This window comes from Rattus norvegicus, chromosome 15, assembly GCF_021556685.1.
Source record: "Rattus norvegicus strain SHRSP/BbbUtx chromosome 15, alternate assembly SHRSP_T2T, whole genome shotgun sequence".
Taxonomy (NCBI): domain Eukaryota; kingdom Metazoa; phylum Chordata; class Mammalia; order Rodentia; family Muridae; genus Rattus; species Rattus norvegicus.
The window spans coordinates 82,942,915-83,231,272 of NC_141548.1; the positions used below are offsets into that span (position 1 = coordinate 82,942,915).

The 288,358-nt window shown below is 39.5% G+C and overlaps 2 long non-coding RNA genes and 2 pseudogenes across 3 annotated transcripts; 1 reads left to right on the plus strand and 3 right to left on the minus strand.

The window, feature by feature from the left end:
* Positions 1 to 16,859: 16,859 nt before the first annotated feature.
* Positions 16,860 to 20,285, minus strand: Rpl10a-ps3 (ribosomal protein L10A, pseudogene 3; annotated as a pseudogene).
* Positions 20,286 to 29,485: 9,200 nt separating this feature from the next.
* Positions 29,486 to 188,033, minus strand: Gapdhl3 (glyceraldehyde-3-phosphate dehydrogenase like 3). The gene is made up of 5 exons (XR_015638432.1): positions 187,941 to 188,033; positions 179,853 to 179,977; positions 128,684 to 128,833; positions 120,612 to 120,798; positions 29,486 to 29,634 (listed from the first exon to the last, which is right to left on the minus strand). It is a non-coding gene; the product is annotated as a glyceraldehyde-3-phosphate dehydrogenase like 3 (long non-coding RNA).
* A 26,209-nt stretch (positions 188,034 to 214,242) lies between these two features.
* Positions 214,243 to 224,689, plus strand: LOC108352955 (uncharacterized). Of its 2 annotated transcripts, none has more exons than XR_015639145.1 (3): positions 214,243 to 214,419; positions 214,851 to 216,123; positions 224,519 to 224,689. It is a non-coding gene; the product is annotated as an uncharacterized LOC108352955 (long non-coding RNA). The 2 variants fall into 2 exon arrangements; XR_015639144.1 differs by having other exon boundaries at positions 224,555 to 224,689.
* A 44,922-nt stretch (positions 224,690 to 269,611) lies between these two features.
* On the minus strand, positions 269,612 to 269,708 carry LOC120097317 (U6 spliceosomal RNA; annotated as a pseudogene).
* Positions 269,709 to 288,358: the final 18,650 nt, after the last annotated feature.

Consider the following 288,358-nt stretch of genomic DNA (forward strand, 5'->3'; position numbering starts at 1 on the left):
ATGAGGAGCTGAGAAGAAGGTATATCCTTTTGCTTTAGGATAGAATGTTCTATAAATATCCGTTAAGTCCATTTGGCTCATGACTTCTCTAAGTCTGTCTACGTCTCTGTTTAATTTCTGTTTCCATGATCTGTCCATTGATGAGAGTGGGGTGTTGAATTCTCCTACTATTATTGTGTGAGGTGCAAAGTGTGTTTTGAGCTTTAGTAAGGTTTCTTTTACGTATGTAGGTGCCCTTGTATTTTAGGCATAGATATTTAGGATTGAGAGTTCATCTTGGTGGATTTTTCCTTTGATGAATATGAAATGTCCTTCCTTATCTTTTTTGATGACTTTTAGTTGAAAATTGATTTTATTTGATACTAGAATGGCTACTCCAGCTTGCTTCTTCTGACCATTTGCTTGGAAAGTTGTTTTCCAGCCTTTCACTCTGAGGTAGTGTCTGTCTTTGTCTCTGAGGTGTGTTTCCTGTAGGCAGCAGAATGCAGGGTCCTCGTTGCGTATCTAGTTTGTTAATCTATGTCTATTTATTGGGGAGTTGAGGCCATTGATGTTGAGAGATATTAAGGAATAGTGATTATTGCTTCCTGTTATATTCATATTTGGATGTGAGGTTATGTTTGTGTGCTTTTCTTCTCTTTGTTTTGTTGCCAAGACGATTAGTTTCTTGCTTCTTCTAGGGTATACCTTGCCTCCTTATGTTGGGCTGTACCATTTATTATCCTTTGTAGTGCTGGATTTGTAGAAAGATATTGTGTAAATTTGGTTTTGTCATGGAATATCTTGGTTTCTCCATCTATGTTAATTGAGAGTTTTGCAGGATACAGTAACCTGGGATGGCATTTGTGTTCTCTTAGGGTCTGTATGACATCAGTCCAGGATCTTCTGGCCTTCATAGTTTCTGGTGAGAAGTCTGCTGTGATTCTGATAGGTCTGCCTTTATATGTTACTTGACCTTTTTCCCTTACTGCTTTCAATATTCTTTCTTTATTTTGTGCGTTTGGTGTTTTGACAATTATGTGACGGGAGGTGTTTCTTTTCTGGTCCAATCTATTTGGAGTTCTGTAGGCTTCTTGTATGTCTATGGGTATCTCTTTTTTTAGGTTAGGGAAGTTTTCTTCTATGATTTTGTTGAAGATATTTACTGGTCCTTTGAGCTGGGAGTCTTCACTCTCTTCTATACCTATTATCCTTAGGTTTGATCTTCTCATTGAGTCCTGGATTTCCTGTATGTTTTGGACCAGTAGCTTTTTCTGCTTTATATTATCTTTGACAGTTGAGTCAATGATTTCTATGGAATCTTCTGCTCCTGAGATTCTCTCTTCCATCTCTTGTATTCTGTTGGTGAAGCTTGTATCTACAGCTCCTTGTCTCTTCTTTTGGTTTTCTATATGCAGGGTTGTTTCCATGTGTTCTTTCTTGATTGCTTCTATTTCCATTTTTAATTCTTTCAACTGTTTGATTGTGTTTTCCTGGAATTCTTTCAGGGATTTTTGTGACTCCTCTCTATGGGCTTCTACTTGTTTATTTATGATTTCCTGGCATTCTTTCAGGGATTTTTGGGATTCCTCTCTGTAGGCTTCTACTTGTTCTCTAAGGGAATTCTTCACGTCTTTCTTGTAGTCCTCTAGCATCATGATCAAATATGATTTTGAAACTAGATCTTGCTTTTCTGGTGTGTTTGGATATTCCATGTTTGTTTTGATGGGAGAATTGGGCTCCAATGGTGCCATGTAGTCTTGGTTTCTGTTGCTTGAGTTCCTGTGCTTGCCTCTCGCCATCAGATTATCTCTAGTGTTACTTTGTTCTGCTATTTCTGACAGTGGCTAGACTGTCGTATAAGCCTGTGTGTCAGGAGTGGTGTAGACCTGTTTTCCTGTTTTCTTTCAGCCTGTTATGGGGACAGAGTGTTCTGCTTTCGGGCGTGTAGTTTTTCCTCTCTACAGGTCTTCAGCTGTTCCTGTGGGCCTGTGTCTTGAGTTCACCAGGCAGGTCACTTGCAGCAGAAAAGTTGGTCTTACCTGTGGTCCCAAGGCTCAAGTTTGCTCGCGGGGTGCTGCCCACGAGCTCTCTGAGGCGGCAGCAACCAGGAAGGTCTGCACTGCCGTTTCCGGGAGCCTCTGTGCACCAGGGTTCCAGATGGCGTTTGGTATTTTCCTCTGGAATCAGTAATGTGTGCAGAGTGCAGTCTCTTCTGGTTTCCCAGGCTTGTCTGCCTCTCTGAAGGTTTAGCTTTCCCTCCCATGGGATTTGGGTGCAGAGAACTGTTTATCTGGTCTGTTCCTTCAGGTTCCCGCGGTGTCTCAGGCGCAGGGATCCTGCCGCTCCTGGGCCCTCCCCCACGGGAGCCCAGAGGCCTTATACAGTTTCCTCTTGGGCCAGGGATGTGGGCAGGGGTGGGCAGTGTTGGTGGTCTCTTCTGCTCTGCAGCCTCAGGAGTGCCCACCTGACCAGGCGGTGAGGTCTCTCTCCCTTGGGGTCTGGGAGCAGAGAGCTGCTGCGGGCCGGGATCCGCGGGTGTGCGACTTCCTATTTATGTCCTTCTTAAAGCTCTTTATTATCATCATGAGATGTGATTTTTAATCCAAATCTTTCTTTTCCTGTGTGTTTGAATATTCAGTATTTGCTTTGGTGGGACAGCTGCATTCTGTTGATGCCAAGTAGTCTTGATTTCTGCTGCTTCGGTTCCTGCACTTGCCTCTTATTATCTGTTGAGAGCTGTTCTTGTCTCTGGTGTTAGCTGGTCTTGCTGTCTCTGACAGTGGTTTGATCCTCCTGTAAGCCTGTGTGTCAGCACTGCTGTAGACCAGTTTTCTCTCAGTGATCTGGGTACAGAGAGCCATGTGACTGGGTCAGCTCCAGGAACAGGCAGGAAGGTTCCTGTCGCAGACTGCTCCTGGGATTGTGTGTCCTGAGGGCTCCAGGCTGGTTGCTTGGAATAGAAGAATTGGTGTTACCTCTGCTCTCAGTTGTGTCAGTGCTCCTGGCAACTGGCTTTCAGCTCTGCGTGCAGGCGGAGAACATAAGGATCCTCTCCCTGATTGCTTGTATGTTCCTGTGTCCAGAGGGCTCTAGGCATGTTCATAGAAATGTGAGCTGAAGTAGTGGTCTACCCTGAACTCTCAGAATTATCCACACTTCTAAGAGTCCAGCTCCCTCACACAAGGGATTTGCATAGACAGAGATGTGGGACTGGATAGCTCCAGGCTCAGGCAGAACCTGGAAGTGTTCTGTCCCAGACTGCTCCTGGGTTTGTGTGTCCTGAGTGCTCCAGGCTGGTCCCTCAGAGCAGAAGTGTTGGTCATACCTCTTCTCTCAGGTGTGTCAGAACTCCTGGAGACTGGTTTTCATCTTGGGGTGCAGGCAGAGACTGTCCCTGACTGCTCCTAGGTTTCTATGTTCATAGGGCTCTAGGCAGGTCCCTCTTGAGCCAGGAATCTGAGTAGAAGTAGTGGTTTCCCCCGAGCTCTCAGGATTGTCTGCACTTCTGAGTGTCAAGTTCTCTCCCCCATGGGATTTGAGTACAGAGAGGTGTGGGACTGGGTCAGCTCCAGGTGCATACAGAAACTGGGAGGCACAAAGCAGTCTTTTAACATGGCCTCACTTTCACCAGCTGCTGGAAAGATTTTTCATAACTCATATATTTTATTTCACAACATTTTGAGTATTTTAACATATACCTTACACATAATGATCATTACAAGTCCTTGAAATCAAGCAGTTTCCCATTTAAAATTTCTAAATATCTAAGTATTAAATAGTTACTATTAGAATATTTTTGCCAGCTTTGTAAGTTATACTAATATAGCAAAGTATCATTTTTCATACATATAGTAATTTGCATTAATATACACAATTTCTCTACATATGTAGATTTTGTTTATGCACCATAATCTTTTTCCATTTCCTTTCCTCATTGATTTTTAACTTTTGAGATGAACCTTACTCTAAATGGGTCTAGTTTCTACTCTCCAAAGAACTAGAGTAGGTGTTTTTATCTCCTTGGCTTTGATCATCTCCTTTTCTGAAGCAATCTATGTCTGTGTCTATTTTTTTCTAAACACCATTCATCTTCCTAGGACCACATGGACATAGTACCATACATTGAGTTACCATTGGTAAGAAGAAGACGCTGAAACATGGTAGCAATCTCACTTTGTAAAGTATAGAAGATAAAGGAGGTATTGACCAGGCAGGCGAGCAGTGATGCCCTAAGGCTCATTGTCTGAAGAGCATGTCAAAATTTAGTATGTTGTAATTAAGGTGCAGAAACTCTACCCACACAGTAGGTGATTTCCATCTTTGAGGTCTAATGGGATTACATCCTATTGGGGAAATAGAGCAAGACCTTGCCTAAAACATGGAAATAGAGATATAACTCATTCCTGTGACAAATTGCTTGCTAATACTTAGTTGTGTTTCAGATCATAGTTAGTAGAAAATGTTAAGGATAGCATTTTGGGTCTATAAAGGGATTGAAATGTAAGTTGTAAAGCCAAGAGACAAATGATTGAGGAAATCGACATGCAAATCCAGCTCAGACAGCAAGGACAATAGTAAATACTAGAATTGAAGGATCAAACTAACCACTATCTAATTTGCAATCTCTTAAACACTTATGTAGTCATAGTTGTGTATGTTTTAAGTTATTCGAGGCAAAATAAATATTACATTGTTCTTTAGAGTGAGGAAGAAGGATAATTTCCAAAACTTGAACACTATTACCTGATATTATCCAACAAAAGAAATTGAAGGAACATTTATAGTTCTATCTTACAAAGCCTCAGATCGCATGGACCATGACATTGTAAAGGACCAAGGAAACTACATTTTCCTGTGTCTGCTCTTTTGAGCATCATTTTTGGTGCGGAGGAATTGTCACCGAGATGCTTTCTTGGATTATGTGCCAGCGTGACATTCGTGTGAGTTATAGGCATAGATTGACAACATGAATAAATGCAGCTTTAAAAGAATGGAGGTCATCAGGCATATAGTAGAAATGAAATAAGAGTTAATCCATTAGTTAGCTGGTTTTGATATTCAGCTGCTGCTGTATTTCATCCCTGAATTAATCTAGTTCTCAGTTTGACCAGTAGCCACTTACATTGAAGAAGTAAGTAGGGCATGAGGTCCTCTGTGGTGAGGGAACTGTAGGAAGAAGAACAAGACGAATAATTAGTCCAGAGCATCATTACATCATTATTCCTTTCTCTTTTCTCTTTCCAACCCTTCCCAGGTATCCCCTTTTCATCTTTCTATTCAAGGCATCCTTTTGGTTCATTGTTGTTACACACACATACACACACATATATACATAAACACATATACATAAATATACATAATGTATACATATATACATGTATTTGCTAAATAGATAAATACAACCTGATTCATGCATGTACTCTAATATGTTTAGTATCATTTATTATGATTCTCATTTTCCTGTGAACTAACATTGCATGGGCCTCAGCTTTATGGAATTAAGAGAATGGAGGATTTAGTGGGAAATGACATTAACTGGTCCCCATTTGGGGAAAGACATGTAACATCTGATGTGAGTCTTAGACTCAGCCAGTCTAGACTAGGAGCCTGATTGAGATAAATAAAGATAAAATAAAATGTTAATTGTCAGTCTCTGTAGGGTGGGACATGGAAAGTAGGTAAGGAAGAAACTCACCCAATATAGCAGGATCCTTAGTTGCACATTATAACTCAAGAAAAAAGAAAACACACATTGAGTAGTTATTTTGGTCCTATTCACTCCTTTAAGCTATGCAGATTTGATTTTAAAGAATGCTAAGTTGATTGATTGAGTGCATATTTTTAGAACATACTTCTCTCCAATGCTACTTCACTGCTTTGACACCAGATTTGAGGTGGAGAAAGCAGATGCCCGACAGAATTGAAAACTGAATCCTAGCATATTTCTTATGCTCTATGCTGACACTCCTTTTTTTAGAATATATATCTAGGTTCCTTCTGTTTTCAGAGGCGCCGGGGGCCAACAGGATCTCAGGTCACCTTGATCTTGCTCATTTCCACCCTCTTCATAAAATGCTTCCTTCCTGCTTTAACCACAGCTTCCAAATAGGCTAGCCACCTTCCCATTAAGGCCTTTGTTATTTCCCTTGGTCATAAGACATGTCCTCCAAAGTACTTCCCACTGTTTGAATTTTACTTCAAGATAGTACTGAAAGGGGCTTCCAACCCCATAAGAACAACAATACCAATCAACCAGAGCTCCCAGGGACCAAACCACCATCCAAAAAGTAGACATGGATAGACCCATGACTCCAGTTGCATACATAGCAGAGGATGGCCTTGTTGGGCACCAATGGGAGGAGAAGCCCTTGGTCTTGCCAAGGCTGTACCCCCCAATGTAGGGGAATGTCAGGGTGGGGAGGGAGGAAGGGGTGGGTGGTTGGGGAGAGAGAACACCCTCATAGAAGAAGGAGGAGGAGAGATGAGATAAGGGGTTTATGAATGGGAAACTGGGAAAAAGGATAACATTTGAAATGTAAATAAAAAATATCCAATAAAAAAAGACCTCACAGTAAGGTACTCTGTAAGCTATAATTGGGCCCAACACAGAGACAGTCCCTCAGCTTTGGGGATTCAACAATGACCAGAAGTTTTGGTGGAGTCTTATACCCGTGGATTGATAAGGCCCAAGGGTAGCTGGTCCGGGATGTGGTTGGTGCCATTGTTACTGGTTATTCAGTCAAGTGCAGAATATGAGGGTTAGAAGGGAGGAACATATAACCTTAAACACACACACACACACACACACACACACACACACACACACACACACACAGAAAGAGAGAAAGAGAGAGAGAGAGAGAGAGAGAGAGAGAGAGAGAGAGAGAGAGAGAGAGAGAGAGTTGGGTGCCGATGTATTATTCCAATGTATCCTATCAACCAGGAAACATGAATTAGGATTAATAAAACAAATCATAGCAATTTAAACAAGACTATGAATCTGTGGAAGTGGGGAGGTGACCAAATGAGCTGGTAGGTCATTTTAGTGTATAGACTTCCTGTGTTCCTTGATCATGCTAGGCTAGCAAGACCAACAAGCTTCCAAAACTAAATGTAAAGATTGTCAAAAGGAACGGTGGTGCCCCATACCTTCTAATTGAGCACCAGAAAGGAAGACACAGGCAAATCTCTGTCAGAGCTTGGTTCCAGGCCGGACAGAGTTACACAGTGAGACCCTATCTCAAAACAAACAAGCATCAAACACCACAAAGCTTGTACTAAGTAGGCCTGGTGACCCATGCCTGTAATCCTAGGGATCAAGGATCAGGCAGGAATATCACAAGTTCAAAAAAAAAGTTCTCTGAGGGTAGGAACTCTGCTGTTATGGTCACTTGCATTTTCTCAGCATTTACAATTGTGCCTGCGACAGAAAAGGTATTCCACAAATTCTGACTGAATATTTGCATTGTTACCAAGGCCTAGGATGCATCTGTCTAGCAAGACTTACCAAGGACAAACCCAACTCCCTACTGTTTGGTGTTTTTTAGTATCTACCAAGTCTGAGTCTGTTTTGAAGGGCTCCCAACACACTCTGGAGCAACTGAGAACAGTGGAGACAGAAGAAACAAAGGGAAAATGGCACGGTGCATAATTTTTATGTTACCCAATCAACTTTATTCCTGACATCGCTAGATCATAAACCCATTAAAATTACTTCATCCCACCCCATAATAGAAACTAGCTCAAAGATGACCAATGACATTTATCAACCAATGGCTGATTTTTTCTACTGGAATGCCACAGCACATAGTTGAAAGAATTTTTAAAATAAAATGTCTATAATGACTTCTGTACAATATAATTTAAGTTCTTATTAATTACAAAAGGAAGTAGTATGCCATTTCTGAAATTTAAAATAATCTTAGCATTATTCTGAAACATGAACCCCCATGATTTTCATTCAGATAATTGGAATGACCTAGCATAGGTCTATGAAGATGAAAAGAGTTAACATGTGCCATGCCCTTAAAACTACTGAGGTAGGGAAGAGTTCTGAGCAGCCATTGCTGTCAACAGTACCAGAACTACTGACTTTTATTCTCTCTCATTATTATTATTATCATTATTATTATTATTAAATTAAAAATTATTCTTCTCTGATACATTACAGCCCAACCACAGTTTGCTCCTCCTCTCCTCTCTTCTTCATATTTACTCCCTTTCCATTTCCCTTCAGAGAAAAGATCAGGCCCTCCCAAGGATACCTAAGACTAGGTACAAACCCTCATATATAGGCTGGGTGAAGCAACCCAGTTGGAGGAAAGGGTTCCAAGAGCAGGCAAAAGAGCCAGAGATACCCTACTCCCACTGTAGGAGTCCCACAGGAAGGCTAAGTAAGTTACACAATCACAGCATGTATGCAGAGGACCTAGTCCCAATCCTCACAGGCTCTGTGAGCCCCTATGAGCCCTGATTAGTTGAGTCTGGGGGCCATATTCTCCTTGTGCTCTTGACCCTTCTGTCTCCTACAATCCTGCCTCTCTGTTGTTTTCTCATAATTGTTCTCCTTTTTCTCACTCTTTTTCTCCATTGTCTTCTCAAATAAAAAACAATGTTCAAGCAGCATGATCCCTATTACATATTTCTATGTACAAGGAGGAAACATGATATAAATCTGTCAGATAAATGAATAAATTATTCCATTGAAATACATTTTTTGTTTTCAGATCATGAACCAAACTTTTTCATCTTTTGAAAAGTTGCCGGTTGGTATTCTAATTGGCATAGAGGGAAAAGAGGGGTAAAGCAGCTTTGGTTAAGGAGTGGGAGCCTTGGGTGATGTCAGTGCTGGGCCTCAGTCCTGCTTACTTGTATAGAGTGGCTTTTTAATTTTCAGTTCTCAGCTTGACCCTTTATAAAATGGTTTACCTAAGGGACTGAGAAAGAATCACTCCAAACCAATAGCACCTACTTTATACTTTGTATGGCCAACCAGACCTGGACAGTTAGAGTAAATTGTTACTTCTCACAGTGCTGTGACAAATGCCCACTGGAAAAAAATTAATGGAAGAGGCACTTATTCTTGCTTATAGTTTGAGAAGATCATTCAAGGAAAGTGTGGGAGGTACTATGTCAAGAGAGAATAGACAGCTAGCTGGTCAGAGTAAGTCCATAGTCAGGAAACAGAAAGAAATGAATGTGGGAGCTCATTTTTCTCTTCCTCTTCCTTTCCTTTTCCTGTCCCCCTCTGTCTCTCTCTTTCTTTTTCGTCCAGAACCCCAGCATATGGAAAGGTGCTGCCTATAATTATGATGGGGGTCTTCTCTCTTCAATTAACTTAATCTAGAAATTTCCTCATAAATATGCTCCAATCTTTCTAGATCTTGTTACTTTGACAACTGATAAACCATCACTGTAGCTATGATTATCATTCAAGAATCCATAGTTGTGTCTTGTAGGGGGTGTAAAGATTTAACGAATGTAACATGCAATAGATATTCTTTTCTGATGTTGTTCCTGGATTCAAGATCATCGACAATAAAGCAGGGTAAGCTATTTAGCATTTCTCCTTCATTTATCTCGACCACCATGATTTAACTTAAGTTTCCCGAAAGCCTATCTTGCATTATTTTGAAGAATTTGACTGGTTTGACTTGTGACCCACAAAGTAGATTAGGCATTAGTGAGAGACTGTCCTTGTCATATTAAGTCCCAGCTGTGCCAGCGACTCTTCTTTACTTTGGCCATCCTTGTACTGTACAAGCATGACTGAATAGCAGGCTGCAGATCCTAGAGTCGGGTCTCAGTCTCCTCATCCCCATTAGCAGTGGATCTCCATCACAGAGAGGTCTGTAGGCCATCGCTGGAGCAATTTCCTTCTGCATAAAATGAATGCAATGATCTGAGTGCTCTGGAAGGCCCGTTGTGAGATGAAAATGGGGTAATGTATGTGTAAGTGATTTGTAAGCTGTCAAACGCTGTACAATTATGAGCTGATACATGAGTCATAAATCAACAATGATTTATTGATTAAAGCTGCAGTGAGCGACTAATTCCATCACTACCTGAGGCATTTAGCAAGTTATCTTTGGGTAGTATTTTCATAAATGACACTGCCTGACTCAGACTACCTTTTCGGATAATTATTTTAGGAAAATGATCTCTAAGATCCCCTGAATCTATCAATCTCAAGTCTAACATTTAGACTTTTTTTGTTTTATTTATGATCTTTGGGGTTTCTGCTCATGTCAGAGTAGCTTTAAGGACAAATAGACCATTTATAGTTTAGTTCTATACCTTAGTTGAGAGTTCTGCGAGAGTACTCATTTCTCAGGTCAGGGAAAAATGGTGAAAAAACTCTATTTTGATTCTTAATGAGAACTTTTAGAAGTCAATGTCAATGAAGTGATCTGTGGCAACTACCACAGTCACAGTGACTTCAGAGATAATAGACTGTCCCAAAGTCCACCTCCACAGTGACGTACTTCCTCCAACAAACCACACCTACTCCAGCCAGGCCACACCTATGATCAAATACATGTGTCATCACAGGTGAAGAGCTCAGGTGGCAGAGGACTCAGCTGGAATGGAATGATTTTGTTATCCACAGATTTTAAAACTACCCTGTAGGAAAAAAAAATACCAGACTCTGGTACAACAAGACAGGAACTATGGCAATTCTTTGTTGGTAAGAATGAAGTAACTGATTATAACATTTTAGGGCTGATTTCTCCTCTTTTATTTGTTTCCTTCCCCCTTCCACCCCGTTTTATTTCTCCTGCTCCCTTCCCTCTTTTCTCTTTCAGGCCGGTTGTCTTGAATCTCATTCTTCTATAACCTTCTAAGTGCTGGGACAACACCTCTGAACCACCAAAGCCTTCTTTGATACACATGTATTCCTATGTCCACTGCCTTACCTTATTTATGAAGTTCCCTCTCACTCCTTTTACTTAGGAGTTAGAATATACTAACATACATACTTGCTCAATATTAAATGGGATTTCTTTTTATACTAAGGCCATAGAATTTTATTCAGCTATAGATGTTTTAAAAATTTACTTTACATCAAATCTCATCTTAGCCTTTCTCGTCTCCTCCCAGTCCTTCCTTTCATTTCCACTTCTGTCATCCTCCTGCCTCCCCTTTATCATAAAAGGGGGGCCTCCCATGGATATAAACTTGCTTTGGCATATCAAGTTGCTTTAAGACTAGGTACAGCTTTACCTATTATTGTTGGACAAGACAGCCCTGAAACAGGAAAGAAATCCAAAAGCAGACAACAGAATCAGATCCAGTCACTCTTGCTGCTGTTACAAGGGCCCCACATGAAGACCAAGGTGCACAACTGTTACATATGTGCTGAGGGCTCAGGTCCCTCCCATGCAAGCCCTCTGTTTGGCAGTTTAGCCTCTCTGAGTCCCTATAGGCCCAGGTTACTTAATTCTGTATGTTTTCTTGTGATGTCCTTGACCCCTCTGGCTCCTTCAATCCTCCTCACCCCCACCCCCACTCTTCTACATGATTCTTCAAGCTCTGCTTAATGTTTGGCTATGGGTCTCCGCGTCTGTTTCCATCAGGAAAGTGTAAAGCCTCTCAGAGGACATTTGTGCTACGAGGCTGTCTGCAAGTATAACATTATCATTAATAAGGTCAGGGAGGGGCTGTCTCTCATGGTGTGGATCTTAAGCTGGGCCTGTTATCGGTTAGGCATTCCTTAAAATTCTGATGTATCTTTATCCTTGTACAGCTTATAAGCAAGGACAAGTAAATTGCGGGTCTAAGGTTTTGTGGCTGGGTTGGTGTTCCAGTCCCCCCATTAGAAGTCTTGTTGCAGGAGATGTCTATTTTAGATTCCATATTCTCCATTGCTAGCAGTCTTAGCTAGGGTCACCCTCATAGATTCCTGGGGGGGTTCCGTTGCTCTAGGTTTCTAGGTTTCCAGAGATATCTTTTCCCCATTCTAATTCTCTATCCCCATACTCTCCCCCTCCTACATTCCTCAACCTGATCCCTTCTGCTTCCCTCTTTAGCCTGTCCTCTTTCCAGGTTACTTCCTTCGTGTGCCCCAGTGTCCATTCTATTTCCCCTTCACATTGAGATTCAAGCAACCCCCATTGGATCCTCATTTTACTTACCTTCTTCGGATCTATGGATTGTAGCATGGTTATCCTGTCCCTTATGGCTATTATGCACTAAAAAAAAGGTACACACCATGTTTGTCTTTCTGGTCTGGCTTTCTTTACTCGGGATGATATTTTCTAGGCCCATCCATTTGCATGCAAATTTCATGGTGTCGTTTTTTTTAAGCCCTGAGAAGTAGTCCATTGTGTAAATGTACCACATTTTACTTATCCATTCTTTAGTTGAGGGCCATCTAAGATTCTTGTTCCTGGCTGTATGAACATTGTTGAACAAGAGTCTTTGTGGTACAGTGGAGCATCTTTTGGGTATATGCCCAGGACTGGTATAGCTGGGTCTTGAGGTAGAATTATTCCCAATTTTCTGAGAAACTACCAAATTGATTTCTAATGTGGTTATACAAGTTTGCAGTTCTGCCAGCAATGGAGGAGTGGCCCACTTACTCTTCATTCTTGCCAACATGTGATGTTGCTTGAGTTTTAATCTTTGTCATTCTGATAGTGTAAGAAACAATCTCAGAGTCTTTTTGATTTGCATTTTCCTGATGATTAAGGAAGTTGAACATCTGTTAAGTGATTCTCAGCCATTCAAGATTCCTATGTTGAGAATCCTCTGTGTAGATTTGTACCCTTTTTTCAAATTGGGTTATTTTATTTCTTGATATCTAAATTCTTGAGTTCTTTATATATATTTTTATATTAGTCCTCAGTTATATATAGATTTGGAGAAAATCTTTTTGCATTCTGTTGGCTGTTGTTTTGTTCTTTTGATGGTATCTTTCACTTTACAGAAGCTTTCATGTACATGAGGCCCCAAATTATTAATTTTTGATCTTAGTGCCTGAGATTTTGCATTCTTCTACATTCAGGCATCCAGTTAGATAGATGTTTCCATCTTCTGATATCTTCTTCATTTTTATTCTCTAGAGACTTGAAGTTCTTGTCATAAAGGTCTTTTTCTTACTTGATTAGAGTTACATGAAGATATTTTATAATATTTGTGGCTACTGTTATTCTACTATACTATACTACTACTCTTATTTCTTTCTCAGCCCATTTATCATTTATATAGGAGGGCTACTAATTTTTTCCAGTTAATTTTATACACAGTCACTTTGCAGAAGGTGTTTATCAGCTGTGGGAGTTCTCTGGAAGAGGTTTGGGGTCACTAATGTATACTATCATCTCATCTTCAAATAGCAATACTTTGACTTCTTCTTTTCCAATTTGTACCCTCTTGATCTCCTTTCATTGTCTTATTGCTCCAATTAAAATCTGAAGCACTGTGTTGAATAGATATGGAGAGAATGAACAGCCTTGTTTTGCCCCTGATTTTAACCGACTTGCTTTAAATATCTCTCCATTTAATTTGATGTTGGCTATTGGCTTCCTCAGTATTGCTTTTATTATGTTTAGATATGTGTCTTATATCCCTGATCTCCCTAAGACTTTTCCCATGAAGGCATGATAGATTTTGTCAAATGTATTTTCAGCATCTAATGAGATGATCATGTGTTTGTTTTCTCACAGGTTGTTTATGTGGTAGATTACATTGATGGATTTTCATATGCTGAATCTGTATCTCTGGATGGAGTCTACTTGATCATGGTGGATGATGTTTTTGATGTTCTCCTGGATTTAGCTTGCAAGCATTTTGTTGAGTATTTTCGCATCAATATTCATAAGGGAGATTGGTCTGAAATTCTCTTTCTTGGTTGAGTTTTTCATGGTCTACATATCAGTGTAGCTCATAAAATGAATTTGGGTGTTCCTTCTGTTTCTATTTTGTGGAATAGTATGAGAAGTAGTACTATTAGCTCTTCTTTGAAAGTCTGGTAGAATTCTGCACTAAAACCATCTGGCCCTGGGATGTTTTTCAGTTGGGAAATTTTTAATGAAAGTTTCTATTTCCTTAGGGATTATAGCCCTATTTAAACTGTTTTCTTGATCTTGGTTTAACTTTGGTAAATGGTATATATCAAGAAAATTCTTTATTTCATTTAGATTTTCCAACTTTGTAGAATGCAGGCTTTTGAAGTGAGACCTAATGATTCTTTGGATTTCTAGGTATCTGTTATGTCACCTTTTCATTTCTGATTTTTAAAATTTGGATATTCTCTCTCTACCTTTGACTTAGTTTGATTAAGTGTTTGTCTATCTTGTTGATTTTCTCAAAGAGCCACTCTTGGTTTCTTTGATTCTTTGCATTGTTCTCCTCTAATCTAATTTTTTGATTTCAGCCCTGAATTTGGTAATTTCCTGCCAACTACTTTTATTGGATGTGTTTGCTTCTCTTTGCTCTAGAGCTTTCAGGTGTGCTGTTAAGTGGCTAGTATAACATCTCACTAATTTCTTTATGAACCCATTAAGTGCTATGAATTTTTCCTCTTGGTACTGCTTTCATTGTGAACCATAAATTTGGGTATGTTGTGTATTCATTTTTATTGAGTTTGAGGAGGTCTTTAATTTCTCCCTTATTTCTTTCTTGACCCAGTGGTCATTGAATATGGAGTTGTTCAGTTTCCAAAGGCTTGTAGGCTTTCTGTTGTTTCTATTGTTGAAGTTAAGCTTTCACTCATGGTGGTCTAATAAGATATAGGGGGTTATTTCAATTGTTTTGTATCTTGAGACTTGCTTTCCAAGTACATGGCCATTTTTGCAGGTTGCATGAGATACTGAGAAGAATGTATATTCTTTTGTTTTGGGTGAAATGTTCTGTAGATATCTGTTAGGTTCATTTGATTCATAGGATTTGTTAGTTTCATTATTTCTTTGTTAATTTCAGTATGAATGACCTGTTCATTGTTGAGAGGGGGATGCTGAAGTCTCCCACAATTAATAAGTGTATAGGATTTGAAGTGTGATTTAAACTTTTGTAGTATTTCATTTATGAATGTAGGTGCCCTTGCATTTAGGGCATATATTTTCAGAATTTAGATGCCATTTTGGTGGATCTTTCCTTTGATGAAAAGATCCCATCCCTTTATTACTCTTAGGTAATGTTTATCTTTGTTGTTGAGATGTATTTCTTGTATGCAGCAGAGTGATGGATCCTGTTTTCAGATCTATTCTATTTACCTGCGACTTTTTTATTGGGGGTATTCAGCCCATTGATGTTGAGAGACATTAATGACAAATGATTGGCAATTCCTGTTACTTTGATGTTGTTGTTGATAGTAGTAGTAGTCTGTGCGCGCGCGCGCGCGCGCGTGTGTGTGTGTGTGTGTGAGTGTGTGTGGCCTTCCCTTCTTTTAGTTTGCTGGTGTGAAATTATTTATTTCCTATGTCTTCTTGGGTGTAGTTAAATTCTTTTAGTTAGAGTTTTCCCTCTACTATCTTCTGTAGAACTGGATCTATGAGTAGATATTGTTTAAATTTGGTTTTGTTATGAAATATCTTGGTTTCTCCCTCTATGGTGATTGAAAGTTTTACATGGTATAGTAGTCTGGGATGGCATATGTTGTGTCTCTTAGAGACTGCAAGACATCTGCTTAGCCCCTTCGGCTTTTAGAGTCACTGCTGAGAAGATTGGTATAATTCTCACAGGTCTCCCTTTATATGTTTCTTGACCTTTTCCCCTTGGAACTTTTAATATTCTTTCTTTGTTCTATACATTTAGAGTTTTGATTATTATGTGGCTGGAGGATTTTCATCTCTGGTCCAATATGTTTAGTGTTCTCCATGCTTCTTGTACATCTAAAGGCATCTTTTTCTTTAGGTTATGGAAATTTTCTACTATGATTTTGTTGAGAATATTTTCTTTAAGCTGGGAATCGTGTCCTTCTTCTATTCTATTCTTAGGTTTGGTGTTTTCATAGTGTCCCAGATTTCCTGTGTTCTATGTCAGTAATTTTTTAGATTTGGTATTTTCTTTGACCTATGTATTGGTTTTTTTCAATTGTACCTTTTATGCCTGAGATTTTTCTCTTCATCTCTTTTATTTTGTGGTGATGTTGTGTCTGTAGTTCTTCTCTTACCTAGGATTTTTATCTCCAGGACTTTCTCAGATTGTGTTTCCTTTATTGTTTCTATTTTCATTTTCAGGTCTTGAACAGTTTTATTCATTTCCTTTACTTGTTTGATTGTATTTTCCTGAATTTCTTTAAGGGATTTATTCAACTCCTCTTTGAAGGCCTCTATCATCTTTATAAGATTGAATTTAAGGTCATTTTCTTTTGCTTCACCTGTGTTAGGATATTCAGGACTGGCTGAAGTAGGATAGCTTGGCTCTGGTGGTTCCAAATTGCCCTGACTGGTGTTGATTTCGTTTTTAACACCAGCTTTAGGCTTGGATTTTGGTTTCGGAATTTGTATTTCTTGTATGGGTGTTTGGGGATAATTTTTCCCCCTTGATTTCTGTTTCCTCTCTATCTACTGGCCTGAGTAGCCTAGGGTTCTGGTGACTAGCTAGTCTTCTGGTCCAGGAAGATGTCTCCTCTGGAGTCTTTGTGGCCTACAAAGTCTCTATGGATTTGGGTGCTAACCTTCCCTCTGGGGTCTCTAGTACCAGTGTGGCCTGGGGACTTGTTGCCAGTGGGTCTCCAAAAAAGCAGTTCTTATGGACTGTGATATAGAGCATATGACATGTGTTTTATGGCTGTTGGTTGTGCTTTCAGGTGAGTTGGTCAGCAGGGGCTTATGGGAAGTGGCTTGCTTACCTGGTGTCCTTAGTGCCAGACAGGCCTCTGGGAAAGCAGCCTGAGTTGTGGGGTTTATTATACAGTGGTTTATTGGAGCATCCTAAAACAGATGCTGGGACTTGCCCATGGTGCTCTTGATGTACAAAGCCTGGAAATTTTGTCAGTTTTCCTTGAGCAAGGACACCAAGAAATTGACAGCCAGGTAGATGCTGTAGACCAGAGCATCATCAGTCATATTCATGTGGCTGACAGAAACTGAACCTTCTTCTTCTAGAACTTTACTGTAGATCTCATCTCATCAATTGTGGCTACCATGTTTTCATTGTATGTCAGCAGGGGGGGGAACTTGTCAGCCTTGTTTAGGCCTAGGCCAAGGATAAGTGGGATTTGCTTGATGAAAGACTTAGAGGCCAAAAAGGCATCATATTTCTTGGCCAGCTTTTTGACCATCTGTTGTTCTTATTAACCTTCTTAAGCACCTCGAAGTTTATGTGAAGGATCCTATGACCTTGGCTTCAGCACAATGCTTCTGGTTCCCCAGAATGGACACCCAGAACTTGGAGCGAGAGGTGGACTTAAGCCTGACAGTGCCCGAGAATTGTGTGTCCTTCTGAGGGTCATAGCTCTTCAGGCTGATCTGCAACTCCACCGTTTCCGGAAACTTGCAGCACTTGTGCTGGTTCCTGTGCAGGACTTCCTGCACTACCTCGGAGAGTGTATCCTTTGAGGCTTTGCTACTCACAGCTGTTCCTACCACAGAAACAGAAAAAGCTAAATCAGATTTCATGAGGGAAGGGGACAAAGTGGAGGGGGATGTGAGGGGGGCAGGGAAGAGCACCCTTTCAGAGGCAAAGAAGAGGGGAGGAGGTAGGGGTGAAGAACTCTGGAAGAGGGGAACAAGAAGGGGCAACATTTGGAATGTAAAGAAATAAAGTGATTTAATATTAAGAAAAAATCATTTCAGTGCAACGAATCATATCCTGGAGGACAATATTATGTTCCATAAAAGTACAACTGCTTTCATTTATAAATATAAGGGTGAGGTAATTAAGTGAAATGTTTTCAATGAACAACTTCAGGATTATGCAAAATATAGAATTACAAAATGAACTTCAATGTAACTATTACCGAAGTTCCAAAATTAGCAGGGATTTCCATTCAGATAGTCTCTGACCTTCCCTTCCTATACCATAGTACAGTTAAAATTTTAATAGTACACAGAGAAGAAAGAGGCATGCTGAGTTCCTGATAAAATCAAGCTTATCAGAAACCTGGCACACTCATCAGTGGAAGCCCTACAGAAAAGGAAAGCATACTTAGATGAAATTGATGGCTTGAAACAAACGGATTATCAAGTAAGGAAGGTTAGTATAGCCACTGATGTTATCCTTCAAAAGAAAAGGGGAAAGAAAAGCTTACCTTAATAAGAATAACTAAACCAGTAAGACTAGCATTGCAGAATATACTAAAGGACTACTACACACAAAAAAGGATAAAGATATAAATTATCAGGAGATATTAGGAAATAATGAATCTTGCTACTAGGAAAGCTAAACAAATGAGAATTGGGAAAGAATCAATATTAACTAAAATATATTTGTATTAATTATTTGACCATTTTATAAATGGATATAATGATTGAATTTACAGCTCTTCTTCCCATAACTTTTCCCAGATCTATCACTCACTCACATTCTTTCCCAACTTCATGACCCTTTTCTGTGTCTATAACCCAATGAATCCAATTTGTGTGGCCCACATGTGCATGGAGCATGACCGCGTGCCTCTGATGCAACAAAGGGGGAAATTAGCAAGTGTCTTCCATTAATAAGCCTAGTCACAAAATAACCTTGCATTTTCCAATAAAAATGTGAATTGGCATTTAGCCAATAAAATAAAAAAATGGAGGCCAACTCTTTGCTGTTTGCAAGAAGTCTATAATGCTTGGAGAGGGGAGTGGGAACAAAAAGGGTAATGGGGAAGTAAATATGCTCAAACTGCCTTATGCATGTGTCTCTATTTATCCTCTAATCACTAGGAATATCTCCTTTCATTTTAAAATTACTACTTGCCTTTAGCTTTTCTTTTCAATGTGTTCTTCAGCAAATTTCAGATACTTTGCTTTAAAAAATGCCATATACTTAAAGCTCCATATACTTATAGGCAGAAGGTCCTTATTTCCTTGATATAGTGAAAAGCATTTGCTTGTATGTGTGCTATAATTTGTTCAACCACTCTTCTTCCTGGATGTCTGCATTGTCTCCATTTTTTGCCACTATGTATGATGTCACAAGGAATAACCGCATACATTTGTCACTGTATTTTTTTGCTAGTATATTTTTCTCCTCCTTTGTAAAGTAAGAAAAATAAACAGCATCTCTTGATTTGTTTGGAGCAGAGATGTATGTGATAAGGTATCTGATATGTTTGGTGTTAGTCTGGCACTTATTCATCTTGGCTGCAAGTAACTAATAATGCCAACAGGAGACAATTTATTACACTGTACTATGAAAAGGCCATGGAGTGGTGTGTGTGTGTGTGTGTGTGTGTGTGTGTGTGTGTGTGTGTGTGTGTGTCTGTGCACACGCACGCACATGCATAAGTGTGCTCATGTGTGCTGAATACAATAATTGAGGGTGAAATAGGTTAGGCAAAGTGATATTTTACCTAAGGCTACTCAGAGTCCAAAAGAAGTTTTAGTTAAAGGGAGCTTTTATGAAGATCAGATTATGAAAAGGAAGAATGATTTTCAGTGCAATGAGTAGAGCTTGGAGCAGAGAGGACATAGCCATGATGGTGACCTGATTCGGGAGGTATAAACAAGTGTTGGGTCCTGAAAGGATTGTTCTGTTATTCCAATGCTCAGTTTGGGGGAGTTGGTAAAGGATTTATGGCAAGGAGAAACATGAACATGATTTTAAAAAGAATAAACCACTTTTGCTATGGTTTTCTCTGGCGTGAAGGAAATTCAGGCAGGAAATATGAGAAACCAACTATGACTCTGACCAAGCATTGTAAACACTTGGCGGTTACATGCTATGCCGCCATCTTTATTTTATCAAGGAGGAAATAAGATTTAAAACGTCACTTACATTGCCCAAACCATAAGTCAATGAAAGGAAGAGCCACTATATTAACCCAGTTAAAAGTCTACTCCTTTGACAGTTTTACAGTTTCTCAGATTCAAATTAAATATCCAGGTGGTGGGAGGGGCGGCTTGAGGATGTCACCGCACATGAATAACTTGACATGGCATTGGTGCAATTTGGGGTATATTACTCTCAAATGAGCCACAGGTACATAGATGAAACAGTAAAGACTGGAAGTCCATGCCCACCTTTCGCTGCCATCCTCTCCTGAAGCAGGGCATGAGACTTATTGCGTAGTATCCTCCAAATACCTGAAAAACTCAGGGACATAAAGAACACAGAGATGCTGAAGAGAACCTTACCAAGTATGTCTCTTCAGGTCCCCGCAGTTTAGTTACTGTTAGGCCATCATACTCTATGGTAGGCTTCTTCTTCATCAGACCTACCACAAGAAACTTGGTTGCTTTCCTCTCTCTTTAGGACCTTGTATTTGCAAAGGCACTAGTGTCACATAAAAATGTACACACAGTAAGTTTGCCTCTTGCTAATCTGTCTTTTGATCTAGGGCTCTTCCCCTACACCCACTGGCTCAGTTATATGCTAGAGGCACCAGAACTTTCTGGTAGCTTTTAAAATAAGATTTTCAAAGATTAAAGCACTTAAAGAAGGGAAGTCATAGTTTCCAGAGGGAAATGATGTAGACTTTAATTTGACATATTTTCCCCGTACATTTATTAATGACTTCCTGTTTTGTTTTGGTTGCGTGACAAGATAAAAGTGGTTTGGTGTGTCTACATTCTGCTCATAATCTAATAGAGAGGACAGGAAATAGCATCAGAGTTGACAAAAGCTGGTGGTAACCCACCACTGCTAGAGAAAGCCTTGAGAGGCAGCTGAGAGTTGTAGAAAAGTCTATCTGCCCACCATCCATCATCCATCTAGCCAGCTAGCCTGTTTGTTCCATTTGTTTATTCTATGATAAAAGTCAGATTTCAATCAAATTTGTGGTATTCTTTAAAAAAATAAGACAAATATCTTTTTATTGGTTCTTTGTGAATTTCCCATCGTGCATCCCAATCCCATTCACCTCTCCCTTCTCTTTTACTTATCCTCCACCCTTGCACCCTCTCACAACAGAGAAAAAAATCTAGTTGTGGAAGCTGTAGTGTGTCACGGCATTTCCCACAGTACACCCGTTTGTCCACTCTTTCTTGCTTGTAAATCTTCATTGTTCTGGTACCAGGCCTCTGGCTTTTGCTACACTATCAATACTGAATCCGCACTTGGATATCCTGTTGTTACCTTCTGTCATGTAAATCCAGCATGATCTATAAGATCTGTCAGAACTATCCTTTCATACACTCCAGCAGTTCATATGTGGGGAAGATGTTGGGTGTTCTAATTCAAAGCCCTGGGTCTGGGTTTGAGAGGTCCTTGAGCTGGTCAGCCTACTTGCTCTCCCAATCTCATATGCTTGGGGTCAGCTTGCCAGAACTGAAACCCTCACCATGACAACATGGCCAGTTTTACCCTGTTGCCTAGGCAAGGTGAATGGCCTACTCTCTTTAAGTGTTGCAGGTTGTGAGGGACATGACCAGTTCTCCTGCCTGCCATAGGTGGCTAGAAATGAGGCAGAGGAAGAGGGCATCTACCTCTCATCTGAGCCACCACCCAGCAGACAATAGGCAGGGCCGGATCTTCTTATCTCACACCCTGGGTCTTGTTAACCTACAACCCTCACATTCAAGGCCAGCTCTACGAAGCTGTCTAGACACGGTGCAGGGCCAGCTCTCCAGCTCTCATGACCCCAGAGCCAGCTCTCCCATGGTGCACAGGTGAGGGGTGGGGCCAGTTTTTCACAGCTTGCAGACATCAGCACGACCCCAGGTGGCAGTCCAGATCAGGGAAGTCTTCCTGGCCTTTGAAAGAAACAGATCTCTGCTGCTTCAGGGCCATGGACCCAAACATGGCCCCTGATGGCAGCAAAGGTTAAGACCCCATTAAGGTCACAAGTGGCATCACCAGTTACTCACTACCTTCAAGTCTCTAGTTCTGCCTCTCTCCATTGTGCCCACATCCTTCTGTTTCGCTTCCCTTCCATTTCTCCACCACTTACTTGCCTTTCTTAGTGGTACTGGGGGGTCTCTGGGAATCTGGGGTCATTTCAGAAGTGGTCTGAAGAGTTCATTCATGCATTGTGGAGCCAATGAGGGCCATCTCAGGCACGCTCTGCTCCCAAGACTTACATGGCACCAGACTGGTGGTCATCTTAGTCTAGCTCCCTGTCCAGGCCCCATGGAGCTCAGGATCACTTCTCACCTGCCCCGCCCACCAGTGGCCCTTGCAAAAGTTGTCTGTGCTAAGCTTTCCTTCTCCCAGGGACCTGCGGTCCACAGTGGGGTTCTTCTAATCTCTGGCTTGCCCCTGTCCTGAAAGCCTGTCTGGCTTGCCTGGCACCAGACTGGTAGTAGTCTCAGAAAAACTCCCCTTCCTGGGCTTGCTGGTGCTAGACTGGTAGGCTTCTCAGGCCCGCTTTTTTCAGGGAATTTTAAGCTGCCGGTCATTCAGATGTTCATAGGTGAGGCTATTGAAGGTAGACCTAGCGTCTCTCCAGAGGTGACAGAGCAGCCATACCTGCAAGCCTCTCTGAGTAGGATGTCCATGTTTTAAATAATTACTTTAAGACCCCTTAAACATTTCTGTTGGAACATTCAAGCTCAATCAAATAATCAGTATGCCCAGTTTGGTTGAATTTGTATATTAAGTCACACATTTTAAATTTGTTTACTATCCCAATAAAATGGCACTTGATGGATTCTGACACTTGTCTGCAAAATGAAAGCTTAAACCTGTCAGGATTTGCAGGTGCTCCCTGAGGTAGTGTGGCTACTGTTCTGATGTGCAGGTGCTCCCTGAGGTAATGGGGCTACTGGCTTCTGTTTCCTGAAAGGACAAAACTGAGCCTCTGGCCAGAGAACAAATCTGTCTGCCTTCCCCTTCTGCCCTGCCAAGACCTGGCTGTTCTCAAGTTGTGCCATAGATCACTTAATTTTGTATTTAAATTGAAGGACTAAATTATCTGTAAAGTCTCCTCAGTTCCTTACATTATTTGGATATAATATCATTTTTCTGAAGGCCTTGTTAGGGGAGAAGACAGTGGGAGCATCTTCATTGAACCTCTATAGAAAACTTTAGTGAATTAAAAAAACAAAAGTAATGCTCTAATTTTATTTTATTTTATTTTTTATTAACTTGAGTATTTCTTATTTACATTTCGAGTGTTATTCTCTTTCCCCCTAATCCCTACCCCTCCCCCTCCCCTTCTTTACGGGTGTTCCCCTCCCCATCCTCCCCCCATTGCCGCCCTCCCCCCAACAATCTAGTTCACTGGGGGTTCAGTCTTAGCAGGACCCAGGGCTTCCCCTTCCACTGGTGCTCTTACTAGGATATTCATTGCTTCCTATGAGGTCAGAGTCCAGGGTCAGTACATGTATAGTCTTTAGGTAGTGGCTTAGTCCCTGGAAGCTCTGGTTGCTTGGCACTGTTGTTCATAAGGGGTCTCTAGCCCCTACGAGCTCTTCCAGTTCTTTCTCTGATTCCTTCAATGGGGTCCCATTCTCAGTTCAGTGGTTTGCTACTGGCATTCGCCTCTGTATTTGCTGTATTCTGGCTGTGTCTCTCAGGAGAGAACTACATCCGGTTCCTGTCAGCCTGCCCTTCTTTGCTTTATCCATCTTGTCTAATTGGATGGCTGTATATGTATGGGCCACATGTGGGGCAGGCTCTGAATGGGTGTTCCTTCTGTGTCTGTTTTAATCTTTTCCCCTCTATTCCCTGCCAAGGGTATTCTTGTTCCCCTTTTAAAGAAGGAGTGAAGCATTCACATTTTGATCATCCGTCTTGAGTTTCATTTGTTCTAGGCATCTAGGGTAATTCAAGCATTTGGGCTAATAGCCACTTGTCAATGAGTGCATACCATGTGTGCTTTTCTGTGATTGGGTTACCTCACTCAGGATGATATTTTCCAGTTCCAACCATTTGCCTACGAATTTCATAAAGTCATTGTTTTTGATAGCTGAGTAATATTCCATTGTGTAGATGTACCACATTTTCTGTATCCATTCCTCTGTTGAAGGGCATCTGGGTTCTTTCCAGCTTCTGGCTATTATAAATAAGGCTGCTATGAACATAGTGGAGCACGTGTCTTTTTTATATGTTGGGGCATCATTTGGGTATATGCCCAAGAGAGGTATAGCTGGATCCTCAGGCAGTTCAATGTCCAATTTTCTGAGGAACCTCCAGACTGATTTCCAGAATGGTTGTACCAGTCTGCAATCCCACCGACAAAGGAGGAATGTTCCTCTTTCTCCACATCCTCACCAGCATTTGCTGTCACCTGAGTTTTTGATCTTAGCCATTCTCACTGGTGTGAGGTGAAATCTCAGGGTTGTTTTGATTTGCATTTCCCTTATGACTAAAGATGTTGAACATTTCTTTAGGAGTTTCTCAGCTATTTGGCATTCCTCAGCTGTGAATTCTTTGTTTAGCTCTGAACCCCATTTTTTAATAGGGTTATTTGTCTCCCTGCAGTCTAACTTCTTGAGTTCTTTGTATATTTTGGATATAAGGCCTCTATCTGTTGTACGATTGGTAAAGATATTTTCCCAATCTGTTGGTTGCCGTTTTGTCCTAACCACAGTGTCCTTTGCCTTACAGAAGCTTTGCAGTTTTATGAGATCCCATTTGTCGATTCTTGATCTTAGAGCATAAGCCATTGGTGTTTTGTTCAGGAAATTTTTTCCAGTGCTCATGTGTTCCAGATGCTTCCCTAGATTTTCTTCTATTAGTTTGAGTGTATCTGGTTTGATGTGGAGGTCCTTGATCCACTTGGACCTAAGCTTTGTACAGGGTGATGACCATGGATCGATCTGCATTCTTCTACATGTTAACTTCCAGTTGAACCAGCACCATTTGCTGAAAATGCTATCTTTTTTCCATTGGATGGTTTTGGCTCCTTTGTCAAAAATCAAGTGACCATAGGTGTGTGGGTTCATTTCTGGGTCTTCAATTCTGTTCCACTGGTCTATCTGTCTGTCTCTGTACCAATACCATGCAGTTTTTATCACTATTGCTCTGTAATACTGCTTGAGTTCAGGGATAGTGATTCCCCCTGAAGTTTTTTTATTGTAGAGGATAGTTTTAGCTATCCTGGGTTTTGTGTAATTCCAGATGAATTTGTAAATTGTTCTGTCTAACTCTTTGAAGAATTGGATTGGTATTTTGATGGGGATTGCATTGAATCTGTAGATCGCTTTTGGTAAAATGGCCATTTTTACTATATTAATCCTGCCAATCCATGAGCATGGGAGATCTTTCCATATTCTGAGGTCTTCTTCAATTTCTTTCTTCAGAGTCTTGAAGTTCTTATTTTACATATCTTTTACTTGCTTGGTTAAAGTCACACCGAGGTACTTTATATTATTTGGGTCTACTATGAAGGGTGTCGTTTGCCTAATTTCTTTCTCGGCTTGTTTCTCTTTTGTGTAGAGGAAGGCTACTGATTTATTTGAGTTAATTTTATACCCAGCCACTTTGCTGAAGTTGTTTATCAGCTTTAGTATTTCTCTGGTGGAACTTTTGGGATCACTTAAATATACTATCATATCATCTGCAAATAGTGATATTTTGACTTCTTCTTTTCCAATCTGTAGGCCCTTGATCTCCTTTTGTTGTCTGATTGGTCTGGCTAGAACTTCAAGAACTATATTGAATAAGTAGTGGAGAGATTGGGCAGCCTTGTCTAGTCCCTGATTTTAGTGGGATTGCTTCAAGTTTCTCTCCATTTAGTTTAATGTTAGCAACTGGTTTGCTGTATATGGCTTTTACTATGTTTAGGTATGTCCCTTGAATTCCTATTCTTTTCAGGACTTTTATCATGAGGGGGTGTTGAATTTTGTCAAATGCTTTCTCAGCATCTAATGAAATGATCATGTGGTTTTGTTCTTTCAGTTTGTTTATATAATGGATCACGTTGATGGTTTTCCATATATTAAACCATCCCTGCATGCCTGGGATGAAGCCTACTTGATCATGGTGGATGATTGTTTTGGTGTGCTCTTGGATTCGGTTTGCCAGAATTTTATTGAGTATTTTTGCGTCGATATTCATAAGGGAAATTGATCTGAAGTTCTCTTTCTTTGTTGTGTCTTTGTGTGGTTTAGGTATAAGAGTAATTGTGGCTTCATAGAAGAAATTCGGTAGTGCTCCATCTGTTTCAATTTTGTGGAATAGTTTGGATAATATTGGTATGAGGTCTTCTATGAAGGTCTGATAGAATTCTGCACTAAACCCGTCTGAACCTGGGCTCTTTTTGGTTGGGAGACCTTTAATGACTGCTTCTATTTCCTTAGGAGTTATGGGGTTGTTTAACTGGTTTATCTGTTCCTGATTTAACTTCGGTACCTGGTATCTGTCTAGGAAATTGTCCAATTCCTGCAGATTTTCAAGTTTTGTTGAATGTAGGCTTTTATAGTAAGATCTGATGATTTTTTGAATTTCCTCTGAATCTGTAGTTATGTCTCCCTTTTCATTTCTGATTTTGTTAATTTGGAAACACTCTCTGTGTCCTCTCATTAGTCTGGCTAAGGGTTTATCTATCTTGTTGATTTTCTCAAAGAACCAACTTTTTGTTCTATTGATTCTTTTTATGGTCCTTTTTTGTTTTTACTTGGTTGATTTCACCTCTGAGTTTGATTATGTCCTGCCTTCTACTCCTCCTGGGTGTATTTGCTTCTTTTTGTTCTAGAGCTTTTAGGTGTGCTGTCAAGCTGCTGACATATGCTCTTTCCTGTTTCTTTCTGCAGGCACTCAGTGCTATGAGTTTTCCTCTTAGCACAGCTTTCATTGTGTCCCATAAGTTTGGGTATGTTGTACCTTCATTTTCATTAAATTCTAAAAAGTCTTTAATTTCTTTCTTTATTTCTTCCTTGACCAGGTTATCATTGAGTAGAGCATTGTTCAATTTCCACGTATATGTGGGCATTCTTCCCTTATTGTTATTGAAGACCAGTTTTAGGCTGTGGTGGTCTGATAGCACGCACGGGATTATTTCTATCTTTCTGTACCTGTTGAGGCCCGTTTTTTGACCAATTATATGGTAAATTTTGGAGAAAGTACCATGAGGAGCTGAGAAGAAGGTATATCCTTTTGCGTTAGGATAGAATGTTCCATAAATATCTGTTAAGACCATTTGGCTCATGACTTCTCTTAGTCTGTCTACGTCTCTGTTTAATTTCTGTTTCCATGATCTGACCATTGATGAGAGTGGGGTGTTGAAATCTCCTACTATTATTGTGTAAGGTGCAATGTGTGTTTTGAGCCTTAATAAGGTTTCTTTTATGTATGTAGGTGCCCTTGTATTTGAGGCATAGATATTTAGGATTGAGAGTCCATCTTGGTGGATTTTTCCTTTGATGAATATGAAGTGTCCCTCCTTATCTTTTTTGATGACTTTTAGTTGAAAATTGATTTTATTTGATATTAGAATGGCTACTCCAGCTTGCTTCTTCCGACCATTTGCTTGGAAAGTTGTTTTCTAGCATTTCACTTGAGGTAGTGTCTGTCTTTGTCTCTGAGGTGTGTTTCCTGTAGGCAGCAGAATGCAGGGTCCTCATTGCGTGTCCAGTTTGTTAATCTATGTCTTTTTATTGGGGAGTTGAGGCCATTTATGTTGAGAGATATTAAGGAATAGTGATTATTGCTTCCTGTTATATTCATATTTGGATATGAGGTTATGTTTGTGTGCTTTTCTTCTCTTTGTTTTGTTGCCAAGACGATTAGTTTCTTGCTTCTTCTAGGGTATAGCTTGCCTCCTTATGTTGGGCTTTACCATTTATTATCCTTTGTAGTGCTGGATTTGTAGAAAGATATTGTGTAAATTTGGTTTTTTCATGGAATATCTTGGTTTCTCCATCTATGTTAATTGAGAGTTTTGCAGGATAAAGTAACCTGGGCTGGCATTTGTGTTCTCTTAGCGTCTGTGTGACATCTGTCCAGGATCTTCTGGCCTTCATAGTTTCTGGCGAAAAGTCTGGTGTGATTCTGATAGGTCTGCCTTTATATGTTACTTGACCTTTTTCCCTTACTGCTTTTAATATCATTTCTTTATTTTGTGCGTTTGGTGTTTTGACTATTATGTGATGGGAGGAGTTTCTTTTCTGGTCCAATCTATTTGGAGTTCTGTAGGCTTCTTGTATGCTTATGGGTATCTCTTTCTTTAGGTTAGGGAAGTTTTCTTCTATGATTTTGTTGAAGATATTTACTGGTCCTTTGAGCTGGGAGTCTTCACTCTCTTCTATACCTATTATCCTTAGGTTTGATCTTCTCATTGAGTCCTGGATTTCCTGTATGTTTTGGACCAGTAGCTTTTTCCGCTTTACATTATCTTTGACAGTTGAGTTGATGATTTCTATGGAATCTTCTGCTCCTGAGATTCTCCCTTCCATCTCTTGTATTCTGTTGGTGAAGCTCGTATCTACAGCTCCTTGTCTCTTCTTTTGGTTTTCTATATCCAGGGTTATTTCCATGTGTTCTTTCTTGATTGCTTCTATTTCCATTTTTAATTCCTTCAACTGTTTGATTGTGTTTTCCTGGAATTCTTTCAGGGATTTTTGTGACTCCTCTCTATGGGCTTCTACTTGTTTATTTATGTGTTCCTGGAATTCTTTTAGGGATTTTTGGGATTCCTCTCTGTAGGCTTCTACTTGTTCTCTAAGGGAGTTCTTCACATCTTTCTTGAAGTCTTCCACCATCATGATCAAATATGATTTTGAAACTAGATCTTGCTTTTCTGGTGTGTTTGGACATTCCGTGTTTGCTTTGGTGAGAGAATTTGGCTCCGAGGATGCCATGTAATCTTGGTTTCTGTTGCTTGGGTTCCTGTGCTTGCCTCTCGCCATCAGATTATCTCTAGTGTTACTTTGTTCTGCTATTTCTGACAGTGGTTAGACTGTTCTACAAGCCTGTGTTTCAGGAGTGCTGTAGACCTGTTTTCCTGTTTTTTTTCAGCCAGTTATGGGGACAGAGTGTTCTGCTTTTGGGCGTGTAGTTTTTCCTATCTACAGGCCTTCAGCTGTTCCTGTGGGCCTGTGTCTTGAGTTCACCAGGCAGGTTACTTGCAGCAGAAAAGTTGTTCTTACCTGTGGTCCTGAGGCTCAAATTTGCTCGTGGGGTGTTGCTTATGAGCTCTCCGCGGTGGCCGCAACCAGGAAGATCTACGCTGCCCTTTCTGGGAGCTTCCGTGCACCAGGGTTCCAGATGGCATTTGGTGTTTTCCTCTGGTGTCAGAGATGTGTGCAGAGTGCAGTCTCTTCTGGTTTCCCAGGCGTGTCTGCCTCTCTGAAGGTTTAGCTCTCCCTCCCACAGAATTTGCGTTCAGAGAACTGTTTATCTGGTTGGTCCCTTCAGGTTCCGGAGGCGTCTCAGACGCAGTGGACCTGCTGCTCTTGGGCCCTCCTCTACCGGAACCAATGCTCTAATTTTAAAAGCCAGGTCATAGTGTCCTGATGCTAAATTTGGCTGAGGGCAGCCAATTTTTAAAAAGGGGAGAAAGACAATGGAGGATAAAGAGAAGGCAGGGGAAAGGGATGGTGATTATTTATTCCACAGTGAGAATAGTCAGGAACTTTAAGAACATCCCTCCAAAGACTTGACCTGTGGCATTTGAATCTTGAAGGCTGTGGACTGCTGTTGAATTCTGTCAGAGGCTGTAGGTAGTGCTGTTTCCATCTAATGGGAGAAAGAACAAGGTTGCTCTAGAATAACTTGTGTTACAACCCCTTTGGGGGTCGAATGACCCTTCCACAGGGGCCACCCAAGACCACTGGAGGACACAGATATTTGTATTACAATTCATAACAGTAATCAAATTGCAATTATGAAGTAGCAACAAAAATAATTTTATGGTTAGGGGTCATCACAACACAAGGTCTTTATTAAAGAGATGCAGCATTAGTAAGGTTGAGAACTACTGTTCTAGAAGAAACATCAGCCAAAGTCTTGATAAGGAAGGGTGTACTTTTATGTAGCCAGTGGCTATCGGAGAACCAAATAACCCTATTAAAAAATGGGATACAGAGCTCAACAAAGAATTCTCAACTGAGGAATACCCAATGGCTGACAAGTACCTAAAGTCATCAGGGAAATGCAAATCAAAACAACCCTGAGGTTCCACCTCACACCTGTGAGAATGGCTAAGATCAAAAATTCACTTGACAGCAGGTCCTGGCAAGGATCTGGAGAAAGAGGAACACTCCTTCATTGTTGGTGGGATTGCAAGCTGGTAAAACCACTGTGCAAATCAGTCTGGTGGTTCCTCAGAAAATTGGACATAGTACTACCTGAGGACCTAGCTCTTCCACTCCTGAGCATATACCCAAAAGATATTCCAAGATATAACAAGGACACATGTTCTACTATGTTCATAGCAGCCTTGTTTATAATAGTCAGAAGCGGGAAAGAATCCAGATGTCCTTCAACAGAGGAGTGAATACAGAAAATCTAGTGCATTTACACAATGGAGTACTACTCAGCTGTTAAAAAAATGATTTCATGAAATTCTTAGGCAAATGGATAGAACTTGAAAATATCATCCTGAGTAAGGTAACCCAGTCACAAAAGAACACAAATGGTATGCATTCACTGCTAAGTGCATATTAGCCCAAAAGTTTGGAATATCCAAGATACAATTCACAGACCATATGAAGCTCAAGAAGAAAGAAGGCCAAAAGTGTGGATGCTTCAGTCCTTCTTAGAAAGGGGAACAAAATACTCACAGGAGGTAGAGGGAGGAAGGCACATGGGAGGAAGAAAGGAAGGGGAGGAGGGAAAGTGGGGCAGGATCAGGTATGGGAGGAGACCAGGATGATATACAAAGAGTCAGGAATTTGAACAGAGGTATGTACCAATGGGGGGGGGGGCTAAGGGTAGCCAAGAGTAAGTTCAAGATGCCAGGAAAGCAAAAGACTCCCAGGACCCAACATGGATGAGATTAACTGAAATGCCCAAAGTGGAGAGAGGACCTGTAGAGACCATATCCAGAGATTAGGCAAGGCCCCTGTTTGGGGGATAGGCCTAACCACTCATCTCCAAATTTTAACAGGAGGGTTCCTGTCTAAAGGAAATACAGGGACAAAGTGTGGAACAGAGACTAAAGGAAAGACCATTCAGAGACTGCCCCACCTGGGGATCCATCCCATATACAAACACCAGTCCTAGACACTATTGCTGATTCCAAGAAGTGTTTGCTGAAAGGTGCCTGTTATAGCTGTCTCCTGAGAGGCTCTGCCAGAGACTGACAAACACAAAGTCGGAGGCTCACAGCCGATCAATGAACTGAGCATGGGGACCCCAACTGAGAAGTTAAAGAAAGGATTAAAGGAGCTGAAGAGGGTTTGCAACCCCAGGGGGAAGAACAACATCAGTTAACTAAAACTATCAACGCTCCCAGAGACTAAACCACCAACCAAGGAGTACACATGGAGAGACCCTTGGTTCCATCTGCATATGTAGCAGAGGATGGCATTGTCTGGCATCAGTAGGAGGAGAAGTCCTTGGTCCTGTGAAGGTTGGATTTCCCCAGTGTAGGGAATTATAGGGTGGTGAGTTGGGAGTGGTTGGGTGGGAGGGAGAGCATTGTCATAGAAACAGGGGGAGGAGGGATGGGAGAAGGAAGGTTCAGAGGGGAAGCAGGAAAAGGGATAGCATTTGAAATGTAAATACATAAAATATCCAATTACAAAAAAAAATAAAGAAAGAAAAATAAATAAAGCTCCAGCACAATTTCTGGAAAAATAGAGCCAGCAAAAGTGTGTGGAAGCTGAACTGTTGGCTGCCCACAGCTGAGATCAGGGAGCCCATGGTCAGCACAAGTGACAGGTAAGTCTTGGAGAGCTGCAGGCAGAAGTCTGCATTTCTGTCCTCTTAAAAGTGGCTCCCACAAGCCACCCAATGACATAGAGAAAATTGTATCAAACCCTTCTGTCTAAGAGAAAGGAGTGATGCCTCGTGACTCCTTCTGAGCCCAGAGAATATGATCTTCCCCAACAGGGAGTCTTGCCTGCCTGTTCCAATAAAGACTAATGATGGTGAGGTAGTTGGAGTTTCCAGGGAAAGTAATAGTACTTTATTCATATATGAATATATATTCATATTAGTAGTAACGATCGTCTAGTACACTTTTTATGTCAGAAACAACCTGAGTTTCAGAATGCTTTAACTTGATGGCTAACAAAAATTAAACTTGTTTCACTGGTTTGGCTATTATCAGATCTAATGTGAAACTTCTTTAATGACAGAAGGGGATGGGAAAAGCTGTCAGATGTGCACATGTGGTTTAATGTGAGAAGAAGACTCACAAATCCACAGGGAAGGCTTAGAAGGATTTTCTTAGAAGGTTAAACCCCACAAATCTTGGCCGTTTAAATATGATTATTTCATACCAATCACAGGCACAGATTTATTATCCTTTAGCAGAAAACATAATAAAATATAGCGATACATGAAAATGGGGATGTAATGTGGGACACACAAACCACCTCACAACTAAACTAAATATCGCAAAGACACTGACCGCATCGTCTCCATTTATCCCTTTACTGCAATCACGAGTCTCTTCATTCATGTATAGACTTTCCAGCACTTGTGATGCTTTTAATTTAGTTTGGGTGTATGACATGAAGTTTGTAGTAGGGCTGCATAGAGAAAAATGTGTCTGTGAGCCAGAAGCCTCACAGCTATCTCCCTTGCTATTATGCTTCCTGCCACACTGACCCAACAGGAAGTAGAGAAATTTCCAGCTAAAGTGCATTTCTCATATTGGGACAGCATTTGGGGCTATATGTTCAGAAACATGCTGTCTTTTGTGGGGGTAGATATTTATATTGTGACAGATAAAAATGAGAATAATATAATATTAAATAAAAATAAAAATTCTAATTAATTTTCAGTAGGACATACCGTTGTTTATATGACTCTGTTCTCATATGTGTTGAAGTTGTTACACCAACCACTCAACTCCTCAAAACACATAAAGTAAGGATATTCAACAACTGAATGTTCACCACAATCCTTAAATCCCTCTGGTTTGTTTAGATTTCTGTATACTCATCTTTTCTTTCTTCATCATTTTCATCCAAAGAAATGGATATTTATCCTTATAATCCAGATCATGCCTTCTCCCTGGCCTTAGGTTCCTTCCCATGACTTTGGTAAGAAGGATTTACTTTCTTTTCTACCCGCCTGTTGTTCTCTCTTATGACTTCTACTCAGCCTGGCAAAAATAAAGACCACACCTCCTTCATGCTTTCATTTTAGAACAAAAGGACACCTTGGCTTTTGCGTTCCTAGGCTGTTACTGGTCATATGGGTTAGCAATTATTTCCTAGGGGTCAAATTCAGTGGATGATTTTTAGTTCTTATGCTCATGACGACAGGGGCTCCATTAACAATCTGGGCTTCAAATTTCATGCTTTTAAGAGAATAATTTATTCATTTATTTCTGACTTCGTGGTCTCATGTGCCTATCTTAGCTGACGGTCTCATTTCTTCCCATGGTGACTTCAGGCCTCTGGCTCTTTCTTTATTGATTCTCTATCCTCAGTTGAGGCTATGGAATCAACAGCTTCTACACAAGGAAAAAATGTGTTGGAGTTATACTATCCCCTGTCAGTGTAGACACTGAAAGTCTACTAACAAAATCAAGCCACCAACATGCACACATAGGAAACACAGTTCGGGTTGAACCATTGCCTCAGATGAGGCATTTTACTTTCTCACATTCCAATATTAAGTGACATTTAGCTCCTCTATTAACTACTGAATAACACTTCAGATAATGAAATGTGGTTGACAATCTCTCTTTTCCCTCATTAAAAAAAATTCAACCTCTAGAAATCAGAGACCATGGCTGAGATGACCTCCCAGCTCAGCATCATGTGGCCCAGGTGGGAAGAGCAAGCCCAAGATGAGGCCAGCCCAGTGCCATGAAGGTCTGAACCAGCAGACCATGGCTAAGACAACCCCAACTCAGTGCCAGATGGCAGAGATGGGGCATGGCACTTCTGAGATGACCCAGACACTCACCGGCACTGGTGCTACTCAGATGAGCAAAGAAATGGTGAAGAGATTGGAGAGAAAAAGGATGGGTGCACAGTGAAAAGAGGCAGAACTGGAGGGCAGTGAGGAACAACTTGACATCAGCAATCAGTGATGCCACCTATGGCCATAATGATATCATGGTCTGTGCTGCCAAGAGGAGCCACATCTGGTTATGTGGACCTGCAATGGTGGGGTTCTAGTACAGCTAATGGCCAGCTAGAAGTCCCTGGGCATCTTGGGGGAACTAGCTCCAAGTCATGAAAACTGGAGAACTGGCCCAGCCCCTTGTCGGTGGGAGTGCTCTGCAGAGAAGACTGCACCTTTTCCAGGAAGAACAGTAGACTTGGCCCTGATTGTGAGGATTTGGGGTGAGCAGGACCCAAGTGCAAGTGTGGGAGAGTTGACCCTGCCCCTCACAGGCTGCAGCACTAGAGAGAGTGGATCCTGAACCTTGCTTGGGCAGCATAATGAAACTGCCCTTGGTGGCAGGGATGCAGATGGACCAGACCCAAGGACTTGAGTGTTGGAGAGCCAAGCCCACCACTTTCATGCTGTGCAGTGTCACAGGCAAAGGAGAGATTACCTTATCTTGACATTTGCCACCTATTACAGGAGGGAGAGCTGTTCTTGAGATCTTGATAATGTGAGAGATAGCCTTGCTTCTCTCTTACTTGTTGCAGCACTTGGGAGAATGGGCCCTGCAGTTCTCTTGGGCAGCATAATAGAGCTGCCATGCCTGGCATGGGCATGGGTGAACACAAGAGTAGGAAATCTGGCTCTACCTCTTCTAAGCTGCAGCACTGAGTGAGTTAGCCAGGTTAGTGCCGGAGAGCTTGCCCTGGTAGTGTGCATGTGGCAGAGCTGGTAGGATGGCCAGGTCAGCTAGCACCTAAGCTCAGATGCAGGGCTTTGAATTGACTCAGCCCAACATCTGCCCCATTTATGAGTGACTGGAGTACATGAGGGGGCTGATTACATAGATCCAAAGCTGTAGGATCTCAGTGACTCAGGGTAACAACAGGACATCTGAGATGAGTCCCAGGGAGAATACAGTGTTTACAGTATAGCAAAAGCCAGAGGCCTCAAAACAGATTAATGACTCATTGCAATGAACATTCGCAAGTAAAGAAGTGTGGACAAAAGGGTATACTGTGGGACACACGGTGATTCACTACAGGTTCCACAGTGAGATCTTTTCCTTCTTCTTTTTCTGTTGTGGCAAGAGGATGCAAGGGCAGAGGATGGATACAAAGTGACAGGAAGATGAGTGTGATTGCAGTGCATGATGTGAAATTCACAAAGAATCAATGAAAAGTTAAAAGAATCAGCCTCTGAATAGTCATTTGGAAGATACTTCACAAATTTGATATGTCATCAATTTTCAATAATTTTCTTACTTTATGCAAATAACTGGTTATCTATAACATTCTGTTTTTATAACTCAAAAGAAGATACTTACTCATGATGGCTCATTGTAGATGAAAAGCAGGCTATATTGAGAGATACCAAGATAGTTCGTGTTCTTGTTTCCTCTCCGGTGCTTTGATAAAACACCAACAGAAGCAACTTGGGGAAGAAAGAGCTTAGTGGGCTTACACTCCAGTTCACAATCCATCTATGAGCTAAGTTGGGTGGGAATACAGAGGAAGAAACCTGGAGTCAGGAACCATGAGGAATGCTCCTTGATGGCTCTCTTTCTGACTTGCTCACTAGTTCATGCTAGCACTACCTGCATAAGAAATGGGAACATCCACATCGGATTGTGCTCTCCTACATCAATTAACAAATGGGACGATTCTTCACAGACATGCCCACAGATTAACATGGTACAGATAGGTAGTCAACCAAGAGTGTTTTCATATGATTTCTAGTTTAAGTTAAGTCAACAGTTAATGCTAATATGGGCAGTTGGCAAAGCAATCTCTCTCTCTCTCTCTCTCTCTCTCTCTCTCTCTCTCTGTGTGTGTGTGTGTATGCTTCTGAAGGATATTTATATAAAGTCAGAGGACTGAATGAGGAAGATATGTTCTTATCCATTGTGACTGGGAATCATCCAGTTGTAGAAGATCCTGGGAGACGAGCAGGGGAGAGGAAAGGTGCATGTTTATTTTCTCTCTCTCTCTCTCTCTCTCTCTCTCTCTCTCTCTCTCTCTCTCTCTCTCTCTCTCTCTCTCCTGCTGTCCTAGAATTATGGACATTAGAACTCTAGAATCTCTGCATGCTGGATATTGGGACTCTGGGAATCCAGTAAATATCTCCTAGAGATTTCATGGTTTGATCTTTGAACATAATTATGCCTGGATTTGAAGCTTTTTTTTGACTGAGTCACAATATTGACTTCAATGTTTTTTCAGTATAGAGAACCTGTTATAAGACTTCTAGGCCTCTGCAATCATGTGTTTATCCCTTGATAATTTTATTTTAATATTATCTGTATTTTTACAGAGTAATATGCTTCATAATGTCATATGAAGCATATGTGCCCAATGACACAGTTCCAGGATTTCCCACCATTCATAGTACAAAACTATATGTCCTATTGGTTCTGTCTCTCCAGATAGTTCATAGTATATATGTGTGATATAGCTTAAAGTACTTTAAAATAAAATAAATTGCCTAGAGTTTTAAAAATGAAAGATTACCTAAATGAGAAATTAACATATTAGTGAACATAATTATAAATTAGCTAATATGGTTACATAAGCTGAAGACTTCCATCATTACGAATCATAATGCTCGAGACTTGAGTTGATCTTAAATGCATGAAAAACAGAGAAGAACTATGGACAGCAAGCTAGAGACCCCACATTCTTCATTGCCAGTGTTTGCTCCAGTCGGTCTTTCCACAGATTGATGAAACCCTCTCATGCGGGGAAAGACAATCTGTTTAATTCCTTTTACCAATTCAAATGCTAGCTGTATGTAGAAACATCCTCACAGATGCATCCAGAATGTTTGACTAGATAGCTGAGCACTCTTCAGCCTAGTAATGTTGACATGAAACTAGCCATCATATTAATAATAGACCAGGAACATTTATTATATGATAAAATGCTTTCTTGCTTGCATATCCTCAAATCTTATTGACATACAACTAATCACTTAAATTACTCCTCAACAAGAAATTAAGTCTATTTTCTAATGTAAAAAATATTGTAGTGAACATCTGCATAAAAATAGTGGCTTCATGTCATAAATATGTGTGGGAACATGTCTACATATGCAGATGCAGTGGTGCATAATCTTTTGCTCATCTTTGCTTCCTTGCACGTCCTCCCTTTCCATGTCTAACGTGATGTAGTCTAATGTACCCTTCACGCCAACCCATTCCACCAGAATAGAAAGCAGATCAAGCTGGACAGTAAGAGGAATTTGTCTCAGAGCACAGGGTTGATTGAGAGATGGTCCTGGGCACCATGAACAGTGACTTGGAGGGTGCCCAAGACTTTGTTGCTGGACCTGTCCAGGGAGTCAGATGTTTAATGTTGGGATTGCTGAACTGTGGGGATGTGGCATAGCTTGTAGCCACATCTAAGCCTTCTGGATAGAATATTTCCACAGAATGAGGTCAGGATAGGAAGGAAGGAAGGTCACAAGATGCAAATAAAGATAGTTGTCCCAAAACTTTATTGATTCCTTAAGCAATATTGTTCATTGTAAAATTAACCCTTAAATTCTCACTCATGCTGATAGTTCTACTTACGATCTATAAGTTACACCAAGTCAGAGTATTTCTTTATAGACTATAAGAAATTAAATAACTGGCTAAATAATATCATCATGTCCATTTTGAAAATTATATTCATTCATATACTTTACAGCAAATAACTGGAAATGATCAAACTAAACTAAAATATAAATAATAATACTAATAAATATCATTTAAATAACATTTAACTGAACACCACTCGATGCCAGGCACTAAGGCTAAATATATATTTGCCAGAGTTAATCATACATATATTTATTTTCCATCCCTACATACATTGTTTATCTAGGAGTGTTGACACAGGTATTATAAAAATAGGTATAATCTTATATGTACATAATAAATCATGGACAAGGGTTTGTGTAACTTCTTATTGTAACTTCTTGTGCTGTACTTAGTTGATATCCCTGGCATTCTGAAGAGAAATGGAGGAGGAGTGGATCTGAAGGAGAAAGAAGGTAGGAGGTACTGGGAGAACTGAAGGAATGGGAAACTATAGTTGGGAGGAAATGTATGAGAGAATAAATTAAAAAGAAAATCACAGACTGCATATTATTTTACACGTCTTTTCTTTTAAGCTTTTAAGATCAAAATAATTTGTTTGCTTTTTACCCACTAAAGAAAATGAACAACATAAAACGAAGCAAACACGATGTCTTAGTAAAATGATCATTATTTGTCTTCATTTGTAAATATCCTAATATTTCAGACACAGTATATATCATCCACATGAGAGCCATGTGATGATGCTGCGTGCTCTTCCGACTCGGAGACGGTGGTGTTACAGGGCCGTTTTCTATGGAGTGGCGTATTTGGTCACTCCAACCCATGCAACAGATTTGTTTCTTCTGTAAGATGGGGGACATGTGCAGATATTTTGAACCCCAATCGACACCATTATTTGTGAATTTAGACTCACAGAGCCTTCTTATCGTCAGCACTTGGCTCCCAGGGGCATGGGTGAGGCCATCCAAAAAAAAAAAAATCTGTGTACCATGCCGGGAAATGAGGCCATTATGTTCCCCCACATCCCATTGGCAGGAACTCAGTGGCCTGGCCACATCTAAAAACAATGGTGACTTGTAGCCCATACAAATTGTAGACCAGTGAACATTCAAGAGGAATGGGAAAATGATACAGCAGCAGGCAGCCAGTTATATTCTATAGCTAAAAGCTAAAACACATAAACTACTGCCTACATAATTATAGAAACATGTGAGAATATTGACCTAGAAATAAAATGATAGACTGTTAGTGTGCAGTCTTCTCTTGAACATAATATTCTGGTACTTTTAAATTCGTCTTAAAGAGAATCAAATATGTCCAAAAAAACGTGTTATTACTTAGAAATTTAAAGTTATTGCTAAAATTTTTCATCACATTATTTTCTTAGGGCCCTTGTCCTAACCTCACTTCATTTTGACAGTCTTCGACGACGACGACGATGACGAAAATGAATATAAGAAAACAGGATTTAGAGGTTAAGAAGACCTGACTCACAGTACCAATCTTCATTTATGTGTATCAAATATGGAAAAATTATCAAAACTTATCAAACCTCAGTTTACTGTCCTGTAAAAGGGAGCCAGATGCCTATCTCTCCGGCTTGTCCATGAGAAGTAATTAAGTTAAATGTAGAACACGCTGATGCGAGCAGTACAGGGTCTGCTATACGTAGTAACCATCATTCCTTTCTTACACAGTGCTTGCCTTCTCTGGGACGAACTTCAATCATTGCTACTGCAGGCAAATAACCTCCCAGTGTAATGAATAAAACATGCCAGCTAGAAATAAATCACATAATCAGAGCACGCATACATTGTGGTTACTAAAGTGTTTGTAAAAGTCATTATTCTTCAAATGCGATTAACAAATAATTTGATGAAATAAATGACATCACACAATAAGTTCATTGTTTGAGAGGTTTCCGAGATTTAGTGTGAGTTTCGGAATGGGAACTCCAATTCTCACTGCCAACTGGATTTAGTTTTTCATAGGAAAAATGAGGAAGTATTTTCATATATTGCTATACCTTAAAAGAGGTTTGAGAGTGAAGAATGATGTAGAAGTAGGTGGACACTTGTTTAAGTCTGCTCATTTGGGTGAACATGTATGTGTATGTTCATTTATGTGCATGTCCATAATTGGTTTTATATTTTTGTGTATAATTATATGTATATTTCTATGTCTATTTGTATACACATCCATGTGAGTATGTATGTGGACATAGTGCATACATGTGAACAAGTGTTTGATCTTGTTTGTACATGAATGTGACTCCATGCATATGTTGATATTTGCACTAGTCCATTCACGTGTGTGTGTGTTGGTGTTAATATATGTGTTGTTTTCATTTGGTGTGTGTATGTGTGCTGCATATATCACTGCTTGTGAGTTATAGAGGTATTAACACTTTTTTTTAAAAGAAATAACATCTTGCTATGTAGCCTGGACTGTCCTCGCCATGCCTTGGAATCCTTAATACTGAGGTAGTTTTTCACTACCATGCATGTCCTTGAAGCTATTTTAATGACATCTTCCAAGTATCTGAAAGCCAGGAAAGTTAAGACAAACAGGCTGCCACACAGGTCAGTTTTCCCTCACAAAGGTGAAGAAAATTACTGTTTGCTAGAACCTTGAATAAGATCAACTGCAGGTATACCCGAGTAATTTTCAAAGTATAGGGACCACTGAATGCTGATTTTAAATTTCCATGTTACCATATTGAGGCGTATCCATGTTGAGAATTTAAGGTGATATCAAATGAACAGTATTATTCCAGGTTTTGGTTTTATTCACAATGCCAGGATAGAATCTTCTTTGAGATAAGAAAACACAGTCCATCTCTTAAAAGATTCGTGTCTCCTTGATGTTGAGCTAAGACAGTGTCACTGCAGATACATCCTGATGATCCATGATATTTGGTGTAGATTTTCATGTGAACTTCTTGCGTAACAATAACTCCATATTTATGCATCTCACTCATTCAGATTCAAAATCCAAACTCCTTATCCTTATGAATGAATCTAGACCAGGATATTAAGAGTGAAGACTAGGAAGGCAATTTTCATTTACTTAATTTTATTTTTTCACTTAGTCACTTTTCATCCTACTCACTGCACCTCCCTGTCACCCCTTAGAAAGGTGATTTTTGGTGGTAAACATATCTTACTGGAGACATTAAGATCAACTTACAGTTTTAAAAAAAATTACAAACATAAATGAATGGCAGTTTTGGTTTGCATAAGAACTATTATTTTAAGTGCATGCAGATTTTTCTTCTTGGTGGCTGTGTGCTTTATATAGCATGGGGTGTACCAAAGAAAACTTGTGTTCCTTTGTAACAAGGGAAAATGTTGAACTAGTTTGATCAGTCTAGTGGCTGTATATTCATAAGTTTAGAAAAAGTAGCAGAAGAAGGAATTGCGGTCTGGTGTCATATGTACAGGGACATGGCTCCTATTTTTAGTGCCCTTTAAGTTAAAAGTGATATTTAAATAAATTATAGGAAAATTGTGAAAGACTTGCCAAGGGTTCATGGCCAAAATTCATTTTCTTGATCAAACAGTTGCTGCGTAAGGATCTAAGGATTTAAATAAGGCATTTTCTAAAGAGGAGCAGTTCTTGTGGCTAGACAAAAATGTTTGCACTCCTTCCTTGAGGTCATTGGAAGTTCTCATGAAGACAAATGATTTGGCAGAAGGAGAAGTCCACAGAAACGTTGACTTTACCAATTTCACACTTTCCTTTCTTTGCACCTAATGTAGGTCTATTTTTCACAAAATGTTTTGTGTGCACAAAACATTTATAGAGGGCACAGAAAAATACTACTTTTGCTTCACGATTAAGTTGTTTCGATGCAGCTAAACAAAGTGTCATGTGTGACTTAATCCATTCTATGACTCTGACTTTTCTAAAATAAAATTGGAATTGATTCAAAAAGAAAGGGCTAGAGGAATTCATGCCAATGTTTTGAAATGAAAGAGGAAAATGTTTTTATTTTATTTTATTTTGACAAGGGAGATGAAATCTTCATTATAAGAAGAACATTGAACGATGAGAGCTTTTATGGGCCGATGAATCTGATGTAGACAAAATAGAATAGCTGATAAAATTTTGTATTTCAGTATAAGACTGACATGTAGGTACACACGACAGCTGCTATAGTAGATTCCTTATTTTTCCCAAAGCTGTTAAATTTAAAATACCATTTTTAAACAGTAAATGATTCTTGAATTGTGTCCAATTTTAGTCTCGAATTTTCCTGTGCTTTCCTTTTGCCATGGTAGGACCTAGGCATCCTGAGTCAGGTGGTTGGTAGGGTTGTGGATCTGGATATCTGTCCTATCTTTGTTGAGTGGGTGTTTGAGTTGCTGTTACCCAACTTTTAATCTGGGCCACATCTTCTGCTGGGAGCCTATATCAAGGGCAGGGAAGAAGGAGGAAGCCTTTCCCTCTTGGTCTATTCATTCTCATTCTCCATGGCAATACCATCCTCCACTGGCCTTAGAGTATACTTCTTCAGGATTCTGACATACTGAAGACCAATGGAGGTACCTAGCTTTATGGACCAAACAACTGCTGGATTTGTGAACTTTCCACTGGTAGGCAACCATTTTTGGACCAGTTCAACTTCAGTGTGTAAACTCTTCTAATAATTCCCCTTTCTGTCTATATGTAGATTCATTCAATAAGTTCTTCCCCCTTAAAGAATCTTGACTAATACGATGTGTTACTGGATTTCTAAAGTTAGAGTTAGGGTAGAACTCAGTTACAGCTAGGCCTAGCTTCTGAGCAGAGAAGCCAACCTTCCCTAGAGTGAAGCATAGTCATACTGAAGATTTCCCAACGTCTGTGGAAAGTTCACAAGCATCCATGGATGAGGTGGTGATTGTTATGTAGGTCATGTGCATGGGAGTCCATATGGTCCTCACATGCTGAGGGTGGAGTCTTGGCTAGGATGTGATTGAGATTTTCCTAAGTAGGAGGCTTTCTAAGTCTGATAACTGCAGCCGTACATGTTTTAAATGTATCCTTAGCTCTACTCCTTAGAGCTATATCCACTTTGTAACTATCGAAGCATCAGTCATAATCCAACATGAGATTTACAAAATTAAATCTCTACAAACATACTGTTGTGATTGATATGATGATCTGTGTTCAGTTAACTAAATGAAATGTGTTCTAAATTTTTCTCTGTGAAACAAGTTGGGTTTTGGAGAAAAATAGAATGTGAATTTTTGGTTAACATCAGGAGCTGGCAAGCACTAAGTCTTGCCCACCACCTGTTCTTATAAGGAAAAATTTGTTGGAAGATGACCATACTCATTTCTTTATGGTTATTTGCATGTTATATTAGTCTGGCTATGATAGAGATTCTTCTGTAAATGTTCTACTTAACTCTTTTTTTTCTGTGTGTAAGTATACTTTTATTAATATGACTAGTTCATCTTAAGAATGCCTAAAACTCACTTCATATTCTCTACTTAACTCTTTAAACTACAGACTGTTACACCTATTTGAATTAGTTCAGTTGCAAATGATGGAATATTACTGTAATGTATTGCTGGATAGTAAAATACTCTAAAACTTAGTGGCTTAAAAATAATCCTCAAGCTTTCCAAGATACTGCACAGTCTACGAGAAATTTTAAAGCACAATTCTTTTCAAAGACAATATTGTCATTCTAACCAAGTCAACAGTAGCTTTCCTCATTCTGTGTGTGTGTGTGTGTGTGTGTGTGTGTGTATGTGTGTGTGTGTGTGTGTGTGTGTGTGTGTGTGTGCTCGCGCGCTCGCACAAGCACTGATCACGGTTGAGCTGACTCATTTGACAGAATCTTTTGGTTTGCCAAAGTAGACTGTAGGTTGGATTTTTTTGTTAACTGGTGGTTTCTTGACATGCTATAATTTCTATTGTGTTTGAGAGACACTAAAGGCTTTTTATCAAGTCTTGAGTTGATTCAAAGACAAGACTTTTCCTGATGTTTCTCTTGAACCAAAATTTTCTAATTCTCTCTCCTCCTAGGCCTTTTGGCTCTTGTTTTCTGAGATAAATCACTTTCTTTTTTTCCTAAAGCAAAATGAAAGGGGCAATTATACCCTTGGTGATTCTTAATGTTCCCAATTAACAAAGTCACTTTCTAGAGTCTGAGCTGAAAATGGAGTTTTGAATGAACCTTCGATAAATGGAATTTGTTAAGTCAACTTAAGCCTTTTCTTCCTTCAAGAAAAGCCAGCTACTTGAATACTGAGCTGTGTCACCCAGAACTGGTGCCCTAATTTAGTGTAGAGTAAAAATAATATTCTTTGTGTAGCAGCCCTTCTTTGAATTAAATCAAAGGAACTGAACTAAATCAAAACAAACTAAAATCAATGCTGAGTGTCTTTGTATCAGCTATCTACTTAAAATCTATTTACCTACTTATCCACTGTCTGTCTGTCTGTCTATCTACCTACCTATCTATGCATACATCCATTTATCTATTTCAATCACTAAATTAGAAGAAAACAAATGTAAATAATGATACGTATTTTGAAATCATTGTTCATTGTTATTGTTTGTATTGTTATTATTTCCTATGACTACACTTTGAATCCATAGACAACAGGTTCCTTCAGTTCTGTCCCTCCTGGTTTTCAGAGCTGAATGGCGGTTTGAGTGAATCCAGGGACTTTTCTCACTGGCTTCCTTTTTCTTTTTCATGTTCTTTCCTGAATTGGAGGGCACTCTCCTGAAGATGTAATATGCTTTGTTTAATAGCTCTTTTAACAAGAACCCAGTCCTTTAGCATCTCTCTTTACAGATATGCCAACAACACACTGGGTACAGTGTAGACCTGGTTTTACCATGGTTTCACTGCAGGCCATCACCTCTGCCCCTTTTCCTTAATAGTTTGGTCCTCTTAAGCTCTATCTGCACACATAAAGAAACAGAAGAAAAAAAATAAACTTTATGTTTTATCAAGATCAGAGGAGGCATAACAAGCATGTCTCTTTCTCTTGTCATTTTGTCATGTTCCTGGAGAATGCTGTCACTCACCTAAAGAATTAAAGAGTTGTCAATCAGGAAGCTAATGGTTCTTTCATATATGGCCCTTTAAATATTAAATTAGCGTTTTTTGTTAATTTGTACAAATCTGTTTGCCAGTATTAATAAGTAAAATAATTAGAAGTAACAGCATAAAAAGTATTGTGCTAGCCTAGTAGAAAGATTAAATCTGGATGTATGAATTGTTGAAAGTCTAGCCACTTATTAATGAATTTATTAATGATTTTGATAATAATTAAATGTGGCTTTGAGACATTTAAGCACTAGCACTAAGATATTTAAACCTCAATTCATCTAACATCTATTTGTCTATCTCTCCATCCATCTATATCTATGTATCTCAATCACAGGATCAGAAGACAACAAAAATGATATCCATCAATCCAAATCATATTAAAAAAGGAACAGTAAGAAAATATTCATTAGATCCTTTAAAAAAAAAGACTCTGAAGTATGTTTAAAATCCAATTGTATATCACTTTGCAAGATACCTAGCTAAAATCAACCAATGCAGAATGTGTGTGTGTGTGTGTGTGTGTGTGTGTGTGTGTGTGTGTGCAAATGGAAGAAGTAAGTGTGGCACTTCTGTTTCCAGTAGCAAAGATTCACGGAGACAATCCGTAGATAAATGTAGATAGCACCTGATATTATTAAGTGGAAATCCCCTATGATTCCAGTGGTCATTTTGTGAAAAAGTATAACATTTTAATTTATAACAAATAAGGAAAGCAGTAAAAGGGGAATGAAGAACAATGAAATTGTGGAGGAAATTAAGGACGGCGCTCATTTATTCAGAAATACACTCATCTCTACTGTTTGCTTAGACACATTTGATGGAAGATGTGAGCAGGCCCAGTCCGACCCAGATTCGAGTCCACTGTGCTCTGGGAAGCCCCATGATCAACAGCTATTACAGTGATGCTAACATCCTAATTTCCTTCAAAATCCAGTTCTGCCCTAGGAGCTTCTAAAGACAATGCTCTCAGACCCACAGCCTTGCACATTCTAGGCAAGGACTCTCTGCATCCATCTGCATCCAATAAGCTTAGTTCTCAACTGTTTCAAAAGAAAGTTTGTCTTTAAGATCCTCAGAAATACTTTAAAATAATCACCAAGCTGTTTATATTTTCATCTAGAATTCACTATCTGTTTCACCCGCTATTTTTATCAACCTTATATTTCCAGTGCTCAAAGTTGGCTTATTGATCATTACCTGTTATGTTACTTTAGAAGTCCATTAAGTATTAATAAAATGCATATTTCCTTTATCATAGTCTAAATATATAATATTACTTCCTTATATCATTTCTACCTCATAAGAGTACATTTTCCTGTTTTATTTCTTTTCTGTGGTACTTTTGTTATTCATCTTTTGAGAGTTTAATGTTTATGCAATGTATTCTAATCATACCTAACCCACTCCCTCTCCAACTCATTACCCTCTCTCCTCACTACCCCCCTCTCCCAATTCCATGTCTTTTCATAACTCATTAAGTCCAATTTGTGCTTTCTATATGTACACTTAATGAGCATAGGAAATCTACCCAGGCTACTTCTCTGAAGAAACTGGCTCTCTGTATGCCAGCATCTTTCATTTTAGTTACTGTTCTGTCGCAATGAAAAGACACGTGTTGTTGTAAAAATATAAAAATAAAAAATGTATGGTTGTCTTTTACCTCACTAGGTCTGCACCGCGGTATCCCAAGATATCTGCTAGATATCTTGGCGGAAACACATCCCAGCCGCACACTTTCCTACACTCAAACCCTCACATAAAAGAACACACAACACAATAATCTTAGATGCAACTGATAAGATATAATTATCCACTTAAACATACAAAGCCCGGTACCATCCATCCCTTAGGAACATTGAGAACAACCTGCAAATACACAGAGCAGAATCTTAACATCGCCTGCCATGGCTTCTCACCCTCTCCTCCGTCCTGTCTCCTCCTCTCTCCCCGAGTCTCCTCCTCTTCCTTCAAACTTCTCTCCCGCCCATCCTTCCTTCTCCTCCAATGACAGGCCTCCTTCTATCCTGTACCTGCCTCACCTGTGACATCATCCTACAACCATGGCCACGGAAACTAATAGGAGAGAGCATTTTATGTGGGATTTACTTATAGTTTCAGAGAGATGATCCAAGGACAGCATGACAGGGGGCATGGCAGCAGGCAAGGATGACACTGGAGCGGTAGCTTAGAGTTTACATCTGATCCAAAAACACGGGCATGAGGAGAGACTGGGAGTGACAACCACCTTTAACAAGGCCTCCTAATCCTTCCCACATTAGTCTACCTCTAAGAACTAAATGTTGCTGTGGGGGCTACGCTTACACAACTACCATAGCCTTCAAGTGCTTCATGTATCTCCTCAGCTGAGGATCAAGTCTCATAACCCCCATTCTGATGCATGTGGAATTTTGCTTGGCTTGCTCTTTTGAGAGTCCCGTTCAGGCAACCATTGACATTGTGGCTGCATAAGTATGACAGTCCTTCATACCCAGAAGACATTGCTTCACTGGAGCTCTGTCCAAACTCTGGTACCATATACAGAGAAAGTTTGATACAAATGTTCCATTCATTTTATTATTATATATGCTGTAATCTCACTCCAGTTCGCTCCTTTTTAAAATTATCTCTTAACTTTTATTGCAAAATAATTTTATACATGTAAAATATTGTTAAAAAGTATGACTTTATGGACGTCATTTTTATCTTTTCAGTCTCTCCTTCTTAAATTTAAGGATAACTATCAAAACAATGAAATTAATGTAGTGTTTTATTATTAACAGAATTTTATTAATTTTCCACACATTTGTCTCATTTCAAACTCTACCCTGGTTTTCCACACGCATCTCATTACTACCCTCTAATCATTGCTAATCTATTTTAAATATGATGATTTTTACAAATACTGGTCAGTTATGCTAGAGTGAGCATCTCGCTTTTGGTTTGACTGATGTTTTCCCAGGAGTGCAACGTGTAGCCCATCCTCATTGAGCACGAATGACATCAGTATGTTGTACTACTGCAAGACCTATCAAAGGTGATCATTTCACTAAAATGTCATCTGCTAGGTTTTTCCTCCAAGATGGCTACCACGCTCATTCTCACGGGGTTAACTTTAAAAAAAAAATCTATAATTTAACAGTGAAAAACTTGGATTTTATTATCATAGTGTATTTGTCTGTCCAACTAATAGGCATATTTCTTGTTAAACACAGACTTACTAAAGAGGATGCATTGTCACCACTTTATGCTTTTTAAAATTTATTTTTACTCGTGAGGATATGCATATGCCTGCTCGTCTGTAATCGTATCATATGCATGGAAGCAACCCATGCAGCAACCCAGAAGACTGTTTTGGGTCCCCCAGAACTGGAGCTTAGATAGTTGCGAGCCACTGGACGAGGGTGCTGTGAACTACACCTGGGTCCTCTGGAAGAGCAGCCAGTGCTCTTAATCACGGAGCCGTCTCTCCAGCACCATGTGTTTAATTTTATAATTTATGGACTAAATGCTGCTTTTTATGGCTATTTAGGTGTGCTCTTTCTTCATTAGTCATTCCAGTGTTATCTGTTATCCATACAAGGCAATTGTTACTGTTCTGTACTCTACTTTGGGTCTTCATGGCATCCAATAGTACAGTTTTGATGATTTTCAATTTTCAATTGTTTTAACTCTTATGTGATTTTTACTCTATTGTTACATTAGATTTTATTTTGCTTCAAATAATCAAAACTGTATGTGAAGATATGAGTTAGTTAAGAAACTTTTTCTGTGTCTCACAGAAAAACTGAGGTTTTCTATGACTTAATATATGTTTTTAATTTTTTTGGTTATTTTGTTTATTTACATTTTAAATGTTATCTACCTTTGCAGGTTCCTCTCCAAGAACTGCCCATCCACCCCACCTCCTCCCTCCCTCCACCCGGAGGCTTCCCCACCCACAAGCCCACTCCTGCCTCACCACCCTTGCATTCCCCTATCCTGGGGCATCGAGCCTCCACAGAATCCAGGATCTCCCCCTTTCTTTAATGCCAGACAATGTCATCCTCTACTACATATGCAGTTGGAGCCATGGGTCTCTCCATGTGTATCCTTTGGTTGGTGGTTTAGTTCCTGGGAGCTCTGGGGGGGGGGTCTGGTTGGTTGATATTGTTGTTCTTTCTATGGGGTTGAAAACCCCTTCAACTCCTTCAGTCCTTTCTCTAACTCCTTCATAGAGGTCCCCATGCTCAGTCCAATGGTTGGCTGCAAGCATCTGCATCTATATCCATCCACATAGCTCTGGCAGAGCCTCTCAGGAGACGTCCATATCAGACTCCTGGCAGCAAGTTTTATTTTTATTTTTATTTTTTTTTTTTGGTTCTTTTTTTCGGAGCTGGGGACCGAACCCAGGGGCAGCAAGTTTTATTTTTCTCACAATTGTTTTCTGAGTAAGGAGAACCAAAAGCTCGATTAGAAGATAAACCTTGGAAATTTCCAGACACTGGCCCCAGACCCATTCATTACCACTTGAGAAACAGTAAAACTCTTGCCTGGAGGCAAATGCTTGCCCCAGGATAGGGGAATGCTAGAGGATCTTCTAGCTGGAGTTCATCTATATTATACATTACTTTTTATGTTTTAAATTTGAATACACGGTAACATGCTTCCTTATAGTATGCCCACACATTGTTTTTGTCTTGTTGATACCCTACACCCCTCCCTGTTCCATCTCCCTGCCCTGATTCCCTGTTTGTAGCCCAGCATTTCCCTTCCACTTTCCCATCACCAGTGGTCTATGCCCCTCCTCCCCCTCTTTAAGACCTTTTCACTTCTCCTAAGCCTTTTTATAGTTGCATGACCTCTACCTACACCCCTTCCCTGATAAATATGCATGCATATACGTTATGTTCCTCATCTGAGAGGCCACACGAGGCACTTGTCCTTCTGAGTCTCTGTTACTTTACTTATTAATATTTTTTCCAACTGCATCTATCTGCAAATTTCAGAATTTCCTTACAGCTGATTAGAACTCAGTTGTGTATCTGCGCTACATTTTTATTATCCACCCATCTGTTGATGGACATCTAGACTGATTGCTTTTCCCTGCTTTGTGGAGTAGAGAACCAATAAACGTAGATCTCAAATGTCTCTGTGCTAGGCAACAGAGCTTTTCAGACAGATTTGTTTCTGAATAACATTTTAAAAATTATTTATTTCTTTGTTGTAGGAGTCACTTCTTTCCTTCCATGATGTCAAAGCTGGGAATCAAATTCACCTCATTAGCCTTGAAAGCAATGCCTTTACCCACTGGACCATCTATTTCACCAGTCCCTAAGTAACCTGTTTTTCAAAACATTACCTAAACTAGAAGGGGAAGGATGATGTCATAAATATTATCTTGAGACTAAAACTGGATAAAAAATCTGAACAGGAATGAAAGGAAAAAAAATACAGAGCAAATACTCCGATGAATATAAAAGCATAACATCTCAACAAAATATTCACAGACCAAGTTTAAGGACACATGAAGCAGATCGAACCTTGTGACTGAATAGGTGCTATCCTTGGCTTACATGGCTGGTTCGTGACACCCCCTTCCTCATCTTCACCAGCACTTTTCTCTTTTGATTTATTGTTCCCTATTTACCTGTGATCGACCTAGAACCTCTTTAGTTACTGTTTTTAATCATTTTGTATTCATTTTGCATAATTGATATTGCTTATAGTTCTTTATTTTAATATTATTTTTTTCTTTATTAACTTGAGTATTTCTTATTTACAATATTTTAATATTATTTGAACATGACAGCACTCATAACATAATTTAGCCATTACAACGCTCACTCATCTAATGTCTACATTTTAGCATTAACTGTAGGATTGATTGTGCAAATGTTTCTCTAGTGATCATCGACGTTCCTCACTGTCTCTGTCCTTCCTATAGGTAGTGACTAGTTTGTGTATTTTTCTCTGTGTGGCTGACTTTAGTATTGACAATATTTTCAAAGCTTCTATATTTGGGGACAGAGATGGGTACTTTATTCCTGTCATAGGTTGGTAATACTTTTATATTGATATACCCCAGTTTATTTACCTATTTTTCGCTTTATGGATAGTTTGGATGTTTATCTTTGGGTCCGTCTCCTCAAAATAATGATGCTATTCACATCTGTAGTCAGGGTTCATGTGAAGACAAGTACATATGGAATTTGTGTACATGATTAGGTGTGGACTTGATTATCCTTTTGAGGAATTAACAGGCTTTTTTTTCTTTCAAAGTAACTGTCTCCCTTTTACACTCTTTTTAGCATTGTGGGAGGATTCCAGGGTCTCCACATTCTTAGTACCCTGTTATTATCTGCTTTTTATGCTCTGGCCACGTCAGTATGATTCTTTTATGTACAAAGTATAGATTCCTATAAATATTCTTTTATAATTTGCTTTCTTTTCTACATTACAATATATCCTAGAAGTAGGCCCAACTGATCTGAAAAGGACCTTCATTTGTTTTATAGTGAAACAGTGCATCACTAATTAAATAGATCATCATTTGTGTGGCCAGTATCTTAGTACAGGTACTTGGTTTCTTTTCACTATCTTGCAAATAAAATCGGCAAAATAAGTAACTGTGAGCATATATGCTTTCATTGTGTTGGAATAACATCAGATTTTGTTCCACTAAGAGGGACGGCCTAGACAAAAGGTACACATATATCTGTGTTTTGTTAAATCTTGCTAATTTGCATTCCGAAAGCCACCTACCTACACACATGAGCTATGTCTACAAGTGTCTGCTTCTCACTACACAGGTAGAGTGCACTGTTGCTTCCTGACATTCACCAGTCTGATGAAAATGGCATCCTGGCGTTTTTCTGAAACTGGCTTTCCTGATTTCCGGTCCCTTTCTAATCTCCTGAGTGAAAACTTTGTTCTTTAATCTACGTTATTAAGTGTCAGGCACTTCTGTTTACTAACTAGTTCTTTCCATCCTCCTACTTTCCATCCTGTATCTTTTCTCTTACATGTTGAGGAATTTCCTCCAACACTTCTCACAATCTTGGTAACATCATGTTTTCTCAGCTTTCTAAAAGTACGTTTACTTTCCCCTAGACAGGTATTTTTGTTGGATACCGAAATCTAGCTTGCTGATTATCTTATCTGTCCATGGCTCACAAAGAAATCTCATTTGGTTCTGAACTCCCTTCACTGCCTCTGGCAAAGTGTGGAAGCTCCAGGGACATAGTCTTCTGCCCTGCCTGCTCTCCTAGAAGCTTTTAGCCAGAGTGACCAGCAAGCGTGAAGAAACGTGACGTTGGACATCCTGTCCACATGACAGGTGGGGATATAGATAGATAGATAGATAGATAGATAGATAGATAGATAGATAGATGGATAGATAGATAGATAGGATAGATAGATAGATAGATAGATAAGATAGATAGATAGATAGATAGATAGATAGATAGATAGATAGATAGATAGATAGATAGATACACGAAAATGGGGTGTGCTATAACAGCAAGTTAGAAGCAGCTACCCGGTGCTGGCAGCATTGAGAAAGGTCAGATAAATAAAGGATAAACTGTATTTTAAAGACTGAAAGGGGAAAACCATCAGAAACCACTGAAAACACTGTAGGACATCAGAAAACCTCCAAGCAGCAAACCGGACAAACCAATCCACTAGCTTCCCGGCAGGAGGAAGGAAGCTAAAGCCTACACAAGGTAAGCAATGTGGTCTGTTTAAAGAGAGACTACCAGGCAATTCTAACTTTAGGAAAGTCACACACACGCTTTAAATGGAAGGAGATTTTGTGCGAGTGAGTCCTTTGTGTCACTTCACCATGGGCAAAGCCCGTTTTGTTACAGTCTCTTCCTGACAGAGTAGTATCCAAGTTCTGGCTTGAAAGAAGGCTTCTGGCTATTTTGGGAGCCTGAAAACAAGGAATAACCACAAGCTAGAGCCCCTGAGACCCCCTGGGTGGGACAGGGCTCCATGAGGTACCTGTCAGTCACAAGAGGGTTAGACAGAAATGTGACAAAACATTCAGGAGGCAGCCGTCTCAAGTGGGGGATGACTCAATGGTGAGGGGCTCTACCCTCTTCAAAGGGATATAAAAACTGCAGTCGCAAACTAGAGGGCTGTGGGTAGCCCGACCTTTTAGAATATCTTTCTCTAGTTCAGTCCTCCAAGTGCAGGACCGAGCGCTCCAGTGGAGGGCTGGTGCAGCCTCCACCCTTTTATAGAGGAGTTAATACTGAGCAGCATTAGAAAAGACCGAGTTAGGTTGCTTAATGGCAGAACTGGGATCCTCAGCCTGCCCTGACCCTAATAAACTCAGGAAACAACTCTTCACTTAGACATCAGCCACAGCATGGTTTATAAACGGGAGTCTCTGGATGAAGTGGGAGTACTTCCTGTCTCGGAAGCTGCCTCCACAGGTGGTTTTCTGTCAGACAGTTTCCTCAATGCCCCTCCTACCCCGCACCCACGATTTCTCTTTCTCAGCACTTTATTATTTTTCCACACTGTTTATCTGTAAAAGGAAGATTACATTTTTTTATCTGTTTTTATTATGTTCATTAAATTTGCTTGTGCATTTTAATCTTTAGAAATCGCTTGTTTTCTTAACCTATCCTATGATGCTTCTATCTTCTGCTTTTTTTAATTGCATTTTTTATTTACATTGCAAATGTTATCCCATTTCCTGGTTTTCCCTCCAGAAACCCACTATCCCAACCCCCCTGGTTCTATGAGGATGCGCCCTCACCCACTTACCCAATCACTCCCATCTCCCCTCCCTGACATTCCCCTACACTGGGGCATTGAGCCTTTACAGAACCAAGGGCTTCTCTTCCCACTGATGCCCGACCTGACCATCTTCTGCTACATATGTGTCTAGAGCCATGGACCACTCCAACTGTTCTCTTGGGATGTTCTCCTAGGATCTCTGGGGGTTTCTGGTTGTTGATATTGTTGTTCTTTTTATGGGGTTACAAACCCCTTCAGCTACTTCAGTCCTTACCTTAACTCCTCCATTGGGGACCCTGTTCTTAGTCCAATGGTTAGCTGTAAGCATTCACCTCTGTATTTGAAAGGTTCTGACAGAGCCTTTCAGCAGACAGCTATATCAGGCTCCTGTCAGCATGCACTTCTTGGCATCACAATATTGTCTGTGTTTGGTGGCTATCTATGGCATGCATCCCCATGTCAGGAGGTATCTAGATGGCCTTTGAGTCTCTGCTCCATAGTTTGTCTCTATATTTCCTCCGGTGAGTACTTTTGTTCCCCCTTCTAAGAAGGTCTGCAGCATCCAAATTTTGGTCATCCTTCTTCTAGAGCTTCATGTGGTTTGTGAATTGTATCTTGGGTATTCGGAGCTTCTGGGCTAATATCTGCCTGTCAGTGAGTACATACAAGGTGTGTTCTTTTGTGATTGGGTTACCTCACTCAGGATGATATTTTCTAGTTCATTCCGTTTGCCTATGAATTGCATGAATCCATTATTTTTGATAGCTGAGTAATATTCCATTGTGTAGATGTACTATATTTTCTGTATCCATTCCTCTGTTGAAGGGCATCTGGGCATCTTTCCAGCTTCTGGCTATTATAAATAAGGCTGCTAGGAACATACTGGAGCATGTGTCTTTGTGGTATGTTGGAACATCTTTTGGGTATATGCCCAGGAGTAGTATAGCTGGGTCCTCAGGTAGTACTATGTCCAATTTTCTGAGGAATTGCCAGACTGATTTCCAGAGTGGCCGTACCAACTTGCAATCACAGAAACAATGGAGTAGTGGTCCTCTTTCTCTTCATCCTTGCCAGCATTTGGTGTCACTTTGAGCTTTTGATCTTAGCCATTCTGACTGGTGTGAGGTGGAATCTCAGAGTTTTTTGGATTTGCATTTCCCTGATGACTAAGGATGTTGAACATTTCTTTAGCTGCATCTCAGTCATTCGATATTCCTCAGATGAGATTTCTCTGTTTAGCTCTGTAGCCCATTTTTAAAAAAGGGTTATTTGATTCTCTGGAGTCTAACTTCTTGAGTTCTTTGTATGTATTGGATATTAGCCCTCTATCTGATGTAGGATTGGTAAATATCTTTTCCCAACCTTGTTGGTTGCCATTTTGTTCTATTGATAGTGTCCTTTGCCTTACAGAAGCTTTGCAATTTTATGAAGTCCCATTTGTTGATTCTTGATCTTAGAGCATAAGCCACTGATGTTCTGTTCAGGAAATTTTCCCCTGTGCCCATGTGCTCGAGGTGCTTCCCCACTTACTCTTCAATTAGTTTCACTATGTCTGGTTTTATGTGGAGATCCTTGATCCACTTGGACTTGATCTTTGTATAAGGTAATAAAAATGGATTGATTTTCATTCTTCTACATGCTGACCTCCAGTTGAACCATCACCATTTGCTGAAAAGGCTGCCATTTTTCACTGTATGGTTTTAGCTCCTTTGTAAAAGATCAAGTGACCCAGGTATGTAGGTTAATTTCTGGGTCTTTAATTCTGTTCCTCTGATCTATCTGCCTGTCTCTGTACCAATACCACTATTTATCACTATTGCTCTGTAATATACCTTGAGATTAGGGATAGTGATTTCCCAAGATGTTCTTTTATTGTTGAGATAGTTTTGGCTATCCTGGGTTTTTTGTTATTCCAAATGAATCTGCACATTGATCTTTCTCACTCTGTGAAGAATTGACGTGGGATTTTGATGGGAATTGCCTTGAATCTGTAGATTTCTTTCAGTAAGATGGCCATTTTTACTATATTAATTCTGCCAATCCATGAGCATGGGAGATCTTTCTATCTGCTGAGAACTTCTTCAATTTTTTTCTTCAGAGACTTGAAGTTCTTGTCATACAAATCTTTCACTTGGTTGCTTAGAGTCACACCAAGATAATTTATATTATTTGTGAGTATTGTGGAGGGTGTTGTTTCCCTAATTTCTTTCTCATCCTGTTTTTCCTTTGAGTAGAGGAAGGCTACTGATTTGTTTGAGTTAATTTTATACCCAGCAACTTTGCTAAAATTGTTTGTCAGCTGTAGGAGTTCTGTGATAGAATTTTTGACTTCACTTAAGTATGTGATCATATTATCTGAGAGTAGCAATATTTTGACTTCTTTTCTAATTTGTATCCCTTTGACATATTTTTGTTGTCTAATTGCACTGGCTAGGACTCCAAGTACTATATTGAATAAGGAGGGAGAGAGAGTGGGCAACCTTTTGTAGTCCTTGATTTTAGTGGGATTGTTTCAAGTTTCTCTCCATTTAGCTTGTTGTTGGCTAGTGGTTTGTTTTATATTGCTTTTACTATGTTTAGGTATGGGCCTTGAATTCTTGATCTTTCCAAAACTATTATCATGAAGGGGTATAGAGTTTTGTCAAATGTTTTCTCAACATATAATGAGATAATCATATGTTTTTTTCCTTGAGTTTGTTTATGTAGTAGATTACTTTGATGGATTTCCATGTATTGAACCATCCCTGCATCCTTGTGATGAAGCCTACTTGATCATGATGGATGATCATTTTGATGTATTCTTGGATTTGGTTTGTAAGAATCTTATTGAGTATTTTGGCATCAATGTTCATAAGGGAGATTGGTCTGAAATTCTTTTTCTTTGTTGGGTCTTGTATGGTTTAGGTATAAGCATAATTGTGACTTCATAGAACAAATTGGGTAATGTTTCTTACGTGTCTATTTTGCAGAATAGTCTGAAGAATATTGTTATTAGGTCGTCTTTGAAGTTCTGATAGAATTCTGCACTAAATCCCTGTGGTCCTGGGCATTTTTGGTTGGGAGACTTTTAATGACTTCTTCTATTTTTTGTGGGGTGGAGATGGGACTGTTTAGATGGTTAATCTAATCCTGATTTAACTTTGTTACCTGGTATCTGCCTGGAAAATTGTTAATTTCCTTCAGATATTCCAGTTTTGTTCAGTATAGACTTTCGTAGTAGGATTGGATGACTTTTTTAATTTCCTCAGTTTCCACTGTTATATCTCCCTTTTTATTTCTGCTTTTGTTAATTTAGATACTCTCTTTGTGCCCTCTGGTTAGTCTGGCTAAGGGTTTATCTATCTTGTTGATTTTCTCAAAGAACCAGCTTTTTGTTCTGTTGATTTTTTGTATAGTCCTTTTTGTTTGTACTTGGTTGATTTCAGCTCTGAGTTTGATTATTTCCTACCTTCTACTCCTCCTGGGTGTATTTCCTTCTTTTTGTTCTAGAGCTTTTAGGTGTGTTGTCAAGCTGCTAGTGTATGCTCTATCCTGTTTCTTTTTGGAGGCACTCAGAGCTATGAGTTTTCCTCTTAGCACTGCTTTCATTGTGTCGCATAAATTTAGGTATGTTGTACCTTCATTTTCATTAAATTTTAAAAAAGTCTTTATTTTTTTTCTTTATTTCTTCATTGACCATGTTATCATTGAATAGGACGTTGTTCAACTTCCATGTGTATATGGGCTTTCTGTCATTTTTATTGTTATTAAAGACTAGCCTTAGTCAATGGTAATCGGATAGGATGCATAAGATTATTTCTATCATCTTATATTGTTTAGGCCTGTTTTGTGACTGATTATATGGTCAATTTTGGAGAAGGTAGCTGAAGTGCTGAGAAGAGGGTATATTCTTTTGTTTTAGGAAGAAATTTTCTATAAATATCTGTTAAATCCATTTGTTTCATAACTTCTATTAGTTTGTGTCTCTGTTTAGTTTCTGTTTCTATGATCTGTCCATTGACGAGAGTGGGGTGTTGAAGTTTCCTAATATTGTGTGAGGTGCAATGTGTGTTTTGAGTTTTAGTAAAGCTTCTTTTATGAATGTGGGTGTCCTTGCATTTGGAGCATAGATATTCAGAATTGAGAGTACATCTTGTTGGTTTTTCCTTAAACCTGTATGAAGTGCCCTGCCTTATCTTTTTGATAACTTTTGGTTGAAAGTGAATTTTATTTGATATTTGAATGGTTACTTCAGCTTGTTTCTTGTGATCATTTGCTTGGAAACTTTTTTCCTAGACTTTAACTCTGAGGTAGTTTCTGACTTTTTCACTGAAGTGTGTTTCCTGTATGCAGCAAAATGCTGTGTCCTCTTTAAGTATCCCGTCTCTTACTCTATGTCTTTTTATTGGGGAATTGAGTCCATTGATGTTGATAGATACTATGTACCATTGATTGTTGTGTCCTGTTATTTTTGTTGTTAGAGGTGGAATTATGTTTGCGTGGCTATCTTCTTAAGGTTAGTTGAAAGATTACTGTTTTGCTTTTTCTAGGATGTACCTCCCTTCCTTGTGTTGGAGTTTTCTATCTATTAACCTGTGAAGGGCTGGATTTGTGGAAATATAGTGTACAAATTAGATTTTGTCATGAAATATCTTGGTTTCTCTACCTATGGTAATGGAGAATTTTGCTGGATATAGTAGCCTGGGCTGGCATTTGTGTCCTCTTAGAGTCTGTATTACATCTGCCCAGGATCTTCTAGCTCTCATAATCTCTGTTGACAAGTCTGGTGTAATTCTGATATATCTGCCATAATCTGTTATGTGACTTTTTCCCTTACTGCTTTTAATATTCTTTCTTTGTTTTGTGCATTTGGTGTTTTGACTATTATGTGACAGGAGGAATTTCTTCTCTGGTACAATCATTTGGAATTCTGTAGGCTTCTTGTATGTTTATGGGCATCTCTTTCTTTAGATTAGGAGAAGTTTCTTTCTATAACTTTGTTGAAGACATTTACTGGCCCTTGAAGTTGGGAATCTTCACTCTCTTCTATACCTATTATTCTTCGGTTTGATCTTCTTATTGTGTCCTAGATTTCCTGGATATTTTGGGTTAAGATTGTTTTGCATTTTGCATTTTCTTCGATGTTTATGTCAATGGTATCTTCTGCCCCTGAGATTCTCTCTTCTATCTCTTGTATTCTGTTGGTGATGCTTGCATCTATGGCTTCTGATCCCTTCCCTAGGTTTTATATCCAGGGTTGTCTCCCTTTGTGACTTTTTAAAATTATTTCTATTTCTATTTTTAAATCTTGGATGGTTTTTTCAATTCCTTCAGCTGTTTGATTGTGTTTTTCCTGAAATTCTTTAAGGGAGTTTTGTGTTTCCTCTTTAAGGACTTCTACCTGTTTACCTTTGTTGTCCTGTATTTCTTTAAGAGAGTTATTTATGTCCTTCTTAAAGTCTTCTAACATCCTCATGAAATGTGATTTTAAATCAGCATTTTGATTTTCCAGTGTGTTGGGGTATCCAGGCCTTGCTGTGGTGGGAGAACTGGGTTCTGAAGATGCCAAGTAGCCTTGGTTTCTGTTGCTTTTGTTCTTGCACTTACCTCTTACCATCTGGTTATCTCTGGTGTTAGCTGGTTTTGCTGTTTCTGACAGTGGCTTGACCCTCCTGTAAGTTTGTGTGTCAGCACCCCTTGGAGACCCGCTCTCTTTGGTGGAATCCAGGTACAGACAGCTGTGGTCCAGGGTCAGCTTCAGGCATAGATAGAAACTGGAAGGATCCTGTCCCAGACTGCTCCTTGGCTCCTGTGTCCTGAGGGCTCCTGGCGGGTGCCTTGGAGTAGAAATGGTAGTCTCACCCAAGCTCCCAGCTTCCAGGTATGTCAGCACCCCTGGGAGATCAGTTCTCTCCCAGCGGCATGTGAGGACAGAGAGCTGTGGCACAGGGCCAGCTCAGGGCACAGACCCTGTCTTCTGCTTTTTAATAGTTTTACTTAACCTAGACTTCTCTTTTTTCTTCCCTTCCTTGTTTACATTCATATATTGTCTTTATTTTTCTCCAAGTAATATGAAACTTCATAGCTTATTCTGTATGATTTCTGTCATTTTGGTATTGATGGTAATTGGAGGTATTGGATGGTAATTGGTTGGCTTTAATCAAAGTGTATTTCTGTATCTGGTTTCAATTTGTGTTGTTGCTGTTCTAGTAGCTTATTTCCTCCTTTCTCATGAGCATTAGAGATTAAGCCCTGGATGAGGGCTCACTTAGAGTTGATTACTATGAAGGCACAAATATATCAAGCAATGTTTGGGATTTGCCAGGAGTCACTTGAAATAGCAACTAGGCATACAGACCTTTCTGGTGAGTTGGTAGAAATATTATCACACGCCTTTTCTTCTTCTGTCTTTTAATTCAAAATTTTAACATTTAGAAAGCCTGCACAGTTCAGTGACTATATTATTTTAAATAACTGATAGTTTATAATAAAATCAATATGGCATAAAAGACACTAAACACAGTACAGGATTCTGAATTTTAATACAACAGAATAAGCCATTTATTACAATTAAGATGTTAGCGTTTGTAAAGGATTCAGGGTTTAACTCAGGTTGTCAGACTTGGTGAAACATGTCTACCCTCTGAGTCATCTCACCAAGCCCATCCCCCAGTTCTATAATTTTCCTATGGTAAACATGATAAATTTAGAAACAGAAGATCTTTGATGTCCATAATACTCCTTTTCCTTATCCCTCTTCTCTTCCTTCCTTCCTTCCTTCCTTCCTTCCTTCCTTCCTTCCTTCCTTCCTTCCTTCTTTCCTTCCTTCCAACCTTCCTTCCGTCTCTTGAGATAAGATTTTGCAATGTATTTCAGGCTAGACTCAAACTCATGTGACTCTTCTTGCTTTTAGCTCTAAGTGCTAAGATCTAGGTACCTAAGATCATAGGTACCTACCAACATGCCAAGCTGTCTTTAATAATTTCTTTTCTCTTCATGTCCTGAACTACTTTTAGAATTTAAGAGAGGCTGTGTAGAGTTTTCAACCATCTGCGAATCATGCAAAGCATTGTTTTAAACCTTTTATACAATAAGAGGAAAGTAGCATTGTTTTCATGCCATTAAGAAACTGGAAACTCCGTTTTCCCATGCCAGGCTGGGGTCCAGGATGAGACCCAGGGCATCATGTAATTGTCATTGCTTCTGCCTTTCTTACCTAATTGTGTGAAAAAGGATCATAGAGCATAAGTAAAGGAGTTGTTGGCTTAGAGTCTACTACTGACTGCCAAAAAGTGGAGTGTATGTGTGTGTGTGTGTGTGTGTGTGTGTGTGCCTGTGTGTGTGTATGTGTCTGTGTGTCTATGTCTGTGTGTGTATGTCTGTGTGCATGTGTGTGTGTGTCTGTGTGTGTCTGTATGTGTGTGTGTTTGTGTGTGTGTGTGTGTGTGGGTGTGTGTGTGTGTGAAAGTACTTTTCATAAGTGAGTGTTTATGTAATTGCTTGCATCATTTAAAGTAATTTTATTCAGGCAAATTCAAAAATTCATTTTGTGTTGTTAATTTGGCTCATTATCAGATATAGTTCAAAACAAGCTAAAAGCTCAAACAGATAATACAGGTTCTGTTTAAGACATTATTTCATATGTTTTTTAATTTCAATGAAAAATTAGGAAACATTGTTTAATGGAACACTAGCATGTCTAAAAATTATAAAACAATTCCCAACAAATGACTCATAGTGGCATATTATGATGGTCTGAAATATTTCCAGATGACTCTAAAATACTGTAAGTGTATCTTTATGTGTTTTTTCTCATAAGCTAGTTAGATTATCATATTTCATATTTGATTAGCTGAGGCTGGAATTTGGCCTTTCTCAAAACATAAAGCCAAAATCATTTTAGTCTTTACACTTCAAAATTGTGTTGAGTTTTCAAATCAAAGGAATACTTAATATTGACCTGAAACATTTGCCCATTTGTTTCCATGCAGACTCTCTTAATGTCTCTCATTCTATCCCCAGATCTGTTTGACACAGGTACCAAGACAACTTTAACTTGCATGAATCATTACTTAATAAAAACATGACTGTTCAGAACTAAGAGAAGGTACATTGCATTAAAAAGTTATGCAATAGATAATTTAGCTTCAAATGTAATTAGGTCTTGTTAGTGTTCACATTTGATGGTAAGTGTAGGTTATGCCCAATTTGTTGCCATGGTTTTTCATTTCTTACACTCTAAACTACTATCTAAGTACAGAAAATTGGACTTGGGTTACATACCTAAGCCCATAAATGACAAAGGTTTAAATTAGTATTTTTTCTGTTGTCACATAGATGTTAGTTTTTACTTGATTCTATTTCATTGTTAATAAAGCATCATTGGAAATAATTTGCCGAGGAGCATGGCCTCCAGGAGCTTTCATACAGCAAGTTTGATCATCTGTGTTTACAATAAGATTTCGGTTTGAAGGACTTTAGGGATATTTATCAGTATTTATCAGAGATTCAGGTTAGGGTGACTACTATATAAATTCCTTCACAGCTTCAAAATGTATTTACATAAAAGGGAAATTTATATAGTAAGGATGAGAAGTAGTGTGCTTCAGAGCAGATAATGACCTCAACATTTATCTGATCTCTTATCAATACACCTGAAAATAGTGGAGCTGACCAATTCTGTACACCTGCACCAGATAGAAAATGCTTACCCAGTATTTTTCTTTGCCTAGTGAATGACCAAGGAGAAAGACAGTAAGAGAAAAGCTGAAAGAGAAAATTAGAAATAATATTCATCATTAAAGATTTTGGGAAAAAATCTTCTTTAAACTTAAATTCAGCTCGTGTAAGACCCAGAAGGAGTGAGTCACCTCTGACTCCATCAAGAGAGTCTTTCAACCTTATAGGAGGATAGTGCTTCATCCTCTCAGGTACGTTATACCCTGTCCGTTCTTCCATGAAAATGTCTCGTTAGTGACTTTTAGACAAATGCAATGTGGCTATGAAAAAAGACCCAGTCACTGGCTGCAAGGAACTTACAGTCATAGGAGCACAACATGTAACTAGCAATAAAAGACTGAGTTTACAGTTTAAGCCGAAGTGATCCAGTCCAGGCAGTGATGCAGGACATAGGACTTTATCTATCTATCTATCTATCTATCTATCTATCTATCTATCTATCTATCTATCTATCTATCATCTATCTATCTATCTATATTTAGAAAGGGCTGGCATTGTCTAAGCGAAGGCAGTAGAGGTCAATGTAGGCAGAGAATGATTGAGTAGAGATGTGAAAGAAAATGTTTATTGCATGAGGGGAAAATGCTCTATCAAGGGTGGGTAATGCACAGCACTTTCTCTTTCACTGACTTCTGCTTCTGAAACCGTTACCATGGTATTTCCAAGTTACTCCTCTGTTGCTGTACGCCCCTCATAGTCCTGTAGCTTACAATTCATACAAGCTTATTCCTTCCTGTCATTCATTTTCATTCCGTAACTATTTTCTTTCTGACTTCCATTCCCATCTTTTAACTTTTATTTATAACCCAATATAGGTGACTCCAGGAAGTTGAGACAACTGTTTTTATGGAAGCCTTGAGTCCTTTCTTGTTGTAAAGACAGGTTGGAACTGGCAGTGGAGGGGAGGGGTTCCTGGTGATTGCGATGGTGGACTTATCTTCTGAATGAAATTTCTCAAGTTTTAGCATATGCTCATTTCCACGAAGGGGGTATTTATTGTTAAGATTTATACTATTAATAGCATGTTGGAGGTCTTTATATTATATGAATAAAAGTCTATTTTTAAAGCTACCTAAGAACCATTAAAATGTCATGTTAATCAATAAATTTTGAGTAAATTTCACCATCAAATTGTCGCATGCTAAGTGACATTATATGCTTAGTCATGATATGGCTGTGAGTGGATCCTCAGTGTATACCTTTTCAGTATATAGGGCAAAACTAGCCTTATCTTCTTCCTTTTTTCAGGACTAAGGATAAAATCCAGGGCTTTACACATGCTAAGCTATAACTGAGTTACACACCCAGTCCCCAGATATTATCTTCATATTCTATTTAATAGTTAGGGAAGTTATGAGCCAACTGTCTTCTACTACTATGTCTCTCCTAAGCCTTAGTTACTATTCTTGCTTTTCAAAATCACTCTGTCCATCTTCCCTAGACTTTTAAGTCTAATTTTTCTAAACATTGTTTTCGTAGTCACTTTAATATTGCTGTTTTCCAACTTGAATTTCAACTTGTATATGACTATATGATTATCAGGTGTCCCAAATTAATGAGAGAGCAATTTCAAAGCCACCCAGGGAGTGGGATCTGTTCACTAATGGATGTTTGCAGACAAGGAAGACTTTTGCTGGTGTTCACAAAACCAAACAAGAATGCTTCCATATAGCATACATCTAATATATCTTTACTTCTCTCTAAGATCCCACAGATGCTCTATTTCACTTTATAATTCATAGGCCTCTCTGGAGCCTTGTTCATATGGACATATGTCATTTAGGCAGGGAGAGAGTAAGCTGAGGGATGCTCTTGTCATAGGGCTATGCATCTTCTTTACTTAGATGTGACTAATAATAAGGTAGGAACATGGTTAAAAGGATGACCAGCTTAGCTGTGAGTGAGGAATACTTTTTTTTTCTATTTTTTTTTATTAACTTGAGTATTTCTTATATACATTTCGAGTGTTATTCCCTTTCCCGGTTTCCGGGCAAACATCCCCCTCCCCTCTCCCCTTCCCTATGAGTGTTCCCCTCCCAACCCTCGCCCCATTGCCGCCCTCCCCCCAACAGTCTAGTTCACTGGGGGTTCAGTCTTAGCAGGACCCAGGGCTTACCCTTCCACTGGTGCTCTTACTAGGATATTCATTGCTATCTATGAGGTCAGAGTCCAGGGTCAGTCCATGTATAGTCTTTAGGTAGTGGCTTAGTCCCTGGAAGCTCTGATTGCTTGGCATTGTTGTACATATGGGGTCTCGAGCCCCTTCAAGCTCTTCCAGTTCTTTCTCTGATTCCTTCAACGGGGGTCCTATTCTCAGTTCAGTGGTTTGCTGCTGGCATTCGCCTCTGTATTTGCTGTATTCTGGCTGTGTCTCTCAGGAGCGATCTACATCCGGCTCCTGAGGTCTGCATTTCTTTGCTTCATCCATCTTGTCTAATTGGGTGGCTGTATATGTATGGGCCACATGTGGGGCAGGCTCTGAATGGGTGTTCCTTCAGTCTCTGTTTTAATCTTTGCCTCTCTCCTCCCTGCCAAGAATATTCTTGTTCCCCTTTTAAAGAAGGAGTGAAGCATTCACATTTTGATCATCTGTCTTGAGTTTCATTTGTTCTAGGCATCTAGGGTAATTCAAGCATTTGGGCTACTGGCCACTTATCAATGAATGCATACCATGTATGTCTCTCTGTGATTGGATTAGCTCACTCAAGATGATATTTTCCAGTTCCAACCATTTGCCTACGAATTTCATAAAGTCGTTGTTTTTGATAGCTGAGTAATATTCCATTGTGTAGATGTACCACATTTTCTGTATCCATTCCTCTGTTGAAGGGCATCTGGGTTCTTTCCAGCTTATGGCTATTATAAATAAGGCTGCTATGAACATGGTGGAGCACGTGTCTTTTTTATATGTTGGGGCATCTTTTGGGTATATGCCCAAGAGAGGTATAGCTGGATCCTCAGGCAGTTCAATGTCCAATTTTCTGAGGAACCTCCAGACTGATTTCCAGAATGGTTGTACCAGTCTGCAATCCCACCAACAATGGAGGAGTGTTCCTCTTTCTCTGCATCCTCGCCAGCATCTGCTGTCACCTGAGTTTTTGATCTTAGCCATTCTCACTGGTGTGAGGTGAAATCTCAGGGTTGTTTTGATTTGCATTTCCCTTATGACTAAAGATGTTGAACATTTCTTTAGGTGTTTCTCAGCCATTTGGCATTCCTCAGCTGTGAATTGTTTGTTTAGCTCTGAACCCCATTTTTTAATAGGGTTATTTGTCTCCCTGCGGTCTAACTTCTTGAGTTCTTTGTATATTTTGGATATAAGGCCTCTATCTGTTGTAGGATTGGTAAAGATCTTTTCCCAATCTGTTGGTTGCCGTTTTGTCCTAACCACAGTGTCCTTTGCCTTACAGAAGCTTTGCAGTTTTATGAGATCCCATTTGTCGATTCTTGATCTTAGAGCATAAGCCATTGGTGTTTTGTTCAGGAAATTTTTTCCAGTGCCCATGTGTTCCAGATGCTTCCCTAGTTTTTCTTCTATTAGTTTGAGTGTGTCTGGTTTGATGTGGAGGTCCTTGATCCACTTGGACTTAAGCTTTGTACAGGGTGATAAGCATGGATCGATCTGCATTCTTCTACATGTTGCCCTCCAGTTGAACCAGCACCATTTGCTGAAAATGCTATCTTTTTTCCATTGGATGGTTTTGGCTCCTTTGTCAAAAATCAAGTGACCATAGGTGTGTGGGTTCATTTCTGGGTCTTCAATTCTATTCCATTGGTCTATCTGTCTGTCTCTGTACCAATACCATGCAGTTTTTATCACTATTGCTCTGTAATACAGCTTGAGTTCAGGGATAGTAATTCCCCCTGAAGTCCTTTTATTCTTGAGGATAGTTTTAGCTATCCTGGGTTTTTTGTTATTCCAGATGAATTTGCAAATTGTTCTGTCTAACTCTTTGAAGAATTGGATTGGTATTTTGATGGGGATTGCATTGAATCTGTAGATCGCTTTTGGTAAAATGGCCATTTTTACTATATTAATCCTGCCAGTCCATGAGCATGGGAGATCTTTCCATCTTCTGAGGTCTTCTTCAATTTCTTTCTTCAGTGTCTTGAAGTTCTTATTGTACACATCTTTTACTTGCTTGGTTAAAGTCACACCGATGTACTTTATATTATTTGGGTCTATTATGAAGGGTGTCGTTTCCCTAATTTCTTTCTCGGCTTGTTTCTCTTTTGTGTAGAGGAAGGCTACTGATTTATTTGAGTTAATTTTATACCCAGCCACTTTGCTGAAGTTGTTTATCAGCTTTAGTAGTTCTCTGGTGGAACTTTTGGGATCACTTAATAAACTATCATATCATCTGCAAATAGTGATATTTTGACTTCTTCTTTTTCGATCTGTATCCCCTTGACCTCCATTTGTTGTCTGATTGCTCTGGCTAGAACTTCAAGAACTATATTGAATAAGTAGGGAGAGAGTGGACAGCCTTGTCTAGTCCCTGATTTTAGTGGGATTGCTTCAAGTTTCTCTCCATTTAGTTTAATGTTAGCAACTGGTTTGCTGTATATGGCTTTTATTATGTTTAGGTATGGGCCTTGAATTCCTATTCTTTCCAGGACTTTTATCATGAAGGGGTGTTGAATTTTGTCAAATGCTTTCTCAGCGTCTAATGAAATGATCATGTGGTTTTATTCTTTCAGTTTGTTTATATAATGGATCACGTTGATGGTTTTCCGTATATTAAACCATCCCTGCATGCCTGGGATGAAGCCTACTTGGTCATGGTGGATGATTGTTTTGATGTGCTCTTGGATTCCATTTGCCAGAATTTTGTTGAGTATTTTTGCGTCGATATTCATAAGGGAAATTGGTCTGAAGTTCTCTTTCTTTGTTGGGTCTTTGTGTGGTTTATGTATAAGAGTAATTGTGGCTTCGTAGAAGGTATTCGGTAGTGATCCATCTGTTTCAATTTTGTGGAATAGTTTGGATAATATTGGTATGAGGTCTTCTATGAAGGTCTGACAGAATTCTGCACTAAACCTGTCTGGACCTGGGCTCTTTTTGGTTGGGAGACCTTTAATGACTGCTTCTATTTCCTTAGGAGTTATGGAGTTGTTTAACTGGTTTATCTGTTCCTGATTTAACTTCAGTACCTGGTATCTGTCTAGGAAATTGTCCATGTCCTGTAGATTTTCAAGTTTTGTTGAATATAGGCTTTTATAGTAAGATCTGATGATTTTTTGAATTTCCTCTGAATCTGTAGTTATGTCTCCCTTTTCATTTCTGATTTTGTTAATTTGGACACACTGTGTCCTCTCGTTAGTCTGGCTAAGGGTTTATCTATCTTGTTGATTTTCTCAAAGAACCAACTTTTGGTCCTGTTGATTCTTTCTATGGTCCTTTTTGTTTCTACTTGGTTGATTTCAGCTCTGAGTTTGATTATTCCCTGCCTTCTACTCCTCCTGGGTGTATTTGCTTCTTTTTGTTCTAGAGCTTTTAGGTGTGCTGTCAAACTGCTGACATATGCTCTTTCCTGTTTCTTTCTGCAGGCACTCAACGCTATGAGTTTTCCTCTTAGCACAGCTTTCATTGTGTCCCATAAGTTTGGGTATGTTGTACCTTCATTTTCATTGAATTCTAAAAAGTTTTTAATTTCTTTCTTTATTTCTTCCTTGACCAGGTTATCATTGAGTAGAGCATTGTTCAATTTCCACGTATATGTGGGCATTCTTCCCTTATTGTTATTGAAGACCAGTTTTAGGCCGTGGTGGTCCGATAGCACGCATGGGATTATTTCTATCTTTCTGTACCTGTTGAGGCCCGTTTTTTGACCAATTATATGGTCAATTTTGGAGAAAGTACCATGAGGAGCTGAGAAGAAGGTATATCCTTTTGCTTTAGGATAGAATGTTCTATAACTATCTGTTAAGTCTATTTGCCTCATGACTTCTCTTAGTCTGTCTACGTCTCTGTTTAATTTCTGTTTCCATGATCTGTCCATTGATGAGAGTGGGTGTTGAAATCTCCTACTATTATTGTGTGAGGTGCAATGTGTGTTTTGAGCTTTAGTAAGGTTTCTTTTATGTATGTAGGTGCCCTTGTATTTGGGGCATAGATATTTAGGATTGAGAGTTCATCTTGGTGGATTTTTCCTTTGATTAATATGAAGTGTCCTTCCTTATCTTTTTTGATGAATTTTAGTTGAAAGTTGATTTTATTTGATATTAGAATGGCTACTCCAGCTTGCTTCTTCTGACCATTTGCTTGGAAAGCTGTTTTCCAGCCTTTCACTCTGAGGTAGTGTCTGTCTTTGTCTCTGAGGTGTGTTTCCTGTAGGCAGCAGATGCAGGGTCCTTGTTGCGTATCCAGTTTGTTAATCTATGTCTTTTTATTGGGGAGTTGAGGCCATTGATATTGAGAGATATTAAGGAATAGTGATTATTGCTTCCTTTTATATTCATATTTGGATGTGAGGTTATGTTTGTGTGCTTTTCTTCTCTTTGTTTTGTTGCCAAGACGATTAGTTTCTTGCTTCTTCTAGGGTATATCTTGTCTCCTTATGTTAGGCTTTACCATTTATTATCCTTTGTAGTGCTGGATTTGTAGAAAGATATTGTGTAAATTTTGTTTTGTCATGGAATATCTTGGTTTCTCCATCTATGTTAATTGAGAGTTTTGCAGGATAAAGTAACCTGGCCTGGCATTTGTGTTCTCTTAGTGTTTGTATGACATCTGTCCAGGATCTTCTGGCCTTCATAGTTTCTGGCGAAAAGTCTGGTGTGATTCTGATAGGTCTGCCTTTATATGTTACTTGATCTTTTTCCCTTACTGCTTTTAATATTCTTTTTTTATTTTGTGCGTTTGGTGTTTTGATTATTATGTGACGGGAGGTTTTTCTTGTCTGGTCCAATCTATTTGGAGTTCTGTAGGCTTCTTGTATGCCTATTGGTATCTCTTTTTTTAGGTTAGGGAAGTTTTCTCCTATGATTTTGTTGAAGATATTTACTGGTCCTTTGAGCTGGGAGTCTTCACTCTCTTCTGTACCTATTATCCTTAGGTGTGATCTTCTCATTGAGTCCTGGATTTCCTGTATGTTTTGGACCAGTAGCTTTTTCTGATTTACATTATTTTTGACAGGTGTGTCAATGATTTCTATGGAATCTTCTGCTCCTGAGATTCTCTCTTCCATCTCTTGTATTCTGTTGGTGAAGCTCGTATCTACAGCTCCTTGCCTCTTCTTTTGGTTTTCTATATCCAGGGTTGTTTCCATGTGTTCCTTCTTGATTGCTTCTATTTCCATTTTTAATTCCTTCAACTGTTTGATTGTGTTTTCCTGGAATTCTTTCAGGGATTTTTGTGATTCCTCTCTGTAGGCTTCTAATTGTTTATTAATGTTTTCCTGTGTTTCTCTAAGGGAGTTCTTCACGTCTTTCTTGAAGTCCTCCAGCATCATGATCAAATATGATTTTGAAACTAGATCTTGCTTTTCTGGTGTGTTTGGATATTCCATGTTTGTTTTGGTGGGAGAATTGGGCTCCGATGATGCCATGTAGTCTTGGTTTCTGTTGCTTGTGTTCCTGCGCTTGCCTCTCGCCATCAGATTATCTCTAGTGTTATTTTTTTCTGCTATTTCTGACAGTGGCTAGACTGTCCTATAAGCCTGTGTGTCAGGAGTACTGTAGACCTGTTTTCTTGTTTTCTTTCAGCCAGTTATGGGGACAGAGTGTTCTGCTTTTGGGCGTGTAGTTTTTCCTCTCTACAGGTCTTCAGCTGTTCCTGTGGGCCTGTGTCTTGAGTTCACCAGGCAGGTCACTTGCAGCAGAAAAGTTGGTCTTACCTGTGGTCCAGAGGCTCAAGTGTGCTCGCGGGGTGCTGCCCACGAGCTTTCTGCGGCGGCAGCAACCAGGAAGATCTGTGCAGCCCTTTAAGGGAGCTTCCGTGCACCAGGTTTCCAGATGGCGTTTGGTGTTTTCCTCTGGCGTCCGAGATGTGTGTGCAGAGTGCAGTCTCTTCTGGTTTCCCAGGCGTGTCTGCCTCTCTGAAGGTTTACCTCTCCCTCCCACGGGATTTGGGTGCAGAGAACTGTTTATCCGGTCTGTTTCCTTCAGGTTCTGGCGGTGTCTCAGGCGTAGCGGTCCTCCTGCTCCTGGGCCCTCCCCCACGGGAACCCAGAGGCCTTATACAGTTTCCTCTTGGGCCAGGGATGTGGCCAGGGGTGGGTTCTGTTGGTGGTCTCTTCCGCTCTGCAGCCTCAGGAGTGCCCACCTGACCAGGCGGTGGGGTCTCTCTCCCACGGGGTCTGGGAGCAGAGAGCTGCTGCGGGCCGGGATCCGCAGGTCCGGGACTCCAGGTCGAGGAATACTTTCATTATTTAGAAAAACACAAATCAGAACTCATCTCATCTACTTATTGAATTAAAAGATAATTACTTGTGTTTACCATGGACTATTTCATGTTTTGAAATATATCCATATATGTATACCTGTGTATATACATATACACATACATATACACATGTGTGTGGTATAGAATAAGTAGACTGAGCTAAATAATATTTGAATTACATCACGTATCTTATAAAACAAAACAAAAAACTTAGGAAAAAGAAACCCCTGGAATGTAAAGATGCATGTAGATAATACAAATACCATCCCACTCAGCTTATGAAAGGAAGGAAAAGGGTAATATTCCTAATTTTATATCATTTATAACCAGAAATTTCTCTTCCCATTTAAGAATTGACTAATATGTTGATTGTTTTAAGTGAGCTTTCAAGGTCAGCAAAAGCATAGTGAGGAGTGCAATGGAGGCATCTTCACAGGTGTGTGTCAGTACACTTGGTGTTTATCTGTCTCTCTCCCTACTGCCTCCTGTCAGTCCCTGCCCTCCTCCTCCTGGCTCACTATCTTCCACCAGGAGCTCTAGCCTCCTGCTTTCTTGTCACATGCTTTAATATTGAAAATTAGTCTGTTCACCTTCTTGTTGGAATTTGCCTTAAAAAGATAGGCTATTTCTTTGTACTTCAACTTGGTCTAGAATGTCCAATCCTCCTGCCTCATACTCTTAATTACTGGGATTATAGGTGTTTACTACCATACCTGATTTTTATAGTTTTTATTTTAGACTCCAAGGTGTACCTTAATTCAGATACTGACAGAAGTCAGATGCTATAATAGTATCATTTTCCTGTTAGCACCATCAGTACTTTCTCTCTCTCTCTCTCTCTCTCTCTCTCTCTCTCTCTCTCTCCATATATATATATATATACATATATATATATATATATATAATATTTCAAAAACAGTGTCTCATTAAGTCATCCAGGCTGTCGTAGAACTCACTCTGTAAACCAGGTTAGCATTGAACTCAGAGAGATCTGCCTGCTTCTGCCTCCTAAGTGCTGAAATTAAAGAGAAGAGCCATTTTGCATGGCTTTTCAATTTGGACTTTAAAAAGCCAGTCAATTATTCAACCTTTAAACGAAATTCTTTATTTGAAAATATCAGTAGTCATTTTGTTATAAAAAAGAAGACCTAAACATTACTATGAAGAATATAAAGACCATGGGGAAGGAAGAGCTGTCTCTAGAAATATATCTAGAAATAGAAATATCTGATATTTTCCATTTATTTTCTTTCTCTGCTTTATCAGTTTTATGGTGTTCAGATCAAGCTGTAAATATTACTTTGCTCTCCATTTTTCTCTTTACAGTAGGAAGTAATCTTTAAACGCCCTTTAGTGGGGTGAATACTTAGTATTTATGGACTAGTGAGTGTGTGGAAGAAAAACAAGAACCCAGGTCTGAATCTGTGGAATGCACACCAGGGGAAAGCCAGGGGAAGAACCCTAGGGAAGTCAGCTGCAAGAAGATTTTCTAACAGAGATGGTGGAAGAGAGGGGTTGGGTCATGAACCTCCTGGGTCACAGCCTGCTGGGAAGGAGCCAGAAAGCTGGGAAAGCAATTGAATAAAAAATAATGGAAGTAACACAGCCCAACTATTTTGTCATCAGGCTCCTGGCAATGTCATTAGCAAACGGTTTCCTGTGCAGATCAAGGAGAGGGGATGCATGAAAGGCCTGTCAGGTAATGTAAAGAACCTGTGCTCTAATTCTATGCATATGTACAAACAAAATGTACAGTGGGTTTTGTAATACAATGTTGAGCCAGAAAATAGAGAGTAGGTGAATTATGTTGGCACATGTTTATAATTTTATTTAATGTATTTGATCATGTTATGAATTTAGCTTCCTTCTCCCCAGGACAACATAACAGAGACAGGATCTTTATGAAATATATATGACTATTAAGAAGTGGGGTATTGTTAAGCAACTGACCACATTTCCCAAGTCCCCATCTAAGAGTATACCACCTCCTGATATAATAATTATTACTGTAAACTCACAAACATAGCAGTTATCGAATGTGTCTTACGGAATGAAACCTGATTCATATAATTCACAAATTCTAGTTAGACTGTGGACGATTCTTGTCAGAAAGAATGGACAGCTGTCTATACTGACTGTAGGGAAAGTCACCATTTATCCTAAATAGAAGATTCAGAAGGTGTTTTTTGGAAATTTCTGGAGTTGGCCTTTTCAACATTATTTTGAATGACAACTTAAAACAGGCTTCAAGAAATTGGTGGGAAAAAATCTTACAAAAAATAACAACAAATAAACTATTGATTGGTGTGAATCTGGCTGAAATATTTTAAAGATACTTGGGGATATTTGGAACACCATAATTTTCTCTTCTCACACGTCAGTTTATTGTGAACTTTACTTTTCTCCTAAAAAGTCTTAATGACATTTATTTTCTTGAAGTTTTGATTACATTTTATTTATTATTTACTTATTTATTTATTATATATAGTGTGTGTGCCCATATGCATGTAAGTTTCACAAGGTATACTGAAAGACCCCCGGAGCAGGGAGACCCTCACTCAAGTCTCGGGATGATGCGACCCCCCAAGAGCTCACGTGAGACCATCCTTGCTGTAATAAACATGAGGTTTATTGATAGGAACCAGTGCACTGGGGTCGAGACTCATATCCCACGCAGGGGCAGTGGAGTTCGACCCCCAGTAACTAAGACAAGGGGAATTTAAAGGAAGAAACCTCAACCCAAGCGGGTAGGGAGGGCATCATTGGAAAATGTCAAGAATACCAGTGAAAAATCACAAAGAGGAACTTCCTGCTTCTCAAGATTGTTTACTTTATGGTCCATCAGTTCCTGGGAGAAGCTTCCTGCTTCTCAAGATTATTCTCTAAGATTTTAATCTAACTTTATGGTCAGTTAGTACAGGTAGAGGACAAGGTCTGGAATTTGAGGTATTTAGGGCCTTTTTAAACTTCTGACTTCTTAGCTGCATTTTTTATTCTTACAATACATACATCTGGAGATCAGAGGACAACTTACTGGATTAAATTCTCTTCTGCCATGTTAGTCACCACAAAGACTAAAATCAAATAATCAGGTGTGGTGACAGTTCTTTTTTTCCCCCTCACACAGTTATATTATATTCTTGACAAGGGATATCACCTTTAGCTCAGGTTAGCCTTGCACATATCGGCCTCTGGGTTCCAAGTGCAGGATTTGTTGCTTCGAAATAATTGTACTAGATGTTGTCTTTCTCCATGAACTCTGACCTTCACTTCACTTTGCCAGCTTCACTATTACACAGTTTGATGATTTTCCAGTTTCTTGACTTTGTCCCAGTGTATGACGGGTATCACATCTTAATTTTCCAAGGGCTACATACATAGTTACCCAGGAGCGTTGCACTGGCTCCATGAAGGCTTTCCGTCCACATTCTTCTCACACTTGCAAAAATGATTTTGTCAAATGATTTAATCTGTAGCTAAGAATATTCTCATTTATTTTTGTTTATTTGTTTTCTTGCATTGAAGATGGAAGCAATTGTCTTACAAGAGATAGATACCCTATTATTGAGCTACATTCTCTGCTCTGAAAAAGGTTCTTATTTAAAAAAAAAAGATTGAACCTGAAAGTGTGTGTGTGTGTGTGTGTGTGTGTGTGTGTGTGTGTGTGTTTGGATTAATACAAGTGCATTTAAAACACTAGAGTCTCAAGTGGTGAGAATACAATCACAATATTTTTAATCAAACATATATAAAATTTAGCATTCATATAAAAACCCAATAGTTCATAGTGTCCAACAGTGTGAATAGATTTTAGCAATTAAGAACTACTAGCTAAAAGCCACCATTTGGTATTGAGCTTTTAGAATTATGGTTTTAGAAAAAAAAACTTAAAAATAAGATTAATATTGTAGACCTCATTTGAACCTGTGGATAAGAATAAACAGAAGTTTTACTCTTCCTTGGAGTCTCTCTATTAATTAAATAAGAATTGTTCATCTAGAGCTCCTGAAGCGAGATACCCAATTTGGGCACCTGTGGGTATGCGAAACCTACAGAGGAGAATTGAAGGTGGTGATTAACTGATATGCTGGACAGTTTTATACAAGGTAGAGTCATTTTAGAAGAGGCAACCTCAGCTGAGAAAATTTCTTCACGCGATTCTCCTATGGGCAAGCCTGTGGTATTAGTTCTTGCTTGACAATTCCTGTGGTAGGACCAAGTACACTGTATGGGGAGCTATCCTAGGGCTGGTGATCCTGGGTTCTATGAGAAAGCAGGCTGAGAAAGCCATGGAGAGCAAGCCAATAAGCAGCATCCCTCCATACTATGTGCAAACAGCTCTTGCCTCTAGGGTCATGCCCTGTTTAGTTCCTGCTCAGACTTCCTTCAATGAAGGAAGGTTACTTGAAAGTATAAGTGAAATAAACACTTTTCTTCCAGAGTTACTCTTGGTCAGGTTTAATCGCAGCAATAGAATCCCTAGTTAAAACAACTGTTAACTAAGTCTTCTGAGACATGTGTAGACATCCACTGCCAAAGAGATAATGTAAGCGATGATGGACATGAGAGCTTTATTTTGTTTAGTTTCTTCCTTATTCTATAGCTATTAGATTCCAAATAAGTGTAAAATTCAGGCTGTATAAATTTTATTTGGCTAAGCAGTGCTACAGAATTTAAACGAATAGATTGCTCTTCATTCTGTGGTATGTTTTCAAACTAATAAATATTTACTGAAGGATAGATGAACAATTTGTTATTACTGTTATGATTATGATAATAAAACAAATTAGAATGGATAGGTGTCTAGATGTCCACTGAAGTTCTGTTCATCTTCACAATGCATGTGCGGTAGCTTTGCATATTACCCTAATTTTACTTGCTAGTTTCAGTTCAATTTGTTTCAGTCAAAATATTTGTGAGAAATCCTACTTGATAAAGCTGGACCATAAGACCATATAAAAGCTTCTATAAAGCTTTTATAGAAGCCTGTTTACATCATGTATATATGATATGTAACATATATGTGTATATGTATGTGAAAATTACTTTTCATATAATTTTCATAGGAATATATTTTAACTTCTCAAAATAGATTTAAAAAATGTATAGTTGAGCACCAGTGGAAGGGGAAGCCCTGGGTCCTCCTAAGACTGAATCCCCAGTGAACTAGACTGTTGGGGGGAGGGCGGCAATGGGGGGAGGATGGGGAGGGAAACACCCATAAGGAAGGGGAGGGGGGAGGGGGATGTTTGCCCGGAAACTGGGAAAGGGAATAACACTCGAAATGTATATAAGAAATACTCAAGTTAATAAAAAATAAATAAATAAATAAAATATTGTAAAATAAAAAAAATGTATAGTTCGACACAAATTTGTAAAATCATACTTGCTGTGACCCTTATTAGCGGGATTCTAATTCAGCATTTGGGGTTAATTAAGGAGGTACTAGTGTTGCTAGAGTTGATTATTAAGGGTGATGGTTATGATTTTTGTTATAGTTTCTTTTTAATTTTGTCTTGATTTTCTCTTCAGCACTGTTGAATGCCAGTGTAGTAATATGCGAGGCAATGGTGGCGAGGCAATGTTGTCGGGTGACACATAAAGAGAATGTATAACTGAAATGTATGACCTCAACAGAGGTCAGTAGCATGGAGACGGGTTCTGGCAGAAGGCGTGTGTGGGAGTGGCGAAAAGAACTATTCAAAGTCAAGTCATAGATCCAAGCTGACGACCTGTATTCTGCTTGATACAGCTTTTCAAGTCTGCTTCTATGTTCAGCTTTCTGTCTTGAGATTTCTCCATCTATATTCTGCTTGCTTGCTATTCTAAGCGATCTATCTTTGTCTATGTCGTGTGTGTGTGTGTGTGTGTGTGTGTGTGTGTGTGTCTTTCAGTTCTCCATACAGTTCTCTCTCTTTTATCCTGGGTAGTCCAACTCCCCCAGAACACAGGTCCAGTCTTTTATTTTGTATTAATCCAGTCATATTCTCCAGGTTGCCTTCTGATTATCCTATGAATCGGCATCTTATGGCCCCACCCATTTTATTCTTCAGAGATAGCAAGTACACATTTTTTCTTAACAATGGGAAAGAATTCGGTGATCTGTTTGCCTTTATTAAGCACAGACAATAAGCTAGTTGGGTCTAATGGAAATGACCATTTTGACTATACCTGGGCCTGTACTCTCTGTATCCCAGGTTGACCTTGAACTCCGGAATCTGCCTGCCTTCGTATCTTTCTGTCAACCTGACTTATAAGTGTAGATGCTGTTGTTCCTTTAGATTTGTGTGTGTGTGTGTGTGTGTGTGTGTGTGTGTGTATGTATGTATGTATGTATGTATGTATGTATGTGTAACTTCATGTATTTAGAGTTCTTTCTCATAGCCTCAAGAGCTGTCCTGAAGGTCCCAGTGTTTACCATTTTACAGAAACATTAGCCACACTTTTGCCTCCCAGACTCATGCAGTGTCAGAATTTTACTGAGTTATTAATGCTAACAGAGAAGACATTCCTAGGAGGACTGTGAAAATATGTACATTTTTACAAAAACAAGCCTTATTCCCACAGCAAATACCAGACACTTATGGAAGCTCACACGGGGCCTCCGTACCAAAGGCAGGGACCATGTCCTTCTGTCCCCACCAGTGCCACACCCAACCTGACAGTCAGGTATTCTGAGGAAACGTAAGAAGACAGCTGGAGGTGAGATGCTCAACCATTAGGTGGAAAATCTGAGTTATAGGTGGGGAGGGAAGGGAGAGAGGAATGTCTGAGGGATTTTGTCTTTATCAAGGACCCTTGGGTTTTCTTATAGGTGTTGTGGATTTGAGGTCTTAAAGAAAATCCATGAAGGAGGAATGGATTTGCATGTATCTTATGTTCGCTAGCAGTGTTGCTGGATTTTGATTCAATGGAATGACGAATTTATACTAAAACCACATAGGAAAGGGAAATTTTAACTAAGCCAGAGGTTATAGATCTACTGAGTTTCCAAAAAACTTAAATCAGGATTAAAAGAAGATATGGAGGCAACAATTGTATTAAATGAGTTTAAAATGGATAAATTGATAGCCAGGTATTACTTCTTGAATTTTAATAAATACTGATTCCTGCCCAAAGCTTTCAGTCATGAAGCCTTAATTTCTTATAATGAATAATTGGAACATCATCAAGCAGCCTATGTAAACATAAGATTCTTCTCTGCCTTGGCAGAAAAGCAGAGGCAAGAGGATGGGCAGGCTGGGTAACACAGTGTGCTACCTACTCTAAAACTAAAACTGTTTGTCCCCAAGAAGTGCTTGGAAAACAGAATGGTCAGTTTTATGAACAGGAGAAGTTGAGAGCTCTTTCTTCTCTTTTAGCATTTAATCAGCATTTCCAGATTGTTCTTTAGTATTTTGTAGTCCCTAGATTCTTGAACCCTGCTTTGCAGCATCTAATATTGTATATGTTCTTGTATTCTTCTCTCTGAGATTTATATACAACACACACACACACACAATTCCCATACAATAAAAATACTTTTTTCCCTACGTATTGATTTTTCTCTAATCCTAGGTTTTCGTGTAACTGAGACTTTGAAAAAGTACTTGACAAGCCAAACTGGGGTTCAGTTTTCAGTAAGAGAAGCATAAGCTCTCCATTACAGATACAGAAAAGGAAAAGGAACCCATGTTAGATGACGATCGCTCAAAGCAGCAAAAGCAGTGTTTGTTACTTAAGTTGAATAACTCAATAGCCATAGACATGCATCTGTCTCCTTCCTAATAGCCCCCAGTCCACAACCATGCCTTTAACCTGCACAGCAAACTCTAATTAACCTCCACTGTGAAATTAGAGGCAGGTCTGAAACAAACCCCCTCACACTCTCATCTTTTACCTCTCTTCTGTGGCATAACTAAGGGACTCTGATTTTGTATGCCACAGGGGATAATATAATGGGAAGGGGATTTATTAGCGTGTGCCTACATATATCTTATTATCTTTTGAAAGTCTTAATGATAAGCAGCCACTTCAACTTTTATAGGTTGTAATCTGACACATGTAAATAAAATCCAGAATTCTTGAAACAAAATCATAAAAGCAGCATACTGCAATCAAAGAGCAGATGTTTGTGACATCAGGCAGAATAGAGATGGCCTCAATTTAAGCCATCTCTGAAAATGACAATAGAACACAAATTATGTGAGTATCTAAAGGAGGTAATTTAATTAGAAAGATGTTGAAAACGTGGCTTTGCAAGGAAAAATTTAAGAAAAACAAAAAGACATTTCCCTCAAAAGAAGGAATCTATTCAAGTCTGAATTACAAAATTCTCCAATATAACAAAGATGTTTGCATTGCTAGCTGTATTTGTTTTCCTATTGCCATGGCAATATACATGAACAAAAACAATTTAAGGGAGAGGGAGTTTAGGCTACATTTTTAGGATACAGTTTATTGTAGACAGAGTCGTGACTGCAGGAACATGAGGTGGTTGGTCACATTGCAATCATGGTGAAGAAGCAGTGTCAGAAGAATGCTGCTACTCAACCAATTTTCTCCCCTTTTTTGCAGTCTAGTACCCATTTTAACCTAATAACTGTAATTAACTTAATAAAAATAACTCTCTATAGATATACCCAGAGGCTAACCTAAGCTAGCTCTTTCCTTACTGGCACCACAGAGGCTCATCTAATCAAGATGACTTTTCATAGGTATATCTAGAAGCTAACTTACTCTACAAGGTGACTCTAGATTCCATCAGATTAATAATGCACTTTATCCCCCACACTAGTGTTAATAAACCTTAGCAACTAGATAGCTTCCTCTTAATCGATTGTTAAATACATTGTTGACGACTTCAACTTACCTAAAAGTTTATTTGCATTTTGGTTCTTGATTAAGTCCAATTAAAGTGACATTAATGACTAAATGTAAAACAATATTTATTTAACAAACATAATCCTTATCAGTATGTGGACAATTTCCAATTCATTTTATGTATTTTTTTTAGAATGTCTTCTCTTCTTTCTGGTGGGACTGAAGGGATATAAGTAGCCATCACTTTTCTCTTCCGTGATGATACACATGTTCCTTATGGAATAGGGCTGCAGATAAGTATCATCTAAACACCTGAGCAGAACCTGAGCTCCTCATACAAAGCAACTACTACATTGTTATTTGGTCATCTCTAGAGCATTGCAGTGATACACTACTTTAATCCATTTTTAGAGAGTCCTATCTTATTTATAAACTCAATACCTTAAAAGAATTTTAATTTAGTTTCCATTATATGACATATATGGTCTTAAGAAAGAAAGGCTCATTCTGAACTCAACAAACAGAATTTATAGGATTATAAAAGTTTAACTTAAATTCTAATCTAATGTTTATGTTTTTTAATTCATTTTATCATTTGTTTTCTATTAGCAATACCTGCACATTTTTCACAATCGTTTATCAAATAATTTCTAAGTAATAATGTGTGTGTGTTTGTCTGTGTGTGTGTGTGTGTGTGCACGTGTATGAATGTGTGTATGTACATGCAGGCATGCATGGAGTATAGAGGAACATTCTAGATCCTTTGAAGCTAGAGTAACAGACATGAATACTGGTACCACAACTTCAATCATCTGAATGAGCAACAGGGACTCTTGACTGCTACGCCATGTCTGCTGCCATGCCATGTTTATACCTAACCTAAAAATAAAATCAAAATCTTTTAAGGAAAAATAATCTGGACTAGCTATGGCACAGATTGCATGCAAAGGATTTCAGCGAAAACACTTATAACCCTATGTCAAAAGACAAATATTCTAGAAGATTTTCCGGTTTTATTCCTCTAATTTTGTCCTACTGGGTTTGAGCTTTAATGCTCAGTGAATGAAATGATTTGGCAGATAAAGCAATGCAAGTGTGTATGTCAGAATCCAGCCGTGGGCGCCCACTTTGGAATGGAACTCAGTTCTCTAAATACAGCACCAGCCTTACTCATGTGTTGAGAGTCTAGACAAAAGCAGCATCATTGTCCAATAGTTGTCAAGAAATTTTATCAAAATAACACAAAATAAGCATTATCTGTAGTTTGCATGTGAGAAAAACTCAGCGTGTAATCCTGTGAACAACAGAACAATTTTTCTATGAACCAAGAGGAATGCCAGCCATATTTTCTTTATTGGCTCATCAATACATTGACAGACTCGAGTCACAATCCTCTTTGCCTTTCTATTAATTCTGTGTTTTTCTACTTAACTTGAAATATTAATTTTGACAAGAGAAGACAGTTCTTAAATTGAAAAAATATTTTTGTCTAAATTTATCACCTTTACAGTGTATATAGAAAATTAATAAATTTATCATTTTTAAAAGGCTAATTTTATAGTTGCTTCATACTTTATATTGATTACAAGATTTAAGAATTATCTTTTGCATATAAGCATAATGATTTTTAATCATGGCTCCCGTCATGGAATTCTTGAAGAAAGGAGAAATCAAATATAACTTATTTACTTACTTAGAAAAGCACACACACACACACACACACACACACACACACACACACACACACCCCTTATATACTTTCTGGACAGCAGCTGTGATTCTCCTTGGGAAGAGTCTATGCTGAGAAACTCTAACACTACACAAGAAGGTGATAGCTTTTTATCAGAATAGTCTGTATGTCAGACACTATAATAAGCTCTTTATGTGGACTGTTGTAGCTAGTCCTTACACTAACCCTAGGACGCAGTTTTGTTGTCAGCATTTCTCAAATGAGCTGGTGAGCATCAGTAACCTGCCCACAGTTAAGCAAGTTATAAAGGAAAACCTTAGAATTTTTATTAGTCTGCTAGCAGACAGGTACTGCTGTACTTTCTTACATTTTTTATGTTTTCCACACTGTAAAGCTAATATTCGAAACTAAGCAGTGTAAATTCCTAGGAATTATCTCTCTAGGTTCATCATTTCTTCTCCTCATCCTTAGCCAGGGTGCATTGAACCTGGTCAGCTGGAAGCTGCTGTAATGTTTCATGACCTCTATACCACACAATTGCTTTTCGTACCTTCCTAAAGCTGGGTCTCCCGACATACAACTCCCATGATCCTATGTACTTTCCACTCCACAAAGTACCTTATAAACTTAACTCTATGTCTGTCACTGTGCCAACACTAAGTAAGGAAGGAGGCCACTGTTGGTCTAAATGATGTGGAATGAAGCTAATGTAATATGATCTACTGGGCTGATATCCATAGGGCCTCTCTACATGTTCAGTCTCCTAAGTAGATGAGAATCCAACATGTGTAGCATGTTGTCTTTGTGTACCTGGGTGGTTTTCATGATGCTCTTATTAACAGCACATAGCATAATAATTAAGTAAACAATATTCTCTAAGCTTTAAAAGCAAAATCATGGGAGAGATAAAAAAATGATTCCCTTGCTTACAAGATTTGATTAAATCTCAATTGTCTATTTTAAAACTCATCGATACAAAAATTGTATTAAAATAAGAGGAATACAACTGATATAATTATTAGATATTATGAAAATATTTTAGACTGGCTTATCCAAGATTAATATAAACATATAAGGCTCTATATGCCTAAATAAATAAATACAATGTGTTCAACCTATATACTACTATCTTTGTGAATATATGCACATGTATGAGAGAGAGAGAGAGAGAGAGAGAGAGAGAGAGAGAGAGAGAGAGAGAGAGAGAATAATTAGTGGGGAAAAGGCCTTACATTCAGTTGGAAGAGATCAGGAAGGTAAACAGGAAGGTTTAGAGGGAGAAAAATGGTGTAATTATAACCTCAAAAAAATCTTAAAAATTAGCATGTTGTGTTCTTGGCTTGTCATATAAAATTGGTCAAAGTACACCTTAAAATAATAAAAAATCTAATACCTGGTAATAATAAAAATACATAAGAGATTCACTAGATTGACTTTGCTTTTCGAGGTTGGGTAGTTCAATAATGGCATTCTGCACACCAAAGAGGTTGAGAATCCCATAGCTGCTTAATGCACAAAACTGGATGAGGCAATGACCTCAGCCAAGTGCTGAGGGCCAGAAAGATTCTAACAGAGCTGCTTCAGAAGATGGCATTCATGTCAATAAAGAATGATGGCGACAGTAGCGGCAACAGAATAGATGCACTTAACTGCAAGAAGTGAAGGCAGACAGGCAAAGCAACAAGTTTTTTTCTCCTACCTCTTTTGTATTTGAGGTGTAATTGAGAATCATCACCCTCTGTGGGAGAGTGAATCCTTCCCTTAGTGAACACTTCTGGCCAATGCCTTCACAGACCTTCCCAGAGGTATGTCACTTAGGATTCTAGTCAATGTCAAGTTGGCATTCATGGCTAACCAAAACTCTATCCGTCAAAGTGCCAAGGACCAGCCTCAGCTCGGAGAAGGTTCTGAGAGAAGGGTTGTTTGGAAATGGTGAAACATCAAATCATGGGCCCAAGCTGGCAGCCTAGGTTCTGCTGAGATGGCTTTCCAGACTGCTGTCTCTCTGTCTCCACCCCTACCCCTCACCCCGTGCGTGCGTGCTTGCGTGCGTGCGTGCTTGCGTGCGTGCGTGTGTTCGGTTCTGCTGTGTTCTACTTCTGTTCTAATACAGCTTTTTCTTGCTATTCTAAAATCTCTCTCTTTGTAACAGCTCTCTCTGCTAGTAAAAATTGTAAAAGCTATCTGGATATCTCCTGGGGTTTCTGACAAAATCAGAAAAGCTGTTATAGAACATTATTGGATATTCTGACCAAGTCAGAAATCCTGATAGAAAAAATTCTCAAAGAGCTGTTTTTGCTCTCCAGAGATCTCCAGGTAGCTCAGGTTTCTCTAGAGAAAAATTCTAAAGAACTGTTATTTCTATAGACCAAAAAGCCCAGTTTTTTATTTACATATCAATTTAGTCATTTGCTTCAGGTTTCTGTTTGATTATCCTATGAATCAGCACCCCAACCATTTGATTAATAGGAGACTGCAAGCACGTTTTTTTTTTCTTAAATTTGCAAAAGAATTAAAAAAAAATCTGTCTGCCTTTGTTGAGCTAGGTGGGACCTTGTCCTGAAATTACAATTTCTACTACTACTGTGTCCCAGGCTGACCTTGAACTCAGGAATCTGCCTGCCTGTGTTCCTCCATGCTTTGTATCTTTCTGATAAGCTGGCTCATAGTGTAGCTACCTCTGTTCCTTGAGTTTTGTTAAGCTCTTCATAAGTTTCATTGCATCCTTATTTGTTTTGCATAGCTGAGAAATGATATATTTTATAACTCCTGAATTTAGAGCTCTTTCCCATAGCCTTAAGGGCTGTCCTGAAGGTCCCAGTATTTACCGTTTTGCTGAGACATAGCCACACCCTGGACTTCTGGACTTGTATGTCTTTAATTATCATGGAGTCATTAACATTAACAGTGAGGACATTCCTCTGAAAGAAAGAATCCTCACTGCTAGTACTGGGTCCAGAAAATATGTATGTTTTTTATACAAACGAGCATTATGCCAACAGCAGCCATAAACACTTGTGGAAGCTCACACCAGGGCCCTGGCCCTGGGGCGGAAACCATGACACTCTATCCCCACCAAGGCCTCACCAACCTTAGCATCAAAGTAATGGTTGCTCAGCTGTAGAAAAAGAGGCAGATGGGAGATAAAGGCTGCCAGTCTTTATCCCACAATACTCCCCAAAATAACATTTGAAACTCACATACTTGTCTTCCCAAGAAACGTGTTGCTCTTGTGTGGGAATTTCAAGTTATTCTAGGTAAAACATACAGAGCTCTGGATCAACTCAGATGGGTGTTTCTCTGGGCAAGTGGATGTGTTTCATATTATGTCACCCTAATGCCATTAAACTATTGTGATATCAAATAACCTTTCTACAATCCCATGCTTATTTAGTTACCATCAAATTACAGTTTGATTTTCCACTTAGTTCTTCCCACAGGCTACCATCTGCTGCTTATGTAGATGATGAATTCCATTGGTATTTGTGCAATGATTTTTCTAGATGACTAAAGAGAGAGGCCATTGGATATTATTTGTTCTCTTCTTTCTTTCCTTCTTTTCCTATTCCTCCCTCATCTTCATACTTCTCTTTCCTTTCTACTTCTCTCCATTTTTCTCCTGCTCTTACTGTTTTAAATAAGGTTTCACTATACAACCCACTGGTTGTTTGACCTTCCTGCCTCTGCCTCAAAATCTTGGATTACAGGTATGTACCTCCCTGCCCGAATAATTTGACTTTTATTTTTCTTTTTGTTAAATAGATTTTTTATTATGTAACACAATCGTTATGTTTAAATATATTTTGAATATATTCTTCCCCTCTGCCAGTTTTACTCAGATCCTTACTTCTTCCTTAGCCGCCCAATGTTTTCTTTCTCAATAAACAAAGCAAAAACCCAATATAACAAAATACCTCAAATCGAGAAAACAAAATCAATATGACCCTCAAAAGAAAAACAAGCAAAAACCCCACCAAACTGTAACCAAACATAAGCACACCCCAAAAATCCTGTGAAGTCCATTTGTTGGTTAGCTGCTCCTAAGCATGAGATTTGCCCTGTATTGGTTGCTGTCACCAGTATCACCCTATTAAAGAAAATGGATTTTCCCTCTTCCAGTAGGTACAGATGACAGTTCTATTGTTAACCTTTACTTTAGTGGCTGGCTTTCTATTCATTTATTCATTCATTTAAAAAAATGCAACCAAATAAGCTGTAATAAGATAAAACAAAAACTATCACCCCAAAGTCAGACAATATAGACCTAAAAAATAAAATAAAATAAAATTTAAAAAAGGAAAGGAAAGAGCCCAAGAGAGGACACAAAAGGCAGAGACCCATTCTCACACACACTCAAGCACCTAATAAACCATATTATTAGTGTAGGGTTCCTGGTACTGACCCATGCAGGGCCTGGGCATTCCATATTAGTCTCTGTGAGTTCTTGAGAACTTTCTTCATCTTGATTCAGAGGGCTTTGTTTTCTTGGTGTCCTCCATCTACTCTGGCTTTTCCATTCTTTCTACCTCCTGCTCCCTGAGGCACCCTGAGCTGGAAAGGAAGGATTTGAATGAGACATCCCATTTAGGGATATGTGTTCCAAGGTCTCCCATTCTCTGTACCATGTCTACTGAGGAAAGCTCCCCACCCATCAATCTACTTTTTATTCACTTTACACCCAGATCACAGACCCCTGCTCCCAGTCTTCCCCTCATACTGCTCTGTCTCCTTTCTCCCCCTCCCCCTTCACATCTGAGAAGGGGGAAGACCCCTGGGTACCAACCCATTCTGGCACCTCAAGTCACTGCAGGTCTAGGTACATACTCTACCACTGAGGACAGTCAAGACAACCCAGTTGGGGCCACAGGATCTATACGCAGGCAAGAATCAGAATTAGCCCCGTTCCAGTTTGGGTATCCTCATGAAGACAAAGCTTCACATTTGCTACATATATTCAGGGGAGTGGGGGTGTTAGTCCTTGTTTGCTCTTTGGTTGGTGGTTCAGTTTCCGGAAACACCCAAGGTCTAAGTTATTTAACTCTGTAGGTCTTCTTGTGGAGTCCTTATTCCCTCTGCCTTCTTTAATTCGTTCCCCAACTCTTCCACAAGATTTCCCAAGCTCCGTTTAATGTTTGGCTGTGTGGTCTTTGCATCTGTCTCAGTCAGCTTTTGGATGGAGGCTCTCAGAGGACAGTTACACTAAGTAAACTCCTGACCACAAGCATAGCAAGAGAACGGTTAGTAGTGTCAGAGATTGGTTGCATTGTGGGATGCATATCAAGCTGGGCCAGTCATTGGTTGGCCATTCCCTCAGTCTGTGCTCCATCTTTGTCCCTGCACTTCTTGTAGGCCGAATAAATTTGAGTTGAAGGTTTTGTGGGTGGCTTGGAGTCCTTATTTCTCCATTGGGAGTCCTGTCTGGCTACAAAAGGTAGCAACTTCAGGCTCCATGTCCCGCACTCCTAGGAGTCTCAGCTGAAGTTGCTCTCATAGACTCCCTAGATCCTCTGCCCTCCCAGGTCTCTAGTGTGTCCTAAAGATCTCCCCTCCCACCACTGATTTCTGTTTTCTATCTGGTCTTCTCTTCCTGCTTTCCCCAGATCCCTCCCTTCCTATCTCCTCTTCCACTCAGGTCCCTGATCCATCCACATCCAATGACAGTTTTGTCATAGTATATCTTGATATGAATTTCTTTCAATAATGTGCAGAGTCTCTTCTTATAGCAAAGATACTAGAATATAGGTGTGAGGGTTCTCTAAAGGCAGCAGCTTACATGTTCAATGAGTTGTGTAAGTATTGTCTTCAGTAATGGGGCCGTGCTGTCTGTTTTTTGGAGAATAACCTATTGTTTTAGAAAGAGCCTGGGATGTTTGATGACTCCTGTGGGGCCCCTTTAGCCCATAACTCAATTAGATGTAACCAGAACCCGGTACTAAAAGCTTCATTTGGTGACAAGACATGGCCAGTTGGGTCTCTGTCTCCCTATTTGTCAATTTAATTTGAACTGCCTTCATAGATGCATGCACATATTTTAGGAGGTTTCTACTGTATTAGATTTCCACGCTACCCCTCAATTGCCTCTTAATTTTATCTGTCTCTCCTCATCTTCTCTCCCACTATCCTTCCCTTTCCATTCCCCAGATTTGACTTTTCTTAAGTGCACACTTCATTATTGGCTGATACAATTGCTCTGCTCAGCACGACAGGATTTGCACATCTTCCTGAATAGGACGGAGGGGTCATTTAATCTCCAATGAGTCAATACTTCTCTAACCACTATGAATAACATCACAATTCTAGTTGCATAGAGTTTTCTGTAAATGCTAAATTGGCAAATGGTCTGGCTCCTAAATATTCCTATCACGTGTGTGTGTGTGTGTGTGTGTGTGTGTGTGTGTGTGTGTGTGTGTGTGCGCGCGCGCGCACACACACACACTACCACATGCCTCAGTGTGATTAGAAAGAGAATCATGATGGGAAAGAGAAATATAAAGGGAGATGGGACAAAGAGAAGAAAATGAAAAGAGAAAGTATGATGGGCTTATATGAGATATAGTAGCAAAAGTGAGGCGATTGGAGGGAATGAGCAAAGAGGTCTAGCAAAAGGGAGGTGCATTATTTTGCACACTAACTTGAAAAGTGGACTGGAAAAAGAGGAGAGCACATATTTATCACACTGGCCATGACTCTGAGGTGACTTCCCTTAAAACATTTCCCAGGACAATCCCACTTTTCTCTTTATGGTACCCAGAACAACTTCACCTTTCTTAATAGATTTTTACTTTACCTGCTTTGAGAAAGGTCTGAACATCTCTGTTCCTCACTCCGTAGTTGTTCTATTTCTTTGCTTTACTATGTATCTAAATTTGCCCCTACATGACTGTCACTATTTATATGTTATTAAGATGCTCAGAAATAAAACTCAACTAAATTGACAGTAACTGGTCACGTAGCTGGTTCTCGAACAACATAATGACTGTATCTTGTTCTATTCCATTGGACTTTTGATGGAAGGATCTTAATAGGAAGAAAAAGCACTATAAATCATGTCTCTTGACTACCTTGAATGTGATGCCCTGAATGTGTTCCTCTGGTGTTTTATATTACTAGAAAGACATATTATAGCAATGTATTTGAAGTCAAGTTTTGGCATATGCCTGAAGTTTTCTCATCTTTTGAAAATGTTTCTTTGACTGCTTTTCTTTCCTCACTCACGTGTACGGTTAGATTCACTTTCTCAACACTTTTGTTCCCCCAATGTGGTCCCATTTTTTTCTCCTTCCTAGTGATCCTACACAGGAGATCATTAATTCTAGTGGAGAAATATGTATAATTGAAGATATGTCATGCCAGCAAGACAGGCGGTACCCCTTAAGATCAAGAAAGCAAAAAATGAAAAATGAACTGAAAAGCGAGGGTATTTTCAACAATGGAAAATAATTAAAACAGTGCTTAATAACACGAATTGTGAAGCACCACTTGATTCCATAATTAAGTTAACTGTTACACAATGAAGAGCATTTATTTATGTATTTTCGAAGCGATTTTTGTCCTACCACACAAAAGCTGGGTAGCTGCAACAAAGGTCATATAGTATGCAAAATATTTACTGTGTGCCCCCTTACAGATAACATTTAGTCTCCTGGAACCCACGATAAGGATGGAGAAAGGAGTTAAGAGAATTATGAAAGAGAAGTAAGAAAGGACACTGAATTTTATTGCAAGCTCCTAATGAATATTTGACAGGTTCATATGTCCAAATCTATTCCAGAGATTACATCCAATATTTGGAATAGTTTGCCAGTTTGAGCTGTAAAGTAAATGTCGAAGAAACACAATCCTATTTTAGTGTTATAATTTGCTAGACAATAATATATTCCTTTTGACACATTGCTTTTGATTGGTAATGACTCTCATGTTGAGAATGTACAGAATTGCCCATGTAGAGCATCTGTGCATGCTTGTGAAAGTCATTCTCGATTATATTAACTTAAATGGAGCTGGTTCCTTCTGCAGAGCCCAGAGATGAGGAAGTTCTGGGGGGGGAAGCCCCTTTCCTCCTTTTCCTTTCTTTCCTACTCTTTGCTGCTGGCCCATCCACCCTTTGGCTGCTGGAGCCACTGTTGCTATTGTTGCCCCACCTTTTGCTGATAACAGATCCCAGATTATTTAGCTTCCCAAATGTTCAAAAAAGACCAGTGGTTCTACCACATTTATCCAATATCTCAGCACCAGATAGGGACCATAAGATTTTTACAGACTGAGTCTCGTTAGTGTGAAGACAACTATTGGTCGACTACCCAGCAAATACTGTGATACCACACTCTAATAAACCTGTTTCAATATTTATTCTTTGTTATCAGTTTTGTTCTTCTAGAGAAACCCTTGTTATACATTGCTTATCTTTCAAATGAAACTTTCACGATTGGAAGCAGAAGGAAAGTTATCCACTCACTAACTCCAAATGTGAGGACAGAGGAGGATCAATATCCACGGACAGAAAGCTACAGATTAAATGTTTTAATTATTTCAGAACTTGAGGAATGGGCAGATTGATTTATTCAAGGGGCAAGACTAAACCAACCTAAAAACAATGAAGAAAAGCAAACCTTTCTGCAGACAAAGATAGTTAAGCAGGCAGGTTGGTAGATGGACAGCTAAGTAGGCAAGCTGTCTGATGGATTTTCACAGCTCTATTGTGTTCTTTGGAATTCTCCGTTTACTCTATTTCTTTTTTGTGCCATTTCCCCTGCTACTTCATTAACATGAGCTCATGTAGAAGATGTCACATAGAATAGAGAGGACAAAATGCCAATACCTTGATTTCCAAGTTTCTAAATAAACTTTTGAGATTTGTATCAGAGAGATTCTAGAAAACCAGAATGACCACATACACTTTCTAAAAGGCTCAGCATGAAGGCAACCAGATTTTGCTCTCACACTTATTTGGGAAATAGAATAGGAGTTTGGGCCTAGAGACCAAGTACGTCATCTAATCTGGTCTATGCTGGGTTGGGGGATACATACTGTACAGGGTATGGCTCTGTTCTAGGAACTTGTATGGAGAAAGAGTCTACTGCTGGAGTAAGGTAGACTTGAGCTCAGTTGAGTGGAGTTCTAGAATCTAGAACTAGAATGTGACTGAAAGGGTCTAGGGACTGTGTCTTGTGTTTCAGAAACTGACCTTGGAGATAGAAAGACTTGCAAAGAAGTGCTTTGTTGGTTGTAATCTCTAAGGCAACTGTAGTGGTTTCACTAGGAATAGCCCATCCCCACCCCACCTCAAATATTTGAATGTGTGTTCAGTAAGGAGTCTTACTACTTGAGAGGTTAGAAAGTGTGGCCTTGTTGGAGTAGGCATGGCCTTGTTGGAGTGGATGTTGGAGTAGGTGTGACCTTCTTGGAGGAAGTGTGTCACTGTGGGTGCTCAATCCAAGCCCAGAGTCTCTCTCTTCCTGCTGCCTGCTACCCTTGATATAGAACTCTCGACTACCTCTCCAGCTCCGTGTCTGCCTATGTGCCTCCCTTCTTCCAACCATGTTTTTAATGGACTAAACTGTTGAAGACCAATTAAGTGTTTCCTTTATAGGAATTGAAATGGTCAAGGTGTCTTTTCACAGCAATAAAACACTGACTAAGATAAACACACATCAGCAATATCATTGTGTTTCATGAAGCTCTGTAGAGTTTTAGTTGATGGCTAATTGTTTTTCATATCCCTCAAACATGGAGTGGATTTGACTGAGTCCTAGCAGGGATCATTCCTGAAAAGAAAATGGAGAAGCCAGGTCTAATAGAAGAAGACTTAATAAAGATTATATAGAATTTCTCCTTAAATACCAACAAAATGAATGTGAAATAGAACATGGCTGGATGATTTATAGTAACACTGTGCTTGAACTGATCCAAACAACTTGGATATGATTGTGGAGATTAAAAAAGGGAAGAAACCCAAATTGATAGAAAAATGCTATTTTTTTCAAGCAAAATTTACATAGGCTCTAAAATTTATGATAGGAATGAATTTACATTAACTTGAAAATGATTAACTTCTTGCCTGCAGATAAAATGGTTGTCCTGAGAGTAAAAAGCAATATTTAAAAAATGTAGCTGACATTCTGTGCTTTCAGTCTTGGTTTTCACTTATATACTATTATATATTAAAAGGATTTCTGAAAGTTTTTCTCTAAGCAGTAAGATTACAATTATTTTCCTGTTTGTATAGATTTCATTCCATAACATAAAATTTTACAATGAATAGACTGTTGTGCTTTGGGTTGTTTATGGGTAAGTGTGCATGTATTGTGCAAGACAATTTGAACTGCATTTTCTATGAACTTTGGACGGAACCCTCAGCCGTAACTCTGGGATAAAGAAGGGTGTAATTTCTTTGAGTGTTCACACAGTAGGCATCTTTTAAACTAGGCACTATGGGGCACTTGAAAGTAGACATGAAATTCGGAAACCTGTGGAGGAAAGATGGTAGGACAGAGCAGCATGTATTTGTGGCAGCTAAAACTGTAGTTCAGTCATCCCGGTCAATTATGTAGAGAGGATGTGGTTCTGCGTGGCTGACTGAATGGTCCTCATTGATAAGCTGCACCATTCCTCTTCCTGAGCATTATTGCTGCTATCCTAGAGGACATTCGGATCCACCATATAAATGAATCATCACCCTGCTTGTCCATTTAACACTGAAAACAGTAAAGAAGAGGAAATTTCATCTCAGCTTTTCTGCAGAAGATATACTTTTAATACTCTCCTTAAATAATGAGGAGAGCCTTGAAGCTGACCAAGAGTTTCTTTTTATGGTCTCACGGAGAACTGTTTTTCCAATAAGTATAAAATGCCTTTATCAATATTAATTTTCTAACATATTGATGATGATGTGGACAATTTATTATTGTAATGAATATAAATATTTTGAGGACACAGGAAGTCTTCTGACATGAATGCTGAGGGGAAAGTGCTTGCTCAGAATATTTAACAACTGATTTGGAAAGTGATTCGCTGAGCCTAAAAGTTTGCTTTTGAGAGTTGATTTACTAATACATATATTAGAATAATACATATAGAAGAACATATAAGATACACATTTTTCTAATTTATTATGAAACAAGTGTGTGTGTGTGTGTGCGTGTGTTTGTGTTGTGATGAGGGCTTAAGAATTGACAAACATATATTAGCAAGTAAGTATCTAGGAAAATATAGAGTTATATTCTTTGGATAGGAGACCCAAGAAATACATAGGGTTTTATAAATGGAAATGAAAAGAAGTTGGAATTGAGATGTTTTTTCTTTCTTCTACGCAGGTACATATTTCAGGTGTAATTATTACCCAAAGGGGCTGCATTACATGGTTGATTTAGGTTGACCAAGCAAAAAGAATTTTCTACTTCAAAGTTCAGTAGGAATAAGCAATGACAATTTATATCTTTTCTGCCAAGGAAACAAGGGGATTTGTTAAGAATATTAGATAGAATGATAGCTCAAAATCTTTCAGTATTACTAATAAAGCTGTCAGCATTGAAAACTATGACTGGAAATAAGGGAACTTATATAAATTTCATTATGAAATACACAAGACTGGAGTTGGAATTTTTTTCTACCTTGGCAAATTCATTGCTTCTATTTTCTTCTTCTTTTTTTATTTTTCACTTTTTTTATTGGATACATTTCTTTATTTACATTTCAAATGTTATTCCCTTTCCCAGTTTCCTGTCGATAAGCCCCCTATTATCACCCACTCCCCTGCTTCTATAAGGGTGTTCCCCTTCCCATCTACCCTCCCCCAACCTTCCCTTGCACTGGGGGGTGGTCAAATCTTGGCAGGATCAAGGGCTTCCCCTTCCACTAGTGTCCAACAAGGTCATCCTCTGCTACATATGCAGTTGGAGCCCTGGGTCAATCCATGTATAGTCTTTGGGTGGTCGTTTAATCCCTGGAAACTCTGGTTGGTTGTCATTGTTATTCTTTTTTTTTTTTTTTATTAACTTGAGTATTTCTTATATACATTTCAAGTGTTATTCCCTTTCCCGGTTTCCGGGCAAAATCCCCCTCCCCCCTCCCCTTCCTTATGGGTGTTCCCCTCCCAACCCTCCCCCCATTGCCGCCCTCCCCCCATAGTCTAGTTCACTGGGGGTTCAGTCTTAGCAGGACCCAGGGCTTCCCCTTCCACTGGTGCTCTTACTAGGATATTCATTGCTACCTATGGGGTCAGAGTCCAGGGTCAGTCCATATATAGTCTTTAGGTAGTGGCTTAGTCCCTGGAAGCTCTGGTTGCTTGACATTGTTGTACTTTTGGGGTCTCGAGCCCCTTCAAGCTCTTCCAGTTCTTTCTCTGATTCCTTCAACGGGGGACCTATTCTCAGCTCAGTGGTTTGCTGCTGGCATTCGCCTCTGTATTTGCTGTATTCTGGCTGTGTCTCTCAGGAGCGATCTACATCCGGCTCCTGTCGGTCTGCACTTCTTTGCTTCATCCATCTTGTCCAATTGGGTGGCTGTATATGTATGGGCCACCTGTGGGGCAGGCTCTGAATGGGTGTTCCTTCAGTCTCTGTTTTAATCTTTGCCTCTCCCTTCCCAGCCAAGGGTATTCTTTTTCCTCATTTAAAGAAGGAGTGAAGCATTCACATTTTGATCATCCGTCTTGAGTTTCGTTTGTTCTAGGCATCTAGGGTAATTCAAGCATTTGGGCTAATAGCCACTTATCAATGAGTGCATACCATGTATGTCTTTCTGTGATTGGGTTAGCTCACTCAGGATGATATTTTCCAGTTCCAACCATTTGCCTACGAATTTCATAGACTTGTTGTTTTTGATAGCTGAGTAATATTCCATTGTGTAGATGTACCACATTTTCTGTATCCATTCCTCTGTTGAAGGGCATCTCGGTTCTTTCCATTTTCTGGCTATTATAAATAAGGCTGCGATGAACATAGTGGAGCACGTGTCTCTTTTATATGTTGAGGCATCTTTTGGGTATATGCCCAAGAGAGGTATAGCTGGATCCTCAGGCAGTTCAATGTCCAATTTTCTGAGGAACCTCCAGACTGATTTCCAGAATGGTTTTACCAGTCTGCAATCCCACCAACAATGGAGGAGTGTTCCTCTTTCTCCACATCCTCGCCAGCATCTGCTGTCCCCTGAGTTTTTGATCTTAGCCATTCTCACTGGTGTGAGGTGAAATCTCAGGGTTGTTTTGATTTGCATTTCCCTTATGACTAAAGATGTTGAACATTTCTTTAGGTGTTTCTCAGCCATTCGGCATTCCTCAGCTGTGAATTCTTTGTTTAGCTCTGAACCCCATTTTTTAATAGGGTTATTTGTTTCCCTGGGGTCTAACTTCTTGAGTTCTTTGTATATTTTGGATATAAGGCCTCTATCTGTTGTAGTATTGGTAAAGATCTTTTCCCAATCTGTTGGTTGCCGTTTTGTCCTAACCACAGTGTCCTTTGCCTTACAGAAGCTTTGCAGTTTTATGAGATCCCATTTGTCGATTCTTGATCATAGAGCATAAGCCATTGGTGTTTTGTTCAGGAAATTTTTTTCCAGTGCCCATGTGTTCCAGATGCTTCCCTAGTTTTTCTTCTATTAGTTTGAGTGTGTCTGGTTTGATGTGGAGGTCCTTGATCCACTTGGACTTAAGCTTTGTACAGGGTGACAAGCATGGATCGATCTGCATTCTTCTACATGTTGCCCTCCAGTTGAACCAGCACCATTTGCTGAAAATGCTATCTTTTTTCCATTGGATGGTTTTGGCTCCTTTGTCAAAAATCAAGTGACCATAGGTGTGTGGGTTCATTTCTGGGTCTTCAATTCTATTCCATTGATCTATCTGTCTGTCTCTGTACCAATACCATGCAGTTTTTATCACTATTGCTCTGTAATACTGCTTGAGTTCAGGGATAGTGATTCCCCCTGAAGTCCTTTTATTGTTGAGGATAGCTTTAGCTATCCTGGGTTTTTTGTTATTCCAGATGAATTTGCAAATTGTTCTGTCTAACTCTTTGAAGAATTGGATTGGTATTTTGATGGGGATTGCATTGAATCTGTAGATTGCTTTTGGTAAAATGGCCATTTTTACTATATTAATCCTGCCAATCCATGAGCATGGGAGATCTTTCCATCTTCTGAGGTCTTCTTCAATTTCTTTCCTCAGTGTCTTGAAGTTCTTATTGTACAGATCTTTTACTTGCTTGGTTAAAGTCACACCGAGGTACTTTATATTATTTGGGTCTATTATGAAGGGTGTCGTTTCCCTAATTTCTTTCTCGGCTTGTTTCTCTTTTGTATAGAGGAAGGCAACTGATTTATTTGAGTTAATTTTATACCCAGCCACTTTGCTGAAGTTGTTTATCAGCTTTAGTAGTTCTCTGGTGGAACTTTTGGGATCACTTAAATATACTATCATGTCATCTGCAAATAGTGATATTTTGACTTCTTCTTTTCCGATCTGTATCCCCTTGATCTCCTTTTGTTGTCTGATTGCTCTGGCTAGAACTTCAAGAACTATATTGAATAAGTAGGGAGAGAGTGGGCAGCCTTGTCTAGTCCCTGATTTTAGTGGGATTGCTTCGAGTTTCTCTCCATTTAGTTTAATGTTAGCAACTGGTTTGCTGTATATGGCTTTTACTATGTTTAGGTATGGGCCTTGAATTCCTATTCTTTCCAGGACTTTACAAAACCACATGATCATTTCATTAGATGCTGAGAAAGCATTTGACAAAATTCAACACCCCTTCATGATAAAAGTCATTGTTATTCTTATCCCTTCAGCTCTTTCAAACCTTTCTCTAATTCCTCCAACTAGGGTCCAGTTCTCAGTTCGGTGGTTTGCTGCTAGCATTGGCCTCTGTATTTGACAAGTTCTGGCTATGTCTCTCAGGAGAGATCTATATCCGGTTCCTGTCAGCATGCACTTATTAGCTTTATCAAATTTATCTTGTTTTGGTGGCTGTATATATATGGGCTACACGTGGGGCAGGCTCTGAATGACCGTTCTTTCAGTCCCTGCTCTAAACTTTGCCTCTATATACACTCCTATGGATATTTTTGTTCCCTGTTTTAAGAAGGAGTGAAGCATCCACATTTTGGTCATCCTTCTTCTTGAGCTTCATGTGGTCTGTGGATTGCATCTTGGGTAATTGGAGCTTTTGGGCTAATATCCACCTATCAGTGAGTACATACCATGTGTGTTTTTCTGTGATTGGGTTAACTCACTCAGGATGATATTTTCTAGTTCAATCCATTTGCCTATGAATTACATGAAGTCATTGTTTTTGATAGCTGAGTAGTCTAGTTGTACCACATTTTTTTAATCCATTCCTCTGGGCATCTGGGTTCTTTCCAGCTTCTGGCTATTATAAATAAGGCTGCTATGAACATAGTGGAGCACGTGTCTTTGTTGTATGTGGGAGCATCTTTTGAGTATATGTCCAGGAGAGCTATAGCTGGGTCCTCAGGTAGTGGAATGTCCAATTTTCTGAGGATCCTCCAGACTGATTTCCAGAATGGTTGTACCAGTCTGCAATCCCACCAACAATGGAGGAGTGTTTGTCTTTCTCCACATCCTCGCCAGCATCTGCTGTCACCTGAGATTTTTATTGTAGCCATTATGACTGGTGTGAGGTAGAATCTCAGGGTTGATTTGCTTTGCATTTCCCTGTTGACTAAGGCTTTTGAACATGTCTTTAGGTGCCTCTCAGCCAGTCAATATTCCTCAGCTGAGAATTCTTTGTTTAGCTCTGTACCCCATTTTTAATAGGGTTATATGGTTCTCCAGAGTCTAACTTCTTGAGTTCTTTGTATATTTTGGATATTAGCCCTCTATCAGATGTAGGATTAGTAAAGATCTTTTCCCCATGTGTTGGATGCCATTAAAGTTCTTGTCATGCAGATCTTTCACTTGCTTGGTTAAAGTCACACCGAACTATTTTATATTATTTTGGGACAATTTGTGAAGGTTGCCATTTCCATAATTTCTTTCTCAGCTTGTTTATACTTTGAGTAGAGGAAGGCTACTGATTTGTTTGATTTAATTTCATATCCAGCCACTTTGCTGAAGTTCTTTATCAGGCTTAGTATTAGTTCTCTGGTGAAACTTTCGGTGTCACTTAAGTAAACTATCGTATCATCTGCAAATAGTGATATTTTGACTTCTTCTTTACCAATCTGTATCCCCTTGACCTCCTTTTGTTGTCTGATTGCTCTGGCTAGAACTTCAAGAACTATATTGAATAAGTAGGGAGAGAGTGGGCAGCCTTGTCTAGTCCCTGATTTTAGTGGGGTTGCTTCAAGTTTCTCTCTATTTGGTTTGATGTTAGCTACTGGTTTGCTGTATATTTCTTTTACTATGCTTAGGTATGGGCCTTGAATTCCTGATCTTTCTAGGACTTTTATGATGAAGGTGTTTTGAATTTTGTCAAATGCTTTCTCAGCATCTAATGAAATGATCATGTGGCTTTTATATTTGAGTTTTTTGATATAGTGTATTACATTGATGGATTTCCATATATTGAACCATCCCTGCATCCCTGGGATGAAGCCTACTTGATCATGATAGATGATCGCTTTGATGTGTTCTTGGATTCGGTTTGCAAGAAGTTTATTAAGTACTTTGTGTCAATATTCATAAGGGAAATTGGTTTGAAGTTCTCTTTCTTTGTTGGGTTTTGTGTGGTTTAGGTTTAAGAGTAAGTGTGGCTTCATAGAAGGAATTTGGTAGTGCTCCATCTGTTTCAATTTTGTGGAATAGTTTGAACAGTATTGGTATGAGGTCTTCTATGAAGGTCTGACAAAATTCTTTACTAAACCCATCTGGTCATGGGCTCTTTTTGGTGGGAGACTTTTAATAACTGCTTCTATTTCTTTAGGAGTTATGAGGTTTTTTTTTTAGATAGTTTATCTGTTCCTAATTTAACTTTGGTATCTGGTATTTGTCTTGAAAATTGTCCATTTCCTCCAGATTTTCCAATTTTGTTGAATATAGGCTTTTGTAGTAGGAACTAATGTTTTTTTTAATTTCCTCAGATTCTGTTGTTATGTCTCCCTTTTCACTTCTGATTTTGTTAATTTGGATATACTCTCTGGGACCTCTGGTTAGTCTGGCTAAGGGTTTATCTATCTTGTTGATTTTCTCAAAGAACCAGCTTTTGGTTCTGTTGATTTTTTTTACAGGCCTTTTTATTTCTACTTGGTTGATTTCAGCCCTGAGTTTGATTATTTCCTACCTTCTACTCCTCTTGGGTGCATTTGGTTTTTTGTTTTTTGGGTTTTTTTTTGTTTTTTGTTTTTTGTTTTTTTTTTTGTTCTAGAGTTCTTAGGTGTGCTTTCAAGCTGCTGATATATGCTCTCTCCTGTTTCTTTCTGCAGGCACTCAGAGCTATGAGTTTTCCTCTTAGCACTGCTTTCATTGTGTCCCATAAGTTTGGGTATGTTGTATCCTCATTTTCATTAAATTCTAGGAAGCCTTTAATTTCTTTCTTTATTCCTCTCATTGAATAGAGCATTGTTCAACTTCTATGTATATGTGAGCGTTCTTTCATTATTGTTGTTATTGAAGACCAGCCTTATGGTGGTCTGATAGGATACATGGGATTATTCCTATCATCCTGTATCTGTTGATGCCTGTTTTTTGACTGATTATATAGTCTATTTTGGAGAAGGTACCATGAGGTATTGAGAAGGAGGTATATCGTTTTGTTTTAGAATGGAATATTCTATAAATATCTGTTAAATCCATTTGGTTCACAACTTCTGTTAGTTTCTCTATGTCTTTGTTTAATTTCTGTTTTCATGATCTGTCCATTGATGAGAGTGAGGTTTTTCAATCTCCTACTATTTTTGTGTAAGTTGCAATGTGTGATTTAAGCTTTGGTATGGTTTTTATGAATGCAGGTGCCCTTGCATTTGGAGCGTAGATATTTAGGATTAAGAGTTCATTTTGGTGGATTTTTTCCTTTGGTGAATATGAAGGTTCCTTCCTTATCTTTTTTGACAACTTTTGGTTGAAAATCGACTGAATTTGATATTACAATGGCTATTCCAGCTTATTTCTTCAAACCATTTGCTTGGATAGTTGTTTTCTAGCCTTTTACTCTGAGGTAGTATCTGTCTTTGTCTCTGAGGTCCTTTTCACATATCCAATCTGTTAGTCTATGTTTTTTTTTATTGGGGAATTGAGTCCATTAATGTGGAGAGATATTAAGGAATAGTGATTCTCACTTCCTGATATTTTTGTTGCTAGAGTTGGACTTATGTTGGTGTGTCTCTCTTCTTTTGGTTTCATTGCGAGGAGATCACTTTCTTGCTTTTCTAGGCTGTAGTTTCCCTCCTTGTGTTGGAGTTTTCCATCCTTTTTTAGGGCTGGATTTGTAGAAAGATATTGTGTAAATTTGGTTTTATCATGGAATGTCTTGGTTTTTCAATTTATTTTAATTGAAAGTTTTGCTGGATATAGTCCCCTGTGTTGGCATATGTGGTCTCTTAGAGTCTGTATGACATATGCCCAGGAGCTTCTAGCTTCCATAGGCTCTTGTGAGAAGTCTGGTGTAATTCTTAAATGTCTGCCTTTATATGTCACTTGACCTTTTTCCCTTACTGCTTTTAATATTCTTTCTTTGTTTTGTGCATTTGGTCTTTTGACTATTATGTGACAGGAGGAATTTCTTTTCGGGTCTAATCTATTTGGAGTTCTGTAGGCTTCTTGTATGTTTATGGGCATCTCTTTGTTTAGGTTAGGGACATTTTCTTCGATAATTTTGTTGAAGATGTTTACTGACCCTTTAATTTGGGAATCTTCACTCTCTCTTCTATAGCTATTATCCTTAGGTTTGATGTTCTCATTGTGTCTCATTGTGAATTTTCTGGATGTTTTGAGTTAGGAGCTTTTTGTGTTTTACACTATCTTTGATGGTTGTGTCAATGTTTTCTATGGTATCTTCTGCCCCTGAGATTCTCTCTTCTATCTCTTGTATTCTGTTAGTGATGCTCACGTCTATGACTCCTGATCTCTTCCCTAAGTTTTCTATCTCCAGGTTTGTCTCCCTTTGTGCTTTCTTTATTGTTTGTATTTCAATTTTTAAATCCTGTATGGTTTTGTTCAATTCCTTCACCTGTTTGGTTGTGTTTTCCTGTAATTCTTTAAGGGATTTTTGTGTTTCCTCTTCAAGGGGTTATACTTATTTACTTGTGTTGTCCTATATTTCTTTAAGGGAATTATTTATATCCCTCTTAAAGTCCTCCATCATTATCATAAAATGTGATTTTAATTATAAATCTTGCTTCTCTGATGTGTTTGAATATCAGTATTTGCTTTGGTGGGAGAACTGGACTCTTTTTTTTTTTTTATTAACTTGAGTATTTCTTATATACATTTCGAGTGTTATTCCCTTTCCCGGTTTCCGGGCAAACATCCCCCTCCCCCCTCCCCTTCCTTATGGGTGTTCCCCTCCCAACCCTCCCCCCATTGCCGCCCTCCCCCCATAGACTAGTTCACTGGGGGTTCAGTCTTAGCAGGACCCAGGGCTTCCCCTTCCACTGGTGCTCTTACTAGGATATTCATTGCTACCTATGGGGTCAGAGTCCAGGGTCAGTCCATGTATAGTCTTTAGGTAGTGGCTTAGTCCCTGGAAGCTCTGGTTGCTTGGCATTGTTGTACTTTTGGGGTCTCGAGCCCCTTCAAGCTATTCCAGTTCTTTCTCTGATTCCTAAAATAGGGGAACTATTCTCAGTTCAGTGGTTTGCTGCTGGCATTCGCCTCTGTATTTGCTGTATTCTGGCTGTGTCTCTCAGGAGCGATCTACATCCGGCTCCTGTCAGTCTGCACTTCTTTGCTTCATCCATCTTGCCTAATTGGGTGGCTGTATATGTATGGGCCACATGTGGGGCAGGCTCTGAATGGGTGTTCCTTCAGTCTCTGTTTTAATCTTTGCCTCTCCCTTCCCTGCCAAGGGTATTCTTTTTCCTCATTTAAAGAAGGAGTGAAGCATTCACATTTTGATCATCCGTCTTGAGTTTCGTTTGTTCTAGGGATCTAGGGTAATTCAAGCATTTGGGCTAATAGCCACTTATCAATGAGTGCATACCATGTATGTCTTTCTGTTATTGGGTTAGCTCACTCAGGATGATATTTTCCAGTTCCAACCATTTGCCTACGAATTTCATAAACTCGTTGTTTTTGATAGCTGAGTAATATTCCATTGTGTAGATGTACCACATTTTCTGTATCCATTCCTCTGTTGAAGGGCATCTGGGTTCTTTCCATTTTCTGGCTATTATAAATAAGGCTGCGATGAACATAGTGGAGCACGTGTCTCTTTTATATGTTGAGGCATCTTTTGGGTATATGCCCAAGAGAGGTATAGCTGGATCCTCAGGCAGTTCAATGTCCAATTTTCTGAGGAACCTCCAGACTGATTTCCAGAATGGTTTTACCAGTCTGCAATCCCACCAACAATGGAGGAGTGTTCCTCTTTCTCCACATCCTCGCCAGCATCTGCTGTCACCTGAGTTTTTGATCTTAGCCATTCTCACTGGTGTGAGGTGAAATCTCAGGGTTGTTTTGATTTGCATTTCCCTTATGACTAAAGATGTTGAACATTTCTTTAGGTGTTTCTCAGCCATTCAGCATTCCTCAGCTGTGAATTCTTTGTTTAGCTCTGAACCCCATTTTTTAATAGGGTTATTTGTCTCCCTGCGGTCTAACTTCCTGAGTTCTTTGTATATTTTGGATATAAGGCCTCTATCTGTTGTAGTATTGGTAAAGATCTTTTCCCAATCTGTTGGTTGCCGTTTTGTCCTAACCACAGTGTCCTTTGCCTTACAGAAGCTTTGCAGTTTTATGAGATCCCATTTGTCGATTCTTGATCTTAGAGCATAAGCCATTGGTGTTTTGTTCAGGAAATTTTTTCCAGTGCCCATGTGTTCCAGATGTTTCCCTAGTTTTTCTTCTATTAGTTTGAGTGTGTCTGGTTTGATGTGGAGGTCCTTGATCCACTTGGACTTAAGCTTTGTACAGGGTGATAAGCATGGATCGATCTGCATTCTTCTACATGTTGCCCTCCAGTTGAACCAGCACCATTTGCTGAAAATGCTATCTTTTTTCCATTGGATGGTTTTGGCTCCTTTGTCAAAAATCAAGTGACCATAGGTGTGTGGGTTCATTTCTGGGTCTTCAATTCTATTCCATTGGTCTATCTGTCTGTCTCTGTACCAATACCATGCAGTTTTTATCACTATTGCTCTGTAATACTGCTTGAGTTCAGGGATAGTGATTCCCCCTGAAGTCCTTTTATTGTTGAGGATAGCTTTAGCTATCCTGGGTTTTTTGTTATTCCAGATGAATTTGCAAATTGTTCTGTCTAACTCTTTGAAGAATTGGATTGGTATTTTGATGGGGATTGCATTGAATCTGTAGATTGCTTTTGGTAAAATGGCCATTTTTACTATATTAATCCTGCCAATCCATGAGCATGGGAGATCTTTCCATCTTCTGAGGTCTTCTTCAATTTCTTTCCTCAGTGTCTTGAAGTTCTTATTGTACAGATCTTTCACTTGCTTGGTTAAAGTCACACCGAGGTACTTTATATTATTTGGGTCTAATTATGAAGGGTGTCGTTTCCCTAATTTCTTTCTTGGCTTGTTTCTCTTTTGTATAGAGGAAGGCAACTGATTTATTTGAGTTAATTTTATACCCAGCCACTTTGCTGAAGTTGTTTATCAGCTTTAGTAGTTCTCTGGTGGAACTTTTGGGATCACTTAAATATACTATCATGTCATCTGCAAATAGTGATATTTTGACCTCTTCTTTTCTGATCTGTATCCCTTTGATCTCCTTTTGTTGTCTGATTGGTCTGGCTAGAACTTCAAGAACTATATTGAATAAGTAGGGAGAGAGTGGGCAGCCTTGTCTAGTCCCTGATTTTAGTGGGATTGCTTCAAGTTTCTCTCCATTTAGTTTAATGTTAGCAACTGGTTTGCTGTATATGGCTTTTACTATGTTTAGGTATGGGCCTTGAATTCCTATTCTTTCCAGGACTTTTATCATGAAGGGGTGTTGAATTTTGTCAAATGCTTTCTCAGCATCTAATGAAATGATCATGTGGTTCTGTTCTTTCAGTTTGTTTATATAATGGATCACGTTGATGGTTTTCCGTATATTAAACCATCCCTGCATGCCTGGGATGAAGCCTACTTGATCATGGTGGATGATTGTTTTGATGTGCTCTTGAATTCGGTTTGCCAGAATTTTATTGAGTATTTTTGCGTCGATATTCATAAGGGAAATTGGTCTGAAGTTCTCTTTCTTTGTTGTGTCTTTGTGTGGTTTAGGTATAAGAGTAATTGTGGCTTCGTAGAAGGAATTCGGTAGGGCTCCATCTGTTTCAATTTTGTGGAATAGTTTGGATAATAATGGTATGAGGTCTTCTATGAAGGTTTGATAGAATTCTGCACTAAACCCGTCTGGACCTGGGCTCTTTTTGGTTGGGAGACCTTTAATGACTGCTTCTATTTCCTTAGGAGTTATGGGGTTGTTTAACTGGTTTATCTGTTCCTGATTTAACTTCGATACCTGGTATCTGTCTAGGAAATTGTCCGTTTCCTGAAGATTTTCAAATTTTGTTGAATATAGGTTTTTTAGTAAGATCTGATGATTTTTTGAATTTCCTCTGAATCTGTAGTTATGTCTCCCTTTTCATTTCTGATTTTGTTAATTTGGAAACACTCTCTGTGTCTTCTCCTTAGTCTGGCTAAGGGTTTATCTATCGTGTTGATTTTCTCAGAAAACCAACTTTTGGTTCTGTTGATTCTTTCTATGGTCCTTTTTGTTTCTACTTGGTTGATTTCAGCTCTGAGTTTGATTATTTCCTGCCTTCTACTCCTCCTGGGTGTATTTGCTTCTTTTTGTTCTAGAGCTTTTAGGTGTGCTGTCAAGCTGCTGACATATGCTCTTTCCTGTTTCTTTCTGCAGGCACTCAGCGCTATGAGTTTTCCTCTTAGCACAGCTTTCATTGTGTCCCATAAGTTTGAGTATGTTGTATCTTCATTTTCATTAAATTCTAAAAAGTTTTTAATTTCTTTCTTTATTTCTTCCTTGACCAGGTTATCATTGAGTAGAGCATTGTTCAATTTCCACGTATATGTGGGCATTCTTCCCTTATTGTTATTGAAGACCAGTTTTAGGCCGTGGTGGTCCGATAGCACGCATGGGATTATTTCTATCTTTCTGTACCTGTTGAGGCCCGTTTTTTGACCAATTATATGGTCAATTTTGGAGAAAGTACCATGAGGAGCTGAGAAGAAGGTATATCCTTTTGCTTTAGGATAGAATGTTCTATAAATATCCGTTAAGTCCATTTGGCTCATGACTTCTCTTAGTCTGTCGACATCACTGTTTAATTTCTGTTTCCATGATCTGTCCATTGATGAGAGTGGGGTGTTGAAATCTCCCACTATTATTGTGTGAGGTGCAATGTGTGTTTTGAGCTTTAGTAAGGTTTCTTTTACGTATGTAGGTGCCCTTGTATTTGGGGCATAGATATTTAGGATTGAGAGTTCATCGTGGTGGATTTTTCCTTTGATGAATATGAAGTGTCCTTCCTTATCTTTTTTGATGACTTTTAGTTGAAAATTGATTTTATTTGATATTAGAATGGCTACTCCAGCTTGCTTCTTCTGACCATTTGCTTGGAAAGTTGTTTTCCAGCCTTTCACTCTGAGGTACTGTCTGTCTTTGTCTCTGAGGTGTGTTTCCTGTAGGCAGCAGAATGCAGGGTCCTCGTTGCGTATCCAGTTTGTTAATCTATGTCTTTTTATTGGGGAGTTGAGGCCATTGATATTGGAGATATTAAGGAATAGTGATTATTGTTTCCCTTTATATTCATATTTGGATGTGAGGTTATGTTTGTGTGCTTTCATTCTCTTTGTTTTGTTGCCAAGACGATTAGTTTCTTGCTTCTTCTAGGGTATAGCTTGCCTCCTTATGTTGGGCTTTACCATTTATTATCCTTTGTAGTGCTGGATTTGTAGAAAGATATTGTGTAAATTTGGTTTTGTCATGGAATATCTTGGTTTCTCCATCTATGTTAATTGAGAGTTTTGCTGGATACAGTAACCTGGGCTGGCATTTGTGTTCTCTTAGGGTCTGTATGACATCAGTCCAGGATCTTCTGGCCTTCATAGTTTGTGGTGAGAAGTCTGCTGTGATTCTGATAGGTCTCCCTTTATATGTTACTTGACCTTTTTCCCTTACTGCTTTTAATATTCTTTCTTTATTTTGTGCGTTTGGTGTTTTGACAATTATGTGATGGGAGGTGTTTCTTTTCTGGTCCAATCTATTTGGAGTTCTGTAGGCTTCTTGTATGTCTATGGGTATCTCTTTTTTTAGGTTAGGGAATTTTTCTTCTATGATTTTGTTGAAGATATTTACTGGTCCTTTGAGCTGGGAGTCTTCACTCTCTTCTATACCTATTATCCTTAGGTTTGATCTTCTCATTGAGTCCTGGATTTCCTGTATGTTTTGGACCAGTAGCTTTTTCTGCTTTACATTATCTTTGACAGTTGAGTCAATGATTTCTATGGAATCTTCTGCTCCTGAGATTCTCTCTTCCATCTCTTGTATTCTGTTGGTGAAGCTTGTATCTACAGCTCTTTGTCTCTTCTTTTGGTTTTCTATATCCAGGGTTGTTTCCATGTGTTCTTTCTTGATTGCTTCTATTTCCATTTTTAATTCCTTCAACTGTTTGATTGTGTTTTCCTGGAATTCTTTCAGGGATTTTTGCGATTCCTCTCTGTAGGCTTCTACTTGTTTATTAATGTTTTCCTGTGTTTCCCTAAGTGTGTTCATGTCTTTCTTGAAGTCCTCCAGCATCATGATCAAATATGATTTTGAAACTAGATCTTGCTTTTCTGGTGTGTTTGGATATTCCATGTTTGTTTTGGTGGGAGAATTGGGCTCCGATGATGGCATGTAGTCTTGGTTTCTGTTGCTTGGGTTCCTGCGCTTGCCTCTCGCCATCAGATTATCTCTAGTGTTACTTTGTTCTGCTATTTCTGACAGTGGCTAGACTGTCCTATAAGCCTGTGTGTCAGGAGTGCTGTAGACCTGTTTTCCTCTCTTTCAGTCAGTTATGGGGACAGAGTGTTCTGCTTTCCGGCGTGTAGTTTTTCCTCTCTACAGGTCTTCAGCTGTTCCTGTGGGCCTGTGTCTTGAGTTCACCAGGCAGCTTTCTTGCAGCAGAAAATTTGGTCTTACCTGTGGTCCCGAGGCTCAAGTTAGCTCGTGGGGTGCTGCCCAGGGGCTCTCTGCAGCGGCAGCAACCAGGAAGACCTGTGCCGCCCCTTCCGGGAGCTTCAGTGCACCAGGGTTCCAGATGGTCTTTGGCTTTTTCCTCTGGCGTCCGAGATGTGTGTGCAGGGAGCAGTGTCTTCTGGTTTCCCAGGCTTGTCTGCCTCTCTGAAGGTTTATCTCTCCCTCCCACGGGATTTGGGTGCAGAGAACTGTTTATCCCGTCTGTTTCTTTCAGGTTCCGGCGGTGTCTCAGGCAGGGTTCCTGCCGCTCCTGGGCCCTCCCCCACGGGAGCCCAGAGGCCTTATACAGTTTCCTCTTGGGCCAGGAATGTGGGCAGGGGTGAGTAGAGTTGGTGGTCTCTTCCGCTCTGCAGCCTCAGGAGTGCCCACCTGACCAGGCGGTTGGGTCTCTCTCTCACCGGGTCTGGGAGCAGAGAGCTGCTGCAGGCCGGGATCCGCGGGTGTGGGACTTCCCAGAACTGGGCTCTTATGATGCCAAGTAGTCTTGGTTTCTGTTGCTTAGTTCTCTGCCCTTGCCTCTTACCATCGGGTTGTCTCTGGTGTTAGCCTGTCTGGCTGTTTCTGATGGTGGCTTTACCCTCATGTGGGCCTGTGTGTCAGCACTCCTGGAGACCTGTTTTCCTGTTTATTTCAGCTGGTTCTGGAAACAGAGTTCTCTGTTCCCTGGCCTGTACGCACTCCTAGTGACTGTCTTTCAGGTATTGGCACAGGCAGGAACCGGAAGGGTTCTGCCTCTGATTGCTCCTAGCTCCCTGTGCCCAGTTCCCTCTTGGGTTAGGAATGTTGGCAGAGAGTAGTCTCCTCTGACTTCTTAGGAGTGTCTACCCTTTTGAGGGTTTAGCTCTCTTCCCCACAGGATTTGGGTGCTGTGAGCTGTTTGACCAGTTCAATTCAGTTCTGGGCCCAGACTGGAGCCACAGGTACCTGCTGCTGACTGCTCTGATATTCCTGTATCCAGAGGCACTATGCAGTTTCCTCTTGGGCCAGGGATGTGAGCAAAGGTGGGCAGAAGTGGCAGTCTGTCCTGGGGCCTCAGGACGGTCTGCACTTCTGGGTGCTCTGCTCCCTCACCCATGGACTTTGGGAGCAGAGAGCTGTGGGATGGGATCAGTTCAGTTACGGGCACATCCAGAAACCCGAAGTGCCCTGTCCCAGAGGACTTCTGTCTTTGTGTGTCCTAAGTCCACCAGGCAGGTCACTTGGAGCAGAAAAATTGGTTTTACCTCTGCTTTCAGGTGTGTAGGCACTCCTGGTGACTGTCTTTCAGCTCTCAGTGCAGGTAGGAATCAGAAGGGTCCTGTCCCTGACTGTTCCTAGGTCCCTGCACCAGGAGGCACAGATGGTACTAGGTGATTCCCTCTTGGGTCGGGAATGTAGGCAGAGGGTGGTCTCCCCTGATTTCTGCAGGAGTGTCTGCACTTCTGAAGGTTCATCAATCTCCCCCATGGCTTCTATTGTCTTAATAAGGCTGGTTTTGTGGGACTTTTCTCTATTTCTTTATTTCCAGATAAATTTATTTATTTATTTATTTATTTATTTATTTATTTATTTATTTCCCAAATGCTGTCCCACTTGATCCTTTCCCCATGAGTTCCTTTCCTGGTACCCCATCCCCTTCACTTTTGAGAGAACACCCCTTATAGCCCCCAGTCCCACCCCGTGCATCAAACCTCACAGAGTTAAGCTCATCCTTTCCCACTGAGGCAAGACAAGGTAGCCCTATTGGAGAACAGATACCAGTCAAGTTACAGCTTTAGGGAGACCCTATGCTCTGGTTGTTGGGGGCTTATATGGAGACTGAGTTGTACATCTGCTACATATGTGGCATAGCTTTCATTCCAATGTCTGTGTGTGAGTGAAAGTGTGCATATGTGTGTGTTCTTTGGTTGGTGGTTCTTTGAGAGCACCCCTGAGTATCTTCCCTCTGCCCCACCCTGGTGCATCATTCTACAGGATTAAGTGAATCTTCTCCCACTGAGGCCAGACATGGCGGCCCCCTGATATATGTGTGCCAGGGGTTTGGGACCAGCCCCTGTATGCTCTTTGGTTGGTGATTCAGTCTCTTGGAGCTCTCAGGGGTCCAGGTTATTTGACACCGTTGATCTTCCTGTGGGGTTGCCATCTCCTTAGGGCCTTTCATCCTTCCCCTAACTCTTCCATAAGGGTCCCTGACCTCCATCCAGTCTTTGCTTGTGGTTATCTATATCTGTCTCAGTCAGCTGCTGGGAAGAGACTCTCAGAGGGCTGCTGTCTGGAAACACAACATTGCATCATTAATAGTGGGAGGGATTGGTGCCTGCCCATGGAATGGGACTCAAAATGGGCTCGTCACTGGTCAGCCAATGCTTCAGTCTCTGCTCCATCTTTGTCCCTGAGTTTCTTTCAGACAGGACCAACTTTGGGTCAAAAGTTTTGAAGGTTGGTTGGTGCCCACATCTCTCCACTGTGGTACTTGTCTGGCTACTGGAGGTTGTCTCTTCAGACTCCATATCCCCACTGTTGGGTATTTTGGCTAAAGTCATTGACTCTTGGGAGCCTCCCTCATCCTGGGTCTCTGGGACTTCCTAGAGAATTGCCCCAACCCCCAGCTCTGGCAGCTGCATTTTTCCCTTTATTCTCCTGGCCCTCTTTGCTTCTCTCCAGTCTCTTCCTATGCTTGATCCAGCCCCCCTCATTCTCCCCTCTCCCACCCATATCCCTCTCTCCTTTCCTTTGCCCCCTTGACTATTTTGTTTCCCTTTATAAATGGAATTCAAACATGATAGGAATCTTCTTTAGTAGGAGTTAAGCTTACCTGCAGGTACATGCATACAAATACCAATACAATGAGAGCTTTTTGAACAATGGTATGGTGATGCAGCATTTGGGTATGCTGCATCATACCCAAAATGCTAACTTAATCCGGCTCTACCTGGCATTTTCTTGCCTCATAACCAATTTCGCATCTTCAATGATTTAATCCTTAATCCTTCAAATAGCTCAGTTCAGGAATGGGGTACTATTACTATTTGAGAAATTGTGGGTTCAGTATTACATATGCAGCAGATGTCAAACACAGACCAGGAGGAAGAAATGAGAAAAGTGATGAACCGTTATTTAAAAGAGAGGGACAAGTGAGGAATGAATACCCAAGAGACTTCAGTGGAGAAAGTCATATTACTATGCGTGTCTTCTAGCCAAGATTATAATAGATTCTGAGAAACTGTTATCAAATGTTGCATATACTGTTTTTTTTAATGCTAGTGTCTAGAAAGTTAAAAAAAATCTAGATTTAAAGATGTGGTCTTTGTCTCGTCACTATCTATATAGAAAGATTTTTATCACTGCTTAAAAAGAAATATGAAAATCTCATCCCTAAAACCAGTTGCAATTATGTTTGAGTACTTTTATTCTTTTAATTTAAATTAATTTTTATTTTATGTGTATGTGACTTACCTGTATGTAGGTATATGCAGCATGTGTTAGCCTGGTGCTCAGGGAGGCCAGAAATGGGTGTCAAATCCCCTGGAATTGGAGGTACAGATAGTCGTGACTTCCCATACAGTACTGGGAAAAGAATTTAAACAACCCCTAACTCCGAAGCTATCTCTCCAGCCTGATGTCTGTGTATTTAAATATATCATCAAGTGACCTCCTGATCATATCAAATTATAGCTATATTACATCAGGAATTATGTTAAACACAAATATAGAAACATTATATAGAAACACTACAAATATGGAAACACGTGGAAAAGCTCTCTCTATGTTTTTGGTACTTAAACATGTGGATGATCAATTGGACAAAAGTAAATTGTCAAATTAACCTTCAATAGGCATGTGAAGCCTAGCCAGGAATTAAAGAGAGCAGGTATGATGACTTAATGGAGATGTGCTAGATTCAGGACCATTGGACAGGTGATGTCCACATTTAAAGCTAGAGGGAAGTTAGGAATTAGACTGGATGCAGAAAGGCACTCCAGAAGGAGGAGCATGTAAAGCTAGAGGTATTAATAAGCAGCACCAGCTTATCCCATCTCACAGGCTGGGCTGACATTTTGATTCATTTTCCTTGCGAAAGTATTGAAACCATTTAATTGGGCTGTTACAAGGTTAAATGGCCAGTTTTCATTAATCTAACTGCTAGTAGCTAAATGGATTGGAAAGGCATAAAAATATGCACAGATTTTAAGTCGTATGGGAATTATAAAATAGCTTAGTTGGGGAGATGGAGATGTGGACCTATTTGAGGTGTACCCATGTCCCCAGGAAGTGACTGCTTGATAGACATGTGGTTATAGAAGGATTATCCCTAAGCCAAGCAATAACTGCCCTCCAGGGTAGCTTTAACTTTCAGAGCCAATGATGCCTAACAGAAATGCCAATTTTCCTCGGGTCCATATTGGTTTCCTAGAACTGCCGTAACAAAGTCTCACAAACTAGGAGGCTTAAGGAACAGAAATGAACTGTTGAGCAGTAGTGGACAGACTAAATTAAATCCTAGCATATGGATATTAGAAGGATTGGTTTCTTCTGCAGCCAGTGAGGAAGAATATTTCTGTACTGTTCTCTAACTCTTACCTTTGGTCTACAGCCACTTTTGATATCTCATTGCTTCTGGAAGTGTCTTTTTGATGCTTTCCTTCCCCTTCCCAGGGCATTTTCTCTGGATGGCTTCACATACTTCCTTTAGTTCGTGTCCCTGTGTCCAAATATTCTTATAATAATAACAGTAGTCCAGGTGGCCTATGGGCCCAATATACTCCACTGTGATCGCATCCTAAGTAACTGAAAAGGTAACAACTCTTCTTTTGAGTAGATACTGAGTCTGAGTTTCTGTGGTTTATATCTTCAACATAGGAACTTTTAGGTTAACATGTCAACCCACTGAAGAGTCCTCCATCCTTCTTAGAATGAAAATCACTTCATCGTATATAGCAAGCTGTATAATCAAGACATTGTTGAGTTCACTCACCTATACAATCACTCTCCCTTTCAGGGACTCTGAAGACATTTCCTAATGGTGAGAAGTGGTAGCCCAGAACTCCCCATTACATCATGATGGTTGTTTCGCTTGTAATAACCTCACTGCTATTATCATGAGTTTTCTAAAAATCACAGGCTCATTTCCAAGCATGCAAGAAACAATTGTCAGCCCTCTCTTTAAATACATTCAACCAACTGCCTATTGAATGTATTTGGAAAAAAAATCAGTATCTAAAAGAAAAATTGCTGACTTTTGTCACTTTCCCTGCAAATGTATGACAGCTTATATAGTATTGAGTTTATATTAGCCAGCACAAGTAATCCAGAGATTCTTTAAGTAACCGTGAAGATATGTATAGATTCAATGCAAATGCTATACTGTTTTACACAAAGGCTATGTATGTCCATTGGTTGGGAAACTGCAAATAGAGGAACAGGCTCTGAAATCAATTTGTCAAGGATGCTAAGGGAACAACGTGTAAGTGTAGGCTATAGAAAATAAGCCATAATTCCACCACCTAAAATAACTAACATTTAAAAGGGTTTCATGTTTATTAAACTAGACATCATATGGATGGGAAGATGGCACAACCGTTGAAAGACTGCACTACTTTTCTGGCAGAGAACCCGGCTTCTGTTCCAAGCACCCGTATCAGGTGGTTCACATCCACCATCACTCTAGCTCCAGGGAATCTGACACACTCTTCTGGCCTCCTGAGGCACCTGCTCTCACACTCGCTTGCAGTGCCATCTCCATGTTGACAAAGATAAAATAAATCTTAAAAATGTTAAGCCATCTGTACAAAAAGTTTACATTTTAATTTTCCCACTGAACACTATTAATATATCTACAACATGTCTCAATACTGTTTTTGTTTCAGTGACTAAGTGTATCCTCTTACCAGATAAGTTATAATTCATCCAATCATGTTCTCTAGGTGCTACTTGGATGATTTCTATGTTCATATTAAATTAGACAATGAGGACTTTTGTGTATAAATCTCATGTGCTGTTCTAATTATTTCTGTGTAGATTCCTAGAAGTGGGGCTGCAGACCATATTTCACAAGCTATTGATATTTACTGCAAATATAAGTCCCCTAAAGGGTGATTTATGTTTTGCCCGGTGTCAAATAATACTTGTTTTGCTGATCCCTTGTCGACACAAAACAGACAGAACATAAATTCTAAATTAGGGGGCCGAATATTTCATTGCTGGTTTTGCCTTTTATTTTACTGAAGTTTTCAGGGATGTTCACTTTGTGGTTTTAGAAAGTTATACTGCATATTCTATGTTTATTTTTTAGAAAATAATGTTTTGGCCTACTTTATATTAGTTTATCAAAGCTCTTTATCACTTTGATATGACACAATTTGTCTTTTTCCCAGAATGCCATATGCCTTTCTATTTTATTTATAATTTGTTTTTAAAACACAGAAACTTAATTTTTAGGCTATTGACTGTGAGAGTCCTTTTAAAAATGATTTTTATTGTTGATTGCATGTGTTCTAATTGCTTTCTTGACCCCAAATCTGTTAAACTCATTTTTCTGTGGTTAATTTCCATTTGAAGTCACATATTTAACTTTTTAGCAATTCTAACTTTGTGTAGCAATTCTATTTATATGTCAAATAAGGAAGGAAGCACTTTTATTACTTTCATATAAAGATTTATACAAGAATTTCTAAGGTTTATTTAACATGACTCTCCCATTTGAAAGCCTCTGTTTCATTGTATACCAATTCTTTTAAAGTATTTGAAGTATTTATTAATAATATAATAATTAATTATTATTAATAATATAATAAATTAATTATTGTGTGTAAATCTATGTCTACATTTGTAACATTCATGTCAGTTCAGGGGTATATGGAGTTCAGAAAAGGACAAGGTATGCCCAGTAGCTGGAGTCGCAGGTAGTTATCAATAGCCTGATATGGGAGCTGAGAACTGAGTTTGGATCCTCTGAAAGAGCACTTCTCTGGATCACTGAGTCACCTCTTCATACATATAAACTCTTCAAGTAACAGAGTTGGGTGTGGGTTCTATACTTTCATGAAAGGACCTTCAACATCTTTTATCTTTATGATCATCAGTCTTACATTTAATGGAGCTGTTAATCCCTTTTAGTTGCTAAAGAAAAAAAAACACCTTCTTGTTCCTTGTAGGAAAGTTTATTTAAAAACCATAATTAACAATAATTCTATAGCATTGACTTCCTTTGCTTGGAGAGCTGAATGCTACCACACCTCTGGAAGACTTCTGGTCTAGAACTGCCTATTTGACCCTGGGAAGTGGCTACAAAGTTGAGCTCAGCCAGTTTGACAAAAGAGAATGGAATTGTATTTGGCTATAGAAAGCCTGCTACCAGCAGAGAAACCATTCTCACAAGGTACCAGGAGGTTAAACAGTATAGCGGAAATATGCCCCACTCTTGAAGATTCTCTGATTGGTCTAGGATCTAAATCATGTCCATAGTTGTTTTAGAATTTTAAAAACATTTGCATGGCTTGACACTGGTTAATTGAACATTGCTGACACTGGCTTTCACGATTTTCGCAATGGCAAATAATTCCAAGAATCCTTAATTAGATGGTGGTTTCTAACACAGGAAAGGAGCTGCACGCACGTGTTTCAGGAATGAATTGGTAATGTTTCATAGTTGTTTGTTTCTTTGGGGAGCATCTTTTCCAGTCTTCGGGAACTAGACAGTACTGGGTTCAATTGAACAAGAAGAGACAGGAAAGCCCAGTGATTACAAATTTTGGTAAAATTGTAATGGATTTTCGTGGAAAGGTATTTAGTGGCAAGTATTTGCTGTACAGAGATTTGATTTCAAGGGTATTACGAGTCCCAGGGCTGATAGTAAAAGTGAGATTTTGGAAGTATCTGAGGCATGTAAGTACACTTAAGGGTTTAATTAAGAAGACTTTTGGAAAAGATCTTTTATTTTCAATAGGCTCTAAGTCTGTGAGACTGGCCTCCTATTTGAAATCCTCCTGCCTCAAGTTCATGTGTGCTGCAATGTAGACCCATTTCGTAATATTCTGCTACTATTAGTGATGTTTTAAAATCAAATGTAAGGGTTGGGGATTTAGCTCAGTGGTAGAGCGCTTGCCTAGCAAGCACAAGGCCCTGAGTTTGATCCCCAGCTCCGAAAAAAAAAATCAAATGTAAATGGCTACCTGTTGCCAAGTTTGCCCTGTGAATCATCATGCCTGTGGGAAGAAACCAGCCTTAGAGGTATTATTGACAAATCTGTAGAAGATGCAAGAATTAAAATCTTAATGAATCCATTCATTGCTGTAGGGAACTAGTACATGGCAGACAGTTCATTTTCAGTCATAGATGTTATCCTGTTTTTTATTTTCATTTTTTGTATGATTGAATGTTTATCTGATATTTTATTGTTTAATTTATTATTTTACTGCCCCAATTAGGAAGTTTAGCAAAATTTCAATACCTTTGATTCTTTTGCAGACATTATTTAGTTTGTTATATTTTGGGATTATTAGATAATTTTTAAAAATTTTGTTAATTTATTTTATGTGTGTGGGTCTTTTGCTTGCATGCATGTCTGTGTACCACATGCATGCCTGGTACCCATGGAATTCAGAAGAGGGCATTGGCTCCTCTATGACTGGAATTACAGATCATTGTAAGATACCATGGGATTCTGGGAATTGAACCATTGTCCTTTGGAGGAGCAACAAGTACCCTTAACTTTGTGTAATTTTTTTAAATCATATATTGCAGTTTGGGAAATTAACCCAGTGTCTCACACATGCCAGGCAAATAGTACTCTACCACTGAGCTACCCTAACCTCTGACAGTGATTTCGTTGAGAAGGAAAGGAAGTATTAAAATGTGTTCTTGTCAGGGTTTTACGTTTTCTAGGTGTGCTCCTAGCTCTAGGTAGCATCTCTCAGGAGAAACTGCCTTCTTAATATGTCTAACCATTGTCTCAGAGAGAGGCTTCTATGGATTCTGTACTATTAATATCTGATTTTGCCCTGCCCTTACCTTCAGAAGTAGAGCATATTGGGGCATCTCTGCAGTGTCACCTTAGAGGCACCATGAACTTTGTGGGTACATTTGAAAGTCAATGATGCTTCTTTTCTGGTCAAAGGTTCTGAAGTACAGATGCTAATCCTTGCAGCATTCAGTACTATTATCTTTCTCCATAACTCTGTTCCCAATATTATATTTTATAGATTAATCACATGGTATTCTCTTTCTAACATCTTATATGGAACTTGGAACCTGGCTATTAGAACATAGGAGAGGGCCCATAGAGATGGAGAGAGACAAATAAAGTGTGATCAGTAATTTAGTGCCACTTTCTTTCCATGAGACATGCTCAAATGAGATGCCTTTCCTTGGGGTAAGGAGGAAGCTTATCCTATGAGGTAACACTTAAGACCCACTCCAAGATATTATATCTTAAAATAAGAATTCTGGTTCTGAAATAAAAATATAATATTTTCCTTGAGGAAACACACATAGAATTTTAGAATAAGGGCCAGAAATCTAAGCCCTTCTATTATATAAATATATATACACACACATACACACACAGACACACACACACACACAGACACACACAGACACACACACACACGCACATGCACGCACACACACACACACACACACACACACACACACACACACACCCCTGCAAGAAACTGGGTCACTCAAGTTAATTCTTCATGGTAGTTGAAGAGTTGGAGCCAGAGTACAAATGTCATCTCTAATAATAAAGTACATTTTTTAATTGAGACATTGTGTGCTTCCTTTGAGCGCACCCTTAAGCTTCCTTCTAAGTTGCTGACTTTGGTTATTGTGAGCAGTAGAGACTCATACTACATACTAGGAATGTGACTGAACCTCTAAAAACCCATAATTGCTTGCCAGTCTTGCTACTGTTCTAATAAATAGTTGAAATGATAGAAGTTTTGATATGCATCCTCTTTTCTAGAAAGAAAGAGCCCTTTTTTTTGTCTCAGAGTGATATAGAAATACTTTTTCTCCAAGGAATTTCATTTTGTATTTCAGACAATTTCTTTGACCGAGATAAACTTTGCTATTTCAACAAAAGGGAAATTGTGCCTGTAACAGAAACATAGCCAACTACTCAGGGACGCTAAAACCACGGATTTGTGAGCAGACCCTACACCTATCACTTTACCAAACAAGTCTAATACCTAAGTCTACTGTAAATATTTTCCTTATACCACAGAGAAGCCTACTCTCTACTTACTCACCAAGGAATGTTCTCATTGTCACAGACAGAAGCCATTACTGAAAATCACAGCCAAATCAAATGCAGGGCTGTGGAGCTCAATGGATACATCTATAGTCCCACTCCCATACCTACTGCTCAGGGATCATTGTAGAAAAGAGTCAGAAAGACAGTCTGTGCCGGAGGAAGGAAGAGTTTGCTATAAGATCGTCTTCTGGGGTTGGGGATTTAGCTCAGTGGTAGAGTGCTTGCCTAGGAAGCGCAAGGCCCTGGGTTCGGTACCCAGCTCCGAAAAAAAAAAATAAGATCGTCTTCTGGACTCGAAGGCACTACTTCTCACCAACAAGACTGTCTGGATATGAGCTGAGCAAGGACAACAGTGAGCATACTGATGGGGACAGGGCAAGTCCATGAGGCCTCAACCCTACTCTACCAACTACAGTAGCCAAGGAATGAGGAGACTGGGGAAATGGTCTTCCCCAGGGAAGAGGGCGGCAGTTGTTTGCTCAATACCAAATGGTCAATCCTGAAAACAAATACCAATAAATAACATTATACAGATAACAGAGCAGTTGTATTTAGGAATATATATATTCCTAATATCTTTATCTATCTATATCTATTTCTATATCTATATCTATCTATCTATCTATCTATCTATCTATCTATCTATCTATATATATATATATATATGAATGTATTTGAACAAAGGAAAGAAGGAATTTATGGGAGAGTTTGCTGAAAGAAAGAAAAGGGGTAGGAATGATATAATTATGTTAATTAAAAAATAGAAAACCCCCAAGTTTTAAAATTAATGACATTGCAAAAAGAGACATACAAGAGCTAAGTGAAAACTGACAGAATTTCTTTAAAGTTACAGTGAGTCAAATGTCAGTGCCTTGTTTTCATTGTAAAGAAGACAGTTGACATGTGTCCTCTAACCTAGATACCCTGACAGGTGTTCCTGACCATAACTTCTTTAATTCCTGTATCTGTATGCTTGAGAATGGGCTGAGTCTTCTACTGAATCTTTATTCTTTCTCTATCCAGTCATTGCTTCTTTCATTTGAGCAAGTATGTTTTGAGATGTGACTTTGTATACAGAATCATGTTGAAGTATGCTTGCAGTCCTAGAAATCACGAGGTAGATTTTCTGTATGTTTAAGGTCGGTCTGCTTTGTATTGGAAGTTCCTGCTTGCCAGGGTTTGGTAACAAGATCTTGTTCAGAACATTAGAAAAAAAAGAAAGAAAGAAAGATAAATTTGCTCCTATTCCATGTTATGATAATGAGTAAATTATACGTGTGTTTGTGTGTGTGTGTGTGTGTGTGTGTGTGTGTGTGTGTGTGAGAGAGAGAGAGAGAGAGAGAGAGAGAGAGAGAGAGAAGAATACATCCCTACAGTGACAGATCTGCACAGATAGAATGTTAAGAGCAAGGCAATTACTTCTCAGTAAGCTTGAAACAGTTGAATCTTTCATCAACTCTGTTAAAACTGTTGGAGAATTTGAGTAAAACCCTGAATCTAAAATCATCATCAGATCCTAACACGCCATTTCTTTAGCATGTAATAATTCTGTATATTCTTTCTAGTGTCAACAGAAAGAAAACCCATCTTCAGCACTTAGTAACACAAAAGTTTTGTCTCTCTGAACAAGATAATGGAAGATGGATTCTATTTGAAATCATTTGGAATTTCTTCTCTGACAAATTCTTCACTTTGTGAAAGTGATTTTAGGTTATTTTATTTGGGAAATAATAAAATGGAAGGGATTTAAATATCTTATATTATTATGGCTGATCTATTACTTGTACATGGCTAGAGAGAGATTGGAGCAGCATTTTGGAAGTATGAACAATATAATCAATATCTATGACTAAAAACATCAATAGAAGATAATCTCAATGGGTAGAAAGCTGGAAATGTGGAAAATATAAATGAAGCAGAGATAGACTGATCAGATTAAAAACATACAAAGTATTAGAGATCCTTAAGCAATTTTGATGGATACACAGAAAATGGCTTAATGTTGATAGAGGTTGTATATAAAATATATTTTAGCTTGGTAAGAAATAAGAAAGGATGGGACTGGAGAAAGCCTCAGTGGGTAGGATGTTTGTCAAGAAAACACAAGAACTTCAGCTCAGATTTTTAGCACCCATCGAAAAAAACCAGGCAGAGCATCACACAAAAGTCCAGGGGCAAGAGTGGCCAAAGGCATATTCTAGAAGCTTGCTAGTCATCCAGTCTAGCTTAAATGGTGAGCTCTGCGTTCAGTAACAGTTTTTGTCTCAATAAATAGGTAATGAAAATAATGAAAACATCTTATGCTGACCTCTGGCCACCAAAAGCACATATCCACAGATAAGCACACTTGCATATACACAGGTACACCTACATACTACACCCCACACATATATACCACACATGTACACATCACACACAGAGAGAAAAATAAGAAAAGGTAAATTATTAGAGATAATCTCTTTAATTTTAATAACAGGCAAAATAAATATTATTGCAAAATAGTGAGTGAAGATGAATGAATAAAAAGGAGTATCATTTTATGATCAAGACATAATCCCTTTATTATAATGTCTGAGCACAATAATGTCTGAAAGTACACAACCATAATATAGATAAATGTGAAATCCCAAAATGTAAATGAAAATAAAAATTAATAGAGATTAATTGGAACTGGGGGACAACAAAGATAGGTAGAAGATGGCTGGGCACTGTTTAGTAAAGACATGTGGGAACAGTCAGAATTGGCTGTATATTTCTACTGTGTATGATACAGAGGACTTGGTCAGCATCAGTGACAGCAGGAACTCGGAGATATGAAAGATCACTCCAGTCTCCACGGACAAACACCCCAAACACATAACATTGAAAGGATACATGAAACTGAACACTAAATTTCTTAAAATTAGTAAGACCTTGCTTACAGAGGAAATGAATGTATTAAAATACAGTGGATAATATTAATATAACTTCAATAATTTAGAATATAGATTTGAGCATGTAGTTGGCATTAAGCTAAAGAAATATAGCAGAAAGCAAGTGAGATAAAATTTACAATCAATTATCACAAACAAAATTTGAATGCCTTTTAAGAAAACCCAACTCTCACAAACTGGATTAATAATCATGTTTTGTGATATCTATGTCTCAGTGGCGTAGAGTGAGGGATGGAGGAAGGATGAGAGACAGAGACACACAGAGGGAGGAATTCTTATGTTCTTGAGTGTCTAATCACCTCCAATTTTCATCTTCCTGGGTATAATTTACATGAAGATTCATAGATGCCATTTTGTTTCCTGCAGAGGTGTAGAATCTGATCACTGTGATAGCTGTCAAAGCCTGCCACTCCAACTCTTACATATACAGAATATATAAACAGCAGTTGATAAAATATACAGGGCATATTAGTGATTGTATGTGGTCTTGTGCATGTATTACATAACATGACCTTCACTGTTACCAGTGAAGAAGGGGCTAGCTTCAGTAAAAAGAAAACATAAAGAGGAGAAGACTTAGTTCAGCACCATTTGCTGAGGAGAGGTAGGACTGGGGTTTCTACTTAGATATTTTTGATTTGGGAGAAGGGTGTCCTTGAGTTTGAAGGAAGCTTTCACCTCATGCCATGGAAACTCTAACTCTGGAGATAAGATTGCCAGATGCTCACAGTAACAAAAATCTTCAAATGAGTCAGTGGCCTCTAGATCTCTCAAATGTAAAGGATGCAATTCATGATGAGTATCAGGGAGGGGTATTTTGTTCCAGATGCTTATGAGAAAGAAAAAGGCAGAGTACCCATACAGCAGGTGCAGATCCCAAGGGATACCACTAAGATGCTAGTCTAGGTCCTTTAAGGGGACCAACAGCAGCAACTGGGATGAGGTAAGTAGGGCTTGAGATTGTCAGTTTTGATGTTGCCATGAGCTAAACTGCCCACTCAGCTTCCCTTAGTTTTATCCTGTACTCACAAAAAACTTCCAAGCAGAGGAACTGATCCAGGAGATGACGTAACAAGCAAGCAGAATTCTCTTCCAGTGTGGCTAACCTCTAGCAAGTACATTCCCTCCAAATGGTAGCTCTTGGCGTCCCTGCTCTGCTTGACCAGTTTCCTTCTCCTGTTTTCATCATCATTCTGGTTTCAGATCTTCTCAGTACCTAGAAGTGAGGAAAAATAAAAGAAGCATTGCAGGAACTTCTCAGTAAATATTTGTTCATTAGTTTTAAATCTGCAGCAATGTAGATTCTCTTAATTTTGATGATGGAAAATAACTTTATCCATGAGGTTTTTCATTTTCTAGGTTTTTCTTTTCATGTATTCTTCTCTTATACAATATATCCCAGCTGCAGGCTTTCTCCTCCCAGACCTCCCCCGCCACTTCCCCTCTCCCCATAATCTACTCTCCCCTCCATTTACTTTCATAAAGTAGCAGGCCTCCCAATGATGTCAATCGAACCCAACATACCAAGACACAATAAGACTAGGCCCAAACCTTCATAGCAAGGTTTGACAAGGAAAGCCACTAGGAGGCAAAGGGTCCCAAGAACAGGAAGAAATTCAGAGATACCTCCTGTTAGAAGTCCAACAAGAACACCAAGCTAAACAACAACAGCATATATGTGCAGACCCGTGCAGGCTCCATCATTTTTACTTGAGTCTCTGTAAGATCCCATGAGCCTTGCTTAGTTCATTCTGCAGGCAGTTTTCTCCTGGTGTCCTCCGTCCCTCTGGTTCATAATCCTTCCTCCTTCTCTTCTGCAGAGCTCCCAACCTCCCTCTAATGTTAAGCTCTGAGTCTCTGTATTTGCTCCCATCAGCTGAGAGGAAGCCTGCTGGCGGTTGCGCTGGGCATAGACCAGGATAGCAGAGGAGAGCAGAGTATCACTGGGAATCATTTCATTACCTTTTTGTCAGTTGTTTTTGGTTCTAGCCTAGGGCTCTGAGTCATGCAGCTTCTGGATCCTGGTCATCCAGGTGATGTTGAGCATGGGTTCCTTTTCTAGGTTTCAGCCTTAAGTTACACCAGATAGAACTTTACCTTGATCTCACTGGGTGCAGTTATCTTGCAGATGTGAGATAACGGAAGAGCAGAAGAAAGAAAGACCCTGGCTCTATTACCTGGTGTCTAACACAGTCACTTGCCTTTCACTGACTCAGAATGATTGCCCTCCTAGAACAGATTTTTCCCAAGTTGTCTTTGACAAATTTCCTAAGTGGATTAGAAAATTTACACTTTTAGAAAAGGTAAGAAATGCCCCAACAGATAGAAAACCCTGTCCTGTCTTCAAGATACACTGAGGCAATGGTGTCTCAGAGCCCTTATTTTAATGTGCACTCTCTAAAGCTCATGATAAGAGGCTCTCAGCCTCTCTGCTCCTTATGCACAATAGCTTAGAGGGCAGGGAAACATCACTTCCTGTTCATTAAAAATCATATTTGTTTATGCTTAATTTATGTGTACATGTTTATATGTACATGGGCTATGTTTATCACATCTCTACAGGTACCCATGGAACTGGAGGTAAGAGCAGTTGGGATTTGTCCTATGTGGTCACTAAAGACTAAACCGAGATCTTCTTGAGCCAGCATTAAGTACTCCGAAGCAGGGAGCTGCCTCAGCAAACCTGCCTCTCTCTTCTTTCTCTCTGACTTCAAAAGATAGAAAGATAGCTACATTGGACAAGGCTATTTTCACAAACGTTTTATATCCATGCTCTAAGGGGGATGAGAGAACATATGCATGCACAACCATGTTTAAAAACATTTGGGACCTCCAGCAACTATAAAGTTTCATCTACCTTAAAGAAAGGTTCTGTTCCCAGAATCATTTGTCAACGAACAGTGAAAACTTATCAGTTAGACTTCAAAGCAACATGTTTCCAGTTCTGAATTTTATTCACTAAACCTCAGTTCTCTGTGAGCTAACACAGATGGCATTTTTCTAAGAGACCTGGTTACACTATCAGGGTAGCTCGTCACTCCATAAAGAGTTCCTAGTGGATTGTGTGAATTCTGGGAGACTGGAAGAGGCTCCAAGTAGAGAGCAGAGCTCTACAATATTCTTGATATAGGTCAAAATGGGTCATAAGAAGGCAAGAGTTTGCCAGTGGACAAAATGGTTTAGCTGCCTCATATCCAGTCTTTCTGCCTTGAGAAACCAACACTCTAGGATACTAGTCTCAAAATATCATTTTCACATTGCACCTCAAGGTTAGATTCTGGAAAAAAAGTAGAGAGAAGCCAACAAGAGGGCTGGTGATGCAGTTATAACATGCTTTCACAGCTACTAGGGGAGCCTAGTAGCTTCAATGCCTAACAGCGCATTAAACTGGGAGTGCCAGCATTACAAAGGTGGATGCAGAAAATCAGAACCTTGTGGACATCATTAGCTACAAAATGAGTTTGAGGCCAACATAAAACCGCGTATACAAACAAGAAAATAAAATAAGCAAACCAAATAGTAGAACAAGGAACATCCGATTAGAACATTCATCCATGCTTATTAAATTATAAATGTATAGAATACAGATCCCTTCCTGTGTGTCTCTCCCTGTCTGTGTGTCTCTGTTATCTTGTTCTCTCACTCACTTTATCTTATCTGTCTCTCTCTGTCTCTCTGTCTCTCTCTCTCTTTGTGCGGGTGCGTGTATGTGCAGGTGTATACTTATGCATGCATGTGTGAGCAGGAACTATAGTCTGCCACCAATTCATGTTACATTTAAAAATCACAAAGCCTCTGGGTAACGACAGAAAGTAGATTTCATAACAGAAGTATAGGCCAGCACAGCAAACTTCGGTTCAGTTTTCAGAGACCCAATTTCAGCAGGAGGACATAGGGCCAATGACACATGTCACCTGTATACAGAATAAGTGTCTTACAAAACAAAAACCCTGGACTAAACAAACCTGAATTTTACAAATGGGCTAGTTTACAGGGAATCTGTACTGTGACCTCATGGGGAAGTGCTTTCTTGATTCAACTGGACAGTTAGCTGATCTGTGACCCTAAAAGGAGTCATTGGCCCTGTTCCCTGTGGCTGTTTTATAACATCAACATTGTTTATACATGCATATTCATAAATATATACAAATGTATAATCTATATAGAAAACTATATGTGCATATTTAACTTCTTCAGAAATATTATTCCCTAAGCTTAGTTGTGTGTGTATTATGATTTTTTATGCCTTAATTCTCTGGGGATATGGTATTCTACTATAAAGATGACTAATTTAGACAATTAACAAAATTTCTATTGTTAAACATGGAAGATATGTTTAAAAGCTAGTATTATCAGAAAACTTAAATAAAAGAATTTATGCCTACAGTTTTGCATGTAAACATAATATTTTGCTGAAGAAAATTCAAAAATTGCTATTTATAGGCAAATGTTAGTGGTTATTTTTGAAACTTTTGATAAATCTTGATGAACTGTTTGAAGAAAGATTGTTTCAGTTTATACTCTCATTAAGAACAACTGTAAGAGGGGCTGGGGATTTAGCTCAGTGGTAGAGCGCTTACCTAGGAAGCGCAAGGCCCTGGGTTCGGTCCCCAGCTCCGGAAAAAAAAAAAAAGAACAACTGTAAGATACATCCAATATTAATACATTAAAATGCCGTTTGTGATTATGGTCACGGAGTAAGTGGAGGGGACCCATAAAGAAACACAAATATCTATTTCCTTTCTTTACCAAGTGTTGTAACATGATTCCTTTGAAGAATAGGCTGATAATTTTCATGTATCTCTACATCGTATTTAATATAAGTGATGATCCAGAGTATATCAACCTCCATTTAAATAGAATAATCAGCATTTTACATGATGTGTGTTCTGCATTGAGAAAGCATGGAGTGAGAAAATGCCTTTGGACACTGCTCCAATTCTCCTGGACTTAGCACTTAAGACCTCTCAAGTGCAAAGCCAGATCCCATGCACAAGAAAACCAAAATAAAGTTCTTGCTTTCTAGGACTCTACAGTATAGTTATTATAGTTCATAAAATAGTCCCTGAGGTAAGGAGATGTCTCTATGGGCAAAGTATCCGATATACAAGCAGGAGCTGAGCACCTACTTGTATTTGGACCTCTAGCTCCCACACAAACCTGGAGGAGATGGTACCCCCTTTATGCTCAGCGCTGAAACAGCTATATCCCAGTTAAATGACAAACCCTGTCTCAAAGGCAAGGTGAGCAAGGACGGAGGAAGACAAGTGACAGTGACCTCTGGCCTTTACATGTGAGCTCATAATGTAACCTTCCAACAGTAGACATTCAAGTGTACTGTTCTGTACCATGATCTGAAAAAATACATGTTTATTTGTGCATGAATGAACACACACACACACACACACACACACACACACACACCCATACACAGGGAAAGAGGAAGAGAGAGAGACAGAGAGAGAACAATATCTCATTTACATCTTTGTTTATATAAAATTTTATCATTTAGTTCACTTATTTACATATTCATCAGCTTATTCAACTATTTATAAATATTTTTCCACTTTCATTTCTTCATTGAACTTTTCTTTCTTTTCCATCCCCCTACCCCTCAAATCCTAATTTGACTTTAATTGGGATTTTTCAGGGGGTTAAACACTTAATAGTTTTTTCCAGTCTTTCATCTTTAGAACCAGTAGAGAGCTAACCACAGGAGTCCGGCAAATGTCTACCAAATTTACTACATTATTACTTAAGTCTCTGAGATATAGTCACGCTTTCCCGCAGAATTAAGATTTCTTAGTCATAGTCTGAGTTAGAAAACATGAACTTTCTCAACAGACTTCTGCTCTTGAAAATTGAGTCTTTAAAGAATGAGGATCAAGCTGATGTCCAGACAGGCTTTGGCATTCATTAATACAGAGAAATAGATAGGAGGGGGTAGGGGAGATATTGAGTAATAGATCGTATGTTACAGTTACATGGGAGAAAGAGGTTTGGGTGTGGTCTCGCACGTTGGGGTGACTGTGCATCACATGCTGCATCTGTTTATAAACTAGGGGGACTTTGTTTTTCCCCAAAAAGAAAAGGCAAACATTTGATACCACTTATCGTGCTTTAAATATTATGCAATGTATACATGCACAGCAGCAGCACATGATACTCATGAATATGTACAATTTTATACATCAGGTTATAATTAATTTCATTTACATGAAGAAATAAGGACGTATGAGGAAGATGCTTGGGTGGTCCCCAGTGGAAATAATCCTGCAGTGCATAACTCAACAGATCCCTTCACGTTAGAGGACTGTGTGAGAGAGGGTTACAAACATTACCAGGTAGATGCTAATTTTCATGACTCTCAAAACCATATTCATTAAAGCAACAGCCAAGGGAATATTAATTTCCATTTAAAGAATATCGTCAGCATTTGATATTAGCAAAAGTTTTGTTCTTTTTACTCCTCAGTGCTCCAGTTTTAGTTTTAATTAAAAGTGGGTTTTTTTAAAATACATATTCTTAATTTACTTGGAAAATATTTACATCTAAATGGCAAAAAATAAAAAATGGTGTTTATGCCCTTGTCTGGATTTGCAGAGAGAAAGAAATGAACAAGGAACTTCTATTGGTCTTATTTCAGAATACAATGCTTTTAGATTAATAGAGTTGAGTGTTGGCCCGAGAAATGATAGAGGGTGAGTGTCAAGGGATAAATACTAGTATGGATTCTCTGCTGTTTTTACCTTGAAGGTAGAAGCTACAAATGGGGAGTAAACACGCGGGCAGCATCTAAGATTACAGCTTTGAAGAATTCAGAGCAGAGTGGAGAAATTGGCTAAACCACCCTATAATTTTTTTTTAATGATTTTGCACGGCACGGGGTGGGGGTGAAGAAAGGCATTTTCTTGAAAGTTCTTTGTTCCAAAGGGAGGAAGGAGGCAGGCGGAAGAGATGCCTATTGTGTATGGTTGTTATTTTGTAGAGCTCACACACACTTGCACACACATACATGTGTGGGTGTGGTGTGGCCAAGGAAAGAAAAGAGAAAAGATCATCTTGGGATTAAACTATAAAACAGACAATGGATTAGAGGAGAAAATGACTGGCAATCAAACCCCTGAGTGAATCCACGGTGCCTTTAATTCTCCTCTAATCAAAGAGCAGCACATGGTGGTGAGCGATGGCCAGAGCCCTGGAGATTATGCAGAGGGTGACTTCATTCAGAGAAATCTTGGCATGCTTCCTAACCTCTTAGCCTCAGGGAGAATTTCTTAAATTTTATTTGTGTTCTTTACCTGAGAGAATTGATGTCTTCAAGAGAGCACAAGACAGAGGCTAAACAGACATGCAATAAAATTATCCTGGTTGGATGGGTCAGGAGCTGCCTGATATCTCAGGCAACGCCTACATCAATCACAGGGCAGTGGGGGCTGCACTGTCAAGGAGACCTGAAGGTGGCAGGGCCTGCAGTGGTGGGTCTTAAATAAAGGTGCAGAAGGCAGAGCCTTCAAAATTCGATCTCCAGCTGTGAATAATGACCTCTGCTCATCATTTTGTAGATTTTGAAATTTTAACAAAAACTTTTTTTAAAAAAAGTAAATAGCAAGTAATAATAATAATAATAATAATAATAATACGACTAATGAAGATACAGTGTCATTTCCCCATGAAGACGGAGCTACCTTTTGCTTGAACTGATGCTCTTCTTATATTTAAGGAGTTTTAAATCGAAAATAAGTAGAGAGATACAGGAGAGTACTGAAGAAATGGAGCACTACCCAGAGACCAGTCAGCAAGTGTATTTTTCTGTCTTTTTGAAAGGGCACATTCAGTGAAAGCCACAAGGCTGCGCTTTTAGATAAATGGATAAGAAAATATCAAATTTTGCGTTACCATTTTCATTATTGCTCATTAGAGAGACCCAAGTTTATAAAATGTATTCTAGCCATTTTTAAGGAAACCAGGGCATCTTGTGGCCATCAGAATTTATAGAGCCCTGCCCAATAGCTTCAACTGGATTAGATTTTTCGCTCTGCAAACAGTCTTATCTCTTAAGAGCTAGGACCAGAAATTAAATTATAAATTGATATTATCAATAGTAGAAATGTTATCTTGAGCCCTGGAGGCCAGAGGCTGATTGAATCTCATTCATCACAGATGGCTTTGTGGGTGATGGCTGTGTTTGGGTGTGAGGCTGTGTTTAAGTGTTGAAACTAGTAGACTGCTTAGCTGAGCTGGTTAGCACACAGGGCTGATGGGCACTGCAGCACAATCTCCTGAGTTCTGTAGTCCAGTCTGCCCTTCTTTGTTTAACAACAGCCATTCAGAGCCTATGTGGATGTGTCATATCCCACCAATGATCCCAGTAAGAGAGACAATTGTAGGTGTGGAAAAATTAATTTTTATGCATCTATAATGACACAAACTTTAATAAAATGGAATGACGACCCTTGCAGTATGGATGTGAGTTTCTTTTGAGAGTTTGCAGAGAAATTGCTACGCTCCCTCTCTCCTTTGCAGGAATTTCTGTGCTTTGTCCATTTTGACCTGTAAATGCTGACACTCATGAACTCAGCCTAGGTTGTGTATTAAACACCAGCCATATACTGGAAATTCATCTCTGTTAACAAGAAGACCACAATGAAATCTGAATGACAAGTGAATGACAATTCTGATGCTCTTCTTAGATTTAGGAGGGGGCTTTAAATATAAACCATGGAGAATGATGCAGGAACAGAGGGCTATCCAGAGACAAGTCAGCAAAATAGGATGATGCCAAAGAAATTATGAAGAAATGGAAAGGCACAAGTGAGAATTGCGTGGTGCTGCAGAGTTGAGACAATTATGGTACAAAGGGCCAGAGCACAGGAAGCAGTAGTTGAGAGGAGGCAGTTAAGCAAAGTAAGCAGTGCAGGAAGGAAGAAGAATGACGGCAAGATCTCCACAGCGAGGCTGTAATCCAAATGCCAATTCTTTTTCCGCTATGACTATTCTTGCTACTATGGAAATATAAATATATGAAAATTACTCTTCTTTCTTGGAAGGCTAGATACACAGACACTTCTAATTTCTCTTACTTATTTCTATGTACTTACTATAAACCTCTGTCACTGGCGGTGGCCTTGTGCAATAATGTCCAAACGTTTTCTTTAATGAAGATATTTTATTGCCTTGGAAACTTGTTGTTAAATCTGAGATTCTCATCTTCTTTCGCAGCTGTGACTAGCCTCTGTATTCGTTGGGCACTGAGAAACAATAAACAGATGAGAGTCCTAAATAGAGTCAACTCATGATTGTAAGTAATTATATTTAAGTCTCTTCCTCTATCTCTCTCCATATATGAGTATATGCCCACACACACATTGATAGATGGATGAATACATAAATATGGTAGAGTAGTATAGTAGTAGGCTTTCATTGTATATAGAATCAGTATAATTTATTTTATTAAGAAGTCATTTATCCTAGCTTTAAAATAGCTTGTGGCCAACAATATTGTGATGACTGCTTTGAAAGTGTTATTTAGGGAAAATTAAAAAGAAACATAAGAATATTAAAGTTTTGCACAGACAACTTATGAATGGAAGGCTTGGTACATTCCCATTGTTACCACATGATTTTTTTTTATCCCTCTACATTCATCAGTGGAAAGTCATTGGAATCAATCCATGGTCATAAAGTTTATCAAAAATTTTTCCTACTGTATTATTAGAAAGCTAAATCTCATTTCTGTATAGCACATATTCATTAGGTATAATGCAACTCAATTAACATAAGCATGGCTTCAAATGTAGAAAACTGTTTTGCATATCATTTGCTTATATAGCTTGATTGTGTATGTGTAGGCTGATGAATATTTGGCACTAATTATGCAAAAGGAATGGGACATATTACAGAAAAATGTGGTAAAAAGCCATTATTCTTCATAATCATGAGTTGAAAAGAAGATAAGAGATAACTTTAAATTTTTTTTAAAGAAACTAAGTGAGTTTCTTTTTAGAGAATGAATAAAAGTTATTACTAGGATGGTGTGAATATGAAAATATTTTTTGCTAAATTTGTGTTTCAATTAAAAATACAAGGAATACATTTCTTAGAATAAGCTGTGGGTACAGCTTTGCAGTGTCAAAATGACCAGTTAAAATGAGAAATGCTGTTGGCAGTACCAATTTGGTTAGTCACAGTGGAGAGCAAAGAGATAGACATAGTGACCGTGTCAGTTTGCAGTGGGAAATGACCAAGGAGTTAGAGAGGTAGCAACAACAAAAGCCTGAGAAGAAAGCTCACCACCATATAGGAACACTGAAGCTACGAAAAGAGAGAGCAAGTCAACACCTATCCATATATATGCACTTCAAATCCGTGCACTGCCTCTATTGTGGAAAACTGTACTAGCCATAGTAGATAGAAAGTCTGAGTAAGGCTTACAGTGACAGATGACAGGAGATAGAAAGTATGAAAATGAAGTGGCGTAGCATGAGACCTGTCCTCATGTTAATCTTTCTCTACTTAGCTCGAGGAGAGGAAAGTGATCACAAAAACTATAGTGCAACAGAAATTTTTTTTTTGGTGGGGGGAGAGGCAATACACCTGTTTTCTCACCCCAGCTAGGGAGCACAGGATAGATCAGAGTGTAGACATCACCTAAATCCAACTGAACCCCTCAGTTTTATTGGAATTACTTACAGGACTGTGAGTGAGGGGTGACTTAGAGGAGCAGAAATGACTCCAATACAGTTTATCACTGAAGCCCAACCCATCATGGGTGACAGCTCAAAAAGGTGCAAACCTAGAGCACACTGCCCTGCCTTCAGTCAGTTCAACAGATTGGAGAGCCTCCTTTCTAGGTGGCTCAGTTTGTCTCTACTTATTCAAGACAGCTCAGACGGTCTCTGCTTCTTCTAGGCAGCTGGTCTGATTTTAAGAGTCTTCTTTGAGCTTCCAGGGATTAAGCCACTACCCAAAGACTATAAGTGGACTGACCCTGGACTCCAACTGCATACGTAAGCAATGAATAGCCTAGTAAGAGCACCAATGGAAGGGGAAGCCCTTGGTCCTGCCAAGACTGAACCCCCAGTGAACACCCATAGAGAAGGGGAAGGGGAGGGATTAGGGGGATGTTGGTCAGGGAAACCTGGAAGGGGAATAACAATCGAAATGTAAATAAGAAATACTCAAGTTAATAAAGATTTAAAAAAAAAGAGTCTTCTTTGAAGCTTGGCTCTTTGGGAGGGAGGGGCTTAGTGAATCTGATCAGGTTCGGAAACTTCCTGAAGCTATTTTGAGTAGTTTAGTTTCTGTTTTAAGGATCTTCTCTGCAGTATGAAATGCTTCAATGAGGGGAAGGTAAACAACAGAAACAATAAAACATTAACAGAAAATGTTGCTAGACTGACAGACACCCTTCCTTCCTTCCTTCCTTCCTTCCTTCCTTCCTTCCTTCCTTCCTTTCATCTGTTTGTTCTTTCATTCTTCCCTCCCTGTCATTGTTTCTTACCATGCTTTCTCTGTAGTTGGAACATACAAAAATGCCCTTTGTTTTGAACTAATTTAGAAATGTAAAAGCATTTAAAGTCCGTATACTGCTCATGATTGGTCCCTCTGATACATTTGTTCCCTATTATGTTTTTCAAGGTTCTGGGTCTCACAAACAAACAAAACCGTCACATTTGCAGAATCTATCTATATGTATTTCATAAAGAGAGCTGTTTGTTACCTAGTTAGTTTAGGAATCTGAATAGACTGAATTTTTTTCTCCTTGTCAAGAAGATTAAGATGGTTTATACTGGACCCTTCCCAATGATTTTTACTGAAATGTGAATGGGTTTTGTTCATTTAATTTTCTTGTGAATGGATTATGTGCATGCAGAGGTGTTGTTGTTAAAATATAATAATAAAAAGTATTGGTGTCTTTTACCTGCTAAGTCTACACCTTGGTGCCCCAAGATATCTGCTAGGTATCTTGGCGGAAACACATCCCAGCCGCACACTTTCCTACACTCAAACCCTCACATAAAAGAACACACAACACAATAATCTTAGATCCAATTGGTAAGATATAATTGCCCACTTAAACATACAATGCCCGGTACTATCCATCCCTTGAGAACATTAATAACAACCTGTAAATACACAGAGCAGAATCTTAACATCACCTGCCATCTTGTCCTGCCACGGCTTCTCAGCCCCTCTCCCCCGCCCTGTCTCTTCCTCTCTCCCCTAGTCTCCTCCTCTTCCTTCAAACTTCTCTCCCGCCCATCCTTCCTTCTCCTCTAATGACAGGCCTCCTTCTATCCTGTACTTGCCTCACCTGTGACATCATCCTACACAGAGGTATACACATATTTCCATGTTTACTTTCTGAGGTCACTTCTCCCATTGAATCTGAACTTTGACATCTCTGGCTTGTCTAGATAGGTAGCTTGTTCCAGGAGAAGCCTGTCTCTATCAGTTGAGTACTCTGATTACAAGTAGAACACCGTGTCTAACTAAATTTTATGTGAGTTCTAGGGATCCACGCTCTGGTTCTCAATCAGTAAAGCAAGCATTTTATCCACTGAGGTATCGCCCCAGCTTGAGAGTCTTATTACTAGTGTTGTTTACTTTAATTATCTGGCTATGGTAGCAACTGCTCTGGTTCTCAATTGTAAAGTTCTAATTTTCTCCAAGTAATTAGTGAGACCTGTGGGAAAATACTGCATAGCTCTATGAATTAGCCCATTCATCATCACACTTCTGCCATCTAACTTGAGCATCCAAAGATGATTTTTTTCCAGAAATAATGATTGTAAACTCTAGTGTTTAATGATAGAGCTTTTTTAAAAAAAATATTTTTCTCTATTCTATTTTATGACTTGGCATTCTAATGTAAGGAAGAGATATCTGTTATCTGCTATTCCTTCATTCTCAGGGATTTTCTTTTATACCCAATTCCCACTCGCCCACCTATATTTATTTTCCTGTCACCTTTTTGTTCACTGAAGTTCCCATGGTTAGTGATGATCATGAGTTTATTGGTCTTTCAGGTGAGAGTAGGGCTTTATTTCTCTGCTTAATTTAGAGAAAATAAGAATTATATGTTCTTCATAACTTCTTTTGCCTTGGTTTGTGTCCTCTATGATTGACTTGTCCCAATGCTGTAGACATATGTTATTTAAATTGATAGTCCATTAATACCTTTAATTTACTCTCCTGGCCCTGGTTTTCAGGGATGCATTTGGACTGTCATTGTCCTTGCATTATCCTGAAGCTAACACAACTTCTGACTTTTAGGACAGGAACTCTATATAAGTCAAGGTCAAAGGAGTATTGCTCTATATTGAGCATTGTGTCTGCCAATTTCAGTACTTTTCTCTTTCAGTAATGGTTTCCCTTGTAATGAGATCTCTTTACATTGTGAGGACTTAGTGAAGTTAACTTTTCTTCCCCAGACATGATTGGGCATCATCATTCAACCAAGCCTGTCTACTCTCCTTCTTTGGACTCTGAACCATGACAGGATGAGACAAAGAAAGAGAAACAAAGTAGAACCAATCACTGATTTGTGGCAATGGGACATTTGTGGTTTTCTTCATTTTCTGTTATATTTACAGCCCAGTTCATTAATATCCCTTTAATTCATGTGAATACATATAGTTTATATAGTTTAGCCAGAGTCATTTTCACAGTTTGCAGAAAGAAAGCCCAATTCACAAATATACTTCAATACGGAAAGTCTGGGAAATATTGTTTCTTTCTTTTAAAGACTTCAGTAGAGAAACACCAAATCTTTTGTTGATAAGAATTGAATCATAAGAGGTAGATGATAATGTGTCCTAACAGGTGTTAGTGGGCTTTTAGGGACAAGAACACTTCAGACATTAAATATGACATATTTCATAATTATGTAGTGAAGGTCAACAGACCTTCCATCCAAAGAACTATATCTTTCTCTCTGGCCTGAATTTGCACCTAGATTTGTTTTCTGGTCTCATTACTCAGTTCCCATGTCTCTTCGTGTGCCTTATCAAATTGGCTGAACTCTCTCATCTTTAGAAGCTGGATAAAAACCTGCTTCAGCTGTTGGTCTCTGTCCAGCTGGCAAATCCATACTGTGTCTGAGGCTCTCCTATTGCTTCAGTTGTGCCCTAGCTTCTCTACTGGGAGTGAAACAGAATGTTCAAGTTGCCAGGTTCACATATTCTCACATTATTAGAGTTGGAAGAAAAGGGAAAAAAATGATGAGGAGGAACATGGTGATGGTGGTGGTGGTGGTAGTGATGATGATGAGGATGGGGATGATGATGAGTATGAGGAGGGGAAGGAAGAGGAGGAGGAGTATATTTTTTTTGAGACAGGTCTTGGTATGAAGCCCCAGCCAGTTGGTACTATTATAGCTCTGACTGGTCACAGATTCAAAGTAATTCTTCTGTCTCAGGTTCCTGAGTTCTGGGATTAAAGCAATCAGGATAATATTGAAAATGCTGTAGAGAATGCAGAAAGCTGTGATCACATGCTTTATTCTCCTATAAAGGCTTCTTGAGGCTGCAAAAGCTCTCACATTATTCTGTGGTGTTGGGGCTAGAATTTACTTGCCTCTTTCACAAGTTTACAGGACTCTGTAAATATTCAGCCTTCCCTTATCTGAATTTTTAATTTCTACTATTATAGTCACCATGGTTACTTATGATCCAATAATATGAAGTGGAAAATTCCAGAAACAAATGGTCAGTTTCAAATTGTATGCTTTTCTGTTCTTTCTTGCCACCCACATTGTAGGATTTGAGGATTGAGCTCCAGTCATCAGGTAGCAAGCATAATTATCCAACTGATCCATTTTGCTAGCCCCTTGGGCTATTAGGAATAGCACAATCAACTCTTTTACTATCCCAGCACTTCTCCCCAGACATAAATATCATATGTTTGCATAATGCATAGATGCTGTATTTGCTATCTGATGGATAGTCCCTGAGCTGCCATCTGAGATCCACCATTCTGATTGGACTTGCGGTCTGGTCACCCTTATTTCACTTACTAATGGCTTCAAAGTCTGTATAGTGATGCTGGCAGTTCAGACATGTCAAAGCTAAGTTGTGCCATGCTCCCTCAAAGTGAAAAGATGAAAGATGCCACCTTAGCAAGGAAAGAAAAACAGTCACTTGTGGAAGTTGATAAGCTCTATGAAGATCGTTTCAGTACAATTTGGAAGAAAAAAAGATACTCAATCTTTTATCATGCTTCAAAGAAAAGAAGTTAATAAGGTGCAATGTATTGTAAAGTCTTGATAAAGATGAAAAATGCCATGAAATTATAGGATTTGGTGTTACCCAGGGTTCCAAGCAGTCACTGGAGCCTGGGATGTATCTATCCTGGAAGAGTGGACCGCTGGTCTTCATGGTGCACAAGGAGAAGTACTACCCTATGATAATGATGGCAAGTCAAAATTTTAATATTTAAAGCATTTATGAGATTAAAGAGTAAAAGACAAATTTCGCAAAGGCTTTAATTCTAAGGCAGTATTTGAATCATTGTAGTTTTTATCAACTGGAGTTCTACAAGCAATGAGATAAAAGTGAATGAGATAATTTCATAAATTAATATTGAAAGAAAGAGCTGTACTCTCACCAGTTTCCAGCTGTGTTTCAAAGGCCAATGAAACAAACCATGCCAGCATGGGGTCATGGCAGAGAAATGATGATTTTAGTATTTATGCATTAGATATCATACTGTTTTATTCTGGAGACCTCTGTGAGTTAGCAAAGTATTCTATTTTGTCTAGCTCCTCTATTAAGGAGAATATATTCGCTCCCTCTAAGAAGACTGTCTTAGGGTTTTACTGCTGTGAATAGACACAATGACCAATACAACTCTTATAAAGGACAACATTTAATTCAGGCTGGCTTACAGGTTTAGAGATTCAGTCCATTATTATCTAGGTGGGAACATGGCAGCATCCATGATGTGGGAAGAGCTGAGAATTCTGTATCTAGTTCCAAAGGCAAACAGAAGACTAACTTCTAGGAAGAGGCTCTTAAAGCCCACACCCACATTGACACACTTCTTCCAGCAAGACCATACCTCCTAATAGTGATATCCTCTGGGACAAGAATATTTAAATCACCACAAATACCATTTGTATCTGGCCTCCCAATCATTCCTGGAGCAGATATGGTCGATACTACTTAGAAACTGGGCAAATGATGATGAGTATATATTGCTCTATGAGTATATTAATTGTCACTTTGCTCTCTTTGGGAGCCAGCATTATAGGTTTCCCCTTCTTCCTGGGATTTCCCATAGGGTCCTTCCACATTTAGAGAACTATATATTTCAGATCACTCAGGTGAGAGTGGTGCTTTATTTCTCTGCTTAATTTAGAGAAAATAAGCCCATGATTTTAATAATAGACTTTAGTATAACTAAAATTAATTGAACAACATGGCAATGAGCAAATGAGTTAAATCCTAGCAGATGGCCCCTCCGTAGTTAGTATATTGAATCACTTGGTGTTTAGATATTCTCTTGGGCTTCCTTTCAGATTCTTCATACATATGTTCTGTTATCCCTCACAACTTGGGGGCAATGCAGGTACTGTTGTTTGGATATAAGAATCAGTAATCACAAAATAACTTGGAATAGTGTGGAAAGTCTCTCTGAAAATCTACTTTATGAAAACCATAAGAAAGCTGTAATAGTGGTCAAAATCGACTTTTTCAGAGCTCTAGACATTAGGCAAAAGCCAAGAATGTAAGAAACCCATTCAAGAAAAACACCATCTGCCAGTAAGTCTAGTGAGTGTTTGGGTATCTTAATTCACCTCCCTCTCAGTGCCCTCTCTCTAGGTCTGTGGGAATCTGGAAAACTCACAGTGGTTTTCCACTGTGCAAAGCTGCAGATTAGAAAGCTCTGGCAATGTTGTTTGGGTTTGGAGCTCTTCCCGGGCTGCACTTCCACATAGTCTTTATTTGACTCAAGTCCAAATTCACTTAGTGTTGAACAGCTTTGTCTCAAACACAATTGCTGAAAGCAATCAATGGTCACTGTTTTTCGTTCTAGATACCTGTGACCAATACAATATTGGGAGCGAGCAAAGGGTAGATTAAAAAAAAGAAACTTAGAAAACTGAAAGATGAGTGCAAGATGTCCATAGGAGACTTAAATGCTCTGGTTTCCTGAGAAACCAGAAAGCCAGTCACACACCAAATTTGAGAGTAAGTATCTTTCACCTTTGGCTAACCTTGAGATTCTCAGCGGGAGCAGGAATGAAGGTTACAGTGGTATTGGGAGCTATCCAAGCTTTAACTGTGTGCCCCAAGGCTCACACAGAGACCACCCAACAAAGCTGAAGAAACTAAATAAAGGCATTTAAAAAAATCTGTCCAAATTATTAGCTAACAACTGAGATGATGAGTCTTCAGTGGCCAAATATGAATAGACATTTTATAGATTTAGTTGAGCAAGTCACTAAACAAAATACAATAGCAATAATAATAGCAATAAATAAGGAATACCAAACCATAAAGAGAAAAGAACTGACTTTGAGATTTGTCACATTTAAATGATTAAAGTCTTTATTTTTCAATAGAAAATCATGAGACATGTAAAAAACAAACAGGGGTGGGGGATATGGCCCAGAAAGTAGTTAATATGTACAGTGTTAGAGATGCTTGGTGTGCAAAGCAAATATTTTATACGGGCTACTATAATTGTATTCAAAGAAAATGACATCTAAAGAATTAGAGAAAATGACAATAATGATCTATTAAATAAAAGATAACAATAAAGGATATGGACTGAAAATAAAATCTCATAGGCTTTTTTTTTTGAGTGGAAATGTATTGAATTTTCTTTTTTCTTTCTTTCTATTTTTTAGTACATGCCAACTGGTAGCAGAGATGAACAGGTGGGCACAGTGTATTGTTAAGGCATCGTAACTACTCTCTGAGATATTGCGGCAGCGCATACCTGCACATATGTGTGTATTCTAAGGGAGCCTCGAATGATGAGCACAAAGACTGAGATCTGATGCCAGGGTGAAGTCTATGACTTACAATGAAGGTACAACATTAACACTAAATGCACACAATGAGCAGATTGTATGTGGGACAGAGAATGGGAGCTAATGGTAAATGCTGAGACTTTCTACTCAAATTTTCTGTAAATGTAAACCATGTCTATTAAAAAGTACTAGGCAGAAGAATCAACACCTAAGGACTCGACAAAAACTACCAGAGCAAAATACATATAACAAGAGTCCCAGAGATGGAAAGCGAAGAACAGAAGGGAAAAAACTTAAGCAATGGGGCAGTGAGTGGATTGTGACCTGGAGGGAACAAAGTAACTGACCAGAAGACGTTTGACTTGTAGCTCTATTCTCACTCTTTGTCTGTCTTCTCTTTTGCTCATTCTTTCCACAGGATAACCTCTTTCCACAGGATTTACAGAGCTGGTAAATTTGAGCAGATTCATCTGAAGTTTAGATGAATTTAGAGATTAACATTTCTAGCTATGCTACGAGGGCTTCCGTTTCTGCATGTTCTGTAAGTAACTTGCATATGAGTCTGTTTTTGGTGTTCCCATATAATTTTGTGATGTTTCATTGAAGTGATTTCTTTAGTATTTTATCATACTGGACTTTGAACTCCGTGAAAGTATTCATGGTTATATTCCTGCGAGTACATGTTGAACAATTGTCCATAAAATGGCACTAAAATCTTAGAAATGTGGTTTTCCCTTAATAATCCCATTTTATTCTCATCCATATTGTCACTGCATAAGAGATGGGAGGATGACTCAGTGGAAAAGTGCTTGCTCTGAAAGCATGGAGTCATGGATGCGAGTCCTCAGCACTCAATAAGAAGCTGACCGTGACAGCTTATTTCTGTGATCCCAGCACCATGAGGCCTATGACACAAATGGTCCCTGACTGCGCACCCGACAGCCAGACTGGTTCAAACCATGAGCCTCCAGTTTGATGAGAGACCCAGAGCAACAGAAGAGCCTGGATATCCTGTTCTGTTTCCCACATGCATAAGTATAAATGTATATACTTGCACACTCAGATGCATGCAGCAAAAACATACACAACACACACACACACACACACACACACACACACACACACACACACACACACACACACCACTTAAAACATTTACCAGTGCTAACAGCTTCCTGCAATCCCTAATGAGGTATCCCTGGTTGAGAAGAGTCTGTGTCCTTTTCATTTCCTCTAGAGAATATGTAGTAGACCTTCCATTAAATGGATGCACATTAGTGACCCTTGGATAACAGGAAGTGGTTGCACAGTCTTAATTATTACGGTTACATTTGCATGATTTACTTTCACGGGGCTCCTGTGCCTAAGAGGGCAGATTCATGGTACATCGATCATTCTTCCGTGAACACGTTCTTGGAGAGCACATTTTTAAACTTGTTTGTTCATTTATTTTCTGTACCAGTATAACAATGAGCAGAGCGACCTAATCATGCCTCAGTTTCCCCATGTGTAGAAGGGAAATAGAACTCACAGGATTTCTGGGGAGAGGGCTTCACTCATTGAATACCTTGATGTGTTTGGCACACAGTGGGTCTTTGGATCTTTAGCAGTTGTACTGTAAGTAAATCAACAGTTAAAGGGCCATATCCATGTAGTGCTCTGAATAAGTACTGAGTCTGGAACTTTCTGTGGATACATGTTAAATAGCCCGGAGAGTGGCATCTCCCACACTGAGACAGTAGTGCTCTCCATGCTTTATCTGTTAGATCCTCCCAGCGACCCAGCAACTCGTAGGAATGAGGCCAGACAGGAATTATTTATTACTGTACTCATTTTGTAGATGTAGAAACCGACCTAGGTTAACTGACCCCATAGCTCTTCGGGAACTAAGTAATTGGTTTATTTGAACTACAGCCTAAAGAAAAATGAGAGTTGATAAAATCACCTGCCCTGTGTTTATTTGGCGAAACTTCTTAGGCTGACTTTGGAAAGCTTCTTGAGTTTGCTGTGTCTGCTTCTAGTCATTAATAGTCCCCTGGACATAATCTTTTTTTCCTTCCCTGTCCAATTAAATAAATTCATATAAATAATAAAACTCACCCCCTCCAGTTCCCAGCTTCAGAAATCACTGGCTCACAGCTATCTCACTCGCTCATGATAACCTTTCAGTGTGCCATTTCATGTCTCTGTGCTGCCTGAGTTTCCTTGTCTGGGATACAAGTGTAGCAGTAATGCTGATTTCTATTTGGGTACCTGAATATTAACAGAGTTAATACAAGGCACGTAGAAGAGTACTTGACATAAAGTGAACAATTGTGAACTTGAGGCCAGTGCCTCAGGGCCTCATGGTTCCCATCTAGACCACCTTTCTACCTGGTCTCCTTTTGGACTGCTCTCTCTATGTCAGCGCACGTTACACACTGCCTACAGCTTCAGGCAAAGAGCAGAGAGAAAGTGAGAGGAGCAGTGGGGCTGACCTCCAACTGGGAGGTGGGCAACTCACCATCGAATGATCTGAATTTAAAACACAGTGTTCTTCCTTTATCTTTTCCATTCACACTTTTAATGGGTTGTATAAGGATATTTTTATTGTACTTCTTGTGTTTTCCAATAAAATTATATATGAGTATATGTGTGCAAAGTCAAAACTATTCCAAGCTCAAGTTGAATTTATCCTTAGGGGTAAAAAGTTCTGAGCACTGAAAACTCCCAGCTATGAGGACGACAGCATAGCTCTGACTTCACGAGGCTAAGAGGTGAAGACCAAAGGGAAACAGACGCACCCAGTCACCATCTTGCCCCGCTTTGCCTCACGAAAGTGAGCTCACTCACACTGTGCGCCACACTCCACTTGAGGTCTCTTACAGAATTCTTAGACTTTCAACTGGCAACTGGTGAAAACTGACACAGTAGTGTTTCATTTTTTTTTCTTCAAGATAAATGCTTCTCTGCGTAGGAACATACTATGCCGACTAATCAGTTAACTTTTTTTTTTCTATTTTGAAGGAATTGTTGACAAGAAATAAAATTTTCTGAGTCACCACAAAGTTATTCTTGTTGTATTCCAGAAAATACTCTCACACATGTGAACGCTGTTATCTAGAGAGAATTCTCGGAACTGGTTCGGCTAGCACCAAGAATGACTTCTGCCATCTGCGCATCTCTTAAGACACTGTCCTGAATTTTTATTAAACTAGTAAACTTAGTTATGATCCTTCTACCACAGGCATAATAAATAGCATAACAGGTTACACAGAAAGTTCTCTCTGTTGGCAGGATTTATCCCACCTGCTCTAGGTAAGGGACATGCCCAGCGACAGGAACACTGAAAACACTGAATAAAACATGTTTATAGGTATGATAAAAGATCAAGAGCTTATGGTTATATCTCTTAATCTACAATACAAAAAGCCGAAATTGCCAGCTTTATTAGCTTCACCACTGGAGCCCTGAACTTTCCTTCAGCTCCTTTGGATATGGGACAACTAATTGAAGTTATTCTCCATTCTAATTCTGAAGTGACAATATGACTCTAAACAGAAAATTATATACATATATATATACATATATATACATATATATACATATATATATGTGTATATATATATATATATATATATATATATATATATAAAACTTTGTTTATTCATTAGAAAAACAAAAACCCAAACTGGACAGGTCTTATATACAAAACAAGATATTTTTTGTTTTCACGGGTTAAAAGCACTCTAAAAATTTATGGTGGGGATGTTGTGAATAATGGTGGGATCTGGGTTTTTACCAGCAGAATATTAAAGTTGCCAAGGTAACAGGAGTTTAATAACAGCAGGAATTTAGTAGTCATGTGAAACTTAATAACGACGGCAAGTTTGGGGAGAACTATATCATTAGAAAATTTTTACTTGTGCAAATAGCTTTGTGACATTGCACAAGCCAGAATGTCTGCAGTGCAGCAGGCCTAAGAGTCCCGTGACGACCCATCTCTGTGAGTTACACGTCAGCATTTTACTGCTGTCCCAGTTGTTCTGACATGTAGTATACATAGACACAAGACACGGATGAAGGATTTTATCTGTATGTACGATTTATAGAGGGAACAGCACAAGATCATAAAGTTTGTAGCATGCTGCACACATATGTCTTTGAGTAGAGGAGTGTGGTGTGTGTGTGTGTGTGTGTGTGTGTGTGTGTGTGTGTGCTGGAGTTTGTATGTAGGTACACATATGTGAGTATGCCATGTGGGAGGCCCAAGGGCATCTTTAGTATCGTTCCTCATGAAGCATTTCTTGTCTTTAGTTTTTCCTCCTTCTTTCTTTAGAAGCTAAGCGCTCTTTCCCATTTCTGTTCTGATTCACCATTGCTCAGGAGTCTTACCAACTTCTTAAATTCTCTTGACAACAGTTGGACAACCTGAGTCATTGTTGCTTCAAGTTTTCTCTGAGACAAGTCTCTGTGCACAGAGATATGTCCCACTAGTCAGTCAACTAACATTTTTTTGAAGGAATGTTAAGAGAAGATTTTTGAGTCATTACAAAATGTCTTACGTTTTATTCTAAAAACCATTCCTACACACTTCTGAATTACCAAGTATCCAAAGTTGACCAGAAAATGAGTCCTAAGAAACTGCTTGCCTTGTCCGCACAGTGCTAGGGTTATAAAGATGTGCCTCCATAGTAGGCTTTTTCCCCCATCACAGGGAGATTCGGTTGGGTCCCCATGCTTGCAAGATAAGCTCTTTAGCAACTGAGCCATATCCTCAGCTCTTCAGTAGAGAGTTTCACAGTAAGAGTTAGATAAGAGAACATGATGTTGCTTTGCCCTTTAGTGAAACACCTACCTTTAGACAGAGATAGTGTTGTCTCATCACAGTACTGCTCAGAGATATCGACAGCTATGGAGTGTCTCACTTGAAGTTATACATTTGGGAATTTCTTTTAAATAGACCATAAATTTAGCATTTTAATAGCCACAATAGAATGCTCAGGGGATCTCCAATATGGGGATGCAGGATTGCATCATCCATAAAATGCTGGCAGGGCGGGGCTTTTGTGTCTTTCTGTCTATTGAATGTCTTTGTGCTTAGTGCTCAAGTTTGCCTCCCAGGTTCCCCGTATTTTTGCAGACATGATTCAGGTCATGAGTGTCTGCTATCTTAAGTTCTGATTCTCCATATTCATTACAAGTCTAGTCATTTTGGGGGCAGTGGTTGGTTTTGTGTCCTTCCTTCTAGAGATTTAAGAAGAGCTAGTGCATTTCCGATGTACTCATCTTTTCATTGTTTAGGATGGCGTGGTCACGTCTAAGCTTCTCTAGCTGCTGAACAGGGAGCACCTACTCAAGCTTAGAGGAAGGAGACTTAGAACTTAAATAAGAGGCATCAATGCATTGGACTAGGGAAGCAACAGAAAGGGACTATTCACTGTTAACCGAACAGTTAAAGAATCAAAAGTATCTCTCCCGAGTACATTGTAACCAGTGTGTGTCTTCCTGGATTCTGGAATCCAAAGGGACTCTCCACTTACTCAGCCTGTGGTTAGAAGCTTGACGAGATCTTGAGGAGAGTGGCAGATGGAAAGGCTTGTCTAGATGAACTGTTTTAGCCATGAGAGAAAAGTATGTTTGAAGAGGATTATTAACAAGCACTTTCTCTTTGAAAATGAACTATTCTTCTATTCACTTCAGGAAATTACAGGACACAACAGAAGAGGCAGAGAGCCTTCGTGGTTTTCCAGCTGGAATCCTAACGGGATATTTGCTACTAATTTTTCATTGTACAATTAAACTTCATTTAAAGAGCCTGTAAGCAACTACCTAGAACTACAAGAAGAATTACCTGCATTTCTTCACTGTATCCCAAGGTTACAGGAAATCTTAGGAACATTGCCAGAGGTGCAGATTCCCAACTTGGCACAGACCCAAAAACTTGGGATGTCACCTACAAGCAGCTGCTGGAGTCCCTATCCCTGCCTGCTGCTTTTCCTTATTCTCAGTCCTAGGGGTTTGCTAAACGCCACCCAGTTGAACAAAATTATCGCAGTGCTGGTTGCCAATCAAAGACAGACAGTCAGCTGATGAAACAAAGCAGAGGATGCCTTTCACCTTCCTAAAGGTGATAAATCAATAGGCTTTCCTTTGAAAGGAATAACAGGCAGTAGAGAGTATACAGCAGGTGGTAAGCGGAAACCATAAATTCTATTGCAAAGGCCTTTGTTCTTTTCTGCCTGGCTCTCTGGGTCAAGAGGGAGGGGTATCTTCGAGCCTGATCTGGATTCTACAGCCAGTCTCTCCTGGGTTCTCATTTCAGCCGAAACAGACCTACCTGTGTCCCCTGATGGTTTCTTGGCAGTCCCTTCTTCTCATCCCCACCCTCGAGTCGCTCTTAAATACAGTCTTAATTGCACTAGTGGTTCATATCCTTCAAATCCTACTTTATAACAAACACGATTTTCTTCTGGCAGTTGGGGCCTTCCCTGGGGCTGTCCAGCTGCCACTGGGGTGATTAGGGTATTTCCTGCAGCTGAAACCTCTTGTAATTAGCGAGCCCCTCAGGCAGTCTGGACTCTGAATTTAGCTGCCATCTGGTATCATCTGTAAATGACAACAGCACTGTATCGTCTCTCTGTACTGAGCTCTGCCTGAATCCTCACCATGGCTTCCAGCCACCCAGCAAGCATCTGATTGCTTATCTTCTGTCGACCTATAAGTATCAATGTATTTTGGGCTGTAGGTAACTTGATAAGCTCTGATTAGGGAATCCAACAGAGTCAACTAATGTGGACCCTTGGGGCTCTCAGAGATTCAATCACCAACCTAGGAGCTGGACTTAGACCTCCCTGCACATAGGTACCAGATGTGCAGCTTGGTGGTCATGTGGGTCCCAAACAACTGGAGCGGGAGCTAGCCCAAGAGCTGTTGCCTGTTTGTGAGATGTGTTCTAGCTGGGCTGCCTTGTCTGGCCTCAGTGAGAGAGGGCGTGCCTAGCCTCACAGAGACTTGAAGTACTAGGGTGGGGTAATACCCAAGAGATGTCACACTCTCAGAGGAGAAGAGCAGGGGAATGGGGGGAAAAGATTGTAAAATGGGGTGACTGGGAGGTGGGCAGTGAATGGGATGTAATGTGAATAAGTTAAACAAAAAGAATATCAAGGTGATTGGGATGCAGGGACATTCAGAATCATGAAGAAGATAAAGAAGAAAACTACATGTGCTGTCCTGGAACTCAATATTCATATTTCTCAAATGACTAGAGTCAGGGGTCTTACAGTAAACACAGACTTCCATGCTTAGTGCCAAACCTACTGAGCTCTCCTTTTCAGTTTCTCTTCTTCCTTTCTTTGACAGTCTGTGTACTCCAGGCTGGCACTGACCACAATGATCCTCTTTCGTCATCCTTCCAACTTACGAGATTCCAGGTGGTACTATGTCCTGCTGAACAAGGTTTCTTAAAAACATTCTGTATATCACTGTGATTCAGCCTGAATTTTACCAACTACCTGGTTCTTGTATAGCATGCTCTTGTTGTTTTGGACAGGATAATATCAAAGGCCACTACTCACTTGATACCAATAATAACCAATAGCAACCTACCCAATATCTTCAGATATTGCCACATCAGTCTGGTTGAGAACCTCCACAGTAATATCTCTCTCTCTCTCTCTCTCTCTCTCTCTCTCTCTCTCTCTCTCTCTCTCTCTCTCTCTCGGGATCTGTTGCGTTTCTCAGACTGTAATATGCATGGAAGTCGCTTGGGGATCTTGTTATAATCCTGTTCTAATTCAGGAACTCTGCATTGGATTCTAATGTGGTGCATTCTTAACAAGCTAACAGTGATGCCCACATTGCTGCTTTGCTGACTACACTTTGATTAACACAGTCCTACAGGATCCCAACAGATTTATTGACTAACTGAATAAATGAATAATTAAACACTCCAGATTCCTTTTGTGGAATGTGGAGGTCTATTTTTTAACCACTGAACTCTGCATATATAAAACTTATTACTTCTTCTTATTCCTACATTTTATTATTAAGGGAGATTAACTTCATCTTACTAAACACTATATATCTGAAACATGACAAAGACCTGTGAATATGAAGCATTCTACATTTAGCAGCATCTAAAAATTGTTTAAAATTATTTTACTATCTTTTGAGAGACAGATGATGGTACCACAATTCTATTTCTATCATAATCCTCATCGTTGTCATCATCATCATCATCGCCATTATCATCACCTTTATGACCTTTGTCATTATTTATGTATTTATGCCTGTATGTTATTTGCACCATGTACATGGGAGCTTCCATAGGTGCTAGAAGAGGTTATAGAGTCACTTGAAACTGAATTTACAGGTAGGTGAGAGTAATTCAATGTGGGTAGGAACTGAATATGGATCTCTAAAAGAGCAGCAGGCTCTTTTAACTGCCAAGCCACCTCTCCAGCCCTCTAAGCTTTGATTCATTCAGTCTTTAACTTTGTTACTTTCTTTGTGCCTTGCATTGTTATATAGCAGTTTCCTTGAGATTTAAACATTTTATCCTTCAATGTCTTTAACAGAAAGTAAACAACTCAAAATAGCTTCAGGAAGTCCCTGAAACTAAACAGATTCACTAGGTCCCTCCTTCCCAAAGAGTAAGTTGTATAAACTCCTGAGAATCACTTTCCAAAGAGAAGGAATGAAGCTGCAAAGAAGAGTATTGAAGTTGGCTGGAAGAAACAGAAGACAACTGAGCCATCTTGAATTGGTATAACTAAGTGAACTAGAAAGGACACACTCCAACATATTGGGCTGCCTATACACTGTACAGAGTGCTCTAGGTTTCCACTTTTGTGAGATGTTACCCATGCTGGGTTAGGCTTCAGTGATGCAGCTATCCTTGAGTCATTTTGCTCTTGGAAGTAACCCCTCACCTATATTTCTGTAAGTATCCCAATAAATTCATTTTTTTCACCAAGTTGGGCTTCAGTGATATCTGTATTTTGGTTTGTTGTAGTATTCCTACCTAAGGTGAGTGTTGCCTCTACCCAGGAAAAAAATCTATCATACAACAGGTATGCTGCTTAACTGCTTATGTTAAAACATATGTATTCCATTTGCAGTAAATGTAGACTTGAGCTGTATGCATTCATCATGTGTATTTTCAAACTGGTAAAATGTCATGTTCGCTGGGAGAGGCAAAATGCCTTTTGGCCAAAACTGCACATGAAAGACAGAATCCGTCAACAAGGCTAACTTGTTTTCGTTGTCAACTCAGTTACTGAGAACCCAGTTTCAAATGATCTTCCTTCACCATAGGAGAAGGATAGCCACTGCAGATGTGTAAGAGTGACTTCCTTCCAAAGGTAATGAGTACTTCAGTTCTCAATTTCCCAGTCTTCTGAGTAAAGGTCCTCAGTTTTGCAGTTAATCCATTGATGGATTGGCTGCAAGCTGAAAAGAAGTTCTAAGACCTTGAAGATTGAGAGGGTCTTCCTTAGAAGTACAAGGGCTTTTATTGCACTTTTAAACTGAAAGAGAGAGCAACACACGTGCGCGCGCACACATACACACACACACACACACACACACACACACACACACACAATCAAATAATGCTGTGTACAGAACATCACTATAGCGACAGATAATAGGGGAATTGCCATATTGGATGTGCTGCTCTGCATCAAGGTTAAGGAAAGGACAATGAGGGTAGCCCCCATTTTAAGAAAGTAAGAGTTCACTGGGATAAAATGTATTACAGTTTACCATCTTGGCACTGAATTAACTCATGTACTCAAGCTACAGATAAGTAACTGGCTAGATCTGATCACATGCTTAAAGTCTCTTATGTTAAGAAACATTTGCATTCTCTTGTTACACTGTGCCTTTGTCTGTCTGTCTGTCTGTCTGTCTGTCTTTCTATCTGTCTGTCTATCTATAAAAGATAGATAAAGAGTACACTCAAAGCCTCACATTAACCATGCAAGCTCTCTATTACTGAACTACAGGGCTAACCTGTAACTGATACCTAATCACAGAAGTGTCAATAGAATACATATTTTACACTCAGCCTATCAAGTCCTCCGTGAACGTTCTTCTATGATGTCAGCTCTTCTGCTGGCTTCATGTATGTGAGCACAGTGGCCATAAAGATGGAAAGCAAGAACTATGCAGAATTAAATTGAGGTCCTAGTTCTTTATTCAGGGAGAGCTGTCCATTTGGTAACAAGGAACACATGTTTGCTTTTAATATAAATGAGAACTAATTTTTCTTGTACATGAGCCATTTCATAATTTTGAATTTGTTTCAAGTGTTAGCATTACCCTAATTCTTGTATAAGAGATTTCTCACATGGACTTAATTGTCCTGGCAGGGAAACAATTTTTGCATCCTAGATGTTACTGCTACATGTTCTAGACCCATTTTCTTTCTTTGGTGTAGATTTGGGGTAATTTTTACCTCCCCAGCGGTCCTTGTCACTATTGTATAGTCACCAACCCACTCTCTTCATACTATCTCTCAGCACCATCCCATTTTAGAGTTCATTGGTGTTTGAATGTGTGGTGCAGCAAGAAGAAAAAGAGACACATTATCCAGCCCACTTCAGTGTTCTTGTTCTCGCTGTGGATCCTTCCTTCTTCTCCACCATGTTATTTTTACTGTGGTCCACTTTAGATTCTATTACTGTCACCCTTTTCCATCATTTTTAATCTTATTTTTGGCATATCAGAGCTTCATTCCCAGATTTTGGTTTTATAGTCTTATCTTCATGAACTCAGCTGATGTCTGGCTATAGCAAATTTCCTGAGGTCTATGCATGCCATCTTGACATATGGGTTTATGCTAAGTAGAAAGTGAGGTACACATGCAGAAAAAAAAATAAAACTCATGGAAGGAGCCCAGAATGAGGAGTGAACTGGAGGACTATTTCTCTTAATGGCAGAAGTGACTCAAGCCCAGAAAAGAAATTGTTGAAATTATGTAGAATGTAGCTGAAATGTCAGCCATGTTAAGGCAAGCTCTTTCTTCAGATGTTGCCAATGATCTCCATGAGAATTGTTTTGATAAGGGAGAAAATTAGCCTAGTGTCTTAATTACTTTCTTGTTACTATTATAAAATGCCCTATAAAGCAACTTAGGAGAAAAAGAGAAGTACTTTGGCTCAGTATTAAAGGTTAAAGGCCATTGTGGTAGGGAAGCCACAGAAGAGGAACAAGGGGTATCTGTTATTGCAGCTATACCTGGGAATCAAAGACCCATGGATATTGGTACGTAATTGACATTTTTTAACGTGGTTCAAGATTTCAGCTTAGGGAATGTTGCCACCCACAGTTAGTGGGTCTTCCCACCTTAATTAACCCAATCAAGAATCCCTTGAGGGAATGTGCATAGGCTGATTTCTCAGGAAATCTTAGATCTCCTCAATTTTAAAATTTGAGATTAACTTTCACAGTTAAAATTAAAAAATTAGGGAAAGGGCGGCGCAGAGCTCGTAGGCAGCACCCCACGAGCAAACTTGAGCCTCGGGACGACAGGTAAGACCAACTTTTCTGCTGCAAGCGACCTGCCTGGTGAACTCAGGACACACAGAGGCAGAATTCCTCTAGGACCGGGCACTTCCAGTGTTTACCGGGAGTCCCAAACCCTCGGATCCCGGCCAGCAGCAGCTCTCTTCTTCCAAACCCCGTGGGAGAGAGACCTCACAGCCTGGTCAGTGGGAGGGAGAGCTAAACCTTCAGAGAGGCAGATACGCCTGGGAAACCAGAAGAGACTACACTCTGCACACATCTCTGACACCAGAGGAAAACACCAAACGCCATCTAGAACCCTGGTGCACGGAAGCTCCCAGAAAGGGCAGCGTAGATCTTCCTGGTTGCTACCGCCAGGGAGAGCTCATAAGCAACACCCCACGAGCAAACTTGAGCCTCAGAACCACAGGTAAGACCAACTTGTCTGCTGCAAGTGACCTGCCTGGTGAACTCCAGACACAGGCCCACAGGAACAGCTGAAGACCTGTAGATAGGAAAAACTACATGCCCGAAAGCAGAACACTCTGTCCCCATAACTGGCTGAAAGAAAACAGGAAAACAGGTCTACAGCACTCCTGACACACAGGCTTATGTGACAGTCTAGCCACTGTCAGAAATAGCACAACAAAGTAACACTAGAGATAATCTGATGGAGAGAGGCAAGCTCAGGAACCCAAGCAAGAGAAACCAAGACTACGTGGCATCATCAGAGCCCAATTCTCCCAGCAAAGCAAACACGGAATATCCAAACACACCAGAAAAGCAAGATCTAGTTTCAAAATCATATTTGATCATGATGCTGGAGGACTTCAAGAAAGATGTGAAGAACTCCCTTAGAGAACAAGTAGAAGCCTACAGAGAGGAATCCCAAAAATCCCTAAAAGAATTCCAGGAAAACATAAATAAACAAGTAGAAGCCCATAGAGAGGAGTCACAAAAATCCCTGAAAGAATTCCAGGAAAACATAATCAAACAGTTGAAGGAATTAAAAATGGAAATAGAAGCAATCAAGAAAGAACACATGGAAATAACCCTGGATATAGAAAACCAAAAAAAGAGACAAGGAGCTGTAGATACGAGCTTCACCAACAGAATACAAAAGATGGAAGGGAGAATCTCAGGAGCAGAAGATTCCATAGAAATCATCGACTCAACTGTCAAAGATAATGTAAAGCGGAAAAAGCTACTGGTCCAAAACATACAGGAAATCCAGGACTCAATGAGAAGATCAAACCTAAGGATAATAGGTATAGAAGAGAGTGAAGGCTCCCAGCTCAAAGGACCAGTAAATATCTTCAACAAAATCATAGAAGAAAACTTCCCTAACCTAAAAAAAGAGATACCCATAGGCATACAAGAAGCCTACAGAACTCCAAATAGATTGGACCAGAAAAGTAACACCTCCCATCACATAATAGTCAAAACACCAAACGCACAAAATAAAGTAAGAATATTAAAAGCAGTAAGGGAAAAAGGTCAAGTAACATATAAAGGCAAACCTATCATAATCACACCAGACTTTTCGCCAGAAACTATGAAGGCCAGAAGATCCTGGACTGATGTCATACAGACTCTAAGAGAACACAAATGCCAGCCCAGGTTACTGTATCCTGCAAAACTCTCAATTAACATAGATGGAGAAACCAAGATATTCCATGACAAAACCAAATTTACACAATATCTTTCTACAAATCCAGCACTACAAAGGATAATAAATGGTAAAGCCCAACATAAGGAGGCAAGCTATACCCTAGAAGAAGAAAGAAACTAATCGTCTTGGCAACAAAACAAAGAGAAGAAAAGCACACAATCATAACCTCATATCCAAATATGAATATAACAGGAAGCAATAATCACTATTCCTTAATATCTCCCAACATCAATGACCTCAACTCCCCAATAAAAAGACATAGATTAACAAACTGGATACGGAACAAGGACCCTGCATTCTGCTGCCTACAGGAAACACACCTCAGAGACAAAGGCAGACACTACCTCAGAGTGAAAGGCTGGAAAACAACTTTCCAAGCAAATGGTCAGAAGAAGCAAGCTGGAGTAGCCATTCTAATATCAAATAAAATCAATTTTCAACTAAAATTCATCAAAAAAGATAAGGAAGGACACTTCATATTCATCAAAGGAAAAATCCACCAAGATGAACTCTCAATCCTAAATATCTATGCCCCAAATACAAGGGCACCTACATACATAAAAGAAACCTTACTAAAGCTCAAAACACACATTGCACCTCACACAATAATAGTAGGAGATTTCAACACCCCACTCTCATCAATGGACAGATCATGGAAACAGAAAATGAACAGAGATGTAGACAGACTAAGAGAAGTCATGAGCCAAATGGACTTAACAGATATTTATAGAACATTCTATCCTAAAGCAAAAGGATATACCTTCTTCTCAGCTCCTCATGGTACTTTCTCCAAAATTGACCATATAATTGGTCAAAAAACAGGCCTCAACAGGTACAGAAAGATAGAAATAATCCCATTCGTGCTATCGGACCACCATGGCCTAAAACTGGTCTTCAATAACAAAAAGGGAAGAATGCCCACATATACGTGGAAATTGAACAATGCTCTACTCAATGATAACCTGGTCAAGGAAGAAATAAAGAAAGAAATTAAAGACTTTTTAGAATTTAATGAAAATGAAGGTACAACATACCCAAACTTATGGGACACAATGAAAGCTGTGCTAAGAGGAAAACTCATAGCGCTGAGTGCCTGCAGAAAGAAACAGGAAAGAGCATATGTCAGCAGCTTGACAGCACACCTAAAAGCTCTAGAACAAAAAGAAGCAAATACACCCAGGAGGAGTAGAAGGCAGGAAATAATCAAACTCAGAGCTGAAATCAACCAAGTAGAAACAAAAAGGACCATAGAAAGAATCAACAGAACCAAAAGTTGGTTTTCTGAGAAAATCAACACGATAGATAAACCCTTAGCCAGACTAAGGAGAAGACACAGAGAGTGTTTCCAAATTAACAAAATCAGAATTGAAAAGGGAGACATAACTACAGATTCAGAGGAAATTCAAAAAATCATCAGATCTTACTATAAAAACCTATATTCAACAAAACTTGAAAATCTACAGGGAATGGACAATTTTCTAGACAGATGCCAGGTACCGAAGTTAAATCAGGAACAGATAAACCAGTTAAACAACCCCATAACTCCTAAGGAAATAGAAGCAGTAATTAAAGGTCTCCCAACCAAAAAGAGCCCAGGTCCAGACGGGTTTAATGCAGAATTCTATCAGACCTTCATAGAAGACCTCATACCAATATTATCCAAACTATTCCACAAAATTGAAACAGATGGAGCACTACCGAATTCCTTCTATGAAGCCACAATTACTCTTATACCTAAACCACACAAAGACCCAACAAAGAAAGAGAACTTCAGACCAATTTCCCTTATGAATATCAACGCAAAAATACTCAATAAAATTCTGGCAAACCGAATCCAAGAGCACACCAAAACAATCATCCACCATGACCAAGTAGGCTTCATCCCAGGCATGCAGGGATGGTTTAATATACGGAAAACCATCAACGTGATCCATTATATAAACAAACTGAAAGAACAGAACCACATGATCATTTCATTAGATGCTGAGAAAGCATTTGACAAAATTCAACACCCCTTCAGGACATATCAAAGTCCTGGAAAGAATAGGAATTCAAGGCCCATACCTAAACATAGTAAAAACCATATACAGCAAACCAGTTGCTAACATTAAACTAAATGGAGAGAAACTTGAAGCAATCCCACTAAAATCAGGGACTAGACAAGGCTGCCCACTCTCTCCCTACTTACTCAATATAGTTCTTGAAGTTCTAGCCAGAGCAATCAGACAACAAAAGGAGGTCAAGGGGATACAGATCGAAAAAGAAGAAGTCAAAATATCACTATTTGCAGATGATATGATAGTATATTTAAGTGATCCCAAAAGTTCCACCAGAGAACTACTCAAGCTGATAAACAACTTCAGCAAAGTGGCTGGGTATAAAATTAACTCAAATAAACCAGTAGCCTTCCTCTACACAAAAGAGAAACAAGCCAAGAAAGAAATTAGGGAAACGACACCCTTCATAATAGACCCAAATAATATAAAGTACCTCGGTGTGACTTTAACCAAGCAAGTAAAAGATTTGTACAATAAGAACTTCAAGACTCTGAAGAAAGAAATTGAAGAAGACCTCAGAAGATGGAAAGATCTCCCATGCTCATGAATTGCCAGGATTAATATAGTAAAAATGACCATTTTACCAAAAGTGATCTACAGATTCAATGCAATCCCCATCAAAATACCAATCCAATTCTTCAAAGTTAGACAGAACAATTTGCAAATTCATCTGGAATAACAAAAAACCCAGGATAGCTAAAGCTATCCTCAACAATAAAAGGACTTCAGGGGGAATCACTATCCCTGAACTCAAGCAGTATTACAGAGCAATAGTGATAAAAACTGCATGGTATTGGTACAGAGACAGACAGATAGACCAATGGAATAGAATTGAAGACCCAGAAATGAACCCACACACCTATAGTCACTTGATTTTTGACAAAGGAGCCAAAACCATCCAATGGAACAAAGATAGTATTTTCAGCAAATGGTGCTGGTTCAACTGGAGGGCAACATGTAGAAGAATGCAGATCGATCCATCCTTATCACCCTGTACAAAGCTTAAGTCCAAGTGGATCAAGGACCTCCACATCAAACCAGACACACTCAAACTAATAGAAGAAAAACTAGGGAAGCATCTGGAACACATGGGCACTGGAAAAAATTTCCTGAACAAAACACCAATGGCTTATGCTCTAAGATCAAGAATCGACAAATGGGATCTCATAAAACTGCAAAGCTTCTGTAAGGCAAAGGACACTGTGGTTAGGACAAAACGGCAACCAACAGATTGGGAAAAGATCTTTACCAATCCTACAACAGATAGAGGCCTTATTTCCAAAATATACAAAGAACTCAAGAAGGTAGACCACAGGGAAACAAATAACCCTATTAAAAAATGGGGTTCAGAGCTAAACAAAGAATTCACAGCTGAGGAATGTCGAATGGCTGAGAAACACCTAAAGAAATGTTCAACATCTTTAGTCATAAGGGAAATGCAAATCAAAACAACCCTGAGATTTCACCTCACACCAGTGCGATTGGCTAAGATCAAAAACTCAGGTGACAGCAGATGCTGGCGAGGATGTGGAGAAAGAGGAATACTCCTCCATTGTTGGTGGGATTGCAGACTGGTAAAACCATTCTGGAAATCAGTCTGGAGGTTCCTCAGAAAATTGGACATTGAACTGCCTGATGATCCAGCTATACCTCTCTTGGGCATATACCCAAAAGATGCCTCAACATATAAAAGAGACACGTGCTCCACTATGTTCATCGCAGCCTTATTTATAATAGCCCGAAGCTGGAAAGAACCCAGATGCCCTTCAACAGAGGAATGGATACAGAAAATGTGGTACATCTACACAATGGAATATTACTCAGCTATCAAAAACAACGAGTTTATGAAATTCGTAGGCAAATGGTTGGAACTGGAAAATATCATCCTGAGTGAGCTAACCCAATCACAGAAAGACATACATGGTATGCACTCATTGATAAGTGGCTATTAGCCCAAATGCTTGAATTACCCTAGATCCCTAGAACAAACGAAACTCAAGACGGATGATCAAAATGTGAATGCTTCACTCCTTCTTTAAATGAGGAAAAAGAATACCCTTGGCAGGGAAGGGAGAGGCAAAGATTAAAACAGAGACTGAAGGAACACCCATTCAGAGCCTGCCCCACATGTGGCCCATACATATACAGCCACCCAATTAGACAAGATGGATGAAGCAAAGAAGTGCAGACCGACAGGAGCCGGATGTAGATCGCTCCTGAGAGACACAGCCAGAATACAGCAAATATAGAGGCGAATGCCAGCAGCAAACCACTGAACTGAGAATAGGTCCCCTATTGAAGGAATCAGAGAAAGAACTGGAAGAGCTTGAAGGGGCTCGAGACCCCATATGTACAACAATGCCAAGCAACCAGAGCTTCCAGGGACTAAGCCACTACCTAAAGACTATACATGGACTGACCCTGGACTCTGACCTCATAGGTAGCAATGAATATCCTAGTAAGAGCACCAGTGGAAGGGGAAGCCCTGGGTCCTGCTAAGACTGAACCCACAATGAACTAGTCTATGGGGGGAGGGCGGCAATGGGGGGAGGGTTGGGAGGGGAACACCCATAAGGAAGGGGAGGGGGGAGGGGGATGTTTGCCCGGAAACCGGGAAAGGGAATAACACTCGAAATGTATATAAGAAATACTCAAGTTAATAAAAAAAAAAAAAAAAAAAAAAAAAAAAAAAAAAAAAGAATTGAAGACCCAGAAATGAACCCACACACTTATGGGCACTTGATTTTTGACAAAGGAGCCGAAACCATTCAATGGAAAAAAGATACCATTTTCAGCAAATGGTGCTGATTCAACTGGAGGTCAACATGTAGAAGAATGCAGATCGATCCATGCTTATCACCCTGTACAAAGCTTAAGTCCAAGTGGATCAAGGACCTCCACATCAAACCAGATACACTCAAACTAATAGAAGAAAAACTAGGGAAGCATCTGGAACACATGGGCACTGGAAAAAATTTCCTGAACAAAACACCAATGGCTTATGCTCTAAGATCAAGAATCGACAAATGGGATCTCATAAAACTGCAAAGCTTCTGTAAGGCAAAGGACACTGTGGTTAGGACAAAACGGCAACCAACAGATTGGGAAAAGATCTTTACCAATCTTATCACAGATAGAGGGCTTATATCCAAAATATACAAAGAACTCAAGAAGTTAGACCGCAGGGAGACAAATAACCCTATTAAAAATGGGGTTCAGAGCTAAACAAACAATTCATAGCTGAGGAATGCCGAATGGCTGAGAAACACCTAAAGAAATGTTCAACATCTTTAGTCATAAGGGAAATGCAAATCAAAATAACCCTGAGATTTCACCTCACACCAGTGAGAATGGCTAAGATCAAAAACTCAGGTGATAGCAGATGCTGGCGAGGATGCGGAGAAAGAGGAACACTCCTCCATTGTTGTTGGGGTTGCAGACTGGTACAACCATTCTGGAAATCAGTCTGGAGGTTCCTCAGAAATTTGGTCATTGAACTGCCTGAGGATCCAGCTATACCTCTCTTTGGCATATACCCAAAAGATGCCCCAACATATAAAAAAGACACGTGCTCCACTATGTTCATCGCAGCCTTATTTATAATAGCCAGAAGCTGGAAAGAACCCAGATGCCCTTCAACAGAGGAATGGATACAGAAAATGTGGTACATCTACACAATGGAATATTACTCAGCTATCAAAAACAACAACTTTATGAAATTTGTAGGCAAATGGTTGGAACTGGAAAATATCATCCTGAGTGAGCTAACCCAATCACAGAAAAACACACATGGTATGCACTCATTGACAAGTGGCTATTAGCCCAAATGCTTGAATTACCCTAGATGCCTAGAACAAATGAAACTCAAGACGGATGATCAAAATGTGAATGCTTCACTCCTTCTTTAAAAGGGGAACAAGAACACCCTTGGCAGGGAATAGAGAGGCAAAGATTAAAACAGACACAGAAGGAACACCCATTCAGAGCCTGCCCCACATGTGGCCCATACATATATAGCCATCCAATTAGACAAGATGGATGAAGCAAAGAAGTGCATGCCGACAGGAGCTGGATGTAGATTGCTCCTGAGAGACACAGCCAGAATACAGCAAACACAGAGGCGAATGCCAGCAGGAAACCACTGAACTGAGAATAGGACCCTCGTTGAAGGAACCAGAGAAAGAACTGGAAGAGCTTGAAGGGGCTCGAGACCCCATATGTACAACAATGCCAAGCAACCAGAGCTTCCAGGGACTAAGCCACTACTTAAAGACTATACATGGACTGACCCTGGACTCTGACCTCATAGGTAGCAGTGAATATCCTAGTAAGAGCACCAGTGGAAGGGGAAGCCCTGGGTCCTGCTAAGACTGAACCCTCAGTGAACTAGATTGTTGGGGGGAGGGCGGCAATGGGGGGAGGATGGGGAGGGAAACACCCATAAAGAAGCGAGGGGGAGGGGGATGTTTGCCCGGAAACCGGGAAAGGGAATAACCCTCGAAATGTATATAAGAAATACTCAAGTTAATAAAAAAAATTAAAAAATGAAAAAAATGTTAGAGTAAGTGGCAGATGTGAGGTTAATAGCAACAGAGAACACTTTTCAAAAAATTTAGGGATGAAAAATTAGAGATGCAAAGCATGGAGCAGAATACAAATAATTTTTAGTGAAGGAAAGGGATAAGGAAGACATAAATGGACAAAACTGATAGCGATTGAGTAGCTCTGAGGAATAAACAAGATAAGCAAGGTGACATGGAAAGAGAAAACTTAGAGGGGAAAATGGAACCAAACTTTTTCTACTGAGTAATTATGCCTATGGATGAGTAGGGTGGAATGGTTTTCTCAAGTACAGTTTAACAAATAATAATGTATTGTTTGGGATGACAAAAATGGTTTGCCTGTTAAGAGTACTTGGCGCTCTTGCAGAAGACTTGGAGGTTTGGTTCCCAGCACCCACATGAAAGCTCATAATTGTCTGTGCCTCTAGCTCAAGGAGGACTATGTCCCTTTTCTGGCCTATTTAGGAAACAGGAATACATATGATACCTATACCCATATGAACAGAAAAACCAACTATATGTGTTAGAAAAATATGCTTTCTGTGAGCACTATGAAAGAGAATCCTTCCTTCTTTTTTTCCAACTTCTGGTGTTGGCCAGATGTGTTTGGAATTCCCTAGCTTACGACTGAACTCCTTAGATGCCTGTTTTGATTTCCATAACAAATTCAGGCTTTGTCTTTTATCTTTACATGATGTTCCCATATATATACTATATATATGTATATATGTATATATACTATATAGATGTTCCTAGAGGAACATCTCATTTATCTCATTTCATCCTTATTACATTTATCTCATTTCAACCTTATTACATTTATAAAAATCCCTATTTTCAAGTAAAGTCACATATATAGGCACCAAAATATTGGCCTCAACATGGTTTTTTGTTGGATATAATTTAAGCTACATGAGCAGGTATGACTTCAACACTCTTGCATAGAAAATGAATCTAAGACTCTTCTATGATGTTCTGTACATCTTTAGTGTTGCTGCTAGGTCTGTAATTAACTCCTACAACTTAGTGCTGGTATGAACAGTATTTTTCCAGCAACAACACAAGTGCTCCTTGTTCCACGCCTCAAGCAATGTAAGATAGAGAATGAACAGGTTTGAATACTCAATGGCATAGCACAATATAGAATTTAATTTTACAAGGAAAACCCAAATACCATATTTTTTCATTTTTATTGGGTATTTTATTTATTTACATTCAAATGTTATCCCCCTTCTCAGTTTCCCCTCTGCAAATGCCCTCATCCCTCCCTCTCCCCATGCCTCTATGAGGGTACTCCACACTTGCCCACCTACTTCTGCCTCATTGCTCTAGTATTCCCCTACCCTGGAGCACTGAGCCTCCACATGACCAAGGAACTTCCCTCCCAGTGATGACCAATAAGACCTCCTCTGGTACATATTCAGTTGGAGTGATGGGTCACCCCATGTGTACTCTGGTTGTTGGTTTAGTCCCTGGGAGCTTTGGGAGCAGGGTCTGGTTGGTTGATATTGTTGTTCTTCCTATGGGGTTGCAAACCCCTTCAGCTCCTGTCATTTCCCTAACTTCTCCTTTGGGGTCCCCACATTCAGTCCTATGTTTGGCTGAGTGCATCCACATCTGTATTGGTCAGGCTCTGGCAGAGCTTAATATGGTAAAATTCAAAGTTCTAATTGCAGTCCATAATAAACATCAGACTACTCAAGAAACAACTATTTCTCACCCCACATTACCTCTTTCATTGTTCTCATTGTCTAGTTAGCTAGAACCAATCAACTTCATAGAACTAAAATTCAAGAAATTCTAAGTATACATGCTGGGCTGGTATTCTTTTCTGGGGGGGTATTGATGGTATTCAAGAGAGAAGGGAGGGCTTCCTAGGCCCCTCCTGTTATTATGGGGTCTGGGATGGAATTGTGAGGGAGATGCTCAGTGTTGGGGGCCGAGTTGGAATGGGGACTCCTCAGCAACTGAGGGCCTCTCTCTTCTCAGTGTCCTTGCTGGGCTGGGGTGGGTGGTCCAGGGTTTCTTACTCCTTGGAAACCATGTAAGCCATGAGGTCCACCACCCTGTTGCTGTAGCCATATTCATTGTCATACCAAGAAATGAGCTTTACAAATTTGTCATTGAGAGCAATGCCAGCTCCAGCATCAAAGGTGGAAGAGTGGGAGTTGCTCTTGAAGTCGCAGGAGACAACCTTGTCCTCAGTGTAGCCCAGGATGCCCTTTAGTGGGCCCTCGGACACCTGCTTCATTACCATCTTGATGTCATCATACTTGGCAGGTTTCTCCAGGCGGCATGTCAGATCCACAATGGATACATTGGGGGTAGGAACACGGAAGCCCATGCCAGTGAGCTTCCCGTTCAGCTCTGAGATGACCTTGCCCACAGCCTTGGCAGCACCAGTGGATGCAGGGATGATGTTCTGGGCTGCCCCACAGCCATCACACCACAGCTTTCCAGAGGAGCCATTCACAGTCTTCTGAGTGGCAGTGATGGCATGGACTGTAGTCATGAGCCCTTCCAGGATGACAAAGTTGTCATGGATGACCTTGGTCAGGGGGGCTAAGCAGTTGGTGGTGCAGGATGCATTTCTGACAATCTTGAGGAAGTTGTCATATTTCCTGTGGTTCACACCCATCACAAACATGGGGGCATCAACTGAGGGGGCAGAGATGATGACCCTTTTGGCTCCACCCTTCAAGTGAGCCCCAGCCTTCTCCACGGTGGTGAAGATGCCAGTAGACTCCATGACATACTCAGCACCAGCATCACCCCATTTGATGTTAGCGGGATCTCGCTCCTGGAAGATGGTGATGGGCTTCCCATTGATGACAAGTTTCTCATTCCCAGCCTTGACTGTGCCGTTGAACTTGTCATGGGTAGAGTCATACTGGAACATGTAGACCATGTAGTTGAGGTCAATGAAGGGGTCGTTGATGGCAACAATGTCCACTTTGCCAGATCTGAGCTGGTATTCTTAAAACTGTCTTTTTCAAAGCTGCTTATAAGAACTTTGGTGAGCTGGGGGAAAAAAAGAATGTTTCTTAGAGCAAAAAAGGTAATACCTTGGAAAAGGCTGAGTCTGTAAGGAAATGAAGCACTTGGCCAGTGAGCAGAAAACCAAACAGCATTCTGCTTGAAGGACATGATTCCAAAGATCAGAGTATCATTTTTTTCCAAATATCACTGACCAGAAATTAATCAGTCACACTTGACTGCAAAGTAGGTAGAAGAAAGTAATCTATATCTGGGCAATGATATGCCATGCTGACGCCTGTTAGGAAGGGGATTCTGCTTCTAATAATCAAAGAGGAAATGGATACTGGCAGACAATTAGCAGGCTCTGTCACAGGTCACAATAACATGAGTGAGACAGAAAGTTTTCAGAGAATACGAAATTGCTCAAATTAACAGAGTTAATCCCCTCAGAAATTCCCATGGGAGCCAGAGCCAGCAAGGCAGCTGAAAAACCTTGGTGACGGGAAAATCTGGTGTTAGACAAAGTGCTTCCCCATTATTATTTATTTCTTTTATTCTATTTTTAGTATGTATTTATTCTTCACACAAGTGTCAAACTCAAAAGTAAATAATATTTTGTATCATTTATTGAACAATTGAATATTTAACAAATGCTAATGACACAACATAAGGAAATACGGAAATGATGATGTAGTAAGTGTGGCAACAAATTGCTTCAACACTTGTTATTTTATACATTAATTAAATTTTTATACTATATATTAAGCTTATATTCCCAGATTCCCCCAACCCTACTCACCACATTTAATTTTACTTCTCTTAAAAACAAAACAGAACAAAACCACAAAAAGTAAACAAAATGAAAAGAGACAAACAAAGGAAGAAACCACCACCCTATAGAGTACATTTTGTGTTGGCCAACTATTTCTGAGCATGGAGCATAGCTTTTTCATGTTGAGATTTTGTCTGGCTTAGACTTGAATAGGTCTTGTGCATGGTGACACAGTTTTTATGCGTTCTTATGTGCATAGGCCCTGTTGTGTCTGAAAAGTGCTGTTTTCTTGAGTCCTCTAACATTGCTGCCTCTTAAAATCTTTCTGACTCCTGTTCTACATAGATCTCTGAGCCTTGTGGGGAGGGGTGTAATGTACCTATCACATATAGGGATCAGTCTCACTCTCACTACATATTCTCTGGTTGTGGGTCTCTTTGTGTATCACCATCTATGACATAATAGAAAAAAATTCAAGATATAGACATAGAAATTACAGGGCTGGGGATTTAGCTCAGTGGTTAGAGCGCTTACCTAGGGAGCGCTTACCTAGGAAGCGCAAGGCCCTGGGTTCGGTCCCCAGCTCCGAAAAAAAAAGAACCAAAAAAAAAAAAAAAAAAAAGAAATTAGCAAAGAAAGAGAACCCTTAAAGATATCTAAACTAAAATAAAACTTGAAATAAAAAAAATTCAAGAAGTCAAAAAAAATCTCAGAAATTAGCCTCAGACTGAATAAGGTAGAAGAGAGAATTTACACTATTGATGTCATGGCAGAAAGAATTGAGTAGTTCAGTCAAAAATATATTAAATCTAAGAAATCTTTGACACAAAGTGCCCAGAAAATTGGAGACACTGTGAAAAGACAAAAGTTATGAATAATCTGAATAAAGGAAGGAGAAGAAACTTGATTCAAAGGCACAGAGGATATTTTTAATGAAACCATAGGAAATTTCAAGATATTGTTACATATCGGAGTCCTAGAAGCATTCAGAACACCAAATACACTGGACCAGAAAAGAAATTACCCTCTAGAAACACAATCAAAACATTAAATGTACAGAAAAAAGAAAAGATACTAAAATCTCCAAGGAAAAGAGAAAAAGTTATACTCATAGGCAGGCCCCATTAGAATATCACCCATTTTTCAAAGAAGGTTGAAAACTAGAAGATTCTAGAAAGATGTTTTTCAAGTTGAGAAAGGCCATAGAAGCTAGTCAAGATTATTATACCCATCAAAACTATCAATCCAATTGTTTATAGTTTTAGCTTTATTGTGAGGAGAAGGCTTATCTTTTCAACTGTTCTGCTTTTCATTTCTAAAACAATATTAAATAAGCTGAGTTATTCAACACTTTATTATAAAATAGTCATTGTCCTAGATAATTTTTATAGATATAGTTGCAGTTTCTGAGTGTGTTTAATACAGGCAAGGGCTAGTCATGATATTCACAAGGTTAAAGATTTTAAATATGTCTCTAGCTTAAAATATTTTTGAATTGAGGTTGGGCACACCCATCATAAATTGAGGAGTATCTGTATAAAACAAATCTAGAGAATCTGATAATAATAAATTGGATATATATATATATAATTAAATATTTTAAAAATCTATTGAGGAAAAATTACCACTAACATAATACTTAATGTTGTGAAACATCTATAACATGATCTTGCCTGGAGGCCAAGTCACTGTTATAATACATGGGAGAGCCTAGCTACAATATTAAGGCAAGCAAATAAATATCCATGTGAGTTATGTCTTAAAGTAGTTGAGAAATATAATCATAACTATGTAATATTTATCTAGTAGGTAACATCATTCTTTGCAGGCAAAATCCAAAGTATTTTCTATGTAGATACTGAGACAGACATTTGCTGTAAATGATGGGCATAAAATTTAATTTTACTTTTATATAGCAGTTAGAAATGAAAAATAAAATAAAACCCTGGCATTTACATTGGAAAAAAATACCTAGTAACCAGCAATAAATCTAAGAAAGGCAGGTAAGACTTCTATGGGGAAGATAATATTACTGAAATAATTGAAGAGAACTGAAATAAATACATACATGCTTATGAATTGAAAGGACTCCAAATTATATAGGTGCCCATTTACCTCCAATCATTCAGTAGATTCAATCTTAATATCAATGAAATATTCAGTATATTTTCTGTGGAAAATGAGAATACTTAAATATTTATTCAAAAATACAAAGGCAAAGAGTAATTCAACACCAATTCAAAGAAGATAACCTTACCAGATACAGAGATCCACAGAAAGCTAATTCAGTCGCTGAGTTCTGACTCAATGACTATACAACTACCAAAGCTGCAGGAACTCCATAACAGTTGAAGTATATACTGTACTATTCTATGACCTGTTCAGATGTAGACCCACAAAGCACAAGATGTCAAGGAAGCATGATACATCCTTTCAGAAGGAGACGGGGCTGAAACTCCACCTTCTAATAATGCCATAGTCTTTTTGGTGATCAGCCCTTATTCTGAAGCTACTTAGATATGCCACCAGTAATATGATTAGCATGCCAAATATTCATCCTTATAGGTATTTCAAAGGTTTTTTAAAAAGCATCTGAATCAGAAACCAAAGACACGATTTAGATGTGAAAATGCATCTAGCATCATATTATGTAGCGATTCCACAAGTTTAAGGAGTCAAGAGTAGGAAATTGGAGAGATGAGAGACCAAACACATTTCCTTGTGTCACAGAAATCTATTTCACAAAAGAAAGTTGAGTGTCTCTGATGGAGTTGAGTCTAAAGCTTTGTAATGTATCTTATCTCATTACAGTAAAAACAACAACTTTGTGGTATCTGAGCCAATAATGACCCCTTAGCAGGGCTCATCCTGGCTACCTGAGAGATTATAATTAGACAGAGGTTTCATAAAATAATTTCCCAGGAGCAAACTCACATGCTTATTTTGTACATATGCCCAGAGTCTTTGAAATGAGTGCACTTTTATAATTCTAATAGATTTCCAGAGCACTGACTATTATTCTTCCTTTTCCGATGCTAATAGCCAGAGGCTGTTGAGATGAAAGTCATTTCAGAAAATCCTGAACAAAAAGCAAACAAACTAAACATCCCTGCCAATTTGTGAATCTGCCAAATCTTCCTATTACCAGCTTCATTTTAATGTTTTGGTTTGCTTGATTTTTCTGGTCTGTTGATAAGTTCTCAAAAGACAAGAGGAAATAAATAGAAATCATCAATGACCTCAAGTTGACACCTCACCCTTATCTTACACAGACAATATACTGGAATATCCTCTCTCTCTCTCTCTCTCTCTCTCTCTCTGTCTCTCTCTCTCATTCAGTGGTGACAGGAATTGAATTTGCACCCTTTCACAGGATTGATAAACTCTCTCTCATGCTGAACTATATCCCCAGCCTCTGCTATTTATGAAATTATATTCTGAAATACAATAAAAAGTAGCCAGAGAAACTTGCTTGGAAACCCAGTAACCAAACATTATTGGGGGTGTGTCTTTCACTTCTCACTGTCTCTGGTGCTTAGTCCCAGTGTTGTATGTTGTACCTTCCAAAAAAGTGAACAAGAGAAAAACAGCACTTGGAGTGTTTGAAAAGATATGATGGAAGGAGATATCTTAACATCTTCTGTCCCAATTCGACATTCTAGGGAAATTTCTCAACTCATTTATTCCTGAATAGAAAAAACAGCTTGGACCTTTGATCCATTGCGTGGATTTAAGAAATGGATCCAAGGTAACGTGCTTATTTTATACACCTTGCGTCAGTTGTTTGTCCAAAATTCATTGCATAGTTGCAAATATAGTCCAGGGCATAGCCTTGTATGTACTACAGCTTGGGTTTGCCGTAGTTTACTTTCGGTTACTGTGCTAAACAGTATGAGTAAAAGAAACTTGGGGAAGAAAGAGTTTGGTTTGGGTTTTGTTTGTTTTATTTTTGTTTATTTGCTTTATCTTACAGCCTACAGTCTATCATGAAGCAAAGCCAGGGCAGGAACACAAGGCAGAAACCTGGAGGCAGGAACTGAATCAAAGGCTAGAACAATGCTAACTGACGTGTTCCCCATGGTTTGCTCATCTTGCTTTCTTATACCACCAGAGGTCACTTGCATAGGGTGGCTTGTTATGGTGCCCCCTGGGCAGGTAGTTCTGGGTGGTATAACAAAGCAAGTTAAGCAAATGCCCCACAGATTTGTCTACAGACAACCTAAAGAAGACAATCTGTCAATCACAGTTTCTCTTTCTCAGGTGACTCTAGTTTATGTCAAGTTGACGAACTCAAACTAGCACAGGTGCCAACCTTGGTATTTGCTGTGATGACCTAAACATAATTACAAAGACATAAAAATAGTTTTAGAATGACCTTCTCTAGCTTGCCTTATTCGCTGCTGTGAGGTTTAAAGATTCTCTCTGAGGGTTTACCGAATAATGCATTTGATGTGTTCATTTCTACAAGAGCCATACAAAATACAAGTCCAAAGAAAGTCTAGAATATTGAGACTTAAAACCTTTTTTCATGCAGAACAATGGTGGTATCTGCTGTTAATGCCTCTAATTTCATCACTTTAGAGGTAGAGTCAGGCAGATCTCTGAGTTCCAGGCTATCAAGGTTTACAAAGTGAGTTCTAGGACAGCTGCGCAGAGAAACCTTGTCTTAAAAACAAACAAACAAACAAACAAACAAACAAACAAACAAACGTAAAACCTAAAAGCCTTTTTCATGATGGAGAGAGAACCAAGTGGCCACAGGCAAGGCTAAAAGGGAACTACATTATTTTTCAGGGGAAGTGAATGGCTCCAACAATAAGAAATGCCTTAGGAGAAAGTTCTTCTAGGGCCTGGATGTGATGCTTGACTTTTCACTTGTTGTCTCTTGTTAAAATTCCCTGGTTAATATGAAGTCATGACAACAGCATGTCTTCAGGGAGAGACAGTCCTACAGTTAGATAAAGAACGTCAGAGTCTCTGTGCTTTGAAGAAGACCAAGGATAGAAGAGGGACGAGATTCAGAAGTTTTGGAGCCGTTCTGAGCTGGATTTGCTGAGGTCAGAACGTCAAATATCTCAAAAGCATAATGCCACTTCTGCCATCAATTCCCCACTCTCCTGTTTCCCAAGTTAACGGTATTTTGTTTCTTCATCTTTATGATTACTTTAAACAATATTTTTACAGTTTATACATTTCTTTATCCTACCTTAACTCTTCCCAAATCCCCATTGCCTACTAATCCAACTTCATATTCTTTCTCTCTTCAGATACACACACACACACACACACACACACACACACACACACCCCAAATTTAACATGCACAAAAACAAATAATTAAATATTCTAGTCACTCTTGTTTTTTTCTATGCCTCTTAGTTAATCCTATGTTTTAACATATGGATGTATCTCATTTTTAAACCATTTAACAATCTATGAAAAAGTAGTCCTCAAAGCATATTTTCTCCTCCTCTGAAATGAATAGGAATCCTTCAGTTGAGGCAGTGTTTCGGGGGAAGCTGCCGCTGCTGCCGCTGTTACATTTGTTGCTATGGCATCCCTACAAGGAAACAGCAATCAAGAAGTAAGGTGAGACTCAGAACTCGGCAGATCATTAAACCCCACTGCTTGGCAGTTGTTACACAAAAGAAAGCTACAAAAGCCGCAAGTTTGTCCTGGTGAACCAGCTATTGTGTCTGGAAGTGGAAATGAGCTTTTATCAATTTGCAAGAGTAGGCACTCCATGTGACTTTTTAATCTTCTTTTCTCTCCTTCCGTTGCGTGCCTATAAATAAAGAATAATCTTTCAGAAACCATCTGAAAACCAGGAGTAGTCATTTAGATTTTAGTGAGCTTTGAGATCTGAGAGACTCCAAATCTTTTTTTGTTAGTTTGAAAATGTCAACCCGGGAGAGTGAACTGAGTCGCTCGGTGCAAGTCCCTGGAGAGACGGGAACTGATACACAGAGCTGGACAAGGTCCACAGAGTCTCATCTCAGTGTGTGGCCAGCAGCACATGCTGATGACCTTACTCTCTTCCTGTGTTGTCCTAAGCACAAAGTGCTGCTTCAAGACATTTTTACCAGCTAAGCTAAGAGCTAACAAATTCGTAAGCATCCAGATGAATTTTTATCAACCTGACACACCGGAGAGGCAGCAATCACAGTTAAAGAATTGTCTCTATTAGACTGGCCAGTGGGTGTTCTCTTGATTACTATTTGATGAAGGAGGGCCCAGCTCAATGCAATCAGTGGTGACCATAGGTAGGTAGGCTTGGGCTACATAAGACACTAAGTAAACAAGGAGAATCTTGCCAGTAACTATCTTTCTTCCATAGTATCTGCTTTGTGCTTCTGCCCTGGACTCTTTCAACAGTGATATGTAACTCATAAACTAAGTAAAAGCTTTTGTTTTTTTCTTCTCAAGTTACCTTTTGTCATGGTCTGTATTACAGCAACAGAAACTAAAGTAGGACATAAGGTGATAGAGAGACCACAGACAGAAAGGGGGAAAATGTGAAGGAAATATCGATTTACGCACAGGAATGAGAGGCAGCACAGGGAGCCTGAGGTTTGGTCTCACACTACCTGTTCTGGAAAGAGATTTAGCAGCGAATTAGTCAGCCATACTCCAGCCTGATATGTGTCATGTCAAATGTTCTGTCTGTAACCAAGCCAAAGTAATGATGGATTTGATGACTTCTGGAAGTCTTTCCAGATTAGGATTGATAGACTGTCTTCAAATATCTGTAACTAGGATTATTGTTCCTCCAGTTCGTGTCCATGCCTCTAAGTCTCTAGTTGTCAGTTAAAATGGTGCAACAATTTGAAAATAAAGAAGGTGCTGGAGACATGGTTCAGAAGTTACAAGAGCATGTTGTTCTTCAGGAAGATGCAAATTCATGCCCCAGCACATATTCTAGGCAGTTAAGAGCCAGTTATAATACTAGGTCCAGGAAGATCTCATTTTTGTAAGCTTCACTGGTATCTGCACTGCCATGCAGACACAGACACACACACACACAGACACACACACACACACACACACACACACAGACACACACACACACACCCCTTAAACATAACAAAGATAAGCCCTTAAAAAGTGAAAGATTACTACATCAAAAGACTTTAGTATACACTATGTACCTGTTCTTGATGACGCTCTACCAATTCTTCTTATCAACATAATACTGTAGGTCTCTTGCTTAGTCTTAACTCTTATAAGAATAAAGAAAATTTAAAATAATAATAGACTCCAGATTGTAGTGAGACACGACCATCATCAACTAATAAATATAGATACCGGAAATTCTTTGAAATTAAATGAGGTATGAGAAGTTATTTAACTGCTGGATAAAAGAAGTCAGTTTTCTTCAGGGGTGTGGCTTCTGTTAGGTTTCTCATGATACAGTAAGTAGGCCATACACACAGCCATGTGGGCAATACCAGTAGAGGAATATGGGAGATATGGGGGACAGGCCTGGAAAAAGTTGGATGAGATGAATGAACGAATGAATTTGATTAAAATAAAAAATACATTCATCTACGAAGGAAAATATTTTTCTCATTAATTTATTTATTCACTTTACACCTGGATCACTGCCACGCCACTTCCTGGTCCCCCTTTACACATTCTCTCCCCCTATTTACTCTTCCCTTTTCTTCTAAGAGGGTGGCATGTCCTTCTGGGTAAGCCCCTACCTTGATACATCAAATCTCTGCAGGTCTCTTCCACAGAGGCGAGGCTCACAATCAACAGGAAGAGATTTAAAAAATGCTTGTAGAATACATGAGACAATGGAAAGGCTAATCATTTTATTTGAATCGCCCCACAACCTGTACCCTTCATGTACATCCAAATGGTGAAGTACACCCTCTATATTTATGCATTTGTTGTGTTCCAGTTAAGAGTAAATATAAACCAAAAAATCAAACAGGGCTAACAGTTTTACTGACACAAGACCTAAATCATAGTACAAAAAAAGTTCATAGCAAAATGTAAGATAAAATTTATTAAGGTAGCTGTCTTGCGGCAACTCATTGCTGTGACAAAGCACCATGACCAAAGCAACTTATAAAAAAAAAGCTTTTACTTCAGCCTTAAAGTTTCAGAGGGGTGACTCTATGACCATCAATGCACAGAGCATGGCAGCAGAGAGGCAGGCGTGCTGCTGGAACAGTAGCTGAAAACTTACCAGTGAACCATAAGCTCAAGACAGAGAAAAGGAGAGCTAAACTGGAAATGATATGGGCTCTTGAAACCTCCAAGCCCATCCCCAGCGACCTACTTCTCTCAACAAGGTCACACCTCCTAATCCTTCCCAAAGAGTTCCAACATCTGGGGAGCCATATGATGACCCTATGGGGGACATTCGTATTCAAACCATCAAAGTAAATGTTAAGGTTTCTTTCTTTTTTTTGTAATATGTGTTCTTTTTTTTTCACTTTTATTGGTTACTTTATTTACATTTCAAATATTATCCCCCTTCCCAGTTTCCCCTCCACAAGACCCCTATCTCCTCCTCCTTCCCTCTACCTCTATGAGGGTGCCTCCCCACCTGCCCACCCACTTCTGCCTCAGTGGCCTAGCGTTCCCCTATGCTCAGTCATCAAGCCTCCACAGAAACAAGGGGCTCCCCTCGCAGTGATGCCAGGTAAGACAACCCCCTCCTACATGTGCAGTTGGAGTCATGGGTACCTCCCGTGTACTCTTTGGTTGGTGGTTTAGTCCCTGGGAGCTTTGTGGGGTTCTGGTTGGTTGATATTATTCTTCCTATGAGGTTGCAAACCCCTTCATCTCCTATAGTCCTTGCCCTAACTTTAAATGAATAGAAATTCTAAAAATATAACTAGTTGTTTATTAATATATTTATTTTGTGTGCACATAGGTTGTGGATGTGGGCATGTTTTTGTTACAGCACTCATGTGGAGGTCAGAGGACAACCTGTAGGTCTTAGTTCTCCCATTTAATCATGTGTTTCTTGTGGATGGAACTCAGGTTGGACAGCTCACAGGGAAAGCACCTTTACCACCTGAGACTTCTTGTCAGTCCCTATGATACACAATTTCCTAAAATCTGTTCTTTTTGGCATACCTGTATTATTAGTTGTGTCTATGTGAAACAGGGATAAAGGGAACCATATTTATGAAGGAAAATATGCTTCTTGTATATCTAAATAAGTACATATTTGATAAAGGAAGCAAATACTTTTCTTCAAAGCATATTTAATAGCTAGATAAATTGGTAGTGGGTTGAATGGATAGTAAGATGTATAGAAATAGTCAAATAAAATTTACAGGAAACCATTGTTTTGTGTTGAACTCCTGAACTAGGTCTCAGTAGATCAGATCAACCCAGAATGAAAAATTCATGTTTAACCCTGTCAAGGAAGTAACCACGAACAACATGAAGTGAGATGGACTTTGATATTCTCATTCAAGCTGCCTTATAGGACCTCACCTTTACAATCCAATCACACAACATCCTTGATTACTCACAGAAGGGCTATTGCCCATTCTTTGAAACACCAATACAAACCAGTTAGATCTTTATTATTGAAATTTTGAATGAGTAGACATATGTAAAAATTGACAGGGGATTAAATTAACAATGGAGAGATAAATATTTCACCTCGTAAAAAGAGAAAGTGAATATTTAAATCAACATCCCATAATTTTTCCATCAGCTGTGATAATGAATTGTAGGATGATGAACAAGAAAACATAAGATGATAAATGGTCTTGAAAACTCAGTTCAGAGCTATAAAAATCTGCTTTGAATCGTTTTTAATGCTTTTAAGTAGTGTCTTTGTTCTAAAAGCTAATGTGATTCACTTTTACAAAAGAAAAAATCAAACACACACGTAATGTAATGTAGTACAGCAGATGAGTGCTTAGTAAATAATGAGAACTTGTGTGTTCTCAAGGCACCTTTGATGATGAGACAGCTTAAGAACACTGTCAGCAGGTCTCTATCTAAACTCTCCTGTGAGTACAGGAGTGGCAAGTCTATTAGCGCTACTCCTCTTTGATGCCCCTGAAAGACTTTGAAAGGCAACTTCTATTCTCCAGTTGGGGGTAAGATTATATAATGGTTACTTTCTTCACAGTGTTTCACCTTTTAATGGCCATGCATCAAGTTACAGGTAGGGATGAATACAGGTGTATTTATTTTCAACTAGTGTAAACTCTTATCACATCTATACACATACACATACATATATACACATACACATATACATACACATATACACACACATATACATACACATACACATACACATACACATACACATACACATATACATACACATACACATATACATACACATACACACATACACATATACACACATAAACATAATACATTACATATACCTTTACCTATACCTATACCTATACCTACACATACACATACACATACACATACACATACACATACACATACACACACATACACATACACATACACATACACATACACATACACATACACATACACATACACATATACATATACATATACATATACAAATACATATACATATACGTGTGTGTATGTGTATCATACTTTGGACTTCAACTTTGGCAACAAGTTTGAAAATTAAACGTTATGATTACAAAATCAGTCTAGACAAAATAGCACGTATTCAGAATACACATGAAAACATAAGAGAAATTATGCATGATGGTAATAAAACCACGCATGTGCTTTGCTTCATTCATTATGTGTGGTATTTATGCTTTCTTTATTATTATGCATTGGGAACATGAAGGTCCTTGTGCTCACAGATAACCAGGGAAACCAGGAATGTTAACCATCCAGAATCATCCTTTCAGAGAAAAGGACTGTACAACATGTTTTTCCAGAAAAGTGGGAAAAGGAGGTGATTAATAGCCAGATGGTCTGTTTTATCATCGGGCCAGGGCATATCAACCTTCTACACTCAAGACTAAAGGTGGCTCATAATCTAGATGACTGCTACATTACTTGTGTATCTAGGAGTGCCCTCAAGCTCCCACAGCCAGGACTGGTGGCACCTAATACTGTTGATGACCCTTATATAATCTGTATAGCCAGAGAATCCCCCAAGCTTCCAAAAACCAAAGCCAGAGGTAGCTAGTATCTCAAATGACTTCTATACTATCTGTATGACTGAGACCACACTGGGTCACCCCCTAAGCCCTTACACTAATACAAATAGCCTATCCTTAGAACCCATTTACTTGAAATGAATTTCTGTATAATTATTCTTCCTTGTGCACTGGAATTGTATTATATCAGAAAACTAATTTTTATTGGATATTTTATGTATTTATGTTTCAAATGTTATCCTCTTTCTTAGTTTCCCCTCTGAGATATCCCCTATCCCATACCTCCCCTCTCCTTGTTTCTATGCGGATGCTCCCACTCTCACCCACTCATTCCCACCTTACTGCCCTGGCATTCCCCTACACTGGGAAATCAAGCCTTCACAGGACCAGGAACCTCTCCTCCTGTTGATGCCAGATAATATCATCCTCTGCTACACACGTGGCTGTAGCTATGGGTCTTTCCATGTGTACTCTATGGTTGGTGATTTAGTCTCTGGAAGCTCAGAGAGTCTGTTTGGTGATATTGTTGTTTTTCCTATGGGGCTGCAATCCCCTTCAGCTACTCCAGTCCTTTGTCTAACTCCACCATTGAGGTCCCCATGCTCAGTCCAAAGGTTGTCTGTGAGCATCTTCCTCTGTATTTGTCAGGCTCTGGCAGAGCCTCTTAGGAGACAGCTCTAACAGGCTCCTGCTGTCACCAAGCACTTCTTGGCATCAGCAATAGTGTCTGGGTTTGGTGTCTATGTGGGAGGATCCCCAGGTGGGGCAGTCTCTGGATAACCTTTTTTTCAGTTTCTGCTCCACCTTTTGTCCCCATATTTCCTTTACAGAGGAGTCATTCTGGTTTAAAATTTTGGAAATGAGTGGGTGACCCCATCCCTCAACCAGAGACCTTGCCCAACCTCTGGATAAGGTCTCTACAGGTTCTTTCTCCCCTTTGTTGGGCATTTCAGCTAATCTCATCCCTGTTGGGTCCTGGGAGCCTCTCGTTTTTCTGGCATCAGGGACTTGCTGTTGGTTACCTAGTCCCCCTTCCCTCGACCCACCCCCAACCCTGCCATTGCTACACACCTCTGTTCAAATTCCTGACCCTCTGCATATTGTCCCTGTCTCCTCCCATATCTGATACTGCCCCACTTTTCCCCCTTCCCCTCCTCTCTTCCTCCCAAGTCCCTACAACCCTCCAATCATCATCTCTGTATTTCCTCCCCTGAATAGTTTGTTTCCCCTTCTTAGAAGGACTGAAACATCCACATTTTGGGCTTCTTCTTCTTGAGCTTCATGTGGTCTGTGAATTGTTATCTTTGGTATTCCGAGCTTTTGGGCTAACATATAGCAAGGACACATGCTCTGCTATGTTCATAGTAGCCTTACTTCTAATAGCCAAAAGCTGGAAAGAACCCAGATGTCCTCCAATAGAGGAATGGATACATAAAATGTGGTACATTTACAATGGAGTACTACTTAGGTATTAAAAACAATGACTTCATGAAATTCTTAGGCAAATGGATGGAACTAGAAAATATTATCCCGAGTGAGATAACCCAGTCACAAAAGGACATACATGGTATGTGCTCACTGATATTAGACTGGGAAACATTTTACAAAATTATATTGCTTTAAATGAACCAGCAATAAATTGCCTGGGATCAGTCTCCCTGAAGTTTGATCCAGGTTGATGAAATCAATCTAAACCAAGGTTTTATTCTTACCGCTTCATGGATCACTGCCTGCCTTGAATCCTACAGAAATCCCCAGTTTATGCATCATCAGACTGTGTAGCTATGCAGTCTGAATTGAAATACTGCCTCCTGAAATTATTATATATATATATATATATATATATATATATATATATCTCATATGTTATGTGCTTTCTATTGATATTTTTCGTCCTAGAGATGAAAGTCCTGGAAAAGGTAGACGTAAATAAGAAGTAAATAGAATCTTTCTGAAAGAAAAAATAAAGAACTCTGCTCTTTAAAAGATTTGGATTTGAAAAGAATCTCTCAAAATTTAATTAACTACTGCTCTCTGGTGTCTCCTGGGGAGACAAGAACAAACTTCTCTCCACCCTACACAGGACATCTACAGTAAACTAAAGATAAGATTCTGCACCAGTAAAGCTCATCGACAAAATAATGCATTCACCAAGGCACTTAAAGAAACAAGACTAACTCAAAGGCAGCTACATCAGGAAAGGCCCATGGATAATGTCTCATGAAAGCTGTCATCCATCAACCATTCTTTACTGCTTTTATAATCTGGGGACTGTGCCTTGAGAAAATTGTAACTTTTATAAACTCTCTGAGTCTTGTAAGTTTCTTGAACTTCCTGAGTCTCATGAGCCTTTCTGCTCCTTTCAGAGGGGAGTATTCCAATACAAATAACATAGTTACACAACAAAAAGAGTGTCATGGTTCATTTTGTTTATATTACAATTCAGACAAATTATGTAGATTTACATAATAGTATATCTTGTATATTTTTACTGATTTTTGACTATATAGTAATAAATTACATGATGATAATCTCAAGTTATAAAAGAAATGCATTACTAAAATGTATAATCAGTCTTTTGCCATCAGGATAATCCCTTTTTAATTATTTCGATTTAAAAATTTTTCTACAATATGTTTTGATCATATTCCTTTCTTTCCTGCAACTTCTTCTAGGTCGTCTGTATTCTGTATACATTCAATTTTATGTTACTGACAACTTCATGTTCTCTTTATTTATAAAAAAAGATAAATATAAAATAAACAAACAAAATAAAAAAATTAACAAAGACCTATTAAGACAAAAACTATACCTCAACAAAACAACAAGGGCTGTACAAGTACATGTGGTTCCATTTTGTCTTGGCCAGCTACTCCTGTGCATGGGGCCTACCCTGGAGTGTGGTGATCTATTCAGCAACATTTTTTTAGAGAAAAGTCATTTTCCTTTTCTCAGAAGATACTGATTGTGCATATGTTTGTGGTGACAGGTGGAACTTTGTGTCACACTTCCCCCCTTCAGTGCTGGGAGTTTGTTCTGAACCTATGCTGGTCCTCTAAAACTGTCGTAGTCCCAGTGAGTTCAAGTGTGTCATTCACTTTCTGTCTGGGAGACACGCTTGCCTTAGCATCATCCACTACTGTACAAAACCTTTCCCACTCCTCTTCAGCTTTGCTGCCCTAGCTTTAAGAGTTAGGGTTTGATGAAGACATTTTGTTAGTGGCTGTGTGCTCCAATGGCATTCACTGTCTTTATATTGTCCACTTGTGGGTAAGTATGACTATCTTTTCTCGGAAAAGAGAATCAACTGGTTTTTACTTTCTCACTCAAGTACAGCACAAAATAAATTAATTTAATGTGTAGTTATAGTCATTCGATAAGTTTCAAAGTTTTTATTCTTTTGAAAAGCAATTAGGAACTCAATATAACTTTTTAGATGTAGTTAGTACATTTGAAAAACTTAATGTAGTTTAAAATAATACTCTAGAAGCTATCAGCTAATGTCCTATTCAGTTTTATATGGTAATGTCTTTTTTTTATAATTTGATCTGATTATGTACAAAATTGTGATTTAAACCTTACTTTCTCAAGTGAGGTATTTGATAGTCTTGTACCAAGGAGCTATTCACTCTTTTAAAACTATAAATGCTGTTTGAAACGGTGAGGTAATGTCTCTCTGAAGCACAAACATAATTGAATCCACCTATAATATATCAATAAATGCATAGACCATGGGCAAGAAATATAATATGGCTATCCTTTGAGAGTTATAAAGAATAAAGAGTTCTGTATAGAACCAACCACTCAGATTCACTGAGAGATACTCATCTTAGACTACATCACAACCACCAGAGATTGAAGGGACTCTAAAAGAAAAACAAATATCAATAGTTATAGGCTTGTCCCAGAGATGCGCCCCCAACAGATTTCTCTTCTCTTTCCCAATTACAGAAAGCTGTTCTTCAAATCTCAGAGTGGACCATCTCTGTCAACATTTTCTTTTATTTTTCTATTTTTAATTTATTTCCTTTCTCTCCTCTTTTCCCTGTAAGCTCCCAGTGCATTGTCTTTCTCAACCTACCCAACTTCTACTCACTCTCCTCACTGAAAGGTATCCAACTGTCCCTTACCACAGAAGCTGTCGAGGTGATCCGGTGATAAGCTTTTCTTACTGATTTGAATGTTATCTTTCTAAAATTCTCCCTGAGGCTTTTCCAGACTCCTCTCTCACCTTGCCTCTCTCTTGTCTGTTCCCACTCTAGCCTTTTTATTTCTCATGTTTTTCCTCTGCCTGAGAAGTTTGAAAATATTCTTGGAGATTTTAGGCCTGAACATAAGAGGAAAGTTGCCTGCTTCCTTCTTCCCTGGATTGGTATATGTTAATTTGTTGCTGTTTGTTTTGTAGAGGAAAGAACACCTTGACAACATTGACTAATCTTGGGCAGTGTGCTGAGATGGTGAATGGCAATACTGGGTAAAGCCACTGACTCAAGAGTCTGGCTTAGCCATTTGCTAGTTTCACAACCTCAGCGAGTGTGTGACTCTGCATTTGATGACCTTATTTCTTAGGTGACAATCACATTGACCGAAGTGCAGTCTATTGTGCATGTGGGCTCTGTATGCATAGATACAACAAGTGTGAATAGATACTGTATATGCTTTTTTTTTTAAAGATTTATTTATTTATTATATATAAGTACACTGTAGCTGTCTTCAGATACACCAGAAGAGGGCATCAGATCTCTTTACAGATGGTTGTGAGCCACCATGTGGTTGCTGGGAATTGAACTCATGACCTCTGGAAGAGCGGTCGGACGCTCTTAACCGCTGAGCCATCTCTCCAGCCCCTGTATATGCTTTTATAAAGCATCTTTACTACTGTATACTGACTTCTTCTTTCTCCTAAATAATATTACAACTATCTATACAACATGTCTATTAAACTAGGCATAAGAAATTTAGACATAGTGTGAAATTTAGAGAATATGCATAAGTTCCAAGGAACATTGCTATTTTGTGTATGTGTTTTATGTGTTATGTGTGCAACTACATTTGTGTTTATGTGTACATCATCACTTGCCTTTTTGTGAGCACATGCATGATTATGGAGTAATTTTGTAGGACTATCTGCCCTGTTTTTTATGAGACAGAGTCTTTTTCTGGCTTAGGTCTCATAGACTTATATACTGAAGTTGACCAATCTCTAGGAATCCCCCAGGATTTATCTCCTCCGGACTGGAATTACAAATGATGTAATTCCTGGGTGTTTTCAGAGACTGGATTTGGGTCCTCACATTTATGACTGAGCCACCTTCCCAGCCCTTGGTTTTGAGCTTCTGTGAGCTTCAGTGTTCGTGGGAGTCTGCAAGTCAATTTCCTAAAGATACCATACTTTCATTTCAGATTGAGTAATGAAACTATCATTTACAGAGGTTCGAATTGTTTATCACAAGCGATATTTGCCATCTGGTAAACATCCATTAAGTGTGTAACTAGTTTTTTAGGACACACACACACACACACACAGATGGAAAGAGGAAATTAGTGCAAGACAGAGGCATGAGCAAGAAATGGTGGCATTAGAGCAAGTCCTGTCTCACTGAGGATGGCAGCTTTGATGCTTTGCCAGAGACGTGCCCTGGAATGACTCCAGCCAGGGGGATTGTTGGGGATCTAGAAGCAACTGAGGCTGGGGGACTGCATGAGAGATGCTCAGTGTTCCAACATGCCTTATTCAATAATTTCATTTCATTTACTTCTTAAATAAAATACTTTTTATGTTATTATGTCCGTACAGGCTAAAATCCTGAAGGTAAGCAGATAGTGCAGAAAACTCTATCTGACCCACTTGTTTGTAATTACAATTTTATCAGACCTTCAAACAACAAACTATTATTAGACCACCAGAAGCATCTTACAAACATTAACACCTCTACTTTCTCATTTTGGACCTCAGGAAAAGCAAAAAGGAAGGTTTGAGATATGCTTTTTAATTTTTCCTGTTTAATTTAGTTCTTAAGAACAGGAGAGTTATTGCCCCTGAGAAAATTTTGGAAACAGAATAAATCTTTGGAGAATGCAGCTTTGTGGTGTTAACTTGTCAAGATTTTATGTATTTCATGCGCTGACTGTATACAGTATCTATACTATAACAGGAAATCCGTTATGAAGGAAAACCAGACATGTCATCTTTTGTGTAGCCTTTGATCTATGAATTTGTCTTATGATTGTGTTTCATAACAGAGAACAAAGAAACCAGATACAGTTTTATCTCTCAGACCTAGCTCCTTTAACAAAGTCTGGGGAAACCAAATTATTACATTTGTCTGATTTGACTTCTCCAGGCAGTAGATAAAAGGGCAAAAGGTCTCCGATTCTATCAAATATATTATAAAAAATATATCTTGCGGTTTGTACATCTCTTTGTCATCTATCAAAATGAAACTAACACACAGTCCCAGTTGCAGAGGGAGAAAAATGAAACAAAATATTCTCTGCACCAACCTCATAAAAACTAGAGCTTTCCCCCAAAAGGCAGTGGTTGCCAGCCTTCTCCTACATTACCTATTCACTTGAGAAAACATTCAGCCCAAATGAAAGGAGCAAAATGCATAAACTTCTATTAGCAGAGACTTACTGATAAATATTGGATTTAGCCTAAAAGTTAAGGTGGGGGCAGATAGGGGTGTGTGAATAGTGACAGGCATCATGAATTATCTTCCTCGTGATACTTATCAGTCACCCCATAAGCCAGGATTATGACCATACCATTCACATTCTTAGTCTGGAGTGGAAATGATTCAGGAACTAACTGTATTTCTTATTAGTTACTTCTTGCTGTAGTAAAATGCTGCTATCGACTTCTAGAAAGAAGTGGTTCTCTCTGGTTGTGGCTCTAAGAGAGAGTCTACAGCGGTGGAAGAGGAGCAGGGAGGTAAGGGATGGGTCACAGCAGTAACAAACACAAACCAGTGGATGATGTGGGGTGAGACTGTGAACTTTCAGACTCTACCCTCAAGGATGTATTTCCCTCAGCGAGGATTCGCAACCTCCCCAAAGAGCATCGATTACTGCAGAGCAAGTGTTCAATACTCGAGTCTACGGAGGGCATTTCTCATCAAACCACTGCAGTGTCTAAGGCTGTCTTCCACATCACAGGACACTGAAACAGCAAAGGAACTACTGTTGTGAGCTACGGGCCCATTTTGAGTCGACGTTTGAGCATTGTGGCCCTGGAGTCACTATGTTGTGTAGTTTTTGTTTTGGTTTTTTTTTTTTTTTGTGCATTTTGCTAGTCTCTTCAACATCTCCTAGTTATTTCTCTTCTTTGAATGCCTCAAATAATTCTTGGGTTACAAGTAACTTGCCAGGATGCATTCTGGCATATATAAAATGGAAGACATCACTCTTGCTACATGCCTGAGGAGGGCTGGCAGGGAGGATGTGGTCTACATTCCATGTAGTCACCCAGAGATAGAGATTAACCGTCTTGTGGTTGCACAAAGCTGACTCTAGCCATTACAGCACAGCAGGGGAAAATGTTTGACTTTATCATTCCCCGTTGTGTGTGCTTCCCCCAGAGCCACTCTTGTACCAGGGCTGCCTTCTAGTCACCAACATTTAAGTTGACTAGTTCTATTTAATAAGGAATTCACTTACCTCCTCCTCATGATACCACCTTCTTTCACCCGCATGATCCCTGGAGTCAGTTACTTCAGAGCTCTGAACTCAGTCCCTCAGAGTGATGACATCCCTTACAACTGACAGAGATGAGGTGTATTTTCCTAGGGCATTTTTAAAAATATTAATATTACTATAATTAAATATAAATAACATAATCAAATTCATGTTTACACAACACCTAATCTTAAAAGAGAAACACCTTCATTTCCACATCAGCTTTGAAGAAACATTGTGATTCTACATTATGACAAAGCTCTTGAGCGTCTTGAAAAATTCACTACACTGATAGGTCAGAAATTTAATTCTGCATCTATGAGATTGCTCTATGTTGATTAAACAGAAGTACAGAAAGACATTTTGGCCTTCCACATATAATTAGTCTAAGGCATGTTAACAGTGTATTCAAAGAGTTGTGAATTTTATTCTTGCAATAACCAATAAGACAAGTTGTAAAAAACATCGATTTCATTATTATTTCAAAATTCAACACATGATTACTTCATTTACATCATTTCTACTCACATTCTACTCCCTTCAGCTCCTTCTGTATCCTCCCTCTCAACTCCATAATCTCTTTCTTTTTTATTATAATTATGTGTATAAAATAAATGTGTATGTATGAATATAACCTGGCGTGTCTGTATAGTGTTCTTGTATGTGTATAAGTTAAAGCTGAATGTTTGGGTTGATAATCTATCAGGGGGTTGTCTCTGGAGCAAACTGGTTTTCTATTTACCAGTTATTAAGTGACTGTAGATCTTTGTTTAGGAGTGGGACCTGGTGCAATTTTAACTCTGGCAATTTTGAAATAAAATATTAGTTCCTCTCTTCCTAGGTATGTGTGTATGTGGGTGTGCGTGTATCTACACAGCACGAGTGCAGGGAAAATAGTAACTGCAATACACAGTCTTTCCTAGTGAAGAAGAGGTAAAAAGAATCTAAGTGTTCTCTGCTCTTTTATATTCTGAACTCTTATTGGCTGGGCAGCATAAGAATGAGGAAGCATCATCTTTTGCTTGAGAAGAATGCATTGAAAAGAAACTCTCAGGTTTACAGTTGCTCAGAACAGCACCCAGCTATCCTCAGTGCAGGGCACATCCAAACAAGAGTGTTTTGTGGGCTGGCGCATTCAGTTCAGGGAAATGCCTTACTCACTGTGGTTTAAGTCATGACATGTTGTCTTCATCTTCCCATGTCCTTTGCTTTTAGTCATCCTGGACAACCAAGAAGGTCACCGTTGCTCACCTTGAAACCAGACAGCTTTTCAGTCTGCTTCTTTCTTGTTCAAGTTTTGGAAACCCAAGTCTTGTTTTAAGTATCCCATTAAGCATAGGTTTTTTCAGGAAAGACACCCAGATTTTGTCCACTGTGAAACTACAGATTTTTAAAAGTTTATTAGCCAATCTATTTTTAGCTCAGTCATTTCCAAATTTCTGAAGATATAGTCTAGCACCTTTTGAGAAACTTTACAAGTTTACTGTACTTGTCTTTCCTTTTTCTTTTAATAGATAATAGTTTTGTGAGGAAAAGTAATGCCGTTTCTTTTTTAACTGTCTGCTTTGCTTCTTTCTCTATCCTCAAGTCTGACTGGGTGCTGTGTCTCAAGGTAGGTCATTCACCTGTGGCTTATTTTGTGTTCGTTCAGAAGTATCAGCCACAGATATGTCAGCCAAACTTACTGACTGACCCTTTGGCAAAAGTCTTAGTTTTTATGGAGTCTTTTCAGTTTTCTGTCTTCCTTTTTGAAAATGTAATACCAACAACCTTCCAATATTGAAAAAGCCGGATGACAGCAGTATTTTATTCTCTGCTTTTTTGCTTTCAAATTGCCCAGCTTCTCCTCTTGATTCTGCAATCTCAAGCATAGTGAATGTGTCTTCCTCAAGACCAGAGTGTTTCGGGCACAATACAAGCAGTATTTGGAATACAACATTCTTTCTCTTGAAGGATTGATTATTACCTTTAAAATTTCTGACAGCCCCAGAGGGCCCCAACTTGCCCATCTCAAAGCCACTGTCCTAGACTTGCTTTGCAATAGGAATATTATCTGCTCCACCAATGACATAGCTTGGTCACTGTTTCAATGTAAGGCCTCTTAATCATAGCTTCTGATGCGTCCATTGCTGTTGACGTGCATGCCATGCCTATTTGACCTATTTTCGCTTTCTGCTACAGAAGCACTCAGCTCGTTTAACTAATTTCTATATTGGTTAGGCTAGATGGAGCACATGTTTATGATACATACCTTTATCTCCAATGTGCAATGATTGGGTTACTTGAAAGACATAACTAATAAATAGTCATCCACGTACTCAGGCTGTCCAAAATCCCCTTTGTTCACTTGCATGGTTTACATTTTACACTTTCAGAGCTTCCCTGTATGGGCAACAGCAAGACAACTGGCATGTTTGCACCAACTGACCAAATGTTTTACATTTGGCTTTGGAAATAGTACATGCTAGCTTCATTCACATCCCATTGGCCACAGAGCCCTGCCCAACCACAGGAAACAACACTTACACACAAGAGGTCACCCCCACCACACCTCCCTACACCCTGGGACTTCCAGTCTCTTGAGGATTAGATGCCTCTTCTCTGACTAAACCCAGAACTGGCAGTCCTCTGCTGTGTATGTGTTCAGGGCCTCACATCATCTAGTGTATGCTGCCTGGTTGATAGTCCAGTGTCTTAGAGATCTCAGGGGTCCAGATTAATTGAGTCTGCTGGTCCTCCTACAGGGTCACCCTCCTCCTCAGCTTCCAGGTTTTTCCTAATTCAACCACAGGGGTCATCAGCTTCTATCCATTGGTTGGGTGTAAATATCTGCATCTGACTCTTTCAGCTGCTTCTTGGGTCTTTCAGAGGGCAGTCATGATAGGTCCCTTTTTTTGAGCACTCCATAAGCTCAGTAATAGTGTCAGGCCTTGAGACCTCCCTTTGAGCTGGATCCTACTTTGGGCCTGACTCTGTACCTCCTTTTCCTCAGATTCTTCTCCATTTTTATCCCTGCAGTTCTTTCATATAGGAACAATTATGGGTCAGAATCCTTGACCGTGGGATGGCAACCTCATCCCTCACTTGATGCCCTGCCTTTCTGCTGGAGGTGGGCTCTACAAGTTCCCTCTCCCTATGGGTAGGGCATTTCATCTAAGGTTCCTCTCTTTTAGTACTGAGAGTCTCTCACCTCCCAAGTACCTGGTACATTCTGGAGGGTCACCCCATCTCCTACTTCCCGAGATTGCCTATTTCTATTTTTTCTATTGGCCTTCAGGGTTTCATTCCTTTCCCCCCAATCCAATACAACATCAAGTTCCCCTCTTCCCCTCCCTGTCCCCTTTCCCACCCAGGTCCCTCCTTCCTTCCCTCCTCCTGCGATTTCTTTCTTCTCCCTCCCAAGTAGGATTGAGGAGTCCTCACTTGGGCCCTTAGGCTTGTTAAGCCTTTTGAGTTCTGTGGACTATTTTCTGGGTATTCTGTACTGTTTTGGCTATAAAATGGCCTCACTTTATTTCTTACTTTAAAAGAAAGCTCATTGGCTTATAGCACTGGCTGTTCTTTTAGAGGACATGAGTTTGGTTCCCAACACACACATGGTATCTCCAGAGCTCCAATTACAGGAGAACTGACACAGTTTTCTGGCCTCCATGGGCATGGAACTGATATAGTACACATATATTCACAGATGGCAAGCAAAAATATTCATAGAATAAGAGTGAGCAAACTTTAAAAATGCATTTGTTTATTTATGTGCCCATGCAGGCTGCATGCCATGGCATACCTGCATATGCGAGAGAGCACCTTACAGGGCAGGGTAGTTTCTTTTCTTATACATGTGAATGGCAAAGTCTAAACTCAGGTCACAAGGCTAGGCAGCAATTTCCTTTATCTAGTTAGATGTCTTGCCAGCCCAGACATACACTCCTCTAACACTAAACTAAACTAAACTAAACTAAACTAAACTAAACTAAACTAAACTAAACTAACTGCAAAGACTGCTTGGGTTACCTTCTAATGGTTCTAGAGTCTGTGAGTAAAAGATGGAGTTTCTGACTGATTTGGTTTACAGTAGTGGGTTGTCTTTCTATCTTCTTAGTGACTTCACAAATGGAAAAGTACAGCTCTCTGGGCTTTCATCTAAGGGGTTATAACTGCCTCTATTGGATCAGACTACATATTCATGACCTCATTTAATAGTGTTGACTTCCTTAGCAGGACCCCATGTTCAAACGAATACTTCATGGGATATCAAATTTCAACATATTCATAGAGTTTTAGAACAGGCATTATCAATAACCTATAACATATGAAGGTCTGTCTTAGTTAGGGCTTCTATTAGTCTGATGAAAAACCATGACCAAAAGGCAAGTTGGGGAAGAGAAGATTTATTTGGCTTACACCTTCCTGTTGATGTTGATAATGGCAGGAAATCAGGACAAGAACTCAAACAGGGTAGGAACTTGAAGCATCAGCTGATGAGTGCTGCTTACTGGGTTGCTCCCCAAGTCTTGTTTAGACTTCTTTCTTATAGAACCCAGAACCACTAGTCCATGGGTGGTCCCACCCACAATGGTCTGGGTCTTCCCCTATTAATTACTAAGTAAGAAAATCCTATAGCTGTATTTTATGGAGGCATTTTCTCAATTCAGGTTCCCTCTTTTCAGGTAACTCTATCTTGTGTCAAGTTGACATAAAATTATCCAGCATGGGGTTCTAAATTCTCTGTGCTCTACCCACTCAGCCTTTGAAAGTAAGATTTTCAGGATTTTGGCTATCTGCAAGAGTAGAGTGTCTATGTGCAGTTTTAGTCTGTCTTCTCTAATTGCAACAATGCTGAATGTCTTTACGTATGCCCATGCTATCTTGACATCATCTTGGCAAAATGCTTATTTAAGTATATGGTTTAATTTTTACTAATTGAATTGATTTTTTCCTTTGGATGAGTTGGAGTTTTTAAAAAATATTTTTTTATCATGATAGTGTGTCAGGTATCATAAGACCAGCACAAGCTCAGATCGCACAAATTCCCAGCATGGAGGAACTGGGAGCTATCGGTGAATGACAGCTGCTAGGGGAAGGGAGTTAATTTTTGTTATGGGGATGAACAAGGATAGGTAGATCACATTCCAGTGGAGGATCACACACCTATATTAGCAGCAAAAACTAGACTTGATGGGATTCTAAAAATTAAGTATACAAAGTTAGGGTAGGTATTGAGGAAAGATAGATCTTCGGGGTGTTTAGGGGGAAAGTAGGTGAATATGACAGTAAACACAATGTATGAAATTCTCAGTGTTAATGCAAGTATTAAATATTTTAAACACAAATCCTTTTGTCATATTAGTAAATATCTTCTCACACAATGTACTAAATCTTTTTGATCTACCCATAGTGACTTTCACAGAACAAAGCATTTAAATTTCAGTATGCACCACTAAAGAACCTTGCATACCTTAACCCATGGCATAAACATTTCTGTGTTATGCTACAAGATTTATATTTTCTGATCTCATCTTTTAATATATGATGTTTTTTATCTTTTTTGTACATGGTGTTAAGTTTATATCCAACTGTTTTTTTCTTGATGTTTGTTTGGGCTGTTGTGAACTAAATATTTGTGTCTCTCTAACATGACAATATTGAAGCTCAGATTCTTTTTTCCAGATAATTGAAATTTATTTCCGAATCATCATTTCTCTCGAAAAATAAAACAGTCCCCATTTCTTCATCTTTCTTAAATTTTAAAAGCTTTGTATTTTATTTCTTACTTACTCAATTTACATTCCCCTCACTGCCTACCTCCTGGTCACCGCTTCCTACAATCCTCCCCCAGCCCCCTTCCCTTCTCTTTAGAGAGGTTGGAAGTGGAAGCCAACCTGGGTATGTGAAGATGGAAAGATCTCTCATGCTCATGGATAGGTAGGATTAACACTGTGAAAATGACCATCTTACCAAAAGCAGTCTATAGATTCAATGTAATCTCCATCAAAGTTCCAACACAATTTTTTATGGACATTGAAAGAGCAATTCTGTGCTTTGTATGGAAAAACAAAAACTCAGAATAGCCAAAACAATACCAAATAATAAAAGTACTTCAGGAGAAATCACCAACTCTGTCCTCAAGCTGTACTACAGAGGAATAGTGCGAAAACCTGCACGGAATAGGAACAGAAATAGACAGAATCAAATCTAAGTCCCAGCCCTATAGATACTTGATTTTTGATAAAGAAGCCCAAACCATAAAACAGAAAAAAGAAAACATCTTCAACAAATGGACTAACTGGATATCTACATGTAGAAGCATGCAAATAGATCTATATTTATCACCCTGCACAAAACTCAAAGTTCAATTGGATGAAGGATTTCAACATAAAACCCATATAATAAATCTCATAGAAGAGAAGTTGGGAAATACCCCTGAACACATTGGTATAGGAGAAAGTTTCCTGAACAGAGTAGAGTACCAATGATTCAGGCTCTAAGAAACACAGTTTCTTTTTTTTTCCTCCATTTTTATTAAATTGGGTGTTTCTTATTTACATTTCAAATGTTATTCCCTTTCCTGGTTTCCTGTCCATCAGTCCCTAACCCTTCCCCCTCCTCTTTTATATGAGTGCTCCCCTCCCCATCTAACTCCCATTACCGCCCCCCAAAATCCCCTACACTGGGGGTCCAACCTTGGCAGGACCAAGGGCTTCCCCTTCCACTGGTGCCTCAACAAGGCTATTCATTGCTACCTATGCAGTTGGAGCCCAGGGTCAGTTCAAGTATAGGCTTTGGGTAGTGGTTGAGTCCCTGGGAGCTCTGGTTGGTTGGCATTGTTGTTCATATGGGGTTGCAAGCCCCTTCAGCTCTTTCAGTCCTTTCTTTAATTCTTACAACTGGGGTCCCATTCTCAGTTCAGTGTTTTGCTGCTGGCATTTGCCTCTGTATTTGACATGAGAAACACAGTTTCTTAAATAAACAATGTCAAGGAGTATCTTTAGACTCAGATGAAATTCCAAAAGCCAGGAAAGAAGCTCTCCTCAAGAGCTGAGACAACTAACACTTCTCAGCATTAGGGTCAGGGAAAAATAATTTGGAGCATTTGGAACCCCATACTGGATAGTTTTATGTCAACTTGATGTCTACTATTTAGGACATCCAGTCCATGGTATTCTGATATACCACTTAGAGCTAAGACACGGATGGGTACTTTTTCCCATCACTGTTTGTTGAGTGTCCTTTCGCTTTGGAGTGGGCTGTGGGTTTTTGATAGACTATGAAGCTCTGGTTCTAGCTGGTCTGCTTCGTTTGAATGGCTTATGTGCTCTAACCATTTAGACGATCTTCCACTGCCTTGGGTTCTGCAGCTTTATAGAAGTCTAAGAGTCAGAAGATGCCATTTCTCCACATTTATTCTTTTCTTAAAACTGTTTTGGCTTTGTTTATGTAGCCGGCTCATACTGCCTTTAATACCAGCTTGTCTATATAAAAAGAAAACCCTGTCATTTTTCCAACGGAATGCAAAATCACAATGCCTGTGGATGAATTTGGGGAGAACTAAGAATTCAGTTACTACAGCAATTATTGATTTCATTTTGGTAAATGGTAAAATATTAATTTTGGGTATGTGACATGCCTAAAGAATTAATCATCATAATTCATGAGTATTGTGTCACTTTTATAGTTCTATTATTATAATATTGTAATCTATTGGAGGGCCTCCCCCTCCAAGTGTTGGTAATTTGTGTTTTATATCACTATTTCTACTTATGTTTTGATAGATTTTGATCATTATTATTCATCTTTTAAAGACGCATCTGAAGTGGAAATTTCTAGTTTCTTTGGAGATTCAAATGTGTCATTTGATATTTTTCTGAAAACTGTCTTAGGAAAGGATGTTTTTGCTAAAGGAAACACATGGAAGGACATTTTGCAAGAACAGACATGTGCTGTTCTTCTGGAATGGCCTGGAAAAAGGACCTGTGATGTTTTGCTAGAGCAGATGCTTGAAAGAACATGTTATATTTTAGAAAGAGTATAAATAAAACCCAACAGACAGTGGATGAGGCTGGACCATCTTACCATTCTTTGTTAGTCATCCTTCAGCCCTGCTGATCTTGATCTTCACTGATGCTGCTCTATGGTATTGGTTTGCCTTGCCATTCTTTAATGGTCATTGTCTGTCGTGACATCATAGAGAGAAACACACTCAAAAGCTTCTTCGGTATTCTGTTGGCTTCTTGCCATTTCCACAGACTTAGGCAGATTGACAGAGCCTCATGGTTTCTTCTGGATCAAACTGCTGCTGCTGATATGTGTGAACTGAATTCCTGATATCCTGACAATATAAATTGGATTTGCTCCAAACAGTTCTATATCTTCCTTTGCCCTGTTGACCCTTCCTTTCTATGAATGTTGGTGGGTGGTGGGCTAGAGGAGAGGTTAAAGCATTTAAGTACCTTTATTAAAAGAAGGTTTGGAAAAATCTAAGCCTACAAGCATCCTTCAGTTACTTCTCTCTATTGTTTTCCCACATTCATTTGTTTCTTCATCACGTATATTATGAAATGCAATATTTTTAGGTTCAGTCACCTCAGAATATTTTCTAGTTTCTCGTGAGACACTCTCTTTGTTCCGTGAAGTGTTAGAATCTATGCTGTTTAGTTCTATGTGTCCACACATGTGGTAGTTATCCTTCTGTCCCAGGTAGGTTTCCTCTGAGGTGATACAGACCACAACCAAATCAACATTGAAAAAGAGGGTTCATTTCAATTTACAGTTGTAGATGGAATCAGTTCAGAAACTCAAGGCAGTAACCTGGAGGCAGAAACTGAAGCAGAAACCATGGAGGTAGGCTGCTTACTGTCTTGCTCCTTTTGGCTGGCTCAGATTTCTTTCTTAATACTCCAAGGACCACTTGTCCAGATGAGTCACTGCCAGTGATAGATTGAACCCTCCAACATCATCCACTATTCAAGAAAATTTTCCACAGTCTTGCTTATAAGCCAAACTGATGGAAACATTTTTTTTTCAGTTGAGATAGGTTCCTTCTTTTCAGATGACTCTAGCTTGTGTCATGCAGACAAAAATCTATCAACAAAACTTTTATTTGTTGTTGGTGGTGGTTGGCCTTTGTTTGTTTGTTTCTTTGTTTTTTCTAGTTTTGGTTCATTATCTTCAGAGATTGCTTTATATAACATACATTCTTTAAAATGTCTCAGACTCTAAAATTTTTGTAATATGGTTTAACTTGATAAATGTTACCTGTATACTTGAAAATAGTGCACATTATATTCAGCATTGAATAAAATGTTCTATAAGTGTTATGTACTGTTGGTTGAAAGTATTCCTTAGATTCCCTATATCTCTTCTGATTTTTAAGCAACTTTCTTCTTCTTCTTCTTCTTCTTCTTCTTCTTCTTCTTCTTCTTCTTCTTCTTCTTCTTCCTCCTCCTCCTCCTCCTCCTCCTCCTCCTCCTCCTCCTCCTCCTTCTTCTTTATGTATGTGTGTGTGTTAGAGAAAGAGAATGAGAGAATGAGGGAGACAGAGACAGAGAGAGACAGAGAGAGACAGAGAGAGACAGAGAGACAGAGAGAGATGTTACTATAACAACGTGTCTTCTGCTATTGTTCTCCACCTTATGTACTGAGGGAGGGTCTCTCTGAACCAGCTGCTAACTTCGTTTTGGCAATTCTAGTTATATGGGCTTGCCTTGGAGAGCCCCTACGTTCACCTCCCAAGTGTTCATGTTACCTGCAGGCCTTCCAAGCCTGCCTGGCACTTATGTGAGTGATTGGAATCAGAACTCAGTTTCTCACGCTTATGTGCCAAAAGCATTATTCACTGAGTTATATCTCTAGTCCTACATTTCTTTCTTATTTTAGTGTTTGGTTTCCCGTGATGTCAACATGTGTTCAGATTTTGGCCTTTAAACTGTTCTTTATTCTACATTGGACCCACTGGAACCATTTGTCCTATCTCTCTATTCTTATTTAGAGTCTAACATAAGCAGTGGTGGGCTGGATATGTGTGTACACTTCATAATGTGGCTCTGGTCCTCTTTAGAATCCACTTCATTCTTTCCTGGTTCCTCCAGGATTCATTTTTCCTTTCTTGGCTGAAGGTCAGAGAGCAGTTAGTTTTCTTTTTTTCTTTCTTTTTTCCTTCCTTTCTTTCTTTCTTTCTTTCTTTCTTTCTTTCTTTCTTTCTTTTTCCATATCCTTCTTACAATCATGTCTGAAGATTTGAGATCAGGTGATTAGGAGGGAAGAACAAAAAAGCCACCATGCAATGCCCCCTGAAATCCAGACCACAGGCACTGGAGGTGGAAATGATTCTCCTGTTGGAGTTTGCATTCACACGCTGTCTGAGCTGCAGCTGTGCTACAACTTGACTGTCTGCAAGCTGCAGCGCCAAAGACCAATTCAAACAAAGAAACATTGTTTTCTGCTCACAACTTCTTTCTTATTCTCCACATCAAAACGCCAGGATGTCTCAAGCTTTTCTGTTCATACCCGCCTACCTTTCCTTCCAGTTCTGCAGTGGTGGTAGCAGAAGGAAAATCATGGAAAACATTGAGGCTTGAAGACACATTGAATTGCTGTCTTATTCACCAGTGTGGCCTGTTACCCACTTTTTAAGTCCTAGGCTATTCCACACATTTCTGGAAAGTGCTTATCTTATTCTCAGTGTTGGAATCAGGATGGAGTCATGCTGGTTCTTGACAGCAAGCAGTAGCATAGGACAGCTGGAATGAAGTGTGGCCAATAAATTGAGGTGAAGAATATAAGGATATGGGCCTGAGCTAACTAATTTTATGTCAATTTGACACAAGTTAGAGATCTCTGAAAACAAGGGAACCTCAACCAAGAAAATGCCTTCATAAGATCAGACTGTAGGGAGTTTCCTTAATTACTAATTGATGGGGAAGGGCCCAGCCCATCTAGGCAGTGCCATCCTGGGCTGGTGATTCTGGATTCTATACGAAAGGAGTTGAACAAGCCATGATGAGCAAACCATCAAGCAGCAATTCTCCATGGCCTCTGCATCAGCTCCTGCCTCCAGGTTCCTGCACTGCTTGAGTTCCTACCATTGCTGCTTTTGACAATGAAACATTACCCAGAACTCTGGGTGAAATAAATCCTCTCCTCCACAGATTTGTTTTGGACATGGTATTTTCTCACTACCCTATTGGTTACCACTGACTAAGACAGGACTCTTTCTTGATGTAATTTCATAGAAGTAAAACAGAGATTGTTTCAAAATTCCAAAAGACTTTGGTATTTGATGTTGCTCTCAAAGCACCGAAACAGTCAATATAATAAAATTATAACTTTCCTTTCACTCTGCGAATTGCTACTTATTAATTCATTAATTAATTGCTTTTAAAAATACAGGGTGGTCCAGGCTGCTCTTATTCATTAAACAACAAAGAGTGATGTTACAATGTGATCCTCCATCATCTGCCTCCAAAGAACGGAAATTATAGGCATGCGCTATCACCCTTAGCTCAAAATACTGTATTTAAATTGTTATTTACATGTGGGGATCCTGGGTTTATAACTTCTAAAATCTGTTCACTAATGAACTTCTCAAGTATTCAAGTCAATTCAGCCCCTAAAGGTCAAGATAACCAGAGAACTCTAACAGCAAATTCTGAAAAATAATTACATTAAGTTTGGGTCAAATCCTGTTTATTTTTCTTTCTTGTAAATAACTCTTTATATACAGCCAGAAACTTTCCACAAAATAATTTGCTTAGTACATTGGGAACTACAGTGTTACCATGAGAATAGGGCAAAGCAATCATTAAATAATCATCTACTATGTGACTCTTATAATTTTTTTTGGCTCCACTACAAGGAAGAAATTGAGAGGCAAGCTCAAAGGGTCCAGGCTAACAACTTTGTTGTCTCTGATAAGAAGCAACAGACTCAGATATAGCAATACAGTAAGTCACATGGCTCAGATGAGGTTACCCATAGATAGGTATCAAGCTCCGGCCCTAAGATGTCTGAGGGACAACTCCTCATAGGTGGATGACCTGAGTAGTTGGAAATGTGTGGCTCCGAGCAAGATCGTGGATTTTGGAATTTGCTCCATAATTCCAGACAAGTTACCCAGTCTTCCTGACTCTTGAACTCCTCCCCTGTCCCATGCTCTTAGCCCTTGTCCTCTTGTCCAGCTGCAAAGTGCATAAAGCTCCCTCAACACTGCGTGACACCACATCAGTGTTGACCCCTGACCTTGCGTCTGAACGCCGTTCCCTGAGGGACCGTGAAAACAGGAGGAGTGGGCTTTTATCAGGCTTCACAGCAACTGATAAAAGATTCAACTCTTCGGTGTCTCCACCTGTTGCTTTGGCTGTTAGCAAGCGGCCTGCCCTTTCTTCCTCCCAGGTGAGAACCTGTGGAGAGGGAGTCTACCCGAAGGTTAAGTAGACCTAGCAGCTCTGTGCTGTGCAATTTCTCTGAAGCAAAAGGGCAGATAAGCTTTCAGAACAAAGATGAAGCAACACAGCTTATTCTAGCAAACGATTATTCCCGCTCTCCTGCTGCTCCGACTCCTCTGATTTTCTCCTGAGTTCCAGCCTTCAAACTGACCACCTTTTTCAAGGTTCCTAAAGTGCAAGACGATCTTCTGATGGTATCAGTTCTCTAAGTACCACATCATCAAGTAGTCGTGTTTGTACTTCACAAAAGCACACAAACAGCACAGAGAATGACACGATATTAATCCCTCGCACCGCTCCTGCTTATCTGGTAGGAGAACAATAGACCGACAGAATACGGGGAATGGGTGGTCAGGCAGCCATGTTTTGAGTCCTGGTGTGAGCAAACTGTACTTGGTGGCAGTAAGCAGTGAGTGTGTGTGTAGGAGAGATCTGAGAAGCTGAGGAGAGCAAAGGAGGGAACACAACAGCAGGTAGCAGCCAGGAGAGGAAAAAAACACAGGAAGCGGGACAGGCAAAGGGGTAATTTCGGTTCTTACCTCAAACCCCCCAAATCAATTCTCTGTCTCCCCATTGATGCTTCTGAAAGCTTACTGTGCTTCAGGAGAACCACACAGGAAATTGGAAACTGTCCTTAGGACTGCCCCGCTGACTCTCCCCAAATCTTGCTCGAATGAAATGAAAAATCAAAGCATAGCTGTGTTCCATTTCTCTGAGAAGCTAAAGTTGTTTTTTTTTTCCTTTTTCTTTTCCTTTCTGAAAGAAAAACATTCCCGTTTGAGAAAGCTAACGTGACATCTGAGTCCACACGGTTCTCCCCTCTTCCATAAATATAACAGTGACCAGTGTGATTCTGGATACTTTATTGTCTTGCTGACATCAACATGGTAATTGGTATTAATGCTTACAAAAATCAAAGGCTTTCAGAAATGATGGGCTTGATTTAGGAGCATGGCAAGGCTCTCATTAAATCAGTGAGGGCTGTGTAGGACAAATGTACCGCCACCCCTATTCATCACTGTTCTCACCTCAGGGAGCCTCATTGAAAATGCACATGACAGATCAGGTAAAAAAAAAAAAAAAAAAAAAAGCCGTTCCCAAATGGAGAGAAGAAGGAAAACAGAGGCAGGCCATTGAAAAATCTACCTTACAGAAAAAAATTAAATAATCATTACTAGAGTAAATTATGCATTTTGTATAAGCTGAAATGTTCGGCATTTAAAAGCCTTGGAGGGGCAAATAAAAAGTACATTAAATGTTTAAAGATTCCGAGTTAACACTGAAGAGATTTCTCATCATTATCTGTAACTAACAAAGGTCCACTGGATTACTTTAGGGGAGAATTTTCAAAGACGCTCACATATGAGCCAGTCGGAAGAATTCTGCTTCATCCCCATCTACCATCCCCATCTCTGTTCCTACTGAGTTCATTTTTGACACATTCCTACATCAGCTCCTGCATCTCTTTACATACACAAAGCAAAGAAGGTAGATGGAAAAAAAAAAAACTCTCTACAGAGATGTCACAAGCGATAGAGACAATAAAAGGTAGGAAATAAAACGAGCCGCGGAAAGAAAAACATTATAAAAGGAGGGGGAAGGCGGATGAGAAGAAATGCAGCAAAAAGTACAGGGTGCAAAAGGAGAGAGGGCAGAGCAGGATCTCGAGGTACAACAGTTCAAGGAGACTTGCCCATACCCATACGGCCTTAAGTGTGACTTTTATTATCAAATAAAATCCATTTGCAGTTTTACCTCATGGAATATAATTACGGAAGACCCACAAGGAACTTCCAGAGAACTGTCTGAGAAAATTAGAACATTAGTTTGCCCTTTCGAGGAACAGGAGGATCCAGGGGCTAACAAGCTAACTCGCATAGAAATGAGCCCCGGCCACCCACCCTCTGCCTTACGTGTTCTATTAGCTAGGAGGTCCCCTGGATTTCTTAGAGTAAATGACAGAGAACTTTTAGAGATCAGGTAGTTCAGTACCCAGGAAAGAGATTAAGGAAACACCTATGTATTAACCCTAAACATTTCAAATGAGTCCTCCCTAGCGATATTGGGATGCACCTGTCTTGTTGGAAATGGCACTGGTGGTGAAAATGTATGGCTGTATCTCAGTGAAGGCAAAGACAAATATTTTCCATTAGTGACAGGCACAGCAGTGCAGGAGTCAGGCAGCAAAACGGAGCAAGCTCACCTTTTTGTGGCTACTGCAAGAGCACGTGGCCTGTCATGCTAGATTTCTTGACAGGTCTACTAACCCAAAATTGCTTTCCTTTTTATTGACATTGTGACTAGTCTTTCTTGATTTGACCTCTTGTGATTCAAAGCAATTTTAGGGATTCCTGGACCAGACAGTGGTCAAAAAAGCATGAAACCGAAGTCAAATCAACTTGGATAGCAGTGAATGCCTGGGTCGCGTTCAGGGTAAAGTGTTTCACAATTTCAAATAAAGCAACGGGAGAGGGGAAAAAAATCCCCTCTGTTTTCAGATACTGTAAATATTGCAGCACTCCACCAGGAAGAGAGAGTTTTCTCACTTAAACCCACATTTGCTATCAAGCTACAGAAAACAACGTCATGCCCAGGAAGCTGGCAATCTTTTTTTTTTTTTTTTTTTTTATTAACTTGAGTATTTCTTATATACATTTCAAGTGTTATTCCCTTTCCCGGTTTCCGGGCAAACATCCCCCTCCCCCCTCCCCTTCATCTTATATTTTAAATTTCACCTGAAATTCTAGTCATGCATCCCTGGAGGCCGGCATCCTCTTGGTTCGGACCCTGAAACTCCAGAGTTGTGTTGAATCTGTGTTGCGGATCTGTCCATTCGCACTTCTGTGGCTGGGGCCCCTTGTACACGTCCCTATTGAGTTGTTTGGGGGAACTCTGGTCTTTTCTTTCATAAACTGTACCTTGTAACATTTGGTTAGTAAAGGCTTTCAGCAGATATGAAATTTCAAAACTTGAAAATTGACCCTTGCTGGCCTTCGACATTTAGAGGCTATGAGTGATGGAGGAAGAAAGGGACAAAAAGTAGCTTAGATGGAGTTGAGGACGGGGCTGAGGAGTAGTGCCTGACGATGTATTGGAAGCGTTTGCTGAGTTCACAGCCTGCAGTAATAACCCGTCAGAGGCCAGAACGGAGGAACCACTGCAGCCAAGAGAACGTACAGGATCCAGCAGTCAAGGGCAGGCCAATTGAGTGTGAGCAAAATTTCTGTCTACGTAAAGGAGCAGCATTCTTCAAATAGCAAAGGGACACATCATTGGCCCAAGGAACACACATTAAGCAACTGCTTTGATGACCATTGGGGCATACCCTGAAAATCAGGCAGTCGATATTTACCTGCTTCTGTAACCTGGCTGGACAATCATCGGTACATTGTCTTCGTTTGTATCAGAATAAGCTGCACAGATGTAGGGTGCATGCAAAAATCACAACCCCAGCACACTATTATTTATTGGAAAATAGAATTAGGATTAAAAGAATTGAGACACGTCCAGGATCAATAAAATGGATTAGATAAAACAAGTGGTGAATTATAATGCGCACCTGACAATTGGTTATTGTAAATGAGTTGTAAGATGATCAAAAGCGATGCAGCAGACTCTAAAGGCAGCAGCCAGGTGACTTCATCCCATCTCTCCATGTCTTAGCAATGTTACTGTAATACCCCGTACTGACTTAGGACAATTGTGATCAGGCTGGCAATTTGCCTTATTGAGGTTCTACCAATATAAGGTGGACCGAGACTTGAACTATATACTATACTCGGGACTTTCCCACACCTCCCATTCTGTTCGTAGTGCTTGGACTGACTGGGATGTGAAGTGGCTTAGATTAAGTTTCTATGTACGGTAAACTATAAGGTGTAGAGATGAGTCTAAGGCTGAAGATTTCGTCAGAATGATAAGGTACAATTGCCAAATGTGGAAGCGAGGTTCTCGTGGTCAGTCCATGTGCAGCTGAACTGGTTCTGATGAAGCGCCAAGCCAATTCCCATAATCATCAACGTAATGATCATCCTTTCCACAACACCATTTTACAAATTATATAATTGATGTTGTAAATATGAATCTAATTATACAAATAGTAACTAGCAGTGACTGGACCCATCCCCATGTCTGCCAGTCTACGAGTTCTGTGCCCATTCCATTGACTCAGCTTTTTGATGGATCTCCTCAGACAATAAGTGAAGCATGGACTTATAGACACAGGTCAGATTTATTCAGTGTGATATAATATTTCACTCTGAATGGTTATCTATTTAGTACCTTCATGAAATAATTCTCAGTTTGAGAAAAGACTTCAATAAATATCTTTTGACCTGATGTACACATGTATGAAATGAATTTTAAAATGGCCTGATCTGCTTAACTCACCTAAAAATGGATAAACTGGTAGTGTTGGATCAAACTTCTGTATGAAGGAATATGATTTTAAACCCCAATTTGAATTGTTTGTTACTATATGCAAGTCTGTGTAGTTGCTTGTAACCTCTGTGGAAAATGGAGAGTTAAGATCTTTCTTACAGATTTTAATATATTAATGGAATAATAATAAGTTGCTTTGTCTTCAGTAAAACATTGTACAAATATTAGATAATGTTAATTTGTTGAATACAAACTGAAGAGAATTCGAATATAAAATATGAATGTGTTACTGACCCTATAAACATATTCCTTATATGCATAGTACATGTTTGGCAATAAGATTAATATTATCATGTAAAACACACTGATGGGTTACTTCTTAAGGCTATTGCATCACGTGACTTTTTCTTATATATTATCATAACATAAATGTTAAATTCCACTAGTAGCATTTTGTGAATTTACATCCTTGACTTTCTTGGACATTATAAGTATTTCTAAAATTATTTACTTTTTCTAGTTTATCCATTAAAAGCATTATATGATTACAAATGTGGGGGCTTTAAGTGAAGTGGTAAATTTGTTTGCACACTGCATCAGGAGGGGTCTACCAGCAGAATCCCCATCTTCTCCATTCCTTGGCAGTTAGGTCAGTGTGAAAGATCTGGCCCCATACATCCCTCGGCATATATACAACCCTAGTAGTCTCCCTCCTGCCCAAACTGATGGACTGTGTCTAAGACGTCACTTACTTCCTACATAGGGAAACACACAAACACACACGCACATGACCTCACACAATGCACACATGCATGTTATAAATATGCATATATTCATGTGTATATGTATATTGCACATGCATGTATATATGTGTATTATACACATATACGTACATACACACACAGAGAGACAGACAGACAGACAGATGGAGAGAGACAGATAGACAAAGAGAGAAAAGAAGAGATCCAGAGAAGTGAGAACAAACTAGAAGACTGTTTCATTAAAGGGAAAAGTCTCCTTTCCTTGGAATGCCCTATAAATTTCATTGCTACAAGTGCAGAAAAAGTAAGACTGGCCCTCTTCCAGAGGGCATCTCTGCTCTACTCTCACTGAAGTTTTCCTCTACTGAGGGTGAAGTGTGATCCAGAGCCAAGAGAGGGGAAGATTGGTAGGGAAGGTAGGATCGGTGTTTTTATTTGACTCAGTCATAATACTAGACCTTAATGGAAAGCAATGACTGCTTGGAAGGAGATGGGATTAGTCGTTGCAAAAAATAAACGTAAAAATAATCCACATGTTATTTCTCTCATGGACTTAAACTTTTATTTCTGCTGACACTACTTAAGTCCTCTTGAGTAATAAGACTGAATTTTCTTCTTTCACGATACCAAATGGGTGAGTAAAGTTCACTGTTTCATAAACTTCACTGATTAGTGAGTGTGTCCGCTAAGCTTGGTTCATATCCCGCTCTTTAGAGAGTCAAAAAATATCTTTTTCTAAAAACAATAAAAAGCACAATTTTGGTACATTTGGATTATTTAGAAGAGGAGGTAACTGACAGGAATAGAAATGATTTTTTTTCTGTGCTCAAGAAATAAAATTACATTCTTTGAAGAAAGAATTTGTTGCCTGAACAAGCCACTCACTTTCCACATTACCCTTTGTGGTACTTTAGAAACCTGAAACTTCATTTTACTCCCATTCTCTTTAGACCAAGAAAGAAAGAAGAAATAAAAAAAAATACCATCTTGTTAATGATGATGATGAGATAAAAAAAACCTCTTCTGATATTATTGTTTTCAATGTAATAGATTTTCTTCTCACTTCGTTACATTGTATCAACAGCATATTTTAATTGCATCTTTCCATATGCAGGATTGATTTAACAAGATAAATATGAAAAGGAAATTATTAAGTTGTTATCCTAATTCTCAAAGTGCTAAGTAAACACACAACAGTATGGCAGAATTAGGAGGCATGAGCAGGCTCCTTATCCTGGTTTACAAGTGCATGGAGGCAGATTCTCATCAAAAGAAAGTTACAATTGTTGTATTAATTATGATAAATGGAGCTCTTACAGAAAAAAAACCTCAAAGTCTCTGTGGGTTTATAAAACAGAATTTCATTCCTCAAATAAATCCCAGTCAGTTGTCCTAGGCTCCCAAGGACTCCAGTTCCTGGGCTTCTATCTTCCTTACTCCTGACTCCCCTTCCCACCCTCCTCCTCCTCTTCCTCTTCTTTCCCCTCCTTCCTTTCCTTCCTCCTTTTCCTCTTCCATTGCTTCAACACCACAACCAGCAGCAGCACCAACACATCCCCTCCTCCTCCTCCTCCTCCTCCTCCTTCTCCCCCCTCCTCCTCCTCCTCTTCTTCCTCCTCCTCCTCCTCCTGCTCCTCCTCCTGCTCCTCCTGCTCCTCCTCCTGCTCCTCCTCCTCCTCCTGCTCCTCCTCCTGCTCCTCCTCCTCCTCCATCTCCCCCCCTCCTCCTCCTGCTCCTCCTCCTCCTCCTCCCCCTCCTCCTCCTCCCCCTCCCCCTCCCCTCCTCCTCCTCCTCCTCCTCCTCCTCCTCCTCCTCCTCTTCTTCCATTTTTGCTGCTATAACCACTTTTCTTGTCATCTTTTCCGTGAGTACAGGACATGTCCTTTCTCCACTTCCCACCACTACCCCTCCAGCTTAGCCTCAGTGTGCACCCAGCTTTACCTTTAATTTCGCCATGAATGACAAGGCTATCGCATCGTTTCCTTATCTGACTTTTATTTGAAAAGACATGTAATTTTGCCTGGATTCATGAGTACCTGACTGGCTTCTTGGTCGTCTAGCTCTATGGCGCTGTGCTCCTCTATACCTTCTTTTCCTGAAATCTTTCTGGAATTTAAAAGAACTTCGCATCACCTTCTGGTCTCACTGTCCTGATGAAACTATGAGGTCATTCGAACTGCCGTTTTCCTGCAGGAAACATGTCAGGTTTTGGTAGCTGCATCCAAGATTTTTCTCTTTATTTCCTTCAGCAATTAACCATGGGAATCCTAAATTTGATTACATGTGCATTTATCTTTCTTGAATGTCCACCTTAGGCAATCATGAATTTGTATCTTTTTCAAAATCATTATTTATCCAAATATCAGGCTGCTCTGTTTCTCATCTACTGGGATTGTAGTTACTCACATATCCTAGCTGATGCTGTTACTCTATAGGCATCCGGGATAGTTCCCATTTTTTCCTAATCCTTTCCCTCTGGGGTCTTAGCTTGGGGAATTTTTATGGGGCTATCTTCAAGTTCACGAATGAATCTTCCATCTTCACTTTTCTCCTAAGGCCACGCAGTGAATTTTAAAGTTTCAGATCATCTCAGTAAATTCAAGGCTTGCTGTTAGTAGCATGCGTAATTCCGCTGAGATTTTCTCCACTGTCACTTATTATAACTCTAGTGTTGACTTTCATTGTCTTTTCTCTTAAGGGTGAGTTGTGTTACCTGGTTTCTTTATATTATTCGTTCTTTTGAATGGCATAGTGAATATTATGAATGTTTTACATGATGGCTCTGGGCATGATTGTATTGTGTTGATAACCTGCTTTCTTTTTTGTTTCTTTTCTGTGGTAGATGAGGGGTACACTGGAAACTCCATCTTTTGTGGAGGATATAACTAACACATCCAAACTTACCTAGGTGGCCCTGAGGCTAGAAGTCTTCTCTACTAACGTCTAGTTCAGGGGTTATCAAGAAATCTGGGCAGAGTTCAAAGTTCCATACCCCAAGATCTTCCCTTTCTTTAGTTCACCTCACTTGGCTATGACGTAGCCCTGAAATTCATCCTCTGGTTTTTCATTCTGCAAAGCTTGAAGGTTTTCTATCAGTTCCAAGCACTGCCTGGGCATAAGCTTTGGTGTCAATTGAGAGATATCCCATTGTTCTCTGACTGATGAGATGGTCTGGTTTGACCACTCTGGGATGGAGGAAGCTTTTTCTCCTCAGAAGTTCCCCAAGCTTCTGACATAAATGACATCCTAGAAGAAAGCCAGTGAGCAGTAAATAGTTCAGATGTTTCTTATGGAAGTACTTGTTCTGTGTTAATTAGGTGAAATCAACACTGACAAACACCTTATTTTGGTGGCTTCACAATTTACATTTTTCTGTGTTTTGATGACACAGTCTTAAGTAGATATCAGTAGCTTCTTCCCTTGAGGCCTTAAACGGGGTCTCGAGTTTCTTCATACTGACCCACAATACTAACGGTGAAATCTGTAAGTCAAGTCTGTCTCAGCCATCCTGCAGGGTCAGAGTTGGGTGAAATGCATGGAAGATACTGGAAAGTGGTAAACACTATCCAATTATTCCTCTGCCTGTAAAGGTTTTGAATAGAAGGAATAAGAGGAATTCTGCATGGGTTTACAAGGGTGAGGAGTATCCTTGTATCATCCAAGGATAAAACCAATAAATTTGGCGAACTTCTGGCAGTCAGTCTTTTCCAAGACAGAGATGCTGTTTCACTGCTAATTGCAAACCACCTCACATTTACCTCTTCAGTAGACTTAAGTCGGTTAAGCTGATTTCCAGTATCCTTCACCAACAGCTGCCATTTGAGCAGCGTGCTGGTGGAAGGGTGCTCAGGAAAGCAAGGGCAATAAACTATTCCTCAAATACCATTTTGATCCGTGTAAAGGAAAAGGCATTTAATGAAGCCAAGACTAGCTCCAGTGAGTGGCATTGCTTGAAGGAGAAGTGGATACAAGAAGGAAAAAAAATTTATAAGAAACCTCCAAATATGCATTTTTTTGGGAAAACACCCAAACTTGGGTGAAAGGTCAAAGCTTTTTATTAAATTGCCTATGGGGAGGAGAAGAAACATTTTCAGGAAAGAGTGTCTAAACTTGGGCATTTTCCACACTTTTTTAAGCAACCAGTTTTGTTCTTGGCAAATGACCAAATAACCATTTAGGCTTAGATACTCATAAATATGCATGGTTCAGAGTGTGAGTGATTCATATCCTTCTTATAACCTCATGTGGGCTTTAGAATTGGATACGATTCAACTTTCTAAACTTTCACTCCACATTGAAATGAGGTTCCAAACTTACAGGATGGGTAAACATATTTGAGCACTTCATCTGGACAAAATGGAAAAAGAAACTATAGCCAGGTAGTAGTATTTATCGTGATACGTGGAAAATAACATCAAATCATGTTGGCCATTTGATGAAATCAAATTGTTATAGAAAGAGAGAGAGAGAGAGAGAGAGAGAGAGAGGCAACTATACAAAAGATATCTTCCTTTATACATTGTAAAACGACAAACCCTTTTGTTTCTCAAGTTGGTGTTTGTATTCACCTACAATACATTCCAAATTTAAAAATGAATTATGTATTTTTTGTGGTTGCATTAAGTTTGTCTTTTATGTAATTTGAAAAAAAATCCTGCATATATCTACAGATCGTGTGTGTGTGTGTGTGTGTGTGTGTGTGTGTGTGTGTGTGTGTGTATGCTCATGCATGGGTATTCCAGTGAGTACAGAGTTTAGAACTCAATATTGGGGGCCTTCCTTGATTATTTTCTACTTTTCTTTGCTGGACAGTGTGTGTCACTGAACTCAGAGCTTCCACTGCGGTGGCCGAGCCAGTCAGATCCTTCAGGCTTGCTGGCCAAGTCAGCCTGACTTACACACCAACTTCTAGGCCAGTGAATGAGTACATCTCAAAACAATTGTTTCACCGCCTAAAGAACCACATCAGAGTTTGTGTTCTGACCGCTGTAGGCACATCCACACCTGCCCATATAGCTACAAACACACACAGAAACTACAAGAATCTGAAGAAACAGCTGCTGCTATGTGAAAGGTCATAGCCAGGTGTGGTAACACAGGTGTGGTCAATCCTCAGACTCGGGAGGCTGAGGCAAGACCCTGGATGCCAGCTTGGGTTATAAAGCAAGTCCCTCTTTGAAAAACAAAACAAGACAAAAAGTTACAATTTAATGGAAATATGAGAAATACAAGGGTACAAGTTATTATAAAACAGTTGAATGAATTATTGGCTCAAGTGAAATTGTAGAAAATGTTGAAGGGATTCTGTGATCAGTGCAAAGTGGATGTGATATTCAGAATGTGTTTTCCTTTTTTTTGTTTTTTTTTTTTCTTTTCTGGAGCTGAGGACTGAACCCAGGGCCTTGTTCTTCTAGGCAAGCGCTCTACCACTGAGCTAAATCCCCAACCCGATATTCAGAATGTGTATGAACACACATAACAATGCATGCCCTAGCAGGGAGCACTTGGAGATAATTCGGTCATTAGGTCAGAGGACACATAGATGAGATTGTGTTTTTATAAAAGAGGCCAGCTAGAAGCTCCACACACTACTATCTAGAAAGTGCCTTCTATGAGAAACAGCTTTCTGTCTCAGTCTGATAGAATCCTGAGCCCAGGCTTCCTAATCCCCCCCACCCAACCCCAAACTGTAAGAAGTAATTCTCCTTTTTATTAAGTTATCCAGTTTATGATATTTTTCAGAGCATCCCAAGGAGACTAGAATAGAGGAAGAGATGGGATTCATGAATTAGTGAACAGTTTATAAGATAGGAGAATTTTCAAAGTATTTATATAGTAGAAAAATTCCAATCAACAGAACATTAACTGAGAGCCTGTTTGGAGCTTCTAGCAGGGGAGCACAGCTCCTCGTATACCCTTGACCAAAGACTGGTCCTCCTCTATTCAGAAAGGTTGTCCTCTTCAACTGAGCCTGCAGCTTCAGGAGGGATGCCCATGGAACAGTGAGGGAGGAAGGGGGCACTCACCTAGCCGGCAATGAAGGGTCCTGAGTGATCAGTGAACCTTGACTAAAGCCCTACATACATTTTGTGATAGACAAAGGATACTTCTGAGTGGTAAGAATGGAGATGAGAGAATATGGAAGGCATCCTCTCATAATCCAAATGAGGTCGAAATGTGGCATTTAAGATGCTGCATTGTGGGAATGTAAAAATGGGACCAAGAAAATAAAAAAGAATAAAAAATATTGCACACACCATTCAGTTATGAAGGGAACTGGAGCAAATGGCCTCTGTATAACATCAATAGGCTCATAGCAATTCTCTACTGTGAAGTAAATCAGTGTTTAAATCTAGTGAATGATTTCACAACAAGCAAAATCAGATTCTCTTAGTTGATGGCTTTGGTGTCAGCCAAAATTGAATTTGAGCCTCCATTCCTCATTCAGATAATGGGGGATAATAAAATTTCCTCTGTAAAGTTATTAATACTTGTATCTGAGACAATAAATAACCCAATACATTGTTTGATATGTAAAAGATCTCTACTAAGTGGCAGCATGTCCTTTTTATTAAAATAATGATCATGTGCCCAAGGAAACAGCAATTGAGTTGGTTTAAAGCAGGAGTAAGACTCTTGGCAGCAGTGTCTTCTGAACTCTTTATCATGTATATAATTTGAATAATGAAAGACAGATTGCAAATAATTGAATTCTTATGTACCCTAAATACTTTGTGGAAAGAATAACAGGGATAAATAAATAAATAACCTGATTCTTCCTTTGAATTCTGAAGTTGAAGAATAAATAAGAAAATCTCTCTCTCTCTCTCTCTCTCTCTCTCTCTCTCCCCCCCCTCTTTCACACACACACACACACACACACACACACTCACAGAGAGAGAGATATTCACACAGAGACACACATTTACACACGTACTCACACACAATACACACATTCACTAATACATGCGTGCACGCACATGCAACGAGGGAAGGATACTAGTTATAGTCACTGTAGCCTTAATACTAAACCAGTAACTGGTACAGAGAAATGGAGATGAGGAAAGAGCGTTTGGGAAGGTGGGATAGAATAAAGGTGGACTTGCCTTCAAAAATAAACTGTGAGCTCAGGATCATGGTCCAATGGGCCATCGAGCGGCTTGTAATTTCTCCTTCTGTTTCTTACAAGAGCAATGGTTGCATGCTGTGTCACCTCTACCACTGGAACCAAGCATTAATATCACAATGGATTATTTCAGCCAAGTTATGGTAGCTAAAAAAAACTCATGTTTTTATGATGTGCTTCAGTTTGCAAAATGCCTTTCATCCACTGCATCATTTGACTTCTTCAGCCAAAAGGTGAGCTATGTAGAATAAAGACATTAATGATTGTGAAATTATACTTCATGGCAGAAATGAGACAAGGAGGGGTGCTTAGAAACAACAAGCATTTCTATGACATCTTAAATAGTTAACATAGCTTATCTGTAATGAATATAAGAGCAATCAAATCCAATTTGGAATTTTGAAAGATGAATTGCAAATGTTAAGTTTTATTTTAAAAATGTTTCATGCCATAGTTTCTGTTTCCTGTCATTCTTATTCAGTAAGAAAAATAACAGTTAAGAGCTGAGGAAACTGTCTGAAGCTATTCACCATCTGAGTTAGAATTCATCCGCACCCATTAAATAAGAAGAAGGAAGGTGAGTTCATATGTAATGATACATGTCGAGGGGCAGCAGAGTGATGTGTAAATGTGTGATGATGTAAGATGAGCAAGTGACAGCATCTAGCTTTCTATCCTGAAATATCCATCTGCTCTTTATGCGGGGCTTCTTCAGATATCTCTGTCCATCTCCTTTCTGCGTTATAGAACAAGAGCAGGATGGGATGAAAGAGATTTCCCTTTTATTGCTCAGGGAGGCAGGGGAATCTTGAGGTGGAACCCAGTTTCCTCTATAGTAAGCTCCAGGCAGGATTACGCTACATGGGAGAAATATCTCTCCAGGACACCGAAACGAAAGCAACAGCAGCAAAGTGCAAAGTGAACTCCAGTCGCCAGACATAGTCCTACTCAGGAACTGCACAACATTGGTCCCCACTGTCACCTCCTTTTAACCTCTTCCTCTCATTCTCCACAGACCCTAGTGATCACTATTCTACTCTGCCTTCTACAGCCTCACATGTGAGTGAGTATATGGTACTTATGGGATATTTTCTTCCCTTGGCTCAAGTGAAGGATACTGAGTATGGTTTGGTTCTAGGCCCTGAAGGTTATCTACAAGAGAAGGAAGAAAAATCAATGAAAAATAAAAGCATGGCTCACAAGTGGGCTTAAGAAGGAGACGAGATAAACTTCTCTCACTTGGCAGTGACTGCACTCCCTGAGAACATTAACATATAAACTATATCCATGCAATGAGAACAGGTACTTCAGTAATAATAATGATAATTACTACTACTACTATTACTACTACTACTACTACTACTACTAATAATATAGTTATTAAATGGTCACAGTATACGGAATCTAGCATCCTGAAGCCTAGCTTTCTTCTCTTGAACAATAGTGATGCCTATAATATCTATTGCAATAGGAAAGTTAATATCTATTTTAGTTATGGTGAGGCTAATGGAAGACATCTGCAGTGCTAGCAGAAATTAGCAGACACATAGATGTTTCTCCTCCTCTTCTTCCCCTTCTGCTCTCTCTTCATTATCATCTTCCTCCATCGCCATCGTTATTCCTTAATTAAAGCTACAGTGAGACACACAATAAGTCTGACTGTTTGTTGCCTAGTAATCTAAGTATTTGTACGCTCCACTGGATTTGTCTTTTCTTATCAGCTCTCCCCTATGTCAGGATCGGCTTCTTTGAAAAGGAATAAAGCACTAATGGAAAAGAAGCTCTAGCTGTTTCTAGGCTTCCTTATCGAAAGTGAACAGGACTTCTCTAAGCTCTTCACGAATTCTGCAAAATGTTGAGGGGGCTTATTTTAAAACTCCCCCACCCTTAGATATGGTCACAGTCATCTCAACTCATCAGATGCGATTTAACTGTACACATTTGTCTTAATTTTAAATGATAGCCTAGTCATGTTTGGGTTTCATAGTTTTGTGTCCACGTGAGCTAAGACAACCACTGCCTTTTTATCTGAACCTACAACGTACATTTATTTTCAGACACTTGTTTTGTTGGGTTGCCTTTTACTATTGATCTGTCTGATATTATAATAAAGGGTGAAGGGATTCTGTTGGAAATTCAAAATTGGAGTGCCTGAATTCAAATACATAATGCTAGCGTACGAGGAATTTACAAATATCATAGGAAGACAGCCCTAAGTACTATGTACAACAGCACGGTGGTTGATTATAGCAATTGTAGATTTGGAGGTCATTTAGTTGAAGATGGAAAGAGAGATCCACTTAGTGGCTGCAGGTCACTAATTGATACCTTTGTAGAAAACTTACTGCTAGAAAGGAGCTTATGGCACAGGAAATCCCCCTTTGCAAATACTGTTCCCTGCCCATTAATTAAGCACATGGGCAGCTTTGTTAACTAGGACAGGTCTCAAGACCATAATTTTGGTCAGTAGAGCAACTCTTACTGGAAGGCCTTAATTTAACTTCCCAACTCCAGCTTCCTGAACAACTTTGTCCCCTTCCATCGCACCAGTAGCTAAGCAGAGGGCAAAGTGCTTCAGCTGAAGTGCCTTCGAGTGCCCCGGTGATACTGTCATTTAGAGACCAACGCTGACAGAACACAGGCATTGCTGAAGTAAAGTATATCAGATGATCTCACCGGGGACCACTGGCAGCCATGTGCTGTGACATTCTCCTGTCCTATTTACCATTCCTACAGCCTTTAAGCCCTTTCACCCAATACTCCTCTTCACTGACACACAGTGTACCTCTGCCTCCCTGCTTGCATTCTCCACATCTGCCTCAGCTTCCCATCCTTCTTACTACACATACCCACCACAAAAGGATTTTTCTGTGGGTAATTGATCATCTTTTTTTCATCCACTTGTATTTTGCTGCAGGGAGCTTTAAGGTCAGTGTGACGGGATGGTTCTAGGTGAACACCAATGCTCTTCTGATCGTTGGCACAATGGATGCTCTTGGTGTTGTATGCACAAAAGATTCTGAGTTGATCCTATAAGTCCTACTTTTCCGCTTTATAGTCATGCTCTCTGTAATACAGTGTTGAAAGCCTAGCTACTATATCCTGAATCCTCTTCCTCTTTTACGGCAGCACTGGGAAATCAGTCAGAATATGCTGATGGCTCTGTACAGAGTGGATAATGTGCAATTTGCAGCTTTTATCTGTTTTCTAACTTCCTTTATTTTTGAACTCATTATGTCTGTGGCTTCAATGTAGTTATCGGGAACAGCACTGAAACCTGGTAGTTCTGAGTTCTTTCAAGTCCACAACATTCTCCTGCAACAGAGTCCAGACTTTCTAGATTTCATTTATTTGCTTTTTTCATATGTAATGCTCTTGGAGTAAGAGGGTCTCTCTTCAAGAACACTATCAAGATGTTCTTTCAATGGCTAAGGGCTTCATCTCTTCATTTTGTCCACTTGTAACTACCATTACAAACCCAATTATTCCAAATTAAATGCCTGTTTGTAATTGAACAGGTGGAATGGAAAGAAAAAAAGAAGAGTGGACATCAATATACTTCAAAATATATTCCTGAGATGGTGTCTGAAGGCAGTCTCTCCTCTTGGCTGTTTTGGAAAGTTTTGAAATCCCTAAGTAATTGCCATCAATGCATTCTATTCCCAGAAATTCATCTTTGCCATCATTCGAGAATCAGAGTCGCATCTGCTATCCTGCTCTGATAAATTTGGAAGGCTGAACATTTTCCACAGCACAAACGCAGGCCCCTGGGAATAAAAACTAGGGCTTCCATGGACAGGATCTGGCTCTTGTGTCCTGGGAAATCCACTTGCACTATAATTTCAGCATGAGTGTATATTTCTCAATCAGGAGATGGGTCAGTAAGAACACTTACTGAGCAAGCATGGGGCCCTGAATTTAAATTCCCAACACAATCATGGCACCTGCAAGCACACCACTGTTGGGGAAGGAGATGGGAGTGTTGCTAGAGGTTGCTATCCTCCAGTCTAGCTCCATGTTCAATGAGGGACCTTGTCTCAAGGTGAAAAGTGATACCATTCTAGCCTTTGAAGGGGCATGTACACCCACACACATACAAGTGGATACACAACACACACACAACAGACACAGGGGGAAGAGGGCAAAGGCAGAGGCAGAGACACAGGGAGAAATCTGTTTCCCAAATATACCCACATTGCCTTGGCCAGTCTGTGGAGTTGCTGCTATGGAACTGACCTCCTCATCCATTGACTGCCACCCTAGAAGGTTTCCTGCTCACATGCTCTTTCTCCACGAGCTATTCCAGATTGTTTGTTAGAAACGAATTTCACTGCATTCTATTTTGTGCACATGTTACTTTCTCTAGCTTGCTACTGTGTCATCTCTCTTAACATATTTTAAAAGAATTTGAAGTGTATATCTTTGCTGTAATCTTTGATATTTCAGTTCCATCAGAGCAGGGCTGAGGGAATCTTTATTTCATGATATCTGTGTGATATTTTACAACACTCAGCATACCTTGATATATTACATCCTATAGCTATGAGCCTTATCCATCCACATAAATGTTGGAGGTATAAAAAAATCCAACAGTTGCATTTTATTATCCTGAGTGCATTGAATCCAAGCCCTGGAAATCACCTTGCTGACACATTGTATCTTCTCCCAATGAATGCTTTCTAGTTCCCAACAGGTAAAGAGGAAACATTATTTTGTCTCACTGCAATAAATGTGATACTTCTATCAAGATGTTTAATGATGTCATTTCAGATTTCTAAAGAAGATATTTTGGAAACTTTGTCAAAATCTGAGATACTTTGTTTTTAATTTTTAGCTCTAAAACTGGTCCCTTGATAAAGAAGCTAAAAGGGTCTTTTTTGTTTTGAAGTAGAAATTGTATGAAATTCATGTAACCAGTCAAAAGGCATCAACTGAATAGACTGACTTTCTGGATGGACAGAAAGGTCAGTTTCTTGTTAGAATTGAGGTAGCAAAGTGATATGATAGTATTTTGTTAATGAACAGGAATCATTTCTTTTTCTAAAACCACCATCTTCTCTGGGATTCATCCCAAAGTCTTTACCTTTATCTCTCCATGGTCCAGCCCCAATCCACAGCTTTTCTAAGACATAATAATGATGCTACGTATTATTCACTGTGCCTTAAGGACACTCACGCCAGTGACACAGCCTATGGCTAGCTCTCCATTTCAGGATCACCTGCTGCAAATTTGACCACCACCGAAGCTGCAGTTGGACCAGGTAAGGTAGGAAAAAATAGCTTTAACAGGCGGAAGGTGATGAGGCTGTTTGAGGAGACACGTGAGGAAGTCGCCCACTCCATCAATTTATTTTTCCAAAGACTCCTTTTAGATGTTCAGTGACTTTCTTAAAAGAATGATTTGCTTTCACCGGGGAAAAAATAAAGTTTCCAACCCTTCTGGTAGCAGAGATAGGCCCTTCTACTGTAAATCAATGTGTCGCTGTCTTGTTTGTCACGATGCAAGAAAGATGGACACAGTGCTGAACCAATGGTGTGCTATCCTCTCCTCATTTATCTTGTGGATCTGTGCACAGGGCAGCCCAGGTTTAACCATTTCACTTCCCACCTGCAGCCCCGGCAACAAGGTTTCGGATCACCTGCCCAAGGAGGTAGAATGAAGTTAGCTTCCTCACTAGTTCCAAACATCAAGCCCCAACAATCAGATTAGTTAGACCCGAGCTGAGGGTTCTCTGTATTTGTTTCTACCTTCTGTAGATCATAAAATATAAATATTTTATTTGCATTTTCACCTGTTTTTCAGTTCTATATTTCATATTCGTCCTCTTTCCATCTCAATTAACCTGCTACCTAGCTTTTAGGATTTGTGTTCTCATGAAATATGCATTGTTATTTGTCTTTGTGAAATGTATATATACTCTGATGGCACCAGGAAATGCTCTTACTGTGTTTTTTATTCCCGCAGGCTTAGGTGCTTAAGATCCTTCCGTGTGTACCTATGTGTACTTCTTCCACGGCTTCTTTGGCTATTTTGTATTCTCCTGATGTTATCTCTTCTAAGCTGAAGGATTCTTTAATTGACTCCAACTCCCTGTCAATGGAAGACAGGCTTCAGCAAACAATCTACAAATTTCTCATTCATGAGAATATATTTAGGACAGATCTCTGAAAATAGGGTTGTCGGATTGTAAGACATGTGTACAATTGGTAAGAACACTAATTTATCTGTTTTTATTCTCCTTTCTGGTATTGATTAAATTACATTTTACAGTTCTTGTCCTTTCATGAATGACACACATGTGTCTGTATGAGCTTGTGTGTGCTTGTGTGTGCTCAGGTGTGAATGTTCATGTGTAGAGAAGTGTGCTCATGCGTACATGTGCCTATGTGAATGAGTGAATGTGGTAGGGACAGAGATCTGCTTTGGTGTCATACCTTAAGTACAACTGCATAAATATTTGGAAGCAAGGATTCTTAACTGCGAGTGGGGACTTGTTGGTTCAACCCCATTGACTAACCAGCAAGCCCAGATCCTCCTTGACCTACTTACTAACTGTGTGATTACATAGATCACCATGCCCAGCTTCATATGAGGATATTATGTCTTAGGTCTTAACTGAGCAATCTCCCTACCACTTTATCCTGACTAAACCTGGCATTACATTCGGCCATGTAGTTAGGCCTACCTCTCTACTCCATTGGCTGAATCATGTGTGTGTCCTCTGATGAATCTCCTACACCTTGGTTCTTCTCTCAGACTCCCTGTTTCTGCCCAGATGTTCACCTTCCACTTCCGGCTGAGCGATGGGCCGTGAAATCTTTATTAAAGCCAATTAGCTACAATTCTAGATTGCCTTAGTGAGGGGAGGAAGGAACAAATATGGTGATGGGCCATAGGAATAATAATATCAATATCCAACCAGTATTTAGCTCTCTCATGGTGCAGAATTAACAGTTGCATATACACAGACACACCTTCACAAAATGTACTCCAACACCTAGGCATGAAGTACATTACAAACTGGGCTATTTCTTTCCCAATCTTTAATGATATATCTGGGATATATATGTACTTTTTCTAATTTTTATTTCTATTTATATCTATCGTTTATCTTATCTATCTACCTATCTACCATCTATCAGTCACCTATCAGTATACCTATGGATGGTTTGTGTTTGTTTGCATTTATGCATCTTTCTATCATGTATGCATCATCCACTCATATATCTATTTAGAGATCTTCATTTTATAAGTGTATATATCACAATAAGGTATTATTTTCAGGTGCTTGACAAGGATGAAAGGGATAAACTCTTAAGACCGTCACTCAAGAGGAGCAACTGCCAATCGTTCTACTTCCCAATATTCAGTCAAGTACCCCATAATAATTACCAGAATATAGAAAAGGCAGCATCTTAGGCTGTGACTGACTCTGTATTCCAGTGGAGCATCTCAACTGCCTGGTTTACACTTCCTCTAACATTCTCCAGACAGCAAGGCAGAAATTCTCTAGTTCTACACAGTGCTTTGAACCCCAGTAAAAACCAACCTGTTTTTTTCCTTTTTTTCTATTTTTCGGAGCTGGGGACCGAACCCAGGACCTTGACGTTTGCTAGGCAAGCGCTCTACCACTGAGCTAAATCCCCAACCCAAAAAAACCAACCTGTTAAATCACCTTAGAAACGATGATTAAGAAAAGCTGCTTTGAGAACTTGGCATTTGAACTGGGGCTAAAATAAATGAAGAAAGGATAAAAGGCAAACACCTCTAGGGAAAGAATCCCAACAAGATGTGTGAAGTCCCAGAAGTAGGAGGAAACATTTGCTTATTTCAAGTAGGGCTCTGGATTGATCAGTGAGTGTGAGTGTGACTAGATTTCGTAGTATGCAGAAATAGGTCTGGGTAGTTTTAAATGTCAGAGCGTGAGTGAGGTCTCTGTTTTATTTCAAATGTAAAAGGCCTTTGAAGGGTTTTAGGAGGTCCTTGGGAGCCATGGTGATGTCTGGAGTGGAGCAATTACAGCGAAGACAGGATTGCAAACATAGTTTTGACCAGAAAATATTTGTATACCATCTTTCATGATTGCTGGGTTCTTTTCTCAAATTCAATTTGTTCGGGAAAATTAAATCAATGCCTTCAACATTTCAGAAGGCGGACATTTAATCTAGATACTCTTGCATAATCATCTGCCTGTCAATCTCTATGTTTCTAAAATCTTTATGTATCATAAATTATTTACAATGAAGCCTCAAATTTTCCCAATTTAATGTTTCCATTCAAGCATAAAACATAAAATTTTTACTGAATTTTTTTAATGTGATAAATTTTGATCATATTTTTCTCCTCCCCCACTCTTCCCAAATTCTCCCCTTATTTTAAACCATAATGGCCTCGCCTCTATTCTCTCTTCAACACTGAGGCGTCTATTTCTCTTTTATTTGAGGAGATCCTTCCTTCTCCCACTTACATGGTTCGCTTCATTGTTCTCAGAGCAAGTCCTTCATGCTTCAGTCTACTGCCCCTCAAAAATAGACAGAACCTCTTCCTGGAGCCTGAGGCTGAAGATAGACTTCATATCATAAAAGAATTATGATGCCAAAGTGGATAATTAAATAGGCACCAGACATCATTGCTCTTAGAGTCAGCACTGCAGTCTATAACGGAGAATCCCCTGAGGGTGGCCGCTCAAGAGCAGTGGTGTAGTCAATGATGACGGTCGTTTTCTATAATGAGTAAAATTAAAAGGCCATTCTGATGTCCTTTTCCAAACAGGGTCATGTTTCATAGAGGTGGTTTGCTGTTTCTCCCATTAGCTGATAGCAACTTCTCAGTGTACTCGTTTAAACTTCTTCCCAGAGCACCATGGTACTTGACGTTTCTACAAAACTGCAAGCACGTTACAGTTGTTCATTCGTCTCCTACTTTTTAAAGCATAGCACTGCCTCGTGAACATGTTTTGAAATGTCAGTGATTATATTCCTAAAGCATGATGTTAAGTAATAATGATGATAATAGCTTTAGGGCTTTTCTCTAATGTATTACATTTATTAATTCATTTAATTTTCACAATTTATGATGTAGATACTAATAGTGTATTCAGAGCTATGCAGTTGAAATAGCCAAGTTTATAACTCTTAATAATAATAGTCAGTGTTTACAAAATGCTTATTTTGAGCAGGTCACTGTGATTGTTGTTTAGTATAAACTAGGTTCTTTATCTTTTTCCTAATAATTATATACATTTATCTCACTTGTCAAATAGGAAAACCTCGTTTCAAGAGGAAAATAATTTAGGAATGCTCTAAGTAGTAGGGGCATAATTTGAAAGTAGGCAGAATCACGTCTTTAAAAGCTAGCAGAGTAATTGTTGGTGGATTTCTTCATCATTTCATTGCCCAAGCTCCACGAGAGATGACCCAAAACAAAAGAAAGAAAGTAATTAGGCATCTGACGCTTAAAGTTTGGTAACCATGAGAAATCAGTGTCAACTTTAAAAACCACATAGAATGATTCCAGGGTTTCTGATTTTGCCTCTCCAAGCTCAGCCAGTCTCCCCCCACCCCTCTCTGTGGTGCCTAGGTGACAAAACACCTCACAAAAGCAACTTCCGGAAGACATCGTTTGTTTTGGATCCCTGGTTAGGGGAGGGGCTGAGGGCAGAATTGTGAAGCAGCTGCAGCCAATGGGCAAAGGGCTGGTAAGGCGTTCACTTCCTCCTTCAGTCTTTCTTGTGGCTTCGCGCGCTCAGGTTCCCACCAGGCCTTCCTTGCTCAGTTAACTATTTCTGGAAACATGTTCCCAGATACACCCGAACATCCATGGTGATTCTAAGTCTAATAAGGTAGATAATGGGGAGTACCAACAAGGGGTGACAAAACAGATGAAGGGAAAACATTTCTTTATCCACCTTCCTTCCTATCCTTATTTGCTACCTCCAGTTTCTGGTTGCCAATAGTGGTGCCCTTCCACACACGACTCCTGTCCTCCCTGATCTCTCTCTGTCTCTCTCTGTCTCTCTGTCTCTCTCTCTCTCTCTCTCTCTCTCTCTCTCTCTCTCTCTCTCTCTCTCTCTCTCTCTCCCCCATCTCTGGAACTTCCTTCCCTTCTCCTCTCTACTTTGGTAATGACACAGGACTGCCACTGTTGCTATCTCTGAAAGCCTCTTCAGCTCTTTTACTCTTACCAACATGCTTGCTCTTTATGATGTAAACAATTTATTAATTACACTAGGCTTAATGGAAACATCAATGGTTTTGTTCTCTTTCTTGTCAGGTCCCTAATTTCAGAACAAAAGTCTGGATGGGAAGACAAACTCAATTAACGAACTGATGACATTTTTTCAGTAATAGAGATGTTGAAGGCAAGGTTTTTAACAACTCTCTGTCTGTGTGTGTGATGATGGCAGGCCAAACAAGAAGTCGCCTAATTGTATAGAGGACAAGGCAGGAATTCCCAGGGATCACCTCTCAGGAATGATATCCAAACTGGAAAGATTTCTTCATACAATCTTTACTGGGTACTGTCAATCATAGCCAGAGACTCAAAGAAAATAAACATGTTGATCAGTGAAAATCCTAGAAGACACTAAACACAAGCATTGCTGTTCTTTAGAGGGGAGGTGGTGATAGATCTAGGAACAAAGTTAGGAAAGAGCGTGATAAAATTATAAACTGCTTAACCACACAGGCTAACAGTCATGGAAAAACCCATGTCATGTTAATAGCAACACTGGCATGTTATGTGAACATAACATTGCTGGTACCACTTAAATTCTCAGTTCTTCCAGAGTGTGCAAGGGCTTCCTCTCCAAGCCACAAGTCTGAAATTCATGAGATTTTGTATTGGACACTGCTTGACAAGGGCACAGTAGCGTTTTCTTTTCCAGTAGAAGAATTTCATCTTCTAAATCTATTATAACTGGACAATGAAACTTGCTGAGCTGGCTAGAGTATGAACACATGTAACTGCTTACATTCCTATGTGGGTGTGAAAAGTTGGAGGAGAAAATTACTTTCACCACACTATACCAAGGCAACTCTTATAACAGAAAACACTTAACTGCGGGCTTGCTTATAGTCTATGCATATTAGTCCATTTTCGTTATAGCAGGGAGCATGGCAGTATATAGGCAGGCATGGTGCTGGAGCAGTAGCTGAGAACTTTATATCCCAATCCATAGGTTGGCACAGGTCAAGAGAGAGAGAGACAGATAGAGAGAGACAGAGACAGAGAGACAGAGCTTGGTCTAAATTTTTGTCTCCCCCCCAACCCCTGGTCTAAATTTTTGAAATGTCAAAGCTTAGCTCTAGTGGCACAACTCCCCCAACAAGGCCACACCTCCTCTAAGAAGACCACACCTCCTTTAAGAAGACCATACCTCCTCTAGGAAGACCACACCTCCTCTAAGAAGACCACACCTCCTCTAAGAAGACCACACCTCCCAATTCTTTTCAACAGTCCACAGCTGGGACCCAAGCATGAAAACTTATGCGTCTGTGGAGGCTGATCTCATTCAAACAACCACACCTTCTTTAAAAATGTATAGGTATGTAATCTGATTTCTATTTGAGATATTTTGTATTTATAGGCCTCTAGTAGGTAATGCCTACTTTCACAGCAGGAGGTGTGACACACATGTCCTTAAGAGACAGAGGGTTCTAGAGCATCATGCTACCATAGAGAAGGGCACAGCCTAGTAATAAGGAAACTGAAGCACTGTGGCTGACATTCTCTAGTGTTACATGGTTACCCTGAGTAGCCCCACTGATCTTACAACATGTCTTTGGTCACTAAAATGATAGGTACACTAGTGTGATGTAATCATTCTGCCTTAACTCTGATAGGTACGATGAAATATTATTGAGATTTCCCCAGGGCCATGGGGCTATTCTGGCATACACACTGTGAAAATACTCCAAGGGAAAAACCTCAGCACATATCCTAATTTCATGATCTTTGCCAAACTTTTTTGAACATCCTATTTAAAAGATCTTTAGATAGGAATCAGTATTCCCCTAAGAATTTGTACAGGCCACTTCCAGAAGGAAGGGAAGGTTCTCCTTGTTAAGAAAATTGTAGAAGCAGTTGACAGCTATCATCCTTGAAAATCTGATTTTCTTCATAAGAAAAATAACATTTATAGAATATGGACATTCAAGATTGTAACCTAAAATAATTTGCTACCTAGCCTCTTGAGTGAGTTTGTCAGTACAATTAAAAAGTGCTAATTAGGGAAGATTGGTTAAAACATTACATGAACCTCTTCCTGTCCCCTGGGTCTCCAAGTTGACGAATCTTGAAGCACAGTAGCTCCCTCTGCCTCTTATTCCTTGCTTCTCAACTCTCTGAATTTGTATTACAGAATTCAACTTTACTACTCTAGTAGGCTTGCAAAAGAAAACACTAAACAATTTTCTGGATGTGATAGCACTTACCTATAAATAATCCCAGCACTCTAGAGGCTGAAGTAGGAGAATTGTTGTGAATGTGGAGTCAACCTGGGTTGGCCAAACAAATGTAACTGAAGAGAAGAGTTTTCATTCCACCCACTTACAAGTTCTTTCTTCAATCTCCTTGGATAAAGATAAACGTATACTCAGGCTTGGTTTTGGCAGAGATGGCCTCTGATTTAGTTCCTGACAAGGATTACCAGGACATACACATATGAAATGTATCCTTATGATAATCACAAACTGTATGAAGAGGATACTTTCCATGCAGTGACTGCGGTCATCACTATGCTTAGTGTGCCAGCATCCATCCATTCATAACTTTTACTAAGAGAAGTCAGTTACACTGTGTTGCTCTGTTGAAGGCAGCAGGTTCTAGCTTCTCTTCAATAGACTTGTTAATCTAAAGGAGATAATATACCAAAGACTGACATCAAGAGATACATTTTCTAGGTTTCTGAAAGTAGACCTATCTTATTTGTATTTCTCAGGTTTATCATAGTTATTCAAGCTATTTGTCTATTATTAGAAGAGGGAGGGTGTGTACCTAATAAAGTCACTTTTAATTTTCCAAAAGTTTCTTTCAGAATATATAGCACTAAGAAGTAATTTGTATTCACCTATCTTTCTGAGAATAAAAGCCATGCGGCTACCTTAGTTTTTGACTTCTTATAGTGTGTATAACTGTATTGGCACGTCACAGGGACATTGTATCTCCTTTTATTCTTAATTATGCAATTCTTTACGTTTATCTCTTTGAAAACTAGATTTACCATGTTTGTATTTGTTGCAATACACACTCAGGTAATCAAATGAATATGTAAATGTATGTAGAATTACTTGTTGAGAGAAAATCCTAAGATATTTTCTTTCTTCTCTAAATCAAGACTCTCCAGTTCCTTCATGTACAAAGCAACTCATGCCGTACAAAGGTAGTCTAATATCAAATCTAAAATATACATGAAGTCAAGCATTCTGATTGATAGCTGGCATCGAGGCTGAAGTCTCAGTCCTACACCATACCTGTCTACTGACACATCATTCCATTAGTCCTCTTAGGAATGTTCATGACTCTTAGAAAATCCTTAAGTCATATCAATTTTTTTCTTTAGTACAGTGTACTGTGTGCTACCAAGGTTAGACCATTATCAAATTCTGTGACTGAGCTCTCAGTGTTGATCCTAAAATCAGTACAGATGATCCTTATACAAGTGTCCTTTCAATGACTGTTCTATTTATGTTACCACATAAAGGGAATTGATTAAGGTAAGTGTTGTAGTTCGATGAACCGTAAAACTTTTGGCTGTCAAGGCATTAAAACATCCATAAATAGATTTAGGTTATCTATGCATATGTGTGTTCTAGGCAAGCAAAAATAAAGAATATTTCAAAGAATACAGATTTTTTGCCTTAAATGTGTGTGCCTGTATGTATGTACATATGTATTGTATATACATGTGTGTGCATATATGCATATATGCATTTAAATGCATATATGTGCATAGCAATTTTTGGTGCAGGATCTCATGCACTCTAGCATATCCTCTAACTCCCTTATGTAGTTGAGGGTGATATTGAACTCCAGGTCTTCACTTTCTAGCCCTCAAAAGGCTTATATTATAGGCGTGTACCACCACATGTAGCTTATATTGTTTCTTCTTAAGGATACCTTTTTTCTCAAGCTTTAAACTTCACTCTTAAAGTCTTTACTTTTTTATTCATAGCTATGAACATCTGCACACACATTGCCATGTGTAAGAACATATACATCCATATCTATCTATCATCTATCTGTCTATCTATCTATCTATCTATCTATCTATCTCTATCTTTTCACACACACACACACACACACACACACAATTTGTTAGGTAAGTGTTTAAGTATGGGCATATTATTTCCTAACTCCCCTTTCACTTAACAATGCGATCTGGCTATTACTTCACAAAAGTATATAAACAGACTTAATTCTTTTTTCATAGGATTCTTCACTGTATGGACAGAAGAGTTTTTTCAATTGTCGATATGTTGCTGGGTTGCACTTGAGCACTTCTGTCATACTAGTGTACTTTATTACATGGTCCACTCTCTTTCTTAGTGTTCTTCATGTGAAATATTGTATTTCCCATTGCAATTTTTCTATAATTTCATCCTTGTGAAAATTGTAAAGGGATGAGGATGTACATACTCAGCTTGCTCAGGGTCCTAGGTTTGTGCCCTAGAACTACAAAAAAAAAATGTCCTAAGAAAGACGCTGTTGGGTATTAAATGTATGCATGTCCATTGAAATTATTTAAATGACAGTGATTAACATCATATATCAACTTTCTTGGTTTCTTTCAATGTGTGTATTTTGTACTCTTTCTGTCATAATGAATACTGTTGAATGAGCTTGCCTGTATTTGGTTAGAGTGTTTTGGCCAATCCTTGAAACAAAAACACTCATCTGTATTATTTTCTTTAAGATTTATAGAATGGTTACTTCCTTCTCCACCAATTTAAAATAATTTCCCTTTATTACTTATAATCCTATAGCATATCTTTGTGTATATCTTATAAATACAAGTCAATTGCCAAATTTTATGTGTACATCTATGTGAATATTCATGTACATGCATGCCTCTGTGTGTGTGCCTGTGTGGGTGTGGTGTGCTGTGTGTATGCAGTATATCTGTGTGTGCGTGTGGTATGTGTATGTCTGTGAGTGTGGTGTGTCTCTGTGTGGATGTGGGAGGTGTCTCTATCTGTTTTATGCATTTAACTCTCTGTGTCTTGTGTGTGTGGTATATGTATGTCTGTATCTGTGGTGTGTATATGCCTGTGATATGTTTATGTGTGTGTATTTACGTGTGTGTTTGGTTATATAAGTGTGTGTTGCATGGGTGGATGTGTGCTTGTGTGTAGCATGTACATATCTCTGTGTGTCTCTGTATGTGGTGTGTATCTGTGTATGTGATATATCTATGTGTGTATCTATGTTTGGTGTGTGTGTCTTTGTATATGTGTGCCTGTGTGTATACACATGCATGCCTGTGTATGTGTGTGCTTTTGCATTTGATTTTGTGTGTTTGTATGTGTATGGTGTGCACCTCTTTGTCTCCAATTGTAGGGCATGCTATAATGGTGGTAGAAATACATGATGGAGGAGGTTCGTCACCACATGACAAACAAAGCAGAGAATAGGATGAAAATGCCAAGCATAAGACATCCTTTAGACCTCACTGCACTAACCAAGTTCCTTTAGCTGGAGCCAACTTCTGCACTCTGGGATAGTGCCTCCAGCTGAAGTTTTGTGCTTTTTACTTGCTTCACTCTCTATTTTATATTGTTTGAATTTTGCTCTTTGATACAGTTTTTCCCTGTCCTAGAACTCATTATGTAGATGAGTCTGGCCTCCTCACTTTGACTTTATCACAAAAGTCTACCCAGCTTCCTTGTGGTTTCCAGTAGACATGACTCACAGAAGACCTTATGATGTTCCAACATGTCTTCCTCAGTGTCACTGAGTGTTTAAATGTGACATCACTAATCAAAAGAGAGAAAGTATGTACAGGACTTGGGAAGGAGAACAAAGAAGGAAGTGTCACAGTTATATTTTAATTTAAAAAATTTAAGCTCTATTAGGTCATCTTAGAACATACAAGACAGTTTGGTATCCACCGGAATGCTTTTTCTTCCCCTCTCCCTTTGTGTGTGTGTGTGTGTGTGTGTGTGTGTGTGTGTGTGTCCATATTTAAATTTTCAAATTTCAATATCAGGTATCTTCCTTGATGTTTCTCCATCTTAGGCTTTGAGACAGATCACTCACTGAATGTGGTGCTCACGGATTTAGCTAATCAGACTGGCTTTTGAGATCCAGGGATCATCCTGTCTGCGTGCCATCCTGCTTAGGTTCCAGGGTTGTAGACTGCACTGACCAACCCAGATTTTCAACGTAGTGAGAATTGGATTTTTTTTATGGCAAGGCCAGGAGCTACTGTATTTAGTTACAGAGTCCAAACACAGGGGTCCAAAGTCCACAGACAAGTCCTTGGTAATCTAGGAATTTCTTACCTAAATGGAATTTTTTAGTCATGGTTCTTGTCATTATGGGGTAGGGTTGAAGCCAAATTCTTTTTTTTTTTCTTTTTTATTAACTTGAGTATTTCTTATTTTCATTTCGAATGTTATTCCCTTTCCCGGTTTCCGGGCAAATATCCCCCTAATCCCTCCCCCTCCCCTTCTTTATGGGTGTTCTTTTTTTTTTTTTTTTTTTTTATTAACTTGAGTATTTCTTATATACATTTCGAGTGTTATTCCCTTTCCCGGTATCCGGGCAAACATACCCCTCTCCCGTCCCCTTCCTTATGGGGGTTCCCCTCCCAACCCTCCCCCCATTGCCGCCCTCCCCCCAGCAGTCTAGTTCACTGGGGGTTCAGTCTTAGCAGGACCCAGGGCTTCCCCTTCCACTGGTGCTCTTACTAGGATATTCATTGTTACCTATGAGGTCAGAGTCCAGGGTCAGTCCATGTATAGTCTTTAGGTAGTGGCTTAGTCCCTGGAAGCTCTGGTTGCTTGGCATTGTTGTACATATGGGGTCTCGAGCCCCTTCAAGCTCTTCCAGTTCTTTCTCTGATTCCTTCAACGGGGGTTCTATTCTCAGTTCAGTGGTTTGCTGCTGGCATTCGCCTCTGTATTTGCTGTATTCTGGCTGTGTCTCTCAGGAGCGATCTACATCCGGCTCCTGTCGGTCTGCACTTCTTTGCTTCATCCATCTTGTCTAATTGGGTGGCTGTATATGTATGGGCCACATGTGGGGCAGACTCTGAATGGGTGTTCCTTCAGTCTCTGTTTTAATCTTTGCCTCTCTCTTCCCTGCCAAGGGTATTCTTGTTCCCCTTTTAAAGAAGGAGTGAAGCATTCACATTTTGATCATCCGTCTTGAGTTTCATTTGTTCTAGGTATCTAGGGTAATTCAAGCATTTGGGCTCATAGCCACTTATCAATGAGTGCATACCATGTATGTCTTTCTGTGATTGGGTTAGCTCACTCAGGATGATATTTTCCAGTTCCAACCATTTGCCTACGAATTTCATAAAGTCGTTGTTTTTGATAGCTGAGTAATATTCCATTGTGTAGATGTACCACATTTTCTGTATCCATTCCTCTGTTGAAGGGCATCTGGGTTCTTTCCAGCTTCTGGCTATTATAAATAAGGCTGCAATGAACATAGTGGAACACGTGTCTTTTTTATATGTTGGGGCATCTTTTGGGTATATGCCCAAGAGAGGTATAGCTGGATCCTCAGGCAGTTCAATGTCCAATTTTCTGAGGAACCTCCAGACTGATTTCCAGAATGGTTGTACCAGTATGCAATCCCACCAACAATGGAGGAGTGTTCCTCTTTCTCCACATCCTCGTCAGCATCTGTTGTCCCCTGAGTTTTTGATCATAGCCATTCTCACTGGTGTGAGGTGAAATCTCAGGGTTGTTTTGATTTGCATTTCCCTTATGACTAAAGATGTTGAACATTTCTTTAGGTGTTTCTCAGCCATTTGGCATTCCTCAGTTGTGAATTGTTTGTTTAGCTCTGAACCCCATTTTTTAATAGGGTTATTTGTTTCCCTGCGGTCTAACTTCTTGAGTTCTTTGTATATTTTGGATATAAGGCCTCTATCTGTTGTAGGATTGGTAAAGATCTTTTCCCAATCTGTTGGTTGCCGTTTTGTCCTAACCACAGTGTCCTTTGCCTTACAGAAGCTTTGCAGTTTTATGAGATCCCATTTGTCGATTCTTGATCTTAGAGCGTAAGCCATTGGTGTTTTGTTTAGGAAATTTTTTCCAGTGCCCATGTGTTCCAGATGCTTCCCTAGTTTTTCTTCTATTAGTTTGAGTGTGTCTGGTTTGATGTGGAGGTCCTTGATCCACTTGGACTTAAGCTTTGTACAGGGTGATAAGCATGGATCGATCTTCATTCTTCTACATGTTGACCTCCAGTTGAACCAGCACCATTTGCTGAAAATGCTATCTTTTTTCCATTTGATGGTTTTAGCTCCTTTGTCAAAAATCAAGTGACCATAGGTGTGTGGGTTCATTTCTGGATCTTCAATTCTATTCCATTATAGGCAATTAACCAACTGAGCCATCTTCCCAGCTTTCCCTCTTGTGCACATATAGACACAATGTCACTATACACAGTTTTCTCCCATCAGTTTTGTTGGTTATGCTATGCCTATGAGCATAGAGAAATTTCACCCATGCTCTATTCCTTAAAGTCACTGTCTTTGTTTATTTGTTTGTTTGCTTTTTTTTTTTTTCGGAGCTGGGGACCGAACCCAGGACCTTGCGCTTGCTAGGCAAACGCTCTACCACTGAGCCAAATCCCCAACCCCTCTTAAAGTCACTCTCAATCTTAGTTCTACGACAGAACAGGTTTATAAAGCTCTAAGCCCTAAATTGATATTTCTCTTATATTTTGCTTTCGGAGGTTAATTCTCTATTGAAATATCAGTACAATTTTATGAAAGATTTTCTTATAGTTAAAGAAAATAAAACTTTTCCTAGATCTCAAATTAACACACCTTGACCATCTCTCAAGACACATTACTATCCCTCTTTGTTTAACCTGCATTTAAGGGAAAAAAATTAAACAACCAATATTACTTGCCTTGAATTTCCTGGCAATCCACTTATCCAGCCTAAGTGAATGTATAGTTTTAATATTAAATGATGTATTTTCCATGACCCTGACCCAGGGAGAAATGTAAGATTATGTGTATGGATGCGTTATGACAATCATTTACTGAAAACAGTGAATGGTCAAAAGTGAGCTTATTTAAAAAAATATCTGTCATAAATATTGGAAACAGAATGCGGATATTGATTGGCAATGGTATATTTGCAGTACTAAATGTTCTGGGGTCAATATGAATAAATGATTTAATTTGTTCTGAAGCTCAGTTAAAATTTTTTATAAAGCATCACTCACACCTTCCTCGTGAGATACTTTCTATGCTTAATAATAAATACAGAGCAAAGTCCTTCGTTAGTGAGAGCGAGACACCAGGGAGACGTGGGAACAAGATAGACTCACACGTCAGACAAGACACAGCAAAAGAGACAGTTTGACCACAGTGAGGCTGGAAAGACATATAGACACACAACAGCTAGAAACCATAAAGTCCAGACAGATGGAAAACACAGCAGTAGAGAACGCAAACTTGGCCTTGTTGTTGGTCAATAATACCAAAGGGAAGCGCTTGTGCGCTAGTGGGAGAGCAATACATTTCTGGGCCTCTTAGGTGATGCTTTGAGCATTTAAATGATGCATACCGGATTCGCTCAATCCAGCTTCATAATAATAGTAATAAAAACACAACCATGTTTCTATGTCCTTTACAGCTGATGGTCAGTTTGGGTAGATATGAAATAAATGCTCAACTTTAAGTATTTTTATATACTTCTAAAAAAATGGCGACTATAATGGAACACATGATATTGGATTATTTACAGTGTGTTGCCATGTCTTCCTGATGATATCTCTTGCAGAAGGGTCTCTACAAACAGCAAACGACAGCCTCTACAAACAACAAACGACAGCCTCTACAAACAACAAACGACAGCCTCTACAAACAACAAACAACAGTCTACAGATCCTCTGTTAATAAATAGATGCAGATTTTTTCAAACAGTGCCTTCTGATCATTTTCCCTTTCTTTCCTGTCTGACTTGATGTCCTCTCCATCACAAACAAACAGACAAAAAAAAAAACACCAAAGCCAAACCACTGAGAGAGACAGTGACAGCATGTACAAGTTCAGATCGGACAAAAGGCCAACATAGAGAGGGGGTAAGTATAAACAGAATCAAAGTGCTACCCCAAATCAAAAAGCTATTTGTAATTGATACCTCCTGGGAAAGGGAACCATCAATTGTCTACAATACACTATCACTCTCTATATAAATATTGACTTCACTCCAGGGAAGTCCCCTGTCCAGGAGTATTTGGGCAACATAAACAGACACCAATTTTTGTATGTATGTGTGTGGATGTGTTTTTTGTTGTTGTTTCATTTGTTGTTATTTTGTTGTATTGACTTCTGTTATTGTTTGTTTACATATTGTTTTTAATGTAAAGAATGATTTGAGTTTCTCAAAGGCAGTGAAACCATGAATACTGTGTCCAAAAAAAAAAAGCTAATAATGTAAAAGTTATTTTCTAGCTATGTCTAAACAACAATAACAAAAACAAAACTTACTATTAGTGCATTTTTCTAAACATCATACAGATTGACTATTTCAAAAATTAAAATCAACAAATCAAGATGGGTCATTAAATAATAAATATGTTACTTTGTAAATAGTTGGGCTACAATATAAATTTTCAAGTAGTCAAGAAAATATTTCATAATGCGTTAATTATACTAAGCTCTAGTTCATCTCATTTCTTGAACAAGTCAAAAGTATTAAGTTAATCAGAAGTTTTAACAATAGCTAATGTTTTGCAGTGGTTTTCTCTTTCTGTGCATGTGTGTACATAGGCATGTTTGCATGTAGATACATGTATTCATGTGCATGGGCATGTATGTATGTTGCATGGGTGAACCCTAAGTGTGCTTCTCACTCAGGTGCCATATACTGTTCTTTCAGATGAGGTTTCTCCCTGGACTGGGCTTTGTCAGATTGGCCATGGTGGCTGTCGAATGAGCTGCAGGAATAAACCTGCCTCCTTAGTGCTGGCATCACAGGGCAGGCCACCATGCTTGGCTTCTTGATGTGGGTTCCAGATATTGCGTGGCAAACACAATCACTTTAGTTATTTAACTCTCTCCCCAGCCTCCTTATATCTGTTTTCAAAATGAAAAACTGCTAGAGTAGAAAATTATGTCTGTAATCCTGTAATTGGTTGTAAATGCCTAGAAGAGACCTGTTGAGCTCACGACAGATTCTGAATCACACAAACATTACATTTTGGTGCTTGCTCTCCCTGTAGTGTTAGACAGGGGGATGTTAAAGAATTCCAGTTCCAGGGAGGTGAGAAAATTTTAGCTTATGACTGCTCTAAGGACAGCAGTTGTTCTTTTTTTATAAAGCTGAGAAGGTAGAAAGTTGCTTCAACGACTGACGTGCGCTGCACATTTTAAAGGGAATTAGTGGAAAGCCAACAGGAAGAATAAAAAACTGGTCACAGCATGGCATGAAAAAGACTCGGGAGAGCCTCAGAGAGCTAGTCCCTGAGTAACGCAAACAGGAAAGACCCACACTCCTTCAGTGCTAAGGTTCTACAGGCAGAGTCCTAGACCTTCAATAGCTCATTTCACTCTCACATGACCCCTGCAAGTGGCTATCATTATATAAGAGGTTGGAATTTAAATGACAAGTCCAGGGTCACAAACTAGTAAATAGCAGAGCTGGGATAAATTACTGCATTCTTTTCTTATTGGCCTCAAACACAAAGAATGGTTGGTACAGAATGTATTCGATTAAAATTATTGTAGGATTGATTCCTGAAAAAGAAAAAAGGTGTATTTGTTTTGTCTGACTATACCAGGATGGCAAATTATTTTATTTTAGTTAGAAAACACTGGGCTAAGCAACCCTTTTTTTTTTAAACATGTATTTTAAAGCATTCTTTATAATCAAATATGGAAAAAATTAAAAACTATAAAAATGCCAATGTCTAGGCTATAGAGGGAATAGCAAGAGAAATTAACTAAAATAAAATTTTAAAATATTGATAAATAATTTAGCAGTCTAAAGTTTATATTTTTATTATAAAATAAATTTAAACTTAAAAACCTGGAAAAATTTAATTTATCGAGTAAATATCTAGATAAGTATATGAATTTGGGTCACTTTTCCAAGCTTTAAATGAATGAATGAATGAATAAATAAATAAATAAATTCCATATCCTGTTCATTATTAAGTGAAATTTAGAATGAATACTGAGATTTAAAAGGACAGCCAGCTAATTATGTTTTGTATTTAAGGCAGTCCGGAGTGTGCAAGGGAACTGTGTCTGTCCGTCGTCTCCGACCTCATACAGCCAACCTGAATCTAAGCACAAAAGCAGCAATACTAAGTAACAGCACTACAGTTGAACTCTGCATGGAGCACATACACATCGGGTTTTGAAATTAGCTTTGGTTTTGTTTTGGTTTGGTTTTCTGGGTGCTGGGGAAACCATCCTGTCTCAGACTGTGATAGGCAATGGCTATGGAAAAAAAGGTTGGACTGCTAAGATCTCAGCTGTGGCTATAAGAACAAGGGGTGCCTGCCTAGAGAGAATCCAGAAACAATAATACAATTAAAGTGTCCCCCCCTCCCCACGCACGCGCCTCTTGTTATAAGCAGGCACTGGTAATTATAAAGGATGCCTGTGGTAAACTATTTCTCCCAGACAAAACGCTCTGTGATCCAAATTCTAAACAATTGCTTATTTCCAGTCCAGAGAGCTCCCAGTGCCCACCCTGGCACACTGGTGTTCAAGAGTAAAATTGAAACTGCAAACCCAAACTCATGTGACTATCAAGTAAAGGACATAAGGTCTTGGATGAAATTCAAAAGCTCTCCCTAGTTTGTTTTACTTTTAAGTAGATGTAAATAGATAATTCGTCACGATAAAAATTGTGAGCTTGAACTTACATTGTAATTGACTTAAAATACTTGGAGCATTTCATGAACATCTTTAATCACTCAATGATCCTTGTTAGCAGACTATGGCTTCTATGTTGCCATTACGATTCTGAAGGATACAATTAAATGGGAGACAGAGATTAGCTGAATACTGATAGGAAAGAAATAAAAGATTTGTATTAGTAGATTGTATATACTTGCTAGATGCAGAAAAGGAATATAAAAATTGTGTAAGTAGTTAGGAGCATAGTATCTAGACTTGTGAAGGAATTGTTCGTTTTCTCTTCCTTTATAAATTAGGAACTAAACATTGTGATGAAATATAGAAGAAACAAATTACAAGCAAAAAACAAGCAAAAACAAACAAAAAAACCCAAAGTACTTAAACATTACGTATAGCAGAACACAGACAAGAATTATGTAAAAGAAAAAAAAAAGACAGCATGTCATAGAGAAGTATGAAAGTTATTTTTAAAGAGTAAAAATTATTTATTTTTATTTTTGTGAGTGTTTGGCCTGAATATATATGTGGTGGTTTGAATGTGCTTGTCCCAGGGAATGGCACTATTAGGAAGTATGGCTTTGTTAGGTGTGGCCTTGTTGGAAGAAACGTGTCACTGTGGGGGTGGGCCGACTAAAAGACAGTCTGCTCCTTGGCTTCCTTTAGATGAAGATGTAGAGCTCTCAGCTCCTCCTGTGCCAGGCCTGTCTAGACACTGCCATGTTCCCACCTTGAAGATATTAAACTGAACCTCTGAACCTGTAAGCCAGCACTACTTAAATGTTGTCTTTTACTTGCCTTAGTCATGGTGTCTGCTCACAGCAATAAAATCCTAAGACAAAATATGTGTGTGTACTGAATGTATGACTGGTGCCTTCCGGATCCAGAAGAGGGCGCCAGATCCCGCGGACTAGTGCCGAGGAGGAGAGCGAAGGACCACATGGGTGCTGAGAACTGACCCTGGGCTGTCTGGAAGAACAGCAATTCCACTTGTTTGTTTGCTTTTTGGCTACTTTATTTATTTACATTTCAAATGTTACCCCTTTCCTGGATTCCCATCCATAACCCCCCATTCCATCCCCCTCCCCCTTCTTCTATCAGCTGTTCCCCCTCCCCAACCACCCGTCCCTTCCTGCCTTTCCATTCTGATATTCCCCTACACTGAGTGGGGAGGGTGGATCCAGTCTTGGCAGGACCAAGGGTTTCTCCTGCCATTGGTGCCCAACAAGGCCATCCTCTGCTCCATATGCAGTTGGAGCCATGGGTCTGTCCATGTGTACTCTTTGGATGGTGGTTTAGTGAGAGGCTGTGTCAGAGCATGACAAATACAGAGGCGAATGCTCGCAGCCAACCATTGAACTGAGAATGGGGTCCCCATTGGAGGAGTTAGAGAAAGGATCGAAGGAGCTGAAGGGTTTGCAACCCCAATATCAACCAACAATATCAACCAATCAGAGCTCCCAGGGACTAAACAGCAGTGCTCTTAACTACCAACCTATTTCTCAGTCCCAGGAAGAAAAAATTCTAAAAGTACATTAGGAGATGGGATGATTTGAGTATCTAAAATATAATTATTTTAATTTAATATGTGGTTAATAACATCCAGATGAAAACCCCCTTATAATTGATTAGTCAATTAACACTGTATGAAAAATGAACAGGTAAGAAAAATAACTTTGAAAAGATGTTTTATAAATGAAATGTAGGGGGTTCTTTTCTCATTCCATAAAAATTAGAGTATATTATAAATCTTTAAGAGATTAATGGCAGTATTAACAAGATAATTAATTGACTACAGGCAGTGAGTAGAGCTCAGTGATGAGTGTACAGGGTCCTTGTTTCTTTCCTCAGCCTTACCAAAGAGAAATTGAGTGAAAACTAAGACAGAGAAACACACGTGGCAAGGCAGGCACATAAGCATTTAGAAGCAAGATGAACATTGTAGAAGCCTATGGGTATTGTAAAGAACTGGTAAATCTAGAACATTCCTTTCTTACAACACATTTACAAAGCCCAAACCCATGTAAATAAATGTGTGAAATAATTTGAAATTTTAGAAGAAAATTATTATTGCATGGTGTCATAGTGATCTAAGGAAAAGGGGAAGTCCAATATACAAGCCACAAGCCACGAAGCATAGTTACACACACATGCATGCAAACTTCTATAAAGTAAAATACATATATAGAACATGAAAAAAAAACAAAACGAGAGGAAAATGTCAGACAGACGTGGTGGCACAGAGCTGCAATCCCAACTATGTGGAATGGTGAGAAAGGAAGGTTCTGTCTGAAACCAGCTGAGGTTTGGGGGTAAAGTGAGACTCATCCATACCAAACCAACCACACAACTCTTCAGGTCTGGGAAATATAGTTTTGCAATTTTTATAACTGTCAAAGGAGAAGATGCCTAACTATTCAAGGGCCCTCTTATATATCAACAAATGGTCAACACGCATGGTAAAAAATTCTTAAAGAAATAATAAAAACATTTCAAAGCACACACGTGTACACACAAGTTAAATAAATGGGCCCAAAACATGAATAGATTAATCGCAAAAGAGACACTTATAAGGGAATAATACATGAAAATTATTAGAATTAGTAAATGCCCCATGGTTTAATTCAACAGAACCAGTTATTCAATAGTGCAAACCTCAGGTTCAAACCAGTTCAGTGCCGTGGTTGAGTTACCGCGCAGTTGAGTAACATTTACAGGCAAAAGGAAGTTGTCTTCCAAAAAGTCAGAGTGAGACTTGGAAAGACAGTTTAGTTATTGAACACACCTAGAGGAAAAAGAAAGGAAGAAAAAAAGAATACATGGACTGATCCTGGGCTCCAACTGCTTAGGTAGCAATGTATAGCCTAGTAAGGGCACCAGTGGAAGGGAAGCCCTTGGTCCTGCCAAGACTGAACCCCCAGTGAATGGGATTCTTGGGGAGAGGGCAGTAATGGGGGGGAGGATGGGGAGGGGGAACACCCATATAGAAGGGGAGGGAGAGGGGTTAGGGGGATGTTGGAAAGGGAATAACAATTGAAATGGAAATAAGAAATACCCAATTTAATAAAGATGAGGCGGGGGAGGAAGTTCAACAAAAAAAAGAAAGAAAAAAGGGATGTGGGGGGAGGGAGAGAGAGAAGGAGAGGGGAGGCAGAGAGAATTGGGTAGGGGATGGTGTGCAAGGACAGCTGGACTTATGGGTCACCTGGTGTCTGTCTCATGCTTGAAGTTTGTGTGCCTACGGTTGCCAGATCCTTCGCTACAGCAATTGGTGGAGACTTGGACAGTTGGGTCCGGAGTAATTTACAGTCTTTTCACAGTCAAGTTTGCTTACAATTCATTACCTATGGGAACATTTTTAGGCCATACTTATAAAATCTAGGAAAGCATCTTTAGACCAAACTTCGCTCCATTTCATATGGGAAATAGCAGGAGGGCTCACAGCGGAGCCAGAGCGAACTAAGTTTTCACAGATGCATAGGCTGTTCGTTACCAACACCGCAAGTCTTCATCCATGTTTCTGATTCTTTCCCTTGCCTGTGTTTCAGTGGACCAGGGCTAGAAGATTCATCTGATAGATGAGCTGTGTTGACTGTGGAAAAGTGTTACTTCCGAGTACAAAAGCAATAGGGCTGTACATGGAATTCCCTGTGTTTCCATCGTGAGTCCACCAGTGTCCAGTGAAGTTGTAGGCATCAAGGAGTCATAATATGACCAGAAGAGAGGAGAGGAGACAGTTACAGCCTTTATAGAGGAAAGTGAATGATGAGACTCACAAAAGTTCAAGTAGCCACACTTAAAAGAGAGAAAGAACCAGGTGCCCAGGGCCATGGCTTCTTTTAGTTTTCACTACTGGCCATGCCATTGCCTTACTGCTAGGGTGATTAAAGGGTGAGAACACCAGGCTTCCATCTCTTTAGGCTTAGCCATGACACTATTTAGTAAGATTTGGTTTCACTTTGTGCTTAGCCAAGTGCTGGTCTGGGTGATGTAGAACTTGGGATTTGCTTAAAAACTATCAACTTTGTATTTTTGTTAGGTGGGGGTCAATTTAAAGCCCTGGTATTGATTCATCTTTAGCCTTATAATCACTCAAAAGCACAGTGTGTATCTTTAATATTTACTGAAGACAGGTGCTGGCTTGCTTTCAATCCTGCAATATCTGAAAATGAGTTCTAAGGAGCTTTTCCATTACAGTATTTAAAGTCTGTCCCCCTTTAAAATATTTAAATTCCTAGTTACTGGGGTATTGCTGATACCTACATGATAGGTATTATCTATGATGCTCTTAGTCTCAGGGGAAGTGGACGTACAGATACTCATTTGTCTCCAACACTGCCAGGGAAGTATATGCCTGCAGAGGGCTTTTTACTTCCTTTCTTCCTGCGCAGTGTTCCTATCAATAAAATTGAAGCAGCCATTAAAGCTGAGTTTACCACATAGGGTACATCTGTGCAAGAGGTTCTAGGACTCTGGTGGGTTCAATATAAAGAGGGAAATGTGTATCGATCCACCGAGACATGAGGGAATTGATAACAACCTGTGTGCATAGATACAAATGTGCCTTGTCTGTAAAGTTATAAATATATACAATTGTACACGCAAATACATACATATTTAACCCTGTATCTGTGGGCTCTACGTCCACAAGTTCAACTAACTGTGGAACAGAAGTGAGGGGGGAAAATGCATCTGTATCAAATCTATATAGAGTTTACCTTGTGATTATCACATTTCATGTGAAAAGAACGCACCCTGGACTTCATTTGTTAGAGCAACCTAAAGACGATGCCCGGCATCGGGGAGCATATATGCTGTCTATCTGAAAATGCTACATAGTTTTACATAAGTATCTTGCACATATAAAGATTTCAGTATTACCTAGAGCTGTGAGGATCATATCTCATGGTTACAGAGGGAAACGTGGTTAGCTGATGGATTAAATAGTTCAGAGAAAACAAGTCCCGATTTCTCAAACACGAAAACATTTAGCATTTTCTTAAGGGAAGAATGGCTTCCTAACACAGTATGGTAAAATCAATCCAGGTGAAAAATAGGATGAGTACGAAATAGCACTTTTTTTTTCTTTTCTTTTTTTCGGAGCTGGGGACCAAACCCAGGGCCTTGTGCTTGCTAGGCAAGCGCTCTACCACTGAGCTAAATCTCCAACCCCGAAATAGCACTTTTTAAATAGGGGTGGGGCTTCTACCCAAAGCCATGCTCCTGTTAAGCAAATATATACTACGGAATTACATCCCCAGAAAATAATACTTTAGATATCAAAAAATCACAATCTAAAAATGACAACAATGTTTTTCAGTAAGGGACTGGTGTCTTAATATTTAAACTCTAATGATTAACTTGAAGTGCCAGCATCACGTGCACAGTAAAAAGATTATGAACTCATAAGTGTTATAAATTTAGATATTAAAATTATAGTTACCCTCTACAGCTATGAGCAAATGAACCCATAACAAGGAGAATGTTTGCATTCCTTGCTCAAATATCAACCATTGCCAGAACCGACCTGGTGGGCAATGAGTACATGAGATGTAAGTACACATAAATATTTATGAATAGTGAGAAAATAAATAATTTTGAGATTTAATTTTTAAACATGGTTGCACATGTATATATATGTCCAGCTTTCTCGAGTCGTGGTCTATCATTAAAAATACATGTAAGTACGTGCATGCGCATAAGAGAAATACCACCGGCTCTTCTGTTTGTAAACCAAGATCCTAAGGTTGATAATAAAGCTCCTATCAAGATTCTGTTTAGGGAATGCTGTAAATAAACATCACCCTTTTGGGTAAAGAGGCTTTTGAAGCATAGCAGAAACTTTCACTAGAAAGCTACCGTGCTCCTGTAAGGTTTTCCATCCCTAAGACGAACACCATGTCGGAAGAGGCCTGAGTGTATTTCTACCTTGTAATTGTATGAGAGGAATTCTTTTGTGTAGTGCCACAGGCTAAACACATATCATGAAACCCACTTTCCTCCCTCCTGACATTTCTGTCATTTAATTCAATGAAAGTCCCCCCAAATACAGTATGACTCAGAATATCGGAGCCGTGGCTAAGCACGAAAAGTTCATTCAAAATTGATTTTCTTTCAGCCCTCCTCGATGTTCCTCATTTCAATTGTTCCCCTCTATCATGGGGCTCAGGAAACACTCGGGGAAGTTGCCATGTGCTGCGGCCTGCTGGGGACATGAAGGAATGTGGATCAGGGCAGTCACAACATCATCAACCGAATTCTCCAAGGTAGCTGGCCAATAATGCTGTTCTAATTGAATAACTTATCCGCAGCGATTTCCCCTGGGAGAGCCGAAGGCTCAGCCTCAGCAAAGAGGCAGATGGTGCCGCATAGACAATGAAACCTGTAATTTTCTCTTGCCATTGGACATGTGAACAGTGGGCTGTCCCTGCTTATTCTTCAATATTTTATTGTGATCGTCCCTTCCCAAATTATAATGTGCCGTGAAGCAGCCAAAGATGGGCTCAGTGATACAAATCATATTTAATTTATCATACCTCCAGCTCACCGAACAACTTACTTGGTAATCAGTAGCTGTATATGTCAGAGTCAGGTGCAAACTGAAATGAAAACGACCGGAGGAAGCCCAATTAAAACCAAAAAGGGAGATGAGTCTTTGGGGCTGTGTGCATTAATAACAGCCAACCCTGGGCCAGGAAGTACATTTGAATACTGATGGTTTTTAGCTCTGTGGACCGTTCACACCCTAGGTATTGGGGAAGACAATGGGGAGGTTGTTTGCTGCCGGGAGCCTGGGATCTGGAGCAAGATGGGGGCTCGGTAGCTTTTCCTCTGGTGGTAGGAGCCAAAGTTGGTAGCCAGGAAAGCGCAGGCTTAAAGGGCACACTGAGACAGCCCATCAGCAGGCTAACAACACAACAGATGACAGGCCCAGAGGCAAAACCAGGGCTGCCAGCCCATCAGCCTGTGCGGGCTTGCCAAGGAAGCAGCTGCGGCAGTGGAAGAGGAACATCCAGAGTTGAGTGCTGGAGGGCCTCACTGGGGCCAAAAAGGCTTTGTGTCTCACAGCCTTCCTATACAGAAGGCCCCTCTTTAAAAACGAAGGTACCAAGGTAGAATGCACGCGGAGAAAGGAGACCTCTCTATCGCTCCTTGGAGCCATGACTGTCTTCTGGGTAGTAACTCTGTCTTGCTGCGGTCCACTCTGCCAAGCCGTGTCTCTGTGGTTTGCCCACAAGGAGGAAAGCTTTCCTAGCTGCAGCGGGTTAGTGCATCATTAGATTTATTGGACACGCAGAGGCCCAGAAAGATGAGCTTGGGGGTCACAGGGCAGCATAGGTCTGCCAGCAGTCATTGAAAACAGGTGATATGCCTGGGTTAATTTTTAGTGTGGAAAGGTAAATCAGAGAGGCAGCCTACGAGCACACTGCTATGGATAATTCATGAAGCCTCTGGTTTGTATTAGACACCCAACGTGCCTTTCAGGAAAAAAAAATGACACAACAATTAATGTGTCACATTAGAATGCTCCACTTGGAGGAAGATAATTGTACCCAGCGTCAGATAGTTATTAGGTCAGAGCGAATGCTCATCTTTCCAAAGACAGCAGCCCCTATTCACTCCGGCTTCCTACTGTAAGTACAGTATTGTATTCATAATCACACGGGCTGCAGCCAGGAACACGGGGTTTTATCTGAGTTTTCTCTATTTGGAATAACACCCCGATGATTCCCTACACAGCAAACTCAGTCATGTGAGACCCAAATGAGCTAGATGAGCGACAGACCGCTCCACATGGTAAAGAGGCTTTCTTTGTTTTCCATGTAAAATAAAGCAAGAGAACAGTCCCTCCGAAGGCTCGAGAATATATAACAAAACCTCTCAGAGCTGAGTTTACTCATGTGCAAAGGAGAGATTTCCTTGCTGATCGTCTAGTGCAGGAGGGCATCAGTCAGTCACAGCCTGACCTCAGAAGACCTTGTTCAATTTCTGGTATCACAGCTTACTGGACAAAGGATTTAGACAAATCATTTAACCTTACTGAGATTGGTTCTCATTTAAAAAACGAGAAAGAGATTTTTTTTTTTGTAACACACATTTAGCTTCTAGATGTTTTGAGGAAGCCAAAGAATAAAAGATGTTTTGGTACTATATGGGATTATGTAAACATTACTAAGTGTTTCTGGGTAATGGTGAAGGTTAATTTATCACCAGCTACATTGTCTCTTAAGTAGAGAGCTTTCCCTCAAGAAAAACTGAGAAATAGATTCCAGGACCAGCGGCCAAGAGAGGACCAAGCACTTGTCCAACTGGGAAGGTGGAAATAGACGTCCCACTGACTCATTTTAAATGCATTGGGTTTTTCATCATTTACTCTAACATGGATATGGTCATATATTAAAAAAATAATAATACTATATAGCCCAATGGCAAACACCTTTAATCCCAACATTCAAGAGGTGGAGACAAGAGATTCAGATGTTTTAGGTCATCACTGGCTGCACACCAGTCTGAAGCTACAAGAGACTGTTTTGAGGTTTTATTATGTCTGCACAGTGGAATAAACTGGTTACTGTTAAAAGGTATTTAAAGTCAGCAAACTCTCAGTATATGCTTTACAGAGTATTTGAAATATATGGTAATACTCCATAGATAAGAACAGTTTCTATACTTTGTAAAAAGTCACATTCCCAAGTGACCTGGTAGCAAGTAATAAATTTAAAAGAAATAGACAGCAGCCTTGAATTTTGGGTAGGCCACGACTAGAGCCTGTAAGGAGCCTTGCTTAGGAGAAATGAAACTACCACATAATGTATAACAAACAGTGATTAGGACTGTCCTGAGGGACAGCCATGATGATGAATCTGGCAGAGACATGTAGTAGAAGTTCGAATGGAGACTTTAGGAATGTCTATTGGAGATTAAGGGTTCCCAAAAAGCCTCATGTATTGTGGAGAGCACTTAAAAATAACAAGACAGGCAAAATAAGGTTGCCAGTAGGAAGCAGTATTTCACTTAATGTCTGTGTAACCCTACCTGTAAAGGGCTATCTTATCATTTCTGTCCTTTGGTAATAAATAAAAAGAAGTCAGTATGCCCAGACTATCATATACAGCATCTTAGAATTGGTAGAGTTTGTCACTGGGGAGTCTATGAAGTATTAAGTAAGAGGAAACATTGTACGTAGAGATGCTTAAGGGATAAGGTACTAAATTTTATTACTCCATAAACCATATGTCTGAGAGCCGCTGTATTGAGCACACAGAATGAGACAATGGGAATAGAACTGACCAATCTAACAGCAGTGCTCTGTTGCCTTTCTGGAGGATAGAAGAAGGTATTAACAATGGTCCTAGGTTCTAAGCTCCTTGGTCACTTAGGTAAAAGTGGTTTAATCATAAATTAAAACTGCCATTTATCAATAATAATTTGGTCACTTGCTGGCTGCTATTACTTTTCCAGACTTGGGACTCATCAATGATACCCAGGAATTCACATAGATTTATTGATTCCTTCTGTTGTCAGATCAATAACGTGACTACTTGTTCTGGACTCCCATCACTTCTGGCCATGCATCATCCACATTCCAGAAGTATTACATTCTCTCTAACACTGGGAAGACAGTGTTAAAATTCTTATCACCTGCCCTCATCCACCAGTTTTTATTTCCTCTATTGTAGTGAGAAATAATGCTCATGGACTCATGTCCAAACAGGAATCATAGGCCCCTAGCCTACATGAATAATTCAGAGTTTCTGATTCTAGAGGGTAGCTAGGGTTAGAAAATCCTGATTGTAAATATAACTTTTATTCACCAAATGTAATTATAGTCTTGGACGGTTACTGCTGAATAGGCTTGGCCTTGCTAGGTCTTTCTGAATTTTGGCTGACTGATTCAACTCAGCTGTTCTGGTTCAAACTCCTCTCCCAGCTGACTGACTCAGTCTGGTTTCTCTCGTCTCCTCACTGAATTGCTCTGTTTGGTCTCAAACTAACTCTGGTCATCTGTTCTAATCGTCTTATTCTCTGGCTTCAACTGTCTCTGCTGACTTGCAGAACTCAGGAAGGAACTCAACTCTGCTCATTGCACTCACTGCACTGATTCCCAACTGGCTGACTCGAGGCCACTGCCCTGAACTCACAGAAGTGCCTTTCTCCCTGCACTGGTCTTAAATAGCCTCCCTTTCTGTCCGTTCTTGTGAGAATTAGTCATATTCTACCTCTGACTCATTCTGTCAAGTTTTCCGTGATTCATCACTTTGTCTGCCTCTCAATTAGACACCATTTTCAAATATGTCTGCCTCCTTCTGGAGACTAACCTTACTTTCATTGTTTGGAATTAAAGACGTGTACCAAAGGCATGTCTATATTCCACCTGTATCACAGAGACCTATGAGGGCTTTGGATATGATCCATTGCCAAAGCTATATTGCTGGATTAAGATTCCTATACACCTAATCTCTAAAAATCATAATTTAAAGCCTTCTGCTCAGTGGCCACACTTTCTCCCAATCCATATTTGACCGCTTTCCATTTTATTGACATTTTATCCCCACAATGACCTCTCATCAGACCACTGATATATTAAAAAATCATTTCATTCTTTAGTTCCTCTTCGATATTGTACACTGAAGCTCTGTACTACATGGCTGACTTTATCCAAAGCTAATGATAGTCTTGTTTTTCCTTCTGTTTATCATATTGACCTGACAAAATCTTAGCTCTGATTAAATTCACTCTACCTAGGTATTTTCTGGCATCCTAGTAGCTGAACACAGCTAAAAAAAAAAAAAGACACACAATTTTGTGGACCAGTCTGATTTTCAATTTATTATGTGATGCTCGTGTAGATTCTTCACACTGCTAAGTGGGCCCCTCTACACTTCCCCGTGTAAGTTGAATCTTACCTGTTTTCCACAAGTCTTCTGTGGTAGACTTTTTTTTTTTTTTTTACAAAAATTTGATGCTTTTGGAAGGTTCTTAAACTCCTGAGGGGTGAAGTCTAATAAGAGAAAATATTATAGTTATGCCATGGTGTGTGATATTGGGACTATGGCCTCTACCTCTCTGGATGCTTCGAAGGAATCCAATGTCACCAAAGACAGCTCTCATCTGTCCTTCCACAGCAATGTACTGTGCCACCACAAGCTAAAACCAAGATCGTCAAATGACCACGAGTGGAAAACTTTGGAAGCATGAGACAAAGTGTTTTTTCTCCTTGTAGGATTATATTAGGCATTTGTCACAGGGATAGAAAACTTACAAACACATTCCCCTAGTTATTTTACTTTCCAGATTCTTCTAGATGATTATAATATATCATAACTATAATAGGTGTTATATCCCTACTGCCTGTGAATGTGACCTCTTTGAAAACAGTCTTCTTGACAGTATAATTAAGGATCCCATAATAAGATGATGCTGGATTTAGAGTGGGTTCTGTGTTCAATGATGTATCCTTAGGATATGAGAGAGGGATTTGGAGCTCAATAGTCCCAGAAAGATCATCATATGAAGATGGACAGGTACATATTGAATGGAGAGACCAGAAAAGCCTCTCCAGACACAATCCTCCAAGGAAGCATCAATCTTTTCCTTCATTTTGAATTTCTGTTTTCTGAAACTGTGGATGCATAAACTTATTTTAGCCTCAAAGTTTGTGATATTTCCCACAACAGAAAAGCAGTACACCAGCACAACCTTTTGCCCCAACTCCAGTCATGTTTCCCTGCTCCTTCAACGCACAGATGACCTTAGTATTTCATTAGGAAAATGGCACAGTCAAAAAGATCAGTCTGATAGCTCTCCAGGTTCAATAAGTGAGTGTCCTTGTCCAATAAGAGACACTTGAATGTTTGACTATCTTACTTAAATATAAACTAAATATTCCCTCTTTGTTGTTGCATAGTATCAAAGGTATCAAGTGAATCTCCACTCATTGGCTCAATTGGAAGCATTAATTGTCTGAATTAAAAATATATGAGTGTGTGTCATGCTCTCCCCTGTTGCTTTAATATGCCTTTCCAAAATCTGCTTATTTTTTTCTGCTTCTTCTGAAAATTACACCAGTCACCAGGGCAGTCGAGACTCTGTTCCTACTTTCTATCTTCTCCCTTTTCTACTCAACCCCCTTTCATCAAATCTCTCTTTGCAGCACTCTGCTGAAACAACCCCTATCAAGCCTGCAGTACTTCTGTTTTGACAAATCCTATAGCCAATTCTCTGTTCTCATTTTTTCCCAATACATGAAGGAATTGACACAACTTAGCCCTCCTGCTCCTGCCTACTGACCGTCTCCTGCTTCAGGCATCTGGAAATGCTACTCATTGTCGTTGCCATGACAGGCTGAAATAATTGAAGAAGGAAATTTGTGCATAGTTACTAATTCTGTCTTTTCTTTGTGCTTCTGAACAAGCCTTTTAAATCCCAATAGAGGGTTTGAGGTAGATTGCTTTGTTTGAATCTCATCACAGTCATTTATATGAGCTAAATGGTCCAGGAGGACTTTTAGAGGTGGAATAAAAATTCACAGCAAAGAAACAAAAACAAAAACAAAAAACTTCTTCCAAGCAAAGATGGAATTTCTCCCAGCAGGGATCATTGACTGATAAGATATAAATACAAATTACAATTACTAAATACAACAAGGAAACAAGTTGAACATTTCCCCATATGTGTTGTGGATACTTGTTTCTCTGTCTGTGACAGACAGGGAATGTATAACAGATAAATACTGTAGTTAGTTCTCAGAATCATATTCTAAGTTGAGAAAACATACCCAGCATGGGGCTGGGCTGTAAAAGATTTTGTGATGCCAGATGAGATTGGAGACAATCTTGTTTAACATGAATGTTTATAAGTATTGTCCAAATCTGACAAATGGATGCTAGCAGGGATCCAGATTGGGAATCAGAGGAGCAGAGCTAGAAGGAAGGTGTGGTAATGGCTTCTGTCTTTACTCATGAATATGCATTCTCCCCAGGGACAGTATGTCCAGGATAAGAGAGAAGTGGAGGAAGGGAGGGAGGGAGAAAAGGAGGAAGGCAGAAAGGGAAGAACAGAGAAAGGGGAGAGGGAGGAGGAGGGGGAGAGGGAGGGAGGGGGATGGGGACAGAGAGAGAGAATGAGAGAGGATGAGAGGGATAATGACAAAGGTAAAAATACTTTTGTTGTTTAACTATTCCCAGATCTCTCTCCCAAGGGATCAACAGGATTTTCCCAGTAACACTGTGCTGCTGACTCTCTCTCTCTCTCTCTCTCTCTCTCTCTCTCTCTCTCTCTCTCTCTCTCTCTCTTTCTCTCTCTCTCTCTCATCCCTCCTCCTCTCTTCTCCCTTTTTTCTTCCTTCCCTCCTTTCTCTTCTCTTCTTTTGTTTTCATTTTTACTTCACCTATATTAGTCCTACTAAGTAAAAGATTGAATTATGACATTTTCATTCATACACATAATGTAACTAGTCTCTCGGTCACTCCTCCACTTCTGCCCTCGGATATCCCAAATAACTACCGGGTTTCAAAGGCTTTTCCGTGCTAACATTCAAACCCAGGACTTTGTAAATTCTTGGCAGTAGCTCTATCACATCCCTCACAAGAACTGAAGTCTTAACACTCATACCTTGTTTGAATATAAGGTTGTTTGCAAATGTAACTGGTTAAGATAATATGGACTCCCAAATCTAATATGACTAGGATCTTTATTAAAAGGGGAATACTTGAAACAGACATAGGCACACTCACAGGGCAACACTGTGAACATGCAGGCTGAAATGCAAATTGTGTCCTCCCAAGGGGAATCCCTATGTTGAAGCCCTAACTCTCAGTGTGACTACCATCCATGTTATACAAGATAACAAAATATAGAACCCTGTTCTGATGGAATTAATATCTCTAGAATAAGAGATGAGAGCCTGTTTTCTGTCTCCATCTGTCTTCTTGCCCCTCCCCTAGAACTTCCTGGGATGACGCCAGTGGAAACATGAGTTTTTTCCAGAAATGGAATAAACCTTGAAATTGGCATCTAGACCTGCAGCAGCCTCCTGTGTGATTGAAGAACGGGGCACGAGCCACCACACCCAGTCCTTGAATGTAATCTGAGGGAAGTATATGATTCTGTTACAACCTAAATTTTGTTTTGTTTTGTTTTGTTTTGTTTTGGCCGGCTTATGGCATGCTATTTGCCAGTATTCATTTCAGTGTTCATTTTTTTTTTTATTACGTCTATAGCACAATGATATATAGAAAATGCAGTACTTGGCAATTCTAAGAAACTTACATGAGTACAATTTTACTTCATTTTTTCTTCTATTTTTTAGATCATAATATAATACATTATTTTTCCCCACCCTTCCTCCTTCCAAAGTTTCTCATATACCCTTTCTTCCACTCTTTCTAATTCATGGCCTCCCTTTTTCATTAATTTTAGTGTATTGATATATGTATATAAATGTAACCTACTCAGTCTGCTTAATGTTACTTGTATGTATGGTTTTTAAAGGCTGTATCTCTATCTTTATATCATATATCTGTCTGCCTATCTATCTATCTATCTATCTATCTATCTATCTATCATCTATCTATCTATCTGAGTCTCTTTTCCTCTATAAGAATAACTACAAAGTCGACTTTTGACAAGAGTAAACTCATAAACACAAACGAAGCAAACAAATTCATTAAAACTTAAACCCCATCCCTCTACTTGAGGCCCTGTCTTTCTACTGGAGGTGGACTCTACAAGTTCCCTCTCTCCACTGTTGGACATTTCATCTAAGATCCCTCCTTTTGAGTTCTGAGAGTCTCTCACAGACTCAGAAAATACTTATACCCAAACACTGGACAGAAGTCAGGGACCCCTGTAGCTGAATTAGGGAAAAGCTAGAAGAAGCCAAGGAGGAGGGAGACCCCATAGGAAAACCAGCAGTCTCAACTATCCTGAACTTCTGAGATCTCTCAGATACTGAGCCACCAACCAGGCAGCACACAATGGTCCGAGGCCCCTGACACATATGTAGCAGAGGACTGCCTACCAAATTTGGCATCAGTGGGAGAATATGCGCCTAACCCTAGAGAGACTTGAGGTCTCAGGGAGTGGGGAGGCCTTGGGGAATATCCTCTTGGAGACAGGGGTGGGGCAGGAATGAGATGAGGAACTGTGGGGGGACTGGGAGGGGGCAATGGCTGGGGCGTAAATAAACAAATAACTAAATAAAAACAGAACCATTTATCTCTACAACACACTGGCTCTGACATTCCAGGGTTGTATGCCATTGGAGGTTCATCGTCACCTTTTGCTGGCCTTTGTTCCTATCGGAGTTGGGGACCATAAATCTGGTAGAGCCTAATGGAGCTCCAGGAAGCTCTGCAAGTCTCTGCCTCTCCTGCATGACTTGAACACCAGCTCTACCCAACAAACAGCAATGCACTGGCTCCCAGCCCCCCCGGGAAACATTTTCGAATGCACAGCATTTATGCCCACAGGTTTTCCTCATTATTATTTTCAGTCTCACTCCACATTTTGCTTCACTTTATCTTTTAAAGTGTTTCGGGAGAATTCCTGTTAACTAGAAGCATGGCTGCCATTGACCATCTTGGCACCGGACATTGACCATCTTGGCACCGTTCTCCCACTTTCATGGAGTGTTCCCCTTCCCAGAGCACTTACCTATGACCGGTGTGAATTCTGTTTTGTTTTGCTTTGCTTTAACATTATCCTAAGTTCAGCTTCCCTCTCCTTAGACATAATGACTGACAAAATGGATTGGTTTAAGCTACCCTTGCTTGTGTGGGTTTTTGGCTCTATTGTCAGCATAATAATAAATTTTGAAATAAAATCCTCTCCTCAATATAATCATATGAAAGAATCTAGTCTTCATATTAATGCTGAAATTCAAAGCAGGAGGAAGATCAAATCAGATTCACTGTTCTAAGTAGAATCTCGACTGAAGGACAGTTTGGCTTGCACTTTATGTGAATTATCTACTTGAGAGCTGTGGTGGAGAGAGGAACTATTAGAGAAAAACAGAATGAGATAAGGTTAAATAAGAAAATCATTTTACCAATGCATCACCAGTTCAAAGACATAGCTACACATGGCATTAGAATAAGATGACATTAAAATAACATTGGATTGTCTTTGGGTATGATGAAAATATTTGAAACTAGGCAGAAGTAGTGTTTGATCAGCATTGTGAACGGACTAATTTTCATCAAACTGTAAATTCTATAAGGGTTAATTTTGTGTTTACCTGTGGTGGTCTGAATATGCTTTGCCCATAGGGAGTGGCACCGTTAGGAGGTGTGGTCTTGTTGGAGGAAGTGTGTCACTGTCACAGTAAGCTTTGCGACCCCCACTCCTAGCCACGTGGGAGTCAGTCTTCTTGTGTTTGCATTCAGAACAAGATGTAGATCTCTCAGTTCCTCCAATGCCAAAAACCTCAGAACCAGCAAGCCAGCCCCAATTAAATGTTGCCCCTCATAAGAGTTGCCTTAGTCATGGCGTCTCTTCACAGCGATGGAAACCATGACTAAAACACTACCTTAATGAAGAAGTGGGGAATAAGGAGAGGGGGTTGGGGGTGGAAAAGAACAGGAGAGGACACAGAAATGTGGAGATGTGGGAGGAGGGGGAGGAGACCTGAAATGACAGTCCCTGTGTGATATTTGTTTCCATCTAATGTGAAGTGTGGGCAGGGTCTTCCAAAACTATAGACGCCAATGGATCCCATGATCAGCAGATGTTCAAATGGAAGGAACACAGTGACAGCTTGGGAATGTATCCAAAGTGTGTGTGTGTGTGTGTGTGTGTGTGTGTGTGTGTACGTATATGTATGTATATGGTTATAAAATGGTCTTCTTTAAGATTAACTGTTATATTTGCACTGCGCCTATCTTGTGGAAATATCTAAATATGCCCAGAATTAGAGAAAAAGTATAATCCACTTTACAAATCTATCATCCAACTTGAACGATTTTTAGCAGTGGGCTAAGTTGGCTCTGTACACTATTCCCCTATTCCCCGATCGTAACAGCTGACTTCCACACATACTGTATTTCATTCTGCGTCTAACTCTACGCTCCATGGAATGTCATCCAAAACAACCAGAGGAAGAAACCTCAGCATGCACTGTAAACTAGAAATGACATCTCCCCTGCCCCTCCCTTCCTCATAGTGTAATAAAGAGAAATGACAGAAGATTCTAAATATAGTCAGTGATGTTTTCCTGTGCATCAAACATAAATTAATCACTTCTTATTTTCAGTAGAATTAAAGGACCGTGGATTGCGTTTAGTTATTGTTTCTTAAACGGCTCTGCCCTGTAATTGCACGCGGATCCTTTTTCTCTACAGCCCCCGAGTTTTGGAGAAAATGTGCTTATTTGTTTTCCTGAATGTTCTACTTCTGAGTTATGCGTGCTTCCTGTCAAATAATTCCATTCTGGCCGGTAGGAACCACTTTGGGATGGGTCCAGCTTCTCGTGGACATGGAGGCTGTGCTGAAAGAGCTGGCATGCTAAGTTTTACAACTAGTCATTGCTTCTAGGCATCTTCAGAGGACAGGAAGAAACGTGCATACCATTACGAGAAGAAAATGGACACCTTTATACTTATATTCAAAGTCAGATGTAAGGTCACAGGCTTTCACTTCATTTCCTTAGTTAAACAGTTATTTCATTACTTCTCGGCTTTTCCTGCTGAAAATGCTCGTTTTTAATTTAATAGAATTATGTGTTTATAAAATAGCTTTGCGATAACTACATTATTTCTTAAAACAAGACAGTTGAGAGGCAGCTTGTGTTTTCACAGCCTGGGGCTGATTTGGGTATGAGGTTTCCAAACTTACTCAAACGGGCAGCATAAACATGGTAACTTCTTTGACCTTTGTGACCACCTGTGAAAGCTGACTTTGCCTGATTCCCCTCACAGCAATCGGTCCTCATATAGTGCAGTAATCCTCCTGAAGAAGTTTATTTCAAGTCAGAAAATTCCTCCTTCTGTTCCCTTCTAACCTCCCTTTCCATGGCTGTTGTGACATTTTTGTTAGAGATATGGTTCTAAAGCATAGACTTGATTCAAGCAAACAAATTAAAAAAAACAAAAACTCGACGTTATGCATTGTTGGCAGGTGGAATCCTGACTCATTCTGCAGGTCCAACTCTTCCTTTAAAGGGTAACAGGAACTAGTTTACAGAATTTCTATTTAGAGCAATGCCCTTGTGGATACAGAGCTCCTCGTTGCTTTAGATCTGCTATAGAATATCCTGCAGTAGGAAAGGCAGGGAAAAGCATCAACATGGCGAACATTCAGAAAATAACGTAAAACTCATTGTAAGTGGGAGAGGGTTCAGTGGGTAAAGCTTCTACTACGTGAGTGCAAGGCTTGATTCAGATTCTGAGAACCATGTAAAGTTGAACGCAGTAGTCTCGGCACGTGTATGTGCAGTACGGTGATGTGGGGAGGAGGCATGTAAGAATCCACAGAAGTCAGTGGACCAGCTAGCGGGGCAGTGAGCGTGAGCCATCTTAAGCTAGGTGGAAAGTGAGAACAGACACCTGAGATTGTTCTCCGATCTACACAGGTGTGCTTTTACAGACACACACACACACACACACACACACACACACACACACACCCCACACCACACACACCACACACACCACGCATGCATGCACACATGCAGACTACAAAAACAACTGCAATGGATGTGTCTCTCTCTTTAACCTTTAAGCTTCTCTTTGATTTCTCTTCAGCTGTTTCCGTCTTTCTTTGATCGTTTTGCTAAATACACATCATCACCCAGACCCTGCTCTTCTCCTTTCTTGTTTTATAAAGTAGACGCTTGTATTTCATTTGCCCCTATGAATAGAATATTAATAGAATTCTCTCAAAGCTCAAATCTTGACACTTACATCTGTAAAACCACTATTATGAATAGTTAAACAATATTTCCCAATAATAAGACCTTATCCTTTAGTTAAACACCACATAAGCTTTATAACACGTGTTCCTCAGTTAGAAAAATGTACTTTTTTTCATTAACAGAATTACCTTTTATTTATTCATTTATTTATTTATTTTTACACTCCAGATTTTATTTCCCTCCTGGTCCACCCCCCAAGGGTTCTACATCCCATACCTCCTCCCTGGCCCCCTGCACTCCCCCTTGTCTCCACAAGGATGTCCCCATCCCACCCACCCCATCAGAACTTCCTGGGGCCTCCAGTCTCTTGAGGATTAGGTACATCTTCTCTGACTGAATCCAGACCCAGAAGTCCTCTGCTGTATATGTGTTGGAGACCTCATCTGAGCTGGCATATGCACCTGGTTGGTAATCCAGTGTCTGAGAGATCCTAGGGGTCCAGGTTAATTGAAACAGCTATGTCCTCTTACAGGATCTTACAGGACTACCCTCCTCCTTAGGTTCCTCCAGCTTTTCCCTAATTTAACCAGAGGGGTCAGCAGCTTCTGTTCATTGGTTGGAGGCACATATCTGCATCTGACTATATATATATATATATATATATATATATATATATATATATATATATGTATGTATATATATGTGTGTGTGTGTGTATGTATGTATATATATATATATATATATATATATATATATATATATATATATTCCAAGGTTGCCTTCTATTCCTCTGTGGAAATTTATTTACCTCTTTGACTTTGATATTGAAACTTCTCTGAAGAGATGGCATTATACAATTATTTCAACTTACTGATAATCCACCCATCACTCATGGTTCTGTTTATTTGTGACTTTTTTTCAAAATTTTTCTTCTTTGAGTTCGACATTGCTCTCAATTCTTGGTATTAAAGGTGTTTGTTTATTTACACCAGACTCACAATTCAATGCTTCTCTTGCACCTAGAAATGTCTCTATTTGTCTGTGCCCACATAGGCTTTGTTATTAGAGTAAATTTTACAAAATTGAAAATTTTAACTTACCATTGTTATTTTTAATCAACTAATTAATCTACTTTACACAACCACAGTTTCCCCTCCTCCATTATTCTTGTTTAAACAATGAAATAGCATCTTCATTTTCTTGTGTCATCTCAATTTCAATAATGAAGACTAAAAATGTTGAGACAATGTGCTTTATTCAGACCCTAATAGAGCCTACAACTCTTTCATTACGGGAAAAGTATATTTCTCATATTTTATAATCAATTGCATAGTCATTCTGATTTTCGTTTGTTGCCTCAGTGACGCTAGAGAAAACTGTGACACGCCCCCATATGTGTGTGTTAGTGCGCGCATACAGACACACACGCACAACCATGTTACTTCTGTCTTCACATCTGGGCTGTTTAACTCTTCCCGATGCTTGATTTGATTGTTCCCCATTTAAACTAGTATGACTCAAGATGGTTCCACTACAAGAAGAGTTTATGTATTGGAAAAATGTGTTCTGTCCAGCAAACTACAGACATGCATTGAGGAACAGAATCCTATTAAATCCTCACTGACGGTGCATGTTTGTGCAGGCAAGGTGCTTTTGAAGGCATCATCATTCAAACCAGGTACTCTGAAACAAATAAAACAGAATGGCTCAGTACCTGAGAACATGTGGCTGGTGTACAGATGTGCAAAGAAAAAAAATCACGCATAAAATAAACTGTTAATAAATGCAATTATCCCTCAGCTTCCCTTGTAAATCCTTCCCTTAGGGAACTCTGAAAAAAGCCAGATGCTGATCTGGAAAGTGTCCCAAAATTATTCTTTTGAAAAATATTAACATTCACATTCAAAAGGTCTTGCCCAGAATTAAACTGAAATTTGGTTCCTGACAATTAAAAATGTTTACAAGCGGCAGCATATTGTAGGAGAAGTTTGTGATTTGAGAGTTGAGCATTTTCCAATGGATTAGCAGCAATGTGAGGTCTGGACTTATCTTTCCATAGGATCCCATTTCCAGTGGCACAGATAGAGTCTTCCCAATGCTTGCTGGGTTTAATCACAACCAAAGGGCTGTTTGCAGAGTTCCCGGTGTGGGCTAGTACCTCTATCTTTTCTGGGTCAGCTGCTATGTTTTCTACTAAGCGCACTGTTAATTCACACTGCACAGCCTGTGCCAAGGACAACACAGTGTTCTCTATCTGCTGATGGTAATGACCCTATAAATTTGATCCGATTTGAGAGGTACTTCTTTCTTACTAGAATCGAAGACCTTTCTAGGAGTAGAGATCTAGCTGGTGGGATGAGGAGAGGTTAACACTGAAACACACCTGTCACTTTCTGGAAACCCAGCACTCGATATTGTTTTTTTTCCATAGCAACTGCAGCATCTGGCTTAATACTTGGCATAGTAAGAACTTATGAGTGTTTACATAGATCAGAAGATTTTAAAATTTTGAATAAAGAGATGAGCTTACCGAATGAGATAACATAGTGACTCTGAACTTCGGTGCTTTGGGAATAATACTTTAAAAGTACCAAGACTTTTGGGGACTTTTTTTTCAGTTTAGGTGGTTGTAATTTCACTTAAATCTGATGTGCCCGGTACAGTAAAGGGGTTTATCATATTTCTTAATTTTGCACTAAATGACCAAGTCCCAAGGGATAGAGATTATGTTATGTCTATGATATTGGAAGTTTTGATATGTCTAACTTTTTTCATTACACAAAAGAAACATTTTAGGGAACGCAATTACCTTATAAAAACACCAGGAAAGCTAGAGTAATGCTCATACAAAATGAACCACCTGGTTCTTATTAAGAACTAACCACTCGGTAAATGGCCTCATTGGTCTGTCTACAGAGTAAGCTTTCAGGACAGAGTAGTTACTTATCTATGTTTATTTTTATTGCTTGTTTATTGACATTTCAAATGTTAGCCCCCTTCCTAGTTTCCCTTCCATAAACACCCTATCCCCTTTCCCAACCCCATCCCCCGCTTCTATGAGGGTGTAAAAGATGCATTGCTGGGTGGAAGAAAATCCCAAGTGCCTCAAGTGATTTTAATGTGAAGAACAGATGGTTTGGGTTCGGCTTTTTGAGAAAAGGTTTGTATCAGCTCTTGGTTTCAGGGGGTTTGATAGCTCGCAGTGGGGAAGGCATAGTGGAGTGTCTTCATGATCATTTTGGCAATCCAGGAAGCAGGAGGCAAGAAGTGCATGTGTCAGTTAAACACAATGTAGTTCCAGAACTGTTAAGTGCATGTGTGACTACTTTTAGAAAATGAGGCCCACACTGTTTAGTTAACTAGCCAGGGGATAATTGTATCTCCTCAGAAAGAGTTCATGCTCACAGGGAGATTCTTACCTAGTGCTCAGACACTCCTAGGTAGAAAGTAAGGAAGACCGAATCTAAATCCAAGAAGGTACACAGAGGATGCCACACTGAACCGTGAGCAATTTGGGGCAGGGTGGGGTACGAATAAACTAGGAGTAATATTTTAAAGATTAAAAAAATAAGTCTCCTCTAGACTATTCAATTCACTATAATTTATCAAAATGGAAAGTATTGGTTTACTGTCGATATATATGTTGTATACTGTACAATGTTAGGTGACAATTCCCCCAGTTTTTCTTTACATTCCTCTGTGGTTTCCTATCTGAGGAATTGTTGCCCAATTATATATGAAATGCTTTTGTAAATTTCCATTCCCTAGGGAACTGTCCTGTGGTTAAGATCTTGGATCTCTTCGTGTCCCCAAGACTAAGGTTAGTGACTGATGTTTACAAAATATACAAGAGTTGGAAGTGGCTTCGATTCCTTGTGTTATCAGAGTGTGGAAGGGTTTGCTGGAGATCAAAGCTAGAGCTCCCAGAGTTCTAGGATTTCTCTAAGACTAAGCTGCATTGCCAGTCAGATCATGTTAAGAGGAAGAATGATTAAATAGAATGCAAAGGAAGGGTTTAGGATAAGGAGGAGCTCTTCCAGGTTTGATGGCCAGCATTCATAGTCTTCTGAAACTCCAGTTCCAGGGAATCAGAAACTCTCTTCTGGCCTCCCTGGGCACCAGACATGCAAGTAGTGCATAGACATACATTCAGACAAATTCAAGTGCACATAGAATACGGAGAAAGCCAGAAATAGGAAGGCCACAGTTATTTTCTTTCAGTAGAATATACGAGAGTGGACATTTGATTTTTAAACAGACACTAAGACAGTCAGTCAATTACATAACCTACACAATTCTCATTAGAGATCCATTATTTTTTTTGAGAAAATTCTTTGAAAAAAATGAATTGTTTTTTGACTCTCTGAAGTGGGAAGGAAGTGAGTCTGAGTCTGTGGATTGTACAGGCGGGGAAGACTATCCGTCAGTTGGAAGCTTCTGTATAGACAGCAAGGGCTTCTATAGGGAAGCTGGGGTGTATATAATAACACAGCTGCTAAGCTTATGCAAATGCCTTTTGAGATTTCTGTCTTCCATCTGCAGTCAATAGCAGTTAGATGCACGGGGCTTGATATGGGCATAGGACACACATATAGAGATAAGTAAAACAATGTCACATAAATATGATATTAAAGCCTAAAAGACTGGAGTGACCCAAAGAAAAACTATATGAGAGAAAGGGAGGAAAACTTATTTAAAAAAAATCAGTGTCCTTGGTGACTCTTACTCAAAAAATATATGTAGGATATTAGATGCAGGAGAGGGGGGATGGAGATGAATATATATAGGATACTAGTGGAAACGTACTGTCACTGAGCAGGACTGATTGGAGGGAAACTGGTGATGTCATCATGGGTGATGAAGATGATGGCTGTTGAAATATTTGTATTTAGCACTGTTCTGGCATGCCACTTTTATTAACTCATTTTATCACGGTAGCGGTTTATAAAACAGGTACTAGTGTTATCTACGCTCAACAGAAGCAGGAATCGAAATTTGCTTGGTCACACAGTTGAAGAGTGGAGAGAGCAGGAAATTAATTCCAGCATCCTGACTCTAGAACGAAGAGAAAGAAGAATACGGAGTGAGCTGTAGAAAACTGGTCCTCTTCCTGAATCATCAAATAGCTGGGCCACCGCCTGGGTGTGACATCTTCATCACTGTGTATTCTTGAGAGCATGGGAAGGCTAACTCTGCTGAACTGTAACACCTCTAAAACGTCAAAACAGAAACCACACCCACAGGTTTACAGGAAAGACCCCAAATACTGCCTTGCATTATAGTTGCACTGCTCATTTCTGTGCCTTGTAAATGTGCTCCCTTACTCTTACTGCTTTTTATCATGGTTCTCAGGCTCTGCTTCAGACTGGATGTGTTTACATGCGTCTACTCATATGACTGTGTGTGTGTGTGTGTGTGTGTGTGTGTGTGTGTGTGTGTTTCTTAGGTTTCATAATGAATGTCATCCTAGTACTGTAATTACTTTGCATGTAATTGTTTCCTTAAGGATTCTACCCGATGTGTGTGCTGAATGGAACTATGGTAGCTAAAAGAGAGGATGCTTTTTTGCACCATTCACGTGAAACTCTTGGTAGATGACTTAAAGGAAAGGATGCCTGTGTACATCCTAAACCACACGTTGAGAAAGTGCCTGGTGATGTGGGGAATCCTCCTCACCTAGACTAGAGGGAGCTCTGTCCTTCTCCTGCATAATATATATTCAGAACACTTGAAATTTGTATGGCATTTTTTTCTTGTGATCCATAAATATAAAATACGATCTGAAACACTTTATTTTTTTTAATGTAGCTTACTTTAAATGCCAAAAAACTATAAGTGAATACAGAAGGCTAGAATTCTCCACTTTCTCCAGCCTCCTTTTTCTAATGGGAGAGCATGCTGGACATGGAGTTTATTTATTTGTTTATTATTTATTTATTTATTTGTTTGTTTGTTGATTAAAATAGGATTTCTCTGTGTGGGGCCTGGCTCCCCTAGAACTTTCTCTACAGACCAAGCTGGCCTTGAATTCAGAATGCTAAGATTAAAGGTGTGCTCTATTATACCTGGCTGGAGAGTTTTAATATTTAAGAAAACAGGCCCCTCTACTAGGTAAACATTAAGATGAGGACCAAAGCTATGCACAAAAGGGTTATGTTCAGGTACCTGTCAGGGGATGATAGCCAAGTGACAAATGACAAGGGAGCAAGGCCAGTCATTATTTATTACAACAGTGGATTTTGCTGTCTTGATTGCTCATTTTTGATGGCAGGAACCATGTCTTAGTTACCTCTAAATTTCCACCATGTACTAGTTTGGGACAAGCCTTTTAAAAATTTGCAGATATGGACAGCTTACCTCAATGATATTCAAGATAGGTATCTATGCAATGGAAACTCTTCAGACTTCCTCTCAATGAAGACAGCAGGTAGAGGGTATGGGGATGGAGTAGGGTAGGGGTGTATTAGCAGTCCCAGATTGGTGTGCACCTGGTTTCCCCTTCAAGCTATGCATGTTTTTTTCTTTAACCAGCTTATACTTCCAGAAGAAAGTCAAAGGTCCAGGTGAAGACAAGGTCCAACATTTCAAACCACTGTGCTGCCTTGCATGATATTTGATTACTTATTTTCATCTGAACCTCTGCCATGGATGTACTACTTGTTGAGAGAAACATCTATACTTATGGTTTCTCTTAAACTGTTCATCTGGATAACCCTCCACAGAAATCCCTTGGATTTGCTTCCTATCTTTAGGGATAAGTGAATGTAACATTTTTATGTAGAATTCTCACAAGACAACAGAATATCTCATTGACAACAAATAAAAACACCACATGGAATAAACTCCGTGGCTGTTTTGTCGTCTTCTTTGAGACAGGATTGTCTGTGTAGCCCAGACTGACATAAACACAGGAGTTTGGTGCCTCTGTCTCATGACTGCTGAGATAAAAGGCTTTCACCCCCAAGTCCAACTCATATAACGTTTTACTTATAGTTAGTTTAAATGTATGAGGAATATAAACATGGAATCCACAAAATAGGAAGGTCAGGCGTTAAAATTAAGCACACTCCAGTCCCATTTCTCATTCAATTGCTTCAGAGCTAATTTGGCAAGTTAACTTACAATTTCCATCTTTAAATAGTGATGCTGATATTTCCCTGTTCAGGTTTCCAGGACGGCAGGAATTGTCTCATATCATAGGTGCCAGGTAGTCCCAGTCACACATCTGTTCCTCTGTGCTCTTCTTTACATTATTATTATTATTATTATTATTATTATTATTATTATCATTATTAATTTGGATCAATATTAGCAGCCTGCATCCATCACTTCACCATGGGGGTTGATTGCTATATTACTAAATGGTATTGATATTAATGCTAATACACTAACATATTTGACAAACTCTAACTACAATTTGACAAAGTATCAGTTACAATGTTTAGCTGCTCTGCTTCAGTTACATGGCATTCACCAGTATCATAGCTCTCGTACTCTCTGGCCTATATTTTCCTTGTGTATATTGACAGTTTGAATGAGAATTGCTCTTATATGCTCATATAGTAGAATGTATGGAACTGTTTCAGAAGGATTTGGAGGTGTGGCCTTGTTGGAGATTTGTTACTGGAGGTGGGATTTCATGTTTGTAAGGCCCATGCCATTCCCCATTAACGTCTGCTCCCCTACCATTTGCCTCAGGTTTATGTGGAAGATCTCAGCTACTACTTCAGCACCACGCCTGCCTGCCTCCTGCCATGTTCCCCACCAAGATGATTATATACATTACTACCCTCTGGAACTGTGAGCCCTACACTGTATTTTCTTTAATAATTTGCCTTGGTTATGGTGATTTATCACAATAGTAGAAAAGCAACTAAGACACCACACCATCTTTCTTCAAAGAACACCAACCTTCCCAAGGTTAACTGACAACATAGTCTCCTTGTTACAAAAGAATAACCTGTTTATTCTTCACAAGTTAGGGTATACCACAATGTTCAATGGTCTGTACATGACTCTTTTCCATTTCTCTAGCCTTTCTTTGTGGAAATATCTACTTTGCCCAGTAAATGATTCCCTCAGTGAGATCCAGTCATGTCTACTATGCTTTGAAAGGAAGTGAAAACGTTTCCAAACACCTGCACACCCAACCGCTGGTAGACAAATACACACACATTATTTTGCCCAGTCTAATTCTTTTGGAAATTCTTATAGAAAAATTTTATAGAAATTCTTATAGAAAAAGGCCTTTAGGCACTATAATCTACAAAATGAGATATTAAAGGTCAAGAACTTTTAACTCCTTCATGACTCCCTCACGTTTATAATTTTATTGTTCAGAGAATGAAAATAGTCTCTGGGGTTAGGGACATAGCTCAGTTGGTAAAGTGTTTGCCTTATAAATGTGAGGATCTGTGTTTAATCCCTAGAATTCAGGTAAAAATCAAAAACATTGTGGTGATTCATGCTCAAAATCCCAGCACTGGGAAGACAGAGCCAGACAGATCTCCAATTTTCTGCCTCACCTAAATGGTTGGTTCAAGGAAAGGGAAAGACTGTGTCTCAAAATTAAGTGGGTAGAATCTGAGGAATAGTACCCAGTGTTTAGATTGATAAAACACAACATATACACACCAGAATACGTACATGGATACACAACAAGAAACTGGTACTTAAATCATGGAAAGCACAATAGTTATGAACTCTTCATAGATCCTGTTTTATATCCCTATACTGAAACATGTTAAATATCAAAGCAGACAATCCTGCCTATATAGAGCCCAGCAGAAGTCCAGAATGTGTGTCACATGAGCCCCTCCATTAGGAAAATGGGCGTGGGTTATGGATGCTGTCTTGCTTGTGCTTGTGCTGTTTCTCATCTATGTGAGAACCGTCAGGACTTAAGAACGATCTCAGCTGCTCTCGGCAAAAGACATGGCTCTTTTCTATGAGAGGAAGTGAAAGCACTGGTGATTTTTTTCTGTTTTGAATCTGTCATTGGCATTGGCAATGGAGAAATAGAAGTTAAGAGGAGTACTTAGTGACTTGTTTCATAGTCAAACCATGCTGGCCAATGATCTACTCAGAAACCAGTTCGTTCCTTTTTAAGGTAATCTTTTCAAATCAGGCCTGTGTAGGTGTTCACAAGCTAGAATCATGGCTGGGACTCAAACACTCAGCTTCCAGTCAGAATACTTCATTGCCATTTTTCTTGGACTTTCTTCTGTGTCATTCTGAATAGGTTTCGTGTTCTGGGGGGACAGATGAGCAACCCTCCTTGTGTAAAGCAAACACTCCTCTTCCTAGTCTTGCCAGGTGTCCACAGGGGCATCCAGCGGCCCTGTTGGTAAAAGCTATGGAATGTGTCCTCCCTGGTGTTTTCTGCAGGGACTAGACGACAGACAGACCCAGCCTGTGATGGATTGCTTGACTCTAACTTTCAGCTCAGACAAGCCAGATTTCTGTTGCCCCAGGCAAGGTGTCGTTCCTTCATTAGTACACTTCAGACTGAGATACTCCTGAGACTAGAAAGGCGGCGATTGAAAAACAGCAAGAAAATGCTCCAAGCATAATTATGGTAAACTGAAATCTCAGTCCCCGCCCCCTTTGGCCCCTCAAATACCCTATGGAAGCAACTCTAAGTGCAATTCCTCTTGATAAGCTGGTTATTCTAGTAACTACCCAATCTGTACTTGAAAAAGACTTATACGGCCAGAGACTCAGAAGTATCTAGAGTCTTGGGCAATGGAAAAAGATATTGGACAAAATGCAGTGGATGCTCTCGGCTCTCAGCTGCTTCTGGAAGATGAATGTAGCTTCCATGTTTTTTTCGGAATTGGCAAGTCAGGATTGGGCAGCAGGGAGGAGTCTTTGCAAGGTGAGGTTAGGGGGAAGGGACTGTCTACTCATCCCTCCTTGAAAGGAATTTACTCCAATCTTTATGCAACGATCGCTTCAAGGATAGTGTATTTCCTGTTGTTTTGTTTTGTTTTTAAACCAGTTGTCTTGATTTTGGTTTGAGGTTATTTTTATTTATTTGTTTATTTGTTTTGTTTTCATTTACTTTTCTACTTAAGAGATTGGGAACTGGTGGATATTAGAAGAAAAACTCCTCACAGGGAAGGGAATGGGTAAAAAAACTGCTTCAGAGACAACTTATGGACCTACCACACTGTGAGCAAACTGTCTCCTGGAAGAGAAACTTGGCCTATACATCCTGGCAGCTCATGTAAGTCCAGAATCCTTGAGGAAAATGTACAATAGCATAAAGGAACTCAGCTGCCTAGTCAGTGTGCTCCATTTACCTGGTCTGGATGAGAGAAGGATTCAAAACAGAAGTGAACAGACCTGAGGCCTGCAGCTAGGCTCTCGCATCAGTAGTGGGCTTCACCGGTCTTCTGCGCTGGGGCCTCCACATTACTAAGCCACTATCAGCCTCCTAGGGGCTTACCTCAGCTCGTGTTTACATCCATGGCTTGACTGATGGCTGAGGAATCCAATATTTTGTCTGGGAATTTACAGTCTCTCAGCAAGAAAATGGGAAAATATTCTTTTTTTCTTTTTCCTTTTTCTTCTTGTCCAGGAAAGAGATTACAATTCTTAGGCCACAATATCGGAGACTTGACTTGGTATGGGATGAGTGTGCGTCTCGTCTTCACGGACAACCTGAGCATTCCATCTGGACACGCACGTACATTTTTTTTCTTTCAAGAAAAATCCATCTTTGGAGACATTTAACCCACAATATGGTTTCTGTATCTCCCTCATGGAATCATTTGAGCGTTTTTTATACTTAATTGCTATCATGAGTTTATAGATACAAGAGAAACAAGCAGCTGCCGAGACTAGGGGAGGATCCCAATATGCTTGGAGGTCCAAATGAACACTCTCCTCAATGTCAGTTTGAAAGTCACCCAAGAAGTCTGACTTGAGGGTCTGCATGAAGCTGTCTTCCCAGAAGAATGAACCATACTGGAATTCAGCGCTGCCTTCCCGCAGGTGCCCACTCTGTCATCAGGTAGAAGCTTTCCCAGTCTGAGTTTCTTTCAGTACTGAATTGGTGCCCGCTTTTTCCTCCAGTTGGTGCTGATGTGGCCTGCTGCTGGGTGTGAACAAACCAGGCGGACATGATTCACACGGCCTGAGACAGCCCTGGCTGGCTTAGAAAATTCTCCTCAGAATTTATTTATTTTTTAGTATCAGGTTGTTTCAGTTTCCGCTACTCGAGCTCAAAATTGAAGCCACCGTCACAGGACCTTTTACCTCCTCTTAGAGGTTGTAGGTAATTAATTAGTACCTTAATTTTAATTCTTGTAGCTCCTGATAATGAGGAGGATAATTTGCCATCAGGGCGACGGTGGGAGGAAGCTGCTTTTCACAAATAACATAAGGGTTTTGTTTGCTTCTCTCTATGTGGCTTCTCTTCAGCATTATTCCTAGTAACGTCGGTCACGTTCTTGGAAGAAATCTTTTCTTCATACCTGGTGTGCTCATTCAGATTTGTTCTGAGAATTAAGCAAGACAATGGGTGTCTGAGGATTCGAAAGACTGAAAAAGTCCTCCAATTGTACTGAACACTTCTTACATTTCTATTTTAGAAAGCCCAGCTCTGTTCATATCCCTTCCCTACTGTAGACAGGACAGGATGGCACAGTATGTCTAAATCACACTGAATGTCTGAGGCTTAATCTGGTCATCTATATCCTACGTTCTCTCCATTTCAACAACTTTCTTTCATTTATCCCGCATCATTGAGTGAGCTTTGCTGTTGCTGTCTTTGGTCTTTTTGTTTGTTTAATGTTTCCTGAGTTCTGCTAGTATGGCGCCTTTCTTCAGGATCCTCACTCTAGGGGGGGACTGTCTACTAGCAAGTTCTGCAGGGATGAACCTGTGCTACCCAATATGGCAGCTGCTAGCCCCAAGTTGCTACCGAGTATTTGAGTTCTGGCAAGTGGGACTAAAGAACTGAGGTTTTAATTTGGTTTAGTTGATTTAAGTTTAATCATAAGTGGTCACCAGTGGCCAGAAACTACAGTAGTGCCCAACAGAGACCTGAATGTTTACTGCCTTTATTGTTTTATATCTAAAACCAGCAACTTGTTCTTATCTAATGCACAGGTCATTCAATCTTTGAAGCCAACCTTCGGGCTCTCCTTTAGAGCTCCTCCTGTTTCTCTAACCTCTAAGTTTCATTTTTTTGCTCGCTCATATTTTATCTTTTCTATTAAGGGACAGGCTCCATCTGGTAGCACCTTAGCCCATTGTAATATCAAGATATCATAAGCTGGGAATTAGAAACAACCCGAGTTTATTTCTTACTGGACTAGAAGTCCAAGATCGAGCAACAGTGTCTTGCGTCAAGGGAAAGAGAAGGTTCTATGTCTGTCTAAACTACTCTCTTTCTGCTTCTACGGTGGTACCTGGATGATACATTCTGTGGATGGGACAAAGGTGGCCGAAGAGACACCAATGATGAACTCGTTCTTTCCTGCCGATCTTATTCATGAAGGCTCTGTAGTCATGCGTCAACAATCACTAAGGCCTCATCTCTTCATTGTTCATACTGATGATTCTGTTTCAAGATGTAAATCTTAGTAATACCCACACTCGCAGTGACGGTCCTATTTGGATCAGTATCCCTAGAACACCTGACTGTTTTTATTCAAAAGTCTTTACTGAAAGATTAGCACTACTTTTGTAATTTCATAGGCAGACATTTAAATATTCTAAGGAGAGACAAGTGTGTCTCTTTCTCTTTTGTTACCAGCTGTTGAAATGACTCTGTGAGTTTCCTCAGGAGGAGGAACTTGTCTTCCAAGAAGAGATTTCACACAGTTATGACCACGGGAGTGCAGATGGGTCAATGGTGGCACGCCCAGACCTTGACCTGGACTGCTCAGTCATGCATACATCTTACCATCCATTTAAACCTGAACCTTATGTCAGGACCTGGAAGACGGACTTTGTTTCTCTTCCCAGTGTGACACACTGAATAAATTTCCTTTCTCTGTCTTCACTATTACCTTATGTTTAATTGATCTCCTGAGGACCGATGGCTGCGCCATTTATTACAGCCGCCAGAGCAGACTCTGAATCTACCACATTACTGGTGTGGAAATGGCCACCTCTCTTTCTTACCACTCAAGTAGAATGCCCAAAGTTTGCCAGGCTGTGCACCATCCAGGACAATTAACAAAGGACCTGGAACCGTCTAGTCCTTAGCCTATAAGCATCTGTATGCTCTTCTTGTTTGGCTTTCAAATTTCCACTCAGTCAGTATGTCAGTGCAGCTAGGGTTTCTGAGGGCCACTGCCTTACTTAATAGGCATAGAAAATGGAGTCATAACTAGAAAATGAATAGGCCTCTACTTTACTCGAGAATCCGCAGGGGTCTTCAAGTCCAGAGGAAAGGGGCCACTGCTATTCCCACATGTAAACAAAGGCAGGTGGCCTGGTCCGTTCTGCCTTGCTTGTTCCACACCCCTCCTCTCAGCAAGGGACCTTTTACAGGCACATCTGTACAATCATTCTGATGAAGATGAAAAGCCACCCTGTGCGTGTCCTTTCGTCCTAGCCATAGCATTTGAAAGCATAGACCTTGGTCGGACTGGACGCGGTTGGCAGATGTTCAAGAGTGGAGCATTGCAACTGAAAAACTTTCTTCTTGGAACTCTGTCCCCAAGGGCCAGGGGCAATTGACGGGTGAACAATCAGAGGCTGGCTGGTCCCAGAGAGGCTCTGCTGTTGGCCAGCTGCAGCCTCTGAGGGTTGTCACAGCCTGAGGCACTATCAGCCCCTGTCGCTTTCGCTATAAACTGGACTTACTAGCAGCCAGCCTGTGCCCAGCCTTGCCCGGGACAGGAGGGAGTGAAAGCTAGCTAGCAGCATGGGGTGGGGAGGGTGGGGGTGGGGTGGAAAAAGGGGCGGCACAGGAAGCCAAGCTGAAGCTGGGAGTGAGGACAGCAAGGGGGAGGACCGGGAGGCAATGAAGTCAGAGGCAGCAGGGACTGCAGCTGAATCAATTTGGAGCTAAAAATAGCGGCTTGCCGCTTCTGCCTCCACAGTGATTTCCTAAAGGTCTCAGCTGCGCCTTGGAGAAAGCCAGCGTGTGTGTCCCCACCTCTCCTCCCAACTGGTGAGCTGAACAAAATAGCAAAAACCAGCCGGAGCAAAAGAGACTTCCTCATCCTCAGTGTCTCTCTCGACTGCAGCCTCCCTGTCTCCAGAGCCCCCGAAGGGCCTCTGGTTTCACCTGTTTTCCTCTTGAGTGGGATAATTCGAGATAAGGTCTTTCGAGTCAGAAAAGAGGTAAAGATCGCAGACATCAATGAAGAATCCAGACAACAGAGGATCCAGACAACAAGGACTCCTGACTTTCAACCCGAGGGGCAAAGGACGTCCACTCTAAAACTGAAGCTGTTACCAGACAAAAGATAAAAGTCCGAATTTTCAAAGATGGACCATTGCAAATCACACCCGCCCATGCTGTCCATAAGTGAAAGTCTGAACCTTCTGAGAAAACAATTTGACTGTCCCAGGAGACGTGGGTTTAGGGATCAGGTTCTGTGACTGATGCTAGGACCCCTTCCCCCACCCCACCCCCACTTCCTCCCCAACTCACAAAGAAAAAGACAGTGCACATGGAAGTTTGGCACTTGGCAGAGTGATTGTCCCTGCAGTGTGGGGAGGTAACCTTTCCGCTGCTACATCTTGACATTTGCATGGAGGCAAATGCATCATAGGTAACAGCACCTGGGTGTCAAAGCCGCCTGATTTGTCTGTTCCAACCGCGGTATGAATGAGGACCTTAGAGCTGAGGGATCGAAGGCAAAAATGTGCACACAAATTATGGGAGAACAGATAATGGGACGGACCATAAAACGGAACAGGCTGGATTGATGTCTCTTGCACCTCTGCAGAGAGAATCTGTTCAGATTGAGCAGCCCGGCATGTGAAAGTTTGTAAGCTAGAGTCTTGGTTTTCAAATCACCATTAATAATTATCTTCTTATACTTTGAAGAAAACAGGAAACTAATAACATCTTCCCAAGCCCCAAATCCCCAAGGGTGTTAAGTATAGGCAACCCGTTCAAAGGGAAGCCCAGTCCTCAATTCTCACATTTAATCAAGCAAATTTGAACTGTAGATGCTCAGCGGTGTAACATGTGGAGGCATATTAAAGGTTCCAAAATCCTCGGAAACTGTGAGGTTCTGTAGGTAAATCCCTTGTTCATTTTACATATGGGTTTGAAATCGTTTCAGTCTCTTGGAAGGGAGAAATAGTTCCTGTCAAAGAGAAAAGTAGAACATTGCCCAACTTGCCAATTTGACAAACACAGCGAACCGTTATCAAGCACATTGGGAATCTGGCTTTCTCAGGAGGACCTATTGTTTACAGAAATATCTCAGCTGAGAAAGAAGCAAACATTGCCCCCTGAGCTGCTGTGATAAAATTCACATGGTTTTCTAAGGATATTTATAACCTTCGAGGGGGAAATCTGCAGAAAATTTAGAATTGCTACAATGGTCCCCTTTGGCGCTTCCGAGAATTTTTGGGCCTATTTCAATATTCCAATGACTGTTTTCACACTATCAAACAATGACCTCTGAAGTGAAGCCTATTTCTGCCCTGTTGGGCTCCTAATACAATTAGTGGAATTAGAAGTGGGTAGGATGAATGCAAAAAGAAAAAAAAATCAGTACTTAAGATGTAATAGATGTTTACATGTTTATTTTCCTATAAAGACATATTTGAAAATATGAGATCATTTTTTTTTAATTTAGCCAAATGGTCATAATCTTAGTCATGTTTAAAGCATATACGACAGCTTCACAGACTGTCTTGAACACCTTGATGTTTCCTATATCTGGGTGACATTAGGACAGAATGAAAAGCTATTTCACTTATAATGTGCCCGACTGTCCCTAACTATGCTAGAGAAGGCTGGGACTGTGCCAAAAGAGAGACAGGCTAGCAGTCTTCGAAGCTGTGTTAGCTGCTCCTGAGTTTAATCCCATCTAAGTGATAGTCCCCATGGAGCAAGGAGCCATAGTGGCTAAGGAAAAATAAAAAAAAAAAAAACTTGAGGGTCATCTGACATGTTAGGAGTGAAATGAGCCAGGGAGATAGACCCTCCAGGTGTCTGGTCAGGATGGGTTAGCGTAGACTGGACAATAGTCAGATTGTTGTTCATTCTCTCTGTCTAGGCACAGAAGGAAGAATGATAAAGTTCACATGTCTGAAGCAAACAGTTAAACTCAAAGCCTGTGAGTCTGTGAACTGACACTGGGTAGCTTAGGGGCATGACCGTTTCTGTTCCAGGCCTAAGTACCAAGATCTGAGATTTCAGAGTTCATGGCAATGGGCCTGCATAAAAGGCCTGGGAAGGGTGAGCTTGCCCGAGTCTTGCAAGAGCTGACTTCTCAGAAAAGAGTTTCCCCAAAACTCTTCCCTGGCTCACAGAAGACACAGGCAGTTGTGAGATGATGGAAGAAGGAGTTGACTGAAAGCAGGACCCACCTGTGATAGACTATTCTTCAGGCAGCACTGTTGTCTCAGCAGAGTAGGCACATCCAGTAAAGACAGCTCTTCCTGTGAGATCCTCAGACTATGTGTAGGCACAGAGTTCTGCTCTAATTAATCCTCTGGCATTTCAGAGCCTCCTTCAGTTTCCTGAAGTTTTTCCTCTGATTTGTGAATAGTCACTAAAGAGTCTGTTAAACTCACCATGGGCATGTCACCTGTTGTTTTGTTGTTACTGTTGGTTGGTTTTTACTTTATTCTATTAATTTATTTATTATCTATTCATTTTTGCTTGTCCTCTGATATTTGTCATCTTGTGTTTGTTGGTTTTGGTCATCTCCTGACCCTCCCATTTCATGAGAATTCCTGTTTCATCCTTGCCAAAGGTTTACACTAACGGATTTTCTTTAGACATTTGAATGAGTATGAAATAGAAATTCATGATCACCCTCATTTGGAGTCCCTGTTGGTGGACATCTTTCCATGTTGACATTGGCTATTTTAATTCTTGCTCAAAGAATCTTTACACCATATCTACTTGTCAGATCAGATAGTTTATATTTTTATACTTGATGTTAAGATTTTGTGTAAATCAATATTGGAAATCAGGATCGCATCAATCACAGCTAATATATTTCCATTGTTCGTGCTTTCGATACATTGTCATGGCAGCTCTTGAAATACAGTATTCTTAATAACAAGTATCCAGATTTATATTTTTGTGGTTTTGCCAGCTGAGGATATATTTCCATGTTCCATATCCTTTTCCTTATTAGAACTATTTCTCGTGCACATTTTATGTCCTTGGAATTTGTTTTGTTTGCAATAAGATTATACAATATAATCCTCCCTGTAGATAGAAAGTTACCTAGACATCTCTTAGTGACCAGCATTCCATTGGCTACATTTTGTTGTTGTGATAAAACACCAACGTAATTTAAGGAAGACCAAGTTTATGTTTGCTTATAGTTCCAGAGGAATGCCTTCTCCATGGTGGTGGGGCAGAGGCGTGGCAAGTGGACAAAGAAGATGAGAGCTCACATCTCAAGCTGCAAGCGGAGAGCAGAGAAGTACAACTGAAATGGCTTGAGTCTTCGAACTCTCAAAGCCCACCTCTAGTCCTCCTGTCCTCCAGCAAGGACACGCCTTCTAGCAAACAGCGCCACCAACTGGTGAGCTGGTGATCCAACACTGGAGTTCATGGAAGATATTTCTTATTCAAACCTCACCAGGCAGGCAAGCGTAAGTTGACCATCTAAGGACGCATTCCCTACTTACTGCTTCCTTTGTGCATGTGTATAGCGCCACGTTCTATAATATTTCCTTCCATCTTTATATTTGACAGCACCTATGTCAAAGTTATCAGCTGCTACAGTCATGTTAATTTTCCTAAAATGAGGCCTTCTACTTGGTTCTGGTTAAATTTGTTAAATATTAAGTTTTGTTAGAGTAAAGTGCACTTAGAGGAAGTGCCCTAAGGTTTTAGTTTAAATCAGAGACAACTGACTTCCTTCTAATGATGAATTTTCCTGTTCTCACCTGACTGTTGCACGGTTTCTCATATGTTTACATGTATACGCATACACACATACATACATACATGCTTTGGTTACATACGCATGTGTTCCTTGTCTCATGTATTTGAGCACATTTTATGTATTTGTTTGCGTGTGAATATTAGATTGCTTTCTGAGTCATCTGGATTTTTTTGAGCTTCTGTAGAAAATGAAGTTGTTGTGATCTCTAATTAGTTCCTGTCAATATAAAAGCATGCTGAGTGTAAAATTTTCTTTCTTTCTTTCTTTTTTTTTTATTAACTTGAGTATTTCTTATACACATTTCGAGTGTTATTCCCTTTCCCAGTTTCCGGGCAAACATCCCCCTCCCCCCTCCCCTTCCTTATGGGTGTTCCCCTCCCAACCCTCCCCCCATTGCCGCCCTCCCCCCATAGTCTAGTTCACTGGGGGTTCAGTCTTAGCAGGACCCAGGGATTCCCCTTCCACTGGTGCTCTTACTAGGATATTCACTGCTACCTATGGGGTCAGAGTCCAGGGTCAGTCCATGTATAGTCTTTAGGTAGTGGCTTAGTCCCTGGAAGCTCTGGTTGCTTGGCATTGTTGTTCATATGGGGTCTCGAGCCCCTTCAAGCTCTTCCAGTTCTTTCTCTGATTCCTTCAACGGGGGTCCTATTCTCAGTTCAGTGGTTTGCTGCTGGCATTCGCCTCTGTATTTGCTGTATTCTGGCTGTGTCTCTCAGGAGCGATCTACATCCGGCTCCTGTCGGTCTGCACTTCTTTGCTTCATCCATCTTGCCTAATTGGGTGGCTGTATATGTATGGGCCACATGTGGGGCAGGCTCTGAATGGGTGTTCCTTCAGTCTCTGTTTTAATCTTTGCCTCTCTCTTCCCTGCCAAGGGTATTCTTGTTCCCCTTTTAAAGAAGGAGTGAAGCATTCACATTTTGATCATCCGTCTTGAGTTTCGTTTGTTCTAGGGATCTAGGGTAATTCAAGCATTTGGGCTAATAGCCACTTATCAATGAGTGCATACCATGTATGTCTTTCTGTGATTGGGTTAGCTCACTCAGGATGATATTTTCCAGTTCCAACCATTTGCCTACGAATTTCATAAAGTCGTTGTTTTTGATAGCTGAGTAATATTCCATTGTGTAGATGTACCACATTTTCTGTATCCATTCCTCTGTTGAAGGGCATCTGGGTTCTTTCCAGCTTCTGGCTATTATAAATAAGGCTGCGATGAACATAGTGGAGCACGTGTCTTTTTTATATGTTGAGCAACACGTACACCAGATTTTTCACCTCTGTTGCAAAAGGTCCAGCATGCGTGCCATAGAAAGTAACATGGTTTTAAGAATGAACTGGGGGTTGGGGATTTAGCTCAGTGGTAGAGCACTTGCCTAGCAAGCGCAAGGCCCTGGGTTCGGTCCTCAGCTACGGAAAAAAAAAAAAAAAAGAATGAACTGACATCTGTGAGCTTCTTACAACTCCAGATCCTTGGGTAGGCCCTGAAATCTGCCCAAGCACTTAAATGCACCACGATAGACATTTCCCTTCACCCTTGTTTCTTCAGTAATGACAAGAAGTGCTTTTTGGGCACAGTAAATGTCCTGGTCAGTTGTGGCTACTTAGAAAGTGAAAGGCTCGGGAGATAGGTAGCCACTTTGGGTGCTATAATGAATAGGAGAGAGGGAATTCCTTAAGTAGAAGAAAGGCATTTCTTATCATTTCTAGAGGGCTAAAAGTCCAAGCAGTGGAGCCAGGAATTTAGTATCTTTATGAGGTCACTTTCCTGGATTACATTGGTCTTACTCTCCCAATGTCCTCATAGCAGATAGATAGCTAGGAAACCAAGGGACCTACCACTTATATCTCATTATAATGATACAGACCTAATCATGGCTCCACCTCTGATTGATCTATTCTTATCTTGCTATACAGCTGTATAATACACTGTGTAATAGCATACATTTCAATAACAGTGATAGTGAAGGTTAACTCAGGACATGAATGGGAGGGTGACTCAAGTCTGTAGTGAAAATTCTAGTCTTTCTTAGAAATACTCTCTCTAGTTCTTCTAAAACTGTGCATCTCAAAGCTCCCTAATTCTACCCAACAAACAAACTGTAGGGATACCTTTTTGCTTCTGAATCAAAGGGCTAGTTAATCTTCCCCTATTCATTCAAAGGGGTAAAGAAAAGAAAAACCTCTAAGGAATGTCTGTAAACTACTTAACCACAGAATAAAGTTCAAAACCACGTTAGTCATTGACGAGCTACTTTACCTTCCAAAGAGCAATTTCCCTCTCTTTGCTGTAGCCTCCTGTCTACAAAAGTGATATCAAAACACTCACTTTGTAAGTCCTCTCTAAAGGTTTAACTGAGTATTTTCATCTGAGCAATTTGCCAAAAGGAACTGCTCGAACTTGAGGGTGGGTCTGACTGTACCAATGACTGTGTCACATATAAATCACCTCTGGAAATATCCCTACAGACACACAGATATGTTTCACCAATATAGAACATCACTTACTCCAGTTAAATTAGCAAAGGACTACCCATCGTCTTAGGTAATTCTGCATGGTGAGAGCACTTAGAGACCTTAGCATTCTGCCTGCTTTAGACCTTTATAAGATACAAGAATGGAAGCAATATTGTTGTTAGTATTATGTATTAAATAAATTCTTTTCTTCATGTGCTTAAGCCTCAGCATATTGTTATTTTATATGACTAATAATGAGTAGTTAAAATGACACAGGGTCAAGAATCATGAAGGGCATGGAAGTTATAGTTAGTGAGAGCACTCAAGTTACTTAGATCAGAAAGAGTAAGTGACTCGAACTTGGGAATACAGAGGTTCTTCTATTTTATTCGTGTACTTTAAAAAATGCAGCCTATGCCCAATGATTTATGGTAACGTTTCGTAGTATATAAGTAAGTGCCCTGCAGTATATTTTGTAAATACAGTGACATTTTAGTGATAAGAGCTCTCATTACAAGTCTCTGTTATTAAATCATTCCTCCAAGACAGGTTAAACTGCCAGGTTTGGGGTAAGAATTATAGGGTTTATAGATTCATGAAGTGAAAATCAGTATGCTTGAGCTGTATAATGTGTATTCACTGTGAGGTGGGACACAGAACAAGAAATGATTAAAATACTAAGGAACCAAAGAGTAGAGCACAAGAATTTTCTTACGTACCTGTTTAAGATTTCCTATAGTGACTTCTAAAATCCATCATTTCTTGCCTTGATGAGAATAACATGTTCCTAGCATTATCATTTATACTCGACTTAATAAAAAATTATAGCCATCATGGCAATATTTTCATTAGAGACTATAACTCAGATTCAGAGTGAAATGCCATGCTGGCCTGGCTGGCAGAGAGGGGCCAAATGCTGAAATCGAGCAATAATTCTGGCAGTTACCAGACGAAATGGAAATAAAATTAAACAAGGACACATTTTGGTGAAACAGTGCTGATTCTAACACAGCGGTGGCCACAGCTCTCCTTATTAGAGAACTGAACCAGAAGAAGCCCACAGAATGGTAATGGAGTGATCTGGGCTGATTCTCTACATCTGCTACTCAATGAAAATCAGACCTGCCCCTCAAGGAGTAATATGGGTCAATTGCACTTCTCAAAAGAGTCATTGAATTGGTTACATTAAATATGTCTCTATTCATAAAGTAAAGTTAATCAACATGCAGACCTTTCATAACTGGATAAATATTGATTATTGAAACCTCTACCCAGAACAATAATGCAAGACCTCAATTCCTATTACCACCAGACTGTGCAACCCAGTGCTGTGGACTGAATACATGTGTCCTGTTAAAATTAACGTTTCATCTTTTCTCCACAGTGTAAAATTATTATGAGGTAGGAACTTTGAGAGACAATAGAGTCCTCATGCAAGGGCCCAAGAAAGTGTTCTTACCACCTTTTTAAAATATAGGGGAGCTACAAGAATTTGTCACTTTGCAACTACAAGATAGAGCTCTGAACGGGATCCATGCCTGTTGTCATCCTGCATCCTGAACTTGGCTGTTCATTTCCAAGAACTGTAAGAAGTAGATTTCGGTTGGTTATTAACTATCTAGTCTGTTGTATTTTGTTACAGACCAGTTCCACTGAAGACACTTGCGCACAGATTTGAACTACACAACAGAAAGACACGGAGGACTAAAAAAAATTATATACATGGACTTAGGAGACTACATCATAAGTTTCACTTGAATTGGAATGACCTGAAAGCTTGTTAAGACACTAACTGTCTTAACCGATGTTAAGAAACTGATGGTTATGATTCAGGGTATTTGGGAGAAAACACTTACATCTGCATTTCTTATCAGTTCATAAGTAGTATACACACCAGTCATCTAGTTACCCCTCCTGAGTACCTCTGGTGTATGCTACAGAAATCCACCGGTCAACTTCATTTATTTTTTCCTCCTAAATTGATTACTTTACATCCTGATCATAGCCTCTCCTCCCAGTTCCTCCCTCTTGCCTCCCCTCCTGCAACCCCCTCCCTTTCTCCTCAGAGAAGTTGCTATCTCCCATGAATATCAACCTATCTTGGCATATCGAGTTGCAGTACTAGATGTATGTATCTTCTATTGAGACTAGACAAGGCAGCCCACTTAGGGGAAAGACTCCCAAAGTCAGGCAATAGAGTCAGAGACCACCTCCACTTTTAGGTATCCCACATGAAGATTAAGGGGAACAACTGTTATGTATGTATAGAGGGCCTAGGTCAGTCCCATGCGTGCTCTTTAATTGGCAGTTCAGTCTCTGCGATCACCTATGGGCTCAGGTTAGTTGATTCTATGTGTTTTCTTGTGGTGTCCTTGACCCTGGTGACTCCTACAGTTCTTCCTTCCCTCTCCCACAGTATTCCGCAAGCTCCGCCTAATGTTTGATTGTGTGTCTCCATTCCTGTTTTCATCTGGTGCAGGGTAAAGCCTCTCAGATAGCAGTTATTCTAGTCTCATGCCAGCAAGTATATCAAAATATCATTTATAGTGTCAGGGGTAGGTTTTCTCTCTCATGATATGGGTCTCAAGGTGTGCCAATAAATATGGGGATGAATTTGGGTGTCATCCTTGCATAGAGGCCATGCTAATCTTTTCTGTATTGTTCCAATTTAGTTTATTGCTCCAATTTTAGTATATGTGATGCTAAAGAGAGTATAACAGGTCAATTTCTTATTTCTGGAAATACACACAGCCCAAAGAGTATATTCATCTGCTTGACAAGTCTAAGACTGTAGCTTTTATTTATGTGTGTGTGGTGTATGTCCTTACTGGATGCCTATATGGTTTTGATAGGTCCTAAATGGTTACCTGTGGTTAAATCAGCACTGGTTCAAGGTACCTAAAAGCTGGATCTGGGATTCTGATCAAGTGTGGAGTGATTGCAAGCACAGTATGACACAAATGAAGATCTATACTCCAAAGTTATGAGTAATCAAGAACATCTTCTGAGGACACATGGTGTCTCTCTTCCTTTTCTGACTTCCAGAAATTAATAGCCAAAGGTATAGACCCTGTCCTGAAGCATGAATTCATCCTTAGAATGTTCTGCCTGCCACTGATTTCCTTCACTTTTCTCTTCTTACAAAGACAGAAATATGATTACGTCACCTTCATACATAAAATCACGTTTGCTGCCAAGAAAACCCCTTAGTGTCTCCAGCTCCACTTTTAGCCTCTCTATTTGCTATTCTCCCCACACAAACTCTCTAGTGTTGTGTTCCAGTATTCCAGGCAATCGGAATTTTTCTTATTAGCCTCTGGCACACAGCATGCTTCCCTTTTTATAGTTAGATAACTTTGTCCTTGACTTCTAATACTGAGACTTGAAGTTCTTGTTCTTGCTGGATCTTCCTAGGCCTGAGTGCTTCTTTATCAGCATTGTAAACAGCTGGGGATAATGTTTTTGGTCCATGTGGTAAACATTGTAAACAGTCTGATGGGATAAATATTTATCAGTTTCTCCATGTCCTCCAGACTACCATTGGACTTTTAGATAATGAAGACTATGAATTATTCTTCTGAAAATTACAGTTTCTAGCTAAAAGTGGCATCACATACTAGAACCAAATGACATCACATGCTAGGAAGAAAGTCCCCCAAACCAGACAAAAGTGGATGACTGCTAACAATACATTTGAGTGGTTGAAGATATCTGTTGATCCTTTAGAGAAAAAGAAGTAGAGGAAATTTAAAGACAACTTAATAATGAGAAAGAACAACAGAAATGGTGATTTCCACAGTATATTGCTAACTGTATTTTAAAAAGTGACTTTACTCTTAAAAATCAAAATGGCCGACTACCCACAATGTGTGAAGAATTAGCTACCAGAGAGGGTGAAAAGCAGTGACAAGCCTGCCATCTGTACTACAAATAGCTTCAGACGCAAATATTCCTCCACATTGTTTGTGGAATGGCTACAGCCCCTGATCCATGCTTCAACTGCAACCTTTTGAAACAGGAAACCATACAATGTCCAGCAGAGAAACTTCCAGTTCCTATCCACAGTCGCTATGACATAATAATTTGTTGTTTCCAGCACTTGCTTTATAGTAATTTGTTAAGTGGCTATAGATAATTAACATTTTATTAATATGCCACTTCCTTTATAGAGATAGTTTTAAAACAAGCAAGGAAGATAATCTTCAATTCCACTGAACTTTATATGTGGACTATGATTTTCTTATTTTAATTTCAGAATGTATTAGTGGCCAAAGGACATACTTTGGTTCATCAATTGTGGCTCAAGAAATATCTAAAATTCAGAATCAGTCTATGGAAGGACTATGTCTAAAGATATGCTTCCAAAAACATATTAGGTGGATGTTTTCATAGCATTACCCATAGTGATTTTCATGCTAAATGTGTTCAGCCACACTCTGGCCAACGATACTCATGTGAACAGAATCCCAGGTCTGAGGGTACCATTGTATACTTTACAAAAACTCACCATAAGCTAATGAAAGATTACTTGGATAGGATATCTGAATCTAGCTGAGCCAATCAGATCTTTTCTTCCATATATTTAGAATCAGCATACAATGATAGTTTTAACTTGAGGACCTCGAATGAATGCTTTATAGAATCACATGCTAACATAAAAGCAACTTTGTAAAGGTATATCTGACACGGGGGAAGATTAGAGAGTTTACAAAGTAATAGACCTAAAGCAAATATATAAAATTAATCATAGTTTAGCAAATCCAGAACCAGTACCCAACAGGCACACACACACACATGTGCGCACGCACACACACACACACAGACACACACATGTGCGCACGCACACACACACACACACACACAGAGAGAGAGAGAGAGAGAGAGAGAGAGAGAGAGAGAGAGAGCTTTTCTGGTTCTGTAATTTCATATATGTATACAATATATTTAGAGCTTACCAATATCCTCTAAAACAATTGTTATATCCCAGTGAGTCCAATTAGTGGTGACTGAATGGCTTAGGGCTTTCCATTAGAGCACAGGGCTCATATTCATGAAGTAAACTGAATCCAATCTGCCCAGCAGATATAAACTGCCAATAGCTCGTCAGCTAGGGGTGGAACTTAATAAATCCCTCCTCTGTGCATACCAGAATGCTGACTAGATTGGTCTTGTGCAGGTCTTATGCAAGCAACCATAGGTGCTGTGAGTTCATGAGAAAAATATCCCTAAGACACTCTGCTGCTACCGAAGTCCTCACCAACCTCTGGCCCTTGTAATGTTTCTGTTCCCTCCGAGCCTTGTAGGTAGGAGTGAAATAGAGATGTCCCATTTATGGCTCAGCATGCCTCATTTGTTTATTCTTTAAGTTTTGATCAGCTATGAGTCTCTGTGTTATCCATGACCTACTACATAAAGAAGTTTCTCTATGAGGGGTTAGGGTTGTATTAATCTGTGGGTTTAATTATGAATATTTAGAAGGCATCTTGATACCATGTGCCCTTATAGCAAAATGATTATAGATGGCTCTTGTCTGGGTCCTCTGAGCACTTCAGCCATAGCCAGATATTCTTTTTCAGGTCTACAGTACTAGGTATGAGATCCCTCTTATGGAAGTGGTCTCAAGACCCATTAGGATACTGTTGATTGTCCCTTTAACCTTTTGCGAATAGTGTACCAATGGTCATGTCCTGCCAGGTTAGTCTCTATTATAGCCCTGGTGTTTACCGCTGGATAAGTATATTAGTGACCTTCTTCCCCCAAAGCCTTTTTAACGCCTCCCAGTATTTGAAAGCCAGCCGTAAAAGAAGAAACTTCTAGTAAGTACCAGTTAGATTTCTTCACGTCCTGTAACCAAAGAGTATGGTGTCTCTATTAATAGAGTCTTGCTATTAAGTTCTGGTCAGTAAACAAGAGCAATGTCAATGGGCTATATTGTTTTATTCCTGGCCTGAGTCTGGGCTTCTTGTTTCTTTTAAATGGCTCTGAAAGCATTTCATGTTAAGGTAGTTTTACTCCTGTGTGTTTCAGTTCTGTGTATATTCCGCATGCCTTAATGGAGCATAGCATTCATCGGCTATACCTGGAACGCCTCGTGTCAGGTGCTTCATCCACTGCCCCTTGAAGAGACCACACAGTGTGCTAGTGAGTTCTTCATGAAGGGCACAATCCACAGACAAGCAAAGTAGTTAATTTTTCTCTTCTAACATTTCAGTGTAAATTAAGCTTGTAAGTATCAGAATCTTACTGGGAAACATGCCATCTCATTCAGCAGATTGTAGTATTGGAAATTTGACATTTCTGATTTATTGGGCAATGTTGTTATAAAAACTGACAATGATAGCAGATTATTTGATATATTCTCAAGAATTATATGTGTATAACTTAGATCTCTCTTACCCTCTCCCTCTCCCTCTCCCTCCCCCTCTCCCTCCCCCTCTCCCTCTCGCTCTCCCTCTCTCTAGTTATGGAATGTTGCCAATTATTCAGAGACACTTAAATGGAATCTCTCTAAAGATTTTAATATTTACTCCACCCATTCACGATACGATCTCTGTAATAGAAAGTGCAAATGTTTTAAATGAGGACTAAAGCTATTCTCAGAGCTTCCTTTTCCTAACTTCATGATCCCCGTTCACTCTTTATATTGTCAAAACATCTGGTGTACTGAAAACAGACTTCAGATAACATTTATTTATTAAGCGTTTGCTGAGAATCTTCAATTGCCACAATCCAACGCCATTGAGCACACTCACGCACACTCACTTTAACCTGGATTCATAAACAAAGATGTGTAATTTTCTATAACACACCTGGGACTCGGTTGTATAATCTAGAAGCTACTAGTGGGTAAATTTCTTCATTTTCCGTATGGCTAAATCAACTTCTATCTAGGTATAGAAACTCCTAGCAAATATAACTGCCATTGTTCTTATAATTTTACATATTCAGGAACAAATAAACCTCAAGGACTAGCTGCTCATTTGAGTATCGGAATGCAATAATTCAGCAGGCTGGTAGCACAATCAACAGCAGAAGAAGAAAGGACCTGCAAATGAAGAACAAATGGGTCAAATGTAAAAGCTTCATTAATGATTATGATCCCATAGGTATCAACTGGGCTTTTTCTTAGACGCGGGCTGTGCCAAGCAGTGGCACAAATATTTATAAATTATAAAGCAACTCTTGGCTGGCCCACAATAAATTAACAAAGGCAAATTAAGCACCAAAGACATTCTTGGAATCCAAGAATACACTGAAGTCTCAGCTACATAACAAGAGACAATGGAAGGCAGTTTCAATGCATCCACAGTAAACAGAGCCCAGTTATTAGTGTCCAGAATGATAACTACACATAGTCAAGGAAATGGGAAAATCATGTTTGAAATACAGTGTTCAGTAAGGTAAGGCACCAACTTCTAAGACTGAGTCAGCTTTTTTGCTTAACACAGAAAAAGAGGATGGTAAAAGCTTGAAGTTTTTATTATTAAATTACAATTTTTATGTTCATTAAAATTCAGATGCATGCAACACCAGAGTTCTGACTATGCTGAATAATAGAGACTTTATTTAATGGATCCCATGCCCGACTGAGTCAAACTTAAGGAACATGAAATTATTTATTATTTTGGAAGTACAGACATGTATTGAATAAGAGGCCGTGAGAGGATATATCCACAGGCACCTATTCAAATAGTCTTTCACTTAAGTACTTCTGGCTCAGAAGCTAGTACTTGAGACGATAAACTCCTTTCAACATTCATTTAAAGCACCATAAAGAAAACACAGCGGGAATTTGTAGAGAACACATTCGGGCTTGTGTATCATAGTGCCGAATCTCAAATGAGTGTTCCATAGATCACAGCCCTACAGTCAAGTCAAACACGAGAATATGTAAAGGTCAGAAATCCAAATTTGTAATTAGAGAATGGGGACTAAAAGCAGAGTAATTGAAGATCAAAGCCTCCTCTTGTTAGTACCAGGACGCCTTGTTTCTACAGAGGTATTTCTTTACTGGTGTTGAATTCAGTTGGAAGCTTAAAATTCTCCCTGATTCTAGACTAGATATTTATTTCAACATAATTTTTATTCATGATTGAAAATAGATTTCTGCAAGAAGTCATGGTTGGTTCTTGACTTATTTTCTCATTTTCACATAAAAAAAGAACCATGCCTTCACAAGTTGGTATCAGAATTGTGGTGTTCATTTCCCCATTCTCAGAATTCTTTGATTTAATGCTCTTCTGGCCCATCTTGAAATTATAAATAGCTTAGAGTGAAGGTTCCTACATGTTCATTCTCCCTTGCACCCCACAAAGTATGCAACAGACCCCATTGATCTACCATGAAATTCTGCCTAATTATTCTGGGTTGTAATGTTTCTGATGTTAAAGAAACAGCTACAACATGTATGCACAATCAGACATGAATTAATTTGAAAGTATAAGTGTTTTCAATTTCATTTCCTGTTCTGTGTCTTCTTTTCTACTTAAAATGCCATTTAAGCTAATTGACTATTAGAATTAAATTGACCTAGAAACAGACTCATAGATGTACACACACACACACACACACACACACACACACACACACACACACACACACACTCAATAGACTACTCAAATACATATATGTCCTTGACAGATTTCTATTTTACCATATCAAAAGATCAATTTTGAGTAGATTTTAACACTGAGAATGGGGAAATGCACACTGAAATTCCGCTAGCAACATGTGGACGTTGAAATGTCCAGTGATAAGATTAAGCACAATATTCCATCCGGCTGCAGTGGATGTATCCTGTAGTCCCAGAGTTGGGGAAGATGAACGAGGAGAATTGGCAGATGCCAGAAGGACAATTTGGCAATGGAGTTCCAGGCCTGTTCAAGCTATCTCATCTCTAAAAAGAAAAACTCTAAAGAAGTAAAATCCAAAACAAACTTAAAGGCTGCAAAAGTAGCTTACCATTAAAAGCTTGTACTGCTTTTGCAACGGACCTGGGTTCGGTGCCCAGCACACACATAATGGCCCATGGTCACTTCTTATTCAAGTTGCAGGGGATTCAGTGATCCCTTCTGGACTCTGTCAGCACCAAGCATGCATGTGGTACACAAATGTACATGACACAAAACACTCATACACATAAAATAAGATAAATACATAATTTAAAGGGGTCAACAGGGACTAACAAAACAAGCTCAGGATAGCACTTAGTTCAAATCTAAGTTCAGTTCCCAGAGCCCACACAGAAGCTGACAACTTCTTTGACTGCATTTACTAGGGATCTACTGCCTTCTCTGTATAACACACATGTGGTATACTTCTATACATGTAGTTAAAACATTCATACTCACAAAATATATTTCTACCCCAACAATATTCTCCTTATCAGGACACCCCAAGGAAAGCCAAAACTTCAAAGAATATAGTTCTATCCCATAAAGTAGAGAAAAGATTAATATCCCAAAGAGAGCTGCAAAGAATTCAATAAAAAACCAGAGCAAAGTTTTGAGTGATGTATTAACAATTAACAATAAGTAGGTGAAAAGAGCCTTGAATACAAATAGAAAATCTATAAAGAAATGTCATACAACGACCTTCTAACAATCACTTGGTTCATATTACAAACTTTGGAAAGCAGGAATGCATTTCTTCAGGAAATGGTCTGATCTGGATGTGAAATCATGGCTTTTAGACCTACCAATTCTATTATGAGACTTTAATGCATTATCAAAATCTCTTCAAGAATACCAAAAGATGTGTTTAAGCAAATTCATGATAGTGCAGGTCTTAATTAGATATGTAAAGTAGGAACTATTTTGTTTGTTCAATAACATATACAATGATAAAATGAACAAACACTGCTCTAAACATGACCAGAAGTGAGTGTCATCATACACAGTAGTGCAGAAAACACACACAGCTCAAAGATTCATATGATGTAATGCCATTTATATAAGTTTCAAGAACAAATGTAATCAATGAATAAAATGCTAATAGTAAATATATGTGATGCTGATATTATAAAAGAAAACATAACTATTCTCACGCAAGTGATAAAAGTAGTTATCCTTGTGATAGGAGGTGAGTGAATGGGCAATAAAATACATTAGTGTTTTCTAAGCTACTGGCAGTGTTTGTCTTAATGTGAAGTTTGACTATTTAGTGTTGCCTTTGTCAGTCTTTAAAAAATGTAGGGTTTGCAATATTATAATGTATGAAACTACTTAATTTTCTAAAAAGAAATTCCTCAGATTTCAAGGCATTATATGCACTGCCTACTGCACCTAAAGACAAGCATTCAAGAGCTCTGTGCATTGTTGATAAGTTTGCAGTGAAAACAACCAACTAACTCCAGACTGCTACCTTCAAAATCTATAGAGAACCATTGTCATCATGAATGCGTTGCAATTCTCCCAAAGAGCATGAGATGCCATATCCATTGTTAACTGCTGTCACACTAAGCATGAGCCTAAGTGCTCATACAATCATAAAAGGGCCAGCCTTGAAAGTGTCAATACATTAGCGGAGGATCCACTTTTGTGAGAACCGTGATCTGCTGCCTTAGACAGCCATTCTTAGCTAAGCCTTGTGGATCTCCAAAAAGTACTTCCCAAGAAGAAAAGATCCCAGGAAAGTTCTGTTTTGTTTTTCTTGTTAAATATTAACAAGCGTAAGATTTATTTTTTCCAGTGATTTAGCATCTAACAAATCACTCAAACTCGGAGTTTCCTAAGGATTAACATCAAAGCTCTCCTAAATAGAAATAAAGAACCGTTCATGATATATATTCCATATATATGATTTTAATATAATGTAAAAATAGCTCTCATATGAGCTCTGGAATTATTTTAATATGAGCCATCCATTTGAGAGATAAAGTCTGAGGTAGGTGGCATTAATAGACTGGCAGGAGAGGAACAATGCCAAATTTATTGCTTTGCAGATCACACTATTCTTGTACCTTATGAAGAATTACACATATAAAAGCATGTAAATTAAACTGACATTTATTAATTTCTTATTTGGGAAAATGACAGATATTGCTAAAGATTTTACAAATATTACTAAATAAATAAGTTATTATTATTTTGCAACTTACAAACGTGATAAAGTTTGGTTTTGCCATTTGAAATAGAAAGGGCAAGGAAGCATTAGAGAAATGGTACAGTTGAGGAATAAATGAAAGAATAAAATGTAAAACAGAATTTTCAATTTCACAAAAATTTACCCATGATGCATTGAAAGCCTGTATCTGTAATCAATCACTTTGAAGATCCCAACACACAGTGACCCGAGGAAAGAGCAGTTACACCCTTCCTTACAAAACTATACTTGGCTCAGCTTCTGTGAAAAGGAGGCTTTTTCTTTGCAGCATTTGGCACAAGTAGCTTGGATAAGAAGTGTAGGATTCTTTTCAAAATCTCACTTGCTTGGCTTTTAAAGTTTTGGCAGTCTACAGGGACTCAGTCAGGGTTAGGGCCTGAGAATCTCGTATCTTTTGCATATGTAACTCTCTCTGGCCTTCACAGGATTCTTCATAGAGTACTGTCTGAGTTTTATTTTATTTTTATTTATTCTTCTCTCATATAGTACATCCTGAGTGCAGCAGCCTCCTATCTCTCCACTCTTCTAAGCCAACCCCTCTCCCATTTTCCCTTTAACCCAGATACACTCCCTCCCTCTCCACTGTTGCCTTTAGAAAAGAACCTCCCAACTGAACTTGGCAAATTACAAATTACGAACAACAAGATTCAAATCCTTATATCCAGGCTGAATGAGGCAATCCAGTAAAAGAGAAAGGGTCCCAAGAGCAGGCAAAGGATTCAAAGACACCTCCCTCTGTTAAATGCAACACAAGAATAGCAGTATATGCAGAGGGCCTACCTCAGACCCATACAGTCTCTGTGATTGTCACTTCAGTGTTGGTGAGCCCGTCCGAGTCCTGCTTAGTCAATTTTGTAGAATTACATCATTCTTCCTTCCATTTCTTTTCCCCAGCATTTCCCCTGTCTTGCCTTCCTTGTTACCTGTTTTTCATAACAATACCTGTTTTTATTTGTTATTCTCTCTCTCTCTCTCTCTCTCTCTCTCTCTCACACACACACACACACACACACACACGTATGCATGCATTTATATATAAATACATAAACAAGGATTCTGTTTAATGTTGCATGTATTTATATGGTATCAGGGCTAACCACTTGGTATTGGTTAGCCAATTAGTGGTCTCATTCCTGGGAATATTTTCTCTCTCTCTCAGCAGTCATTAGCTGCCAGTAGTTCCTTGTCTGGAGTTGAGATCCTATGAGATTTCCCAGTTCAAGGATAACATGTCTCTTGGTATTGTCCTTGCTCAGTAAAATTCTTAACCATTCAATACAGCTGGGTTCCTAGGAACAGAGACTTTCTGGACACCGATGTGATGGTTGTCTACCTAAGTTATAAAAGCATAGTTCATAATTTAGAAAGGAAAATCTTACATTTCTTAAGCTTGTGAAACTTCTATAAAGGTGCATACATTATTTAAACAGAGCTCCAGAGACATTTTTCTCTTTTATCTCCATTATACAGATCTTTGAGGATTGCTTCTGTGGACTGGGGTGTGACAGAAAATATATCAAAAGTAAAAACCTAAAACCAAATGAATAAAAAGGGGGAAATTTGGTGTGGCCTGTCTGCCTTTGGTTTCATGCTTCCTAAAGGCATAGTTCATGATGATATACACACTTAGGTTCAAGTACTGTGACTTCACATTCTTCAGAATGTCTACTCTACAGAATGGTAGCTCACACTGGCAATATCACTGGTGCTAAATTATTAAGGTTACTTGTCTAAGGTTACTTGTGCTACTGCGTTTGGTAGGTGGAAGGGTTAAATTGTTTGATTTTCTTGTTTAAATTTCAGTCACTGAACACTTGGTTACAGAAACTTAGAAGTCAAAGTATATAGTTAGATGCTATAGGCTTAGCAATGGGAGTGGCAAACATCAAAACTCATCTGTCAGTCTCAGAGTCTTCCCTCAGGCTTCTTCAGCTAGACCAAGTAAAGGCGTTTCATTCAAACTCTGTTTCCTTGACGTTAAGCTCTCAATGATTTGGTGATTTTTATTGAGAATGGTTCCCATAAGCTTGTGGATTGGAAAGCTTGTTCTGCAGTTGATGGAACTGTTTTAGAAGATTTAGGAGGTGTGGTCTTGTACCAGGAGCTTAACTAGTGTCAAGCTTTGAGGTTTCTAAAGTCAATGCCACTTCTCTCTTTTTCTGCCTCATAAAATTGTCACCTGATGTAAACTCTCAGCTACTGCTTCAATGCTATGCCTGATTGCCTGCTGCCACGCTCCTTACCGTGATGGTCATGGACTCATCACCTGGAACCATGAGCCCAAATAAAATTTTCTAAGTTGACTTAGTCATGGTGTTTTGTAAACAGTAAAAAAGAGATTGAGAAAAATTTGAAGTGTCCCACACAGGTTCATGTGTTTAAATACTTGTTCCTATTCTGATTGGTATAAGGTGGAATCTCAGGGTCATTTTGATTTGCATTTCTCTGATCACTAAGTAATTTGAACATTTCTTTAGGTACTTCTCAGTCATTCGAGACTCCTCTGTCGTGAATTCTTGGTTTAGTTCTATATCCCATTTTTAATTAGGTTGGTTTTGTTGTTGTTGTTGTTGTTTTGTTTTGTTTTGTTTTGTGGTGGTTAGCTTCTTGAGTTCTTTATTTATTTTGGATATTAGCCCCACATCAGATGTGGGGTTAGTGAAGATTTTTTTTCCAAATCTGTAGGTTGCCAATTTGTCTTTTAACTGTGTGCTTTCCCTTACAGAAGCTTTCCAGTTTCATGAGGTCACATTTATCAGTTCTTGATCTTAGAGCATGAACCATTGGAATACTGTTTAGGAAATTTCCTCTGTGCCAATGAGTTCAAGGCTCTTTCCCATTTTCTCTTCTATCAGGTTCAGTGTATCTGGTTTTATGTTAAGGTCCTTGATCCATGTGGACTTGAGTTTTGTGTAAGGTGACAAAATATGGGTCTATTTTCATTTTTCTACATATAGACAGCCAGTTAGACCAGCACCATTTATTGAAGATGCTTTCTTTTGTTGTTGTTTATTTTTGCTTCTTTGTCAAAGATCAAGTGTGCATAAATCTGTGGTTTTATTTCTGGGTCTTCAATTCTATTCCATTGATCAATGCATTGTTTCTGTACCAATACCATGCAGTTTTTATCACTATTGCTCTATAGTAGAACTTGAGGTCAGAGATGGTGATTTCCCAGTAGTTCTTTTATTTTTAAAAATTGTTTTCCATATTCTGGGTATTTTTTGTCTTTCCAGAAGAATTTGAGAATTGCTCTTCTTTGAAGAATTATGTTGGGATTGCATTGGATCTGCAGATTGACTTTCATAGAATGGCCATTTTTACTATAATTTTGCCAATCTATGAACATGGGAAATCTCTCATTTTCTTTGATTTCTTCTTTCAGAGACTTGAAGTTATCGTCATACAGATTTTTCACTTGTTTGGTTAGAGTTACCCCAAGATATTTTATATTATTTGTGACTATTGTGAAGGGCGTTGTTTCCCTAATTTCTTTCTTGGCTTGTGTATCATTTGTATAAAGAAAGGCTACTGATTTATTTGAGTTAATTTTATATCCAGCCACTTTGCTGAAGTTGTTTATCAACTGGAGAAGTTCTCTGGTAGAATTTTTGGGGTTGCTTATGCATACTATCATATCATCTGCAAATAGTAATACCTTTATTTCTTCTTTGACAGTTTGTATCCCCTTGATCTCTTTTTGTTGCCATATTGTTCTAGCTAGCACTTTGAGTACTATATTGAATAGTTATGGGGAGAGTGGGCATCCTTGTTTGTCCTTGATTTTAGTAGGATTTCTTCAAGTATCTCTCCATTTTTTTTATTTTTTTTTAAGGGAGGAGGTGTTTATTTGGGCTCACATCTTGAGGGTACAGACCACTGTGTTAGGGAAGGCATGGCAGGAGGAGCAAGAGACAGCTGGTCACATCATATCTGCTCTTAGGAAGAAGATATGGTGAATGCTAACTTCCGCCTTACTCAGAGTAGGGCCCGAGCCATGAGATGGTGCCACCCATATTCAGGGAGAATCTTTTCTCCTCCATTACATTTTTCTTTTTTCTTTTTTTTTTTTTTGATTTTTTATTTTTTATTAACTTGAGTATTTCTTATATACATTTCGAGTGTTATTCCCTTTCCCAGTTTCCGGGCAAACATCCCCCTCCCCCCTTCCCTTCCTTATGGGTGTTCCCCTCCCAACCCTCCCCCCATTGCCGCCCTCCCCCCATAGACTAGTTCACTGGGGGTTCAGTCTTAGCAGGACCCAGGGCTTCCCCTTCCACTGGTGCTCTTACTAGGATATTCATTGCTACCTATGGGGTCAGAGTCCAGGGTCAGTCCATGTATAGTCTTTAGGTAGTGGCTTAGTCCCTGGAAGCTCTGGTTGCTTGGCATTGTTGTACTTTTGGGGTCTCGAGCCCCTTCAAGCTCTTCCAGTTCTTTCTCTGATTCCTTCAATAGGGGACCTATTCTCAGTTCAGTGGTTTGCTGCTGGCATTCGCCTCTATATTTGCTGTATTCTGGCTATGTCTCTCAGGAGCGATCTACATCCGGCTCCTGTCGGTCTGCACTTCTTTGCTTCATCCATCTTGTCTAATTGGGTGGCTGTATATGTATGGGCCACATGTGGGGCAGGCTCTGAATGGGTGTTCCTTCAGTCTCTGTTTTAATCTTTGCCTCTCCCTTCCCTGCCAAGGGTATTCTTTTTCCTCATTTAAAGAAGGAGTGAAGCATTCACATTTTGATCATCCGTCTTGAGTTTCGTTTGTTCTAGGGATCTAGGGTAATTCAAGCATTTGGGCTAATAGCCACTTATCAATGAGTGCATACCATGTATGTCTTTCTGTGATTGGGTTAGCTCACTCAGGATGATATTTTCCAGTTCCAACCATTTGCCTACGAATTTCATAAACTCGTTGTTTTTGATAGCTGAGTAATATTCCATTGTGTAGATGTACCACATTTTCTGTATCCATTCCTCTGTTGAAGGGCATCTGGGTTCTTTCCAGTTTCTGGCTATTATAAATAAGTCTGCGATGAACATAGTGGAGCACGTGTCTCTTTTATATGTTGAGGCATCTTTTGGGTATATGCCCAAGAAAGGTATAGCTGGATCCTCAGGCAGTTCAATGTCCAATTTTCTGAGGAACCTCCACACTGATTTCCAGAATGGTTTTACCAGTCTGCAATCCCACCAACAATGGAGGAGTGTTCCTCTTTCTCCACATCCTCGCCAGCATCTGCTGTCACCTGAGTTTTTGATCTTAGCCATTCTCACTGGTGTAAGGTGAAATCTCAGGGTTGTTTTGATTTGCATTTCCCTTATGACTAAAGATGTTGAACATTTCTTTAGGTGTTTCTCCGCCATTCGGCATTCCTCAGCTGTGAATTCTTTGTTTAGCTCTGAACCCCATTTTTTAATAGGGTTATTTGTTTCCCTGCGGTCTAACTTCTTGAGTTCTTTGTATATTTTGGATATAAGGCCTCTATCTGTTGTAGGATTGGTAAAGATCTTTTCCCAATCTGTTGGTTGCCGTTTTGTCCTAACCACAGTGTCCTTTGCCTTACAGAAGCTTTGCAGTTTTATGAGATCCCATTTGTCGATTCTTGATCTTAGAGCATAAGCCATTGGTGTTTTGTTCAGGAAATTTTTTCCAGTGCCCATGTGTTCCAGATGCTTCCCTAGTTTTTCTTCTATTAGTTTGAGTGTGTCTGGTTTGATGTGGAGGTCCTTGATCCACTTGGACTTAAGCTTTGTACAGGGTGATAAGGATGGATCGATCTGCATTCTTCTACATGTTGCCCTCCAGTTGAACCAGCACCATTTGCTGAAAATGCTATCTTTTTTCCATTGGATGGTTTTGGCTCCTTTGTCAAAAATCAAGTGACCATAGGTGTGTGGGTTCATTTCTGGGTCTTCAATTCTATTCCATTGGTCTATCTGTCTGTCTCTGTACCAATACCATGCAGTTTTTATCACTATTGCTCTGTAATGCTGCTTGAGTTCAGGGATAGTGATTCCCCCTGAAGTCCTTTTATTGTTGAGGATAGCTTTAGCTATCCTGGGTTTTTTGTTATTCCAGATTAATTTGCAAATTGTTCTGTCTAACTCTTTGAAGAATTGGATTGGTATTTTGATGGGGATTGCATTGAATCTGTAGATTGCTTTTGGTAAAATGGCCATTTTTACCATATTAATCCTGCCAATCCATGAGCATGGGAGATCTTTCCATCTTCTGAGGTCTTCTTCAATTTCTTTCCTCAGTGTCTTGAAGTTCTTATTGTACAGATCTTTTACTTGCTTGGTTAAAGTCACACCGAGGTACTTTATATTATTTGGGTCTATTATGAAGGGTGTCGTTTCCCTAATTTCTTTCTCGGCTTGTTTCTCTTTTGTATAGAGGAAGGCAACTGATTTATTTGAGTTAATTTTATACCCAGCCACTTTGCTGAAGTTGTTTATCAGCTTTAGTAGTTCTCGGTGGAACTTTTGGGATCACTTAAATATACTATCATATCATCTGCAAATAGTGATATTTGGACCTCTTCTTTTCCGATCTGTATCCCCTTGATCTCCTTTTGTTGTCTGATTGCTCTGGCTAGAACTTCAAGAACTATATTGAATAAGTAGGGAGAGAGTGGGCAGCCTTGTCTAGTCCCTGATTTTAGTGGGATTGCTTCAAGTTTCTCTCCATTTAGTTTAATGTTAGCAACTGGTTTGCTGTATATGGCTTTTACTATGTTTAGGTATGGGCCTTGAATTCCTATTCTTTCCAGGACTTTTATCATGAAGGGGTGTTGAATTTTGTCAAATGCTTTCTCAGCATCTAATGAAATGATCATGTGGTTCTGTTCTTTCAGTTTGTTTATATAATGGATCACGTTGATGGTTTTCCGTATATTAAACCATCCCTGCATGCCTGGGATGAAGCCTACTTGATCATGGTGGATGATTGTTTTGATGTGCTCTTGAATTCGGTTTGCCAGAATTTTATTGAGTATTTTTGCGTCGATATTCATAAGGGAAATTGGTCTGAAGTTCTCTTTCTTTGTTGTGTCTTTGTGTGGTTTAGGTATAAGAGTAATTGTGGCTTCATAGAAGGAATTCGGTAGGGCTCCATCTGTTTCAATTTTGTGGAATAGTTTGGATAATATTGGTATGAGGTCTTCTATGAAGGTTTGATAGAATTCTGCACTAAACCCGTCTGGACCTGGGCTCTTTTTGGTTGGGAGACCTTTAATGACTGCTTCTATTTCCTTAGGAGTTATGGGGTTGTTTAACTGGTTTATCTGTTCCTGATTTAACTTCGGTACCTGGTATCTGTCTAGGAAATTGTCCATTTCCTGAAGATTTTCAAATTTTGTTGAATATAGGTTTTTATAGTAAGATCTGATGATTTTTTGAATTTCCTCCGAATCTGTAGTTATGTCTCCCTTTTCATTTCTGATTTTGTTAATTTGGACACACTCTCTGTGTCCTCTCGTTAGTCTGGCTAAGGGTTTATCTATCTTGTTGATTTTCTCAAAGAACCAACTTTTGGTTCTGTTGATTCTTTCTATGGTCCTTTTTGTTTCTACTTGGTTGATTTCAGCTCTGAGTTTGATTATTTCCTGCCTTCTACTCCTCCTGGGTGTATTTGCTTCCTTTTGTTCTAGAGCTTTTAGGTGTGCTGTCAAGCTGCTGACATATGCTCTTTCCTGTTTCTTTCTGCAGGCACTCAGCGCTATGAGTTTTCCTCTTAGCACAGCTTTCATTGTGTCCCATAAGTTTGAGTATGTTGTATCTTCATTTTCATTAAATTCTAAAAAGTTTTTAATTTCTTTCTTTATTTCTTCCTTGACCAGGTTATCATTGAGTAGAGCATTGTTCAATTTCCACGTATATGTGGGCATTCTTCCCTTATTGTTATTGAAGACCAGTTTTAGGCCGTGGTGGTCCGATAGCACGCATGGGATTATTTCTATCTTTCTGTACCTGTTGAGGCCCGTTTTTTGACCAATTATATGGTCAATTTTGGAGAAAGTACCATGAGGAGCTGAGAAGAAGGTATATCCTTTTGCTTTAGGATAGAATGTTCTATAAATATCCGTTAAGTCCATTTGGCTCATGACTTCTCTTAGTCTGTCTACATCACTGTTTAATTTCTGTTTCCATGATCTGTCCATTGATGAGAGTGGGGTGTTGAAATCTCCCACTATTATTGTGTGAGGTGCAATGTGTGTTTTGAGCTTTAGTAAGGTTTCTTTTACGTATGTAGGTGCCCTTGTATTTGGGGCATAGATATTTAGGATTGAGAGTTCATCTTGGTGGATTTTTCCTTTGATGAATATGAAGTGTCCTTCCTTATCTTTTTTGATGACTTTTAGTTGGAAATTGATTTTATTTGATATTAGAATGGCTACTCCAGCTTGCTTCTTCTGACCATTTGCTTGGAAAGTTGTTTTCCAGCCTTTCACTCTGAGGTAGTGTCTGTCTTTGTCTCTGAGGTGTGTTTCCTGTAGGCAGCAGAATGCAGGGTCCTCGTTGCGTATCCAGTTTGTTAATTTATGTCTTTTTATTGGGGAGTTGAGGCCATTGATATTGAGAGATATTAAGGAATAGTGATTATTGCTTCCCGTTATATTCATATTTGGATGTGAGGTTATGTTTGTGTGCTTTCATTCTCTTTGTTTTGTTGCCAAGACGATTAGTTTCTTGCTTCTTCTAGGGTATAGCTTGCCTCTTTATGTTGGGCTTTACCCTTTATTATCCTTTGTAGTGCTGGATTTGTAGAAAGATATTGTGTAAATTTGGTTTTGTCATGGAATATCTTGGTTTCTCCATCAATGTTAATTGAGAGTTTTGCTGGATACAGTAATCTGGGCTGGCATTTGTGTTCTCTTAGGGTCTGTATAACATCAGTCCAGGATCTTCTGGCATTCATAGTTTCTGGCGAGAAGTCTGGTGTGATTCTGATAGGTCTCCCTTTATATGTTACTTGACCTTTTTCCCTTACTGCTTTTAATATTCTTTCTTTATTTTGTGCGTTTGGTGTTTTGACAATTATGTGACGGGAGGTGTTTCTTTTCTGGTCCAATCTATTTGGAGTTCTGTAGGCTTCTTGTATGTCTATGGGTATCTCTTTTTTTAGGTTAGGGAAGTTTTCTTCTATGATTTTGTTGAAGATATTTACTGGTCCTTTGAGCTGGGAGTCTTCACTCTCTTCTATACCTATTATCCTTAGGTTTGATCTTCTCATTGAATCCTGGATTTCCTGTATGTTTTGGACCAGTAGCTTTTTCCGCTTTACATTATCTTTGACAGTTGAGTCAATGATTTCTATGGAATCTTCTGCTCCTGAGATTCTCTCTTCCATCTCTTGTATTCTGTTGGTGAAGCTTGTATCTACAGCTCCTTGTCTCTTCTTTTGGTTTTCTATATCCAGGGTTGTTTCCATGTGTTCTTTCTTGATTGCTTCTATTTCCATTTTTAATTCCTTCAACTGTTTGATTGTGTTTTCCTGTAATTCTTTCAGGGATTTTTGCGATTCCTCTCTGTAGGCTTTTACTTGTTTATTAATGTTTTCCTTTGCTTCCCTAAGTGTGTTCATGTCTTTCTTGAAGTCCTCCAGCATCATGATCAAATATGATTTTGAAACTAGATCTTGCTTTTCTGGTGTGTTTGGATATTCCATGTTTGTTTTGGTGGGAGAATTGGGCTCCGATGATGGCATGTAGTCTTGGTTTCTGTTGCTTGGGTTCCTGTGCTTGCCTCTCGCCATCAGATTATCTCTAGTGTTACTTTGTTCTGCTATTTCTGACAGTGGCTAGAATGTCCTATAAGCCTGTGTGTCAGGAGTCCTGTAGACCTGTTTTCCTCTCTTTCAGTCAGTTATGGGGACAGAGTGTTCTGCTTTCGGGCGTGTAGTTTTTCCTCTCTACAGGTCTTCAGCTGTTCCTGTGGGCCTGTGTCTTGAGTTCACCAGGCAGCTTTCTTGCAGCAGAAAATTTGGTCTTACCTGTAGTCCCAAGGCTCAAGTTCGCTCGTGGGGTGCTGCCCAGGGGCTCTCTGCAGCGGCAGCCACCAGGAAGACCTGTGCCGCCCCTTCCGAGAGCTTCAGTGCACCAGGGTTCCAGATGGTCTTTGGCTTTTTCCTCTGGCGTCCGAGATGTGTGTGCAGGGAGCAGTCTCTTCTGGTTTCCCAGGCCTGTCTGCCTCTCTGAAGGTTTTGCTCTCCCTCCCACGGGATTTGGGTGCAGAGAA